The 288358-nt window shown below is 44.5% G+C and overlaps 1 protein-coding gene across 1 annotated transcript; it reads left to right on the plus strand.

Moving 5' to 3' along the window:
- Positions 1-6678: 6678 nt before the first annotated feature.
- Positions 6679-235695, plus strand: lrp1bb (low density lipoprotein receptor-related protein 1Bb). The gene is made up of 91 exons (XM_030344004.1): positions 6679-6944; positions 63973-64095; positions 82479-82616; positions 96628-96747; positions 97766-97894; positions 100195-100452; positions 100949-101111; positions 109079-109301; positions 111511-111709; positions 111863-112006; positions 113934-114170; positions 114796-114976; positions 116820-117039; positions 118005-118194; positions 119738-119860; positions 120650-120793; positions 122802-122927; positions 124208-124324; positions 128103-128183; positions 129423-129593; positions 131869-132051; positions 134467-134667; positions 137122-137367; positions 139736-139933; positions 141142-141346; positions 143512-143676; positions 143946-144190; positions 148748-148879; positions 149864-150091; positions 150761-150935; positions 151557-151651; positions 153160-153309; positions 159406-159546; positions 160267-160392; positions 161081-161212; positions 163472-163606; positions 164322-164451; positions 164969-165095; positions 165595-165746; positions 166524-166648; positions 166941-167312; positions 170942-171131; positions 173148-173352; positions 176590-176782; positions 177986-178111; positions 178555-178683; positions 179063-179182; positions 180471-180584; positions 180869-181018; positions 181428-181550; positions 185279-185398; positions 186560-186688; positions 187387-187509; positions 187776-187916; positions 188545-188732; positions 190206-190389; positions 190899-190984; positions 193627-193749; positions 197208-197389; positions 197688-197887; positions 198476-198664; positions 199835-199983; positions 200480-200573; positions 201662-201778; positions 202129-202248; positions 203198-203317; positions 205754-205870; positions 207127-207233; positions 210301-210433; positions 211194-211300; positions 211880-212012; positions 212832-212954; positions 213806-213928; positions 214188-214334; positions 214675-214809; positions 215526-215645; positions 215884-216125; positions 216701-216924; positions 217611-217717; positions 218953-219069; positions 220159-220332; positions 221250-221375; positions 221850-222014; positions 224801-224962; positions 225565-225739; positions 226610-226714; positions 230298-230374; positions 231069-231159; positions 231838-231988; positions 233197-233271; positions 234227-235695. The coding sequence occupies exons 1-91, from the start codon at positions 6698-6700 to the stop codon at positions 234365-234367; spliced, it is 13989 nt and encodes a 4662-aa protein (XP_030199864.1). The 5' UTR covers positions 6679-6697; the 3' UTR covers positions 234368-235695.
- The last annotated feature ends 52663 nt before the right edge of the window (positions 235696-288358 follow it).

The following is a 288358-nucleotide window of genomic DNA, read 5'->3' on the forward strand; positions in this document are numbered from 1 at the left end:
ATTTGATTTCTCTTACTGATCAGAGGAAGGCAATTCCCGACCTTTCACACGGCACATAACAAGAGGAACCCGAGGCAGACTGAATTATAATTTCTTCCTCTGTAGTGTCTCGTCCAAGAGGTGTTTTTATCCCTTCCTGCCTTCCGTTCCCTGGTGCTCATTTCACTTTTCCCTACGTAATGTTCTTGCTACCTTGTCCGATCGTTCCTCTTCATCTCCCCCCCCCCCCACATACCACTCCTCTTCCTCCTCCTCCTCCACGGTTTTTCCTGTATTTCCTCATTCAGAGCTTAATAAATTGTCTACGAGGTGTGGCCGTGGCTCTGTGGGAGCACAATAAATCCAAAGCAAAGCAGAAGCGGGATGGTGGGATCTGAGTATTGACATTATTATCCTTGAACAAGGACAGCGCAACAATGAACCCTTTTAGACCTAACCTTTATAGACTGAGTGAAAAAATTGTAGTTGTTTGGTAGGCAAAAGTAGGGAAGGCCAACCTCTGACTACTTCTCTTCTCTCTCTCTTGCTCTCTCTCTCTGCCTTTATCTAAGTCTTCCAGTGACTTGCGAAAGGCAATTCATATACCTGTGCTACACACAGCCGTTCACGTGAATGCCGTCGGCTGCCTTCTCCCTACTCAAACAAGTCCGATAATTACCTAATTAAGATGTTGTGGAGGACCCGTGTGTATGGGTGTGTCTGTGTATGTGTGTTTGTGTGTGTGTGTGCTGGTTTACTGCAACAGCTTGTGAAAAGAAGCACCATGAAGTGGAGGTGTTGCCATTGGTTACAGATGAGCAGGGCCCAGCTGCCAACCAATCAAAAGATAACGGGGACATGACATCACAATGAAAAGGCATCAAAAACCTTGCTACTTGGTATAAGTACTCCTTATTGACACTTTTCTTGTTGTTGGTTTTTGTGTTTTAATTTCATATATTATTTTCGTTCTTTCGATCGCTGTTGGCGTTCACATGCAAGCAGGTGCGTCACGCATCGTTAGCGAATCAGACAGATGCTATGGCTAATTGCATAACATCCAATTAAAAGCTGCCTTGTCACAGCGGAGCATAATGGGCTCGAGGAGGAGACTGGGCAGGGGGTGAGGACCCTTTCAGACAGGTTGGCTGACACACTGCCACCTCTGGCCCCTCCCACCCCACCACACACCTACCCACACCTCCAATCAGGGAGCGCAGGCTACGATTAATCATTAGCCAGCTAAACAGCGGCTGTCTCTCCACCTCTATATTATTTTGCACACTCTGATTATCACCCCAATCCCAGGACTAACACCTCCACCCCCACATCCTACCCCCACCCTGGAGTCAGAGGACCACCTCCAACCCCCACCCTGGAGTCAGACTACCACCTGCACCCCCCTCATCCAACCCCCATCCTACAGTCGAAACACAACCTGCACCCCTACCATCCAAACTCCACCCTGGAGTCGGACTACCATCTCAAACCCCCACCTTAGTCAGAGCACCACCTGCATCCCCATCATCCAACCTCCACCCTAGAGGCAGACCACCACCTGCACCCCCACCCTAGAGACCGGCTAACACTTCGACTCAGGCCACTACTGCTCCTGCCCCCTTCTCTATCTCTCTTTCGTCCTCTTTGAACCTCAAGAGATAGTGTGTGACTGAGCCATTGTGTGTGAGCATGTGTGTGAGAGCATGTGTGTGCCATCCATTGCATATTCGTAAACTTGCATGTTCATATCAGTATGAATCCAGTATAAACAACACAACTGTGTGTGTGTGGGTGTGTGTGTGCGTGCGTGTGTCAGTTCGTTTGCGTTTCTGACCGTGCGTCTGTGTTTGTCCGGGTTAATGCTGTGTGTTCTGAAATCAGATGTGTGTCCATCTCTGCAACCACAACACACAACAACAACAAAGAGCGGTGCTGAGGTGCCGCTACCGCCCCACTATTTACGCCAGGGAGCCTTGAGATTGAGTCTGTTATTGGGTGGGAGTGGACTCCTGCTGGGATGTGAGAGTGCTAGCAACGGTAGGCAGCAGCAACTCTCACCTCATTGTCTGCCAGTATCCACGGAGAAAAATAGATGTATAACAAGGAGGCACCTCAACTGTCAGATCCAGATGGAGGCACACACACACACACAGACACACACACACACATAGACGCACACACACACACTTAACACACAGACACACACGCCCACACAAAATACACACACCCATCGACACACAAACACATGTACAAATTAAATAACCACGTCATTTATAGTCAGGCTGCAATACCCTCGGTTAGGGAATCAACAATTTGAATAAGTCTTGGACAAAAGAGTGTGTTGGATACAGTGTGATAAAAAGGCATGAACTTCAAAAACGTACACACACTCACAAACATAACTCTTTCTAAGGAGCAACCAGAAGCATCTACAGACCCACAGTATCTTATTTTGTATTATATTTTGAAGGCCACAGCACTTTGACTTGTTATATATTGTAGGGTGTAACTTACGAAAAATCAATTCAAAAGTACAACCTCAAACTATATTTGCAGTGAAATGTTTTGTCTCGTCCTTAAAATGTCACACTTTAAGCATACATGACGGTAGGATAGCAAATCCGAAGGCAAAGCACCGACATGCACAGACTGCCTTGACCACGAACTGGGTTCAAATCAATTCCTGTATGCAGACCTTGCAAGTATGCCTTTGGTTTTTATTATCCAGGCACTCTGGTTCAAGTTGAGGATGAGTGTACAACACGTGATGTTCTTCGGACATTATGATTCTATTTTTGTTTATCATTGTATCATGCTCGTGAGAACATCAATGTGCTGGTATTCCAGCAGTGATGCTGAGCACATTTAGCCAGCAGCCATACATATCCCTAGATGGCAGTAGTAAGTTAGGCTTCAGAGTGAATTGCCTGCACTGGTGGAGAAGGGGATGCGTGGGTGTGTGTGTGTGTGTGTGCGCTTGTGTTCGCGTGCGTTTGAGTTTTTCCTTTTGTCTTTTCCCAAGGGAGAAGGCTTAAGTGTGTTTGCATATTTAAAAAGAAGAAAAAAACATCAACAAAGATTAATATTAGAACATACCTAAGAAAAACTACAGGAATGTGATGTTATTCATCGCTCGCAAGGATCACGATGGCTCCTTCACTCCCAAATAAATAAAAGTATTTGTGGGGCCTTATGTTTCCCCCTTTGTGGTTTAGAACGGAGATAATTACGTTAAAATTGCTCTCTCTCTATTCAAATAGCTTTTGTATAACAATTGGAAATGGCATTACAGTTGCTCTGCATTTGTGCAAATTCAGGTTCACTGCTCAGTTCCTCCGAGATGCACGTTGGAAACTGCTAGAACCAATTGCGAGTTTCACCACTCACACACCCATCTCGAAGGGCGATGGTGTTATGAAAACCACTAAGGTCCATCGTTTAAGATTAATGGAAACGGCACCCTATATAGGTTCCAGTTTCAAACAAAAGACTCTTAGTGGCACCACTGCCCTAACGGCCTGCGTTGTTTCCCAGGAAACGGGAACACATACGGGCTTCTGATGGTTTTATTTATGCATCACCGAGTGTGGCTGAAGAATCTTAAATCAATTTGATGGCAGTTTATCCCCACAGCATGTCATCTGCTGCATGCCCGTGCGGGCGCATATTAAAAAACAAACAAATGTAAACACATACCAAACAACCAGAGCTCTATCTTTCCCCTCAGGCTAAAAATGAAAGAAGGTCCATTTTAAGTTCTGGTGCTGCACCAGCCCCTCCTAAAAAAAAAATAGGAGGATCGTGTGGCGAATGGCTTTGTTTGTTCCCCCGCTTGATTAACAAGTCTCCCCGCCTCTGGGGGTCGGGGGAGTGGGCGGCAATAGGACCTCATCACTCTAGCACCATGGCGTGCCACCTCTCACTCCCACGACAAGGTGCCAGGCCGGAGTGGCGTCGTTCCGTCTGATTTGTGAACACAAGAATGCAGCAAATGTCATGCCTTGTTTGAAAAAAAAAAAACCACCATATTTGTCTGGTTGCTCCACTGATGGAATTGCTTTTGACATCCCAGGCCGGAGGAGTGTTGCGTCGGTTTGGCAGGATGTGTGGTGCTAGCAAAGGCCAAACCACTAGCTCATGTGCTTGTTTGGCTCGTCACGATGGTGAGTGTACAACAAGGGCTTGGGCAGGGTCGGTTGATGCATCTCTGCCATGTTTTGTTCAATCGCGAGCAGCCCTGAAAGCTGTGGCAGCTCGTCAGTTGAAGTCCAGCTGGTAAACGTTACAAAAACCATCGCCAAAGCTTCAACAGGTGGCTTGCGCAGATCCAAGGGCACTGGTGTCTAGACAAATCCTGCACCTATAGAGAGTGTGGCTCCTGGTGCTCTGCAGGTACATGGAGATGACTGACCTCAGCTGCACATGGACCTCGTGTTTGCGGACGCCCGCGGTTCGTCTCGGGGTGTTGTACTAGTGACAGGCGGACGGGCCTGGATGTGAGAGCTCCATCATCCTGGGTGCTGTATGTCAGGCCCTGGAACCCCGGGGAGTGACATACGGGGATCACCGCAGGCCTATTAGGCTGCCCTGGCCTCAGTCATCCCAGAAGCCCGGCTCTCAGCAGCAACGCTGGGTCTACTGTTGATTCTCCCTGACACAGCTGCTGTTCCGGAGTGAGCATCACTCGTATTGACAGATGCAAGCCCTCTTGGTGCAGGGCTGTGCTCATTATTAGCATAAGGGCTATGGACGTAAGCTGCCGTGGTGAATGTGTATTGTGGTGGACGGAGGTTGCTAATAAGGGTTAAAGTTGAAGTTGAATAGGCATATGAGGCAAGGAGATCTTTTGGAATCTTTTTTTTTGTTTCACAACAAAACAGCTCTGCTGCCGCTGGAGGAAATGAAAAGTCAGACGGGGAATTAAATAACGAGCAGTGTTTCGGAGGTCAAGGTAGAAAAGGTGGAGGACATACAATCGCTTGGCAGACCAGACCATTGTTATGGGGAAAATGCTGTCTGGGTTCAAAAGACATCCCTTGCACTGCAAACTCCAGAGAATGGGCAGTTCTCAGTTGAATGAAGCTACAGACAATGCAATCCTGAAAATTGGATACAGTATTGGCATGGTAGAAAAAATGTAAAAAATCTATTAAATTCAAACCTTCTATCTTGACTTGTTCTTTCCCTGTAGCAACTCGACCGCAAAACTAAATTTAGTTTGGACCCATAATCATTCCTAGGTATTAGAAAACGTTTCTGTCTTGAAGCTCACTCTGCTTAATCCATCCTTCTGCCTAGACATTGACGATAACACTTAGGGTGGGCATATTAATCAAATGAACAAGCTTAACCCAAATAAACTAATAACGTTGCAATTACAATCAATGTGCTAAAACGATAAAATAGACATCATCTATAGAAAAGGATACGTTTAATGCATGTTTGCTTCCCTGCTTAAGTCTGCACGGCCAACCAACAACTACAGGTAGACTACACCTAGTGACTGTTGTCTGGAACGCCACCATCCCCCCAAAAAAAACCTTCCCCATTTTCTATTAGGAGGACTTATAGGCTACCATTAAGTCAGGGCATTACCTTGCCTGCTCCATGGAGCTGCTAAGTGTTGCAGTGTGTGTGAAACACTCATGGTGGTTCTCTGTGTGCGAGGGAGTTAGCTAAGGGTTCCAAAAGGTCCGGGGAGAGCACCGAGATGGATGGTGGAGGGGCTGTGCAAGCCGTAGGCCTAACCAGGGACTTTCTGCCGTGTGTATGAGTGTGTGTGCGTGTGTGTGGGGGTTGTCTAGTGTCTCTTAAAAGGCTTTGTGCTGCCAGTTCACTTCGAGTTGGACCCTTCATTTCAACACTGTGTGGAATCCAAGGATGCTAAGAGCAGAGACCTCACAGGGTTAAATATCCCCCCCCCCCCCACACACACACATATATATATATATATATATATATATATATATATATATATATATATATATATATATATATATATATATATATATATATATATATATATATATATGCATTATATACATATATATATGCATAAAGCAAAACATATGGATCGACATTGATCCTGGAAGTCAAGCAGAAACTTTTTTTGCCTCACAAATTGTTGTGATAAGTTATTATAAATTTAACAGTTAGTTTACAGATTGTCTTAGTGGGTAGTTTACTATTATATTCGGCCTTGTTATAAGACATGACATTAGTCTATTATTTTAAATACAAAATGTAATGAAGAACAGGACGAACATGATTCTGGAAAATAAGTGGTCTCCAAACCTCTGAACGACACCACCGCTTCGTAGATCAGTCAAATCTCCTTCCCTAAACACACTGGCACGCTCACAGTAAAACGTCAGAAAAGGTTCTTAAAACTGATCGCCGTAGCCTATTCATCCCACCCTGCTCCACCTTGATGCCATTTATCATTGGAGAGGAGAGAAAAAAAGACAAGAAAGGCGCACTCCCCGCTCCCAACCCGCCTTCCATCATCTGCCCCCTCTCATCCCTCTGTCTCTCTCTTTCTCCTTCTTCCTCTCTCTCAATTGGTCTCTCTCTCTGTATCTCTCTCTCTCTCTCCCCCTCCCTTCCCCCCCCCCCCTCTCTCTCTCTCTCCCCCCCCCCCCCCCCCCCCCCCACACACACACACACACACGCGTACCTCACTCACACCGCACACCTAAAGAGCTCCACAGCGGCGTGGATGTGCGGACTGGTCGGGGTGTGTTGGTCCGCTCTGCAAACCGCTTTCCAGTTGATTTTTTTTTTACTGAATAACGGCTCTCGACGACACCGAGGAGGGGGGAGACTCGGTCGGACTGGCGGGAGAGAGAAGTGCCGTGGCTCGAGCCCGCTCTCCGCAACGATGTCCCAATTCGTTATCGCCTTTCTCACCATATCGGGATTATTTTCACACATCGAGCCCCTGGTCGCCTCGGACTCGGCGGAAGGTAAGGACGAAATGAGCGGATGCGCAGTCTGCTCAAACTTGGCACTCTGGTGGTGCACGGGCTTCAATTACTACTTCCTTACCTGCTCATATTGGTGTGATTTCCTTGAATTATAGGATGAAACTGGTCATTTAAGAATTACTCCATCAATTTCGGTACGATAATGCTTTCTGTAGAAGTAGTCCTGGTTGTAACGAGTACATAACGGAGGGCAAGCCCATATGCAATTTTTTGGGGACTTAAGCCGTTCCGGAACATCGGTGGTCTGTGCACGTTCCGTGGCAAATCTCTCTGAAACAACCCCATTGACTTGTTCAGGCCCATACATTGAATAAAAGCCACGGGAGTCGTGGTGGCACCTTGCACTTGTTAAACACTTGGCTGTGGGTAAACGGCTTTACATTTCCAGGAACTACGGAGTATGTGTGTGTGTGTGTGTGTGTGTGTGTGTGTGTGTGTGTGTGTGTGTGTGTGTGTGTGTGTGTGTGTGTGTGTGTGTGTGTGTGTGTGCGGAGCATGAACCATAGCATCAGTAAGGCTACCAACCGGTATGCAGCAGGTGAACTCCCGGCATCAGTGGAATCGAGGAGTCTGCTCTACCTGTATAAAGTCTGCCCTCAATGTATTTTAAGTCTGCTCTACATGTATGCTATGTCGGCTAGTTTGGCATGGAGGTGAAACGCAGAGCGCGTGCGGTGTGGGCTCGGTGTAAATAGCGGGAAACACAGGAGCCCATTACGCAACGTATCGACCGTTAACGAATATAAAAATGATTGCATGTCGTCAGTATACTCAGCGAGTGTGTGGCGATTGTTTGAGATTAATGAATATTGATAAAAAAACAAAACGCTTGTCCCACTGTATGCGTTAAATGGTAGCTAATTTTTTTTTTTTGTAATTTGCATTTAATAATTACAAGCTCAGCGAGTTGAATCTCGCTGAGCTTGAGCACACACACACACACACACACACACACACACACACACACACACACACACACACACACACACACACACACACACACACACACACACACACACACACACACACACACACACACTGTAATATCTGGTACCCCTTCCAGGTGCCGTTCTCGACATTATTTGTAATACTGTAAGCAGATGCAAATGCTCACAGCAGTGTCTTTCCAAAACATTGTTATGACAGCAATCCAAAGTTGTCTGCAGTAAACTGGATGTGGCCAATTGATCACAAATTAATTAGTTTCTGTGGTTTATGAAGTAGATTAAGAGTGAGGTTTATAATAAACCACTAACTGCCATCTCAGACCCTGTAGAAAGTGAGCTTGCAGTGCTGGAAGTAACTTTTGCTGGGCGTTCTCACCTCTATTAACTGCTCGTTGGGGCACACTGGGCAGTGTGTCACTCTCTTGCCCTTGTGTTGCTGCACTGCTACTCTGACTGACAGCTGACAGGGAGCTCGGTACGTTTTCAATGTAGTTCTCTGATATGCCTACTATATATATATTTTTTGTTGTAGTTTCTAATCAAAACGTCCTCGATCTTTGGTTGTGACCGCAGCTCCTGATAAGCATCGGCCAGCACATGCTGCTCAAGGTTGTCTGAAATATACACCCTGTTTATAAAGGGCCACAGCAGCGGAGGCTGCTGGAAGGTGTCACCCTTTCACTAATGTAGAGACAGCTTCCTTTAGGAGCTAATTAAGTCAGATCCTATCAATCGGTGTGTATCTGTGTGCATCTGTGTGTGTGTGCATGCGTTTGTGCATGTGTGCGTTAGGGGTGAGCACATGCGTTGGAAGGTTCAGCAGAGATTCCGATAGGAATGGGAGATAGAAATGCAAATGAAGATCAAAGAGATAAGTGAGTGACCTTGTCCTATTTGTTGACCAATACAGTAAAAGCTTTAGAGCTAATCTGCTGATTCAGTCAACATACATTTGTATCCAATAATAAACTCTTAGCATCATATCCTCGGTTATGCATTAGCACTACTCTACAGCTCTACTGAACTAATAAGTGTTCGGTCCAATTTATATTACCAAGGTAGCTGTATTACTCTGTTGTATTGCTTGAAAAAGGGGGAAATCAGTTAGCGAGTTGCGTTCGTACATGATAAATCAGAATTTAAGGAGGATTATGCAAAACAATGTCCTCAGAATCCCCTGGTCCAATCAGAAAAAAAGAAAATCATCAAAGACAACGAAGACTCGCCTGAATGGACCTCCAGGCTCTCAATCGTATTTCACACTGTGTTAAGGTTACGTAACGTGAAGAGCAGGGTCAGGAGACTTTCCAGGGAAACTGCTAGGTTGTAACTTACTGTTGACCTTCTATGGCGGGACTGAGTCTTGTTTTCATAGCTGTCTTAAATCTCCGCCTGGAGGACATTAACTTCAAATGAGCTCACGAGCACACGGACGCGGCTCAGCCCCGCACTTCTGTCCACATCCTGTCCTGCAGGGCAGCCAATGTGTCCGCCTCAGCAACACGTGATCCCCCAGAGGGCCAACCGGTGGTACCCTCCAGACCCCTGATGGCTGGATCTTTATTTTGTTTTTGGAGAAACCACAAACGGGTCCAGGTTTAGGCTTAGTTTTTCTTTAAACGTCCCCTTGAAGCCCAGAGGAAGCACAGAGTCATATCAGGAAGAACTCGCCGGGTGGCTGGGCAGCCGACATCTGAGGTCCCGCAGGGCACTGGCGGTGCCCGTATAGGAGGTGGGGTGTTTGGGTTGGAGGAGATTGTTTTCCTTGGCATCGTGAACCTCCGGATTTTCTTCTTCTTCTTCTTCTTCTTCTTCTTCTTCTTCTTCTTCTTCCTATTTTAGTAGTTTTGTGCGTGGTGAAAGCAAATTAGTTTTCAAGGCAGCCAGAATACTTTTGACTCAGAGCAGATGTTGCTAGTATTTTGGACAGCCGTGAAATCCAGAGGCCACGTTTACATAAAGCCCGACTTTCATTTTTCAATATTCACACAAAGCCTCACTACACTATCAAGCACTCACAAAATGACTAACCGTGCTCCCAGTGCACCGCTTTTGTGTTTTCTTTCTTTGGGTTGATAACTCCGATTTTCTTCTTTGGACCATCAGTAGTCCTTAACGGAACGATTTTAGGCCGAGATTTCCACTCAAGTTCATGAGTCCCACAGAAATGTTTGTGAACAACAGCTGGAATAAGGTAACCACCAGAGCCTCCGTGGTTGAAGTGCTACAATCAGCGAGCACTTACATGTATTGAAGGGGCAGAGGTGGGGGTGCAGCCTCCGGCGTGGAGTTTGATGGCGCTCCCAGGTGTGTCATTGCATTACAGGATGTTGTCGCGAGGCCTCATGCCTCTGCCTCAACAGAACACAATTATTGACCGCAGTAACCATTGGATTTTGATTGTGTCAACTTCAGTATCTCCCCGCTCCTTGTCTTAGCGGGCCACAATTGAATCAGCCATAGATTGGCTGGGATTTCGTAAGCCATTCGCCACAAATTGACTCTGAGGCATCGATTCCTGGCAGAGGGAGGAGCTAAGGTGTTCAAACCCACATGATTTGGTGGGTGTTGATTTTCCCATTTGACTTAATTATCTGGGCGTTGTGGTTGTGTAGGACATAAGCCCCTCCCCGGGAAAATGTTATAGAATTGAAGATGTGATTAATAAATCAATGAGTCTTGCTTCAGAAGCGACACAATCTCGTCGGAGTTGAATCAAAGTGCTCGGCTCAGCCTGATCCTCAGATGGCTGCTGGAGAAATAAGCATGCATACATTATTGATGATTTAAAATGCAAAATGCCATAACATGCTGCCGAATGAGCGGAGCCCATAGGAGCAAGAGTGGAAGGATTAGCCCGCTTGTAGCGCTGGGCGGTGTGCGATATTTGAATGTCATAGATGTGGAAAGGCAGAGCCGTGACTCTCATGGAAATAAGGGTTTGAAGTGGTTCCTGTTTTCACTGTCCGCCAGGTGGACTTCAGATTGTGAAGGACAAAGTCAGCCAGTTGCTGGAGTTCTTGGAGTACGAACTGTGTCCGAGGGAGGGAGAGGGAGAGGGAGAGAGAGAGAGAGAGAGAGAGAGAGAGAGAGAGAGGGGGAGAGAGAGAGAGGGAGAGAGAGAGCTTTGAAGAGGTATCCCAGCAGGGTGGGTGGTAAGGGGCTGGATGGTGTGAGTTGTGTTAGTGGGTCTGTGGCTATCGGGCTGCTCGTCAAATTGAGAGGGGTGAACGGCCAGCTGGATGGAGGCAGCACCCGTAGGATCTGCCCCCTGCATAACAGTGTATGCTCAGCACACAGGCACACATTGACACACACGCCCTACTACAGAAGCGGAGGGACGTTTGTTTCGAGTCCATCGGATGCCCTTCTGAAAATGCCAAGGCGGGCTGCTCTTTTTTTGTTTAACCCATGACCAGTGGTGCGATTGACCCCTGTCCCCTCCCAAAGTCCAAACAACTCAGTAAGCATTCCCAATAGCCGCCATGGTGCAGAGGATGCAGGGCGTGCTATGTTAGAGGGGTAGGTTGCCATAGGGATAGTGTTATCGGGAATTGGCCATATACAGAAAGAGAGAGGCAGAGACAAAGGGCTGGACAGAAACCAGAGAGAGAGGCAGAGACAATGGGCTGGAACAAAACCAGAAAGAGAGAGAGAGGGGGAGAGAGAGGGGGAGAGAGAGAGAGAGAGAGAGAGAGAGAGAGAGAGAGAGAGAGAGGGAGAGAGAGAGAGAGAGAGAGAGAGAGAGGCCACCTCAGAACATTTTGAAGAAGTTCCAATTAGGGCTGCATGATATGAGCAAAAAAGTGTCAACATACAAAAAAATAAAAAGCTGTTTATAAAACGACCAAAAAAATTATATTAGCTTTAATACCTGTATTTACATTGTAGTGTCGTTAGATTAAAAGAGCTATACACAATTAACTCATCCGGCAATAAAACGAGGATACTAGCATCTGCTTGAAGCTTTGGCAAGTAGGGTTAGTGACTGATCAAAATCACAATCCCGATAAATATTTGAAAATCAGAAAACATTTAATCGAATTTATGTTTCCATAATGAAGAATTTAACAGCTCTAAGAAAGTAATTCTGCATGCTGGAATATATAAAAAATATTGATGCAAAATGCGCAGCTTATTGCCTTGTTCTGTGCGACCTTACCTATTTGTTTCGTTTAGGCTGTGTAAACATGGATAACCAAAAATTTGATTTATAAAAAACAAAAAGATATCACTTCATTACCAAATAAAAATTGGAATTTAAATTAAAAGGCTTGAGAATATTTACTCACACAAACCCTTCTGTTCACAATTGTCGATCATGTTGATCATTTTCATTTAGTTAACTGCCCAATGGTGTGACACTTTAAATGTTGCTTCCGCAAGGAATTGTTGCACGGCATTATCTTATTTCCTTTCGTAAAGGATGGTGAAGTGTACCCTATGCTTAAGGAGATAAGCAAGGAAGCATTGAAGGACCTTTCTAGAGAACTCCAACAGCTACATTATATCTGCCACTTGGATGCTTCTGGGTTGTTTCATTCAGTTGGGAACCTTCCTAAGGAAAAAATAAGTTGAGTTCATTGAGTTTATATGTGATTTACGTGTAATTTAAGTTAAATAATGAAACGCTCTGTGTGTTTGTTGATAAGTAAATAACATTGGGTTAATATTATGACATAATGCATAATTTCTTAATGATAACAATGAATCTCTAGAAAACAGCCATATTAATATAATGAATAGTTTCATAGTTGACTATATAGTTTATGATCAATAGAGTTTATGAAACATTGTTGAACTTGCACAGCAACACAGCAACACCAGCACCAGCATGGCGCTTGTAAATATAGCCTCTATTGCGGATCAGTCTTGTGCGGTATCAGGTTTATACCTTTTATCAGTAAGCACTAGTACAATTTTCCTTTCACAAAATCCCACGAAAGTCATTAGCGGCTTCAAAAGCCAAACACTTAAGGCACATTTGAATCATTCAAATATACATAAGCCTGTAATTTACCAATTTTTTTGCATCAGCTTATTGTTCTGATAGCCTAAACTACGCATTTGATTGGCTGACCTTTGAGCTCATGCATTCTGGTCAGATTTTGGATAACCATTTAGACTAAAAGAGGGTAGGCAACCTTAATTGCTTTTCTGAGAAAGCCTTTTTCTCCGCTCTGCTGAAAATGTATCTCCCGTCTGAACAGCTCCGTCAAACAAATGTTTTAATTTGTCTCAACCGACTAGCAAGCACTGACCACCCTTGTCGCATACAAAGTGGACCCGCCGTTTGGAAAATACATTTTATTTGTTATTATATGGATGATTGGCAATCTAAGAAGAGGAACAGCGTGAAATGGCATTCCGTGATTTCCAAGTGAAAGAGGAAATTAGTGCTGGACATAACGACAAAGGGATGGGAGCTAAGACCGTTTAGAATTGGATGGTGGCAGTACCCACTGCCTATTATTTACTCTATACCAGAGAAGATCTCGACTGTGTTATGATTCCTTTTAATGCCGGGCTCACATGGGCTTCATTGAAGTTGATTTGATTTAAATGTTGAATGGGTGCAAGACTGAATTCTGTTATGTTATTTCATGCTGGGTTGAATAGTTACATGCGGAATATGACAAGAGAAATGTGCTAAAAAAGTAATTTTGAGTGTTACTTTCTCTCGAAACCTTTAATTGGGTGGAGGCTTGTTATATTCAAATATCATTGATTTGTAAGCAAAATGTACCTGGAGATGACATTCAATGATGCAGTGTAACAACACTGTCGTTTCATACATAATTAAGTAATTCATGATAAACTGCGTGGAAGTCTAACTATGGACTCGTTTTGTACAAAATGTTGTTCTGTGCATAGGCATAGCTTTAAGGAGGGATGTTACAATGACCTTGGAGGTCCCCCAAAATAATAAAAAATATACAGATAAACCCAATCCGTAACTCCTCAGCTCCGCCGGAGCCGTCTAGCTCAACCTCTAAAGAGCTCTGCATCAGCTTTTGCATTCGGCCGGGAAACGCTGCCATACTAATCAATGGAAGGTGCCCCACTGTGCTGTGCCATCTTGGCTGTGCTTCTGTGCAAAAGATGGATGCGTTCAGTATACCATATATCTGCTGGATCAAAACAAATGGATAACTGGTAATGGCCGAGGAACAGAGCTACCTGTCACAGCCGCCGCCGCCGCCGCATGGGTACAGTCTGTGGGTCAGGGGGCGAGTCTCGGAGGCTGTGCCCTCGGTGATGGTGGTGGTGGTGGTGGTGGGGGTTTGAGGGCTGCAACTGAGGGCCAAACTGTTGCCTGCTGAAGCTAGGGTGAAGAGAGAGAGAGAGAGAGAGAGAGAGAGAGAGAGAGAGAGAGAGAGAGAGAGAGAGAGAGAGAGAGAGAGAGAGTCCCAGCTGCCACCTGGCACAGACCAAGGGCGCGAGGACCTAACAGGCAATGCGGGCCCAGAAAGCCAGAACAGGGGAAGGATTCATCCAGCATCCCCACCACCTCTCTCCCCTGCATCTCTCTCCTCCCCCAACGCATCTCATTCAGTCCACAAGTCTGAGGCCAGTGGGAGATGCCACACTCTCGCCTCCCGATGAGCGAAGATAACCCGGTCTAGACCGACAGAGACATATTGAGTAGTATGAGTGATTCATTTTAATGCATAGCTCCTTTTTAGTCCATCTTTTGGGTTTTATGGGTTTGGTCACTTTATGACCAAACCCATATGCTATTAGCGCTTTGCACACATCTAAAGAAGTAAAAAAAAAAAATCGCCCTGATTTGTTTTTTAAGTTGTACTCACGAGCCATTTCCCTTAAAGACTAGGAATATATTGCGGCCATTAACCAAATGATCGATATGCAGGAGTAGTTAAAATGCAGAGGAGAGCCTTTGCTCTACATAGGAATTAGGCTGGGAATTTGTAGTAGCTCGAGGAAATAAACAAAATATTCACATACATACATGAATCAAACATAAATGTGCAGCATTATGCAAAACAGAGACAAAAATTATGCATCGGTCCCAAAAGAAAATTGCAGCAAAATACAGACATTTATAATTATTACTAGGTTCAATTAGCGCTTCAGCATATGAGAAAGCCTGCCGCCTCAGGGTGCCAGGCCACCCACTCACCCAGACTGCTACAACCTCTTCCCTTGCCACATGAGGTGGTAAGATATGTGTAATGAGTCATGTTCTGATACAAGAAGATCGGGACAGGAATAAAAATATATATGTTTAGCTCTCTGCCAACTGCTTGTCTGATGTAGTTAGCTGCTCATGTAATGTAGCTATTTGCTTAGCGTGAGTAATGTATGTTCTCAGCTGGTTTTTAAGGTAGTTATTTTAAGAACACCGCCAAAGCATGGTCCACACTCACCTTTTCCAGTTGCCATTTGAAAAGAAAAGGTAGAAAGTGTAGAAAGTGTGTGTATGTTTGTCACCTAAATTGTTTCTCTGTATTGACGGTTTTAAGAGGGACAAATGGTCGTGCCCATTCCTAGCTGTGGATGGCATATATTGTCTCTCATTGCGTCCACCAAGTTGAAGGTTTCTTTATAAAGTGCCTGCATGCTATTTCAGATCAAACCCTGGAGAATGGTCTCCATAGAAAACATTTTAATTGTATATTGAGATAATAACAAATTAATTAGTTGTTGAATGTCTGCATTAGAAACAACTAATTAACCTACATGTGTTTGCAGAACATGATACGATTGGGACCGGAAGTCTCTGGCCCACACAGGCACTATGCTCTCGCATACACAGACCGAACCGCAAATGTGGACTGATTAGGGGTGTTATGTCCATGTTGTGGCCGCATTTCCTGGCAGGGCTGGCGTCATTCTGGTCTCCATACCAGGAGGCTGAGGTCGTGGATGGGACAGAAAATGACGTTTCTTCGTTTCCTTTCCCCTGTGCAAAGCAATGATTGCCTTATCAAACCTGCAGACAGTTTCTCCGAATATTTGGGCCGTATGTTTAAATCCACCTTGCAATAAGGGTAGAAAAAGCCATTCCTATATTGTCCATAGCCAGGAAGAGTCCAGAGGAATTCTTTCTCTCCTTTGTTTTTTCCAAGCCTAAAATATCTCTGTCACCAAACATGAATTATTCATAGTACTTTCACGGCACAGCACTTTGAAACCATCACAACACCACCATCCCAGTCTTTTCAACCTTCCCTAACCCACCCAACCACTCATACCTTCTCACACACATACCCCTCCTCCCACAACTCACACAAACACCTGCAGCCAACCCCAGCACTCTCTTCTGGGTCTCTGTGTGTTTGTTTAGGACCGACACGGCCCTAAATGAACCCGGTAGAAACACTGCCTCTGTGTTACCTTGTGTTAAAATTAGATTGGCGGCGAGCTGTCACTGGAGTCGGAATCCGTGTGATTCCCTAACATGTTTCTGAGAGCCTATTGATCCACATACCCACCGAGACCACCCACCCCTCCACCCGCTGTGTGGGGTATGGAGTCCTATTAACTGTGCTGCCATCAATCACAGTTCACCCATGTTTGTTTGTTTGTTTGTTTGAGGCCTTTGATACTATTAGAGCGACAGCTCCACTCTCCTCGCAGCGTTCTCAGTGCTTTGGCATTTTTTTTCCCCCTCTTATTCTTCCTCCTCCTCTTCCTCTTCCTCTTCCTATTGTTCTGTGTCCTCTTCCTCCTCTTTCTCCTCTTCCTCCTTTTAATCTTCTGCCTCTGCCTCTGCTTCTGCCTCCGCCTGTGTCTCTCCCACCTCCTCCTACACACTCCACGGCTGCAGGTGGAACGCAGGTTTCGGAATGCGAACGATCACTCGCGTCTCGCCCGCTTTGGTAATACTTCTCGCTCGGTAGAAGGGACCCGAGATTAAGCACTTGGACCCCAAACATGTCGGCTGTCACGGGTATCTTTCCCCCCCCCCCCGTCCCTGTGACTGATAAGAGATGCGTACTCCTGAAACGGCCCCTCGCCAAGCCGGAAAAGCTGTCAAAAGCCAAACTCTGTAGTCCTGGCTGACAGACAACACAGATGAATGTCTTACCAGCGCTTAAATGCTGAACACCACTCCTACCCGTCACTTGTTTTGTCTTTTCAAGTTCTGCTATGGGAGCGTTTCTTTTTTTAAGGTAATTGATGCGACAAGATTTAGCAGTTTTACTGCAAAGATCTAAAATTCAATGTGTATCTGAATAATATCTAACTGTTGAGTTATTATGTGTGTTAGGACAGGGCAGGAAATCCAATAATGTGTGTTTTGGTTAAAAGCACACACGAATCAGGTGTATCATGTTCGAAATCTTTATTCATAAGGACATGAGATATTACCGCTTTTTCTATTGCTGTTATTAAAAAGTTATCGGCCTGTGTATGGCCTCACCGCTGGGTGTTGTTATCCATAGTTTTATCACCTCCGTGTTTGGTGATCATCAGCGGTAAATTGAATCTTGGGCTATAAAGGGTCTGATCAATAGCGGAGGATTACATGTGAATGCAGTTTATATTATGGAGTGCATTAGCACCTCACAACCTTCCTCAAACACATGACATCAAAGGTAGTGAAGGACTTGAAAACACTTGAGATCCCTTAAGTATGTTATATAAAATAAGCCATTGATGCTCGGAGTGTGTGTGTGTGTGTGTGTGTGTGTGTGTGTGTGTGTGTGTGTGTGTGTGTGTACGTTCACATATGTCCACCATTAGTCTTGTCCTATTGATTTGTGTGCGAAAAGAAGAATCTGGTGAATTAGTAATTTCTCGCCTCGCTTGGCCCCGTTGATACATTCCCACTCATGCGTGCAAGGGTGTCTTTTTAATGTAAGCCGGCTCCTGCTGGCCAGCGAAAGGGGGGAAAGTGGATTGTGTGTGTGGTGGTAGGTGTGTGTGTGCGTGTGTGTGGGGGAGTTGCTTGGCTCCGACAAGAGTGAGGTTAATGGATTGACTGTAGTGTCTGGAATAGTGGTGCCACAGCGGCTGCTTCTCCCTGGCCTCCATTGTTTTGTTTGCTGACTTGCTACACGTCTGTCCGCCTCACCGCTATCTTGCCTAAGCAGTTCTCATACCCCTTCCCCCCCCCCCCCCCCCCCTCCCCAAAACCCAACCCTCCCACTTTCCTTTCACTTGTGGTGCCGGCTTTTATGACGATTAATATCCTGTGTTCAGAAGGGGAAAAAAAATGGAAACAAGAGAGAATTTCAACAGAGTAATGGAGGTGAGGCACCTGAACCGATAGAACACTCCGGAACTGACAGGGAGCGGACTCTCTCTTAAAATGGAGGAGCTATGTTCTGTGACCTTTATTTGAAAAGACAAGAGCGATAGAAATGATTGTCGTTTTGTTGATTAATTGTTGCCAAACGATGGAACTTTCCTTTCCTCCCCCCCCCCCTCCCCTTGTGTCGGAGTGACGTTTATGTTGATGTGCAATTACACAGCATTGGGCACAACAACAGACCTGCGAGACGCCGCTCGGAAAGGCGCGTGTTGTCTCCGCAGTCACATGCGCAATTTTCTTGTTTGCGTTTTCCGAAGTGGCTGTTTGAAAATGGTCTGCGTTGATGTGCAAACAGAGGTTTGACAATTAAATTTTTTTCCACGCTTTTTTTCCCCCCTCTTCTTCTTTTCATCTAGCTGATGAATTACATATGAGGCGCCTGGTGTCGGCGAGGAAAACATGTCTGCGATAAAGATATGGGACACAGACTTGATGTCTATCATGAACCTATATGATTTCTGCCCCTCACCTCAGACCTGGTAATCTTTTCCTCCCATCTCCCGTCTGGTCCGTGAGGGGTTTGCTCTCTTGTTCTCACCTTGTTCTGTGCCGTTTCCTGCCGGGAGCTCCTGGTAATTGGAGGGTTACGCTAATTGGACACTCCATATGGCCTGTCGTTGTAAACGGTGCTTGAAGCCATGTGTGTGCGTGATCGTGATGGCCTTCTATTGCTCTAAGTGTCTGCCGGCTCTAGACTCGCAATCATCAGTTTCTCTTTTTTGTAATTTCTCTCCTCTCTTCGATTTAAACCCTTTATGTTGTTGCTAAAATTGTTGCCCAAATGGTGGTTGCCAATTTGCATTTATCGTACAAAAAATCAAACTTTATAATATGTTATATAACCCAAAGATCAATGACCATATGATTGCGTTCAATTCTGTTCAGTATATTTACTTTGATCAACATGCAATTGAAAAGGTGCCGTTTGTAGAATTAAGTAGCATCCGGTGGAACAGATCTGGCAGAAATGGATTATAATATTCATAAGGTTCTTTTAATTAGTGTATAATCCCATGAAAAAAGGAATGGTTGTGTTTTTGTTACCTTACGAGAGCCCTTTATATCTGCATTGGGAGCTACCTCTTCCACGGAGACAGCCATGTTGTCCCTCCAGGTTTCTAGCCCAGAATAGACATTCTAACAGACATTTCTAGAGAGGGCGCCTTCAAAAGTATTCATCAGAATCGCCAGCTTACTTGTATAGTCAATAGCTTTAAACAATCTTTATATCGAGGGGGGGGGGGAGGGGGGGGGATAAATCACCTTACCACTCTGGCTCTTCATTATACAAACCGTCTTTAAATGCGATATTACTTTATTCAGTGTTGAAAAAGTATATATGTGGAAGAAACAAGATTCAGCTCTATCACTTTCAGGATGGCGTCATTCAAACACTTAATTAATGTGTGGATTCCATCTACTATTTATAGCCTTTAGGCGATGGTGGATACCCACGGCTCGCTCGGCTCAGAGAGCTGAAACAAACAGATTGGACTTTAAAATGAATGAGGCAGTGGGTAAAAAATACTCATGGTCCACCTGGCAAACAAATCTGGAGCACTAACTGAATTTCAGAATGAGATTGGCTCCTTGGTCCGTACACGTTGTGTATCTGTTTGCTTCCATCCCTCCAAAAAAAAGGTTTCTTGCTCTTGACTCTGTCTCAGATATTTATTTAATTATTTATTTTACAGTCATTATGCCTCTTCTTTTTTTCCCCATCCACTTTTGGCATCCTCTTAATTCAAGGGGGGCGAGACCTGCAAACTGCTACCACGGCACTTTGCAGTTTGAATGGAGGAGGGCCTGTGCTATTTTATAAGCAGTTTAAACCTTTAAAAATACTCTAGACTCCTATATCCTTGACAACACCCTCATTAAATGGCAGTCACCAAAGACTTTACAATTTGATAAGCATATATGCTGTGACTTGCAAATTAGAGGCCGATCTGCATAGCGAAGAAGAAGAATTCAAAAAGAAATAAGAGGCATGTCGACAAGAGACCCCCGCAGAGGTATGTTTTGCGTTGTTGTGTTGCGGTTTGTGTGTGTGCTTAGAGGGGCTGTCGGTTTTTTTTCCTTCCTCCTGCTGTCTGCAGTCAATCAAAGTATTACATGGTTGGCTGACAAAGTGACGAGTGGAGGTCAACTTTGTTTACCCGCCTATTTCCGGCTTTGGAGTTATTCTGTCGAGGAGCAATATTAAAGCATTTAAAAAAGATATATCTTTCAAATAACTGTCACCATGTTTATTGATAGTAGTTGTGTGAGCAGGCTAAATCTGTCTCCGGAAGCTGCTGCCTTATAATTGTGAACCCAGAATGGTGGGTATGGTAATCGTGACGACTGACGATGATTCCAGGGACAAATCATTTATTTTAGTTTCGGTATATTAAGTTCTTCTACGCTTACCTTCTGTCATTGCCATTTCTGGCGGAAAATCTGAGCTGCTTGTGATTTGAATGCATGGCATGGAATGAGGCCACCGACATCCTGTTTGTAACATTCATATACCGCAAATCCAAGGACTTTCTTCATAGACCCTGTGCTGAACAAACAAAGCCCAACAATCATCATTGTGTCAGCTCATTCAGCGTTAGATAGTGCCTTGAAGTGGTATTGTCGAAGATCTCCGAAGGCTTTAGGAGGTAAATGTCAGTTCCTTGACAATCTTTTGCTGAATTAGACAACACGATGGTGATTGAGTCTATGGCCCACTGAACAACTTGGATTTGCAGTTTTATGAATGTTAGTTTGTGGTGATGTTTCCGCCCTACATTCACAAGCCGCACAGTTAAGGCTCAGTTATGGTTCCACGTCGACGCAACGCAATGACCACGCAGACGCTTCGACGCATTCGTGAACCTGTTTTGGTTCTGCTTTGGGTTTTAGTCAGCGGACCAATCACAGCCATTGCTGCTGCCTCGCCTCGACCAAAGGTTACCATTTTTGGGAGTCGCACGTCAAGCCCTTGCGGTGGACGAAGGAGGTCGCGCAAGGACGTAAAGGGTCCGTAAACCCCCTTGTGTTGCGTCGACGTGGAACCAAAACTAAGTGCGCACGTTTTCCATCAACCAGCAGTGCTTTGTTAACCAGAGAGTGTTTGCCGGAGTCACCGCCACAGACTCGTTCTCCAACTCACTTGTGTGTGTGCCTGCGTACTGTTTATATCCATCATAGGTGGCGCCAAAGGGAACTAAACTGAGATGACCGCTTTAACTGACATTTATCTAAAAGAAATTCTTTGAAGATCTTCTAGATAGCGACTTTAAAGAGAGGCGTACCATTATGAGATGCAATCCATCCACAGAATAGCTGTCATTCTTGACACTTAAGGCAAGACAAAATGCTAATAAGAAATAACAACGCTCGCACACTTGTTTACTTGTTAAGACAATAAGCAAATATACACCTATAACAAATCACCCCCCACCCCCCCCACTCACCCCATCCCAAGGCTATATTTGTTCTTTGGTTGCCGCACTAAACTGAAGAGTTTCAACAGCCAGGCAACAACACCAGGCAAAAAAAACCACATCACATACATTTAAACATCTGAAATAAAATGTATGTTCAGCAGAAAGTTCACACCACCTTTCTGTTTTGATTAAATCACATCGGAGGATGCATGCATGCACGCCGCTGTATAATCTCCCAGCATGAGGATGTAGTGGAAGGAGGCGAGGAGCACATAAACAACAAAGGGTGGCGAATGGATGACAGATTTTATAACTCATCACTTAAATAATCACTTTAAGACTGCCGACAGAGACTTACCTTGTGGGGCAGTAAACAGAAATAAAAGCCAGTCCAGGCATTAAGCTTAATTGCCCACTATATTTTATATTAAAAGCATAGGTCAGAACAACCTAAACCATTTTATGTATACAAGGTGTTTTGAACTTGCAAATGGAAAGCTCTACACCTCACAAACTGAGTGCATCAATTTGTGTCCTCATGTTGACATTGTGTCTTCTTGACAAGTATGTCCTCAAGTACTCTCTTCAGTCTCCTTGAGAGCAAATTAATTAGAGAAAATGCATCTGGATGGGATGTCATATCTTCAGAATCTGGACAAGACGGCGTTCCTCCTGGTGCCTCTCTCTCTCTCTCTCTCTCTCTCTCTCTCTCTCTCTCTCTCTCTCTCTCTCTCTCTCTCTCTCTCTCTCTCTTTGGCCTCGATAATCTCCAGCCACCATCGCTGACTCCAAGCTCTGAGTCTCGCTTGGTTTTAGGAAAGGAGCGTGGGAATATTGCCACAAAACAATTCCCTTCCCACGAGGAAGAGGCTGAAGCCACGACGAGGCTAAGACAGCTCCTAGCAAGGAGGTTTCTGGGCCATCCACCAAGCCTAGCAGACCCCCCCCCCCCCCCCAGCACAAATCCCATCCCGGTTCTTCCTGGTTGTTCTCGCCGTGTGCCAGTGAGCTCCCTGGCACGGCCTATGAGGTCACGGCTGAGCATCTGTCTACCCCGACAGCTTGGCCCAAACTGGCGCCCCAGCTTTTTTTCGCCAGTTACACTGTCCCTGAGGGCAGTGCGGCACACTGTGTCTCATCTCAGCCCACCCTGCCCCCCCCCCCCCCCCCCCCCATGCAAAGAAAAAATTAAATTAACAGTCGAAAACCTTGTCAGATATTTGCATACACTTTGACCGGACGAGAAGTCAAGCTAGGATTTCAGCCCAATGAGGAAAATCCTGGGGATTTTAACTAGATGGCTCAATCTGGTATCCTAGATATGGCAGTTACATTTTTGGGGGGAATGCTAATTGTGTATGTTGGGTGGAAGGCGAATTGGAGGTTGTATTATTTTTTTTCTAGGTAAAAAATGGATAAAGATATGAAATCGGGGATCGCAAATATAATAGGTTGAATCTCTTCCATCCCATTGTCAGGAGAGGAGACGTAGGAAGCAGCTTGAATATATCAAGAGAGTTCCAAAAGGACCAAAGTGATGGTCAGGCTCTGTGGCTCAGAGAGTGACACGAGGCAGGCTCCGGTTGTTGTTTTTTTCCCCCCAGAATTCATAGCTGGCGGTATGCTCCCACTGGGAAGACCAGTGAAGCAGGTCGTTCACCCATCTCAAAATTGACCAGACCCCTACATTTGGATGCAAATTCAAAGCAATGGAGAGTGCAACAATTTTTGCTCACCGATCCCTGGACAAACTATTTTCTGTATTTGATTTTTCAGATTTCTTTTAATATACACTAATTATTTATTTTCCCCCTCTACTTTTTTGATTTTGTCTTCAAACGGTGCAAATACATGTATATTTTGCAGCGTTATTGTAATGTTTAACTCTCCTAGTGCCGGTAGTGAGATAAACAAGTCTATCATTATCATTTATTTTTTCATTTTGGGGTTTTCAATTAACACTCGGGGAAGGCTGTGAATCATGCGGCTTGGTGGAAGAGGAGGAGAGCTCTCTGTGCAGGCAGGGTTAATCTGCATATATCTGGCAGGGCTCCATGCAGGTTCCCGGCCCCGTAACGAGGTTACGACAGCGTTCAGGTGTGTGCGCGTCGACTCCATCCTCCTCCAGATTTCCCCTGCTGAGGGGGCCAGCAGACATATATCTTTCCAAGTCACCGACCCCGGCACATGAAAGCGCCTGGAGCCAATTTGAAACAACCTTTGTGTGTAAAAGGTGCGTTACCCCTGCCAGCTTTACCCCCTACCTCACCCAAGAACACCGTACCACCAGCCCCCCCCCCCCCCACTCCCCCACCCAAGGGGACCCGAGGGCCACTTCTACCACTCCAAAGCCTTCATTTTAATTTTTCTTGTGAGATCCACTGGCTGGGGGCGATGCATCCCAGTGGAACACATGCTCTTCATTATAACAAAAAACCTCAGACCCACTCCCGCGTCTCTCTGACCTGACGACTTTGGAGTGCGCGAGAGCTCTTCTTTATTTCACACGCTCCTCGCCCGCCTCCTCCCAAATAAAGTCAGTTGGTTGTTTTTTCTTTTGCACACTGTTACTTACACGTGTAAAATAGGAAAAGATCCATGATTGATATTTAAACAGTTACGGCTTGGGCGACATTGTTGTTGCTTTTCAAGAGCGGGTCGGGTCAACCGTCGGCGAAAGGCGAAAGGCTCCAGTCGAGGGTTCGTGTGAACCGCAATGTGAAATCTTCGTAAAAATGCTTCGGAACTGCACTTAAACTTGTTATTGTTCATGAAGGGCTAACAAGGCTTACACCGTTGGTGCCAAGGCACGGTTGAAGATGAGTCATTCCCTTAGTCTGGTCTCTGTTTTATGTTTAAACAGTTGGAGCGGTTTAACATTTGCGGTCCTCCCCAAGTTTGAGAGGAAGAGGGGGCGTTCAACCCACACCATATGAGCCAATTTCAGCACGTCTCAAGCTCTTCTTTTCACTTTGTTATCACGTCATCCCAGATAGGTTCATGTTTTTGCCTGGGGGGCATCCTTCATCATTTTGGCAGTTGGAGAAAAAACTAAAGCCTTCTTATTCCCAAAAATACTTATCCCCATGGCAAAAAAGAACTCAACCGGCTGAGCCATGAGGCTGTCCATAAATAAAAAAATAAATACAATTAAACAAAACATACAATTATATAATATAAAAAAATTAATTCATGAACCAGAGAAAATATGGTACAGCATAAGGACAAAACAGTCTCTATGCTGTAATATTGCGTTTGTGTGTGTGTGTGTGTGTGTGTGTGTGTGTGTGTGTGTGTGTGTGTGTGTGTGTGTGTGTGTGTGTGTGTGTGTGTGTGTGTGTTTGTGTGTGTGTGTGTGATATTATGAGTGTATTTTTTAGTATCTCCCACCAAAATGACATTCTTGATAGATAGCTGTGCTCCACCAGAGTGTGCTTTGTGCTGAGCAACACACAGCATTGTATTTTCTGATTAATCGAAACTACTATACTAGAACCAGACAATCCCAAAAGCATTCCTGTCACATGTGGCCTATGTGCCTTTGGCCTTGCTCATGCATGTCTTCTACTCTTCTGAAAATGTATTTCTTTTATTTTTACCGATCCCTAGGAGGCAGTGTTGGAATCTCATTTGGCATATTGTGTATGCTGGTCTAAATATTTATCCAGCTATCTACATTGTTTAGCTTAACTGCTGTTGGTCAAAACAAATATAAAGGAGAATGAAGATCAGGTAAAAGGTAAGACATATCTTTACCTCATTGTTCCTTATTGAAAGGTAGTGTCTAACAGAAGCTCTCCAAGTACATTCTGTACTTGATTGAATGGCTAGTTTTATCTTTCACCAAGGTGCACTTCATGTTGTTCACAGGCAGCAGTCATTTGATGGGAACATTAAAATGGCACCCTTTCTCTGAGACTAAAGATGTTATGTTGGTGCTAAACAATGCACTGTGAATTATGTGAATCTTACATTTTTATTTTTTACAACTTTTAAGACTTGTGTGCTTTATTTAATTTTATGTAGGTGGCTGTGTATGTGTTAACATCTGCAACACGGAAATGTCAAGTTTGTGCATAACTGTGAGGGTGTGTGTGGGTGTCTTGCCTGCGTAGACATATTCTAGCTGTCCTTTATAAACTCTGGCTTTGTGGCTTTCTATGAGCACTGAGCAGAGTAAGGTGTGAAGTCCCCCATTAGCCCTTTTCCCTTAATCTCACCCCAAGTCAGACTGCGGGTTGAGATGCAAATTGGCAGGCACGAACTGTAAACTGGTTAAATAGACTGAGTCCAGAAATACGTCCCCGAAGGCTGCATTTTAAAGCGACACAACATTTCAGTCCGTCGAAAGCAGTAGAAAACTGCCAAGACCATGTGTTTATTGCAGCCCAAAGTGGGCTATTACTAGTATCAACAACGTTGTGTGGTATAGCTCTTCAGTGTGACTGGGCAATTTTGATACAAGCAGTGCAAAACCGCTTCTAGGACGCTTTGCACATCATTGGATTATGTTTTGAGCATGTGGGTGCTTAACATATTTTGAGGCCAGTATTGATAAATCAAAAATAATATTCATGTTGTTTGTTCAAAGAAGCATTAAGATCAAATCCTAATAAAAACACAAAACAAGACAAGAAACAAAAGGCATCTGTGCTTTTCATTTGACGAGCCGTTCGGGATGTTTCGACGTTGCTGTCATCACGAGCAAATCACAGTGAGATATGTTTGTCCTTAAAGGCTTTAACAAGCATGTTGTTTCCTTGATGGCCAGCGGGTTGATTTGGGTAAACGTCTGTGTTTGGTCTGATGTCATTAGAAATCCAGTCCGTTTTACAAGAAGACAGAGTGTCGTTGGCGGCTGATTTTGGGCTCTAGTCATGTAACCGAACCACCGCAGGATCGTGACTAATGTGCAGATTGGCACAGTGATGAAGCTTCTAGCGTTGGGCCCCGTGCCAAAATACAGATACGTTCGTAAATGATTAGATTACCTCGATGGATGATTTATTTAAACATCTGGAGGATGCTGAAACAATGACTCATATAAAATATAAAACATTTTCTGGTATGTCCCTGATTGTGTCTGGCATCAATAGTACCGAGTCTTGGATCCAGTTCAGTGGTGTGTTGGTCAAACATGCCGGCAATGACTGGAGGATTTCATGTGGCCGTTCGAAAACGGGTTGGAGGAGGAAACAATAATGACGTTGTGCAGAATATCGGTAAGAGTAAGTTCACCTTTTATCAAACTAAAAAGCTGTATTTGTTGAGGTGGGTGTTCCGGCATGCTCTGGGAGTGATTTAGTCCAGACAGGCATGGTAGACAGAGCGTTGTACAATACCAGGCACCCAGTTACACCGTGTTAATCCTGGGTGACAGGGAAGATAAAATATTCTCCTCACGCGTGTTGTGGAAAAATGGCTTGTGCTTCTTTCCTGTCAAATATTTGGCCCTGGAGTTTCACTGGGCTCCGACCGCGGTTGCCATGGGCGATGGGATTCATTGATAACAGTATTTTACAGAGGGCTCCATGCACACGCACCCCAACCCTGTTCCCAACCCGTCCAGCACACATGCAGACAGACACAGGGGCAAGTGTGCACACACTCGCACGTATGTACCCACACACGTGCATACACGATCACACAAGCACTATACAGACACGTGTTCAAAAATACACACACATGCACACACACACACACACACACACACAAATGCACCCCCCCCCTACACACACACACACACACACACACACACACGAGTACATGCGTATGCGCAAATGCCCGTACACTATGCAAATTCGTTATTTAAGATGAAGGTTTATCATCGCCAGGAAGGACGACATGATTGACCAGAGCATTTCTTGTCCTCGGTCCAAACTTGTCTATGCGGCTATCACAGGTGTTGATTTGCCTCAGGTGGTGAGCTGGGATTTAATCAGAATGACTGTCCCTAACAAAAATGATGTGTCATTAGCAGTTTTTCATGTTTTTTCTTTTATTTCAACAACTTGATTCCAGTGGAACTCTAGAACAGAAACTTAATTAATGCATACATGAGATTTCATTGAGTTTTTGAGTTTGAGACGATGCTTTCCCAACCATGTTAAACAAGTCAGAGCTGTTTCTTTCTTTTTTACATATTTTGTATATGATTTGGGTTGCGTAAAGGAACTACGTGTAGGATTGTGTATATTGTGTAGACATGTATACATATTTATATATCTCACTAGATTTCTTCTAGATTTTTACTATATTTTAATCTAAGATAATGGCAAAACACATGTTCTCTTTAAACTTTTGCATTTGCCTATTTTGAATCTACTTAAATCTCTCCCATTGTGTGATTATAGCTTACCTTTATATCTGATAATAAATTACATTAGTTTATGATTGTCTCAACCCACAGAGCTCAGATTCCAGTGCTCTGAATGCATGAGCAGGCTGCAGTTCACTTACCGACCAAAGGGGTCAGTGATGACGAGCAATTTCTGATCCTAGCACAAAGTACATTTAATATACACCCCTCTCGTTTGTAGTTGGGCACCTGTACGGCCAAAAGGTGCCCTCATTCAATATGAAAAAAATAAAACATGCCGAATATAAATGTTCTTGTTAGGCCTTCCATTTGCTGCAGGCCTGAAGTGAGTCTCTTCAGTCTGCACCATTATGAGCCCATCTCTTCATCAAATGTTCCTTTATGTGTGTGATCACGACAGACTCCGCTCTGCAGATCCATGGACTCCACATTTAATTGGAGTTTTTTTTGGGGGCGTTGATGAGATTGTCCATGAGATCTATGTCAGACCCCTGTGGTCGTCGCTGGTAAACTGGCAGCATCTGCCATTAAGCACGTTGTTACATTGGAGCAGGTTGTTGCGGAATGGCAGCTGGCTCCACGAGAGAAGACGAAGCAGGTGGCGCGTGTGGAGGAGTGGAGCCTTCACTGACATTGACCGAGGGGAAAGTGCATATTAATCAGCATGAGAGATAACACCTCAGCAAGGCTTTCTCCCCACTCGCTCGCTCCTCCCCAGGTCCAACAATAGTTCCCACCTCCTCAAAGCTGTCCGGCTCCTTTCACTTTACCCCGGCCCCGGTTTGGCCACGAGTGCCAAATAAAACACAATATCACGCTCCTCGGGCGAGAATAGAAAACACTTTCTTATTAGCTCTGCGGTATGTGTTTTGATAACCCCACTTGTGAAGCCTCACACACGTATTAGCCCTTATGGTCCATATCCTGTCATTTACACTGCGTGTGTTCGTGTGTGTGTGTGTTTGTGTGTGGGGGGGGGGGGTACTGTTTGTTGGGAGTTTGTGGGAGTAGCGCTCTACAGAAGGTGAGTGATGTAAAAAAAAGCTTTGTATAACTGCCTCATTATGAGTTAAATATAGTGAGTATTTAGTGGAACAAGAAAACCCAATTGTGGTATTTATTGACATGCATGCGTATAGATTTTTTTGCAAAGCGTAGCAGAGCCTTTGTTCACGCGCGTGAACGCGTATATCTTTACCAATTGTGAATATTTACAAATCCTGAGCGTGTGCACGTGTGCGTGCACGTGTGTGTGTCTGTTTGTCCAAAACCCTCAGCATTGCCTTTGTCCATACATACACCGACATCTGTCTGGAGAAATTGGCGTCTGCTTCTGTTTGTTTGTGTCTGTGTGTGTGTGTGTGTGTGTGTCTGTGTGCATGCGCTGCTGCACGTGCACGACCATGCAGCCTCCCTCTCCTCTGGAGCGCCGTACGGCCGCCCGGCCAGGCGTTCCGCTCTCCCCTCTCCACTGGACTGCGGAGCGTCCCGGAGAGTGCTCTGGCGCCTCTTCACAGGCCGGCCTCTTGGCGCGTGACCTTATTCCCTGACATTTTCAGCCATTAATCTGCGGAGCGCACGCAGTGATGGAGTACCTCTCCCGGGTTACACTCTGCTCTTGTCACACCGTTTTCCCGCCGTGGCGTGGGAGGTCACCACGCCTACCCTCCGGCCACGCCACCGGCGGACTGGATGCGCCCCCCCCCCCCTGGTTGATGTGGTCGACTCCTGATAGGTCGCCCGGCGTCGGGTTATTGGCATGTTAACGACAAGAGCCTCTGTCGAGCTCTGTTGTGTTTGGATTGGGTTTTGATGTATTGTTTCTTTTAGTCGCACCGCAGGATATATTACACGTCTCCAAGCGGCTCAGTAGAATAGGGATTTGATCAACTAACAATAAAAAAAGAAGAAAATCTAAGCTGAAAGTAGATACTAATACATTGCTGTTTGGTGGGTTGGCCAATCTTTTGTTAGCACCAATACCGGTAAGACTGTGTTGTCCTCTGCTGTATCGATGATGGGAGGGATTCTCCAGCCGTCACAGCTGGTTAGGCCTTGCTCTGCTAACGGTAAGGCCGTGTACTACCCTTACTTAATGACCATCTTGCTTCTTTCTGTGGTAATGCAAACATATCGGTTCACCGGCTCCCCCTCCACCCTCTACCTATGCTCTTCTTGTCTGGGCATCTGGGGGGATTCATAAGGAGTGCCGTGTGATCCATCATCCCGGGCAGAAGCCCTGGGACTCTGGGCAGCGACCGGGGAATGCAGCGGCAGCCTGGGAATAGGCCCGGGTTGGGTTCCCGTCATATGGCTCTGGGTATATATGAGGGTGTAAAAGGTAAGTCCCTGTCACCAAAACTGAAAAGCCGCGGTGGGTTTACTGCGAGGAGCTCCGTCCGGGGCCGTCGGCATTGTTTTATCTCGGACCGTAATAACGTTTTATCGATCCGTTGACGGAGTGTCCGGGGCCAGTCGTTAACGCGCAGCGCTTCTTTGCGTTAATGTTTGTTTTTCTGTTCAGCGGGTATTATGGCCTAAGGGCCGGGCTGAGCCGCCGACCGCCCGGCGCTCCCTGGCGGTATGTTTTCCTGATGAATTGCTAAATCAACGCCGTCGCCAGAACACCTCAATGCCGGACGTAAACGCCGTGCCTTTGCATGGAACATTTGTTTTGGCAGCTGCAGCTGTCGCCACAGTCTCCCGTAGCACGCAGACGACAGCAGCTCACCTGGTGACGACGAGAGGGGTGGGGACCGGGATTGCAAGGCGGCGTGGGTTTGAGGGGATTTGTAATGTGTTGACAAACACGCAGCCCTGGCGATGTACCAAGAAACACTTTTGTTCAATAATAATGGCTCTGGTTAATGGGGATGATTGTTATAATTAGTGAGAGGGGATACCAAACAATTCTGTTCTGACTTGGCCATTACTCTGCGTGTAGGCTATCGCCTTCTAGCGTCTTCCAGTAAGCAATCAACAGCAGGGGAGGAGAAGCCCATAGAGGTCTTGTCTGGCGGTACCGTTTTCTCATTTCGCCTCCTGAGATGATGCGGAGGCCCCTGTGAGCCAGAAACTGAATTAATAATGAACAAAGCCAATAGCACTGTGTCCCGTTCTCTAAGGAACCACCTTGAGGTGACTTTGCTTCAGGTATTGCAGGTATTCAGTCCACAAAAGGGTGGGGGGTTGGGGGGGAGTCCTTCACATCTACTGTTTAACTTAGTATTGTGGAATAGAAGTCATAGTTCTGTGTCATGTCAGATGTCAGATTTTAGCTTTTTCCTATCACAATCCGACAGAATGAAAAGCTTCCCCTTGTACTCAAGGAACAGGGTGATTTGAAGAATAATTAAGCGCGTGTCACACAACAGTGACCCATTTCTATCCATCCCTCCCTTTCTAGAGCAGCTCTTCAAAGGAAAACGCTTCTGTTGAATAACTCGGGTTACGTTCATTGTCCAGGTTTTCTTTTGCGCTCTTTTTTTCCACCGCTTTACGTTTCAATTTCGATGCGGAAGTGCTTTGAAATTAGATTTAGTAGAGTAGTTTTTAGTTTTTAGTTTTTTCTCCCTCCTCTGTTGAAACGCATAAAATATGCATTGGCTGCTGGATACTATTTAGAGCAGTGCTGATCAATACTCGCGCATAGTTTTATGAGAACTCTCTGAAGAGGTGCCTTGTCAATCTGTCAGAGATCATTAGCAGGCAGCGAGGTAGGGTGTTGCTCTGAGGGATAAGGAATGCAGGTGAGTCTGACATCAACACGGCATTGCACATTGCTTCATCCGTGTATACCGCTGAGAAATACAACCAGTAAACACAAACTCAACATTTCATGCTTCTTGGCTAATGTAAGGGAGGTATTTTGAATTGGAATCTGTGATGATGTTTTTGCGTCAATGTGTTATAAGTAGCATTGTGTTATTGTGGATGGTACGAGAAATTCATTCTGAATAAAGGGCAGAGGGTAGAAGTGCTTTTTTTTATAAAACAGAATGGCTCTCTTGCATTTATCCTTTGTTTCTCTGTTTGCCTATCTTTCTCATTTTGAAGCAAATGCAGAAGGAAAATGCGTAACAAAAATAACTCAAATGTTTTCCACTAGTTCTGCCACCATGAAATAAGCCTTAGGAAGAACCTAGTTTGAACGAAAAAAAATAAGTAAGAATTGGATAAATCATTCAAGCAGAATATCCCACAATACGCTCCAACCATGTGATTCATGGTCTTAAGAAATACTTCCGGATGAAGGGAGGGCCCAGCTCGATGACATTGCATTGGCATTCAACGAAACTGAGAATGAGATGATGAGCCAATTTCAAGCTGACATCTTTTAATGTGTCTCTACGGTTCATTATCTTTGTTCCCACATTAGCATAAGTACTTTATGTTTACAGTTCTTCTACCCGTACTGTGTGTGTGCTATGGTGTGGAGAGCCACAACAATACCCCCTCTCCTATGTTCTTAACTTTAATCCAATGCTTTTTGCGACGCTCCTCTCCGTTCCCTATATTTGTCCCTACATTCCATTTACACTTATATTACTTTCTCCCCTGTGGTGTTCGGAGGGAAAAAAACAATCATGATTTCATCTCCATACCGCGTGAACTCGCTGACTGAAATTAAGGTAAAAAAATAAAAGTCCCAAACAGTGGGACTGTGTTATGACAATTCAAGTGGAAGGTAAGGATGCATCTAAAGAGGTGGCAGAAGGCTCAGAATAAAAGCAATAGTGTGCGTGGACTGAAAATGCGGTTGAATATGGTGTTGCCAGCTGATTGGATGTAGACACCCTTGACTCGAGGTTCATCGCTCCTCGTCGGACCAGGGAACTTGCTTAAAGGTGACATATTATTCCACCATTTGTGAGTGTGATTAACCGTCAAAAGCCGTTTTGAAAATCTGCCTCTTATGACATCACATCACTTAGATGTGTGCTAGGTATATCAGTCTACCAGCCTACCAAGGTGGACTTTAGCAAACGTTGCTCATCTAGCCGTCATACATCTAGCTGGACACGCCCACTTGGGATTTCAGAAGAGGCAGTTTTTCAAAAACGGCTTGTAATGGGTAATCACACTCACCCCTGGTGGCATAATATGTCACCTTTAATGCAAACCGAATGCAATACATTACATGACCTTAGGAACAGTTTTAGATTGGATGAAAACGAGGTGTATCAGGGAGAACTAAGTGTGCTGCACAACCATTTAAAAACGGGCAAGCCGGCTGCCGCCGTCTATGTTTTTGTTCGCAAACCCATCATTTTATCTGTGAACAAACAGACAAATTTGATCTAGTTTGAAGTACACTGGAGCCTCTAGGCCGGTAATGCACGAGGAGAGAATCTGGTAAATTTCCCCTCAGACTTGGCCCTCTGGGAAGCACGTACGCCTCTCTGATCCATCTCTTCAGACGTGGATGGAGACGGGTTCCATCCCAGGGTCTCCATAGCAGGCGAGGGGGAATGGCGTTACCTACTGCGGCATCTCACGCTACAACAACCAAAAGCAATAACCCCAAGTCCTCCCTGGTAATGTGCTAGCCGGCTAACTGCTGGGGCTCTGGCCGTGGTGCTGAAGAGACAGCAGTGGTCCCTTCGCGGTAGCTGTCCCTGGTGCTGTCCTTAGCACGGAAGCTGTGTCCGCCCGGGGTTTTCTTCAAGGCTGTGATCGGTGCTCACGGTGGCAGACAAAGTGTATGTTTCCTTTGATTGCATTTGCAAAACAGGCCAGTCTGATTCATACCTGCATGTGGTCAGAATACCAACAATTGGTGGACCATGCTGACCATTTAACCGAGTGCCGACACAATCTAGCCGCGCATCATGGCGGACTACAAATCACATGTACATGTATCTCATCTCATCATCCATGTGCATATTCACCAGGGTTGAGCAGAGATCCATGAAATCAGTTTGATGTAACACTTCAAACGCTGGCTTATTGCAACCAACCGGCAAGTGTCTTCAAAGATCACCACAGGAGTTGCACTCTTGATCAATGTGGTGACCAAATTCCGCATAGTATGACTCAATTGATGTTGAAGGATTGATTGGGATTGTAATTATTACAATATGTTGTACAGTGTTGCACCCCCCCCTCCCCACACACACACACACACACAGGCCACCCCATGTTGCTCTTTACACTTCGACACAAGCCTTATATAGTCTTGTGCCATCCTAAAAAATTAAGAAAACAACATCTAGTAGTGTGAAGCATTTATCAATGTTTTGGCCCTGTATAAACAGACTCCAGCAAATAAGACAGGAGAGCAAGAGGCCATAGTTCAGTTTTACTGAGAATCCAGAGTTCAGTTAACTGGTCACCCATGATAGATAATGGTAGCTGCAAACTTAAGGACAAAACTGGTGCAATTACGCTGTCCTGCTACTTCCATCATCAGACATGACTGCAATGTGCCCGGAGCAAATGTCTATATTTTATTATATTGCAGCTCCTTTCAACTAAATGCCATTTACAGTTATCCAAAGGTTGGGCTTTTCACACACTGCAGGTTCCTATTGATTTGATTCTCTGGTGCCTTCCTTATAATGTATACCTCCACACTGTCTTGGCTTGCTAAGCACAAGTTGTACCACAGACAGAGGCTAAATAAAAGACCTCTACCATTTTGAAATGCCAACAGAATCATAAAAGCAATGGATAGTTGCTTGGACCGGAGTTGTTTTGCTGGATAAAGAGCAGCATCACCTTGGACAACTGGTTTCCCTGTTCAAGGCCACTTGAAAGGCAATTGTTGAATGAACATTTAAACAAGTGCTAGGTAACTTATCGATGCATACATTAGCTATTGTGGGCAGCACGCATACTTTGAGTCTTACTCCAAACTCGGACCAGAAATCTTGTCCTGACAGCAATGTTCCATTTTCTGTATAATTTATAAACCAGGTTATATATTTTATAATGAAAGTCTTTTTCCTTCATGATAAAAAACATGAACTCGACACGACACAGGAGAACATCAAAGACGCGTTAAAGAAAGCGATGACGACCGTGTGAGTCAATACCGTCCTGGGCAGAAAACCAGGGTAGGAGTGGAATAATTGGAGCGGAGAATCTATTTTTTCCACATAAGCAGATTTTGCACATGCTACCGTCTGCTTAAATTGATTATAGCAAGGCATCAACTTGTCAACTTATATTAAGCAGGCTATTTAGACTGTGCTGCCCAGATGCCTGCAAGTATAGACAGGAACCGTTGTTTCTGTGGAGATCTCCTGCCTCTTTATAAAATGATTAAGTAACATGATTAATATTGTCTTCTGCATCCTCATCCTCATCCCAACCCACCCTCATAACAGCATGCTAACCTCTCTTTCTGTTCTTATTCCTCTTCTTTCATTCCTTTTCTGGCTATGACTCAACACGTCCCGCTCATTAAAACTAAAAGGCTTCGGTCGCCTTTAGCACCGCTAAGATCTATATTTGAGGGAGAGGAGGAGTACACATACATTAGTGTTTTTCTCTTCCTTTGGTCGACTGCAGTCCATTGATTGTATATGTGAGTAAGTCGGCGTGCCGCTTGGTGACTACTGCCTTGCTGGTTGTATGGCTTGAACTAAAATAATGTGTTCATAATTCCACCTACACAGCTCTGTTGGCCTCACTTTGGCGCTGCAGAACAGAAGGGACCTCCAGAGAGGAGGAAAATGCACAGCACTTCAGCAGCTTGGATTGCAGGCCCCAGGATAGAGCACTCTGTAAAGCGTGACTCTCAGGCCTGTCCCCCCAAGGTTCGCAGACTTTTAACCTGCTCATTTAATGGTTATATTAATTTGCAGAATTACATGGAAATGTGTTGAGGAGATAAAAGTCTCGACCCCCGGCCTTGATGGGAGTTGGGTCAGGCCTATATTTAAATTAATTGGAACTGTTTCCCCAGGCAGTTGTGAACATCTCATTTGAACACATACATCATGTTTGGTCCTTTACTCGCTTTGTCTATTGGTTTAGGTGGGAGAAACCGTTTCAGTTTGGTGTATGGGTTTTACACGACTATCTTACTAGTCATTGTACAATGAACAATCTTTATGTCACGTTCCTTTCTGTCATTTTTCCAAACATTATAGAATGAATAGGTCTACCTAGACACAGGCAACATTATGTCAGCTATATTTTGTCCTCTGTTTAAGGGTACTTGTGTACTAAAAAACAAAGATAAAGAAAGAGGAAAATAAATCATTAAAATTCACCGCTAAATGTCGGAGCCTGCGAAGGAGAATATCATAAACGAGGTGAATCGCGAGTGATTGAGGGAGGTGGAGCTCATGATGGCTTATCAAGGGTTGACTTACTGCTTCCTCTGCTCTTGGGGGAATAAGCCTCCTCCACTGGGGTTTCTCCCTGGCAATGGGGGGGGGGGGATAAATAAGCTGTGTTTTCTGAGTCTAGCCCTCTGATCTCCCACTGAAATAGAGAAAGGATCTATGAATGTCCCCTGTGATACCTCTACCACTGTGTATTTGCTGCTCATTGTGCGGGTTGCAATTACCTTCAACTCCTTAATCGCTTATCTTACTAAAATTAGTCTTCATCGGTATTCCAATCATGGCGCGGACGTTGCATAATTTTCTCTCTTTTTTTAAAATGGCAAGCATTTCGGTATCTGGTGTGGAGGACCGAAATGACAATGACGCACGGGTGAGGCATTACTGAGCTGGTGGGAGGCTTTGGGCAGGGAAGAGAAAGCGCAGAGCAGAAGGAATGTGATTGGCAGAGGTAGTGACAATTAAGCTGTCGCTGGAAAGCAAAAAGACCGGATCTGGATGTGGAGCGATGTACCACTAATGTCCTGTGTCAACCTTTCCGTTTGTGTGTGTGCGCTCCGCCTCTGGGCTTGTAAAGAATAGTGTTTTTTTTGTTGGTCGGAGCCAAGGTGGCTGTAGTGGGCAATTACGCAATCGCAGCGCCGCATCCACTGCTGTCTGTCTAATTGGAGGAATGGAGGAGTCATTTTCGTAGGGATGGAGGAAATGGCTTCTACCTGCCTTATGCATGCAAAAAAATAAAAGAGACAGCGAGTGAACAGGGATATCTAGCTAGCTCTGCTAATAAGATTTCACCCCAGGCCACAATTTTAATAGTCAGGGATAGCTCTACCCATCGGGGGTTACTTCCCATTTCATAGGCAGAACGTTGCCTTTGTGCTGGCCTTGCACAATAGGGATGTGAGACTTTGCAGCTTTGTCATTAACATCGCAGTATTTAAAAAACGTGCCTCTTTTTTTTCTGTAGGCGGTTTTTCCATAGGAGTGGCATTCATCATATAGGCACACGTCATTGACTCAAACCACATGGGCTGTTTCCCTAGACTGACCCCAAAGTTTCTTTTCTTTTTTGTGGATTAAAAAGCAACAGGTGATTGGATCAGGTATAACAGACATTGTATTGTAACACCATATTTCTTGCCCGAGGATACTCGTGAAAATCTCACCCCGCAAATCGCATTCAATTTGATCCCACAAACTAAATGACATGCTAAATTATGCATAACTTTTTAATTGGCTTCTGGATTGTAGGTGGGTTGTCTTTGTGTGTGTGTGTGTGTGTGTGTGTGTGTGTGTGTGTGTGTGTGTGTGTGTGTGTGTGCGTGTTTATGTGTGTGTGTGTGTGTGTGTGTGTGTGTGTGTGTGTGTGTGTGTGTGTGTGTGTGTGTGTGTGTGTGTGTGTGTGTGCGTGCGCATGTGCAGGTGCATGCAAGTGTGTGTGTGTGTGTGTGCGCGTATGCATGTGCGTGTGTGCGCGTGACGTATGCATGTGTATGTGTAAGTGTGTGTGTGTGTGTGTGACACATGGAAGGTGAGGTGACGTGGTGTCGTGTGGAGGCAGGGCTGGACATGTTCCAGGGGCTGTGTTTCAGCACAGCAGGGGGGCTTACAGCCTTCTGTGGCGCCTGCCCCTCTCTCTCTGCCCCCTTCACCCCACTCTGCCTCTTGGTAGCAGGGAATTTACCCTCTGGCCAATATGCAGAACATTTAACCTACTTCACATTCTCACTGCGCACACCTCCCTCCTGTATAAATATTACCAATATAGTTGGCCTGCTTGAAATTGAGTTGTCAGGGAAGGACACTGCCTTGACCCCTAATCCTGTATGAACTATTTCATTTGTAGCAACTGGCAAAGGCTAATCTGACTAGATGTGTGACTATGATCTAAATGCTAAAAGGGAATTGCTGACAGTCTATCTATATATTTGCTGTGTTTGTATTGGATGAGAAGAGCAATACGGTACTAAACATGAAATAGTTAATATTCATGACAGGAAGTTAACCATCATATGAGACAATTCCTTTGTTCTGTCGGATCAGAAAAGAGATATCACACGAATGCTAGCTGAATTCAAGGATGAATGATGAGTGAAACAAAAAAGTATGGTATAGAAGTGAATAGTGTGTGAATGTGTGAATTTCCGCGTAGCAAACAATAAATAAATCTCAAGCACATGCTAAAGTGTCAGTGAGAGCAAATCTTGAGGCAATCAAAGAAACATTTTTATGATTGAGGTAATCAGTTTCCAATGTGGTTCAGGCATGTCTGAAATATTGTTTTGTCAAAGAAACCTCTTCTGTGCTTATTTAGGACTGTGACCTTTTTTTTTTTTCATCAGTTGATCAGCTGTTCGTAACAACATTTGGTTCTATTTGAATGCACTTCTCTTTTTTATAAACCTCTCCTATGCCACTCCCATTTGCATTGTTGATTTATAATTTCCTATGTTTGCATTGCTCTGCATCAATTATAATACATTTTAAATATAATTAAAATTAAAATGATAATACTTTTATTTTTGAAAAAATTAACATTATTGCTATTGCTACAATCAATCAAGGATAAATACTGCGAAGGGTTATGATAATCAAAAATGATTTACTATCAAATGAATTGTGGCCAATGTCCAACCTAGCCCTGCGTCAGCAACAAATACATATAATGCTGTTGAATTAGCCACCAAAAAAATCTTTATGCGCCAGCATATTTAGACCTTTACTAGGTGCACGTGGCAGCAGAACAACGACAGTGCCCTTATCTGTGGAAGAGAGATAGCCTCACCCAGGGAGATAGCCTTGTGTACTCTTCAGACTGCATGTGAATGTGGTTCCCTTAAAAAGAAAGAACCTAATGAGTCATCAATCAAGTCCATTTAAACCGTACCGAAAGCCATCGAATTTGCAAAGAAGGACACTGATATGGGCTGTATTAAGTTGCCGTTACCGCGCTTATTACGCTCCCTCCTCGGGCTAATGGTCCATTAGCTTTCTTTACTGCATAATGTGCCTTGGGTACAGCAGGAGCCTGGCGCACAGACTCCATATTCATGACAATGGCCAGAGGACTCCTGAGGCCGGTAAATTTACCCCGAAAATAGACAGTTACCTTTATCGCCAGGGGGCAAGATGATGGCCAAAGTGTTTGCGCACTGAACTCTGAAAAAATTCACAACAGCAGCGATAGGCCCATATTTGAAGGCCATTATCTGAACAGATGGTCGTATCTTTTCCTCTCCTACAGTATATAGATGAGGATCTGATCAAATAATGTATAATGTATGGGGGAGAGATAGGGGAGAAACTGTTGAAATATGTACTGCAACTGTTGCCACAGCAACTGAACTTTCAGTTTGATTAAATCCCTTTATGTGCATAATTCCATATCTTTCCGCTCACCTTAAGCAATTGTTTAAAAGATATTTGAGTGCAGACAGTTCAGCGCATACCACTATAGCACCAATATATATTCAATATTTTAAAAAGACGGCAACCTTTGGTTTGTAGATTTGACTACTGTTCTTTTGTTCTTGCTAAAACTTTTAATGACACAAGAAGACAGAGAAGCAATACGTCATTTTTTTTATTTTACTTTTTCCCACTAACAGTGTTGATAGGTGCAATTTCCTTTGTTCTTTCAATCTGGGATGTCGGCAACAAGTATACAAGACTTGACAGGCTTTAGCCTTGATGGAAATGTTTTGCACATTTACTCCAAACTTTTTTTTAAGTGGCTACTGTTTGTCTTCAGTGAGATCAAACGCCTTTCCAATGACATTTGAAACGCATAGCTATTAAAGCACAATTAAATTAGCCTCATACCTCAAGAGGAAGTTGTGATGTTATGCGCTGTTCTGATATTAATAATATCTAACTGAGTGAGTCACGGTGGCTGGTCTACTCATGTGGTACAGGCATTATGGTTTTGCAATAAATGTACCTTTTAGTTCCTCTTGGTCTTTCTGCTTTTAAAATCGCTTTGATGACTATAATCAAGAATCTTTAAAGGCTGCAATGAGGGCTTTTAACGGATGTAATGGGCTTATCTAAGGTTGATGAAATATGATTTATAATGAGATTCCGATTCCCTTTGAAATGCATAAGATAAAGGTCCAGGTTCCTTCATTTTTAGGAAAACTATTTACTAAACCCTTCCATACTTATGCCACTTTTCAATGATGACAGCTACGGTAATTACAAACATATGCGTTATACTCTCAAAAACATGAATGTGTAACACAGTTCTTATCTCAAAAGAGCCTCCATTTTCTTTCTGCATTCATTGAACTGCACTATTGGCCAATGGGCTGACTGTACTTGTGTGGAAACAACATTAAACGTTCCCTTCAGTGATCCGCCGGTCCTAATGAGTCTCTCTTGAAAGCCAACACACAGTCTGTCCACCTTGCCAGCCACCACATAAACTAAGGACATAGCGAAAGATGTGGTGCCAAGGTTCCACAGTGGCAGCCTCCCTGCCTGCCTGTACCCCAGGTCTCTCTCTCTCTCTCTCTCTCTCTCTCTCTCTCTCTCTCTCTCTCTATCTCTCTCTCTCTCTCTCTCTCTCTCCCGCCCTTCCTCTGTGTGTTCTTAAGCAATGCATGATGGGAGGACCATCTGACGCCTGGGCACATTTCCACAGAAAAATGACCCCAGTCAAACTGTATGTAACACAACTCAGAAAAGAGAAGAAAATGAGGGAATAAACCGAAAGGGAGAAGAAAGACAAAGTGTAAATGGCTCTTTGCTCACGTTGTCATGGCGTCTGCTGTGTCGCATGGCCTCTGGGGAGAAACTTCAATTTGATGCTGTTGGTCTGAGTGGGAGATTTTTTAATTTACTTCTATTTTTTGTACCTTACTTTGACAGGCCATTTTGTGTCTCTGTGGTAATATGAAGTGATAATGTTTTTGTCTGGCATTCTCTCAAACAGTTTAAAAGCTGACCTGCTTTGTCTTCAGGGGGATGAGTCAAGGTATGGTCTTTATTTCCCTGCAATAGTTAAACATTTTATTGTTATATACGGCCTGCTATTAAATACATTTGCAGTGTAACATAAGCCACACTTTTTTTTGGTAAAATATGTTCATACATATTACAACATTTTGCTTTGTTCATTGCAATCCAAGACATTCACACCATTATTTTGATCCAGAAAGCCATTTGCTACAACAGGCAATTATGGCAACAGAAACAGAAATATTTACAAGAGAGTACTGAAGGGAGTTTTTGGCTACTGTTATTGTTGAAACATCATAAGATTAATCTCCGATAAATTCTCATTAATGCCTTGAGTCTCAACGCCTACCGCTGCATGGGATAGCTTAATAAACCGAATGTGATGAATCTGAGCGCATGTGAGGTCCTTGTCGGTGTCTATGTGGAGCAGTGATTATGGCTATGTTTCACATAGACACAGGGGGCTTGGGGGTTGGTGTTGTGTGTTGGAGTGGGTGTGGATGGGGGAGGTTAAGATGAGATACAGACGCCCCAAAGCAGCATCTCAAGCTGAGCACGCCTGCGGCCCCACCCTCCGGCCACTGGGGCGCTCGCTTCCAGAGCACCCTGGGGTGATGTGCTCGGAGGCCCGGTGACTTTGTACTTCTTCTTCTAACGCGCTGACACACAAAGTGACTTGAGCCTGCTGCTTGCGGGGTTTTCTTTGCTAATGCTGCGGCTAATGGAGGGCTTTGTTCTCCGGAAGACCCTTGTACTCCCTCTGAACATACCTCTGACCGTGGCCAAGCCCCAAGCCAATTAGCGGCACAGCATGTCAATGAATAATTACTGTTTCGTCTTACCACACATGTGCCTGTATGGAGTATATACAGATTTGTATTGATGTTACTGCTCTCTTTGCGAGAGAGGAACAACAACCACCTCACAAGGCAAAAGACATGCCATCAAAACCAGCCAGGAGATGAACCGCCTTGTTATTCTCCGACGGTTTCAGCTTTCTCAATGTCGGGTCGTAGATTTGTATCAACTGCCAGGACACCCCCTCGCTTCTGGCCCTTTCTGCCTTTAGATTTTTATACCTGAAATGGTTTTATCTTTTAAAAAACTCCAGGGTAAACTGCAGAAGAGAGTTTGGTTGGGGGTGCAGGCAGGGTGAGGCCGCTTTTCTGAAAAGTGCTAGACTGAAAGCATGTTTACTGGCTCCGTCGGAAACATTAGGAACTAACTCTTTTTGTCATCTCCATCTCAGAGCTGTGCAGCAGGGAATGATTGCTGCTCGCCGGTTCCTATGGGCCCACTGGGCTGTACAAATGCCTTGTGATGAAGGGGCACATTTTTAATCTGTCAGATGGGACCGGGGGCAAAATTAGCATGAACCAAATTACAAACACATTATTCTGGATAGGCCTGCCTTGCATAGCCAGCTTTGTTTCATTGGTTGGCTATTTCCATATGTCAATTACTGTAAGTCCAGAACACAAACAACGACTAACCAACAGCCTATTTACAGAAATACACTCTTACACATAGACGATAGGAAATCAAAGAGAGGACAAAGACATGCTAATGCCTACACGTCAAAAGTTTAAAGCAACCTTTTGAATCTCTCTGAAAAACTTATCCATACGACGACAAGGCAACAAAATGTGATTTAAGGTGCATTTCAAGAAAAAAGATTCACAACATGAACGGACGATGACTTTCAATCTCGGTCCATCACCCCAGACAAACAAAGAGATCGAGGCTTCCTGCGGCGCGGAAACAAACACAGAGGCGATCCGCACCCGGCTACTCTCGCTTTCCGCTAGGAGAATGGGCCCGCGCCCGACCCCAACGTTTGATGGGTTTATCCTCCTCCCCGAGGTGGATGTAGTGCTAGGGAACTGCAGCTGTGTTGTTGGCACATCACTTTATCCTGCGATTGCTTGGGTGTGCGGAGCCCGCACGCCGCAGCCGCCTGCCGCGTCGCAGACGGGAGCCGTGTATCTGCCGGAGCGGTCAGGGCAGAACAGAATCAGCTTCGGCTTCGGCGGCGGCGGCGGCGGCGGCGGCGGCAGCACTGTGTTTTTTTCGGACTGTCGGGAGCAGAGAATTATACAAGCGTGTCGTAGAATATATGAAAAAGAGAGAAAGGGGGGATGGGGAGTAGGAGAGGGGGATATTGCGTTGGCCGACGATGTACTCCGCTGTGGTATACTGCTTATCTAAATGAAGTGGTATAATTAAAACAATCTGTGGCACATCAAGGATAAATCAAATCAGTGCAAACAAAAGCCGGTTCTCCGAGCACAACATAAAATTAGGAAAGCGACAGTGTTTTTTCAATTGCTTTCCTCATTAGGACCAGTGCTACCCTGGGCAACTCGTACGGTTATGTATGACCTTCAGGTGAGGCTAATCATCCTTGGCTAATTAACAATCTACCTGGATAAACAATATGGGTCCTTTTTTTTCCTCTCACTCCTAGCACCACAGTCCAAACATTAATCATGACTCGGCTGCGAGTAGTTGCAATTACTTAGATAGCAGTAATTGATGTATTAGGCAGCCTACGGGATGTCTGTCACTAGGAGGGGAATACTTAGAGACACTCATTGTGGCACGTCGATTTTGCTATCTCGACTTTGCCATTGGGACTCTGTGATTGTGTTCCTTAAAGAAAGTTTCAGTCCATCACCGTTGACATTCACTTCATATCAGAGGGGATACGGTGTCTCTTTGATAAAGGAACACTGCGTTTTTGTGGGTGAATATAAAATGAACAGATGAACCGAAATGTAGGGCAGTAAAGAATATTATGGCAAATGGCTTTCCACATGCTAAACTGCATGAATTAGTAGGGGAACTGCTAAATGAAGAGGGGACGTCTGATGTTTCTCAGGTAGATAGTTAATGTAATTATTCCAGATGGGAAGACATTAATGAAGAAAATGCCAGATGTAAAACGTGAAAAAAAATGGTTGAGGTTATTGAGATTTGCTCACTGGAAATGTTAGATATGACTAATACTAGCAAGAAGGCTGTGTTTGTGCTGCAAATGTTTCGGTCAGTTGATGTTCTTCTGATGATGAGAACAGGAGTTTCAGACAGTTTCTATTTGAAGGTGCCTGAGAGAAGTCAGGGACTATTGAATAACCTGTCATAAATTTTTATGTTGAAAAATGAGGGGACATTTTTTTATATGATCAACGTTAGGCAGGTAAATAGTGTTTTTCAAGCTATTGTACAGAACTTTTTGATTAAAGATTGGCACACCCTTTGCTATATAAAATACAAGAAGGGAAAGCATGATCACATTCCCAATACAAAACTTGTTTTTAACAGTTTGTAACACATAAAAGACGATTCATTCTTAAACATCCATTGGTGGAGAGGAAGTGGTGTCATCAGTTATTACTCATTGGCTTACATTGAGTTGTATGTTCTTTATCTTACACATATGTTCTCAACGATTATTATAATTTTTTTTAATTCCTAATCTAATAAAGTAAGAGAAGGACACTTAATGTCTCTTAATCCCCAAACACAACTGTGCCATTTTGCAAAGATAGGTTAAGATGCAAAGAAAATCTACTAATTTCATATTATTTAATTATTCACTAAACCCTTCTTATTTATTTTTTTGCAGCAACAGGCTAGGAGCACTGGCTAACAATTGTTCATGGAATACTACTCCCAAAGAGAACATCAATTGTAGCAGCGTGATCTGATGTTTTAGACCAGAGCTGTCAAATATTATCATTCACCTCAACAAAGCATGCCAAAAAATAAATAAACAAATCAAACATCTGTTCATTAGTTAGGCGATCTTGCATAGAATTCTCATCTAATTCTAATCCAAAATGGGAGACATAATATTTCCATCTCTCATATAAAGCCTGCAGCAGGCTAACACACAGCTAGTAAGCTAGCAATGATGCTTGCTTGGACACTTTTGATCAATTCACATGGCTCTTACATTTTTTTCCCACACTGATATCCCATTTTAAGTATCTGTTTAAAAATACATTTCTTATATCTATATATAATACACACAACGCAGAGTCTTTATGAACAGTTAAGAAATAAGCGGAAATCTAACAATACTAGTTTATGAGTAGAGAGTATGTAATGGCATTTCACTATTTTCTTTAGAGCGAGTCACTGTGGATAAGGTTCGCTGTGTGCACCTTGCCTAAAGCTGCAGCCGCACCAGAGACGGAGTGTAGAGACAAATGTGGAGTGTATGAATGTTCTATTTGGAGTTGTTTGTTGTCAGTGTGTAATTAGGTAGGGTCTCCATTGGGCCATTCCAGTGAAGGGACATCACTTGATTACTACCATTAATCACGTCCGTGTGGAGGGGCTGACGATGAGTACTAGAGAACCCCTTACGGGCTGTGTGCTTTCTCCTCAACGCTTCATTTCAACTCAGAATTTGACAAACCCGCCTTAACCAAAGCCATCATTCATGCCGCCTGCAACTGTCTGAAGGGGTTAGCGTTCAGCAACCTAACATCTGAGCATTTTTTAACCAATGAAAAAGAAAAAAAATTGGAGCAGTCTGCTTGTCGTCAGACATGCCTGTACATTGGCACATCATTTTTCTGAGGCTTTGGGCTCAGGCTTTTCTATAAGGTCTAGGATAAGTTTGAGTCTAGAGCATGCTGCGTATACAGTACCTCCTCTACACCTTTATATTGCTCTGCGAATGCTAATATATTTTGTCCTTAAAGCTACATTCCTTGTTTTGGACTGGAGGGCTTTGCTTTCATCTTCCCTTTCACACGCATCCCCATTTGAAGTATGTAGGAAGTATGTTCTAGGAGCTTGTGTGTTTGGAAGGAAATTTGCTGTATTTATGAGTAGTGCTAGCATTATTTTGTATTGCAAAGATTCATTCCTGTCTAATGTGGCTAAGTGCATGGGATGATGAGACCAAATGAATGGGGGACCAGAAGAGTGCAAGGGAGCCCAGTATATAAGAGCACTCTACCCTCAATTTTGTTGTCATTGCCCCTTCTCCGTACACCATGTACTCCACAGAGAAAGGACCAGACTTTAATTTTCTACCCAGTGGTACCTTTTTGTGGCCTATGTAATATTTCTTAAAGTTGTTTTTCCTGTCATAAAAAAGAGAACTTTGACTCCATGTCATCTTTAAATCAGTTTTTTTTTAATAAAACAGATATTTATGCATGGTTTTTGGTACTGGAATTTCCCAACTTGTTTTTCAGTGGTTTATAGACGAAGGTTACATTGTGGCAGGAAAAAATATATCAAAACTATAAATTTGCTGGAGGTTACTAGTTTGACAATAACATTAATGATAGCATTTCTATTCAATTGTGACAGTTTTTTCTGAACAAACACATAAAGGTTTGAGGATGTTTGAGTTTAAAAATTCCTTATGCACTGGTATGATTTATTTTAAAAGCCTTCAACTGTTTGTAGCCGAAAGTGGCATCTACCAGCCTCCCATAACGCAAAAAAAAGAAAAATGTCCACTTAGTTTGTGCTGTGAATAGCCTTGCTGTTCACAGCCCCACATTTCTTTCTGCTTCCATTAAACAGCCAGTAGTCAACTCTACAGGTTTACTTTTTTAAACTACCATAGCAGCTCATTACAGACATTAGGCCTAGAGTGTCATTTCAGACATTACACGCTCAGAGATTATTATGCTGATGCTAATCGCATTAAGATCTAGTATTTATTCAAATCAGTTTCTATGTTACATTTAGCGGGTTAGCTTGTGCGTAATAGGGGCTATGCTTGGCAAATGAAAATAAACACATTTCTTAAAATGATAGGTATTTGGCTTAGAGTAGAGCAGTCAAAGGCCTAAAGAGAACACCTAGCCTGAGCGAAGTAAGTGGGAAAGAAAAGGCACAGAAAATAACCGGGGCAAGAGGAAAATTGAACAGGTTTTCAAGGCGCCAGGTGGGAAAACATAACCAGGAGGGAATAGCAGGCGTTAGAGTCACCTTGCTTGGGGCTGGGTGGATGTGTGGGTTGGTGGTGGTGGTGGGTGGTGGTGGTGGGGCAAACCCATGCAACTTTGACAGTAACCTGGTGTTGGCATTGAGGACATGGACCCAGTGACTCATGTTGGCCCGTGGCCACCAAAGTCTCTCACCTTCAGACTTCCATTTGCCCGTTGGGGAAAAGGCCCTCTCTCTGCCTGTGGTCGTGGTCTCGGACCGGTGCACAGAGCAGGTGGCGGGAACACGCTGCCAAGGGAGGCGTCTGAGTTTTTGGGCCACAGCCCCTTTTTAATGAGTGAAAATCTTATCAGGAAAGACCTAGGACTGAATAGCAGTCGTTCACTGTGCTGATTTTTAATTACAGATAGCCCTTTGACAAATTTTGTGCTGTGTGCGTGTGTGTGCGTGTGTGTTTGGGATTCTTGGAATGTACCCCTGATCATTAACTATGGACTTATTACCAGATGGTAATCTAACCAAGGCCTGGAAACGGCATAAAGAAAATTTGCAACAACAGTGTTGTTTTTTGGCGTTTGTATTACGGCTTACCTTTGTTTTTCTAATCTTTTGGGATAAGAGAAAATAAAGGATTAGGGTGTACAGGCTATGTATGTTGTGTTTAAAAGCAACATGTTACCAAACAGCAAACTATATATATGTATATATATATACATCCATCCACGCTTTTCTAGTATTGGGTGGTTGGTGTAGGTGTGGGTATTTGTGTGGGTGTGTGAGGTGGGGGTCCAGTTATTAATTGAGTACATCAATAACAACAACAAGGGCTGTTTTTTCTCTCAGAGCATTCATCATGGGAAGTTCGTGCAGCCAGGCAGGGGAAAATAGGACAGGTTTTGGCAATAGTTTGCTGGGACTTGCTGCACTAGAAGTCTCACCAACGTGACAAAGTGCCATAACACTAGCGCCACGTTAGTGCGAATTTACTACAGAATGTTTCAGCCTGTGGTCATGTGTACAGAGCCAAATATATTCTTCGATGAGTCTCTTTCCCATCCCATTTTTTTCATGTCTTGCGAATTGCATAATTATTTTTTGCAACGTAAAACTCACACGCATTTCAGTGCTGTTATCTTATAACTCCCACTAGGAACGTTAGCATGTTTAATAAGTGATGAATGATTAATAATGTGCAGTCTTCCAAATTAATTCTATGTTTTTTTTATGTCAAACAGAACTATGAACCTAAATAAAAAGGCTAAGCTTTGGCTAAGGACAATAATCCAGAGTATCCCAGTGATCGCTTCATTTGTTTTTAGTTCATTCTGTCTTATCGTCTTGCTAGAAATGTAAGATTTTCTTCTTCCATTGCGTCAACTTGAAGAACAATCCAATCATTCCCTTTAATTTAGAATCAGGATGGAACCCAGGATGGAAAGATTTTTCATCTGCCTAGAAATGTTCATGAAAAATCTATTCTCATTATATTCTTGACAAATGTTCCCTTGCAAACAACATCTTACACTTAACTTTTATCCCACTTTAAGTAACAAAAGTAGACCTAAACCAAAAATGTTTGTACAATATTAAACTCTGATTTTGATGAAACGGGTCAGGGGTCATGTCTGCAGCAACAATAAGCTAGCTAACATCATGATTTATATTACTAAACAGACTTTAACCTTTGTTGATCTCTATTAACAGAAAAAAGGCAGAATAATGAGTTGAACCACCCGGACACTTAAATTACTGGCTATTGCTGGACGTTGACATCAAAATGATTTATTTATTTAATATCGAACCCTTTAGTAGCATTATCTCTAGCTTCTCTTCTCTTTTTCCTTTTGTCTAGCGAGACTAGGATTGTGCCGTTTGTGACAGGCCGAAACATTGTCCTATGTACCCCATTCTTTTTTGATGGGGTATGGTTTAGCCCTTTAAGCCTGAGCTTGTTTGATTAATTGCTTAGATACTTGCAATGTGGATTCTTGTGAACTGCCTTCTTTCTCAGTCTAAAAGTAAACACTGCAGAGTAGGTTTTGTCGTTAACGATTAGAACCAATTCAATGAATCATCATCTGTATTGTCCTCGTCCATTTTGCAAGATGGACGATTGCAGCTTTACGTACTAAAGTATTACAGCAACATACAGAATATCACTCTTCTACCTGTAACACAGTGATTCATTGCCCCCGACCCGACACAGCGTTGCTTTTGTGTTATCGTAGTGTTGTGGGGGTGGGTTGTTTTATGGAAAAGGGTGAGCTTTTACCAAGTGACTGCAGAGCTTTTTGTCAAAGAAGCGTAAAAGCCGAGCGTGAGCTCCAAAAGGAGGTTATGAGGGCTTACAGTCTGGAAATGTGCGGAAAATGTTCTGTTGGTTAACCACTGGAACGCTTTTGGTGAGGTAGAATAACACATGAAGTCATGTGTGCCTCGTTACACCCCACCTGTTTCCTGTGCAGACATTTGGTAAAGGTGAGCAATGTTTGGTTTACCTCCTGTGTGTGTGTGTGTGTGTGTGTGTGTGTGCGTGTGTGGGTGCTTGCGTGCGTGCGTGCGTGCGTGGGTGGGCATACAAACTAGGGCTTTTGCTGATATTACATAATTTTACTGATTAAACATTATATTAGCAGAGAAATAACCTAGACTATTGGTTCATGAGTTGTAACTAGGTTTTAAATATTCAATCTATCAAAGCTGCTGGCCTGAAATCCCCTATTAATTATGTATATGGGGAAAAATTAAAAAGTGTTGTCATTATTTTGCCTCAGGAAGTATTATACAGATGAGTGTACTGACCTATTTAATCTTGGACAATGTTGTTTTTTGAATCATTATTCGAACATAAGATTACTTTTTTGTGTACATTCCCCATCAGCAAGGTGTTTCTATTGTAGCCCTTACTTTGGAAAACTTTGACAAATATGCCCACCCCATTCTGCTCTGTGTCTGGGAGGAGGGGAACATTCACAGCCGTTATTTCAGACAACAGCTACAAGCTTTGTTGTGCTCCTGAACAACAGAGAAAACACCCTATGAAACAACATTTCATTTCACAACCCTGACAGCTAAGCACTGAACAGTTTGGGGAGAGTGAAAGTTTTATTTGTTAGCTATAAGAGCAGCCAAAAGCCGGATATTTAGAACATTTGAATCCATTTTGACTTCAATGATCGCCTTGTTTGTTGCAAGACAATGTTTTGCTACTATTCTTACGCACCTTTTTTCCTTATACTTCTGAGAAGTGGCCATAGTCTCATCAGGGGGGATTTACATTGTCGTGACTGGAGTGTTTGGCAAAAGTCACGGATTTAAAATGCCAGGTATGATTCCAAAAAGCACCATTAGCACGGGTATTCCATGGACAACCTTTTTTTCAGTCTCTTGTGATTTTTGTTTTTGCTTCATCGTGTCAGTGATTCAAAAGGAGAAAGCAGTGATTAGTAGCGTCTGTTGTTTCATCTGGCTGCCATTTTAATGAATACGCAGACACAGTACAAAGCCCTATTTATTTTAAATACCTGTCAGTCTTGAAAGCTTGAAAGCCTTCCCGTATTGATCTTGGATTGCTATCATTTGTCTCATATGGAGAGAAAACTGAGCTCGAATTATTGTTGGGAAGAGCCAAAATGGTAACATTTAACCTAAAGGAAACGCCACAGGAAGGAAAATAAGTTTTCGATTTTCCAAATACAAAAAATAGAACAATCTTTATCAGATTAAAACCACATGAAAAATATGATTCATGAGTTGAGAAATCATATCAGTAGCCTGTCTGTAAAGAATCAATGAGGAAATACATTTTATTAAATAACTAGGCCTTCAGGACCGTGGGTATTCTTGGCCTTTGGCTCATCTTCTGTGTGCTTGATGGATTGTTAATGATTGGTGAAGCAGTCTGATGCAATAGTTTCTAGTGTGGCTTGTTTCTAGCATTATCAAGTTGTGCAATTTCTTCTGCAGTTTAGCATTTTTTAATGTTTTGGAAAACATCCGGAACTGTTCTTTGTTCTTTGGTCACTGCAGTTGGATGCGTAAACGGGTCTCGGAAAGTGGCTGTATGGACACATGCATGGCATCTGTTGATACTCATCACTTTTATCTATTTTGTCTTTATTGTTCTCTTTAGTATATAGAAAGTATATCCCACCACAAAACATAGGGACTCTATTGTCCCTGTGGATAGGCATTTCTGAATACAAGTCGTTTTGTGTGTTTTGCAATTTCCTTAGTTAGCCTACCGTTTCTTGCAATATATCACATTTTTCAGCGGCAGCAAAATAATAGACCTGGGATGAAAATTATGTAAAATGAACAGGGCATGAAACGTTTTTAAACTATAGCTTGAAAATGTAATATAATTTAAAATGCACAATAAAAGTTTGTTCATGCAATATTGAGCAAGGTAATGTTGTAATTATATGCAAGAGTTTGATGGATTATCCCTTTAATTTGGTCATAGCAAATTTAGCAGACTGCTGCTTCCACAAATCTTGCACAAATGTTGCCATGACAACTTAGTTTATATCCAACATGCAAGTAAGCTGCCATGCTTTCTCCTCAGCCAATTTCAGAGGCTCATACAATGAATATAAAATTATTAATTTAGAAGATGCTATTTCCTCCTTTAGTTGGCCTTCATACAACTGAGCTGATATTGACTATTATTTATTTATTATTTTATATTGTTCAAAGTGAACTTTGTCTGCATTAATGCAAAATCTCTCTCTGGCTCTCTGTGTGTGAATATAATGATGAAGCTCTTCGTACACAGGTCATTAGGAGATTCTGTGTTGGTGTTGTTTGTATTTTAGTAAAGTCCTGAAAGGTCATGCAGTGGGTGCTGTGGCGTCCCTGTGTGTTTACCCATTCATCCCTCTGCTTCTGCTTGAATTAGGAGAAAAGGAGCTATGGGTGGATTTATGGCGCAGTGGCTGCTTTCAGCAGGAGCTATACTTTGCTGACAACCATGTTAATTAGCTGTACAAAGGTCATATACCAGGTAATGAAGTGAGACGAGGAATGGCATTGCAATTAGATAATGTTCTTGGTCATTTGAAGCAGGAAACCAAATTGCTGTTTTCACTCTTAATTTCATTGGGTTTTTGAATAAAATGATAAATTATTCAAGAATCGCTCACACAGAAACAATTCATTTTTTATACCGAGTAAGAAACAACAACTATGAAAGAAAGTTGTCGACTAGCATCAGAAATTCTTGTCGGTTAATAAGAGAGAATAATTTCTACTGAGATATGAGTAGCAGAAACCATATGAAGCCAAAATACATTGAATTACACCACGCTTTTTTATAAAAGAAGAAACAACGGTTAAAAAACGTGTCGATTCCCAAAGCATCTCATCATTTATCTAATGAGGCTGTTTCATTTAATGCGGTACACAACTCTCCACAGCGCTCTTGACCCCAACTGTGGCCAGGCGGGCTGCCGTTTCTGATCAGTTTGACTTCTCATGACTTAATTTAAATACCTTGTTTTAATTAGATAGGCCTGTAGAATATTTACCATGGCTGTATGAAGGGGCTCGCTCTGCTACTTAAAGATTTAACTCTGAAGATTTTCAAACACTGGCTCGCTGAAGATTATTTACACTGAAATGGTGCGATGCGAAACACATTAGCTACGGAGAGCCAACTGAAAGGATGCAAAGGCGCAATAAGCATTTCAGCCTTATTTAAAATAGGATTTAGGGATACAAATATGATTTAAGCTTTTGAAAGGGCTCTAATAAGCCACATCGTATGTGTACCACACCATTAAAGAATTAAATAACGCAATTTACTCAAATTTTCTTTTTTATTGACTGGTTGCGAACAAAACGTTGGAAGGAGCATCCCCAATCAAGACCTTATTAATAAATGGGATGACCTGTATAATTGTAACCAGGCTTAAATTAAATAATTCAGAAAATAAGCCCATGTTTGAAAATGACGTACAACTAGTCAACTCAACTCCAAATTTGTCTTTGCAATTCGACCAAGGAAGAACACTGAAAATGTCCATCCCTCAAACAAATGTAGCAGGTTATTTATGTGTGTATGGTACCTGTTTAAATGGTGAAATATCCTATGTTTAGTCACAATACACACCCATACTGGCATCAGATTAGCTGAAATGACCGTCAGATAAAGCTAATTACTTTGACTCTTATGCCAAATCTGTCCCATCTATCTAAGCGCCCATCTTCACCTCTTCTGCTCACATGCATGCTGACCCGATCGACTTCCTGGATTATCTGATAAAAAATAACTATAAAAAGCTTGTTCCCTGTCAAGAAAAGACAGGCTGTGTTGACATTCAATTGGTGCTAAGGCTGTTTTGTAGAAGCTTGTAGGACCTGTCAATCATCTCTTGCACCGCACTATTTTCCCCTTTTATGAGGTTAAACAAACATAATGTGGACCTGATGAGACAGGGGCCCCCAGTGTAGCCTGCTCCAACTGCCTGAACCTGAGCACACTTCATGATTGTTTAAAATGTCTGCTCCCAGGATGCATCAAGGCTGCGGGTTGGTAACTTGAAACGCTGAGATGATATTAAATGTCTGTTTAATTTATTGATTTTCACATTTTGTTAAATATTTAATGCCTATTGTTAAAGATAAAAATATTGAATCATAGGTTGAGGATACTTTTGAAACAGGATGGGTTATTATACTCTAAAGTTTTGGCATTCTGTTTGGAAAGCTCTTGGGAAGTAAATCTCTTTAATCAAAATCTAATTGCACTAATTAATTACAGTAGATTCCATACCATACCAGAAGGATGTTCTGAGTGGGTAGGTAACATTTTTAGAGAGAAAAGGAATTGCATGAGTGTGGCACTACGGCACTATGTTATTTTTCAAAAGTAGCCTTATTATGGAGACAACTGCTGTGAACTCACTTTAAAGAACGCTTCATACAGAAGGATATACTGCTATGACGACATCTAAATCAGTAATTACTTGACAAAGTATATAGATGGAAAAATAGAAAACAACGAACTAAGGAATATAAATAAACCCTTTGGCACAATTCAATTATCAGCGTTGACGGTTCACCTGTCTTCGACTACCTGACTAAATACGCTCTGAAAGCCCAGGCCAGCTTAAAATGCCATAGTACTGCAGGTAATTAAGGATGCAACAGTTCCCTGGCTGTAGGACAATAACCCCAAACACATGTATCCAGGGGGCGAAAGTAAGTGCTTTCTTCCTCTTCCAAACCTTTGAAATAATATGAAGACACTCGGTTTCAGGAGGAATTAATGGTGCCAACCCTATGCTGCTTGGGGCTTGGCGGTGGAGAGCATTCTATGTTCAGTTTTGTTTAACAACTCGTTATGTGTTGCTTATCATTTCCTTAGTGCCATTAGCTGCCAGGCCTCCAGGCAGAGACTGAGAACACACACATATTTTTTATTATCATATATGAAAATAATTGGATGCTTAACAAAACTTGTGGTCTAGTGTATATTTTCATATTGTTTTTATATATATAGATAAATGCTAAATTACTAAGGAATAAATACTAGGAAGAGGAATAAACAAGGAACAACAAACAAAGAATTGATGAAAGTCTGTGACAAGTTGAAAGTTGGCCTAGGCTGAATGCCTACTTTCGAAATTCAAGCTTCTTGTAATCGATAGATTTCTGAAAATATATTCAACTAGTTAAAGTGTAAGAGAACACCTTTCAGCTTTAATTCTAAACCTATGAGAGTTCTAGGAAGGGTGGGGTGAGTTATCCCCATGGATACGATCCAGGCCAAACTAGTTTTAATTTTTTTGCACCGAAGTTGTGTCGCAGTGTTATAACGAGCGACATCGTTGCATTATACTTGGATTATAAATTAAATACAATATGTAACCACTGGTGGAAACGGGCCCATTAAATGCATATCACTAAGAAGATGTATTCAGATGTTGACAGCATTTTTCATATGGAATGTTAATTGGAATGGCCTTCATGTATGCCTAATGAAGCAAGCCCAATTTGATTCAGTATTTTTCTCACAGGCATGTCGGTTGCTATTGACAACCCATCAAGGGCAAATAGTACAGCCATGAATTTTCTATATTTTAGCTCCTGAAATGCCTTGCGGTGTCCAGTATTGACCGAGTGAGAATACACACGAGCCATGACCCAAGCAACGGTGATTAACTTGGCATATACAAATAACATATTCAACAGTATTTTTAGAGAAATAACTTTTGGGAAGATAAAAAATCATGCAAAAAATGCAAAAAACATGTTTGAGTTCTCTGATAAGTAATAATTATCAAAATATTATCGTGGTTTACTATTAACCAAATATCATGTTGAAGTCTTGTTACTTAGTTCACTCAGAACATGATGAGTCCACAACTGCTCTTGTCATTTTTGGCACTCAAAACTGTATTGGTATCCGTTGGAGGTCAGAATGAACGGTGGCTGTACCCTTGCTTGAAAGGTGGAAACAAGTCCGGGCGGGTATCATCATAGCTATAGTCCCACCGGCGAATGTGAGTCAACATTGTGCTGGCATAAGCTTCCATAACCCCCTCCCCAACTCCCATAGCCAGGGTGTTATTCAAAGTTGATTAGAGATACGGGGCCAGCTGTGTGTGTGTGTGTGTGTGTGTGTGTGTGTGTGTGAGAGAGAGCAAGAGAGAAAGTGTGTGCATGTGTGTGTGTGAGAGAGAGAGAGATAGTGTGTGCATGTGTGTGTATGTGTGTCTGCGGGGAGAGTGATACCTGACTCTTTAACAGCTCCCACTTACCTCCCTTGATGCAGTGTAATTGGGAAGGCCAATCCCTCACCATGGAGATTTAACTGGCCAGGGGCAGGGGGGGGGGGGGGGGGGGGGGGGGGGGGGGGGGGGTTTGGAGGAGAGCGTTGAGGGGGGGTGGTGTTGGAGGAGAGTGTTGAGGCAGGGGGGCTGGGGGGGTGGTGGGGCTGAAAGGATAGAAACCTTGACTGGCACTTCACCCCCAGAGGAATGACAAAGACCCCTGTCTGCTTAAGCAACCATTCCTCCATCTGATTGGTAATCATGACGGGGGCCGGGCCATAAATTCCCCCGCCCCCCTGCCATCCCTCTTGACTGCTCCTGGCTGAGATGGAGTTCTCCAGGTGGGGAATGGGGGGTATGGTGATGATTTGACCTTGGCTGGAGCATGAAAAGCGTGTGTGTGTGTGTGTGTGTGTGTGTGTGTGTGTGTGTGTGTGTGTGCGTGTGTGTGTGCAGGGCGAGGAGGGGGGTATGTCTGTTTGGGTCATCTACTGCGTTATATTGGCTGTGTAATAAGTGGGTCTCATGCAAACAAAGTTTCTGCGTATCATCAGGAAAAAAAAGAGTTTTGCGTACCATTCCCGACCGCAATTTGGATTAAAGCCACAAAATTATATTCCTTAAAAATGATTACACATTTTTATGTATTTTTGTAATCTGTATCAGGGTCCTAGTCTGACGTTGTTTTACAGAATCTGAAATCATATGATCTTGCAGTTGAAGCCCAAATTTCTTGTTTTAAACAGATTAAAGTGTTGGATTTTTCAAACTGACACGTCAGATACAAAATGGAGCCTGTGCTAACATCGTGCCTCTGTGGCTAACACTCTGAGCAAAATGTTTTGCCCGCAGCCATTTTAGCAGAGGTTGGAACTTCTAAATTTGGAAAATAAAAGTCTTGGCATATTTCTGTCGAACTCAGCCAGTTCACGAGTTGGCTCTCTTGGTTGAGGTAGCAAATACAAGTTGTCGGCTCATGTCTCTCAGGATGACTTTAAGGTCATGAACCTGGATGTGGTAGCTCTGCATACGAGGTCGTACGTCAGAATAAACCCGACTGGGCGGTCTTCTAGAATCATAACTAAACAGAAAATGACCAATTATTTTGACTTACCGGTACCGGATGATTTTATTCAACTTGCTGTTGCAAAGACAGTGTAGGCTTGAGTAAGTAATATAGTTAGAATATATCTGTTCCCACAAACAAATTAGACCCAATAGTATTCCTCAAAGGACGCAAGTGAATTTCGGACTAGCCAAGAAGCAACAACAATATAGTCTAAATTGATTAAATGACCCTTGAGATATCAAACTGTTCTCCGAGTGCAATCTGATGCAATGCCTTCTCTTGCATTTCAAGCTAAAGGTTACCAAACATGTTGTTGGTGTGACTGCGTGAGATCCTTCTTATGAACCATTCGATCTTTACTGGCTACTATGGACCCACACCATCAGCGCTCCAAGAGGAGGGTGCACCGGAGATGTCCCCCCACCCTCCTCCCGCTTGTAATAATTTGTTGACATGCCCCCGCTGGTTGACGAGAAAATACGAGTGACCTCGCTCTGTAGCGAAGGTCAGGCATGGTCTAATGAAGGCCCTATAGCCCTTCCAGCATTGATTTCTCGGCGGAGCATCGGGGGAATGCACCAGAGTCGCCTGCGCGTTGCCATGGGCCGGGAAGGAACCCAGGGTTACAAGAAGGCGGCACTGGCCACGGCCACTTATCAATAAACACGTCGTTATTTTTGCCTTTTAAAAAGAATATATAGCCTTGTCTTGGGTTGTTGTCAACTCCTTACCCCCACACTGACACTGACAGACACGCACGCACGCACGCACGCACGCACGCACGCACGCACGCACGCACGCACGCACGCACGCACACACACACACACACACCTCCTCTCTTCTGCGCTACACAGGGGAAGGGTGTAGCAGGGCTGACATTAAGGATCTCTGTAAATGCTGGATGGGTCCAGGAACAACGTGATGTCTGCGATTCGCTTGTCAGCCGGAAGGGAGTGAGAGTGTGTGTGTTTGTGTGGGTGGGTGGGTGGGTGGGGGTAGGGATGTGATGGTACTTTCTCTCATGTCTTCTTCATATTCGGGATCAGAGACGACGTGGGTGGCATTTAGGTCTAAATACCACATGGCGTGTGTCACTTCCAGATATTCCCTCCTAATGCCGAAGCGTTACGGACGGCGCTTCCGGTGTATTGTCGGGATACCATTTTGCACCGGGTCCCGTTCCTTGGGCAGATTGGCCCGCGTTAGAAGATTATTTGAAAGAGCACAATATACCGTGGCTAAAGATCATACAACTTAGGCTGGCTCCCCGCCCCACACTCATCTATAATGCATGTGACACCGCTCTGGCCGGGGTGTTTAGTTCCTGGTGTGTGATTGTTTGCAGACACCCCGGTGCAGGCAGAGAATGTTCAGGTGGGACATTTTTATGTTTCCGCCTTAGGTGTGTGTGTTTCTTTAGTTTGAATGCATGTGTTTTGTTTTAGATTTTGATGCCCTTTGCAGCACTGGCTTATAAAGCCTTCTTGAATATAATGTTAACATTAGGTTACTCTTATTTCATGTGTACCTCTGTTTTCGGTCGTTCCTTTGCTATTCTTAATACTTGGCTTAGTTTATCTTAGTTTAGCTTAGTCTAGTGTGTGTTATGGTGTGTGCGTGTGTGCATGCATGCACCTGGATTACCCAACGCAAAGTGAATCCCGCTAGACATGCCTGCTTGTGTGTGTGTGTGTGTGTGTGTGTGTGTGTGTGTGTGTGTGTGTGTGTGTGTGTGTGTGTGTGTGTGTGTGTGTGTCTGTGTGTGTGTGTGTGTGTGTGTGTGTGTGTGTGTGTGTGTGTGGGTGTGTCCGTGTGCGTGTCTGTATGGTTATGCACGTGAGCCTGTTTATACAACAGCCCTTTTTCCTGCTGGGTTTCAAACCAATGCTTGCGTGACCTTGAGTGCTGTGAATATTACACAGGTCTCTAATAGACTATCATTGACCTGTCATGATCATGCAGAGTTTCCCTTCCAGAGAGCAGGCGATCAGGAGGAAAAAACCCTGAAAACTTCCTGAGATCCCATTTTTTTTCTTTCTTTTTTTTGAGGTTCTCTCCCTTTGTTGGCTATTTTTGATGCAAAGCCTTCCATCCTGTTTTTTTATCACTATGCTCGTGCAAAGTTACAGTTTTTCGTAATCTGTTGCGTATGTATTTAAGATTAAGTGCTATACAAATAATAAATGGACTTTACTATGCCGTTCTGCTCAGTTTCATCAACCACACATAGATTTGATAGTTTACTTTAAAGGCGTTGGTGCGGTATCCACGACACGGCCAATATTGGTACCTGTTAAGTATCTGGCACTGTGCGACTCTACATAGTATCAGAAACTGAACAAACTGACCTTTTGAACGAAAAACAAACCTTTGCTTTCAGGGATATTAGCAAAAGCCCTTCCAACCCTAGTCTACTAGTCGGGCTGTGTGTATAATCTGGCACGCCATCGGAGAGACCCGCTGGTTTAATGAGACACAGTGTTGTCGAAACTGGTGCTGGTTGGATTTCAGGAATGAGCTTTGTGATAATATGCCTTGCCAAGCTCCACAGAACACTCTCTGCTGTTATGGTAATATAACCCCCCCCCTCCCCCCCCCCCACACACACACGCACACACACACACACACACATACACACGCACACACACACACACATATACGAACGCGCACACACACACACACACACACACACACACACACACACACACACACACACACACACACACACACACACACACTCCTCCTCCGGCATACTCACTTCATGCTGGGGTGGTGCTGTTGTATTCCTCTAATAATCTGCCCCCCTCCCCTCTCGCGCTCTCTCTACGTGTGTCCAAATCACCATACCACGGTAAGGATACAGATACTTTGGTACCGACGTCAGCTCTCCACTGCAGATGCTCCACCATGGGGGGTAGAAAGGCAGAGAGTGACTGCATTCTCTTTCTATGGAGCATATTTGTCAGAGCCTACAGTTAGGCAGTCAAAGAGAAGCAGTTGGCGGATCTGAAGAGGAAGATGAATTGAAACCCGAGGTCACCTGAATGACTTATATCTGGCCCCTTTTCTTCTTCGAGGAGAGAGTGTCACCAAAGTACAGGGGGGGGAGAGGGGGGAGCACATGGATGGGTACGGCCGAGGGGCTGCCCACAGGTCCGCCGGCCATCTCTTTCATGGCCTCTGCTGCCAGCTGAGGAAATGGCCCCTCAGCCGCCACCAGCCATCTCCACCTCCCCCCACCCACTCACCTTTTTGCTTTCAATGGTAATCAATTCAGCTTCAAAGGTGAGTGTTGGAGGCACATCTGCCGTCTTGGGCCACCCAAGCACACCTGCGCGCGACCGCCAACACACCACCCGTCCTCCCTCTCCTCCTCCTCCACCTCCTCCTCCACTCTACTCCACTCCACTTCAACCACGGCCAGCCTCATGGCAAATGAAAAATGGCCAGCTGTGATCATCGATGAAGCTCTTTATTTTTCCTCTCTCTCTCTCTTTCTCTCTCTCTCTCTCTCCCTCCCTCCCTCTCTGTGTCTCTGTGTCTCTCTCTCTGAAATATATAGACTGCTGTGCCAACCATAAACATATCGAATCCGTTGGCATCGAGTCAATGGGGTATACAATTTCCTACCTGTTGCCCATGTATCTCTTTCTTTTCCGATTGTATTGTTTCTTTGTTCTCATTGTTTACCTTGGCCACTCCACATTGTTAGAATTGTTAATAATTATAGGAGATCAAGTATTAAAGCCGTATACTAGTATATAGTGTTTAAATATGGTCGATAGGGTTTACATGTGGTCGATAGGGTTTACATGTGGTCCATAGTAGTGTTAAATGTTCTTTTCCCTCTCTCTCCACCTCATCCCTCACTCTCCACCTCAAGCTGGTGTGTGGTGAGCGTTCTGGCGCCGATTGGCTGCCGTGCATCACCCAAATGGGTGCTACATACTGGTGGTGGTTAGTGAGGTCCCCCCCCAATGAATTATTATTATTATTACTATGTAAGCTGGATACTGTATCTCATTGTAAGCAGATATTTACATAAACTGTTTTCAAATACTTACTTTATGTATTATTTTTTTTGCTGGTGCTTTATAGACAGTGCTTTTAAATCAACATAACTTGACAATATGCGTTACAGTGTACGTCAGGATTACTAATGTATGCATTGTATATATATGTAATCGATATATATATATGCCTACAGTCGTAGATTTAGGGGTGAACAGTTTATACATCCCCCTCGATATTTAGAAGACATGCATTTGTCCCGTGGATGAAAACATGAAAGAAGCCGTATTTATACTTTAATATACTTTATGCTTTATTTTTGCTTTAGAATTGGGTTTGGTGTTTTTTTTTACAACCAAACACAAAAGCGCAGGCACACTCTAATAGATTTGATCAATGTTTTAATCGTTTATGTCCAAAATGTGTCTCTTCAATGTATTGAAGAGGTACAAAAAAAGGTCAGAAGTGTAAATCATTCCTGTATGTGTTGACTCGGCAGGGGTAATGTTGAATGAGAAAAAGTTGATCTACAGGAGAATAAATATTTAAAAGCCAAACAGGGTGCTGGAGAGCCTTACGGCATTATATTCCATTATATTCAGAAGTGTCACCTGGTGCCTGAGTTGTGCGTTTTCCTTGACATAAATAAAGACATTTCCACCATAAATGTATGAAATTGGTGCATAGAGGTTCGCCAGAAGGCAGGAAACGAGGAGTTTGACCCTGGTAGGTTGCTGGGGGAGGACTCCGTACCCCCCACTTAATTTTTCCATCCACAATGTTCAACCTAACCACCACCTGTGTATGCAAGATTAAAAGGCCATACTCTTACTGTGGTACATAATGTCAGAACATGTATGACATAGTACATGACCGGTTCCTCATGAATTATGAAACCCGCTCAAGGGGCCGTAATTCTTTTACTACTTAAGGATGATAACAAATGGTGCTGCAGGCATGCCCGACTCTATGCCCGACAACTCTTGCGTTCAATATAAAAAGCGTTATAGTTTTACATCAGACCCTCAATGAAATTATGAGAATTCAGAAAGATTGCATCAGTGGGAATTGAAGAGAATGGAGAATGGATGAGATGTTTGACCTTTCCAGATTGTCCCCTGGTAGTGAATCTGCTGGAGGGGGCCTGGACAGCGAGCGGCCGGGCGTTGAATTATCACTCCCACTGTTCAAACGCTGCAAACCCCCATCTCCCACTCACTGCACTCCCACCACTAATGGGCTAGAAACACACTGCAGGAATGGAGAGGGAGAGGGAGAGAGAGGTAGAGAGAGAGAGAGATGGAGAGAGAGAGAGGAAAAGAGTGAGAGGGAGAGGGGGACAGGGAGATGGAGCGAGGGAGAGAGCGAGAGAGAGGTTAAAGAGAGAGAGGGAGTTGAGAGAGAGAGGGAGAGGGAGAGAGGGAGGTAAAGAGAGAAGTTAAGACTGAGAGAGAGAGGGAAGGAGAGGTAAAGAGAGAGAGGGAGAGAGAGACGTAAAGAGAGAGAGAGAGGCAGAGAGTGAGAGTTAACAAGAGGGAGAGGGAGGGAGAGAGGTAAAGAAAGAGAGGGAGATGGAGACACTCGAGAGAGCGACAGACAAAGAGTGTTGGAGGCTGGGGGTTGGCTGTCTGCGGGCTAACTTAGAAACAAATTACCGCATCTCTTCAGGAGTGGGGCAGGCTAGCAGAAGGTCACGTCGTGATGTCAAATCTTTAGCGGGGAGCTCGTGTCACTGCGCTGAATAATGGAGCGCAGTCCCCTGTCAGGCGACGGTGAGGAGCACATCAACACTCTGACAAACGCCACCGCCGCCGACGACATCGGGATGACAGAGAGGAAAAAGAAAAGGGAGCCGGTGATGAGTTTTTAGTCGACCAGCCCTTTTACAGCACCCTGCTCCCCCCCCCACCCTCTCTCTCCCCTGCCCACCTCCCCCCCCCCCCCGCCTCCCTCCTCCCCTCATCCAAAAATAAAAATCAAAGTACATCAGTGGAGGAATAGGACGGATAAGAGCAGAGACCACTTTGTTATGGTTTGCCAAGGCACGGAGGACGTTACGTCTTTGTTAGATGAGAATGGCTGTCAGCGTCACAAAGCCTGGCCGACTTGTGTGTCTGTCCCTTTTGGCAGCCGTCTAATCTCCTGGCGGGGAAATGTATGGCAGCTCCACGTTCACAATGATGAATTAGGTATTGCAAGGTTGTGGGAAAAGAAAGATAGGCCAATGACAGAAAGATTTAGTATTAATTTCCGAGTTTATCGAACAAACAGGAGTGGCGGCGTCTCGGAGAAACGTTGTGTCTCTATTTTGTCGGGGTTCGATTTTTTTGTCGTTGCTTTCACTCTGCTTCTCCATGGGATGACGTGCGCATCACAATCACACCTCAGTGAACCGATTCCCTCTCACCCATACCATGAACCTGCACTAACGCCACAGCTATAGCCTCTCCGACTGATCCTGCCATGTTTCCACACACATGCACACAAATGACATGGGCACACACACACGAGCACACATACACAGGGGCACACACACACGGGCACACACACACACATACATTTGGCAAACATACATGGGCACACATACTTGAGAACCCACACACACATACATTGGCACACATACATGGACATACATTCATGCACACTCACACATACACATATATTGGCACAAACACATTCACACACAAACACACACACACACACACACACACACACACACACACACACACACACACACACACACACACACACACACATACATAGGCACAAACATACACATAAATGGGCACACATTCATGAATACATATTCACATACACATATATTGGAACACACACATTCACACACACACAAACATACCCACATATATGGGCACAAATACACGCACACACACACGCATGCAAAAAGAACCATGGAATTCATTCTGTCCCCATACCTCCTCATGCCCATGTCTTCTCCTCCCTCTCTCTCTCCCTCTCCATGTCTCCCCACCTCCTCCATGCAGACGCCATCCTCTGCGATGTAGGGGAGTTTCACTGTCATGACCAGCTCACCTGCGTGCCCGAGAACTGGCTCTGTGACGGCGAGCCCGACTGCTCCGACGCCTCGGACGAGACAGACACCAGTTGTAAGTCCATTCCCATGCCATTCCTCTTTGTTCCTCCCCCATGCCCACTAACCAAAACCGTTTCATTCCAAGGGGATTCTGGCAGACGTTGGTGTAGATGTTATGAGCAACACTGCTTAAAGATTTCTTATAAGCAATAAGCAACCTTGGTAGCTTATTGGTAGGACTATGTTTTCTGTTGAACTGTCGAGGTTTGAGATGAGTGGGGTGGTATATTTTTTGCAGCTAGCTTGTCCATTTTGTTCTTCCCTACCGCAAGGACAAACTGCAAATTACTGTCAGGAGGATGGGATTTTTAAAGTTAAAAATAAGAATAGATTTTTTAAGGCTAAGTACCGGCCTTCCACCCATTAACTAGTCATCATCATTAATTGCTTTAGCAACCTGATTGCCATGGAGGCTTTAAACCCCTCATTTAATAGAAAATTGGCCATAATAGCATTAATTTTATTAGTTACCCTGATGTCAATCTTCATACACTAAAGCGGAATAAGAGGTAAACCTTTCTGGTTTACCTGTATAACTGTTACGTTTAATATGTATTAAACCCTGTATTCAGCCACAGGTTAAAGCCAAATGTTGGCATAGTTATTTTGAGAAAGTGTGGCAAACTATTAGTAATGCAACGTATAAGACCCTTTGAGGCCAAGCGTTTAAACAGCAACATAACACTCGTTTCCATTTAAGGTGCTGTAGGTAGATTTAAGAGCTATTGTCTGAATATAATTTGGTATAAATGGCATATCCCTCTGTCACCATTACTCTGCGAAATGAGCTCTGGAATATCTGTTTTGAGTTGATTGCGCATGACTCTCAAAGAGCCAATTTTAGACCGCTCCTGGCAAATGTCTTCCCAATCAGGGAACCTCCTCCATAAGATGCAAAAAATAACACAAAATAAAGGCTCTTCTTATATCTTCATTTCTTGCTGTTGGAGGAGCACTGCTTTCAACACAGACACAGCGTGCGATAAACTGGAGCACAGCGCGCGGTAAACTTTTCCTCACCCTCTTACCCATTATGCATTTGATATGAAGACTTGAAAGAAGCGCTTGAGGCTCCGAGGCCGTGTGCCTGAGGGTCACCAGAGCCTCGGCAGAGGCACTCCAGTGAGTAACCCCGCCACTCGCGCCTCATTCCCTCCGATTGGTTACGTTCCCGCCCAGCCGCCACCGTGTACACTGCAGGATATTATTAAGTAACATAATACCCCGGCGAGGTCGGAACAAGCAGTCCTTTTTCGCATTTTCTCCCGGAGGAATACGTGACACGAATGTCCGTGTGAATGGAACGATGGAATGAATGGAAAGCCGGGTCCATGAGGAACAAAGGGAGTAGAACCCCGAGAAGCTCAACCATGAGAAAGAGCAAAGCGAGAGAGGTATTAAGATGGCGAAGAATAACCCCCCCCCCACACACGTCCACATGTCCACACGTCCACATGTCCTCCTCGTCCAGCAGGGAAGACGGATGCGTAGGTGCAGGCACAATACATCTATCGGAGGAAAATTTCTCCCACACTCACACACACACACACACGCACACTCTTCTTAAGCATGCGGCAGAACCTTGCACCCAGCCACGTGGCACGAGGGCAACGTGGGTTTGTTCAGCGTCAACGGGAACATGGCAGAAGGGAGCGACGGCGCTCTGCAAGGTGTTCAGCCTTCGCAGAGGACTAAAGCTCTTTCGTGTCAGCCACTTGATGACAAAATGTCACAAGAGAGCGAGACCAATTGTCGTAAATATTCATATAGGTTATTATGCGTATTTGTTGTGTTTCCCAATCAGAATCATGCCATTTAAAAGACAGATGTATTCTTATTCTTTATTCCTTCCTCCCTCCAAAATATCCTATGTATTTAGGGGATTCAATTATGATGAAATTTAACACACTTCTTAATCCAAGTGTAAAATAGTGTAGCGAATGGTCGATTTCAGAGGAGGGAGATAATGACTGTAATTTGGTTGTTAGATGTTAGTTTTATGAGACTGTTTCCCGGTTCGATAACAAAAAATAGGTATCACTCCTTTGGGGAACGTTTTTTTCCGAAACAAAACTGCTGCGCAACAACAGCACACCGTCCCGCTAACAGAAGCCACTGTTATAAGAAGACTCTTTATTTTGTGTTATTTTTTTGCATCTTATGGCATTTTTGCCATCTCCGCTCTGGACAGGCCAACCTCCTCCAGCTTCCGAGGACAAGGCTCCGAATTATGGGCGACCGCGCCTTCTGCTCAGCTGCACCCAGTCTGTGGAATGCTCTCCCTGACCATCTAAGGGCCCCACAGACTTTGGATTCTTTTAAAAAAGGCTTAAAACTCCATCTTTTTAGAAAAGCCTTTGGCTAAACTGCTATTTATTTATTTATTTATTTTTTGTTGAATTTTTCTCTTTTCTTTTAATGTGCATTGAGGCACTTTGCGATCATTGAATTGATATAAAGTGCGTTAATAATAAAATGTATTATTATTATTATTATTACCTATGTGCACCTACCGAATTGCATGTAAACATTTGCTTATAGCGCCAACTGCTATTGTGATAAGCCTGATGATCAATAGGTCTAAATCAATACATAGTGATAATTAATTGGTTCATCATAATTGGTTCTATGATTGTAGATGACGTTATGTATCTCATAAGAGAATATGAGAAACGTGTTGAGAAACGTGAATAGGCTGTTAAGTAAAATGGTAAATCGACTGCATTTATAATGTGCATTCAGACTTTTGGCAACTCAAAAAGCTATAAAATGATGGCCTCACATTCACCCATTTACACACAAGACGGTGGTCAGCCTTAACACTGAGCTAATATGAGCCAGGTATCGACCTTACAACCTTTCGATTGCAAGTCAACCCCCTTCAGCCCTTGATTTGCTCTTAACCCCGTAGTAGACCTATCTCCTACCTCCGCCATTTCCTCCAATATTCACATCGACTATCGTGACTATGACAAAGATGCAGGATTTTGACAGGTTAAACTGTTGTATTCGTAGTCTAAAGCTGTCAAAAATCAACCATTCAAACTAATGTTCTTTTTCACATAAGGGAAATCACATAATATGTTTCATATGTCATATTCATGACTTAGAATTATCTTAATGAGGTGGAAACTAATTGCGCAAACAATTGCATTCATCAAAAAAAGGACCTAAAATCTGAGGTTGTATGTTGGTCCTTAAGACGTTTTTCGGGGAAACTTGATCAAAGATGGTCACCAACAGGCAATCGATGTGAAAGGGCTCGACTATCTTTAATATGAAAGAACGGTTTGCACATTAATGAAAATGTGCGCAGTGTGGCTACTTGGTTTTCAATGATAATATTGATAGCCATGAAAAAGAACAAAAACTTAGGGACGAGCCCTGCTTTTAAAAAGAGAATGTGAACCATGAATCCCTTGACAATGCCATTCCTGTTGAATATATGTGGACAAACTACTTATTTAGAAAACTGTTTTGTCTCCCAATGTCTGGTGAACTACCTCCAATTCTAGCAACTCAGGCGTCTTTTGTCAAAGAATTCTGAAGAATCTGGGGATAACACAAGGATGGCCATATCAAGTGCCTTATATTGACATTCATAACGAGTGCGTCATTCTCGTAGTGAATGTCAGATAAACACAGTGTGGATCGCAGAGGTTTTGCTTTGCTTTCAGCCATGTTAATTGGCGAAAAAGTTATTCTGAAGCCTAAAACATACTTCCATGCTTGTGGAAAATACATTCAGTAAGGTTGCACGAACAAAATTATGTGATTGTGGAGAAAATGAACAAAAGCAGACTTCACCAAACCTATTTCGGCCCTTTCAAGATTTTGTAACTTGCTGAATTCCATGCAAATGAGATTATTGCGAACATTGTGTGCGATTGGTAATTAAAAAAATTGGAATTCAGATCCTGCATCTCCTTGGAGACCCCACTGGTCTAACCTAACGGAATGTTCTGGCATCAAACCGAAGCCAGATTGGAAAGAAGGCAAGTTTGTCCACAAAGAATTTCGACTCGCCAGCAAAGGTGGACAAATCTTTGAAGTATGCTGCCACTGCCCACTTAAGAACAACCTACAGAACGACGGGTCTGTACGTCTGTCATTGGGTTCACCCCGGACCCGGGAGTAGGTGCAGGTCATAAGGACTTCCTCTTCTTCTACAGAGAGGCAGCCTCAGCGACATCACGTTTGCACCCTCATTGCTTCAGCAAGCATTACTCACCTAGCTAGTTATTTCTCCCTGCTTCATCAGTCCTCATCATTACTCTCTAATTTGTTCGACTACATTGACCTGGGGGACGGGGATGAGGACTGTTGGGTTGTGCGTGCGTTAGTCATGGTTACACCTGAATACCGGATCGCATGCCTCCCTACGCTTGCTGATACACTTCGCCAGCAATGTGATGAGTGTCACGAACGTGGTTTGTGATACACAATATAGGATAAACAAACAATTATTAAGTGAACCTTATATTATTTTATATAATATTTTTACGGAGAAGCTCCGGAGAAGCCGGTGTGGTTTTTGCACAAAAACATCTCAAAGATTTGTCATTGGAGTGACTATTTATGAATTTACATTTTTGTTGTATTGTGCTTATCAAAAGCATCTGTTTAGATATCAACCAGAACTTAAATTGTCCAGTGAGTCATTTAACACGAGGGTTCAGCAAGGTAATTGCACAATACAGTTATTTCAATCAGAATTTTTAATTGTTTTCTAAAGGTGGGGTGATAGGCATGCAGCCAAGCTGAAGGCTTGATTTACTACTTAATAAACCTTGTTTAAACTTTTCAATTGTATGAGGTTGTTGTATTTTAACATTTGAGTATATCAGTTAAATTAGTTGAAATGAAGATAAGCATGTGAATGTGAAGTATTATGTAGACGGGCAGACAGGATTTGTGAAAGTCTTTATTTAATTTATCTTGATTAATTTTCAGATTACTAAATAACCCATCTTATTTAGTGTTGGTTCTGGAGGACATAAAAACATAATTTATATTGACACTTCAGACAATTATGTTTTTGACAAGAATAACAATCTGCCCAGCATATGTTTTTAGTAATACTTTAATCAAATAAGAGATAATGTGTTATCTGATCGCAAATCACAATCTCCCAATTGAGCTTGCTCAATTGGGAAATATTACCGCTATAAACAATAGTCTTTCAAACAATATTTAGGCGTACATTCTTTTAATATCGAATTGCTTTTTCTTCCAGGTTTGTAATCAACCTTGATATCGCTCTCGGCCTCTCTCATTGGTTCACTATCCCTCTCTCTTGTGCGGGCCTTTACTCTTTGCCCTATCTCTCTGTGAGGCATGTTCTAATATTGCACTAAATTATTGGATCTCACAAAGGTTGCTGTGGGCCAACTCGTTTAATCTCCACAAGGTATTTCATTATCATTTCCATTAATGCTGCCGCTATTTTATTTACAATGCCCGTGGAAAGGAAACCTTGCATATTCATCCTGGGAATTAGACACACCACATTATCATGGATTATGTATTGATAGAAAGGGGAATTAGATCAGCTTTGCCCTGCAAACAGAAGGGGGGATTGGAAAGGATTCAACTAGCTTATAAACAGAAAAAGCCTTAAAAACCTGTGCCAAAAGGAAACCGCTATATGGATGGATGGGCACCAAATGTGGGCATATTGGAATAAAATAACATTTCTGTCTTTTAAGAATGTATGAAACAAACAAATACAAAGGAGGGGGGGGGGCGATGATGGTGCATTCCTGCTCTGCATTGGGCGGAATTGGTGGCTCTGGCATGGGAGGCTCTCCTCCAGGCTGTTCTCTGTCAGGGAGATGTAAACACAGCATCTGAATGCGATGCCAAGGGCCCTGTTTGCCTAGGAACTATGAGGAGGTGCAGTTTGGCCCATTGGGCCTCTGGGCCTCCCAGAGCTGGACAGCCGATTGCCTCTATACATAGAGCCCAGCAAATGGCCCGCTCTCCATCCCATCGTTAAAAAAAATAAAACGGGCCTCCACCAGCCAACTTTCCGTTTTTTTGTGCCGTCGGCGCAGCTGTGTTGCATGTCACACACGCACATCGCTTCATTTATGGACCGGCGCAGTATAAATATCAAGGCTGCCTTGGGCCCTAGAAACAAGTTATATTTATTGCACACCATTATCAATAAAAGCGTTTATATTTTTTAAGTTGCCGTATTAGAAGTTTTTAGTTGCAGTCTCTGAAGACTGCATAGTATGCTTCTCTTGATTTCAACTTCCACAGCTGCTAGCCGTGACTGAGAACCGAAGCCCTACCGTGAATCCGTCATGCGAGCGTTTCATGACGCTTGGCTCATCTAAGCCGAGCTGCTGGGCACGGCTCCCCGGGTTTCTCTTGGCGGGGGACACCAAGACCCCACTGAATTCCCTGATTTAATTATCTCCCCCCGTGGAGAGAGAGAAACAATGAAAAAAGGGTCAGTGGCCACCTTGAGAAAATATAAAACGTAAACACTTCCGATAAATCAATACAGATACAGAGAACATGGCCGTGGAGCACTGCTTGTTGCGGCGGCGGCGTCTGATGGCTGTGACTTGGCCCGACCCGATCAGCATTGATGGTGAACTCGCCTTCCCCTAAGGCCCACGGCGCAGGGGTAGGGGTTTGGGGTGGGGGGGGGGGGGGGGGTCGGGGTGGAGGGAGGGAATGTTCAAAGACAATTCTCTCTGGGGGGGATCCAGCACTCCATCCCTCACGCTGAGAAGAGAGGGCACGCCTCCCAGCGTCTTACAGTGAGAGAGTCCGCTTCCTGGATCCCGAGCTCATCGCTATCCCGTTGAGACGGATATGGAAGAAAAGGGAACGTCCCCTGAGGAGTAGCAAACATGTTCCAGTGAATGATTCTTCCAGGTTTTAACCCAGAACAATCAAGCCTCGCTGGGTCTTTGTGTTGTTTTATTTGTGCGCTTTGGCTATGGCTATTGAGAGTTTATAATATATCTGTTACGTGAGCAATTATGACCAAAGGGATTTTTGGAAAAATCAAATGAGCCTTACATTCGGTTAATGGCCACGATTAAAATTTGTATTCTTCTTCTCTGAACTTTAATTTACAATGCAAATAAATCATTTGGAAGTAGCGGAAAAACATGCGCAAGCATTTCCTTGTGCCATTAGGAATATTTAGGCCTGTCTGCAGTTAAGCGTCAGTAAGTATTATGCTGTGTACTTTGGTCTGACGACCACCATCCTGCAAGCTATTTTATCTGGCAAGCCTCATATTGAAATAAATGTATCATAAATGTGTTAGTTTCCCGGGGGAATGGGCACAGATAGGATCGAGGTTTAGGGGGTAATGTAGTGTAGCACCTTGTTATTGAGCTGAAGGACAGCTTCTTCTGCGTTATGTCGACTCTTCTTCCCTCTCAGTCTCTCCCCGTTCTCAATGCCGATGCACTCTCTGTGCATCTGTGCAATAGACAAATAGAAGCCCCGACTGGGCAGTCGGTCTCTCTGGATCCTGCTTAACCTTCAAATACCTCTTAATTATACTCTGGCAGAGTGCTTCATTGAAAGCCCTCGCCTTCCCCTCACTTTCAACACGAAACCTCTGGATCCGCGCATGATCAGACGCTCGTGTTCACACGTCGAAATTACCGTTGGATGTCTAGCACGGAGTGAAGGTCGCCACGGATATTTGCCCAAGGCGCACTTATAGCAACAGATTGCCTCCTTGTTTTGATCTCCATACATCATTGGACGTGTCATTAGTGCTGGAGTCACAGCCGTGGCTAATTGTTGTCATGTTTGGTTTCCAGGTCCACGGTGTTGTGGGCGATCAGAAGGAACCATTATCGCCATCTTCGGCTGTCACGCGCACATCCTGTTAATGTTAATCTCCTGCTTCCGTGTCCAAGGGGACAAAAAGAGGGTTCCTTCTGAAGCGATAAGCTTTGAAATAAGGCTTTTAATTTACTGGCTCTGTCTCACACTACAGTTGGAGCTGTGCTCACACACACTTCCTCACACTGATGCCATCTGCTTACCAGTGGAGCTGGTAGGCGTAAACAGAGAGAGAAAATATGCTCTGTGTGTGTGTGTGTGTGTGTGTGTGTGTGTGTGTATATATAACCGTTTGCATGTTTGTATGAATAAGACGCAGATGCAGTTCGAACATATGCACGGAGATGCGAGCGAACGCGTCACGCACTTTGATGTCCCCTACAATCCTGACACTCCTGTCACACTGTATTGTGTTGCCCCTTTGTTTGATGAGGAGCGACCTGCCTCTTCGTCCTTGACATCACGTCGTTGGGCTTACACCGTCAGCCTCCCGCTCCCGCCACAGGGACTGCAGCTATTTCGGAGGTTCAGCAGATTATGTAGCGAGAGAGCATTTGATGAAGCGTCTTGAGAATATCCTCTGGCTGCCTGTTGTCACTCCCGCACACGCCCAGTTTGCCTCACGCAGGCGGGGAGGGCTTCGTTGGGAGGTGCGATGCCAGCCCCCGTTGTCTCCCCTCATGCTCCTCAGCCTGTCCTAACCTGTTGCTATGACAAATTCTTCCTCGTTGGTGTTCCGACTTTGGACTGAATCCCTTTGGACTGAACCCCTCGGGTGCCGCTGAACGAGCAAGTTTTAATAGCACTCGACATGAAGCTGTTGATGAAGCCGCAGTGTGATATTGGTCTATACTAGCCCCCCCCCCTCCATACCGCCGTACCTTGTTGTTACTTTTCCTTTCATGTGTAGTCCACCATTTTGGAGATTTGTGAACCCTCATCAGTTTCATAATTGATTTTGAAAGATGCCTCCTTGAAAACACAATATTAAATAAAAATAAAAAAATAGGTTAAAAAGCGACCTATTCGTTTTTGATGGTTCACAACAAAGAGTTTTCAGCAACAACTAAGTCCCCATAGAGTTTTGAGTAAGTAATTACATTTTTTTGACCCGAGTAATAGCAGAGGTCAAAGACCCCAGCCAAAAATCTTGTTACTTTGACTTTAATTATGAATACATTTGCGATACAATTCATTTTCAATGTCAGGTTTCATGGCAACTTAATAACAAAAAATATTGTATGGTGTTTTTAATATACTTTGGTTTATTTGGAGGTTATCCGGTGAAATAATAAAAATATGACTTTTAAATCCAACTTGAGACGTTATTCTCATTCGAGTTGTCTTCCAGCGGGAAAGGGAATAAAAGATGTAGTTACTTTTGTGATCATTGAGTGAAACCACGGGTCAAGGATCGCGTTCAAATGAGGGTGGTTGCATTTTCTTATCAATATTGCATAGCTGTGGGGCATTCCTTGCTCGTTCCCTTTGTCTGAAGGACTCGTGGTAATGATGCTTCATGTTGAATGGAGACCAATCCACTCTTCTTTTTATTAAATTACAGCAGGGAGTTGAAGGAAGTGTGCCTCTGTAGAACGTACACACTCGAAAACGTACTATACAATGGGCAGCCTCACCCCTTAGCCCTGTGCATTGTATTATCAATATTTATTTGGTTATTTGAATCCTCAGAATAATCACAACATGTGTTCAAATGGGGGCTTTAGGCAACAGGACGTTTTTTCCACTAAACTGCAATCCCTTCAAATACAATCCAGGGACCACTCGCCACTGTGTGTCTGCCCACCTGACTGCTCCGTTCAACCCAACCACATGTCCATCCCACTCACCGTGACTCGGACTCCGTCAAAAGCCAACCGGACCGGTTGATAGAAATCCACCGCTGACTCTACAGTGTGAACAGGATCCAGCAGACAATACATCCAAAGGATGGACTTAAATGTAAACAAATACAGAGAGGCCTTCAGTCAAAAGTTAAAAGTAATTATGAAGCAATGCCGCATGATTAATGCATTGCGGTGGTCGCTCTGTACTCTCTTGATTGCGAACGGCCCGACAACATAGTGAAACTCATTTCAACTCTATTTACACAAACACACATACTCAAACACACAAACAAAGACACACAAACACAGACAGAAACAGACACAGACAAACACACACACACACCAACACACACACACACACACACACACACACACACACACACACACACACACACACACACACACACACACACACACACACACACACACACACAACGACGACACACACACACACACACACACACACACACACACACACACACACACACACACACACACACAGACAAGGCAAACACACACACACACACACACACACACACACACACACACACACACACACACCAACAGACAGACACACACACGCACACAAACACACACACACATACACACACACACACACACACACACACACACACACACACACACACACACACACACACACACACACACACACGCGCACACACAAAAACACACACAAACAGTGTCTTACTCATATTAATGGGCATTTGTTGAACATAGCAGTCAAAATACATTCAGTTATTGGGCCTATTGCAAGTGCATTCTTAATCTTGAAAGTTTAAAATGAACAATCCCAAAATTTTGTTTGACTTGTTCCCAGCATCCAATAACAAGTCGAATCCCTGTGAAAGGACTTGATCTTCTGTGACTAGGCCAGAGAGAAGTGGTCGTCCAGGGCACTCATGCAAACCCCTGATTTTGGCGGCAATGTGCCTCACTAGCATTCCAATTCCCTTTGAAGTGGAGGGATTCCAGTTGAGTCACATTATAAATTAAGAGTCTAGTGGAAGTAAGGCTTTATCATTTCTCGGGATGACACACACTTTCAAAATATTTTATTTGTAAAGTAGCGACTCAAGCTATCGTATTCTGTGCCATTCACTAGGTCTCGCAGCAGCCATTTGTATTACAGGTAAAGCTTTGAGTTGCGCTACTTAACCAGTGACTACAAAGTTGATATTGTTTGTGTCCTGTTTTCAAACCCATGTAAAGCATGTTTTGAAGAGACAGATTCCCAGTTGGATCCTCAGACTTGCGTGTTAGATGATGGTCAATTTGTGCATAAAAGGTTAATAAAGGGAAGCACATTTGGAATTGGATAGGCTTTTTGCCTACGAGATATCTGAGGTGAGATCATTAAATGTTGTGTGATACACTAAAGGAGGCAGAGAGGGGGTCTCGTAGGACAGCCATCACAATTGGAGTGAGAGGCCATCCCATGGGCAACAGGGACATGTGGAGAACGTGGATGTACCGGTGCTCGCTGAGCATTCAGTGTTTAAAAAACACCTATTAAATTTGTACCCAATTGGTCTTTGACCATTTCAAACTTTTGAATATAAAGTGACCAAATGGATATTTTTTTGCTTTTTTTGTTAAGCAGCCCTTCTCAAATAAAATGTCAGATATTGTCTGCTGACAATAGCTGACATTGTCATTTTGACCATTTTGAAAACATCAAGACTAGTACGATGTTTCGTACCTTCGGTACAGTTTTATATTTTCAGGTTTGCATGGTTGAATGGAGTGGTGTTAGAAATTGGCTCGATTGAAGCCAAGCCACTTCGCTTGAGTAGAGTTGCACTCATAACAAACACATCCACAAATTGCATTTAACAATATTCATGGCAATGTTTCTTTCTCAAAGTTAACCACAATGAAATGCAATCCTAAACATTTCACGATGAAAAACACGTATTTTTTTTCCCATGTGGCCTGTTTGATTGCAGCTTATGCATTATTCATTTCAAGTTTGTCCCCAAACAATTACATTGGCTCGTATGCAGAACGGTTGGTCACAAACATTTCTCTATTGACTAATTATATGCCTGTTTTCAAAATAATATTCAATTGGCCTTTTTTCAGCTTGTTTCTGAAGTGTATTTCACACAAATTACCATGGCTTTTTTCCATTCCTATCTGTGAAATCATGTTTGGAAACTCTTGTCGACTGTCACATATGCTATAAACTCAACAAGTTTTTGTTTTCTTTAATAATGCTTAATAAATATGATGTAATGACGATATTGACACAACATAATAATCGTAATCGATTGAAAGCATGTGTAATGACGTAGTGAACTTTTGTATTGAGTTTCATTGAAAATATACATAGAAATACACAAATACATTTTATATGAGCTTCCCTGAGATTCATAATCATTCTACGCAAACCAATGCTCTATGCTTAACATTTAAAATGTCTAGGAGACAACAGGCTGGCTGAAGCCTTCCGAGTTCAAATCTAGAAAAGCCGGACTATCTGCTTTGAGCCTTTCTGCTTGGCGTTTAAGGGCTAAGAGGCTTCAAAGGCAACAAAAAACTGCCTTGTATGTGATCCTCACCGTTAAGAAATGACTCAAAGCATTATTTAAAGCATTGTAGCATTTGGACTGCCAAGACAAGCCTTTGAAGGTGATTAGGTGGATAGCGTCTGGTTGGAAAGAACCTGGTTGGACACACACAGAACAAGCAAAACCCCCACAGGCTAGTGAGTTTGTAGGGCCATACTAGGTACAGATGACCTGCTCTGACCGGCATCCTTGTTAGATATAATGCCATCAAAGAACAAAGGGAGAGGTGAAATCATCACATATGCCAACATAAATATGTGAATAGAAATACAAACATGAAAAATTGCTTTTTCCAAAAATAATATTATTATTTTAGCGAGGTATAAGCATAACAAGAACATTAAAAGGCAGAACACTGCCTTTTAATGTTTTTTTACACTGCCTTTTAATAGTTCCATTAAAACCTTTGAAGGTTTTAATGCAAGCTGTTGGGCTGAAATGTTTCAACTCATTAAAAAGGGAAGGTGCTCCTTATCTTTCGCTAAACCTAAGATTTTTGAAAGAAAATATGATTTTTGACACCAGTCATCTTCAAATGGATTGATAACTATAACGCTAATTTGCATCCAAACAGCTATCAACAATGAAAACACAATTTGAAAGGGCACATTTTAGAAATACAACATCAAAACATTTCTGTGAGGACAAAACTGTCATCACCCTTAACAAGACGAACAATTCATGCAAATGAATAAGTGTTAATGAAATGATGAATGGATATTGAAAATAGATATTTAGCTGGGTTTCTGAAAGAACACCATTACAGGCGGGTTGATAAATCCTGTAATGATATTCTCTATTGTATGACCCATGAGGCCTATGAAATGCAAGATGCGAGGCCCCGTTGCACCTGTTTTGGAGAATTCAAATAAACGGGGCCAGTTTTGGTCATGGTTGTTAGACTTCCAACTGAAAGTCAGTGGATACCAATAGCATGTGTTTGATTTCATTTTGAGTGCTTTGGCTACCAATGCTAAATGATCAAACAGAACATAATAATAATAATGGATACTCGTTGAGTCCAGGAAGAAAGCTCATCCGTTTTTCACTCAACAGGCCGTATGGTTTTGGAAATAATGAATTAATGCTACCTTTTAACTATTAACACAGAGAGTACTCTCCAAAGAAAACAATCACCGCCATCGATTTACTAGCTCCACCACCAGTGATTGTCCTGCAATCAGCACCTCTTCGATGCTGGAATTAACCGTGGCTGGCAATCTGCGTGCGCCTTCACATCATTTATTAGCACATTGATCTTAGAAATAATGAGAAAATATCAAGGAGCCATATAGAATGATGCATCGTTGAAATACAAACCAAGGTGAAGTTCCGTGATATTTTGTACCATGGAGTACAAAAGACCATGTATAAAAATTGAAAAATACATGTATGTGTAATTTTTTTTTGTTTTATTTCCAGTTAATCTTTATGCTGCCCCTGCTCCTATTTATATTCTGTCAAACCCGCACAGAGAAAAAGTGTTTGCTAGAGACTGTCCCCTCGGGGGCGCCGGTGCCGAGGGTGTGGAAGGGGTGTGGCGGGGTCTTAAATGCATCATCAACTGCAAAAACTCATCGCGTAGCCTTCCACTTCGGCACAATTTGCCTTGGTTTTACGGGGTCACATAAACACAGGCCGGCAATGCTTCTCCTGGCTGAGTGCATCGTTCCAAATGTCAGGGACCCAAAGGTTATCCCGGGGAGAAAAAAAAAAAAAGGGGTTCCTGTTTAAAGTTTTTAGTGTTTGTTGATGCTACTGCCCCGGTGGAAATTCAGATCACGTGCAGTACAGTACATAGAAGGAACAGTTGTCACCACTTTAATGCATAGCGATAGAGATGGTAACTATGTTGACCCTCAGCTACTTTGTTTATGAGATATGCCATATCATTAGCTGGTAAAAAAAAAACAAATCTGTGCTAAATTGTGTTGCATTAGAAGAGAGAGAGAGAGAGAGAGAGAGAGAGAGAGAGAGAGAGAGAGAGAGAGAGAGAGAGAGAGAGAGAGAGATGGAGAGATGGGGAGAGAGAGAGAGAGAGAGAGAGAGAGAGAGAGAGAGAGAGAGAGCCAGAGAGAGAGAGAGTGAGAGAGAGAGCGAGCCAGAGAGAAAGAGAGAGAGAGAGAGAGAGAGAGAGAGAGAGAGAGAGAGAGAGAGAGAGAGAGAGAGAGAGAGAGAGAGCCAGAGAGAGAGAGAGAGAGAGAGAGAGAGAGAGAGAGAGAGAGAGAGAGAGAGAGAGAGAGAGATTACATTTCAATGTGTAGGACATTACTACGCTATGACCTGTTTGCTTTTGAGATATTACTCTTAGTGCACAGCTCGGCAAGCCTTTGAATGCAAACAGCCTTGTAGCCAAATCTAGCAGGGAAATCACCAAAATGGCTGTCTTTAAGAAGAGTCATTGCACCATGTATGAAAGAATCTTAACATCCCCAATCTGTAAACATCTCAGTGCATCCATTAGTTGATACTGAAGCTTCATTTAAATGCACACCGAAAGCTGCATCGTTAAGGGGGCTGTGCCATTGAGCCATACTGTGTGATTTGCAGTGTGATTGGGTTCATCATCCTATTTATTTTACCCATGGTGCCACCCATTGGCGCCTTATTACCGTTGATATGTAAGCACATCTTTTATCTTATCCTGGTCTTCTATTCTTATCTGGGCAATTAGGAAAAGATTAAGTATTAACTATTGGGGAATTTGGATATCTTTTTTAAAGAACACATTCCAGACCATTGCAGTTATTCGTAGGAATGACATATTTCTGGTAAGGGAAGTTTGTATGTGTGTCAGCAGATATTTTATTAATTGAATGATCAGACCCTGCCAGGGCATTTAGATGACATTCAGATTAAGATTACGTAATAAAATCTTTCAGTACTAAATAAACCAAACATGGAAAAAAATCATTGAGAACCATCAAGCTGTAGTAATATGTATGTATTCTATAGTCAACCATGGGTTTATTTGCAAGCAAAACAAAAATCAAAAGGCTAAGTTTGGAATTCCCAGAAAGATAGCGAAATTTAGATGGGGAGAACTAAGGGCGGTCTACAGTCTATAGTCTCTGTCAACAGAGGGAGTCTCAAAACACTGGTCCGTGGGCTTTTGATCATCTCCTCTTGGAATAAAATAAAACGGGGAGAAATCCAATGGCCCACATGCCTATAGGATCCCCTTGCTACATCAAATTCTCCCAACAGTAGAGTTCAATGAGCTCCCCCCACTGATAGCTTCTCAATTATTTCCTTTCAAGAATTCATCATTTCTTCCATACCGGTGCAGAGGACCAGATTGAAGTGATAAAAAATAATGAACATAGCTGGTGGAATGCTAGCCAGAAGCCCTTCTCTGCACATTAATAAGAGGGATTATCACGTCCCCGCTGATTCTGTCTCCCACACGCCTCAAAAGTGGGTAAATATCACCACTGGCTTTTAATTAAAAAGACTGGCTTAGTCTACTCTATATATATGTATCTAAGTGTGTGTATATGTCTTTTTGTATGCACGTGTGCGTGTGTTTGTACATATATAGCATTTTATCTTGGTTAGACACTCTCCATGCTATTCTGGTGACAATACACACACCCATACACGCACGCACGCACGCACGCACGCACGCACGCACACACACACACACACACACACACACACACACACACACACACACACACACACACACACACACACACACACACACACACACACACACACACACACACACCCTGTTGTTAAGGCAGCAATAGTACAAGCTGATCATATCTTCATCAGTCAAAATTGGTTTTACCTGTTCCTTTTACACCTTTGAGCATTGTAGCGAAAGGCCCATGCATAATCATCTGTTTGTTTTGCTGTATTCCTAACAGTGGTCCAAGTCATCCTTGCTTATTGTTTGTAGAGCTTATCATTTGCAATGCTAAAGAAGCAGCACATTTCCGCAGCACAGTAGAGTGGCTTTGGAAGCTTGTGGTGGTGGTGGTGGTGGTGGGAGAAAGTGTTCCTTTAGCGTCTCGGTTGTTCCGGGACCATCTGTGCTCTGTTGCATGGCTGATCGCAATGGCTGAATATTCATCTGCCAACCGCTGCCTCGTAACATTAGAACAGGGTGCATGCGGTGAGCGAGCGAGGGCGAGCGAGAGAGGCTCACAGTGATGTCGTGTTGTCAGGGACCCACACAGCTGTGTGTTAACTAGCGTACTTTACCAAGCGGACGTGCTCACCTGGATCACGTCGGAGTCATCAACTACCTTTTTTTGTGTGTGTGTGTCTTAGCGTGCGACAGGTGAAATATATTTATATTTTTATACATATTTCTATTGAATAGTCTAATAGGTACAATTATTCATTGATCAAATATTGTGGCATAATCTTCCTTCATAACTGTCCTTGTTTGTTGTTTTAATGATTCAATTTTTTTTATACATTTCTTCAGACTGATGATTGTTAAGACCATGACTATTCACGATCAGATCTTTCTGGCTAACGTTACTTTGCTCCACTTGTTCTTAATTGATCATATGTAAAGCATGAATTAAACATGGTAACCCGTAGGGGGACGACACAATAATGGTTTCGGTGAACACACACCTCTGCCTTTTCAATGACAACGTGGTGATGTGTTTATGTATTGAGGAAAAGGGACCCATGCCTGTGAATCCATGTGAATATACGGTCAATGCTACTGGAGCGGTTGTAGCTCAACAGACACACAGCCACCCATTAAGCTCCATCACTTAGATCAATCTCAAGGGAAGGTTAGCTGGCCCGTGATGCGGTATTGGCTCATGTAGCAAAGATAGCCTCTCTCCCAGGCAAGGTCTTGTTATATTTGAATTGTCTAAATGCGTTCTAATATATTGTGTATCCTGAGGGCTTTTTTGGACAAGTAGCCAAGGGATAGATGTGGAAAAAAACGTAAAACCTTTCACACTCTGCTCCTTTAAAAAATTAGTCATTTTTGTACCAATACTCACACGCACGCACACACACACACACAGTCATAAGCAAAGACACACAAGAACACACACACATGGGCACATGCAGGCACACACTCCTTCACGCTCTCCGCCTGAACCGCTTATTTTTAAATCAGCACAAACTGACAGCTCTCTTCATAATGGCCGCCCTAATTGCGGCGTCTGTTACCTTGTTTCTAAAGTAAGAAAAGAACACGATGAATAAGTTAAAAGCCTGGTTGGAACTGACAAAGTGTGCTTCGACAAAGGCCCCCCGACTGCCCCCGACCCCCCCCCCCCCCCCCCCCCCCCCCCCCTCCACTGAGTGCCGCCAAAACGCTCGGATCGGGGCGAGATCCTGTCAAGTGAAACGATAAATCCCTCTGGCTAAGTGGCAGCGATGGCCACAAATGGTAATTGATACCGAGAGCGGTTGAGGTGAGGATATGACACGTTTACAGTTCTGCCACGCCGGTCAGATGTGTTTTATGTGCTCTCGTGACTCTGCCATGAGGATTAGGGTCACCTACGCGCTTCATGAATCCTTAAACAGCTGCGAGGCACCTACCCGAGTTGATGGCAGGGTGGGGGGGGGGGGGGGGGGGGGGGGGTTGTGGGGGGGCTGGGTCGGAGGGGGAGGGGGGTGGTATACAGGTCCGCTTGTTCCAGTGCACTGGAAAGACAAATTGAAAAAAAACAACTAACTGAAAAACATCTGCTGCTGTGGAGGCTGATTCCTAGTGTGAGTGGATTTACATATGCAGAGGCCTTTTTAAGTACATCTGTTTCAGCGGCTGAAGGGGAGCGGTGGTGGGGAGAGGGGGGGGCGGCACATTGGAAAGTTGAAGATGATAATCATTTCACTTGAGGGAGATGGTTATTAGGAATGAAATATGCATTTTTTTTTTTCAGACTTTCTCTTTCCCGTGTAGTAGTATTGTTGGCAAAAAAAAGGGACAAGCGGAACAAGGGAAAACAAAACACATGTCGAGTGGGCGGCTGACGTCCTCTTCTAAACAGTTTGTGAATACCTAATGCGTGTGCACAGGGATACCGTCTCTCACACATCTACATTAGCATACTCCCCCCCCCCCTCCGGATGTCTCTCGCCATGTATGAATAAAAGGTGGATTATTTTCTCACCCGGTGCCTGTCCTCTCCATTCTTCAGGTCAGCGGGAGGTGGTGATCAGATGCCCCCTGAACCACTTCCAGTGCATCGGGACCAGGAAATGTATCCACTTCAACAAACTGTGCAACGGGGCCCGGGATTGCGACGACGGCTACGATGAAGGAGTGCACTGTCGAGGTAAGGAACCACATGTTCGTTGCCTTGGAAACAATTGTGCCGGTGTCCTGTGAGCCGTCTCCGTGCGTCTTGAAGGTGAATTATGGAGGTGTGTAAAGATAAACTCGCCTCGACAGCCGATACCCCCTCTCAGGCTCCTCTTTGCTCTGGGTTGCTGTTCTGATTCAGAACAAATTAATCGTTTTTCTTCCCCGCCGTATTGGAAAAACCATGTGCAAAGTGGTATCATTAGGGGGAGCATACTGTAGTACCTTTTTCCTCAGCCTGCGCTGGCTGAAATGTTCCAGATCATCGCGACTCTCTTGCTCAACTTATAAAGTAGTCAATTTACTATCTAGAGACTAGGGCACCCATTCTAAAGGCTTAATTCCTTTTTACTACTCCAATTGGCTGTGCAAGTTCCATGGGAAGCCACAGGGGCACAAGGTGTTACAACCACATGCAAAAAGAGTGACATAATTTGTCAGCAGTTTTTACAGTCATCAGCGTCAAGGTGCTCTGGATGCCCGCCCCTTTGAGAAAACAAAAGACGCTTCCTTAGAGATGCAAGTTCATCTTTTGTTTTCTCATGTGAACTAATGTCCTGGATGGACCGGGACAAGACGTGGTGTCTCGCTGTGTACGGTCTGCGTGGGAGCCTTGTGGCCGCGGGCTACTCCAGGGTAGCATGGCCCTCTCGGTCACAGTTGAAAACATTCCAAGGGTGTGTTCGTTGGGCCAGGACAGGACAGAATGAATGAAAAAAGAAACCTGATCCAATGTTGCACTCTAGTACAATAATGCTTGCACTGATAAATTGACTTGGTAGGTTGCCTAGGAGAAGAGACTCTGGGATTAAATTAATATTGATCTTAAAGTGGGTGGACATTGTATTTGTGAGCAATATGAGTGTGTTTGGCCCTAGAAATGGTCATTTAAATGTATGAAATTGACCATAAATCATGGGTAACCCTGTATGTTTTTAATCATTTACTTCTCAAACTGCTGTGAAACAATGTCAAAGGGTGCCATGGTAGTTGGATGGACCCACATTGAAATCAATAATACCCAAATGATACTCCTGTACAGCATTCTGGGCTTTAAACACTGCTCTGCACCTTCTGATCTCGTTGTCATCATCTGCCCTTGGAGCAAAAATGGTGGTTGTGATGAGATGTTGTTGTTGTTGTTGTTGTTGGGTGTTGTTGTTGTAAGTTTGGCAGCATTGTTAAGTGATGGTTTTGAAGAATGAACCAGCAACCCCTTCACCACTTAGCAGCCTGCGTGTGCACTCTCTGCTCCTGCTCACGCCCACACTCCCCCATCAGAAGACAAAATATAAAATATAAAAAAATAAAATAAAAGGCCCTCCATCTTTGTCTGCCATGGCCGCTTCTTCTTCTGTGTGTGCAATTAGACCCCCACACTGTGGCCTTGGAGCCGCCGGAGCGAGTCCGCCGTGCCCCGAAGACACTGCCCTGTCATGTGGATGGATCATGACACCCTGCTGGCCCCGCTGGCTGTTAAATCCAACTTTTAGTGTTCTCATTCACGGTGACAGGAAGTTTAAATAATGCATCGCTTCTGGGGCCTTTTAATCGGCTGTCCGGTTGACTGTGTTACCGAGGGTTACTCTGTGCCGGTGTTGTCAGCGGTGTGTGTGTGTGGTACACTTGTTGATTAGGGGGTCGCTTAACACAAAACGAGTCGACACCATGAGGTGCAAACGGTCCAGAATATCCGTAAACATTGGGTTTGTTAATGGCGTTAGGCCATGTATTTATCCATGCGTGTAGGTGTTCCTGTGGGTGTTTTCTAATAAAAGCATTGACTAATTAACACAGTACACATCATCGTTTACATCGGTTCTAAATGAAGAGTTGGCATTTAACAAACGTTAGCATTTTTTTATTGTTTTTTTTACAATATTGGACGAGCAAAGATTTATTTAAAGAGAACCCTTATAGCTAATGACATGTATAGCTCTTGGGGAATCCATTGAGATGTGTAACGGTTACATTAACTATTTCTCCCATTGGCACGTTGGTGGAAAAAAGGATGCCTGAAGTTGCTTCAGCTCCTTCACATATTGCAGATACTTTCACAAACAGCAGGGATGTAGTGCCCTTCAGAAACGACACTGCTGCGTCTTATATTTGTCATTTCGATTGGGGAAACTATGTATCACTATGACATACATCATCTGATAAATGATAGCTTTCCGTTCCTCTTTGTAACGTCATGAGAGAGTGAGATTGTGAGAATATAAAAAACTTAATTTGAATTAAGTATGGACATCTGATCTGATAGTGAAAGAGTAATGAGTTCTGAATGGGCCGGCTGCCAAGACAGAGTTTGGCAAATGTGTGACAGAAATGCGTTATAGCTGTACAATGATATTCACTCGTTTGCATAATGGCCCGGGCTCTCTCACACACACATCCCGCTATCGAGGAAGTGATGCGTTTTAGTTAGCTGCTCAAGATAGTTTTTGTTCTCATGTTTTATGCAGGTGCCTAGCCTATGGACCTGCTAAATTGTATGCAATCATTCGCACACACAGGATTGTCTAATTCTGTCACTTTAATTTTGCTATCACTCCAACACTCCGCAAGACAGAGTGCATTTGAGGGAGACCCTGAGCCCTATGATCTCACACTGAGCCAATTATGGACGACACAAGAAGGAAATTAATTGGATGACACACACGAGCATTGTGTAAAGGTGATTTTGGTTTAATCATCCAATAGTGCACTCGTGCATCACACGATGTATGGGCTATCGGTGGCATACACATGCATCATACAAAAGTGCAAGGCTTTTACATTGTTGCACAAAGCATCAGTTCTATATATATAAATGTGTGTGTTTCCACGTACAGTGAAATGGGTGAAGGAAAGCGATCCATCCACTTTAATTGTATGGGATGTTATTTCAGTTACATTTGTTGGACCTTTGTATCCTCTCATTTTAATGGAACGTGTGACTTGTTACTATGGATACATTATTGAGATGAAGGATGGCAGGTTTATCATGGAGGTTTTCAAAATGGGTAGTACATCTTCCCATAACAAGTGCCACAAGAAAGTTGTAGCTTATTGTGGCCTTCTGTCTGTTTCTCTAACATGTTTCTTTGCAGAATATGCTTTATATGCTACACACCTTTCCCTTTCCCTTCGAATCCCGCCCTAAATATCAAGGCATTATAGGGCTCATTACATTGTAGTTGAAGATCGTTTTAACCTATAGTATCAAACTAAACCTGCACCAAAACGTAATTGTGTGTCATCGTATTGTTCATTTGTTACACTGGTTGAATTGCTATGCATTATATTTTGTAGTATAAATTACAACACATTTATCCCAATGGTGTAATTTTAAGACGTATCTATACTAGAAAATTGTCCATCGCAAACTGGAATAGGGACATCAAACTACTCATACTCTCTATGTATCTAATGCTAATGAACCACAATAGGCCCATCACTTTAAACCTCCTAGTCAGACGGCCTTTAAATCCAAAGCCCTCCAATGTTCAGAGTAAGTGGCACACTTCTGGGTCGCTAATTCTGCTTGCAGTTTATGTCAAACCGGCACCTTTTTCTCATTCCCTTTGGAATTACATTAAATGATGCAAACATTGGCTATTCGTGGAAAGTTGTTATTGGAGATGGCAGCAGGCTGCTGCAGATGCTGATTCACAGTCCTGCGTCCCTCACACTCTCCACTTTCCCGAGACGGGAGTACGTTTAGTGGATCTGTTTAATTATGGTGATATATCACCATGAAGCAGCCTTAATGCCGTATAGCAGGCGCGTGCAGATGCATCTCCCTAACGCAAGCCTTTTTATCTTCCGTACATTGCTAAGAGTTGTATAAACTGCATGTGGTTGGACACATAAACAAAGGTAAATGGAGGCAATTTGCAACCGCTGTCCTTACCTTTGCTGTGACCCATTGCATACATACACTATGTGTTCATTTCAATTTTGCATTTACTCTCAACCTCCCAGACTCCAGCGGCGGTAACACAGCCTCCCATTGCTCTCTGACAGCTAACATGCGCCAGACGTTTATCTCTAAGGGGTCAGACGGGTCCCAGTCCTGTTCAGTTCATCACACAGAAAATGTGTTCAGAGTATTTATAGCGTTAAAAAAAAGAAAAGAAGAAACACGTGACTTATCTTCCCCCTGATTATCATCCGTAATCTCACTCTGTTCCTGATTCAACTTTCTTTCGACAGATCCGTTCTCTATAGGACCGTTTGTTCGATGGGCTCCATTCAGCGCGGCCAAAAAAAACGCATGGAGGGCCTCCCTCTTGGGCCTGATTCTGCGATTCATCATCGAGCAAAAAAAACTATTCATATTTTAATAGATCCCCCCCCCCCCTGCTCCAGCCCATGTGGAGCTGACCTCCCGGGGTTCACACAGGGACACAAATACCCCGGGTCTGCTCGGACGCAGCGCACACGGTGGGAGGGTGGAGGAATCGAGGTCACTAAAGGGAAGTTTTATGTGGCCAGCTGGGTCTCCTTTTGCAAAACTTTACTATGGTTCCCCCCGCCACCCCCTCACTCTCTCCCTTCGCTTCCCGCCCGCCTTACCTTATGAATATACATGCTGCCGATCCCAGAAGACCTTCACATGAAGGTGTCCAGATGGGAAAATACAGCAAAGCCCTGTTCACCTTCAGGAGGCGTTTTCACTCTTAATCATGTGGCCCCCTTCATAGCCTTGGCCCCGTGTGGCCCCTGACATAGACCTGGGGGGAAGAGGGAGAAGGGTGGAGATGAACCCGAGACCACATGGTCAATGCGTTCTCCACCACAAATCAACCGTTCCTGTTTGTGTGTCCACGTAATTAGACACATATGTGAAGACATTAGCACGCACAGACTCACAGACGTGCACACAGAAGGACAACCGCACGCAGGCACGCAGGGACTCATTCACACATGCATGCATGCAGGCATACACGCATACACACACGCACGCACACACACACAGATACACAGGCAGAGATACGCAGACATGCACACAGACAAACAAGCGCACAAACACACGCAGGCACGCATGCACATACACAATTACCAGCTCACCAGAGACCAGGACTATCCTAAAAAATGGGAATTGTGCCCTTCCCGGACTTACTTTATATATATATATATATATATATATATATATACATACACACACATCTGATGTGTGATGTGAAGCAGTCTCACACACACACACCTCCCTTCTTCCCATGTTGTTCCCTAGTCTACAGTCGTGCCTCAGGAGGGCAGGACGTACTGTGTTCCCACTGGTCTGCTGAGGAATGCGTGGATGCTGCAGCTCCAACGCAGTGAACCTCATTAACTCCAGGGCCTAAACGAAGGAACCCCAATTCCTCCTCCCCTCCCTGCTAGCCATTATAGAAACAAGTTATTTTCACACACACGAAACAAGGATGAATACATTTGCCCACCACTTAAATCACGTTCCAGATTGTGCTTGGTTTTTTCACTGTGACATACCACCTGAATGAGGTTATGCACCTTCTCAACCCCGGCCATTTAAAGGTTATATAAAAATTGAGCTGTTTCTCTTCTTTCATTGTGACACCAAGTCTTGGCGAGCTCGCTAGGCTACACATTACTGTTACCCAATATCATATCCTGACAGATGAATAGACAACCCTCCACAATCACTTTTGTTCATATTCCGTCCTCTCACAGTAGTTTATTGTTAGACTCTATCATATTGTGGCATAAAGAATATTACTTCAGTTCATCTTAAATGTATCACATTACTGATTTCCCAGAATTATTTTCACCAAGAACTGATTTTGGCAACACAAGTTAAATATTCAGGCTCTGCTCATAACATAGAATGGAATTTTGCTTATGATATTCTCACACACACACACACACACACACACACACACACACACACACACACACACACACACACACACACACACACACACACACACACACACACACACACACACACTCATGCACACATACAAACATAGAGAAGTTAATTGTGCTGCCTTTTCTCAGTGTTTGTGCGAGTAGGACATTACATTTGCACAGAAAGATAATGGATCAGGCAACATCTTAACAATGATGTTGATTGTCATATTGTGGGCTGGCATTTAATTATCTCAACCAACAATTCTCTTAGGATGAAGAAACCGAGAGTATACTACCCTAGTTGGTCTTCAGAGCGATAATTACTGTTTAGAAAAACGGTTCAATGTCGTTTCTCAAACACACTTTTATTATTGTAGTTCAGAATTTTTTATTTCTCTCAAGGCCAACAGATGGTTCAAACTTTTTCAATGAAATTCAACTTGAGTATGTCATTTATTGGGGCCAGGTCTTAAAGCAATGCCAAGATAACAGGTTCAGGGAAGGTTGGCCTTCTGGTAAGAGAGGGCTTTACTTCATTCACGTGGATAACATAGTGTCCCTGAGCAATCACAAAATGTAAACTCGGTATCTGCTTCTAGGATGGCAGTTAGCCTCCATGACCCCGTAACACAAACAAACAGGCAGAAATATGTCCTTTATACTGTTGAAGAGAACAAGCACGATAAGATTAAACACAGCGTTATCGTACTTAGCTAGCTGTTGTCGAAGACAGGCGGCTCTCAATATTGAACTCCAAGGATGTTTCATTTAGATCTCCACAGCAATGATCTCCTTTCGTCTAAATTGGTTTGTTACCTTTTTAGGCCTTCCGGAGTTCATACCTAAACCGGTAGATAATAAAAATAGAAATCGAAGAGATAGACATCTGAGTTTGTTCAGAAACTCATGAAACACCTCGTTTCAGCTGGCTTGTGTTACCAATATTTTAAGAACATTCTCTGCTCTCAACATTGGCGCCACATTGTTTGTGAAGTAATTTGTAATTTTGAGTTCAGTTTATCGATAGATATTGTAGTGACTATTCTGGTTTTATGGATAATACAGAGCCAATAGGATTTATTTTGCTTTGGTCTGGATGTGATTCGCTTACCGATTTATATATCTTTTAATGAATGGGGAAGTGGGCGGAGGCCAGGGTATTACATTGCTCGTTGAGCTACAACTTTGTCATCCATAATATATTAGTGTAGACGATGCAGTTAGTGGGGTGGAATGAAGATGTAGATATGAGACATTGAGTGCATAATGGTTAATTAAGGGCTCTATTTCGCATTGACATTTACATATCTCATTAGTAGGTACCTTGGTATTTTTTATCCCAAACTAATCTCAACCTACAGCACTAAACTCACCGCTGATAACATGGTAGAGCTTAATACCTCCATGATTGCTTGACATTTGCAGGAAGGAGAACCCAATTTGTATGCAGTAATGTACAGGCCAGGTAGAACATCTTTAAATTAGTTCACCCCAAAAACGTCATTGGTAAAAATGCTTATCAATAATCCAGCCTAAGACTCAGTCTTTGTTAACCTTTCCCGTATGCAGAATGTCCCCCAGGGATAACTGTCCAAAGACCCAAATCATCCAGACAATCAAAGCCTGCTGTTAGTTCCCATTGCACTTTCATTGACGAACGGAAATTCAGTTTTTCCTCGATCTGTGTTTGGTGAGATACGTACTGATGGTGTGCAGTTGAAACAGGAGGACTCTGAACCAATTTAGAAGCCCTTAGATCTGGCTGTTTTGTCAATGATTTCCTCGCAACGCTGTACACCGGTTGAAAGGCGCTTGATGTTCGGCTATCGAGCTCATTTGGGGAAACAGGCATTTCGCTCCGAGAACATGCGATCTGTGGGAAGGAGACGACTACTTTGACATTGACGAGGGAGCGTTACGGGAGAACACAGGAAGTGTCACCAGGAAACAACAGCTCCCAGCGCGCCTTCTCCATTAATGTTATGTTTGCCCAGATCTCACTCGCGTTGACAGGAGAAGTTTTGGCACAATCATCTGCCAGGGAGAAACGTGCAAGCGCTGTTACGTCACCGGTCCTCTCCGGGGTTCTGCTTTGACAGCCCCTTGTGTAATTGAACCCCCTCCCCCACCACCCCCTCCCCTGCCAAAAAAATACTATTTTTTTTCCCCTTCCTTGTGAGTGGGAAGCTAAAGGTTTTTTACGCACCAATGATTCTGGTGTCAGGCCACTGCCTGTCAAATGCTTGTCTCCCTTGGTTTACCTCTCCTGGGCTAGGGTACGAGTCTCGCCACTCAGTGGTGGTTCATCACTTCCCAGCCATGGGAACCTCTGCTGCCCTCAGCCGACCCCCCCAATCACCACCACCACCACACATAAACACCACCACCACCCCCGTTTTTATTGAGGACAAGGAGCTATGCTACGACATTGTCTTCCCAAAAGCCGCCTTGCTTCGAAGTCCCCTGTTTGTTTGATCACGCCCTGATATAAAGAATATGCCTTTGAATCAGCCCTTAAACTCATCATCATCACCTCTCCATCTGTTTCTCTATCACAAACCCCTCCCTTGACTCCAACGTCCGACCAGGCTGCCCTTCTGCCTCATTTATCTTCCTTACCGGCCTTGTCTATGTCTCCCTCCTTTCCCTCTCTTTATTTTTCTTGTTGATTTGTTTCTCTTGTGTGCTACTTTATCCTTCACTTTGTCTTTGTCTGTGCTCTTTGTGGCTGTTGCCATGATGGTTGCGGCGCTCTGAGTCACTAAAAAACACTCATCAAGTAATCATAATATTATTGTTAATATTATTAGTGTTGTTATGAAGGCATCCGTGCTTCTTTGCTTTAAAAAATGTTTGAAGATGACACAAAAAAGATAGACGATGACACTGCCCTCGATGATTAATGAAAATCAATGTCAGACACGTAACTGCCCCCCCCCCCCCCCTCCCCCTCACCTCCTCCCCCCGGCCGCTGAACAACATTCAGTTATCCGACTTGATTAACTTTTAATTAGGACGACCCCCACCAATACAAAAACAAAGCCAAATAAACCACACCACATAAGAGTGCAGGCAAGCAAAAAACACATTCCTCTGGCCCGATGTGGACTGCCTGAGCCACTGCTAAACCAAAGTAAAGCCTGACGCCGTGACATCTGTCATGGCATCTATTGTCATATATTTCATGGAATTTCACTTTTTTAAGGCTAAACAAAAGCACTCCCAACCTGCCTCAATCTCTGTGATATGTCAGCATGTCTATTAAATCGATTACTCTCCAGGGGTTGAAAAGAAGAGTGGACATGTGATAGTCCTTTCGCGCAAATAGTAGTTACCGAAACTACGGACAGATAACGCTGCCGTGGGTGGGATATGTTTTTGCCCGTTCTGTCAGAACGAGATTAGAACTTGTTATCTCTTCACGAATGTCTCATTTTTGTCTTGATAACAAATTAATGAATGTTATCGTGAACAAACAGAGCTGGGATTCATTTGGTTTTATTGAACGGCGGGCGACTCGACATGAAAATTGCACTGTGTGAGTGTCCGCGAAATACCACATTAAAATCAAGTGTTCTTCAACCAAGGAGAACAATCACATTGCAATCGAGGATATGCAATTGTATCACTGTTGCTACGCAATTCAAATAAAAAAACTAAGGTCAAGGTATTCATTCATTTGATGAAATAATGAAAAAAATTGTTGACCAAACGATGTGGGGTATCTCTACACTTCTGATCTTGATTTCACAACCAAATGTGCTCCAAAATATTACGCGACTCACGGCAGCGCTGGGCTTCAGCACATCACAGCAAATAGGCGCTTTATGTAGGCCTAATTGTTGTTCCACCTTATCTCTCGGAACCGTGGCTAGACGTTAAGTAGTTATAATGCGCTTTGGATGCAAAGTTTATCCTCCAGATTTTAATTGTGTTGAAGGCAAACAGGCACACGGACAGGTGCGTAAGTAGCTATGTGTATACATTACTTATTGTGTCTCGTTAGAATTGGCAAAGGCGGACTCTGGCACTCAATATTTCATGCCTTCCACTTTGTTGATTTGCAGCGCTGCCAGATATTGTCGCTCATATCATAACTCTTCCTTATATGAGGAAACAATCTTGTGTCATCCAATCCTGTTGCAGAGGGAGGAGGACGGTGGGTTATTACACAGGAGTGGTTTGGAATTAAAATGTCATTGTTCAGTGAAGGCCCCCCATGTTCGTCACTATGGCGTTTCTTCCACTTTTTTAAGGGCATGTCAGATGCTTGGCAGGAGTGAACTAGTTTTCCTTTTTCAAATCCCTCAGCAAATTACGCTTTGAGGGATTAACAACATTTGCTGTCACATGCGAGCCCCCGTTATCGAGCCCTGGGATTAAAAGTGCATGTGTATGTGCATGTAACTCAATTCTTACGTACAAAAAGAAGACGGTTTGAAGAAGTGCCAAAAAGGTAGGCGCCTCTGAGACATTTGAACTGTTGCATGGCAACTTCAAAGCCACCGGCTCTGTCTCGCCAACATTTATTTAGCTTAATGCACTGTGTTCGCACAGTGCTTTATGTGCGCAGTATTACCCCATGTTCACTTTTGAAGTGCTTGAAATGTTTCACCCCGAGAGATATGAATTACATTAATGTCCCAGTTTCGTCTCCGGCATCAATCGTGTCTCCTTTGCCACCCGGAGTATACCAGAAGAATGGTACCAGCCATACAAACCAACCAGAAAAAAAGAGCTCGAGTTACTAATTTGGGAACGGGGGACTTTATCCGGCGTTTCCTTGAAAGTCCCTCAGCACCCTCTGGATTTGTTCCTCAAATGCTGGGTCAGCATCTTAATTTTCGTATGTCCATTAATTAGAAGGCCTGAGTGCAAATGGAGAGGCTGGCTAAGAGGCGGCCTGGCCGTCTGGGTCCAAAGGCCACGGGGGAAGCCATAATTAGGCCAGATGTGAGCGAACTGACTCCTTAGTCCGGGATCCACCCCCCCCCCCCCCCCCCCCCCCCCCCCCCTCTCTGCCTCGGCCAAGCCGTTTCTGGTGTTCGCGTTGACAGTGAAACACTACCGCATTTGTTATACGTTTGAGCCCGGTACCATCTGCGTTGCTTAATGCGTCGGGGCCTGTGTTTTTCTCTCGCAGGGATTTCCTATGTGTCTTTTTGTTGACTTTGAGTGATATCGGGGCTTATTTCACTCCGAGTGGACCGAACACGCGGTAATACAGCTGGAGACTCCGTACGTCGCCTTCTGGAGAACCGCCGAAAGCTATTATTTCAAGCATTTTGACCGCTCTAAACCATTAACTGGCCCCATTCTCTCAAGGTGTGATCGATAATGAATGGGCGGCAAAGTTAAAAACACATCTGCCTAACAACAGACATGCTTTGCATCCCTGTGTTCAGCTGTCTTTAAAATGCCAAAAGGGCTTTGGTGTTAAAACCTTATTGTAAGCCGCATTTAAATACTCATACATGTATATTAACGTTCTATAAACACATTTCACGTCGAAGCAGTCCATTTCAGCCCATACAGCTCAAACAGTATCCAGTATCTTTGTAGCCTATGTAAATGTGTGTGCCTTTGTGCTCGTGAACATTTGCATGAAGGAGCAGGAGCCTACCATGTTGCACCTGTATGCAGCAGATCCATTAGGATTAGTGTGAACCTCTCCTTGTTTGTGTAGCATGCTACCGGCTATCTCAGCCCCGGTTGTTACCAAACAGGGTGTGTGTGTGACATTGCTAAAGTCTCTGAGGGCCAACGCACATAGGGCGCAGAGCATGTGTGTCACACGCCTTTCGCTGAGGCATATGGGGCCAGACACGTGGTGATGCTCTCTGATCTGATGTGGATAATAATTGGGAAAGACAAATGAAAAGCTACTGAGCCGCACTAATTAGGGTTGACAGCCGTGTAGCACACTGCCGGTGAAAGAAGACATTGGTATCCGAATCTTGTCGAGAAGTCTCCATCCCTGTGTTAAGTCTCACTCAACGCATGCGTTATTTCACTGATGGCATAATTACGATATTTATTTGTATTATTGTTAATAATTAATCATATGTTTCAAAATGTTTTCTGTAACTGGATTTTTCTTCTTAAATCAAGTCTTACATAGCGAATGCAGCAATTTAGCAATTCAAGTGCTTGCTAGTGCTATCTGTGAACAAAACCATTGCGTTAAATTTAGCTCATAACTCACATTTTGAAAAGGTGTTATTTTCAATGTATGAAATGGTGGTGTTTGGGTTTTTAGTTATTTTTGCCCACACATGAATGCTTCTATGTTATATGTCTTGGCTAGTACACTACCTCTTTAACCAGTGACTTCACAACTGGCAAGGCAGTAGTGTGCTTTGAACACAGAGCTGTTCGGGAATGACACCGAAAAACTGATATATTCCCAACTATTTCCGGCTGCAGATAGTAAACTGCTGTTCTGCTTTATTTGGGTTTTCCTGAATGTGAAAAATATTAGGCCAATTTAAATCACACTTTTGTTCTAATGCACTCTGTTAAAAGACAGGTTTGTTGACTAAGATACATTTTCCTCACAATTACATTACATTGAAATTACTTGGCAAACAATCTTTTACAAATTCTGGATTGTAATTATTCCAATTTTATGTGAAATCATTGGAATAATACTTATACTAGAATACTGCAAGGTACATTATTTCTAACAACACAATAAATTATTTTAATTATCTTCATTATGTCAAGTTCTTACACTACATATAATTTATTTCATATACAGTAGATAGGACTATTTATTCTTTTTGGAATTCTTGCAAAGGCCATTATGCACCACCCTATATGAATGCAAAGAAATCTTAAAATTAGTGTAATCTTCCTGGAATGGCTGTTTGCACTAGGCGAGATATAAAAGTCAATATTTAATCCCGTCGAGAGCAAACACAGATGCAGTACACAGCAACGGTCCTGTTTTTTCCTTTATCTTCTTCTCTATTAAGTCAACATCAAACACATTTTAGGGCTTACTAAACCTCGGATTAAGATCACAATGGATCTGCACCCAATAATGGGTTTTGTTATTCCTGCTAAATAGAGGTAACTCCGGATTTGTAAGTTGCAAAGCCCACACTGATATAAAGTGTTAATACAGGCTTGAAGAGTGAACCAGTGGGCTGTGGTTACTCATAATAGATGGCCTGAGAATGACATCCCTGATAAACAAATGCAGTCCTTCATCCTCTGGGCTGGCGCTTGACAGTAATTTACGTTCGGCTGTCTTACATCTGTCTTTGTGCAATTAAAACTTTGTCTTTGTTTCGAGGCCTCTCAGCCATGTCGCTACTTCTGGGGGATGTGTTTATCATGGCTGTAATTTGCTGGTCTTTGTTCCATTTTCCCTGACAATGAATAGCTTCAGAACCGTATGTCTCAGATGACAGAGAATAAACGACATGCTGAGTGTTATCACGCCAAAAATAAGTATGTTGCTGTTATTTTAATTTATTCGAGTAGAAGCCATGTGCACGTCAATCAATTCTAGACATCAAAGCGCCTGCTGTTGGTAAAGTTGGGCCTTGTGCTCTTCGAGATATGTTTGTTGTGAAGGCTTGAGTCAACAGAAAGGCCCAGCGACTAACTTCTAACGCTCAGCCTTTAGAAATGCAGGATAATTACATCTTCTTCAGTTTCCTCAGTTCACCCTCTTTTTGGAAACGGTTCATTCCATTGCATGCTATGAGTCATGTATTACACAAACGACTTGAAGTCCTGGTTTAATAATATTCTTCATAACCGTGACGTTCTCCCCGCATCGTTTCTTCCCTCTTAAGCACCACAAAGGCAATAAGAACTCTAAAGTGTCACAAGCTAACGTTTCCATGTGGAGAGGCCTTTTCTTTTTTTGGTGTCATTGTTTTCACGTGACTTTTCCCCCCAATTTTCTCAGCTAATGATTGACATTTGATGCATGAGACTTTCAAATGCCGTATAATGACGGAGCAACGGGCAAATATACAAGGAAAACAAAGACAATGGTAGTGAAGAAAATCAAAAAGTTAATGCTATCGCCCTAACATTTCTGTTCTCTCTCTCTCTCTCTCTCTCTCTCTCTCTCTCTCTCTCTCTCTCTGTCTTCTGCGGACCCCCTGCAGAGCTCCTGTCAGCGTGCCACGAGCTCCGGTGTCGCTACGGCTGCGTCATGACGAGGAACGGCACCTTCTGCTTCTGTGCCGACGGCTTCGAGGTGGGAGATGACGGCACCAGCTGTAGAGGTAGGCCTCATCGGCAGGCCAGTAGGTGGTGCCTTTCAATGAACGCACCTGCCCCATGCTGTCCCGCACACACGCACACACACACGCACACACACACGCACACACACACGCACACACGCACGCACACACGCACACACACACGCACGCACCCACATGCACACTCTCACACAAACACTCTCTCTCTCACTCTCTATCTCTCTTACTCTCTCACACACACACACATACACACACCCACACACACACACACACACACACACACACACACACACACACACACACACACACACACACGCACACACACACACCATACTCTCTGTCTCATTCTCTCCCTCTCTCCCTCTCTCACTTGCTCACAAATACACAATACCACAATACACATATTTTTCCCTACATCTCTGGGTCTTTCTTTTGTACTTTGATTCAGTCTTTTGTTCTCCCTTTCATTATTTTGTTCTTTTGTTCTTATTTTTTTTGTATTTTTCCTCCTTCTTTAACACTTTCCTTTCGTCCGCCATGACATGAAGATCCTTGACGATCCTTCAAGGCTAGAGATTAATTTAACACCAGCTCATTAAAGTCCTGAGAAATCTCCAGAAGAGAAATTAAATATAGAATGCGGAGACAGTGGTCTGAAAGGTTAGGGAGAGCCCAGCCGAGGAAAGAGTTGTTTTTCTGTCCGCCAACTGATTGCCTGTCTCAGAAATCCCAGGATCTCATTACACAAAGATTTTTGACATGGTTCTTTGGACATGGCAGTCTGTCTGTACTAGGGCAAACAATTCACAGAAAACGAGAATATGTATTGAAACAATGAAAAGCAGTGGGAAGAAACGTCGGCATCTGATCCTGTTTCGGGGGCGGGGGGGGGATAATTTAGCTCCCAAGTAAGGCCTGTTCGTTATAAAGTAATTATATACGAGGTGCCAGAGTGGGGCCATATTAAGTATACTTTATGTATTTGGGTCATGTTTGAGCACACCTAATTCGTTACAAATGACTCTCTTTCCTTTTCCATAAGATCATGATGAATGTGCCGTGTATGGCGCATGCAGCCAAACCTGCATGAACACCTACGGGTCGTACAGATGCGGCTGCACGGAGGGATACATCCTGCAGCCTGACAGGGTCTCCTGCAGAGCCAAACAAGGTGAGACAAGGCACTCCTGCACCAGAGGAGAACAACATAATCATCTGCATAGCGTGTACCGCCTTCGCCGTATCTATTAATATCGCTTGAGGCAATCGCGACCAGACCGCAAGTTTTTCTTTTTTAGTTCCGTCTTCCCCCCTCGGTCGCGGGCTCTGCCTGCGCGCGTTGTAGGAGCTGAAGATGAATGCACACACGGGGAACCGGGGGTGGACGCTGTCCGGACCCGGGATAATGATAAAATTAATGAGCATAAGGCTTTAAGTAGTAGCAGTCTGGAGTGTTTTGTGTGGAGACAATGCCCAGTGTCACCTTGATTTATGTTAATATCCGGGGCTGTGAACGAATCCGGGGCCCTGTGAGTAGAACACCATGCATCGGAACACAGCGCGCCATATAGGCCGTAGCGTTGTGTTGCTACGGAAAAAAACTCACCTCGCGACACTTGTGTGTGTGTGTGTGTGTTTGTGTGTTTGGGTCGTCCATTGAGCTGTGTGGTGAAATATGTATTTTGTATGTATGAGCGCCGGGGGGGGAATGGGGAATGGGTTACTGTCACTGTGGCGCAAATGGGTTGAAAATAGCCGCGGGCACAGCACACCTAGCTGGGGAGGACGACGACGATGCTGCTTTTAATCAACGTGACTGGTGTCCTACCAGGAATAAACCGAATATGATTACCCATAAACTTAACTGAACCCCATGCTCACACACATTAATATTAATTTAGCAGAGAAAGATTGCAGTGCAGGGATAACTATGGGGTTAGCATTACTTGTAAAAACTCATGAATATAAATTTTACATAGTGCTCTCTGAGGCCTCTTGATGGGATGCAGCAGGGTATGAAAAACATATTAAGGTGCTCGCCGCTAGATTTGAGTTAGTACTCTGCGGCACAAATAGTCTTTTTGGGATTTTGTCTTGATTTAATCTTTCGTTTCTTTCCGCTAGGTTAAATGGTTTTAATAAAAAATATATATTAATACTTTTCTCTCTATTTGTATACCGTTATCAAATGTCTAACTTTATAGTACCTTGGTGGTAGAGCACCTCCGAAGGCACGCCAAGAATCCTTATCGATTTTATGACGAAAACATAAAGTATAAATTATGATTACGATTTATTTAAATATTTTAACTGACAATAACATGTCCCACATTGATTAACATCAAAACTAGTCTCAAATGGCTTTAAAAGGTCTCTAAAATAATAATAATCTTAAACATTTCTGAGTGTTTTACTCCTGGACACTGTACACAAGCTTGGCCAAACTCCAAGCACTGTTTCAACCGTGTGCGTGTGTGTGTGTGTGTGTGTGTGTGTGTGTGTGTGTGTGTGTATATGTGTGTGTGTGTGTGTGTGTGTGTGTGTGTGTGTGTGTGTGTGCGCGTGTGTGTGTGTGTTCGTGCGTACCTCTGAGTGTGTATGTGTGCATGTGTGTGGCTCCAAGGCGCCTGTGTGTGTGTGTGTGTGTGTGTGCTTTTTGACTTTACTTGTGTGTGTGTGTGTGTGAATGCTCTCTACCAGTTGATTCAGGAGCATGAGGGAAGTTGTTTTTGTGGGCAGACAAACTGATTTATTGCCCATATTAGGAGAGCAGCACCTATCCTGAACTTGAGCGCAGATCAGGATAAATAAAGGGGGATTTCAGGGTGCACCCCGGGTGCGTGCGCTCAATTAAGTCCTTAAAGCAGGTTATGTCAACTTTACTGAGCCCAATCCCTCCATGGCTACCCGCACATGGGAAACTGGAAGCCACACACAAATAAGTGCACACACACACACACAAACACACACCGACACTCACACACGCACATACACACTCACATGCAAGCACATACTCACATACACATACATACTACAGCCATACACACACACAAACACACAGTGACACTCACACACACACACACACCTACACACATACACCCACACAGAGCATACATACTCGAAAATGTTTACATACACACATGCACACACACTGCGGTGCACACGCACACCTCTCCGGGCTTGTCCTCCACGTGCCCTCTTCGCATGTTGCTTAATTTGCTGTGTGAGTTCCAATGAGAGGCGCAAGCTGGGGCTAATCTAATCACGCAAGACGCACTCAATAACACAATAATCACACTCATGAATAAATTTGCCGTGTTGTGCTAGAGTTATGAGATTGCCCACATTAAGAAGCCCGCTCCCCCCTTTACACCTACATACACATACAAACACACACACACACACACATGCACACGCACACACACACACACACACACACTTATCATGGCCTTCCCCCTCCGTGTGCTGTAGACGCCGGGGACAGCCCCCCCGTGCTGCTGCTGAGTGGACCGGACCGCATCGCCATCACCCAGCTCAACGGCTCGGGGCTGCAGCCGCTGCGCTCGCTGGACGCCAACGGGAGCCTGGCGCTGGACTTCCGGCACGCCGCCGGGACGGCCTGCTGGGTGCTGGCCGGCGAGACCTCCGGACAGCTGCGCTGCGCCAAGATGAGGAACCTGAGGGGCTTCACGCAGGAGCAGGAGATCAAGACCCTGCACAGCATGCATAGTACGTTGGCCTGTCCCCCTCGCTTATCTGGAGGCTGAGGGGCTGGCATGTCTACGGGTTTATTGAGGATACTATTTCTGTCATCTGTCTGTCATATCTATGGGTTTATGTAGGATACTAGCTATCTGTCCGTCATATCTATGGGTTATTGTAGGGTACTAGCTATCTGTCTGTCATATCGATGAGTTTATTTAGGATACTATGTCTGTCTGTCATCTGTCTGTCATATCTATGGGTTTATGTAGGATACTAGCTATCTGTCTGTCATATCTATGGGTCCATTTGTGATTTTATCTGTCTGTCTGAATGTCTGACAACCTGTCTGTTATATAAATATATATATATTGTGTATCAGACTTTGTGTCAGTTTGTCTACCTCTCTGTCTGCCTTATCTAATCTTGTGAGATCTTTGAGAATATCTTAAAAAACGACAGGTCCTTACACAAAATACCACATAATTGACTGTGTCCCTCGCGTTGTCTCCTCCTCCTACAGACGTGGAATACATGGCTATAGACTGGCTGACGGGCAACTACTACTTCGTAGACCGCGTCAGCGACAAGATCTTTGTGTGCACCTCTGCTGGGGAGACATGCGTCACCATCCTGCACCTGGACCTGGTGAATCCTAAAGGAGTGGCCCTGGATCCTCTCATGGGGTGAGCCCCGCTCCGTCTAACTACCGCTCCCCTGCCTCCCTGCCTTACACAACCCAGACACAGCCCTGGTGGAGCCATGGCTGACATATCCCTGGGCTGTGGTAACAATGTAAAGAAGTGCGGCTACATGACGATCCAGACTAGGTTTAAATATATATATATATATGTGTTTGTGTATGTATATATATATGTATGTATATATATCAACTAAGCAGTATAAGATATAGGGCCCTATCTTGCATCCGGCGCAATTGACTTAATCACTGGCGCATGTGTCGTTGCTAGTTTGCAACTGGCGCAGAGCGTTCTTTTCCCTCCTGCGCCACTCGTCGGTAAATTAGGGAATGATCTTGCGCCCCAAGGGGCGGCTCGGCGAAAGCAGGAGGCGTGTTCTGGCTCAAACGTTCCCTGGTGCTATTTTGACGTTTCAGAAACCACTTGCGCGACAAACCTGGAAAAACCTGGTTTAAAGTAAGTGGCGCGTTCTTCAGATGCTATTTTAAGGGCGCATGCATAATGTTGCTTGTGCACCTCGCGCATACACTTTGCTTCTCTCATCTACCTAGCCACACATTCTTGATAAATTATTTGGGAAAGAACAGCTGATACAGCGGTATTAAGTTATACTTTTAAATCAATGCATCTGCAAACACCGTACAGCAAACACATATTTGCTTGACACAGACATCGTGTACATCCCCATAACTTTTAGGATTGATGAGTATTTGATCGTGAGAGAAAATTGTTTTATAGCGAATGAGTGTTAAAAAGAATGAATGAATGCGGGCGCGCGTGTGCATGTGTAACACACACACACACACGCGTGCGGGCACGTGTGTGTGCGTCAATCTGTTTAAACACACGCAAACTAAACACATAACGCGTAATACAGTCCATGGCAATGTATATTAACGGGGGGGCACATGCATATTAGGAACACAAGTCGACAACGATAATGCATACAATGCTGATAAGAAACAATGTTTATAATGTATTGCGTATATCATTAAATATCATTAAATAGAACCACATTAAATAGGACTAAATAGGCCATAAACTGAGCCATTTGAAGTTTGAAATTCATGTGCATCTGTCTCATCGGAGATTGCAGACGCGCTGATAAAATATCAACTCGTCAGGTTCAAATGCGCTCATGGCGCCTAAAGGGGATGGGAGCTGGCACTCTCATTGGTTTATTGCACGTTACGCCCAAACCACACCTACGGGTAATTAGGCAACTTCAGACCAACCCTTTTTAGATTTGCGCCGGGCGCAAGTCATTTTTCGCGCCGGTAAACTAGCGACATCGCCATAGAACCGCCCACAAAGCTACTTACGCTTGGCGCTTCTCACTTGCGTTTCAGACCGTTAAAATAGGGCCCATAGTGTCTAAGGAATCATCCAGGCATGGGTAAGGTTTAGATTTGAAAATAGTTTAGGTATTACGTCAGATAGTAGTTAGTCTAATGTATAAGTTGGGCTTTTGTGCTTGAAATTATGCTTTTTTGAGAGTTTATGAAATGATATGACACATATACAGGGAACTGTTATATAAGCAAGGGTTGGCTATAAGATTTGAAAATGACAATGTTAAGGTGCGATTTGACAGTGCTTAATACAAGGTAGAAATAAAGAAGCGTAAGAAGGAAGAAGATAATGTTTTTTGTAATGAAAACAGTTCCAGCTTTTGTGTTAAATTAGCAGCAGTGAGTGTTAGTTAAGAAATTGTTGTGTGAGAATGTCTCAGTTTAACTTCAAAATAGGCCCCTTGGAGTTTGCCACACAATAGTGTGCTAGCGTTACCCCATCCAGTACCTTATCCCCGTCTCTGACCAAGCAGGGGCTTTCCCACCTTTCCAGGGTGAGTGTATTATGTTTTCAGCTATGGCCCCCATTGCACTCCCACCCTGGAAGGAGGGATATCTTTCTAGGCTCCTTGACAGGGGGTTCTCTCCTGATGTTAAGGAGTTTCAATCGTCCTTTAGAGGGCTTGGAGTTAAGGGGGTTCCTTATAATGCGGCCCTGTGAACCTCAGAGGCTGAAACTGCTTTCCGGGCTTTCCAAAGGAAACGGACATGACGTCTTGTTCATCAGGAGGCCTGTTCTCCCTCTTACTGCTTGCTTTGTTTTCAGGCACCTTTTTCGCTGCATGTTATAAGCTCATCCTGTAACCGAAAACAAGGGTGAAGTGGAGGGGAGGGATGGAGGGGGAGGAGGAGGAGGCGTAGGGGAGTGGGTCTGACTTTCAAATGACCTTTACCCATAGTACTCGTCTCCTTGCCGTGGAGCCTTTTAGCCGCGCTACAATGGAGGAATTTAAACGATTCCTCCCCGTGCCTTCGCAGAGAGTCCCGGGTCCCTTTGAGCAATGCCTTTCGGAGGAGCGCTGGCTGATGTCGGGGAAAGGCCCCTACGGTCTAGACTTTCATTAGACGGTGCCGATTCCTCACAGCCTTCCACAGACTCACTCAAACCCCTGCAGGACGTTTCAATGAAGGATTCTCCCGAACAAAATAAACCCACTCAGTGCCGAGAGTCCCCGACAGGTGTACACATACACGCGCCACACAGTCACACAAACACACACGACACACAGACCGACACCAACACACACACACACACACAAACACCGCATCTCACACGTACACACGCAACCACCCACATACACACCCACGCACACAAATACACACCGACACACACTGACAAGACACTTACACACAGACATACAGACACCCCCCCAACACACACACACGCACACACAAATGGAAAAACTGCAAACACTCCAAAGCGTTTTTTTTTACAGCTTTCAGCAGCACACGCTAAGGTGAACTTGTGTGATGGCGCGTCGGTTTGATGGCTTCTCAGAGCTTCCCCGAGACAGGTGGAGCCGTGATGGATGAAAGACGTCGCGTCGGCGGCACCGCGTAAGTGATTTTAGTGCCGCACATCCGCCGGAGAAGGACGGAGTAAATGCCCGCCTGATTATTCTCCTCGGCGTCAGCAGCCGCTGAAAGGCCTCTCCGTCCTCCTCGTTTTCCCAGTGTGCCGAGGCAGGGAAACTCCAATACTGAAGCAGAGCCATTATATTCATGAGGCTACAAGGAAAGGCACACTGAGCTTCGTTTTAACACATTTCCTGTGCGTTTTTTTTCTTTCCCTGCCCTCTCTCATTTTTTCCTTTTAATGAGACTCCTCTCGCCGAGAAAGAGAGAGAGAGAGAGAGAGAGAGAGAGAGAGGGAGAGGGAGAGAGAGGAAGAGAGAGAGAGAGAGAGAGAGAGAGAGAGAGAGAGAGAGAGAGAGAGAGGGAGAGGGAGAGGGAGGAAGAGAGAGAGGTGATGTATCAACACCGGAGCTCGCAGCAGTGCAAGGACTATTCACAGGGCAAACAGTAAAAGCATCGAGAACCCCACTTTTTTCCCAATTGTATTAAGGGGTTGTCATGACATACCAACCCCCCCCCCCCTTCCCGTAAGGTTATAGCAAAAGTAACCTTGAATCTCTCGCCGGACCACCCAAGGTTCAAGATTCAAATCTTCAAATATTGGTTTTATTGTTAATGCACAACAATTACAGAGCAATTACAGAGTCGCTGGCAATGAAATTCTTGGTCCTTGGTAGAGGTGGGGATTAGAGAAGACCTGGAGCATGCGGACAAACTCTCTGCCTCTTTGTGTTTCCGGTTATTATACCTCTGCGCAGATATATATATGTTGCCGCGGAATGTTAGTTTGGAACTGTGCAAAGCATACACAATTACACATACAAACACACACACACACACACACACACACACACACACACACACACACACACACACACACACACACACACACACACACACACAATGAGATGTGTGTATGTGGAGCAGGGAGATGGTTGTGGATACAGGGATTGTGGGGGGCCACAGGGGACCCTCAGTGCCCATGCTGCCGGTTAGATTGGCTTCGTAAGACACACACATTTTCCCGGGCTCCTCGCTCCCCTAATTGGTAAGACAGGGGTACAGCTGTTTCTGATGAGGGCGAGGGGGGGGGGGGGGGGCAGAGAGAGCCTCGTCAGCCCCAACCGATGGAGTGAAAAACAAAAGGAACACCACTGATTTCCATTACAAGTTATTTCCTTTCTTTCCTCGCTCTCTCACTCACCCTCTCAATGCTTTTTGTTGCCTTCGCTCGTCCTTTCGTTCTTTATTTTCGTTCCTCCTTCCTTTGTTCCTTCCTTCCTTGCTTCCTTTAGTCTTCCTTCCTTACTTTATTCCTGTTGTGGCTGCTCAGGACTGGTGAATAGCCCCTCCCTGGGTCATGTTCTTATGGTAATTGGACTTTGATCTCAGAATTGGTGGGTTTTGGACCATGCAAATGAAGTGGTTAGCCAGTCAACATGAAAGCAGTTGAGAATGATGCAGACGACGTGAAAAGGACTCAAATCAGTGCCATGGCTGTGATCTTTATATTTCCTTTTCCACTCCTGCCCGTGTTAATACCAGCTTTATTAATGTGGTAACGTTTGTACAAGGATTGTAGCTTATTGTAATGCAACCATTATTGATACAATTTTGGGTTGATTACATCGTATTGGTCACACTGTAGCAATAGGATTATATTAAGGGGTTTGTAAGCATCACACCTTTAACACCACAATGTCTCCTGATGTATTCGGAGCAGCTTGGCCTCATTGCCTGATATGTATGTTCAGTAAATGATCACCTCAGTTTGAGGAAACGTATTATAATATGTATAGTGTCCATTTTTCATTTTTCATAATTTCATGAAGCACATGATAGTTCAAACGAGTTCTGGATTTGAATGATGATCAACCCTCAAAGCTGTGAACTGCACTGGCTCACAGTATCGGACTGCAACATTTCTCTGGGGGCTATTCATCCTCACATCCTTCCAAGTAATAGGACTCATGACAGCAGTATAGATACCACCCTCTGCGTGTGTGTGTGTGTGTGTGTGTGTGTGTGTGTGTGTGTGTGTGTGTGTGTGTGTGTGTGTGTGTGTGGGCGTGTGCGTTCGTGCGAGTATTTGATCCTAGCTGTTAAGCAGTTTATTTTGTGGTATAGCTCTTCTGTATGGCCGTGTCCTTGAGTTGAAAAGAGTAAGCGTACCATCCAGGACTGGCCTAGTCAGGAGTCGCCGCTGAGGTGGTGGAGGTTAACCACCTCGTGGCAGTGACAGAATGACAATTACACGGCTTTCATCTGGTTCTTCCTCATGTTCATTCATTCAGGCTATAGGGTGAACTGCGTTGGCCGGTGAAACTCCTCTTATGCTCAGTAAACACTCCTGCGGGAACAGTGCCTCAATGGCCGGCTAAAGGCCAGGGTATATAGGCGGTTGCCTAAGGGCACCCCAACCTCTAGTGGGCGCTGGTTGCCCCCAAAGAGGTTAAACATAAATAAATAACCATTCGCCGGGCGCACTTTTACATTTCTACCCTTAGGTAACAAATCAACAAATAAAGAAAGAAAGAAAGATGTACGCTTAGCACCCCTGTTCCTCAGTTATTCATCTGCCCTGGGGTCAATTGCATTTTTACTATGCTCACTGATATCGGAGGGATGGGTTGCATCAAAACATTTCATAAGATGGGCCAGCGATTGCTGAGTGACTGACAGACTGTTCACAGTTAACAAAGTTTTCCAAGGGTCCAAGCCTTCAGGGCCGCAATGTTTAAAATGGAGAAAATAGGAGGAGGAAAGGAGTCCAATATGCTGTTTAGGTGTAGACGTTTCCATTGCAGCTAGCTAGCTACATGTTGTTGAAGCGAAATAGAGTTTCTGTGGCTAATACTCTCCAACTTAGTTAAAATCTGTTTCAAATCGGCAATAGAACCTTTCTTTATGAGAAAAACGCTGCTTTAGCCTTATCTAAATCCTAATCTCGCCTTCGGCCCCAGATTGGATGAAGCCGGCCCTGGGTGCATCCCATGTGTGCACTGTAATTTTTCACAAATGAAGGCAGCTGGGCCATGGAATAAATGAGTGTTTTTATTTACCACATATTAGTTTTGATGAAATCGCTGCACAATCAACACAAACATCCCATGTTCTAATTAAGTTGTGTAAGCGCAGAGCGGATACAGACGAGGGCTTCTTGTTTGGATATGAGGCTTATTCATAAATTTTAAGCTGGCTCAAGTGAAGAATTATTGTTTTTAATAATGTTTCTAATGTTGTGTTAGGCGGATTCTGAAAATACAGTCAGTTCATATAAAAAAGTTGCAATTATTAAAATAATGCATTCAAGAATTTAAGGCAGTCAGGTTATTTATGCTTAAACACTTCTGCATTTTTTTTTTCAATTTAAGCCTAAATGCTTTTCAAAGAGTCAATTAGTTGATTATTTCGCCTCTACTGGCGTAATTCCATAAATACTTCAGCTTAAGCCTGAATATGTTTGCAGTGTTGGAATTAGCGCGCAAAGAGCATTAACTCACAAGAGCCACCAGACAAGCATCCTCATGGCAGTGAGTGCATGTCCAGGGCCCGCTTCCCCCAACGCCTCTGCACCACGTGGGGTCCACGGCGACTGCACAGCGCTCCACACTCCCAACGCCCCTTCCTATTGGTCACCCTGCTCGACATGTCACACAGCACAACATCCCTCTCGAGCTCATTTGAAAGGGAGTAAAAAAGAAAAAAAAACAAATCCATTCAGTATTCACAATATAGTTGGCTGTTAACAACAGGTCCCCAGTCGTCTGAAGTTTTCTCTGGGCTCGTTTGCTTCGGCTTGATTAGAGTGGCGTCCGCGTGGCCGAGTGAAGCGATTCATCTCCTTCAGCACAGAAGAGGGTTTCTCCTATTCTTTCTTCTATCCTATTTCAGACTGGAACTCCGGCCCACTTTCAAGAACGCAATTATTTCCCACCCCCACCGCCGACCCCCCCCCCCCCCCCCCCCCCCGAAAGTGTTTCCCTGCATCCTACCCATTATCTCCTGACACTCAAGTATGAAGCATCCTTCATCAGGTTTTCATATTTCACTGGGTGTAATGATTTGACGTGACTTGCAGAGAGGTTTTTTATTGACAGACAAGCAACCATTCGGCTTCCCCCGCCACGATGGCAATTAGAGACACCATTTGTTTCTCGCTGTACTCTTTGTAGCCAACACTGTGTAACACCGGCTCCTTCACCCGTGGATTGTGGAAGCATAGCGGCGGTAGCGGCGGCGGCGGCCATCATTTGTATGCCCCGGCGAGATGCAACTGTTCTGGGTAAAGCCCGGTGTCCTGCTGACGAGGCCTGTTCCTCAGCGCAGTGGGTTGCTGAGCCTGGTGTTGGGTTCACGGGATCACCCCCATCTCTCTCCCCATCCTTGACTTGACTCGTACAGATTATGGAAGATACGAGGTTATGCTCACTGGCTGAAGCTCATTACCCTCCCCCCACCCCATACAGGGAGAGAAGGTGGCCCCTGCCGCAGCAGAATGTCTGCTGTGTGAGCCCCCCGCATCAATTAGGTGAAGACCTGAGGCCAAATGGAAGTTAGCTATAGATATTTCATGCGTAGGCCGTAGGCCGTCGCTGGGTTGAACCTGTCTCACGCGTGAAGCCTGAGATCATTCATATATTTGAAATTGCTATGGCTGTGGAACCTTTTTTACGTCTATTATGATAAACAGGGCTACACGTTAAGGAATACTATGTCCCGCAAATGGGATATACTGTATTTTAATTGGAATGCGGTGGTCTTCTGTGATGGATTTGTCAAGAGGTGTGGTTTGAATCCTGTATGGAAGGTCGCCGTGTATAACTTGTCTATAAACCTTAAACCCCAACCAAAAAAGCCTCTCCTTCAACGACTCCACGGCAACGATAAGAGTTGGTTGTGAGTGTCAGTGTCAGCGTCCGCCGCAGCGTCTTAAGAAGAACAACCAAACAACCAAACGGTGCGAAAACACCCCCGGGAGAGGAGCTTAACACGGCGCTTCGCCTGGCCTTTTCCCCATCCCAGGATGCTGTTCTTCACCGACTACGGGAATGTGGCCAAGCTGGAGCGCTGCAACATGGACGGCACCAACCGCACGCGGCTGGTGACGGAGCACGTGGAGCAGCCCACAGCCGTGGCGCTGGACCTGGTGAGGAAGCTGGTGTACTGGGCCGACGCCTACCTGGACTACGTGGACGTGGTGGACTACCACGGGGGGAACCGGCACACCATCATCCAGGGGAGCCAGGTGGGTCTTCCTCCCGGTTTGCTGTTGCGGTTGTTCTTGTCGGTCGGCCTCCGGGCTTACCTGGCCTTGTGCCGATGTGCCTTGAGGCAAGGCACGGGTGTGCCGGGGAAATGTTTTGGGACATTGCATGATCTTGAGATGGGTTAGGGCAATGCTAGTAAGGGATTGCGTAGTTTGACAGTTTAATTAGTGGTATTTTTTATTTCCTCATTATTGATTCATCATTCGACATAATACCGTCTTTACTCCGTTAAGACACATATTGTTGATAAATAATGCATGGGGCTGTCTGATTTTGATGAGACGTTTGCCCTTTTTGCATTTTCTTTTTGCCATGAAAATTGGTAACAACATATATTGGGAGTCATAATGTGTGTGACATTTTTCATAATCATTCCCCTCATCCCTGAGTCTGTGTGCCTTGAACTTCTGCCCGGGATTATGTGGAGCCTCAAAAAGGTTGGGAACCGCTGTTCTAGAGGAGATGTGATACACACAACGGGATACTGGGGCTTGCTAGCTTGTTCTCCCCATCTCCTTTCTTCGTGAGAAAGACAATCATAAGCCCAGACAATTCTCAAGTCTCTCTGATTTAGAATATATTAAATTGTCGCTAGGACCAGTGTTAAGGTTCTGTATTCGTCCCGGCACTTTCAAATAAGTTTAGACATTCATTTATGCACAAAAGAAACCTCTTGAGTCTTTATATGAGAGTGGGTGGGTGGGTGGGTGGGTGGGTGGGTGGGGGGGGGGGGGGGGATACAAAGAGAAGGCGGGAGCGAGCGCAGTATGTATGTGGAGGGCTTTGACGGCCGAGCGCAAGTCATTAGTCCCCCAACCGTCATCACAGTTTGGAAGCCTTTAATTATAGATTATGAGCTACTTAGAATAGTAGCCTTTGAAAGTCCTACTCGGACGGGCTGTTCACTGTCTCACAAGGATGAGGGAGAGATCTCAAGTGCCTTATTGTCTATTCAGGTGTTCACGGCATCAGGTTTATGAAACCCTTGGCCTCTGTAAAAGAACAACTGTAGCCCTATTAATCTTGCTGATAAAGGCCTGGCTGTGTCCTGAACGAGGTCAAGACTCATCCAGCGTTCTCTGCCATTGTGTTTGATGTAGGGGGTTCGGCAGTGCACCCTGGAGACAGCTTGTCTTCCGGGGCCAGCCCTGCTAAAAGCGAATATTCCGCCCTCCCGCCCTCATTGCAGTGTTTTGAGATTTATGCGCTGTGATAGTTAATCTATTTTTGAGTAGACAATTGAAAGCTCTTTGTCTCGATCCGTTTCACAGTTTATCTCAAGTGATACATCACAAACAAGAATTGAATGCAAAAGAGGAAAGGAAGGCAGCACTTGTTATGCAACACGTACATCGCAAATGTGACAGGTAGCTGGGAGAGAACAGAAAAAACAAAACAAAAAAGTGTTGCGTTGCTCCAGCAGGCCACATCTGGAGAAAGTGACGGATGAGTGGAGTTTGTACCTTGTGCTGTTTTTCTCGTGTATTTATCTCCATGTCGCTTTTTTTTCACGACTCTTGTTTTTCCCAGTGCCCCCTGCGTTAAGGTTAGGCCCCACTGGGTACCCGGTGGTCAGGGCCAAACGGAGCGTGGTGCTTCATGCATGGGTGGCTAAATGTAGCATGGCAGCCACGGCGGTGGCTACAGCTAGCATGGTGGAGAGCGAACCCCCAGTGGAGCACAGCCCGCTCTCTACCGTAGCGTCTCGTTCCGCTACGCTGATATGTGTTTTCTATTATACATTAGATCACGTGAGATGAAACCAGATGATTATCATTTTATGATGCCATACTGGTAATTAGGTTGTTACCGGGAGGAAAAAGGAATGAAAGGGAATATAAAGAATAGCAGGGTTATAGCGGTTAGGTTAATGTATAGAGTAAAATATGGAGACCAGGATGTATTTTGTCATTGGAAAAGAAAGCAACAGGAAAGTGAGCACAATGACTTTATGATGCTACAGCAACTTTTAATATTAACTGCAAGGTTTAGGAACAGCATACGAAGTTACGAATGATTGCAGAGTCTCCTCCTCTATCTTGAACCGGTAGTGTTACGTTCCGCAAGTAGTGTGCTCACACAAACGTTACGCTATGACATCATTTGCATTTCAGCAAAGAAGTGTTTTTTTCTGGTGCCATCAGCCATGAATTGATCAGAGGCCCCCTTCTCCTCATCTCGCAACAGGTCTCATACATTTATGGATTAACCGCGTTCGAGGACTACCTGTACCTGTGCTCCCGCTCCGATCCATCCGAGGGGACCGTCGCCACATCAGAGCTGTTGCAGATCCATAGGTTCAACCTCACCTCCGAGCCAAAGACGCTGGCAGGCTTGGGGAGCGCCAGAGGGATCCGTGTTTACCACGCGCTCGCTCAGCCCAAAGGTAAGGGGACGTTTCTTATTAACGGTCGGCACGCTCCAGCTGGCCGGCCCCACACGTCCCGCCGGTATGGTGTGATAGGTCCGTAACTGCGGCCCTGTCTTTCTACACCTTCCCACCAACCAACCCCCTCGGCTCCCCCGGCGGCATCTAAAGTCCGGAACCACGTGTGTGAGACGGACGCGTACGGAAAGCCCGGGGGATGTTCCCACATCTGCCTGCTGAGTGGCAGCTACAAGTCCAGGTCCTGCCGCTGTCGCACGGGCTACAGCCTCGGAGCCGACGGACAGTCTTGCAAAAGTGAGTATGCAACGTTTTATCCTGAGGATTTCCTCCGGTCGGGTTTTCCCCCGTGTAGTAAACAAACCTTTGAACCTATTAGGGCTGTGTGCGTGTCGCTCTGGCGACAAACAGCAGGGTTTTGTGTACGTGAGCCAGGAGAGAGGCGCCGAGGCAGAATAGGATTCTGTGCAGCATTAGTCACCTCATAATCATCAGATCTCCCCTCGAAAAGGTCACGTGTCATAAAAAGCAGTCAGTTTGCGTGCGGACGGTTTGGCCATCTGCATGCGTGTTTACATGCATGCACGTGTGCAGGCATCAGGCCCCGGCTGACATTGATGAAGATGAACACCAATGGACACAAGCCCATTAGAATACGACATTTCACCATCGACCTGCCGAGGGCCTGATTCATTATCGCCATAATGGGGATTTAAGTTTGTGTGCATTTGTTGCCGGTCTGATCAATTGGGTGGCATTGTGTAGTTGACAATGAAAGAAGAACATCAAATTGATGACACTATCGTGTGGCTGCCCCACCACATTTCGATCCGGGGCCTTGCGGAAGCGTAGGGGCTGTCTCTGCTGTGACACATTTGATTTATGCCCCCTCCTTCTTCCTCAGATGTTCTGACGACACTCTCTTGCACTCTGTCTTTCAATCTCTCTCTTTCAGTCTGTCTCTCTTTCTCTCTCTGTCCCTCCCCCTCCATCTATTTTCATCTCTCTCTCTCTCTCTCTCTCTCTCTCTCTCTCTCTCTCTCTCTCTCTCTCTCTGTCTCTTTCACTCGGTCTCTCTTTCTCTCTCTGTCCCTCCCCCTCCATCTATCTTCATCTCTTTCTCTCTCTCTCTCTGTCTGTCTCTCTCTCTCTCTCTCTCTGTCTCTCTCTCTCTCTCTCTCTCTCTCTCTCTCTCTCTCTCTCTCTCTCTCTCTCTCTCTCTCTCTCCTTCTCTGTCCCCCTCTCTCTTTATCTGTGTGTGTCTCTCTCTGTCTATCTCTCTCTGTTATGCTACTCCCACAGCCTAATGTAATTGGTAGCTAAATGCTTGCACTTCCTCATACAGCCAGTCACGGAGGAGGGGTGGGTGGGTGGATGGGGGGTGGGGTTTGATATCTGGGTCCCTCGCAACGCTTAATTGTCTCCTGGGTAACTTTGCCCCCCGCCCCCACACCCCTCTGCTTTACACCACTCTCCTTTATACACCCCCCCCCCCTCCCCATTGCTTCCTTGTGAGATGATAAATTGAAGTGAGGCATGTGTGGTCCTCAACCCCCCAAGCAGCTCAGTCTCCTGGGGCAGGGGGGTGAGAACGAGTAGGGGTCCTCTCGCTCTCTCTCTCTCTCTCTCTCTCTCTCTCTCTCTCTCTCTCTCTCTCTCCCTCTCTCGCTCGCTCGCTCTCTCGCTCGCTCTCTCTCTCTCTCTCTCTCTCTCTCTCTCTCTCTCTCTCTCTCTCTCTCTCACTTGCTTTATTTATCCCTGCTCTCCCTCTCTGGGCGGAGGATCTCTGGAGGGTTTGCCCAAGCTGGCGTTCCCCTGGTAGGCCCGCCAGCGAGCTGTCTCAGCTCCCCTGTTTGCCTTTCCGCCCAGACACCGCTGCACTACTTTAGATCCGGGGCCCACGTGACGCCCCAGCGTAACCATTGTCTCTTGTTTGCTCTGGTGTTTGGCGCCTTCCCTGGACAGTAGCGCCGTGTGATTGAGGGTGCACCCTATTGTGACTGCCAGTGGTTTAAGGCTCCATTAAGGTGAATGGATGGGGATAGCTCCGGCGAGCAGATAAGAACAATACGTCCAGTAAGAGGGTGTAATGCCCGGAGCAACACTGATGAATTAGGCCAATTAATTGACAATAAGTGTGGAGAGGTGAAAAAAAACAACTAAAAGGCGAACCAAACAAAGTACAAAAATAAACCGAAGCTATTCTCGGCCTCTTGCCTCGCAGAGCCCAAAAACGACCTCTTCCTGTTCTACGGGAAGGGGCGTCCAGGGGTCATCCGAGGCCTGGATCTCAACGTCAAGTCGAGCAACGAACACATGGTGCCGATCGAGGACCTGGTCAACCCGCGGGCCATCGACTACCACGCAGAGTCGGGACACGTCTACTTCGCCGACACCACCAGCTTCCTAATTGGCCGGCAGAAGATCGACGGCTCGGGGCGGGAAACGATACTCAAAGATGGTGCGTTGGATCGTCTCACTCTCTCTCTCTCTGTCTCTCTCTCCCTCTCTCTCTCTCTCTCTCTCTCTCTCTCTCTCTCTCTCTCTCTCTCTCTCTCTCTCTGTCTCTGTCTCTCTCTGTCTCTCTCTGTCACTGTCTCTGTCTCTGTCTCTGTCTCTCTCTCTCTCTCTCTCTCTCTCTCTCTCTCTCTTTCTCAGACTCACTGAAAGATCTTCCCTCTAGAAGGATATTTTGGTTTTCTTAAGTGATATAGTAGGTTATATCCAAGCACTGAAAGAACCTTTTTCTTGGGAAAGATTTAGATGCCACAATGGTTGTACTGTACAGTGGATCGACACAAACTAGATGTCTGCTATGAATCTGTCTTTAAAGGTGACGAGGAAAATGGGTCACTGTCAAATATTCAGGATTGTAAATGTTCATGGAATTACATATTTTTGGAGATCTCTGTTCTCAGCTTTCTCCTCAGATTTTCCATTTTGTTGCTCCTCTTCTCCGATAACTTCCTCCCTAAGCTTCTCTACTATTCTGTTTTCGTTGCTTGCTTCGCTTGAACATGTTTTCTCTCTCCTGTTCCCCATCTCTCTGCTTCCTTCCTCGTCTCCACACTGCTCTCCTCTTTCAGATCTGGACAACGTGGAGGGCATCTCGGTGGACTGGATCGGTAACAACCTGTACTGGACCAACGACGGCTACAGGAAAACCATCAGTGTGGCCCGACTGGAGACGGCCTCGCAGACCAGGAAAACCCTTCTGGAAGGGGACATGTCCCATCCCAGAGCCATCGTGGTCGACCCCCTAAACAGGTTGGACAAAATAATGTTCCACTTTATCCTTATACAAAGTATTGTGCTTTTGGTTCAACATACACACAAAACTTTACCCCTTTAGTGGATGCTTGTGTGTGCAAAGTCATGCATATATGCATGCATACAAACCTATATTTGGATTTGCATAATACTTTCTGTTGTTGCATATACTGTAGAAAAGGAAACATTTCAATGCGATATCTAGGTTATTTATGAAGGTCTGTTATCCGTAATGTATTCAGATCTCGATGGATATGTATCTCCCTTTATCGTGCCCTATCAGTGGTTCTACGGAGATGGATGGACTACATAATTAATGCACCCAATATGGATTTACTGCCAAGGCAAGGAGCGGCTGAGCACAATATAGTTACATGACGAACAGACCAGTTCAATCTTTTTCGTTATCCTCTGCTCAAACAAGACACACACAATAGCTGCCCTAAAATCCAGTTGTCTTTTATTACTATTATGTTTATATTTTTATATTATCCAACGTTTTTGACGGGGAGGGCAAGCCTGCATTGTAGTCGTGGCCTTGCGGGTAGAACAATATTTCCCTTTGTACCAAACGTTTAATCACTTTTGGCCGGGGATTGGATTCCTATGGAAGACGGCGTCAAACACAGGCTTTGATCTCAATCTGGACTTGCTCGAGGAGGGGGTCCTCTTTCTTCTTCAGGGGACATGGATGCTGCCCCCCGGCTGATCTCTTGACTATGTTCTCCCCCCTTGCCTCCCCTTCCCTCGCGCATCGCTAGTCACCTCCAGTCTGCAGCGGGACGATAAGGATTTCCAGCGGTCGACGTCAACATTCTGTCGCGCTTTTCTCTTTATCTCTTTTACATTCGGGTCGTTGCTTTAAGTATTCCAGAAAAAAATCAGTGGAGCGGTTAGAAAAAAGACAAACCAAAAGAAACCTCCATCCGATTTTCTGTATACTCGACTGGCTTTTGGTCAGGTCGTGTAAGCATGCGGTCAGCTTATGTGCTTTGGTGTAGTGCGACAAACGTGCGCGTGTTTGTCGGTGTTCATGTGTCTGGGCATGCCTGTGTGCGCCCGTGTTTTTATCCGCCGTGCGGGAGTGTCCGCCTATCCGTGATGAATTAACCGCGGGTTACTGAGGATAACTTGTACCGGGAGACAGAGAGATGGGAAAGGGGTGGGTAACTTCAGTCATGCATGAATATCATTCCATTCCATGGCGCGGCCCCCTGCAGAGCCTTCTATCATTGTAAGAACCAGTGGCCCCCATCCCACCTCCCCATCACAGTCCTAAGTCACAGAGACTCAAACTGTGAAAATCCCAGAGCACTGCTACCAGAGAACAGATCCTATGAAAATGGTTGAGACGATCACTTTTCAGATAATGCCGTTTTCCCTGTTGGAAATAAGCAGCCATTGGTGTGCAAAAGGCATACAGATTAAAATGTGTTTCACAAGTCACTATCCAGCGGGACAGAGACTAATTTGTGCATTGATGTTCAGTTGCTCCCCTAGAAGTGATGGGCCAGATTGATCGGCCCAAGGCCATTCTTCGGTCCTGTTTGGGCCTCTTCTGCTCTAGGGAGCAAAGTTAGGTCATTTCCGTTAAGGGTGGCCTCGACATCGATATTCCAGATCATCAATTATTTACATTCTTTCTTCTTTTTCTTGCTCTAACGCTGTCCTTTTCTTCCTAATAACGCTGGTATAATTGACTTCTGAGCATAGCAATAATGGGCATCGCTGTGCTGATAGTACGCGTCATCTGTGGATATGTTTTTGCATTTACATTTGCATTCACCGGCTCGTGTGGGTCGTCCCTCGCTGACGTGCATCCCCATGTCCGCCCCAACAGCTGGATGTACTGGACGGACTGGGAGGAGGACGAGGTCAACGACAGCATCGGGCGCATCGAGCGAGCGTGGATGGACGGGTCCAACCGGAGCATCTTCGTCACCTCCAACATGCTGTGGCCCAACGGCCTGACGCTGGACCACGGGACCAGCACCATGTACTGGTGTGACGCGTACTACGACCACATCGAGAGGATACACCTCAACGGCACCGGCAGAATGGTGACGTGCTGTTCCTCTCTTGTGGGCTTTGGGTGATTTCGTTGTGACACTGAGCAATGGAAACGTATTGATCTGCGGATGTGACCCGTACACCTTTGGAGGTGGAAATTATGCGAGGCGTGCCTGTATCTACTCTTGACTTGGTGTGCCAATGCGTTGATACGGTAGAGGAATTGCAGTCTAATAAGATTCATCTTTCTTTGTTTAATATTGATGATGCTTTCTTTCTTTTCAATAGTGTAAAACCATTATTATTATAACAAACATTATTTATGGTTGGGTAAAAGCGTGCGTCAGTGTTAAACCCATACTGGTGTTCAAAATGTAAATACATGAAATATTGAGCTTCGCTGCCCTAGGCACAGCTCACGTCTTGTACAAATTGTAAGCATATTGTGGAAATCAGCACAAAAAATCCCCCTTTTCTCCTGGATATGGCTTGATATGAGCTTCGAGCAAAGAACCCCATCTTCAGCTGCTGCAGGGAAGCCACTTAGTGGCGGCCATCACAAGACTGCTGCAGGTGTGAATCTGTGTTCCACAGATACACACCTAGCCTTTATACCCCCCATCAATCCACCGCTCCAAGTATATTAAAATGCCTGCCAGGATAGAGAACACATCCGAAGACACTGTATTAACTCACGTGTGGAATTTGGCAAACATTCGGGCATGCGAACGATCAGAGGATTGAATTCCTGTGAAGATATTAAATTATAATCTCGGCAAAATACTGTTTGAATAAAACAATAACCAGAGCGTTGTTCAAATATCTCGCTCGCTGTTTGAAGTCGGAGGTTCCTTTTCTTCCGCGGTTTGAGGTGCACTACGTGTTGCCTCATGATGTTACCATCACTCCCACACACTGCATAAACATGGGCGGATGTACTTGTGTGTGTGTGTGTGTATTTGCGTGTGTGCGTGTGCATGTGCGTGTGTGTGTGTGTGTGTGTGTATGTCTGAAGGTGGTGTACAACGGCAAGGAGCTGAACCACCCATTCGGGATCTCCCACCACCGGGACTCCATCTTCTGGACGGAGTACATGAACGCCTCGGTGTTCCAGCTGGACCTGGCCTCGGGGGACGTCACCCTGCTGCGCAGCGAGCGTCCCCCGCTCTTCGGCCTGCGGGTCTACGACGCCCCCAGCCAGCAAGGTCCGGGCGCAGACGCCTCATTCAGTCGTAGTGATGTGTTTGTTTCTTTGTTTCTTTGTTTCTCCTTTCTCTGTGCGTGCCTGTGGTTGTCTTTTCATCTACGTACATTTGTGTCGTTGTTTATTTATTCAATGATGTGTTGATTTGTTTGTTGATTTATTTATGTATTCATTTATTTATTAGTTGATTTATTTATTCATTTATTTATTGATTTATTCATTCATTTCTTTTTTTTATTTATTGATTTATTTACTACCTTCTCTCTTTTTCTTTCACTTTGCTGTGCGCTTACTTACTAACTAGACACATACACACAAACGGTCATACCCACACAAACACTCCAGCATTTACCGTTATACCTATTACTCCTAATTTTAAAACTAGATTCACCTATATCTTTATGTATGTATCATCTCGGTGTACCAACGGTCTCAAGTCCCATGGACCTAGCTGCCTTCATCGCTGATGGGCGGCTTCTGCCGCATTGGGCTGAGCACTCTCCCAGATTAAGGCAAACTAAGTCTGGGGGTGAGGAGGGCTGGTGGGGCGCGGAGGAGGAGGAGGAGGAGGAGGGGGAGGGGGCTGTCTTCACAAAGACCAATCGACAAATGATGATGGATCCCTGCTGTTAGATGAATAGATAATAGAAGTGCAGGATGTGCATGCTGGCAGCGGCCAGGCCTGCATGCCCATACTCCTCCTCCTGTGGTCTCTGCAGCAGGCAGGTATGGTGCCAAGTCCCCCCCCCCCCCAACCTCAGCCCCTCTGTCCGCCCTGCCAGCAGACTACCCCGGGGGAGGTTTGATTGTCCTCATCACTGCCCACAAAATCTAAGACGGCTGGCGGACAATTTTACACCACTCTGATGAAACGACTCCGTAAAAAAAAATCAGGAAAAGAAAAAAAGAGTAAAAAAAAAAACATCCATTATTATGTGTGTACTCGCTTCATTATCAACAATCTGCTTGGCTGCAGATTATGAGGCAGGGTAGGCGCCAGGCCAAGCATGCGATGCAGCAGAGTGGCATGCAGCTGGAACCCAGAGCCCTGGTTCAATTCAGCGCGGTGAAAAACATTCGCTGGCGAAACCCTCCAATGTTTTATGACACAGAATAGATTAATTGGCTGTCCTATCTTCTGAGTATTAGTGATTGGCTCGCACAAAACGGAACGCTTTATCTCATTGGCTCAGGCGCTTCATTTTTAGGGCGGTTTCGCATGAAATGAAATTGACAAAGGGAGCCAGTGTTTGAGCTGTCTGTGGCTGTTTTCTCCCCCTCGCTTTCATTTCTTCCTCCTTGGCTTTGTCCAGAAGAGAGGATACAAATGTCAAGCGTCCCCCTTCATTAACATGCGCAGATGTCCATTTGATTCCGCCTCATAGCGGAGCCCACTTGGCGTTGCCTTAAGATCTGAATTTTTTGCCTTTCGTCCAGCCCACACAAACACAAAAGCATAGACAAATCAACAGCACCCAAACACCGGCCAATGGCTGGGCTTTTCTAAAATATAGCTTGAAACGAATGAGACTTTGTGTCTGCAGGTGACAATGCATGCAAGGTGAATTATGGAGGCTGTGGTACCCTCTGCCTCGCCATCCCAGGAGGCAGAGTCTGCGCCTGTGCTGACAACCAGCTTCTGGAGAAGAACAATGTCACCTGTGCAGGTAGGAACGGCGGATAAATCAGATAGAAAAAGTATTTCCTTAAGCGACACTGTAAATCTGTTTATGTTGTACAGGTGTGTGTCTGTGTGTGTGTTTGTGTGTGTGTGTGTGTGTGTGTGTGTGTGTGTGTGTGTGTGTGTGTGTGTGTGTGTGTGTGTGTGTGTGTGTGTGTGTGTTTGCACCGCCTGTGTGGGTCTTTGCAAATACGTGGGTCTGTGTGTTTGTGTGCGTGCCTGTGAGTTTGTATGTGTGTCACCTCACATTCACACTGTAAACCTGTTTATGTTGTACAGGTGTGTGTCTATGTGTGTGTGTGCGTGTGCGTGTGTGTGCGTGCACCGCCTGCGTGGGTCTTTGCGCATATATGAGTCTGTGTTTGTGTGTGTGCCTGCGAGTGTGTGTGTGTGTGTGTGTGTGTGTGTGTGTGTGTGTGTGTGCGACGCCACACATTGCCTTATTACCGCATCGCGTTGCCTGTCACAGGGATCTCTGGATAGCAAACTGTGCATGCGGATTTGTTGCTTGGAAACAAAAACCCTGAGACCTTTGTGGTACACAAAGCCCCTCAAAAATTCATCTTCTCCTGTTGATTTCTCCCACCTCTCTCTCTCTCTCTCTCTCTCTCTCTCTCTCTCTCTCTCTCTCTCTCTCTCTCTCTCTCTCTCTCTCTCTCTCTCTCTCTCTCTCTCTCTCTCTCTCTCTCTCTCTCTCTCTCTCTCTCTCTCTCTCTCTCTCTCTCTCTCTCTCTCTCTCTCTCTCTCTCTCTCTCTCTCTCTCCTCCCTCCCCAGAAGTCTCCACTGGGGGTGTGGAGCCCCAACAATGTAAGAGCGATGAGTTCAAGTGCCTGAACCACCGCTGCATCCGTGCCTCCTGGAAGTGTGACGGGGACGACGACTGTCTGGACGGGAGTGACGAGGAGGCCCACCGATGCTGTGCGTACTTTTTCTAGTTATTATTTTAATGAATGAGCGTGTGGTCTGCTTGATTCGTCATAGGTCTCACACCAGGCCGGGCCATAGGCTACCCACTGCCCTGCCCTACGCGACCACACGCTGTTTGACTTCTGCTGATTAGCACATAAAGCCATGTTGTAGCGCAGCGTTGGGTGCTGCGCCGCTGTGCACCGTGCTTAATACACCAATTATAATTATACTGCAGTTATAATGCAATATACCATGCTACTCTTCTATGCCATGATACTTCATACATGCTTGTTCAAGTCCTTGCTACTTAATAGTATACCATGCTGGACTATGCTAGTCCATGCTACTTCATATTATACCATGTTAGACTGCTAGTCAATGCTCCTTCATATTATACCATGCTAGACTGTGCTAGTCCATGCTACTTCATATTATACCATGTTAGACTGCTAGTCAATGCCCCTTCATATTATACCATGCTAGACTGTGCTAGTCCATGCTACTTCATATTATACCATGTTAGACTGCTAGTCAATGCCCCTTCATATTATACCATGCTAGACTGTGCTAGTCCATGCTACTTCATATTATACCATGCTAGTCGATGCTTCTTCAAATCATACTACCTCATTATACCGTATTAGGGCTAAATCATTATATTCCAATGCTAATACTACATCATTATACAGGCTATGGCTACATCCTAATGTACCATGGTTGACTGTGCTATATCATACTACATCCTGATACAGTTAATGGCTACATCATAATATACCAATGTTAGACTGAGATACACATACAGTCTATGACTGCATCATAGTATACCCTAATAGACCATGCTAATCCAAGCTACTGCAATGCATCATGCATCATGCTATATTGGGTATTAGTCTATGCTATCTCAGAAAATAACATGCTAGTCCATGCAAGACCATGCTACTGCATTATACACCGTGCTATACTGTGCTAGTCTAAGCTACTTCATAATATACCGTGTCAGTGTGTGCAAGACCACGCCAAACTGCGCACTGTCTAATGTGCCCTGTGATGTGGTGCAGGTTGATTTTGTTTTACGGATGACTTTACCTTCTTAAATGTCACTGTAAAGGCCTTGGTCATCCCTCTTACTGCCAGCTCTAACCCTCTCCCTCTACCTGAAGTACTTCAGCTCTCCAGCAAATCAATAAGATAAACACCATGTTAGACGCTTGGATTCATTTTCAAGTGGGAAAGAATGTGCCATAATTATCCAAATTGAAATATCCATTATTTGCTCTACTTGGGCATCATATACTTTAACAATCCCACAGCTTTCTTTTTATTGTCTTAAAAAGCAGCTCTGTCAGGCAGACTCTGAGGTCTAAAATGGATTTCTGCATACAAACATTGTTTTGACGTTGCCCTGATGACAAGTGAGGTTGTGGGTGACTTCTTCACTCTCTGACTTTAGGACACTTCTTTGGCTATTGGGGTTTGGCGCGTTCTAAGCCACACGAATAATTCCTCATTTCCTCTATACTGCTTGATAAAAGCTTATTTTTCAAATGATCTTGCACCAATCCCCATACACTCTAAAGGGACTTTGGATACGTTTGTTCTGTGAGTTATTGAGTGTTAATGATTTTGATGTTTCACATTTGTCCTCAGAGGGTTGTTGCCCGAATGACATTGAACGCTTGTGCTGTTAATTACATTTACTGAAGACATTGAGATGGAGAGAATGGCGCCTGCTGTCGGAAATGAATAAATATTTTCCCAGTTAATACATTTGTTTGTACCGGAAAGAGGGAGCAATTATTTAAGATTATTATGTGTTTATTATTGTGTGTATTTGTTATCCAACCATAACATCCCTTCATATTTTGTGAAAAAATATGTGAATAAATCAATGAATAACGTCCATGGATGATTCAATGATGGTCAATGCAGCATCAATCGAAGGATGAAACTTTGGCAGAGGAAATGTACGATAAGTAAAGGCTGTAAAGTGCAATGTGTGCATCTGTTCTATCTATAGACAACCACAGCTGCCCCATTGAACAGTTCAAGTGCAACAACAACCGCTGCATCCCCAAAAGATGGCTGTGTGATGGTACAAACGACTGTGGTAACAATGAGGATGAGTCCAACGTAACATGCTCAGGTATGAACTTCATGCTACTAGTTTACCAGTATAGCGTTAGCATAGCTGTGCTAATCAGTTGTATATGCTCAGATATTTACTTTTTATTTTATTTCCTTTTTTTGCTAAAAATTAACAGATTAGAAAAAATTGTTTGAAACACCCTCTCTGCAGTTTTGACATGCAGTAGAGAAACAAAAATATGGACTGGCAAATACAAATAATATTCACATCCTAGAGCAACCGATACCATATGGATTAGAGTAACTGATAACTTCTTCCAAATTCTGCCAAACTGCCAAACAGTCAGAATCCGAATCCTCTGAAAGTTCGATGTTAGATAATATTCAGAATAATAATACCATCTGGAGGTGTGTTGAAGGCTAATATTTTTGTCTGAAGAATGTTTTAAAATTCTCAAAAAGGAAATAATGATTTTCAAACGACGTATCAAAACTTTGAAGGGTAATTCAATCTTAATGATCGCAGCTACAACATCTTCAATGGGCTATCTTTTTTAAAAGCCTGAGCCTTTGAAAACATTGGTTCAAACTTGGCCCATCATTTATGAGTTTAAGCGATCAAAGCACTAAACAAAGGCGCCCCTTCTTGTCTGGCACTCATCTCCCCCCCCCCCCTTACAACTGCGGTGCAATCATTCTCATCGTGTCAAGCGGCTTTCTGGCATCAAAGGAACCTTAGCGCCTACAAGGCCCTGCCTCGCCCACAACCGCGTGTCAGAATCAGTTAGGGGGGCTATCAGATTGACCCATCCCCACACTCAGCTCACCTGCGTTCCCACCGCCCTAATATCTACTGTGGTGCTTCAGAGCCCGCCGGAGCTCAAGAGTCCTGGAGGTTCAATCAGTGGGCATTAGCCGGCGGAAGATAAATGTTTCTCTGTCATCGGATTGACGTGCATATTACACACCCCCTAAGAAGTCCCCCGGGTGCGCCCCGCGTGTGTCTGCCCCAGCCCTCAGTCGACGGCGGGCCCGATGAGATAGAGTGACTGTGGGATCCCCCCCCCGGCCATCCCCCCGTATTACGCCTGATTGAGCCGCCACCGTGATGGGCCGCGAGGCAGCAGCCGTCGGGGTGGGGTACCCTGACATTCTCGGTTACGCGGCGATCGTTAAGAGACGCTTTGGGCGGGAGTGGGGGAGGGCGGGGGTCCGGGGAGGGAAGACACACACGTGCCACGCCCCGACACGTACCGTGTAGATTGACTTATGACAACATTCTCTCTTTCTCTCTCCCCCCCCCCCCCCCCCCTCCCCCATTGCTTTGACGTGTTCCAGCCCAGCCCTGCCAGGCAGACCAGTTCTCCTGTCAGAACGGCCGCTGCATCCCCCAGGCCTGGAGCTGCGACCGAGACGACGACTGTGGAGACAAGTCAGACGAAACGTCCTCCTGCGGTGAGTGTTGAGATGTCACAGCGACCCGCCGTTTAATTATCCCTCACAGCACGCTTTGAGCTTTGCAAAACCCGCGTCCGGTTCTAAGGCTGGGTGGGACATGGTGGTGCCGACTCGGTTTGTTTTAGTTATGCTCTGGGGTGAACTGTTGTCTGCGATTGTGCCGGAGTGAATTGAAGACGGCTATTAAAGCAGCCATCGAGGAAAAACCTTTTCAGATTCGTGCCTTGCAGTCAGGAACATCGTATGTAATGTCAAAGCAAATCCGGAGACTCTGTAACCTAGATCTTAGGTGTGGAGGTGTACCAACAGGCAGTAGCTATAATGGAGGACTGGTGGCTTTATGAGTTAGCAAATCATAAAGAAAATCACCTCACCAAAAGTTTCACAGAGCTCCCCTGGGCTTGTTGCACAAAGAAGTACATTATGCAGACCGAATCAAAGGGAACAAGGACAATGGCTTTATGGAAAAACATTCCGTACAAACAACAGATAACGCTTTGTCTTTTGGAAGCAGATATTGTCATGCTGGTCGGCTTCCTTCCATATTGTTTAAGGCACATTATTTTACACATCCAAAGGAATTACCGAGAGGATCTGTGGCCATGTTTGATAAGCCAGCAGTCGGGCTGATAAGTCATTTATCCTGGGCGAAAAATAAATAACCTTAGAAAGATGCAGCACCTGGTGCCTCACAAGTCAAATTTTGTGTTTGCTCTTCAAAGGCACAGCTCGTGATGCATAGCGGCACCTGTTATTATAACACAATACCACCCGCTGACAGCTCTTTATCAGTACACACACACACACACACACACACACACACACACACACACACACACACACACACACACACACACTCACACTCACACACAGACACAGACACAGACACAGACACACACACACACACACACACACACACACACACATTCAAGCCTGTTGGTGACATAGATTACCCTCAAAAAGTTTGACAATGATAGATTACCACAATTTATTGATGGTGGAGGGAGGTGTGTTTAAAATGACACACACACACACAAACAAACGAAGATAGGCATGAATGCAGAATTAAGGTTGATAATATTTAACGACTGTTGCACCGGAGGGCCAAAAGGACATTCAAAGTTGACACTGTTTGAGGTACTGAATGAGTTGTGTGTTCTGAAACCTTGTCTCATTACCCTCCAGCACTATCTGAATATTATCGTATTTCTATGGTGATCTAGAAATGTCTTTTCCGCCCAGTTCTACTGCCTGATGTTTTGCCAAACACAGAACAACGCAACAAATCACAACAATTCAATATACAACGCGGCACAAAACACAACGCTCCACACAGTATGGGGGGTTCCACCATGGGGCCCATACTACCTTTTGTGTGTCATTAAGCTGCTTCAGTGCTCGGTAACACACAGCCAGAGTGTAAGCAGTCATGAAAGCTCATGCACGGGTTCATTCAATCATAATCACGCTGTGCAGTGGCAGAAAAGGATTAAGAAAGCCCATACTCTCTCCCATACCGTTGTCTGGGCCTCAAGCATCAGCTCTCCGCTGTGGCTCGGCGCGCTTCACTCTGCTGGAGAACACATAGGGTTGACACGGGACACCGCGGGATAGTGGTGGCCCATTCAAACATTGCTGCTCATTTGCTCAGTTTGTTTGTCCATAGTTAAGTAGATGTCGCGACGGGTCTTCTCGTCGAGCTCCTGACGCCACGCTAGCATTATTTATGGACGGTTGCTGCATTTTTAATGAAAGGCTAAATTCCCAATACCAGATGCCTTACGCTGTTGAGACAATAGTGTGTGTCAGGGAAGTAGACCACGGATTCGGTGTGTATCTCCGTGTTGCAGCCTGAAGCTACATGGGAACCTGACACATTGATGGCCTCTCAAAATAACTCTGTAATTGCTAACGGTATATTTATCATCACCTGACTGTTATGACAGAAAATCTACAGACGACCATCTAAACTATTGTATTCCGATATTTCATACAACATTGCCGACTGACGTCGGCGTATGTCGCCGGCTGCCTGAGGTAGCGTTCCCTCAACGGCGTCTGTCGATAAAACATGGCACCCGCAGCAGACACACTATAATAATATTTAATGTCTTTTGCTATATACCTCGACTTTGTGTCAAGGACTCGCTTGTTTTAATTTCGACTTTCTTCTCAAGTCTCGTAGTATCTCATATTAACCTCACGTCACCATCAAACACCTCAGTGCCTGAAAGTTGTACAAAACTTTATTTCGTCAACATCGCAATAAAGTAACCAGGATTAATTTCATGCGACGGTCTCTAATGCACCAATTAAATGTGTTGTATATACAGACGTAAAAACATCCAGCCACATGTAAGCTATTTCGGTCGATTAAGCCAAAACTCTTTGATATTAGCTAGTGTGGTCTAACATCATTTGGTGACTGCATATCAAAAGAGCTATTTGTTTTTGGGGAGTTTTCTGAACTCAATGTGCTCAGTCCCCAAACTGCCAGCAGTCCTTTAGCTTGTGTTGCTGTCCTGGTGGTGGCTGCTGCCCGTTGCATTGATTGAAGTGTTTAGGCAATCGGGCGTTCAGTCAATTAAACTATTCAGATAAACCCAAGAGAATAGCGCTTGCAAACTCATCCTTCATCTTTACCTCTTTAATGATCGTGGTTGGTTTTGTTTGCTGCTGTTTTTTGATGTGAGCGATCTGTCTAAATGCGCGGATGTTATCATAAATTCATCCCAATTATTCCCTGAATACAAAGTCACGGCTATATATATATATATAAATATATATGGAACATATATTCAAACAAACATAGAAGCATAAGATGTTAAATGTGGATGACTTATCCCTCACCAGCTTTTCCGTAACCTGTCAGCTTGTTTTCACTCAGCCTGTCAGCTCGTTTTAACTACGTAGTTTTAAAAACGTACGTCAAGTTATGCATGTGACAAAAAAATAACAACACATGATTTTCTGCATTGTTCTTAGACAATTTGTCCTAGCTGTGGTTACTAAATCTATGATCAACTGTCATTTTGTCGAACAAAAGGATTATAATAAATTCTCTGTTATAATGATGAACATTGCCAACATGAGGACAAGAAATTAACTTTTGACAGCGACACAATAATGAATTGAAATGACCACGCAATAGACATCTAATAAGACTCGCTGATATCCTGCTGCTCTCGTTCTGAAAGCTCCCTTCAAATTAAAAGTACACTGCACAATTATAATTGTCAATTAGGATATAATTTTGGTTCGCTCCTCGTTATGGTGGTATTCATTACCCAACAGTATAAAGCGATGATGGACGTATTCCAAAGTGATTTGGATCGTTGTGTCTGCAGAGATGACTGTCTGCTATTATATGGGTCTGGTGGTTTAACACTGCGTAGCAGAGCCGCAATTCCTGTGTGACAGAACCTCCGCAAAGCCTACAAATGCCATTGTTCCCCTTGCCTAAAAATACACTGTTCTGCTGTAACAACTAAGCTCCAACACTGGCAACACGGGGGGCATAATGTTCACTGTGGCGTGAACACTTGGCATTAACAAGTCATGACTGCACACACCCTCCTCCTCACACAATGCTCTGTAGGCCACCGCACTGTGCATTATGTCCCGTTGCATCACTCAAACATTTAAATGGCATCGTTCTTTATTTATCAAAAGTTGTCATTAGCGACAACCGGGCAATTTGCAAAAAAGTTGGTTATTTTCCAAAGCTGGGTTTAAAGTGGTTCACTTCTTATTTTGGCAGTTGTTGTGTTTTCAGCCTTCCCCACGTGTGAACCGCTGACTCAGTTCAGTTGCTCCAACGGCAGATGCGTCAGCGCCAAGTGGCACTGTGATTCAGGTGAGGCCACCTTCAACATGTTTGATTTGGTGGAGTGTTGTTTTGACGAGGTCATTTCTGCTGGTTCACTTCCTATAATTGCTTAATCAAACTGCAAACAAAACACATTGACTGCATCGTGTGCCGCAATTGGCCCAGGATGCATTTGTTGTTGTTACTTTGCGATTGGTTTTGGCTGCTTAGGAGTAACCAAGCCTTTAATAATCCACACACAGATAAATATAAATTGAATAAATAAATAAGCTAGACTAAAGGCGGCCGTATACTTGAAACCCAAATTGAAGTTTGCCCCCGTTCACACTGACAAAATGGAAGGTGAGCGACCAAATTGAAGCGCGGCTTCCGATCACCTCTCTTTGTGCAGGGTTCTCACCCCGACTAGTGAACTCACCCCACATGCTCCCAAATCAACCGCTGCCAGCAATTGGTCAACGACACCGATTTAATGATTCCATCTCGTGTCATTAATCGAACAGCCCACAAATCAGGTTGTTGTACCCCGTCCAAAACACTGTGGTCAACAGCAGTTCATCAGGCGGACCAGCCGATTTCCATTTTGTTTTAAGTATCTGGGGGTCTTGTTAGCTGAGATGGAGGCGGCAACAGGTCTCTCCTCCCTGGCATTGATATACTCTACCAGCTGCCACCTGGTAAAGTCATCAACTACCCACAGAGACAGACACTCACTCTCACACACACCCAAATAACCAATTACCCAATCGACCAAGAAACAGAAAGAGGAATTAACTGGCACAGAGATGATTGGTGAAACCAAACACAAACACAGATAGGATGGGTCAAAAGCGGTAACTCATTAGTAGAATGAATTACTAAGTCAAACACTTGCTAAACCTCTGTGTTTGATCTGCACGTTTGTGTGTGTGTCCTGTGTGTGTCTGTGTGGGTGCCCTGGATGTGTATCATTCTCTCCTCTTTGTGCGTTTGTATGTCTGTGTGTGTATGTGTGTATGTATGCGTGTGCGTCTGTTTGTGTTTGCCCTTGGTGTGTGTGTGTGTGTGTGTGTGTGTGTGTCTGTGTCTGTGTCTGTGTCTGTGTGTGTGTGTGTGTGTGTGTGTGTGTGTGTGTGTGTGTGTGTGTGTGTGTGTGTGTGTGTCCCACGTGCTTCGGGGTGTGTGTCCTGTGTGTGTGTGTGTGTGTGTGTGTATGTGGGTGCCCTGTGTGTATGTGTGTCTGTGTACTCTATGTATGTTTGTGTGTGTGTGTGCGTGTGTGTGCAGAGGACGACTGCGGAGACGGGAGCGACGAGAAGGGGTGCGTCCACTCCTGCTCCAACAACCAGTTCCGCTGCTCCAGCGGCCGCTGCATCCCAGACCACTGGGCCTGCGACGGGGACAACGACTGCGGGGACTTCAGCGACGAGAACACCACCTGCGGAGGCTCGTCAGCCAGTAAGAGAGACTGTTTTACCGGCGAGGACCAGGGGGTCGGTTCGACACAAACAGCTTAGTTTTACACACCCGACTTCAAAGGGCAGGGATGTTTAGTTCTTCCCTGTCTCCGGGAGAATTCGATGTGCTAGTTTCCGTTACCCTTTTTTGCGTGCGTGTTCCTTTAGAGTGTTTTTGTCAAGGACCTCACGTAACTGGGATAAGCCTTTGAGTCGCGTACAGCCGCACGTGACCCTCACCGTCTGTAGTGGAAGCGAGACGACGCGTCGTCGTTTCCCCTGGTGTACGGTATAGAAGCCTATGGACAGCTGTTGGGGGGTTTAATCTTGCATGACCAGACATCTATTGTTTACATTCAAACTGGCAGAAGGCTCTTTGCAATCGAGCCTGTGCCGCTTCTGACAGAAGTCTGGCTGGATGTTATGTCATGGGGGCTGTTGATATTAGTTTTAGCAGTTGCCTTGTTTTTCTCTCAAAATGAGACATCAGACTTAAAATCTGTCTTGCATGAACTGAACGCAGAATTACACTGGGAATACATTCCGATGCATTTGCGACTGATTACCCGGGCCTCATTTGAATAGGCATATGGCTTCAATTGGAGTCTTTCGCTGTAGCGGTAATCTATATGTGACCTAACTGATTTCTCAATTTTGATAATATGCACATCATCATCAACATGGGGAACTCAGTACAAATCAAGTTGATTAGTAATGGATACCCACGGATGCAGATGGATTTAAAGAGTGGAATCCGAAATGTGTTCAACGTCTGCGGTTCTCCTGGTGTATTGCATAATAAACACAAACCTAGCCGCAGCAACATTACACAATGGCTGTTGTTTGCAGAGGAGCCCCGCAAGGCGACCGCGGGTACCGTGTTCATAGCATAGAGTGTGTCTGCGATCTGTCTCACACTGGTTGGCCACTGCAGGATACCTGAACTGCTGAACAATTAATTAGCCTGTGGTCAGAAGGGATCAGACTCACGCGTGACCCATCCTATCTTGACCGTGGTCCCAAAAATAGAAAAAAAAACACGCCATCGCCTACAAAACACCTCTGAAAGCACCGGCCCACAGACATCCTCACAGCTCAGTAGCTTGTCACCAGGATGTGGACACTATTCATCAAATCGTTTCCTGATGTGAACCGCAGCCTTATCTAGCCCCACCATGTCTGCCCCCCCCCCCCCCCCCCCCCCCATGGGAGAAGGAACATCTCTTCGCCCCTCAGACCGCCGGCGGGGAAACTCAAGCTCTGCCGTTCAAGTATAAAGCACTAGATGCGTAGAGCAGAGATGCGAACACATCATGTCTGGCAGTAGCAAAGTGGCTGACTGCAGTGGGTGTGGAGTCGGGTCCAATCAGGCCAGCGGTCAATCACAGCGCTGTCTTTAAAAAACAAAAAGCACGCATCACACTGCTGGGATCCTCCCGTGACATCGCGGTACACTGCAATGCTTGTTTGGGTCAATGGTGAATTCATCACTTTGTCATGGTAATGTGTAGAGGCCTCTACATGGAAGGCCTTTCACCATTACATTTCATTCCCTGAATAGATTTGTGATGATCACAATGTAGAATTTTTTGTTTCTTTATTTAGAAGAAAATGACCTGAAATGACACAGACCTTGTTTTTTGCCAAAGCAACTCACTTCACGATGAAGCCAGATATGACTAATATCTGGATATTAGGTACCTGCAACACAGTACAGAGTGAAGAAAAGACAATTTTTTTTTATCTAATGAACTCTGTAATTAAATCTAGAGGATGGGGAAAATAACATAATCAAGTAAAAATTCAGATTATATTACTTTTACTTTGTTTATTCACTTATCATTCCATCCAAGGTCAGTTATTTCACGCCAACAGTAAAATGCACAATCATGCATAAACAGAACCTTGTTCCCCCCCTTCAAGTAGCATTACATTCACAAACGTTACCTTCCTCGACTATTATTTGGTGTAGCCAGAAGCCAGAGGGTAGGGTAGTCCGGTGATCAGTGTCATCCTCCAAGCCAAACGGTTCAGTCTTCGAACCCCAAAGTCCACAATTTAGTCATCTGAGAAACCGATCAGAACCCAATTGACATCAGACCAAGCATATCTTCCCCTGCTTTTCTTGTACTCAAGTCACTTTAGATAAAAGGATTGAAGGTATTTGACTAAATTAGTGAAACGGTGACTAGTCCGATGCGGCGGTGCTGTAGCAAAGCCAGCGTCTGCGGTTTCTCTCGGTCACGTGGCGTTTCTTCCACCGTGTCTCGCTGCAGTCTTCCCGCCCGCCATCGAGTGCAGCGGCGAGGAGTTCCACTGCGTGGTGGACGGCACGTGCATTCCCGAGCGCTGGAGGTGCGACGCCGACAAGGACTGCGACGACGGCACCGACGAGAGCGGCTGCGAGGGAACCAAGAGGATGTGCGACCCCAAGGCCAAGTTCACCTGCAAAGACACCGGTAATCCGTCTCCGTCCGCGGCCCTTGGATTCAGATTCATTAACACAACTGAAACACTGTTTTTTCACACCAGCCTCTGATGGTATTGGATATTAATAGCGAGATAGCGCTTTGCTTGAGTTTTGAGGGGTAGGTTTTTTTTGATGTGGACGCAAATAGTAAAAAGTGAATTCTTTGCCAAGCCTCAAGTCAATTATGTAGTCCCAAGGTATTTAAAGAAAAATATGTTTTTTATTTCCGTTATCATGAGCTTAAGTACCAGCTTTATCGCTATTTATCAGGATTTTTTTTTGTATTTCATCCACGAAATGGATGAAATATATTCCATGCTTCCATTTTTATGCACCTGAAATAACTGAGCCAAAAGTGGGATATTTGCTCATAAATCATTTAAAGAGGAGTTGTCCACACTGCATCGAGCAGGGACCCAAATAAATATAAAAAGTTAACAGCACTTGAGTAGAAAATCTCTCTCTGGACATGTTGGCCCATTTTAATGTTGGATCACATATCAAACTTTAAAAGCATTGAGCTTTTCCTTTTATCTGTTATTTTTTCTCAAGGTCACTGCCAAAGTTGAAAAACGTTATTCAAAAACATATTTTTCTCATTTTATGGAAACACGTAGATAAGAGGATATCTCCTTTCCTTATTTGTTTTGCACATCTAGGTTACGGTGTTGCATTAATAACGGCTTTCATTGGGAAGTTGAGGGAAATCAAGGGCACATTTCCTCATGAATCATATCTATATATAAACATCTCTATAAATGTACACAAAGGTTATTCAAAGTGTTGTATCTACGGTAATGCCTAATAATTCCCCTTCATGAGTTTACCTGTAACAGGAAGTCATACTGTGTGCTAAATGAGAAAATGTGAGGTGAAAAGTAAATGTAGAGAAATTAACCACATGAATAATTGACAACATTCTTACTTACTAAGACTTTTAGTCACTTGCACTAAGCTCCATTAATATTAATTCGACATTAATATTATGTCAAATCGAAATAACTAATGCCATCTGATGTTTTCACACACCCTCTTCTGTAGTTAATTCAACCTATTCAAAGGACCGAAAGTACCACGTGCGCGCGCGCGCGCACACACACACACACACATACGCGCACGCGTGTGAACTTCTGCGCGGTATCCCTCCCATACCTTCACAAGGCGCTAAATTCTCCCGCCGCCGCCGCTCGTATGATCCGGTACCAAGCGTAAAGCTGGGGGCTGCCGCGGCTCCAGCAGCCAGCTTTGATGGAGACGAGTGGTAATTGGAGATGTGTGGCGTTGCGAGCCTCACCTGGCAGAATGCATTTACCATGATACGGGCTGGCGTACGTCCACCGCTACCCTCCTCCACCGCCCTCCTCCTCCACCCCTTCACAGGCCCGCCTCGCTCGGCACTGTACTGTAAAGGGAATTTCAGATGGGCTCTAACCCCACCGTGTGTGTCTGTCTGTCTGTGTGTGTGTGTGTGTGTGTGTGTGTGTGTGTGTGTGTGTGTGTGTGTGTGTGTGTGTGTGTCTGTCGGTCTGTGTGTGTACGTACCGGTGTCGAGTGTTGATCGAAGCTCTCCAGGAAAATAATTTGGCACATTCAACTTCATGTTTATTCAGTGAGAGAAAATAGCTCCGCATCCGACTGAAGATTATTTCAAATATGCAATTACTTCATAAAGTGTACGAGTGTACGCCTTGAGCCCATCAAAGAAGACAACCTTTTTCCCACAGAGCTATGATCGCATTTTAGTGTTGATACCAATTGTGCGTGTCTGTGTGTCTGTGCCACATGTCTCAAATGCAAAAGTTTTGCAGACGTTCAGATATGGAGAGAGCTTTGTTACAGGCTCTCAACCGGAGTGATGTGCAGACAGCTTCGGAACAGAAGTCACTCATGTACATGCTCAATGGCCTGGCAAACCAGCCTCAATCGCTGAACCTTTTAGGCCAATGTGGTGAACGAGCAGGTTTCAATAAGGAATGAATGGCTGGATGTTTTGTCGTGGATCCGTAGGCCAAACAGGGCTGTCGAGGGAGCCCGTTCTCCATTCCGTTTCTTGCTAATGAATTGTGCATCAGGGCTCTTCGTTCATCCGCAATCGACTGAACATATTACGAAAACATCAAGGGGTTTTCTTCTCCTTCAGAAGGTTTCAACCCAGCAACCAGTTGTGTTGCCAATTCTTTCTACAAGTCCTAAACACTGCACTGTTGTTCATTCAGAGCACCCACGCTAAAAGCTAAAGCGCCGTGGCAGACACCAACAACATTAGCATCGCATGTAAAAGGTTGAGGCTTTTGCGTTGTTTTTACACACTGGAACGAGGTGTTCCATGTGTTCCAAGCAAACCCTCTTTCATGCGAATCAATACGGTCACGCTTGATATCCCCCCCCCCCCTGAACATCGCAGGGAAGTGCATCACCAAGAGCTGGGTTTGCGACGGCGATATCGACTGCGAAGACCGCTCGGACGAGGAGTCCTGCGAGACGGCCGTCTGTAAGCCGCCCAAGTACCCGTGCGCCAACGACACCTCGGCTTGCCTCACGCCCGACAAGATCTGCAACGGCAAGGTGGACTGCGCCGACCGCTCCGACGAAGGGCCCATCTGCGGTAAGGAAGCGCGCCTTCGCTAGAAAGTGTGTGTGTGTGTGAGTGTGTGTGTGTGTGTGGGGGGGGGGGTGTTGTGGTGTGTGTTTTTTGTTGGTTTCAGGATTGAAGTTCACGCAGAGTGAAGATTGAGTGAATGTGTGTTTTTTGATTTAGGCAGCAGCATGGCACATCCGAAGGGAAACCAGGGCAGACAAGTACTGACATCTTTATTGAACCGTCAGGTTTTCAGGATTCATAAATTATTGATGCTGCTAGTAGAATAGTACAACAAATATGTATTTGTGGTTGCAATGTTAAGCTTGCCTACAAAGACTTCAGGATGCCCAAAAAAACATAATTTTGTTTGAGTGGAAATCCATCTGACAAGGTCAAGTTCCCATTGCCTTCAAAGGATTATGGCAATCACTGTATCCTTTGTCAAAATTAATTGCTTGAAGGGCTAACATTGTGTTTATAGTGCACTGTTAGCCCTTCAAGTGCTTTTGAAGGGCTAACATTGTGTTTATAGTGCACGACGTTAGCCCTTCAAAAACCCTTCAAGTGCTTTTGAAGGACTCGTGTATTTATAGTGCATTGGGGCATGTGGTTGCAAGTAATAAAAAAACAAAAAAATAACAAACAAACAAACACTAAATATCCCTCAACCATGTAATTCAACCATTTATTCCCGCGTCCATCACACCGTGCATCCTCATGCTGTTCCCACTCTACCGTTGGCCGCCATCGTTTACCTGTGCTCTCTCGTCGTCTTTTCCAGCCTCTCCCCCCAGGTTGATTCAGCTAGGCACCACAGCCCAATTGTGCCAACTTTAATATTCATTTTTCATGCCCCCATAATAAACACAGGCAGAGGGAGAGAGAGAGAGAGAAAGAGAGAGAATCCTGCAGAGCCTACCATAGCTCAGGGCCTCAAGACGATGCTGTATTGATCTAGAGACCAAAGCAAGGGGGGGGGGGGGGGGGACGAAACCACTATGCCTGCCCTTTTTCCTTTCTCGATTTCATTTTGTGTTTTATTTTTCGTTTCCAGCGGCACACTTGTGTGCTCGTTCTAAACCTGTTTGTCCGGGCATCCTTTAGACGGATGGGGATGCGATCTGGTGAGAGCGGCCTCATGGGGGGTCTAATCTCTTTGATTGAGCAGTGTGGACACAGAAGGTTCATTTCCACTGGAGTGTCACTGGAAATGAGTCCTCTGAAGGCCAGTCCCTGTAGGATATCCTCGGCCTGGATAGTGGAGGGAATTCAGGGGGGGGAGACAGAGAGGGACGGCCAGAGAGAGCAGAGATTCTATTTGCTCTTTGTTCAGTAAGTGGGATGGGGGGACCTTGAGGGCCGATTGATTTGCCTCACCTCCAGGGGGATTAATTCTTCCTTGACAAACAACGGGGGGAACCGATAGTGATCCAGCCTGCCCAGATAGACTTTTGTTTCGGGCCCCCCCCCCCCCCCCCCCCCCCCCCCGCTGAGCGTTGGCCCCTCAGCAAAGCGGGGGTCGTGGGAGAGACCCCGTCCACGATCGCTCCTTAACCAATGCCCCGTTTTTCATCTCAACCTGGCAGCTGCTAACCTCCAAACCAGTCGGCTTTTCTAGAAAACACAGCCCACCAAGTCAACCCGCTTGCTGTGTATTCCAGTGTTTTTATCCCTCTACGATTCCCTGTCTCTGATCTGTTTTGCGTCTTAGAGGCAGAGCACAGGATACTGTCTTCTTGAGCAGCTTTCTTGTTTGTTTGTTGAGGCCGTTACTACAATAAAAGCCAATCCCGCCATGTCTCTCCGCAGTCATGCAGCTGAGCTTTGCAGTGGGCACATTCATTATGTAATGGCTTTCCCTATAGCGTCAGATAAACAATAGCTCAAACACCGATCCCTCCTCGCCCCCCGCTGCACTAACTGGCCTGAGGCTCAGAGTCGATGCTTGTTTTGTTCTCTGGACATTTGGCTTAAAAATGATTGAATAACTTTAATAATACAATAAATATACTAAAACTTAAAAATGAATGCACATGGCATCAATAGATAATATGCTGTTCAAAATGTACAGCGCATAAAGAATTCCACATTGACACTGTCCAATTATTATCAGAAGAAGGGTGTACTGTATGTATTTCCTACTGATCCATCCCATTAACATTTAATGCTGCTGGCCCAGTGGCATTCAATTGGCCAGTGTGTCTGACAGACACTGTCCCCAAGACAATCTTTAATGGCCCCCACTCAAAGTTGTGACTATCAGCGTAAGAACATAAAACCAATTACCGTTACTTGACTGCTTAATAATTTATTTAAACAAGTACAAACACTTAACGCCAACGTTCTTAAGTACTGACCCGATTGGTCCGATGAGTTGAAAATGTTCAAATGTTCCTCATCATCACCATCATCATCACCATCCTCGTCCTCCTTTGACCCCCCTAACGCCCCTCCTGTTTCCCCTCCCGGCCCCTGCAGACAGGTGCCTTGTGGCGCGCGGCGGCTGCAGCCACCAGTGCACCGTGGCCCCGGGGAAGGGCGTGGTGTGCTCCTGTCCCCCGGGCCTCCACCTGGACGCCGGCAACAAGACCTGCGAGGCGGTGGACTACTGCAGCCGCCACCTGCGCTGCAGCCAGGTGTGTGAGCAGTACAAGACCACCGTCAAGTGCTCCTGTCGCCCCGGCTGGAGATTGGACCCGGACGGAGACACCTGTCACAGCACGGGTAGGTTGGGGGTCAGAGGTCAGCAGAGGGGGGGGGGACGGGGGACGCATGACCTGTCTGTGTGTGTGCGTGTGTTTATGTTGTGTAAGCTGTCAGTTTGTGCTTACTGCTGTGTGTGTGTGTGTGTGTGTGTTTGGGGGGGGGGGAGGTTTGTGTGGGTGTGTGCGGGTGTATGTTACGTATACCGTGTGTTTATCTTGACTTCTTTGTGTGTGTATGAGGTAACCTTGGGTTATATGTGTGCATTTGTTGCTATGAATTATGTATGTGTGCATATGAGTTTACTGTGTGTGTTTGTGTGTGTTTAGGTTATACATGCTGTGTGTATGTGTGTGAGAGAGAGTGACAGAGAGACAGAGAGTCAAAGAGACAAAGTGAGTGGGTTTGTCTCTAGAAATGTCGGTGTACAGTATGTGAGTGCATGCATTCCTTTTAATGAGGACCCCCTCGCATATTTGGCCCCTGGCTTTGTTGCCAGTTACTTTCCCTGCCTTGTTAGTGTCTTGTTCGGTGCAATATCTATAGAGGCAATATTGCCTTCTATAGATCTACCTCCATACATTTTCCAGGCTTTTCTGGTGTCCTTGAACCATGACACCATATTATGATGATTCACTGCACACATATGAACTGATAGCACCTTTAATAACATTCAGATATTCTATATGTAAAGGATGTATGTTAGCAGGACATGGTTTAGCATAGTTACATTTTATGTTTAACAGTTAATATTACAATCTGTAGAGCTTCGTTTTAGTTTTTAGTTTTCACCTCTTGACATTTTAATAAATTCTACAAAATCTATTTGGCCTTCTAAAAAATTATTGTAACTTGGAATTTTGCATATTGATATTCGAGGTGAAACATTTGAAGAGAAACCTTCAAAAATCAACTTGCAAACTCACTTTTTTCTCAAAGGGAAATCGTACAGTGGCAAAAGCAAAGAGCTGAGGATGAGTCGTGTGAATGCAATCTTGCAGGTCGCTGCTGAGGGTTTTGCTGAGGAGCCAGACAGGGAGAGAGATGGACCGGTGAATGGTAGAAGATGGGGATGCACTCGGCTGTCGTTTTCAAATGGTGTCAGCGTAAAACATGTCAAGGCGTCCGCGCGATACGCACCCTTCCTCTCTGATCTGCGCTGATGCAGACCTGGTGCTGACCCGATGGGGTCGTCACTCTAGTCGGGGCCGGCGCGGAGCTAAAGTGCGGCCGCTCTCTCGCTCGTCTCTTTTGTCTTCTCGAATCTGCCCTCCCCGAGCGCCGTTCACACACACGCAACGCGCGTTTGACTGAAATTGTTAATGTTTTATTGAATCAAACCGCCACACAAACAACATGAGCACGCTCACCGCGGGCTGCTTCTGATTGGAGTTATTAAATGAGCGTCTCGCTGAGGCGGCGTGGCGGAGAGGCACGTGCGCGCTCCTTGGCTCGGAGAGAAGATGGGCACGTGCTCGCGGTTGGCTTGTCAGGTTCAGATTTATGGAGCCCCTTTTGATTACTCGCTCCTCTGTTTCGCTCCAAGATTGATGGTGGTCGCGGCTCTAATCTTACATTAAAGAAGGAATAGGATATGCAATTTTCCATTGGAAGCGGGCACCGGCAGGATTGTACGGAGCGCCGACATAAATCAAATTTCGCACACAAACACAAACATCCTCATTTAATCTTGACAAAGGTGTTATTGGATTCCCTGTGAAGTTGCGGGCGCTCGTCTGGGTTTCGAATTTGCATTGCAGATCGCGGGTCTAGCTAAATAAATAATCACAGGGGCTGGGGCGGGGGAAAGGGGAAACATCGGGGGCGGCCAGAGATGCTCCGTGCTCCATTTGCCGTCTACTTAAGGGCTTGTCTGGTCGCCGGGTCTTGGGGCCTACGGGGCCCCACTCTCCCGGGCTAGGGGACCTCTTTAATTGCACGTGGATTCTGTTCCGAGAGCCTCATAAATAAGTCTTGAGGAGGAACAAACAGTTCTGAAGATGGTGTGTCAGGGTCTGAGTGTGTGTAGTTTTGTGCAGGAGAGCATGCCCACTTGTGTTCACGTGCACTGCGCTGCGCTGTGTGTGTGTGTGTGTGTGTATGTGTGTGTGTGTGTGTGTGTGTGTGTGTGTGTGTGTGTGTGTGTGTGTGAGCGTGTGTTTGTGTGTGTTTGTTTGTGTGTTTGTGTGTGCGGCATGTATTCATTCGCAGCCGTGGGCATGCACATTGTCTTCCTCTTGTTCTGCCAGGTACCACCGCAGATCCTGTGGCACTTTTTTAGCCCAAATCTTGTTGTGTTTTCATTTGTTTTATTTTCTGTGTCTCTTCCCCCGCCCCCATCGTCCCTCTTCCTCCTCCTCCTCCTCCTCTTCCTCCTCCTCCGGACCAGATCCCTTCGAGGCATTCATCATTTTCTCCATCCGCCACGAGATAAGAAGGATAGACCTGCACAAGCGGGACTACAGCCTGCTGGTGCCGGGCCTGAGGAACACCATCGCCCTGGACTTCCACTTTAATCACAGCCTGCTGTACTGGACCGATGTGGTGGAGGATAAGATCTACAGGGGCAGGCTCTCCGAGACCGGCGGTACGGCGCTCCCACTGGCACGCGCACACATAGGCACACACAACCATATCTACACGCACACACACGCAAGCATACACATGCACGCACGCACGCACGCACGCAAACATGCTGGCACACAAACCAAAGCAGACATGTGCACATTCGTGAACGCCGGGCACGCACACAGCCACGTTCTGAGACGGTGGCACACACGCAGGACTATGCCCCATCACAGAGCGTATAACTGCACTGTTGCAGCCACGTGCACGCCCCGCCGGCAGGAGAACGGAACCCTCCCTGGTGGAGTATCAACCCGCGACGCTCACACCTCCTCTCCTGCTGTGATAAAACAGATCTGAGGTTCTTTTTATACCACAAAGTCTTTACACGCGCTCTGCGTCGACGCGCCGGGAAACTGATACCATCTCCTCTCTCTCTGTCTCTCTCTCTCTCTCTCTGTCTCTCTCTCTCTCTCTCTCTCTCTCTCTCTCTCTCTCTTTCCCCCGCACTCCCCAATTGCACCCCGTTGAGGATTCACATCTCCCGAACGGGGACCCATCCAAAACGCCGAGGGACCAGCGTGAGAAACAGAGAGAGGGAGAGCGGGAGAGGGAGAGTGAGAGAGAGAGTAAAAAAAACAGTCCTTAGTGGTTGCAGTATCTCAAGAAAGTGATGAAGTGGAGGTGTTCCCGGCAGCGCGTCGTGGTTAAAGCCGCCCGTGTAGTCGTCGGCGTCGTTGTCTGAGGAGGCTGAGCGAGGGCCTTTCATTCTTCTCCCTCTGCGGAGGCTCAGCACGAGTGCACTCTCTCTCTCTACGCCTGCTTCCTTCTTCCTCGCCATTTGTGTGAATTGCTCAAAAGCCCCGGCGTCACCGGATAATTGTAAACAGCTGGATTATAGGCAAGTCTGGGGAGAAAAGGCGTATTTTTTATGTCTAATAAAATGCTGCGGAAAGCAATCTCCTTCCTCAGTGCCTTTCTTGATAGTCTTCCCGGGATTGTGTTTATTTGTGTTTGAACCTCTTAGAATATGCAGTTTTTACCCACTCGGGGAAATCACAGCAATGTACGGCGGTAGCGTGTCAATTCCGCGACACCACACACCAAAGTCACGCTCCGTCCTCGCGCCTCTCCAGGATATGACTGACAGGCGTCGTTGTTGTTGTCGCCGTCATTGTTGTTACTTGTCGATGTTGACGCTGACACCATTTGTCGCCATGGTAATTCCAGGGGTGTCTGGCATCGAGGTGGTGGTGCAGCACGGCCTGGCCACGCCCGAGGGCCTGGCGGTGGACTGGATCGCGGGGAAGCTGTACTGGATCGACAGCAACCTGGACCAGATCGAGGTGGCCATGCTGGACGGGGAGATGCGCGCCACGCTGATAGCCGGCGGCATGGAGCACCCGCGCGCCATCGCCCTGGACCCGGGTCAAGGGTAGGCCACCTCGCTGCCTCCCAGGTCCCCGCACTTCACTCCCGCTGCTGCCAAATATATCTATCTCGCACCCCCCCGCGCCCCGCTGCTCACAGGGAATGGGATCGTATCGATTGGAGCCGTCATGGATCAGAGATCATAGCAATGAAAACAGATAAAAAAGGGGGCGGGGTGCGACACTGGGAGTGGAGGGGGGGGGCAAAAATTACAACCGGCCTTTCGTATCCCTCCACTTCCTGCATGCCGCGTTGATGTATGAAGATGTCTGCCGGTGTTAGGCTCCATTAAAGCCACAGATAGGGGATACATCAATAACAGCCCCGTGGACACGGCTCCACCAATGACAAGTGATGTAGCTCAGCGCGGCCCATTCAATCACTCGCCTTCAGCCCCCCTCCCCACCCCCTCACCCCCCCCACCCCCCCACGCCTGATCTGGTATGTATGCGCCGTTCCTTCTATCCACATCAGGGCCGAGTCCAAATTAAGTTTTGTGCCTTTTTGTTCCCGCTGTACCCTGCGTGCCGTTCCGTTCCCTCGGCAGATATATTCCGCCAGAGAATACATGTTTGTTGATTCTGCAGGAGAGAGACACAAGCGCGAGGGAGGGACTGTTTGTCGTGGGACTGCCTGTGGATTTAAAATGGCAGGCGGCGGCGGCACCCTCAGACAGCGGGAGTGTTAGCTTTCGCCAGAAGCCGCTTCACATTAGCGATTCACAGAAAGTGTTAATGCGTACTTTGTTCTTAGGATTTTTTTTTTCCGGCGTGCCGGCTGTCAATGTTTTATAGATGTAAAGCGTCGGCTGATATATGCTCGAACAACATGGGTTGCTGGCAAAGAAACAAACAAGTTCCATTCACAACGCTAATCGCTAACCGCTAGCGCGCTTTCCCTCGTATCGACGGTGCGTCATTGCCCTGCTTAGGAGACGCTGTCTGGTTGTTAAGACCATGGATTCTCATTTAACGGAGAGTAGCAGGAAAGATGGCTTGTGATGGAACGTTACATTAAATGGAGCACGGAAAGTCTTAGCGTTTTTTCAAATCAATGAAGCGCTGTTCGATGTGTTGGCATTGCTAATGGTGTTTGAATTAGCAACCTGCGCACGCACCCAGTCCAACGCTGATCTCTAATATTTAGACGATGGCTACATACAGCAGCCCACCGACGAGGATTAATGGATGCTTTTGGTGGCTAAAGGCACAATTCCATCGCAGGGCTATAATTCTGATGTAATTACTTGAATCCACTCAAAGGAGTTTGTAATTGATCATCGGAGGCGCCCATCCAAAAGATACCGCAATCGATCCGGACAAGAATAGTTCTGTTATCGTCAGCGTGTGATGTAAACCCCGGCCTGGCCGCACTGGCTCCTGCCCCTCCTGCTGAGGGAAGTCAGAACGACTCGATGTTAATGTTGCAGCGGTGGTGGTGGTCAACGCAGTGACAGTGTCGCTTTTCAGGCTTCGGTGAGCTGTGAAGAGTCATAAAAAGCAAAGCAGATGGCCTCCCTCTCCTGGCCAGCATCACAGATGTTGAGGGATAATGCCGGCCAGCCCGACACTGTCCCTCAACTTGTTTATAGGCCCTCTTACAACCGCACTGTGTGCAATTACTCTGTGGTGCGGCGTAATTGTGTTGACACAGCAGTGAATAATGACTGACCCGCCTGCCGTCAGGTGTGGCTTCCCTGGGATTGATTGAGGTGTGCGATCAAAGGGGCTTTGCATGGATTTCCGCTGTGCGAATTTATTTTTTGGGTTCTTTGAAGAAAAGATTATGAATGAAGCGGAGGAATGTGCGTGGATGAGGATGGTCCATTATTGCAGGCCCTTGAGAAATGTATGCACTTTTTTTCGGAGTGTGCCTGTCCTTTTGAGGAGCAAGTAATAATGTCAGGCTGACCTTTCTGTCTCTCTCTCTCTTCCTCACTCTCTCTCTCTCTGTCCGTCTCCCTCTTTCTCCTTCTCTCTCTGTCTTTCTCTCTCTATCTTTCTGTGTCTCTCTCCCTCCTCCTCCGTTGCTCTCTCCCTCCTACTCTATCTCTCTCTTTCCTTATTTTTCTCTCTCTCTCTCTCTCTCTCTCTCTCTCTCTCTCTCTCTCTCTCTCTCTCTCTCTCTCTCTCTCTGTCTCCTTGCTGCGTTCTACGGGGGCTGCTCAAGGATCCTCTTCTGGACGGACTGGGACGCCACCTTCCCCCGCATCGAGGCGGCCTCAATGAGCGGCGAAGGCCGCCACATTGTGTTCAAGGACATGGAGATCGGGGCCTGGCCCAACGGACTGACCCTGGACCACCTGGAGAAGAGGATTGTCTGGACCGACGCACGGTACGCCGCGCAGAGGGTCCTCATGCAGGCGCTCGGGCGCTAGCACGAATGCGCGTTCTCCTCGAGCTGGCGCCCGGGCGCTAGCTCTCGGCTAGCTCTGGCGCTAGCTCGGGTGCTAGCTCTCGCTTACTCTGTCGCCAGTTCTCGGCTAGCTCAAGAAGAACACGCATTTGTTTCAATGCGATTTTGTTGAGGTTTTCTTTAAAGAAAAAGAGTGTTGTCACGCAATTAGACAGGGAATTTTGTGGATTTGCTTTTTTTCCGAGCAGCTCCGACGCCATATACTCGGCGCTGTACGACGGCACGGGCGTCATCGAGATCCTGCGCGGACACGAGTACCTCTCGCACCCCTTCGCCGTGTCCCTGTTTGGGGGCAGCGTGTACTGGACAGACTGGAGGACCAACACCCTGGCCCGGGCCAACAAGTGGACGGGCGCCAACGTGACGGTGATCCAGAAGACCAGCGCGCAGCCCTTCGACCTGCAGATCTTCCACCCCAGTCGTCAGCCCCAGGGTAGGAGGAGCTCCATGTGTCTCCCCAACCCCCCCACCAAATGCTTTTTAATTTTTTGGTTTGTTGTAATGGTGTGTTCGAGGTGCCTCGTACACCACCCGCGCGACTTGCTCTTGCCGTCGTTGTTTGACGAGTCGTGCGGTCAACCTCACTGAATCGGTGGACTCTCAGAATCCCGAGTGGGAACGACCCAAAGGGGGCGTGCCTCGAAGAAGTGGCGCAAGAAAGCTGAGACTTCACACTTTGAAACTCGTGCGGGTGTTGTGTACAAGGCATCTCGAACACACCATAAGTTGTGTTGTGTTGCTGTGTCAGCCAAAATACTTTTTATTTTGGGACAGACTACACTATTTTGACTCAGAGGAGTTGCCAAAAAATTGCAAACGCTGCCCATCTAGCGAAAAGAAAGGGAAATGCTTGGGACAGTAATGTATGTTTTTTTTAGTTGTATAATTGAATCCGAGCATCTGTCATCAGCAGCCAATGCTACGTTCGGTCGGTGGGAGTAGGAAGCTAATTTATCCCACTAACTGTGGACAAATTTGGCCCAGGCTACAAGGCAAACCATTGGATATCGTATGATGCAGCATTGTTTTTTGAACCTCAATCCCTTGTCGCAAGGAGCAAAAAAAGGAGAGGGGGGGGGGGGGGGGGGGGTACAATAGATTTAATTTCAGCTCCTGGCTATGTCCTTATTGGAGCTGTCAATCACACAGCTCTGCAGTGCGTTCACAATGAGCTGGTGGCTGAGTGATTGCGAAAGGTGTTCATGCAGAGAATTAGCTTGCATTACTGCTGCCTCTGAATGTCTGCTCCCCCCTACCCCCCCCCCCCCCCCCCCCGACTGTCCAAATTTGTCTAATTGGTCCAAGCTAATGTATCAAGCTATTTAAAAAATTAATTAAAGAAGAGTGGCCCACATGAATGACTGGAGTAGCGTAATGGGAGCCTGGCGGGTTATTCCACAGCATCAAAGATGATGATGCGTGTGTGTGTGAGTGTGTGTATTTGTGGGCATGTGTGTGGCGAAGAATTTAAGTACAGAAACCAGCCATTAATCAAAGCAATTAAAAAATACACGAGTGCATTGTGATTACTGAAGCTATGTAAAATATTCAGCATTCATCCTTTTTTTTGGGGGCTTGTTCAATATTTTTATCCTCAGTAATGGATCCTTTCCTTTGAGTCTGTCTCGGCAGGACAGCTACTCAGTGTTGTAGGAACTGAGCCTACATTTCATGGTACAAAAGCTACAGCTTGCTACAGATACTCTGCTTGACAGATGGCCTCCATGTATTACAGCCAATCCCCCCCCCCCCCCCATATTCGAGCAGATCAGCTTGCATGTCACCCCTGCCAAAATTAGATTAATAGCCTGGAATCTGTTTTCATTCATTGTTAAATGTCCTGGTAATCCTATTCTAAAAACAGAAAAAAGAAAGGAAAATGATGGATATTTGCAAAGCAAACGTACCAAAAGGACATGTTGGAGCTTGTGTGCAGCCGTCGCCCAGGAGTGGCTGGCTTGGGGGTCTGGGACCACCTGGTTCTGTGCTCTTGTCTGTTTTACATCCGTGCCTCCGCACCCAGTGCCAAGACTCTCAGGCCTACTGCAGATGCAAGCCACCCGGCCGTAGAGCGCCGTCATTACGTACTGTAGGTAACCATGTTTGCATCTACTCTGCAGTCCTCGGATGACGCGGGAGTGTGACCTCACCACGTCTCCCTTCCCCGTATCTGCCTCCCCTCCCTTCCCCTTCCACTGCTCTGCCGCACGAGTGTGGGCGCAATTAGTGGAAGATCCCTTTAAGGAGCCGGCAAGCACACTTTTTTAATCCTGTTGGGAAGTGGTGACCGGGAGGGTGACGGAGGCGTAGTATGAGGGTGGATACCCCCCCCCCCCCCCCCCCCGGACCACACTGCTGGTGACCTGCGGGGTCACCCGAGGGTGAAGTGTGTATGGGTGGATGAGGGCTGGAGTGGGTAACAGGTGCCAGCTGTGGAGATTCACTAAAGGCGTCAACAGCTGGAGACATGCCACCGCAGCTGGAAGCTGGGTGATTTTATTTTGTTTTTCATATTTTGTGTGTATAATGTGGTTATGAATTGAGGTGGCCGTGCCAGTTATTAGATTACACTGAGGGGATGCCAGGTCGGCAAAATAGAATGAGAAATAATTGGTTGGTTATATTCCCAGTATAGCACGTTGTAAACAAAGAATAAAAAATAAAATGGCCATTTTCATAGCAAATCTGGAAACAACTCAATCAGGGTTCAAGCATCAGCATCTGATTAACTATGTCATAACATTTGTGGGACCACTTTTAACACACATATTAGCTTTTCTATTTTCATTCCATTTCGATAGGGTAAGGATGGAGTTTTCAACACAAGTAGAATAAATAGCCATTTCAATCCACACTGTGTATTCTGGCCACTGTTGACATACAGATATTCCAATCCCATTCTGAAAGCTTCACCAACTTGCAAATTAGTTTATCTGTGGAGGAATATCTCCATAATGAAACAGGAAACTGTTACTGGCCTAACTCCAGCCATTTCAGTTTTGGGTTTTCCTGTTCTGTTATAACCTAGTAGGACTGCTGGATCCAAGATTAGTCGTTACCAAACAGCATTACAGTTGTCAAAAGCCAGGGAGTTCTGGAAGGATTCATTAGGCTGACACTATTGCATCCCTGGTCACAGCCATGTTTGCAATTTGACTTGGATTGGCCGGTGAGGAGGAATGATATAATCCAGGCCAGATTTCTTCACACACACACACACACACACACACACACACACACACACACACACACACACACACACACACACACACACACACACACACACACACACACACACACACACTTATAATGTATATTGATAACAACATTGTGAACAAGCGTGGGTGGTGCTGGCTGGCAGTGGGGAGGAGAAAATACATGGTAATTGTGTCTGCAGTAGCATTACAGCAAATATAATAGTCTTCTAAACAAATAAGAATAGTAAATACGGCCCCTCCTTGGGAAGACACACAATGAATACTAAGCACTGCTTTCTTCCCTGGCCCGAGACTGTCTGAATGTACCATTTCGTGAAAGACCATGAGTGTGTTTGTATGAGTTGCAACGTTTGTAACGCTCATGTTTTGTCGCTCTTTTCATCGCAGTGCTTGGGTGGCAGTGATGGTCATGCTACAGCCAGTGTCATAATAATGGGAACCTTAGAAAGCAGACCTTGGTTGACTTCAAGGAGTCTTTGATCTGCGAAACCCAATGTGCTGTTCAACCAGCCATCAATATTTAGATAGAGTGTTTTGTCTTTTTTTTTTCTCGTATCTGAGGACAATATAACATAGCCTTGGAAATTGAAGCTGGTCCCCAACTATTCATTCAGGCTCTGCCCAAAATTAAATAAACTTGGGCTTGCCGGACTTTAAGAACTTCGCTAGGATAGAGGCTTTGGAGCAAATTTAATCTGTGAGAGAAATATTATTTAATTCCTTGGATGATCTGTTATAAAGTAGGATTGTGTGGGAATTGGTGCTCTTCAAATATCTTGCTACCACAAGAACACTGAGCTAAAACCCAATGTCAACATCACAGAACTGGTTGTACCAATTGAAAAATGTGTTGGGAAATATTTTCTAGGGAAATTGTTGGCAGTGTAAGATTGTATATATTGAGGTTATACATTTGAGGCCTTTTGACAATAACTGTGACGAGGAAATTAGAAAAAAACAACCTGGTTTCTTCTAAGTGCTTGCCGAAGCTACCACAGGTCTCCTTTCTGTGTTGTTCTTCTTCCTGAATCTGTTTGATCTTGTCATGGAGATTAATTGGAAGCTCATTCGCAAGGTTATGCCTCGATTTAAGCTGATGGATAATCTGTTGCAATCGCCACGATAAATGGTGTTAATGCCGCTGCGGTGGAGTTGTTTCTGCCGAAATTACGGACAGGGATACTCTCAGTTATTTATATTTTTGAACAACGCCTTTGAGGAAAGCTCTGGCCTTGTCTGCTAACTGCGTGTTTTTACATTTCCTTTTAATCACTATCTTGCATGGCTACAAGTTGACGTAAGTGTTAAGGGTTTTCATTTTTTCCGAGTTCAAAACTAGGCCTGGGTTAAAATACGGTCGGGAGCGAGTGAGAGTGCTCCTTGGAGTGACGCAATTTGTGGAGGACCATAAAACAACATGTGGCCAAAGCTTTTAGTCCATATGAATGTATTGATCCTCCCTTTTCTTCTCTGGCAGCCCGCCTTTTCTTTGCTATTCGTGGGGGTTTTAAGGAGCATTCTCAGGTTTTCACTTGACTTTTTTCTTCATTTTTCCTAGTCCATCCATTTCCCTCCTGCCTCGATTCCATCCCCTCTCCCTTCTCTTTAGTTCGCCCTTTGTTCCCTCATGGGTTGCAGGAGTATATGCGTTCTCCTGCGTTGACCTCTTTCAAAGGCACACAGTTAGAGACAGGAAACCAATCAATGGAATCAAAATCATGAAAGAGACCTATAGGCGCCTGACTCACAATCTGCGTTTCTCGCCCCTCCAGCGACCAATCCGTGCGAGGCGAACGAGGGCCGTGGCCCCTGCTCGCACCTGTGCCTCATCAGCTACAACCGCACGGCATCCTGCACGTGTCCACACCTCATGAAGCTGGCGCCTGACCAGCTGTCGTGCTTCGGTGAGTTAGCAGGGATGGGCGGTGGTGGTTTGACTTCCAAAAACACGGACCTGCTGTGAATGCATCGTCACGGTGTGGAGGGCGTGTGAACCCCTTGTCCCTGGAGTTCTCCTCTCACAACGTAACGATTGGAACGGGATCCTAAAAACAAGCGTTATCCGAAAGGGAGAGGGGCGGGACTTGCGAGTATGCTTGGGAGGGAGCTGTATATGTTTTCCGTTACATGGGTTGAGCAGCAAGAGAGAGGGTGGGACTTCCGAGCATGCTTGAGAGGGAGCTTTGTGTGTTGCAGTTGCATGGGTTTAGCAGCGAGAAGGAAGGGCGGGACTATCAGTTACATGGTTTTAGCAGTGAGAGAGAGGGCGTGACTTCCGAGCATGCTTGGGAGGAAGCTATGTGTTTCAGTTACATGGGTTAAGCAGCGAGAAGGAAGGGCGGGACTATCAGTTACATGGTTTTAGCAGTTTTAGCAGAGAGGGCGGGACTTTCAATAGTTTCAACTGACTAGTGTTCACTTATTAGACGTTTTCCTGATATTAAGTAATTCAAAGAATAAAGACCCAGTTATATAATTTCAGTACCCAAACGAGCCAAAGTATTTGTACTCCCCGGCTATAGATTTATTTTAATACCTTTTTGATATTCCCCTACAAAATTATGTGACAGTCGTATCCAGCTCATGAATAACTAGAGACGTCATTAGCATTATTTAGCATATTAATAATGGCTCTGACATTTAAATGTACGCGGCAGCGGGGCAGGCTTTGATACAAATCTGAATTTGCGCTGCGTTATTAATGTCGCCATCAACCGCTAAAAGTGATCACCAACATTTTAGCCCTTTCTAACTTTTATTTGGAAAAGGAAAACAATGACCGCCGACATCGTCTCGGCCACTGTTATTTTGTTAATAGATTATCGGCGAGGACACTCCCTGCGCTAACAACTTTTTAAAAACATTTTTTTCATTTAACGGTTCCCCAGCGCTGAAGAAGTTCCTGCTGTACGTGCGGCGCTCTGAGATCCGCGGCGTGGACATGGACGACCCGTACATGAACGTGATGACGGCGCTGACGGTGCCGGACATCGACGACGTGACGGTGGTGGACTACGACGCGCAGGAGGAGCGCATCTACTGGGCCGACGTCAAGACGCAGACCATCAAGAGGGCCTTCATCAACGGCACGCAGCTGGAGACCGTCATCTCGGGAGGTACCGTGCATGCACGCGGCACGCACGCTCCCAGACAGACGCACCGAGAACGCAGCCATGCATGAAAGCACACACGCACACACACGCGTGAGACACACCGATAATGCACCGACACGAACACGCGCACACACCACATCGATAACGCACAAAGAGGCGCACACACATGGGCACACACACCAGCAACACGCACACACACCCTCAAACGCACACACACATACTCAATCTCACACACACCACTCAAACACACATGCATACAAGCACAGCAAAAACAAAATACATAATACAATAAATGTAAATATTCAAATTGATGGTTAAATATAACATGCAGCACTGAAAGGAAGGAGGGAAGAACTAATGTTTCTATTGTTATTGTGTCTGATCGCACACAGTGACTTACTGCTATATTTTCAGACCCATAATTACCCATTTGAGCAAAGCAAGCTAATTGATAGCGGTGTCATCTCGCATAAACAACCAGCATTTGTGCGTTTGTGTCTCTGTGTCTGCGTGTGTGTATCTGTGTCTGTGTGTGTATGTGTGTCTTGAGTCTGTGCACGCATGGCACAGACGCTCGGTTAATCAAGGCAACTGAATGTATCTGATGTCCCATCTTCATGCAGTGACACACCACTCCCCCCCCCCCTTCTCTCACTCCCCCCTCCCCCCCAGACATAGTGAACTGCCGCGGCCTGGCGCTGGACTGGCTGTCCAGGAACTTGTACTGGCTCAGCACGGAGAACGATGAGTCACAGATCAATGTGGCGCGTCTGGACGGCTCCCTGAAGACCTCCGTGGTCCACGGCATCGATAAGCCCCGGTGTCTGGTGGTGCACCCCGCCAAAGGGTGAGTGGATTAGAGGGGTGTGCGGCTCGCTCGGGCCCCGCCCCGGGCTGCGTGCATAGCCTTAAATGAGGGGAATTAAAGACCTGCGGATTGAAAGCTAAGGAAAGTCATGAGGTCCAGGCGAGTAAGAAATAAACTAAGACGGGTCAAGACAGGAATATTTTTTTTGTGTTTCGTGTTTCGAAGTAGTGTGATGCCTCAAAGGGCGTTGAACCAAGGTGTCGATGTTGGGGTGTTTCGCCGGTGTGGGCCGTTTAAAAACCCGTGCTCCACTTTCAAGCCAACTGTCGTTTTAATCCGTGTTGTCTTGCTGCTTTTTGACAAGCTATGTTCTGCGTGCTGACGTAAATTCAAGGGTCCGTTTCCCAAAGCTCCCTGGGGTTTTTATAGCATGTTCAGCCCCAGGCAGTATGGTTCTTTTGTGGGGCGGTGTTTGTCTTTACTTTAGGGTTTACAAAAAGCAGCAGTACATTAGCTTCGACGGCCCCTTCTTTGTGTACTTCTTGCATGCTAATTGGAGGCAACATGCCGTGACATTCATTAACTATGCATAACACCTTGAGGAAAGCTTGTGCCTGGAATGTTTGCTAACTGGGCTCTTATTTCGTTCTCCAAACACAGGAAAATCTATTGGACCGACGGCAACACCATCAACATGGCCCACATGGACGGCAGCAACAGCAAGGTTCTCCATCAGAACCAGAGGGAGCCAGTGGGTCAGTGGGCCTTTTGACGATTGATTGATTGTTCGCTTGATTGTTGTGGAAAACAACCGTGTAATTTGTCAGCGAAGTGGGTGCCGCTTCATTATTTTGCTCTTCGACATATTGAAATGAAAATTCTAAGTGTGTGAACGCTCTCCCCTTGCGAGATGGATCCATATCTGTGTGTGCGAGCAGTTTCGGTTCAAAGATGGAAAAATGTGTGCACGTCTCTCCATCTTGAGCAGTTGTTGTCTCTCACACACACACACACACACACACACACATGTACACACACAGGCACACACACAGACACACACACACGCACGCACGTGTACACACACACACACACACACACACACACACACATGTACCCGCACACACACACACACACACACACACACACACACACACACACGCACAAACACACACACCTCAAGGTCAAGTTCTCCCTTTCACTTTCACAGGCAAAGCGAGCCGCCTGTTCCGCTGCATTTCCTCCCCCTCTCCTGGGCCCGTCAGCAATCCAGATAGCAGGAGTGTAGTGGTGGTGGTGGGGGGGGGGGGGGGGGGGCGGGGGGGGGGGGGGGGGGAATATGGCTCGCCATATTTCACCGGCTTCATTTATGATTATGGGACGAACCCGGGGACAAGAGTAAATTAATGGCGCGTTGTGACTGTGAATCTGCCAAAGATAAATCCAGCACGCGGACGGGAGACGTCAAGACATGCACAATTGAAATCGCTTCCAGTCGCCAACGCCAGTCGATGCATTCCGTCAACAACAAAAAATGAGGTCCGTAGGGGGGGAATGGATTTGAGAGTAGTCATCGGCTGGATGGATGGATTATTGACGGTGCCGGCTAGGGGTCACATAGAGACGTTGGCTCTAGAGGAGTGCCTGCCGAAGGAGCTGGGACACCACCACACACCGCCCCTATATATATATGAACATAGAAATATATATGTGTATTGGCCTAATACTTAGTTTACAACATTTACCCTACATGTTCTGGACATGGATTCTGGGTTAAAACCATGGTTGGTTTATGTCATATGTGTCAGAAAAGAATCAAAGTAGACTGATAGACTGACTGATCAGTTAGAAGTTTGTTATTTTTTCTGTTTTCTCTGCAGATTTCATCTGCTAGTTAGGGACGACGAAATCTCTGAATTTACTTTGGCTCAGTAAAGTATTCTCTATTTGTTTTGAAACAACATTAACACAGACTGTTGCTTTATTCACCTAAAAGTGACTTGAGGAAGTGATCGACTTTGCTGCAGCGGTGTACAGAGAATAAAATGCGATTGATCTCAACCCTAAAATAAAAAAATAAAAAACAAGAAGACCATCCGGCTGCATTCAACCGGCCACCTACTTTCCTTTCATTCCCCCCCCGTCATCCACAAACACCACACCGACACAAACACACACGTGTCTCCCGACACGACACATGCTCACCAGCCGCCGAAAACACCCTTCCCTCTCCGTGTGTCTCTCCCCCCCCCCCCCCCCCTTCCAGGCCTGTCGTTCGACTATGCCGCCAGCAAGCTGTACTGGATCAGCTCCGCCAACGGCACCATCAACAGGTGCAACCTGGACGGCAGCGGACTGGAGGTGCTGGAGGCCGTGAAGAAGGAGCTGGCCAGGGGCACCGCTCTGGCCGTCATGGGTGAGTGCAGCTCGTCGGGCAGAGACCATCACGTCTCCCTGGTGGATTCGACGGGGAGTGCAGAAAGGGATTAGGTGTAGGCTGGGCTAAGCGGCCGTGGGTAGGGAGGCGTGCAGCCAGGCCTGGCCCTCGCTGGGCTTTGTGGGAAGCGGTCCCGGGTCACGGGGTAATTAAAACACTGTGTGGCGGTGATTGATGATTGGGAGTTGTTTTAATTTTTTCTGACCCCACCGCCGGTAATGAAAAGGGAGGTGGGTGTTCATTACGGCTCGTTTGGCGGTATCCGGGCTAAGTCCGATATGCCGGCTGATCCATCAACCGCGAGGTTCATTGAGAAAACTTCCGAAAGGAATCACCCGAGCTGACTTGTGGCGGCCCGGCGATGGGACACACACACACACACACACACGCTCACAGACACAAACACACACGCACACACACGATCACTCATACAGCCATTTAGATTTGGACATGAGTAGAGAATAAAGTGCAATGAGGGCCAAGCAGATGAGAGGGGATCCACCAGAATGTGGCTGTGACTGGCTCCAGATGGCTCCAGAGAGGACGGATCAGTGTGTCTCTTAAGACACTACTTTAGTTTTTTGCCACCACGCAGCATCTGTGTTTTTAATTACATTTTGTATCATGCGTGTTCTTTTTTCTCACTTATTTATTCATAATTTTTTGCAATCGAAAACATTAGAATTAAAAAATGACTGCACCATCCATACTGCTGCAATCTGGAGAATGGGGAGCATGTCGTTGAGTTGTGACAATACATTCAGCTTGCCAGAATTGGTAATTAGTAGGGGAGCGTACATACTGAGCAGCGGCGCTGGGTGTATCTGTGGCTGGGTGTGTGCGTTGTTTTGTGTGTGTACGTCTGCTTGTGTCTTGGAGTCTGTATGTATGCATTTCTTTGTGTGTGTGTGTGTGTGTGTGTCTGTCCCTCTTTTTTTGTGTGTATGTGCTTGTGTCTTTGTGTGTGTGTGTGTGTGTGTGCGCGTGTATGCGTGTGTGTCCTTTTGTGTGTGTCTGTGTCTTTGTGTGTGTGTGTGTGTGTGTGTGTGTGTGCGCGTGTATGCGTGTGTGTCCTTTTGTGTGTGTCTGTGTCTTTGTGTGTGTGTGTGTGTGTGTGTGTGTGCGTGTGTGTGTGTGCCTGTATGTCCTTTTGTATGTGTGTGTGTCTGTGTCTTTGTTTATACCTGGCTGTGTGTCTTCATGTGTTGATGTGGGTGTGTTTGTCAGTGTAGCGGTAAGCCCCCCACCCCCCTCCCCCTGCTGCTGTATTCGATTTTGCTTCATTAAGAAAACAAACAAACACGCAGCAGATAAACAAACAAAGTAACCGGGTCTTGTCGAGGCACGCTATTAACCGTGACAGGTCCTCCTTTACCTTTTGAGGTCGGTGTCAATCAGCCCACACTCAGAGCTTTAATTAGTCTCCCAGTCGAGCCCAACCTCGGGGACACGCCCACTGCACCCCCATTGTCTTAGAAACCTGCGTGTCTCCTACTCTATACACAACAAAACCACAAAAGCCACTGAGGTATATTGGCTTGTTATCTGATCGGGGCACGGTCAAGTAATTGAGTAGTGGAAAAGCTGGCCTGCTCCCCCCCCACACACACACACACACTCACACACACAGACACACGGAGACGCACATAGACACACAGGCATCAAAGGGACGGAGACTTCATTACAGCGTTTCACAAATGGCGTTCAGAACGCAGGACGACAGGGACTAATGGCTTACCTTCCACGCAGTAGCAGGTACAGCAAAACAAAGGAATGATGTGTTTTAAGTCACCATCCATCACTATTAATGACAGCGTCTTGTTTGTTGGCCCGAATGGCACCGCGGCATGCCTCCCATATGCCTTGCAGAGCACTGGTCTGAGAGGTTCCCTTGTGTTGTACATATGCGCATACGCATCTGTTTGTTTAGGATATTATCCACCATTAGCTTCAAAAAACGCTGTAGTCAGCTTGGCTCCCCATGGGGTCCATACGAAGCACATAAGACACGAACCACAGAACAGATCTGGAAAAACAAAATCACTGGATACAATAAACATAATGGAATTGCGACCACATTATCGCAAAACAGCATGAACACATTCAGACATGGTGCATGTATAGCTGCAGCTCTGCTTCCAAGAGTATTTGGGTAATTGCTGCCCAAAATGCACAAGAATGAAAGGCATATTCAATAAGTGAGATATTGAAAGATTTGTGTGCTTCAATATATAAGCACATAGCTGTCTTCTGTGTTTATCTGGAGAATAGGGGAAATGTGTTGATATCATTATTAAAACTGTGGCGTGACGAATTAAACTGCATGGTTTCACCACAGTAATGCTGACTTCATAATGATAAAATATTTTGATTTGAAGTTCATTCAAGCAACGGAAAGCTACACTCATGTAGAAGATGTAGTTGTAGAATGGACTATTCGTTTAATGTTAATATGGCTCTTTCTCATTAGGCACCATGTCAGATAGTTAGACTGGCAATTAAATATTCTGCTTCACTGGTATTTGCTGAACAACACAAACCACAAGCCAGATGCACTGATCCTTTCCTAAAAAAACATCAAAATGTCTGCGATAGACTCCTCTGGAGGATGGTCATCCATCATCAATAAACACGTGTGTCATATTTGTGTGGTGCTTTATGTGGTCCGAATGCTTTCAGTGTTCTTTAACTGGAGAGCATTGTTTTTCAACCACTGTGATGTTGTTGTTTTTGGTCATTCCTTCCTTGGACTTAAAACACTCAAAAACACTCAAAAATATATAAAAAATTGCCTCACAGTCCGTTTGCTGTTGCACCCTCTGTAGCCAATGTTCTGCGGCGGTCTGAGTCAAGCTGAATAATCTGTGAAAAAGAGTGTGGCTTTTTTTGGGTTGTATTTTTAAGTATCTGCCTCCTTCTACTTGTGGCGATGCAGTATAAAATGTTGATTTTTCCCATCCCTATGGGTTCGCTGCCCTTTTCCTCTCGATTCGTTTGGCTGCTACCGTGGAGGACATGATATTTTAACCCGAGTATTTGCTCTGCACACCGAATCTCCGACGCTATTCCTCTGCCCGAGTTTTGCCTCACTTCCTTGTACAGCAAGAGGTAATTGTTTTATGCTCTAATCCTAATCAAAGAGGGGTTTGATTAGGATTGCGATACACATACGCAGACAATTATTGTGTGTAGTATAAGTATTATTTGTTTTTGCAAAGAGATTAGCTCATTAGCTCGCTTGCTATCGATAGGCAGCCCATCAATGAGTTTGGTCTCCCGTCTTGGGTCTTGCACCGTAGCGCCAGGGCCAATCAGAGCTATCTAGCATTAATTAAACATCGGTTCCTTATCGCCCAAGCCTATTGGTCTTGATCGATGGGCCCTGTGTTTATAGTGCTCAGGCTCGGTCCGACGTGTCATCCGGTGCAAATAAAGAAAGATTGAGATCTAAGGGCGCAGTACTGGGGTCGGTTGGGGCCTCACAGCAGGACCCAGCAGGGGCTTAACAGGCAGAAGCAAGCAGAGCTTTCCTAAAGGTTATCCTCCGCGCGGAGCAGGGAGAGTGCACTGAGAGGGCAGAGGCACACCGCTGCCCCACGCCAGAATCCCAATTCCGCTTTTTATTTTGTATTAAACACGTGTGATCTGGGGTAGCCTTGGAAGTTCGTAACACAAACCTCATATATCACTCGTCCGAATACGGCCTCCCCTCATATGAATGCATCCCCCTATTAATAATATTAATAAAGCACACTCTCCCCCAGCCCCCACCATTTCACTGACACGCATCCCTTATATGAAAACACGACCACCAATACGAACACACCGCACTAATACAAATGAACAAACTAACACAGAGCTACAATGGCAGTCACCTAAAAGGTCATTCTCATTTTATTGTCATTAAAAGTTGAGAGCACGTCCAACATTATTTCATTTGATGATATTGATTAAAATAAACGCAAACTTTTCCTTTTCAGGGCTGCAGCGAAATTAAGTCACACGTTCCTTCGTCCATTCATCAAGAAGTCTTGACTTTCCGTTCTGGTTTCAGTTAATGTCATTGCGGTTTAATATAAGTTACTGTTTTCGTATTCTGTGTTTGTGTCTTTAAATTGGAAAGGAGCGTGTTTGTATCGGGGGGATGAATTTGTATGCGCAGGCTGTGTTTGTATAGAGGGTTTGTATTCATATTAGCGCTTGTGTTTTACACTTCCAGACAACCTTAATCATCCCGCATCGCGGCTATATTCAAACCCACACTTTCAGCAGGGCAAGACCAAAGAGTTCGCAGATCAAAATGAAAAGAACTTTGTGAACCGCACTATGCTGCGATGTGTGATTCAGGTGGCAAAAAAGTGTGTTTTGGTTTTGTATTAGCCCTAGTTTGTTTGTGTTTTCGTCAATTTGATCCTTTCTTACTTTTTGTTTGTGTTACTCAGCGATTACTCATGCTAGATGTGGGAAAGGGTTGTAATGAAGGCGCCGTTAGTGACACTAGGTCGATCCTCTCTAGGGCCCTCAGCTCTGAGGTAATTGGATTTGCCCCCGGCACGAGGTGAGCGGTTCCTTTTTAGGAGGTGCCCGAGATCCATCAGCCGAGCCTGGAATAAAACTGACCCGGCAAGTGGTGGAAATTAAATATGACGGGCCACAAGTGAGCAATCGCCGCCGTGTGAGCCGCGGCTCCCCGTGGCATCAAATTAACACGGGGCACACTGCTCATCTAGGCTAGCCTGCCCTGGGGGGTCAAATGTTGGGTAAACTCTGTGTACCGCGTCAATCTCATTCACGGGGGGCTTTGTCGGATATCCTCCAAATGAGATTTACCGTCTTTAGAATGACAGCATTGGGGCCTGGGGCCGAAAGTGAATGCACATCGTATCTATGTTGCCTTTTTCGTCAGTGAAAAACATTGATATGGAAAAATAAACATAATAACATGGTAAGTTCAACATTCTAGCGGTTGCTATTTTAGCATTCCTTGAGGGCATTAGAAGTGTTTTTATTTTTAAGCGACTTTTGGACGTATCAGAGATGCTTGCCAAATCATTATCCAGTATGCAGGTTGCCCTCACTCAGAAAAGCATCGCTTTTATGGAATTACCAAGCAAACCACTGAGTGAAGTCAAGTACACAATAATAATGCAAATAGGAAAAAAGGCCATGTGAATTCCTCCAAAATTCCATTACATTTTATATTTTTATGATCTTCCCGATATTTATCCCTTCCATCCATATTTTCTGTACAATGTTTTATATAGTCCTGGCTTTTAATCTTCAGAAATCAACTTTTACACTGTATACACTTTATTACATCTTTGAGTATTTATCATGATTTGATTTCACATGGATTTCTAAGTGCCCTCTTGAATTACAAGGCTTGTAAATTAAAAGGAACACTATAAAAACAATAATATACAAGGACAAGTTGATTGTGCGGTGTCTATAAAAAGAACACTGTCTCTTTTGAATAGCTGTACTGTTGTGGCCATTCAGACAAGGGATGTGGCTTATACATATGATGCCTGACGCCTGACACCCTGTTCATTGGTCCATACCATTAAAAGCCAACACAGCCCCTTGACTTTCAACCAAAGGGTAGCGCACCAGTGGATTAGAGAATGGAAAAGCCCCATCAGGCCTCAGTGGAGAAGCCCTGGCTAAGTCCCCAGGTCTCGACTCCAGGGATGGACGTACGAGAGAAGAGAAGGGGATAGGGTTAAGGAGCGAGGAAGGGATGGGGGGGGTTTAACAGTGCTGATGATAGTGAGGATCTGAAGCTGTGTGTGTGTGTGTGTGTGTGTGTGTGTGTGTGTGTGTGTGTGTGTGTGTGTGTGTGTGTGTGTGTGTGTGTGTGTGTGTGTGTGTGCGTGTGCACGCGCGCCTGCCTTGATGTCGTGCACCCATGCCTGAAGCTCACCCTCCATGCTCACGCTGCTGTAGCCTGTAGGCTATCCGCCACAGAGAGCTAGCTAGTTGTCTTCCAGCGTATGCCGCAAAAAGGATGGATCTTTTTTTTTTCTTTTGTGGGTTTTCCTTCAATTACGTTTTTTTCCACTCTGAATCTCGCAGGTGGGAAACTGTGGTGGGCGAACGAGGAGTCGGCCCAGCTGGGTACGGTGAACAAGAGGGACGGGCGGAACCTGCTGGTGCTGCGCAACAAGACCAGCGGGGTGGTGCACATGAAGGTGTACGACCGCGAGGGTCAGAGAGGTAAGGCCACTGCACGCCGAGGCCTTCCCGCTCGCACTCACTCAAGGCTTAGTTAAGGTTCAACGTTGAGGCAACGCAAGGGGGTTTATCTTCATGTTTATGTCTTTGAGTGTGTATTATCCCTGTCAAAAAAACTAATAAATGAACGATGAAAACAAACAAGAAAAGAAACGACAGTACAGTTACGCTTTCAATACCCAATTGATTCTCAACAACAATTTGGGCTAATTACGGTCTGTTGTTTATGTGTCGTCATTTATCAGCGTGTCATTATGTATTTGGGATGTTTATCGAACAACACATTACAGTGAAATTGCAATATATGTTCTATTAATCAATGTGATATTCTGAAAATTGACCTGTTTAAACTGATTTTATAAGTTTATAAAGTATATCGACCGACCAGTTGCAGCACGGTTTTGCCCGCAAAACAAAAATGAAAACACAAACCTTGCTTAAAGCGGAACCGTCATGCTAGGCTATTTTCTAATGTGAGAGAGGAATGCGTCATACACGTCTTTACAGAAGATTTACAGAAAGCTGCCGGAATTTTATGATCAATTTGATACATTTTTTGCTAAATAATTTCACAGAAATTATGCCTAGTGCTCCTATAAGTGTACTTGTGTGTGTAGCATTTTGTGAATCTATGTAATTGAATTGAATTGAATCCTCCCTCCTCACCCTTGTGTGTGTTTGGTGCTCTTCCTTGGTGATCAGGCAGGAACCCGTGCCAGGCCAACAACGGGGGATGTTCCCAGCTCTGTTTCCCCACCTCGGAGAACTCGCGCAGCTGTTCCTGCACCCTGGGCTACAACCTCCGCACCGACCGCATGTCCTGCGAGGGTGCGTGTTGTCTTTCCCCCTGCCCTGCCACGCGGCCTCAGGGCAGAGCGACGAGAATTGCTGTTGTAGAACAGGATGTGGTTACATTCAGGGGTCACTCTAGGGATGTTCTAGTTCGATAGAGATAAAATTAAAATTGAGTAAAATCTGGAGATGTGATTTTGAAACAAGCTGCAGTCTGTTTGTGGAACCGGTGCAGAGGTGACTAACACGTACCGGTAGTTCCCTTAAGGGCCTAGGTGGTTCACGCTGGTTGGATGCGGAAACCACCAGCTGCCACCATTCTAAGTCAATGGGAAAATGTAGATTTCATCCTTGTAATACAAAGCAACACTATTGTTTGCTGTTTGGTTGGTTAGGCTCAGTTGCTAGATCATCACCCTATTATGCATTTGGAAAGGACCCGTTGGACAGTCGGATTCAATATTAATGAGTTTTGGCACACTGTGAGGCGTTCATTCTATTCCCGCCCTCAATGTGACAAATATAGAGTGTTTCAGCTGGAGGTTTGCAAAAGAAAAAGGCTGCGAAATCTACAGCTTCAAAGCGGTCCTGTGCAAACTAATTAGTGATGCCGCGGACCTAAGCCTACGTCCATATGTTTTGCATATGTCCACGCCTCCGTGTGTCCATGTTCTGAAGGTATCTGGCTCGGAATTGCTGATTCTCATTGGTTCCTCTTGTGTAGGCGTGGACTCCTTCCTGATGTACTCCATCCACGAGGGGATCCGCGGCATCGCCTTGGACGCCAACGACAACACAGAGGCTCTCATGCCCATCACCGGCACTCTGTTTGCCGTCGGAGTGGACTTCCACGCGGGTAAGGCAGCCGAGTGCAAACGGGGAAAGGAAAATAAGCATTAAAAATAGCTTGAGTGCAGACGCCTGGGCTTTCTCTCTAGAAAAAGTGGACCTGATTCGTTCCTCAGGGTTTGATTAGTGATAGCTTGGAGCTGAACCCTGATGGTGTTAATACTGTATATGTATGGTTAGGTATAATCAGTCTTACTCTTTCATACCTTCTGAGTCCTGCTGACACAATCACCAACCTTCCTTTTAGTTAAGGTACATATTTGTATGAACCTTTGCTTGAAATTTTCCCACCCACTATGAAGGCTCAAATACCTCAAAATATTTTTTTGCCCGGCTGCATAAAACATCACACGCATACCGCCTGTAATTTCCGACCTTGCTTCCTTGCTGTGAAACCCATTTGTAATCAGATGTGTAAGGGCCACAGAGAGAGGCGAATGAAAGGGAAAAATGTATCTTTTTATTTTCATAGCGGGCTTGTAACATTTTGAATAATGGCCTCTAAGCTTCAGGAAAGCAGCGTGGCTGAGAGAGTAATAAGTTGACATATTGAAATGGAACCTCAGCCGTGGCTAACACCCAGACCCCCGGCTCTCCCTCAAGTCCCCGACCGGTCCTGAGCCAATGATATTATATCAGATAAAGGTAATAACAGCTGCATTCCAGTGTGCGCCCACCGCCCGGACCTGCCAGCTATACCCTGCTGCTGTTTGCTGTACGCTCGGCTCCCCACGCATAATTTATGTGATAAATATGATCGATTTATTTCTCCGGCAAATGCTATGAATATACTAAAGGCTGGTTGCGTCGGTGTTGATAGACCCCGCGGTGTATGGCTATTAATAAAAGGGAGTGTACGGGCACTCACACATACTTATTCATACACAGACACGCACACAAGTGCACACACATACACACGGCACATCCAAATAAAATGGGAATATCACCAAATAAAATGACTCTTTACCTCACTGTACTGTGAAGCACTCAAGGTGTCTCTCCACCACTATTTTTTGTTCAACTTTTTTTATTTATTTTTTACCTTTCCACACAAAGTCCTGAGGGCCAACAGGGGCAAGTAGGGCCCTTCATCACCCAAAGTAATCATCGTGGGCCACTCCGTTATCTCAAAAGCAACGCCACGAGTGCCTGAAATCTATGCAGGGGTAACCGAAAGGTCAGTAGCAATCTCAATGTGTGACCGTGGTGTCGGTGAAGCCGGGTAAGTAGGGGAATAACCGAGCTGAGCTCCCCCCCCCCCCCCCCGACTCAAATCAAACGTTGCCTAGCTAGCCAAACAGGTTGTGGCCCGCCACCCCCTTTGTGGCGCTGCGTAGGTGAGAACATGCAAATGCTCCACTAAGCCCGGGCAGGGTGAGAGCCGATAGCCGTCCGGCATGTCATTTGCATGGCATTATGGGGAGGGCAGAGCCACGGAGGCGTGAAGCGATGATGGCCCTTCAGCTGTTTCCTGTCGCGCACTGGATATGTGCTAACGCAGTGTGAAGACAACATCAACAGTGGAGCACAAATAAACACATTACGTGACCTCAACGTTTTATTAACTAGCCGTCAACTGACGGATGCGCAAGAGAGGCCAGGGGGGTAGAGCGAGTTCTTCGTCGCAGAGGAGGCATGAGCAGCGCAAAGCCCCCTCCGTGATCATGGGACACTTTTTGCCCCCGATTCTGTTTGCGAAAGAGCTTAACAATTGGATCTTTAACTTGTATGTGTTGTAATGAATTTATGCCGGGGATGATGACCAGCATCCATTCTGAACAGAATCAGTGCAGCACATTATGAAAGAGGGGGGGGGGGGGGGGGGGGAACAATGTATACTCGAGGGTGTGGATGTGATTTACTTATTAACACACATTGCATATACAAACAGTGCGGTGAAACCGGAAAGGGGGTTCTATGGCCATTTATAACACAGGCACTCACACACACATTTGCATAAATCTGAAAGAAAACCACATTAGGGCTCATGCCAACGATTGCCTCCTTCCTTTGAGACCGGTGTGTCAGCAGAGCGTATGAACTATGTGGATATTCCCTTCATCATAGCTCACATCATAACCAACGCTTGGCCCCATTTGGTGAAATGGACCGTTCTGCAGTAAAACACTGCAGCTCCCAGAGCACAGTGTGTTCCAGGCTTAATACTATCTGTGCGAGTGCGTGCGTGTGTGTGAGCGTGCGGGCCTTCATCGTCAACTCATTTTCCTCCCTTTTGCCCGACCAATGGGCACGCCCCGTTCCACAGGAAATGACACGGTGTACTGGACCGACATGGGTCTGAACAGGATTTCCAGAGCCAAGCGTGACCAGACCTGGAGGGAGGATATCATCACCACGGGGATCAGCCGCGTGGAAGGCATCGCCGTGGATTGGATCGCTGGTGAGTAGCGGCCGGGAGTCCATCCGAATGCAAACGGTGTGAGAAGCAGACATAGGAAGAATATGAATCTCGAGCACTGAATTACTGGCGGGTTTACAAGTTGTTGTTTTTCAACACGTTTTTAGATTTGGATTTATGTAGCGCCTACGGAACGCGCCTACACATCTGTAAGTAAGATGTTCTCCGAGAGATGGTAATGGTAATTTGCGTAAACATGCAATCCTTAATGTATGGATTTTCAAACCATGCACACGCGTAATAATAATCAGCGGCACAATTTGGTCGTTCAGCTCAGCAAAGCAGTAAAACTCCAGACTGATGGAAATTGTTATTGTGTCTTGCCAAAAGTTATGAATTGTAATATCGCAGCCTATGGCCTCATGGAGAGCAGTAAATGCTTCGCTTGAATGCACATAACTCTAATCATTGAGACAAAACACAGTTTCACGACCAAATTCAGTCGAAGCAAAGGCAAACAAAGCATATTAATTGATCTAGAAGTGTTCAATGTGGGACTGTAAATGGGAAATTGAATTCTCAATAATAAATAGCAAATATTGCCTCCTTATTACGCTCTGTCTATCATTTAAGTATTGATCTGCTTGGTTCCGTTGACAACCCATCCCTTCTCATTTCAGTTGTCACTTAATGGAGGAATGGGAAATCCCAGCAGGTTACCACGTGGCCGTTTCATTTTCATAACTCTATTTGACAGGAAACCTTTACTGGACGGACCACGGTTTCAATCTGATCGAGATCTCCCGTCTCTCCGGCGCCTACCGCTCCGTGGTCATATCCGAGGGGCTGGATCAGCCCAGGGCAATTGCTGTCCATCCTCACAAAGGGTTCGTACCTCTTCACAAAAGACTAAAAGCATCCATGTCGACACCACATGGGCTGTGCGGTTGTCAATGGTTTCAGCTGTGATCAATAGCTTCCCTGTTACCCGAGGCACAATGCTTTCAAAGGAACTTATTATAGACAGACCCGCCGGCAGCCCTTTTCCCATCAGAAGAGACTCAAGCACCTTCAGAAAACCCATATAAAGGTGTTGATGGATAGTGAATGAATGCATTCTTGGCCGTGGGTGCACGTTTTGGAGCACAGACAAAGAACTCTCACCCAATGTCATCAAGGGCGCTAATACTCTTTTAAGGAAGAGCAGAACTCGGACATATTGCATGTTGTGGGAATAGGCTATATATGGATGCCCATTAGATCGTAATCATGTGAGGGATGTGAAGAGGGATAGAAATGGGTCAGTGTGTGTACTTCTCGATCAACTCTAGAAAAGTTAGTTTTTTCTTCTGTGTGCTTTCGAGCAACGTGTCTGACGTCGTTGTGTATGGCTCCCCCCACTAGGTATCTCTTCTGGAGCGAGTGGGGGCAGAACCCCTGCATCGGGCGTTCACGCCTGGACGGCTCCGACCAGGTCACCTTGGTCAACTCGGGCATCACCTGGCCCAACGGCATCTCCATAGACTACGAGGTAACCGTCTCTCTGCTCTTCTTACGACGGTCCCCCGAGTGCATCACACAAACTGAAAGCACAGCTTTCACTAATTTAGATTAAGACTTCACGTCTGCATTATCATCTCCCATTTTTGGCAATACTTTGCTTCTTTAGGTCACCATTTTCAGTACATAATTGATTGTTTTCGCTGAAACAGAACTGGATTGGCTCCAATGACAAAAATTGCATGTGGATGATGAGTATTTGACCATTAGTCTCAAACAGTGTCGGACAGCGCGTGTTCAAATTCGTGTTGTTCGTTTACAAATGTACTCATTGTAACCAGTCCAACTGTTTAATGCTACAGTTAAAAATCAAACATAGGCCCATAGAGAAGCCAATCACCTCATTGCCTTCAGTCCTTTTCAAGCGTGCCAAATTAGCAGAGGCGCTCAGCGTGTCAGCTCATCTCGCATTGTCTCATCCGGCGCAAAAAAGGCTGCGCCAGTGACGCTTATTTGCAAACGACTTCCAGGAAAACAGATTATACTGGTGTGACGCCCGCACCGACAAGATCGAGAGGATCAACCTGGAGACGGGCGAGGGCCGGGAGATTGTACTGTCAGCGGCCAACGTGGACCTCTTCTCTGTGGCTGTGTTCGGCCCTTACATCTACTGGTCTGACAGGTAATTTATAACATCCTTAAATGCACCATGCATGCACTGGCCTTGCAAAGTCTGCAGGACTAACCTGGCGTTAACCCTTGCCTTGAAAGGGTCCCCCATGGAAATCTTAAGGGAGGGGGGGATGCTACCTTTTCATGTAAATACCACAGGCAGGCCTCAATGTCGCCGCCAAGGGCAGATCCTAGGGCTTCTGTCAAGCTCTGTGCTTGCTCCACTTTAATAGAACCTTGTTTTCGCATGAAGAGACCACGCTGATGCCCTTTAACTTGTAAGCGGATCCATTGTATGCTTTTGTAGCCGTAAGCATGTGTTTTCACCAGCCTAACCGTTAATTGCAAGACGTGTGCAATCCTGCCCATCTGCAAAAATGAATTAAATTTGCTGCGAGGCTATCTCTGAATGGCGTCGAACATAAAATTGATTGGTCAATGTCTGAATTTAAATATATTTTAGTTGCCTGTATTCTCAGGGTAAAAATTCTAAATTAAATTGATAGTAGTATAATTTGAAGTATATTTTTTATGGCATGACTCATACAATAACAACCTTAGCAGACCCAGTCCAAAGGAAAAAACGGTAAGCAGAGGGTTTTAAAGAGCACAGAGGGATTAGGCTTCTTAACTCCAAGATGCTCACAGCTAGACCGAGCAGGGGCGGGGATAGGAACCAAATTCATTTTCATTTAAGTCCAGCACTCTGATGTCCAGAGTGAGTCTGACACTTTCGTAACTCTGTTGTTGTTGGCCTTTTAAATTCACTCTGTTTGGTGTCCCTCAGAGCCCACTCCAACGGATCCATCCGGAGAGGCTTCAAGAACGACGCCACGGACGCAGTGACCATGAGGAGCGGCCTGGGCGTCAACCTGAAGGACGTCACCGTCTTCAATCGAGGCCGGGAGAAAGGTGGAGGTTTCAACTTATATTGAATCGTGTCCGACACATAGATGAACACACACACACACACACACACACACACACACCCTTGTTGCTAGTTGCAAGCACTGTGTGGCATTTTTCTCGCTTTGATCGTGCACAGAGCCATTGATTTCAACCTGTTCCAAGTTTGATGTTTCCCAAACTGTGGAAATCACAACTCGACAGCAACATACAAAGTAACAATCAACTCGGGTGTGCTTTCCATGTTCTTTGCTGGCGAAGTTTGAACTCAATGATTCATTTTCCCTCCCCAACACAGGAACCAACCCCTGTGCCCGGAGTAACGGCGGCTGCCAGCAGCTGTGCTTCCACCTGGGCAGCGGGCGGCGCACGTGCTCCTGCGCCCACGGCCACCTGGCCGCCGACGGTTTCGCCTGCGAGCGCTACGAGGGCTACCTGCTCTACTCCGAGAGGACCATCCTCAAGAGCATCCACCTGTCGGACGAGAGCGACCTGAACTCGCCCGTGCAGCCCTTCGAGAAGCCCGCCTTCTTCAAGAACGTCATTGCATTGGCGTTCGACTACAGCCAGATGACGGCGGGCAGCAACCGCATCTTCTACAGCGACATCCACTTTGGAAACATCCAGATGATCAACGACGACTGGACGGGGAGGGTGATCATAGCAGAAAGTAAGGGATATGATTTTGGGGGGTTTAGTGCGGTTTAACACCCGTGTTTGGACATGTATTTTTGCTTAAAACTTAAACGTTACAAGTGCTTAGATTGCTTTGATTAATATCAAAACCGGCCTGTATTTGTGACAGGCTTCTATTTCGGCGAGAATTTTAATTCCATTCTCCGAAAGCAGGCAGGCTAATATTTGCGTGATGTTTTGATTAGATACAGAATAAGAATAAGCCTTTTACTGCACTTCACCCGATAAGAGGTGGCTGGAAAGGCCAGCAGACAGCGGGTTTTTTGCGTTCTCTGGCCACGGCTGACCTGACCGCAGAGCCCACAAAAGATGTGTCTGTTTTTAACTCAATAAGGAAATCTTGGGGCTTCACATCACAACGGTTGTGTGTTTGTATGGCATGTTTGGAGAACAGAGAACAAATTATACCCCTTATTGACAAGGAGGGTGTTATTTTTCTTCTATAATGGATAAGGATTCCGTTTCTGAAGCGACAGGTGACAGCCCTAGTTGGGATGATGATCCTTTATGTTGATATAATGGCAACAATGTTCGGGTTCAAAAGCTCTTTAAACCTTTTAGTAAGTCTGATTGAGTCCATTCGCATTTGAAGTATTAAGTGCATAGACCTTCAATTACATGTATTTCTGTGAGTATGTTGCATGGCTGCGTTCCTACATCAATAGTTTGAAAGGCGCGTGTATTAATATGTCAAAGAAGCCAATTAAGCTGTCAGATAGAATGGTAAGAGCTAGTCGTAGCTATTGATTAACTGGATTTCTTTGGTGTAACTGTCACACATTTTAAGCCCAAAACTGCTATAAAGTGTCTGTGGCAAATTTCCCATTTTGACACTATCCAACCTCTACATCTCAACTGCTTAAAACCGTAATAGGCCAGAGAATACACTGCCTCCTGATTGGCACAGATGGCGGTGCTGGATCTTAATCTCCCTTAGTCCTAGCCTTGATGGGCATGAGTGAAGCCAGATACACAGCAGAAAGACCTTGTTCTGCTTGACTGGAACCCTCTGTCATCCTGTAAGGCTGTCCTAAATCCAAGCTCATATAACTCCCATCCCAATGAAAGATTGGGGCTTGAGTTACTCCTGGCACAAGGGTCTCACCTCACCTATTCCCCATGGTCTTACCCCGGTCTGTAGAAATGAATCAAATGCACGGTAAGACATTGTCCTGCAGTGGGATTTGTCAAAGAACTATAATTATTGGAGGAATAAACAGCCATAATAATACATCTAAGGGAATTCCTAAGCACTGATTACATCCCTCAATACTTAAGCGGATGCCTGCTTGCCAAGCGCAAACAGCAAACAGCATAGAAAAGCTTAGTCAGTGGACTTAATTTCGGAATGCAAGAGTATTTCCATTATACCTCCTGTAATGCTCCACTAAATATTCTGCTTCCTACGCCAATGGTGAAGACCCCAAGTCCCGTTCCCCATTAAGCTGATTTGTATTGCGCAGCTACATGGTAAACAGACTGAGGTTCTGAAGAACCCCACATCCTTTTCATGTATCCGCTTCCTACAAAGTTTCTGTCTGCGCCCTGTCATTGAAGAAGGGTGAAGATGTTAATCATCCATATTTCCCTAATTAAACTCTGCGTCCCCTGTTAATTACTCCCCGGTCTAGACAACGATTTGTGGCTTACTCCAAGCTGTCACACACATTTTACGGCAAACTTTTAATTAGCAATCAGCTGACTCAGGTAGAGCCTGAAGTATTGTAGTCAATGCTTTATGGCTCTTCCAGAGGACCAGATTCTGCCCAAATCCCTTTGATTGACCACATGCTCACCATGACGACCAATTAGGGACTCCATTCATGGCAGACTGGGCGTACGCCATTAGAGCCTCCTGGAGGTCTTGGGGAGAGTTAGCTTGATGAAGTAGCAGCTGAGGAGCCCCCCAAATGGCAGACAGATGTTCTGTTGAGGGGAGGACAGCTTTTCCCTTTTTTTTAGCTGTTACGTAATGTGTTATTCTGAATATATGTATGTATATATATATATATCTATATATATATATATATTTATTTTTTTTATATATATGAGTGTGTGTTTGTGTTTGTATGTATGTATGTGTGTGTATATATATATATATATATATATATATATATATATATATATATAAAGACCCGGGGCTAGCACAGCATTCAGACAGTGAAGGTCATTATTGATGGATCATTTATTGATCTGCTGCAAAAAACTATTCTCAAGTAAATAATTGACCATTAGGAAACACATGCATTGCCTCTTTCTCTCTCTCTCTCTCTCTCTCTCTCTCTCTCTCTCTCTCTCTCTCTCTCTCTCTCTCTCTCTCTCTCTCTCTCTCTCTCTCTGTCTCTCTGTCTCTCTCTTTCTCTCTGTCTCTCTCTCTCTCTGTCTCTGTCTCTGTCTCTGTCTCTATCTCTGTCTTTCTATCTCTCCCTCCCCCTCTCTCTCGTGCCCTCGCTTCACGTTTGTTTTTCAGCCTGTCAATACATCGGTTACTCAACCCTGTAAGGTTGTTACAGTTCAAAAGTAGAACATTGTATGAAGATAGCATCAAATACACATTGAGTAATATTGCCCAAACAAACAGCTGTTACTGTGGGTGTTTGTCGATTTGTTAGGACAAGGGAAAGGAAATAACAGTAGAATGCTTCCTGTTATGAGCCATGTTATATTTTGCCTCATAAGTTTGCCTAATTTTGTCATGGATATTGCATTGGCAAACACTTTACCCTTTCTTTTATCACATACAAAACACAGAATTGGTGCTACTTGATTCTGAAAAGAGATGCTACATTTCCCGACAATCAATGTTGCAAGGAAAACCAGCTCAGTCTGAATTATCCCCAGTTGTGATGTAACTACATCTCATTGCAACATACCCATGTTTATTCCTTAAAAAATCCTGCACATTCCTGAACCTAGGATCTTTTCTGCCCATGCCCTAGCTTCAGCTTAATGTGAGCTAACTGTTAATTTCCTTTTCTCTATAATATCTTTCTATCCCTGACAGCTAAGAGATGTTTCATCTTCGCCAACACTATACCTCCCCTTTCAGTACATGAAACTGTAGTATTTGACAGACCAAGGAGGAGAGCGAAAATGGGTTGGAGCTTGCGGAGGAGGAATACTTAATTTTACTTACTCAAGTACATGTTGCTTTTATGCGGCATTGTATTCCCCATCCTAAATTGTCATTAGTTAAAGCTGTAATAGTTCATTTCTGACCACTAGCGGTTAGAGCGCACTTCAAAGTAATATTGTAAACAAACTGCTGATAAACCACTCCCTCCAAAAAATAACCTAATCACGCATCCGTGCGTAACAACTTCAATTAAAAACAGACCTGTCTATCTAATTGCCCTGCAAACAAAGAGGTCACGGTTGACAGTATTAAATCGATTGGTTTTCCAATTCATAGGAGGCAAGTTTCAAAACTAGACAGCGTAAAGGAAATGACAACTATGTATGAAATAAAACAATGTAAAACGTTTTGTGATTGTCACACACAATAGCCTCAGGATGTCTCCTTTTGACCGACTAAAGATCAACAATTTCATCAGTGTGCGGTTCACTGTTCCATCCGTCGCTTTGATTGTCTGTTTGTTGTAGATGTGGGCTCTGTGGAGGGCCTGGCATACCACCGGGCCTGGGACACACTGTACTGGACCAGCTCCACCTCCTCCACCATCAGCAGGAAGACTGTGGACCCCAAACGGACAGGCGCCTTCAGTCGACAGGCGGTGGTCACTCTGTCCGAGGAAGACCACCCGCACGTCCTCGCCCTGGACGAGTGTCAAAAGTCAGTGATATTGTCTTTTTCCTCATTATCATCATTGTTTTTTCTGTCAGTCTGCTCGATGTTTTTCCTGTTCGTACTCCACTATCATTTTAATTACGACGATGCATCAATGTTGTTTAGCGTGTCAGAGAGATGGCGTGATGCTGGCTTGGCTTTATGTATGAGTTGTCACAAACAGAATTGTCATTTTAGGTTGTAGCCTTTTTTTCACAAAACCAAATGGGATTTAAATTGATACAAACATGACACCTTACTTAGATACTAAATTCAGCCTAACTGAAATGCCTATTAAAGCACACCCCGTTCCCTTAGACACCACATCTTCCGTAGCTGTGTTAACTGAGCTCTTCCATGATATTTGTTACAAGGAGATTGCACATCTTAGACATTATTGCAAAGATATGATCTATCGCAACACTTTTATTGAAGTGGGAAGACAAAAAGGATCCTCTTTTCCTCTGTTTGTTTCTCCTTAACACAGCACTGCTCTCACTGCATCGAACTACACGATGCATCATCGAGTTTCATGTATTGAGATGATATTACAACCTACACCCTGGACAGAGCCCATATCCATGTATCCCTCTCCGCTGGCCCAGCTAAATTAATTTCTTGACCTCAGACTGTATCCTTGGTTGGCAATTTGGCACCATATCCATCCTCTCCAGAAATACTGACTGATAATTAGAATTTAAAGTGAAGTGATTAATTAGCAGCCACTGGCCGGTGGTTGCTGACTGAGTTCCTTATTAACCCTGGAGAGTAGTTTTCCCCAACTTCATAATGATGTGGAGTCCGAATCAGTGGAGAAAATGGGCACCTCACCTCGATCAACTCGGCTGAAGGCCTCGATGTATCATTTAGCCATTAAACATTTTTATATTCGTCCCCTTTGCTTTTGTCTGTGATTATCTCGCACCTCTGCACCCCACACTGTACCTTTGCACAGTAACTTAAGGAGAATGACATTGTGTTACTTAGCAGATGATTTTATCCAAAGTAACTTCCACCGACCAGATTTGTCATTCCTATTCAAATACCACACAGCCTTGAGCAATTTCTTTATTCCATTCCTTATAAAGGGGTAGCGGGAGTGGGCGCTAGTTACCGCTAGTTTAGCGGAATAGGTCAGGTGTCCAAACCCACCTGTAATAGTAGAGCATGTACGCCACCCAACCCTTCTGATTTTATCTGTCAAAATTCCCCAGCGTTTGTAGCTCTCACCCCGTTTGATCATCCTCTTCCTCCAAGGTCTTCCTATTGCCACCTACTTTGGTTAACTGCCTTGGGGACCCGACCGCTCTTCTACGTTTATGAAACTGAAAGGGGCAGGCGAAGAGCGTTCCTCAGCCCACCGTGGAAGGGATCTCATAAAGGCTTGGCTCAGCAGAGCTGATGACAGGTCACGGCGAGCCGCGTCGGCGGCGGCCTTAAGTTTGGTGTCTGAACACTGCCGGCGCCGCCCCCGCCTCCACCAGCACTTTAGAGCGGCGACGAATAGATTCTCCCCCTCATCCGCCGTAACTGTTTGTTTCCCCTCGGAGGAATCTGACAAGCTCCCCCCGCAGCTCTTTTTAAAAGCTGTCATGCCCACTCCAAGATTCAATTTCATTGAACACATATTTGTTTTTGCGCTCTTTGCTGAGGTGGTCTGAAATCATTCGGGACACAAAAATGACGCTCGCTGTTCTCGGAGAAACGGCACGGTTTGATGACATGGCCATGTCACCACAATGCAAGGTGCTACAAAATGAGTTGCGTGGTATATGTAATGTGCTCTCCGCAAATCTCAGCATTTATCACGATTGTGCGAGGCCATGCGAACATTTTGCATTTTTCCTGTTCTAAAGTCTTAAACACCTTCCCTCAAATTTGCATTCAAATTTGATATGACCTCATAACAATCAACTCCCAACCACTCAAATGAGAATAAGCCTATCTATAAACTCTAACATTTAAACCGCTGACCTCTAACGGCTAACCTTTTGGTGCTTTCTTGTTTCTGAAATCCTGCAGCCTGATGTTTTGGACCAACTGGAACGAGCAGAGGCCCAGCATCATGAGGTCGACACTGGCTGGCAACAACTTGAGGGTCATCGCCAGCACTGATATCCTGACCCCCAACGGACTCACAATCGATCACAAGGCAGAGAAGTTGTATTTTTCGGACGGAAGCCTGGGCCGCATCGAGAGATGTGACTACGACGGTTCTAACAGATATGTGAGTGTGATGGACTACTTTCTACGTTTCATGTATCACTTGTTTTTAGGAAATCTGGTGCTTTTGACGGTAAAGTGCTTTTGAATGTTCTCTATCCGACCAGCTGTTTCCGACCCAACGTGCTTTACAAAAAGAGCTCCTGTTTTTAGTGTGAATAGTTCAATGTCGCTTTGATTATTATTTGTTTTAATGTTTTATGTGTTTTCTGGAGTGGCTTTGTCACAATGGGATGGTTGAGATTTTTACCTTCAATTTCTAGCTTGGTCTGGCTTTTAAAAAAAAATAAAATTGAAAAATTCAAGGTACGTCTTTGACAGCAGACTAGCGGATGTCTGACCATCCAGGCTTGAATGCGTGTGATTTGAAAGCCGTCTCTCCCAAATGATGGAAATGTTTCAAAAGACTGAGAAACAAGGACACATATTCAGCGAGAGGACGTCAAATAGATGCGCCCTTGCCCCCACCTCCTCCTCCCTTCGGCTGAGATGAACCAATTTTCTTTCTGCCACATCATTGCTCATCCCCTATTGAGCTCCACAGGGACTTTAGCCTCCGCACAACGCTTCGGCCATGAAATACTTCTCAGCACTCGCTCTGCTCAAATTCCGTCGGCGTGCCAATGGTTTTCTTAATTATAGAAGTCATTTCCCTGATAAAATAAAAATCCCAAAAAGCTCGGCGGGGCAGTGTGGGCGGGCGGCGGTGGTGGAGATGGGGGTGATGGTGTTGGCGGTGGTGGCACAGACTCATTTTATCCCTGAGAGGTCGAATACATAATGTATTTTATCGGGGGCGGGGTGGACGGAATCGGTATGTTCCCCTCTGTAAGACTGTGCTAGTATTATCCTTACATAGCATGCGCAGGGACCATCACACCCCTTCTCTCGCCTTCCCTCCCTCCCCCCCCGCTCTTCCTTTGGCTGCGGGTTTCCAAGTTGCGCTTCACGTGACCTCGGCAAGGGCCAGCGCCTTGGCCCCCCCGTCCAATTTAGCTTCCCATACATTTGCACAAGTGGGGTCGCAAAGGCGCTCCGAGAGTCGCCGCACGTGCCCTCGGCTCGGCCTGGCTCCTTTAATGAATGCTTTATCATTGACCCGCTTCACGCACACACACAGACACACACACACACACACACACTTTCGACTTCCGCGCACACACTTCCCCCCCATTCCGTAGGTGCACAGTGTAGTCCGTCACTGGGCCAATTAAAAACAGGGAAATGAAGCAGAGCTTAGTCGCCCTGGAGCAGGGGCTGCGGCGCTGAAAGAGCTGCAGGGAAGAGGTGGTGGTGGTGGTGGTGTGGGGGGGAGTCGTTTGGGATGGTGGGGTTAGGGTTGGAGACCCACCCGAACGCTGATGCTGATTGCAGGGATGGAAGCATGTCCTGGTGGGTCGGGGAGGGGGGGGGGGGATTGCCATTCTCAGCAGAGCGGGAGAGAGACGACCTTTCCAAGACATAGAGACAGGGAATATTAATTAGGAGCTGTGTCGGGTGGTGTCGTCGGATGTCTGATTTGACATGCTCAGAGACTGGAAATGGATGGCACGTATGTCAAATGAAAGCAACGTTTATTTAGTTGGGGTGTTAACGGGGCAGCGTTATAGATGACAGGTTTTGCACAACTAACGGGAAATATGCTTGTCTTTGTAAATCTGTAATCCGAGAGGCTGTGGATGTGAAAGCAAAACTTTGCCTCATCCCACTTAATTCCTTCTCAACCTAACCTTTTAACCGGTCGAAATAAAGGTCTGAAATATTCGAGATAGTTTCCAAACCATGTATGTGCCTCATATATTTTTCTTATACAACTGCAAACCATTGTGGCAGGGATCTGAACTAAATACATTACTGCCCGCTCGATAGTTAGCGCAAGAGTAATTTGTGGTGGGCCTGGGCATACGACCGTCTCCTAAATCTAATTTCCTATCAATACCCTCCGTCCTTACCCATCTGGCGTTTTATCTCTTACTCTCTTCTGTAACTTCTCTCCCTCTCTCTCTCCCTCTCTATCTCTGGCTCTGGGTCCCACTCTCTCCCTCTCTCCCCCTCCCTCCCTCCGTCTCTCCCCCACTCCCCACTGAAAGGCCGGTCGTGGCTTCCTCACGCAGGGCGCCTTTTAATCAACACCTGTCCTATTAATCCCATCATGGCGCAGTGCTAATATGATTCTGCTTACAAGCGTGTCCCACTAATGGCTGAGAGTTACAGCAGCGGATGGAGACCGCACTCCCTCCCCACCCAGCCTGTTCCTTCCTTCCTATGGTGACTGTGGGCGGGTGGGGGGTCCCTAAAGAAGCCATCTGATGGATTCCTGCCTCCCTGCCAATGACACTGTCATTTACTCCCCCAACATCTGGGTTAAGCAGTCGCGGGGGCGGGGGTTGGGTGAGCTTTTGATTAATGACCCGAGACGCCATTACGCCTAGCCGTTTATTACTGCGGGCGCTTCTCGAACAAAATCTGCCGGAACCCCGCATTCCCGCTAACCTTTAGCCACACTCGCCTCCTCATCAAGGAAGCCCCTGTTACGGGACCCACACCCCACAGGTGATCCGAGGCTCATCCCGAACCACTACCACAATACTTATTTTCGAATCAGACGCCTGTTATGACAATGCTGTTTGAAACCCAGGACCATGGTAGCAGCTTTAGATTCCAACCTAGTCTTACTAATCAAATCTATAGTCTGATGACTAATGACTATAGATTTGATACCTATAGTCTGATTCGAGATTTGATTAGAGGAGCGCAAATCTTGGTGAACGGGGCGTTTTGCTCTCTCTCGCTACATATTTGTTTCAACCAATCATGTTCCTGGAGGCAGAGATCTGCAAGCACGTTATTGGCTTACAAACCCGGGCCAGCAATTACGAACTTTACCAACACTATTGAACTGTAGAGAAAACCTCTGTAAATGTTTGAAACTAACAACTGGCCACGAGAGATACACAAAATTCCCTTCTGAAAGCCTCCTATACTTGCGCAAATTAGTTTCTCTTTGCAAGAATATCTCCATAATGACCCAGGAAACAAGGCATAATTCCAACCTCTTTACGTTTTTGGTTTCCTGCCCAGGCTCTGTGCTGTCACCCCCCAGAAGTTCTGCTATAATGTAGTAGGACTGCCGGATCCCAGTTTAATTCCAGCCTGTAACGGTTCTGCCTGACACACAAACACAGCAGAGCCAAGTGCAAGAGGGCAACCCCTCGGATTCATCTGTGCTCCACGACTCCAGGTCATCGTCAAATCAGGGCCCGGGACCTTCTTCGGGCTGGCCATACACGGAGACTTCATCTTCTGGTCGGACTGGGCCCGGCGGGCAGTGCTGCGCTCCAACAAGTTCACGGGAGGGGACACCAAGGTGCTGCGTGCGGACATACCCCACCAACCCATGGGGATCATCGCCGTGGCCAGAGACACCAACAACTGTGAGTAGTGGTCTCCGTGGTGTGGCGCTCTGAGCTTCACTCTCACCCCACTGGTGGAGAGCCATGATGGTTTGTGGCTGTGAAAGTGAATGCGCGCATGGTGTTTGGTTGTTACTTGGCTGGCGGTGTCTTTGTATTTCTTTGTATTTGTTTCATGCCAGTTTGTCCTACCTTACCTTCTAAAGTAAAGGCAAGTGTTTCTAAGAACGATAATCTAGACCATGTGGGATTAAAAACTAAAATGCTGACGTAGTAAACATGCGAAATATGATTGTCCCGCTAAGCATTTTGCTAAATATTTATTTGCGATGCAATTAATAAAACAGCATCCCCCTAACGAAGGTATATTCTCTAAAGTGTAGTATAGTTTTTTAGCTGCAACTAGGACAGAGGCATGGGCTGTAGGTAGTTCCCAGTGGTTCTTCTCCACTGCCAAGAGATCCTTTGGCTCATTTTTTATCTGGTTAGCACAAAGAATAATACACATGACTCACCTCACCTTGCTTTTTCTAAAAAGCACACTTTTAGTGGGCCTTCCAGCTAGTCGACTTTCTACATCGGGGACCTAGTATGGACGCCTTAATGTTCAACTGCCCCACCTGCATGCCCTCATCGTGTTTACTTGGACCAAGAGGGACCAAGAGGTGGTTTCCCCCCCCCCCCTTCCCCTTCTGTGTCTCATAAATTTAAAACACAAAGCACAGGGTTCCCAATCACACAGGCTTTATCAGTGCTGTGTGTCCCCTCTGCCAACACCGGCTCCTTGGTGCTGTATCTTTTATCCCTTAAACTCCACATTTTTGTGTTTATTTTAACTCTGCATACCGGTCTCCAGTTGGCATTTCCCCCCCCCCCCCCATCTCCTTCCTCTTTGTCTGTGCCGCACAATAGAGGAGCTGCTATTGTTACCATCCTCCAAAGTCAATAGGCTGCATCACACTTCATTGCCTCCCTCCACCTGGTGTGGTGAGCGAGCCAGTGAAACAGCGTTGTTTGCGGATCCACAAATAGAGCTCTCGAGGCTAAGTCCGGGTGCATCCTTGTGAAGCAGTAATTGTTTTGGCGCACTCTCGACGGGCTTAGCACCTGATTTCCAACTCTCCCCTACCTATTTATTCACCGCGGGTTGTGTCTTTTGTCCCCCGACATCACGTGGTGTCTGTGTGTATGTGTGTGTGTTTGTGTGTGCGTGTGGTCCTGCAGGCGAGTTGTCGCCATGCCGACACCAGAATGGAGGCTGCGGTGACCTCTGTCTGCTGACCCCGGACGGCCGGGTTAATTGTACATGCCGGGGCGAGCGCGTGTTACTGGACGACAACAGATGCGTGTGTAAGTCACAGGAGCCGGAACATTGAATTACACACGTCCCAAATTGTCCCCTCCCATGATGAACTGCTGAATATATTATATGTTGAACCTAATGCTGATTGAGTAGTGAGTATTTGCTCTCTATTCAGAAAGTGTATCCGGTTTCTAAAAACAAAATGGCTTCTTCTTGTCTTCATGATGACTTCATGATATCCTACAATCTGGCAAGTGAGAATTAGAAACCGCACTCTTAAGATGGTGGAAAGGAAATAGTCAGAACACCACAAGGGAATTGACCCCCCTCCTGAGTAAACTGCATCGTTGCAAATCAATTAACATCCCCATATTCACATCTACAATTCAGGAAAGGCTTAGAACTATTGGTTCCGGCTCGATAATAGCTGTTTTAATTGACCCAAGGGTCTATCCCCTGCCTTCCCCCCGTTCATGTTCACCTTTTGCAGCAGAGAATTCCTCCTGCAACATACACACAGAGTTTGAATGCGGGAACGGCCAGTGCATTAACTACCAGCAAACATGTGATGGAGTGGCCCACTGCAAAGACAAGTCGGACGAAAAGATGCAATACTGTGGTGAGTAGAAACACCTAACAACATGGTGTGCAGGCGTGCCCGACTTACAACCATCTGCATGTCAGACTGGAATCCCCCATGAACAAAGCCCCGAAGACCGATAGAACGGAAGGTTGAATGAGGTGCATTGTGGGGAAGAATGCATATATTTTGACAAGAAATACCTTTCCATTGCTAGTAGAATAAAGATGCTTGTTTAACAATATCAATAAACCATATTTTTATAGCAGCTTTTAAAACAATGTTTACAGATGTCAACAATGTTTGCTCTTACTCACAATAAGAGCAAATCACTTTATACTACTTTGAATGAAACGTTATTTTCATTGCCCAATTCCCCCCCCCCGTCCCCCGTCCCCCCGGTCCCCGTTCCCCCCAGACAACCGGAGCTGCCGGAAGGGCTTCAGACCCTGCTACAACCAGCGCTGCGTAGCCAACAGCCGCTTCTGTGACGGCACGGACGACTGCGGCGATAACTCGGACGAGGCCTTCTGTATCAGTGGGTGACCTCCTCTTCCTCCTCCTCCTTCTCCTCATCCTTCCTCCTCCTCCTGTTCTCCTCCTCCTCCTTGTCCTTGTCCTCTTCCTCCTCCTCCTCCTCTTCCTCCTTCCTGCTCCTCCTCCTCCTCCTGTCATCCTGCTTCCACCTCCTCCCAGCGTGAAAGGTTCTGTTCCAGCCAAGGTCACAGCTCCATGCCAGGCTACCCTTGCTGTGCTTAGTCCATGCTAGGCTACTTGCTGTGCTAAGCCCCTCACTGACTCGCTGATATGCAAGGCACGAGGGGAGGGGGAGGGGGGGGGAGTGGTCTGTGGGCGATCATACCGAGAGCGTGTTCGGGAACATCCGCAACGCTTCAATTTGTTCAAGGACAGAACACCTGACTAAATTGTGATGCGTTTTTCAACCCATGGAACCCAATGCTATTGAACCGTTATATAAACCGCCACGCACGTTAGCAAAACTGTTTAAATAATTCAAAACAGATGCACCCAGTGACCTTAGGAGTGGACTGGAGTCTCGAAGGCCTGCATCGATCCGTCTGCGATACACACGGCCCAATCAATCCAGTATTGCCATGTTCTCGCCAATACCAAGCCTCCTTTTCTTTAGCCATGATGTCGATGAACATAGTTGGCCGATAATGGGAAAGTTCAAAACGTTTATTGTGTACCATAGCTAATTTTTTATCTCATTAAAAGCACCAGCTGGCAGAGGTATTTCTCATCATTAATGGAAAAACATTTCAGAGGAAGCCCTTCCAGGAACAACTGGTCGGGGTTCTGCCGGCGTGCGTCCGTCTATTAATGAGGAATAAACGATGACCTCATTGTAATCACCACGGAGATGACAACGGAAAGCGTCTCAGAGGAGCGAGTTCAAACTGTGGATTTAATCACAGAGTCAAGCGACACCAACGGCTGAATCGGACCACCTCTCATAACTACGCTGCCCTCCCAAAGCCTCAACATTGTAGAATAACGGAATAAAGGATTGCCCTCATGGCTTTCAGTGATGGCCAGGTACCAAGTCCTCCAGAAATGACATGTGTACCATCCCTATTATACGCTCCTAACACAAACCATGGTAACACATCACGATCCCACACGCTTTCTTCCTCCGGTGGGCTTTACAGATTTAAACCTATGTGAAAAAAGAATCCATTTCCCACCCAGACGGCTAGGTGCTAAACATCAGAGAGGGAGCTTTACCTGCATCCGTCTCTGCATGATCTGCTCAATCCGCTCAGCAGCCGACCCCGTTTTGAAATGTTAATTCTGCCTCCCAGATGTCACGTGCAGCGCATCGGAGTGGGCCTGCCACGACGGGAGCTGCGTCTCCGGCTCAGCCTGGTGTAACCAGGTCATCGACTGTGCTGACGCCTCCGACGAAAAGAGCTGCAGTAAGTCCTTTTTGTGTGTATGTACACCGTGCTTTGCATAGCAATAAAGTCCCGTCCCGCCGCCCCTCACCACATCCCCCTCCACTGCTTAAAACAGAAGGCAGCACATGGTCTCATCCGCTGACAGATCAATTGGATCCACTGACTTAAACCCGTGTCTGCCACTCCTTCATCGAAAACCCCCCCCCCCACCACAAAGCCTGTCTTCCTCCACACTGTATGTATCGTGTCAGACAGTGATCCTCTCCTGTGTGTGTGTGTGTGCGTTTTCTTTTGATATTCAGACCACACAGACTGCTCTCACTTCTACAAGCTGGGTGTGAAAGAGAGGGGCTTCATCAGCTGCAACTCCACCTCGCTGTGCGTCCACCCGTCGTGGATCTGCGACGGCGCCAACGACTGCGGCGATTACACCGACGAGTCCAACTGTCAGGGTAGAGTGTTTTCCGCCTGCGCCTCCCACCGGCCGACCTCCATCCCCTCCCTGACCCCTGTTTGACACCCCCCCCCCCCCACCCCGGCACAGGCGAGGGGAGGAGAGGGCAGTGTGTCATCCTCGTACCGCTGAGGAAAATTGCATCAAAAAGTAATCCAATTGAATCGTTATGAAACTGATCACATTTCATAAGGCTATGAACCCATTGGATTTGTTCTATTTAATCGGCTAATGTTATTAAGAAGAACCTGAAAGCTAGAAATTAGAGAGAGACGGAGGTAGCGAGAGCAAAGGGATGTGCGGACTGGGATCATGACGATCAATCGTGTTAATTCTCTAACACGAGGCCCTGGCTTCTCCACTTCCTCCGGTGTCTCTGTCCTCCCCCGGGCGCGCCCCCCCAGCAGTGTCCCACGCGCAGCAGTGTGAGGAGGGTCACTTTGCGTGTCCCAGCGGGAACTGCATCTCCAGCGTGTGGCTCTGCGACGGCCAGAAGGACTGCGAGGACGGGGCCGACGAGTTCCAGTGCGGTGAGTCATGTCGGCGAATGCACTGAGCGGATACACACGCGCACGCACGCACACACGCACACACAAACACACACACAGACATAGAAACACACACACACACGCATGCAAGCACACATGCAAGCACACACACACACACGCAAGCACAAACACGCACAGACACACACACACATGCACGCAAGCACACACGCACGCACCGGGAAGCACCTTTTGTGCAAACGCATAGGAGTGTAGAGGTTTACTAAAGCACTGAATGGTTTCCAATGGCGATCAAGAGCAACATGAATGAACGCCATCAAAATCAGTGTAAACAACTTAGGCAAAGTTTCAGATCTCTGCCTCCGCATTCACTCTGCCTCCCCAAAACACGGTTAAGAAACCAGTGACGGGGAGGCCTCGGTGCTTAATGCCACTCTCGTTAGGCTGGGCTCGGAGACACACACACGGCACCGCCTGGTTGGAAAGGCAAATATTTCAGCAGCTTATGCGATGTTATCCCATTTGTGGTATGAAGCAGTGGTAATCTTAATGATGCAACCCTCAATTGGATTTCCAACTAAATCTATTTACCGTGACAGAAAAAGGGTCTGAAATGGTAAAGTAAAGCAACGACACAACATTGAAATGGGTGGGGATTCACCACGCGTTGAGTTTGAATTTGTTTAACTACATTTTATTTGACGTGTTTACTACAACAGCGTTTTCCTTCGGGCATTGATGCTGCCTAACCTTGCTTTGTTGTGAGTGGACGTTCTGCGTAAGCCTGATCCATTCGATACATGTCCCAGGGAAGGCAATATGAACTAAGTACTGAGCCTGAACTGAGGAGATCTTCCCGCTGAATAAGAATGGTATCACAGCCATAACAGTGTAGATCTTAACTCCACATATTCAACCTTTGTTTGGGTGTGGGTGAAATATTTGCATATAATTGATTCTTTCTGCAGTCTACCCTCTTGTAGTTTTCCTTCGTCTTTGCAATGTGTATTCTTGCATTTAATTAACTTCATCATTCCGGACACCGCGTGAGCGTGTGGGCTTAGATAGTAAATCACCTTAGGTGACCTTGGCATTAAAGATCCTAATGGCTAAATTATAAACAATTAAATGCTGTGTTATATTTAAATGAACATGATGTATACAGGTGCCTTCTCTTGTGCTTTCGTGTGGTCTTTCACCATTCCTAATGTAGTTTTTTTCTTTCTGTTTCGGTACGGCCGTCTATTGCCTATAGATTAGATAGATAAACAAAGGTGAAGGGTATTACCTGTACCACGCTGTAGACTGTAAAGTACAGTAGACAGCCCCTTATCTCCAAACCAGGACACGAGTGTCAGGACCGGAATAAAGCAATTTATCTCAGATCAAACATTGCCTCTACCGCAGTCGGGCTTTCTAGGGCAGAGTAAACCTTTTGTTGTGCATGCTGTTATTTCCAGAGATACCCTCATCGACTCACCTCCCCTTCGGTATTTCCGCGGCCCGGATCTCAGGGAAGGCTGGCGGTTTACTCTTGATTATCCACCGCCTGTCTGGGGAACAGCCCCACATCACAGTGGGATGATAAAAAAAGTAAAAACAACAGGGTACCTAATGAGCCATCAGCACTGGCTGAGCGTGGGGGGGAGTGGGGTTGGTGTATGGGGTGGGTGGGAGAGGCATGTGGATGAGCGGTGAATTCAGAGGACCACCAGAGGCTGGGCCGGGAGAGCCCTCCTTGCCCATGCTTTTGATGCTGCCTAATGAATGCGTAACTTAGCATGACAAAGTAAAAGGTCCCTCCAATTAAGGCGCATCAGTAATCGAGCCATGGGCGACGCGCGTGCAATCGAATCCTGCAATCGGTCCATTATCTGAGTCACTGCTGTGTCACCGCTTCTGCCATTAACGCGAGAGGGGAGGACAACAAAAATACGAGGGTGCTTTAGATGTTTGTTTGTGTCTGTGCTTGACACGCGCACGTGCACGTGCACATGTACGCATGCTGTCAAGTAATTATTTTTAACAATGAAAGCACTCACAAAGTGACAAAATCGGGCAACTTTGCAAGCAGGCATATCTATTAATTTCAGCATTGTTGCAATGACTCTTTATCAGCACTAAACCGCTTATAGCCAACCTGCAGTCAGACTGTAAGGTCGGGGAGGGTTGACCTTCAAAGGGCAGGCATGGACAAATTGAACGGAGCGACTTTGGAACGAGTTAATGCTTAAGAGTCCTCTTGAACCTCAATCAATGTCAGAGTGCCTGAATTGCGCAAGCGGGGCGCAAAGACAAATGACGTAATCCGGTCCCTCGCAGGGTTCATAAGGCGATTTGTCACGCGCCACAAGCAAGCGACACAACCCGGGCGTCCACAGAAACGCTGCGGCCAAACCGGGTCTATCTATTCTGAGTTGTGCATGTACTCTGTATGAATGCTGTGTGCGCCAGTCAAACAGTTGAGACACACACATACACACCCCCTTTGCCCTTTCCTGCATAAAAGGGCAAAACATGGTTCTTATTAAAGCAATCCAGTCGGCCATTACGGGTAGAAAGGCAGTTCTTGGAAATTAATTTATCGTTGTCAATGTTATTCATATCTTATCAAATTAATTTTCTTTCTTCAATTGGCTGTGAATGCAGCTAGATTAGTGCATGACACACTTCCATTCCTTTATCTGGAAGCCTCATTGGCACAAGTGTGAGAAGATAACATCTCAGAGCTTCAATAGCTTATTTCAGGACTGCTATGAATTGCGCCACAAATGCCTTTGGAACTTTGGAATAGCTTTTTTCAGTAGACAATATTCCCATTTCTCAGAGTTAATTATCATATAAAAAGCCTCAGCCATTGATAATATAACGGAAAAGGGAATGTGGTTTGGGGATCTTTGAAATTCAGAGTTTCTCATCCCATAACAAGGAATATCTGTCAGAACGAAGTGTAATATGCTTTTCCACAGAGAAAGACAAAATGGAAAGAAAATGAAATATGAAAGGTTGTCTTTGATACATTTCACTCCAACGTAGAACCACTATTTTGCTCATATATTCGAAGCAGCTGTTGGCATTTGAAATGCAAATCTGGTATGTCACGCAGGAAATCTAAATAATCAGGATGCATAGGCGCCGGTATGTCACATTTATCTCGTCATGACCTTCCATCCGCCTCTCAAAGCAGGCAACGTAAGAGGGGTGCGTCAGGAAAGAGGAACCAATGGAGGAACCAAAGCTCCTTTTGGTGACGGAAATAGCCCAAACACAAGTTAACATTTTTGATTGGGCTCTTAACACATTGAAACGCTGATCTCATGCTCATCGCCCACAAAGACCCACGCACTCCGTCCTAACCCCTGCCTTCCACACACATCTCCAGCCACCGGCCCAAAGGGGACAAGAGAATAATCATTTTCTTGGATCGATATTCATTATCATCTCTTTCCAGGGGTAAACAAAAAGTTAGATTTTGAATGACGCCCGTGCAGCACAGTAAACCGTCTGCAACCAAAACAAAAGTAATATACTGCACGGCGCGGCCCGGGCAGCAGTGTGCCATAACAACAAACAGCTGGAAAACAAACTACAAAACAAAACCGATAATCCCTGCACAGTTGTTTGCTGGAAAACCCAAAACAGAAACAGAAAAGCCTGTATCGCGTGGCGTGCTGCGCGCGTTCACAGTCGCGCAATCAACGGTTGATGTTCTCCTCGGTTTTAAACCGTTACCACCCTTTTGCTCCGCGTAGACTCGTCCTGCCTGTGGAACCAGTTCGCCTGCTCCAAGAACAAGTGCATCGCCAAGCAGTGGCTGTGCGACGGCGAGAACGACTGCGAGGACGGCCTCGACGAGAGCCTGCAGATCTGCGGTGAGTCGGTCGAAACACCACTCACCCCGGTCTCCCACTCACCTGTCAGCGGGAGTACCGGGGCTGACACCGAAGGTGTTTCCACAGCCTACCGTGTGCATCGAGAACAGAAGGTAGAGAGAAAGAAAGAATGTTAATGAGACAAGCGTGGGCATTTCTGATTTTCCCGGAACAGGCGGCAAACCTGGCAAATGGATTTTTTTTTGTATCAAGGGGGCCAGGAGGCAAAGACTTTCGCAACGGTGTGAAAGTGATGTACCTGTAATGAATGACCACCTTGTGAAACGTAGGAAAAACAAGGGGGATCCTCCAGCCACAGGAATAGAGAAGTGTTACTATGCACATTGTTAAGTAATTGGATTGTTATGAAATGTCGAGGAAATATTAATGAAATAGCCCACAGGGCTTCTTTTTTTTTCATTTGCACAATTCAAACAAAAAACCAAGGGAAATGCGTTTAAGCTCGGTCCGCTTAATTCACCGTTGTGTTTACTTTTATATCAAAGCTCGGGGGGATGATTCTTTGGTTTCAGCTTAACAACGCAAGCATGTCCCCTCGACGCCATCCCCGGAAAATCCCCTTGTGCAAAATGTAATGAAATGTAAAGAAGCCATCCAAATATAGTCACAAGTATAATAACTGTTTCGTAACACAAAAGAAAATATACTCAGACGGTACTTTTACATGTGACTTTATATCCTCCTGACTCTTCATGTCTGGCTCCCTCCATGCTTTTCTCTCCTCCTTGGTATTGTCTCTTTAAGGGCACTTTCACCATTTTGTTAGCCTCATAGCATAACTGCTTGCAAATTGTGAAATCTAACCTAACTTTTCCCTCCTAACCCTGCTGAATCACTGCGCCTCATTTGCTATATCCTAAGCCAATCAGAGTGCTTCTTACATTCCATAATCACTATCTGCCTAAGTCATCCAGTTGACCAGTTGAATTTTGACACTAAATACAAGATGAACCTTTAAATAGGACTTAGCCAATCATGCTACGAGGCTAACGATTAGCTTCAGCTCCTCAATGTTCATGATTAGCTTCACCTCCTCCATTGTCAAATCGGGACCTTAGAGTGTTTTGTCTGTGTCTCGTTTCTAGTTGCATAAATTATAAACAGAATTGGGTAAATAATGAATCCGTTGTGGCGGGTTAGGCTCCGTGACGTGCGCCCCGGGGCTCTTCAGCTGCCCGGGGTCCTTCGCCTGCGTGCCCAAGCGCTGGCTCTGCGACGGCGAGAGGGACTGCCCCGACGGGAGTGACGAGCTGTCTGCGGCCGGCTGCGGTAAGTCGCTCACCACAACGGAACTGACCCGACACACCGCCCTACACTGGGGCCAGCTAGTGCAGCGTTGTTGGGCTGTTTCCCTGCCAGATGCTACCTCTACGAGTTTGAGCCCCGTCACCAATGTGCCAACGAGCAAGCCTCTGTTCCTGCCCATGAATGACATGTGTCTGTTTTTACTTGTACTATAAGTCCCCTTAGGATGTAAGCGTCGATAAGAGTGTGACAATGACGACATCACTGTATACAGTGATGGTATTAAATAGGGATGATTGGCTGATGGGGATTATGAATAGTGCAGCTTTTGAGTCGCTGGTATGTAGTGTAATTACAACATCGACATGTAATCCGTTTTCTTTTTCCACAACCATAAAACATGCCCCGTTCCCGATTCACCCGGCGTTCCTTCTGACGTGCTGACACGCTCGGCATCCGATCTCTGAATCAGATCTGTTTCCCCGCCATCTGGATCTTTCTGTATGCTAATCACCTCAAAAGTTACAACCAATCAGGGAACTCAACTTCCCCCCCTGTGCATGAGTCAAACGGAAACATGAAAATCATGTTTATTTGCCACTTCTCCTCCTCTCTGGAAAAACGTCTACTTCCGTTTGTACAGTGTGCCTCTCGCGACGAGTCACCGATGAACACGGTAACAAACACAGAGCCTGTGTTTGTGTCTCTCTCCCGTGCGCTAGCGCCCAACAACACGTGCGACGACAGCTCGTTCCGCTGCCGCAACAAAGCCTGCATCCCCCAGAGGTTTGTCTGCGATCACGACGACGACTGTGGGGACGGGTCCGACGAGTCGGTCGAATGTGGTGAGTGGATGTCTCTCTCACTCTTTCTCACTCCCTCCCCCTTTTTTTTTTCTTTTTTTTCTCTGGGAGGGCTTTTTCACACATTTTTTTCCCCATCTCAACGGCCATGACAGGCAGCCCCTCAGAAGTCAAGTCAAGCTACCAAGCTTATCTGTCGCCGGGTTGGGTACTGTCAGTTCTGACATGGGGCCTACCCCACCTCCTCCTCCTCCTGCTCCTCTCTCTCTCCCTCTTCCCTCTGCCTCTCTGTCTCTGTCTCCTTGCAGTCTATCGCTCCTGTGGATCGGAGGAGTTTCGCTGCAGGGACGGACGCTGCCTCCTCAGCTCTCAGTGGGAGTGTGACGGCCACGCCGACTGTCCCGACCGCTCCGACGAGCTGCCGCTGAACCTCAAGTGTCTGGCCGCAGGTAAGACCGCCGCCCACCGCTGTGAGCCGCTGTTGGCTCGCTGTTCTCGCTCAGCGGGAGGGGGGGGGGGGGGGGGAGGGGGCGCTCTTCATCACTGTCATTCTGACAACCGGCCCTGGGAGAAGAAACAGCGGCAACATATGGCGGGAGCGAAAAGAGTAAAAAAGTACGGGGGCGCGAGTTTCCCTGTGAAGGATTTGGAATTTATTCCAAAATAAAAGGCAAGCGATTAGACTTGTCGAGTCCGTCTTTGTTGTTACAACGGGTGACATGGCGCGATTTTGTGCTCGCAATTCATGCCAGGAGCTCAGAGCGGTCCTCACAAAGCACCCTAGCGTGGCGTTCTTTGAGCCGTTCAATATTGATCTGTCATAAACCAGAAAAAAAAGTGATATTTTCCAACATGTGCCAAAAGTGCCCTTGACAATTTCCAGAAGGCACTAGAAAATGTTATACACTGGAGGGGGAATAAAAAACATTGTCAAAAATGGCACATCCCCTACCCTGGCGCCCGCCCACCCGAGGATACGTGTGTGTTCTTCAGGCCCCCTGCGATGATCAACACGTCCATATGTTTCCTCCTCCTCTGTGTCACTCATCGTCTCTCTCCTTCCTGTTCCCCTCACAGGGAGTCTGTGCAACGGCTCCTTCTTCATGTGCTCCAACGGCCGCTGCATCTCTCAGGCCAGCCTTTGCGACGGGCGCTCGGACTGCGGCGACGGCTCCGACGAGAGGAACTGCAACGTCAACGAGTGCCTGAACCGCCGTGTCAGCGGCTGTACGCAGGACTGCCAGGACCTGCCCGTGGGGTACAAGGTAGTGGCCCCCGGACACGCAGGCCGACTCTCAGGGTTGGCTCTGTGGTCAACATGAGCCTGACATAAGGCCCCAAGCCACACCTCATGAGCTTCTCCCATCAGATACATAATCAAACACAGCGTCAATGTGAAACACGACGGACACACGGATAACGTGTATTTGCGGGCCTATTGCGGTCCCGTCAATCCCTAACCGGTATCCAAATTGAGCTACTACACCCGTCAACCAACTTTTCCTTTTTCTTTCATTTCCCGATCCCAGTTCCCTCCAAGTATTACGTCAGAAGTTTGGAGAGCTTGTTCCTCCATCTTTAATCCATCTAAAGGGATCGTCTGTGGCGTGGCCATGAATGATTAATGAGAGATAATAAATAAAGCCCCGCTGTCTACATGATAGAGCACACACACACACACACACAAACACACGTGCACGTGCGTGTGCACACACACATACACCAGCCGTGTGTGCGAGTAGAACACACGCACGTGGCACACAGACACACAGCCATAAATTATTTTCATGTTACAAAAGTGACCTTGATGGCTGTAATGTGGTTCTGAATAGCGCGGGGGAGGATGCAAGAGCTGGCGTGTTTCGAAAACACAGATTTGACAGGCGAGTCCGCGCAGTGGGGGTGTGTGTGTGTGTGTGTGTGTGTGTGTGAATCTGGGTCAAGGTCCAGATCGCGCTGCCGCGATCTAGCGGTCATCACCGTTGTCAGAGTAGAGTGTCTGTCTGACACCCCCACACACACACACACACACACACACACACACACCCTTCTCCCCTCCGTCTTCCTCACCCCCACCCCCATGCCACCCCCAAGCTCATGGCTTAAAAAATAATGGCAGTGATGACATTATCCCAAATGACACAAACACCACACACACACACACACACACACACACACACACACACACACACACACACACACACACACACACCCCCCACACACAAACATTGTTGTTTGTGGCGGGGGGGGGGGGGTTATCCCTTCCTGGCCTGGACATACAGATCAGCACCAGTGAGACTTGAAGGCTATAACTTTGGATAAGGAAGGGATTTGAACTGGCTCCAGTCCAGCTGATAGAAGCACTTTTTTATTTTCGCTCTGGGGTTGGCTGGCTAAAGCAGAGTATATATATATATATATATATAAATAATATATGGCAAAGTATATATATATAGATACTTTGCCATATATAAAATGCTATATATATATATATGCAACAAAATAGCATAATAGATATGGCACAGTATATATATATATATATATATATATACACAGTATATATATATATATATATATACTGTGCCATATATATTATGCTATCTATACCATAAATATTATGCTATCGACAATCCTGTCATCATATTTGACGTAAAAAAAACAAACGTCCGTTTGCGTGTGGACCAAAGAACAAAGAACGCACCGTCCGACTGTGTCACCTGTGTCCAACCCCTCTTCAGTGCAAGTGCTGGCCAGGCTTTCGGCTGAAGGACGACGGGAAGACGTGCGTGGACGTGGACGAATGCTCCTCCATCCTTCCCTGCAGCCAGCGATGCATCAACACCTACGGCTCCTACAAGTGCCTGTGTGTGGACGGCTACGAAGCGTTGGAACGCAGCCCCAACGTCTGCAAGGCTCTGTCAGGTGAGCCCTCGTGGCGGGGATCGCCGTCGGCAACGTGTCCTCGTGATAGAGGTTTGAAACCCAGGCGAAAGGTTTACGGTTCGAAGCCCCCGTTGTTGGTTTCGGTGTAGCTGCTGTTCCTTCAGTGTTTTTGATGTCGTACTTTTTTGTTCTGCACCAAAAAAAAAATTCTACATTTCACCTTGCGCAAATGTTCCTATCAAAGCTATCAAATTAGATTTCCGGAGAAGAGGCATCTCTCTAATCTTCTGTCAACCTTGTTTTTTTGTCAATGGTTGTCATGGCACCATGGTGGAACAGTAAAGTACATTTTTCCGAACTAGTCCATGGCCGTCCTCCATTTGAATGTATTCTGGATCTAGCCCAACACTTCAGAGAGTGCCTCAAGGGCTCAAAGGAGAGAAAATATGAAAACCATTCATACAACTTGGTTATCGGTGGTTAACCTATGTTGGTGAAGTCCTTTGTCTGTAACATCAAGCCATGCACTCCCTTTCCCCGTCTTCCAGCCGAAGAGCCTTTCCTCATCATGGCAGACCACCACGAGATCAGGAAGCTGAGTGTGGATGGCTCCAATTACACCATATTGAAACAGGTGAGAGATGTCTGCTTCATTGGACGTGTTTTGAAAAGCGCCGTGAGGCACACCTCAAAAAAACACCTCAGCACTTTAACCAGGCAAGTAAAAGAAAGAAGAATCACAAATAACTGAAGTTTCCAAACTACTGTACCAATGTTTTTACTTTGGTGGTGTTGGGATGAATACAGTACAGTGTGAATGTATCACCTTTTGTTTTAGCAATAGAAACCCCTGTTATTCAAATGAGCCTTCCGCCAACGGATGCAACTCTATATTTTTAAGAACTAAAGGAGTGATTCATTTACACCTTTTTTGCTAACATTGTGGCTGTTGTCGTGTTGATGCCTTTTTTTTCTACAGAGGAAAAAAATGTTGAATCCACATGCCCCATGACCACGGTTGATTGTAACGACAATTGATTTTGATTGTCAAACACACGGTTAAGTGGCAGTGTGCTATCACTACAATGCGCTCCACGTCAAGGCGATCTAACGAGAGCGATAAAGTTTAGCTCTCTTACCACTTAGTGCGGTCAATTTATGCAACAACAATTAAGATGTGTTGTGCCGTGGATCACATAACCAGGGCGCTGGTCAGGGCCACTTTGAGAACACTCTAATTTTCTGCTCATTTCAGTGGGTCAATGGTGCTGAGGAGTGAGCCATTTTATGCACTCGGTTTTTATGTGTTCGTTTAAGAGTCTCGGTATAACGGCTCCTGATCTAAAAATTGATTTTCATGCTGTCATTTTATCCATGCTTTTTTATTTTTCATTTTTCAGTTTCATTTTTAGTTTAATATTCATTTTTTTGATGGGGGGTATACTTATAACAAACTTTTAGATGCTTTTACGATTGGTACTTTAGGGCTCGCCACACTTTCACACTTTGTTAATCCACCGGTGGGAAATTCCGGTTCGAGCTAGGATTTACTTTCCAAAGCTGTTATATCAGGGAGTTAAAACTAGTAAGCCTGTTTTGCACGTGAGACCTTTTACTCATTCTTAATGTCACCTCAAAACTGGCATGCGCATGGGGGTGCGTCGTTAAATAAACGAGTGCATTAGCTTCCTCGGTATCCTACTCTGGTAATATCCCAAATAGCGATTGCATAACCCCATCGTAGGTGTGTAATGTAGCATAATGTCCTCTGACGTCAAGGGGGCTTTGGCAATGACAATATGTGTCTGCCGATTCCCTGCATTATGATGTCCCAAACTCCCACCGAGCCCCCAACCCTCTCCGACCGTGGAAAAGCTATTTCCATCATTGACGGGTCGCAGTAGGGCGAACCCGGTCGGGGCTTTGAGTCTGTCTGTTAATTATCACAAATCACCATCTGGGATTTAAATCAAGCCCCTTGCCGTCCCCATTGTCTCCTCCCGGAGCCCCGTTATGCTCTCGTTTAGCTCCCCGACGCTCCTCCGTCCGGAGTGTTTCTCGCCAGCCACAATTCACTTTAATCGCCGCTCGCCTCGCTTTAATGGACGCCAGAGTGGGAGATATGCATATGTTTCCGCTAAGTGGTCCTGGCAGGATACTCCGTTGACCTCACCTCACTTTACCATGCCGTTACTTACTTTACGCTGTTCGGGAGATGGCTTTGCACCGCTCTATGTAGATCTCCTAATGAGACGATTGCGTTTAATGCCCTGCCACCCTCAGCCGATCTCAGCGCTAGCAGGCGGCGCCGAGGCGTAAATAACGTCGGCAGACGACGCAAACCGTCACAGGCTCTCGCCGCAACCGCCTTAGCCGACGCAGCAAGACTCTTGAGAGTGTCGTCGACAGGAATAGGACTCGTTTCGGGGCCGCGTTGGCACCTGCATGGTACGGCATTCTCGGTTGCATGAAGTCATCCGATATAGCCTGTCAGATTCCTCCCACCTTCTCCTCTCCCCACATCTTCACCTTTCCTTGACACGCGCCACGGGAGGTGTTTGGGAAGGGGACGGGGTAGGGAAGGGAAGCCGTGTGACGGATGTTGATTTGTGCTAGCATGACAAGGCGGCGACGGTAGCTTCCTGGTCCCGTTCGACGACGACGCTGCCACTTTGATCCACGTCCTTAGACTCCCTTTGCGCTGAAGCTAACTGGGTTGTGGTTGAATGCGGGGAAAATGAAACAAGTATTTTGATGGTAGACTTGAATGGAGGAAAGCTGGGAGTTAAGCATCCTTATTAACCTCGTCTGTTGGCGTGTTTTGTTGCCGCGGCGGTTGCCATGCAGAGAGCAGGAAAAGCTTTCAATTAAACGGACAGCTCCTCTGCTGTTTGTCTCAACAGCTGCTGCCGGCATCTGGCTACGGCACATTGTACAACAGTAGACCCTGCTCATTAGGGAAAATGAGTGTATGTCAAAAGTTTGGGCTAAAATTAAATCAAAATAGTATGATGCATGAACTCACTATCTGTCAGTCATTATCCTCCATTATTCATTGTCGTCTGCACCGTTTTGTGTGTGTGCATGCACGTGTACACACACAATCTGGCTATAGGCACAACTACAATACCGCAACGCACGCCATAGTGTTCTCATAGCAAAAAGCCTTCACTACTCTTTACCCTGAATACAACGTGTATCCATATCGAAAAACCATGCCTTTCTCAATCAACCCAACTCTCTCTCTCTCTGTCCCTCTCCGCCTGTAATCCCCAGGGTCTGAACAACATCATCCACATAGACTTCGACTACAGGAAGGAGTTCATCTACTGGGTGGACTCGACCCGGCCCAGCGGACGAAAGATCAACCGGATGCGTCTCAACGGGAGCGACCTCAAGGTACCCAGGGGGTCTGTTTGCCGCGTGGACCCCCACCTTATGGTGTCCACTGTCACTGAAGACCCCACAGCTCGTGTCCCCCCACTCTAGCCTGCACAGACGGCCCTTGTCATGTCCTCCTCAGCATCAACACGCGCTGCTCTTTTTGATGGCTGCGTATTCGTTTTTTTTCCTTTTTAATCTCGTGCCATCTAATTACGGATATGCAAGTCATTAGCGATTATGCTCTATCCAGCCCTGCGTCAATACCCCGGATCTGGCCATTAGTGTCAAGCTGAAGACTTGTGTCTTCCTCCCCTCTTCTTTTATTTATTTTATAGATGTTATAATGGCGTTTAAGTGCCTGCAGCCAACAGCCTGTCTGCTTCGTAATGAATGTAAATGAATGGCACTGATAACACGGTTGGTCTTAAGACGGAGGTAACCCGGCTTCAAGGCACTCTATGCAATCACCAAGGTCTGCCGAGGTCACCGGATCAGAGCACAGACATTGGGACTCTCAGTAGATATTAGCATTGGTGTGCGAGTCGGTGTGTTGGTGGGTGGGTTGTGGGGGGAGCAGGGGAGTGACAAAATGCTAATTTGGCTGAATGAACTCCCACATTCTCAGTTTGAGGCCGCGCCGCAGCTCTGTGTGAGCACAAACTGTTTAAGATACAAATCAGCCCTCAACCACAGTGGCTAATTAGCGTAGCCACGGAAACCCCATGCCAATCCTCTACGCCCACCCTACAATGAGTAAGAGGAGGGTTGGGCCATTAAAACAAATTAAATAGATCCATTATTATGGACTCGTTTTGCCCACATATAACAGCGTCAGCTATAGCTCACATATTACCCACCATCGTGCAAACAGATGATGTGCGAAACTGTCAGTAGCAATGATTTATATTTAAAACGAAAAACCCACTACTGTTGTGATAGTAAACACTGATGACTTTTTTTTGCTTTAAAAACTGAAATACTGCTCGTCTTTAGCGCGCATGATTGATCACTAAACAACCACCAAGGGCACTTTTCAAGACACCTGTTTCGCTTTGCTAAACATAAAACTCTTGTCTCAGCCCCAAGGTGATTCTCTATTTTTTCTTTTCGGGGGGTGGGGGGGGGGGGGGGGGGGGGGTTGTTTGAAACACCATGGGCCGCGTACTTTGGTGAATTCAGCCGTTTGTTTATGTGTTTGATGAGCTACATTTTAAAATGTTGACATTTCCCGCCGCTTAACTTTAATTTCCACATCAAGCGCTGATGTGAATCCTTTCAGAGAGATCCTAGCACCGGGGGAGTGAAAGCCTTGAATGTTGAATGCAATCTCTCCTTTTTTCCCCCCTGGGGGGGTGGGGGAGTGGGGGCGCTATGATGGAAACCCCTCGATCTGTGACATTTGGAGCCGACTCCTTGAAGCTACATTGAGATGGAATTGCTGTATAATAGGGGTTCTATTCTATTGCCAATGCTATATATTTTCTTGCAAATGATGACAGAGAGGACCTCAAAGCATATTGTGTCCCTTAATGGCAGATTGCACGGGTGACGAGAGTTTGAAACAGTTTTTTTTTAAGCCATCGGTTTTATCTGCCAGCTGGCGCAAGCACTGTTTATTCCAGGCAACTGCTTTTTTTCTCCCCATTCAAATTCAAAGGCGAGGCTATCTCGATGATGGAGCGCTGGGATGTTGATGGAATGTTCTAGAATTCATATTTTTTTCCTTTCATCATGGAACCGCTCTCAGTCAGACGTTGTTTAATAAGTTGTCCCCGACATCGCTCTTTGTTGTTTCACTCCCTCTCTCATTTTCTCCCTGCATATCAATGATTTTCCCACTGACACTAGTCCGCTCCCTTCGACTCTAAAGGATAGATTGGCTGCTTTGCAACCCATGACTTGTTTCAAATGCTCATTCCCGTTATGTGCATACTCCTGCGTTAAATAGCAGAAGTAGTAGTATATGGAGTCAGAACAGTCTCATTATTAATGAATGCACAGAGAAGGATTCACAAATGTATTTTGTGATTTATACATAAATTACTCTCTTCTCACAAATACATTTCAATGCACACACAAATGGATATCGGCATGTATAAATGTAAAATAAATCCATAAACAAAAATAAGTTTTCACAAACATATTTCTGATCCACACACAAATATGTCTTGTTTTAAATAAAGGTAATATAAATCCATAAATATATTAATTTAAAAAAGATTTGCAATTTTCATCAAAAATGTATTTGGGTGTTGTTACATTTATGTACAAACTGTTAAACTTGAATTTACAAGACGCTTTTCATTTGTGAGCTTGTTTGCATTTGTGTGTGAAACTGTCTGCATTTATGTGTGGATTTTTGAGACTCTCCTGACGTCGCTAGATTCACAAATGCATTTTTTTCAACAAGGAACTCTCTGTAGCCAATCAGATGCCTCCCTCGTTTTCAGCCAATCTAATGGCTGCAGTTCCGACCTCTGAGTCCAGCCTCCAAGCCTCCCGGTTCTCTGTCAAATGTCTACTCTATCGGAAAGAACATGGTTTTTTGAATGATCGTACATAACAATCTCTAGGTGGTGAAGAAGTGAATGCTGCGTCACGACACTTTTTCCATCTAATTTCGACTGGGTTTTGGGATTATCGGTGCCGTTAAAGTAGTAAACGGCACCGACGTAAAAACCCAGTCACAGCAGTCATGTGGTTGACTGAAAACGAGGGAGGCATCTGATTGGCTACAGAGACTTACTTGTTGAAAAAAATGCATTTGTGAATCTAGCGACGTCAGGAGAGTCTCAAAAATCCACACATAAATACAGACCAGTTCCCACACAAATGCAAGTAAGTTCACAAATGAAAAACGACTTGTAAATACAAGTTTAACAGTTTGTATATAAATGTTACAACATCCAAATACATTGTGATGAAAATTGCAAATATCTTTTTAATTAATATATTTATGGATTTATATTACATTTATTTAAAACAGGGTACATTTGTGTGTGGATTAGAAATGTGTTTGTGAAACTTATTTTTGTTTATGGATTTATTTTACATTTATACATACCGATATCCATTTATGTGTGCATTGAAATGTATTTGTGGGAAGAGAGTAATTTATATATAAATCACAAAATACATTTGTGAATCCTTCTCTGTGCATTCATTATTAATGAGACTGTTCTGACCCCATAGTAGTAGAACATCTTCAACAGCATAACCATAAGCCAGCTCTGACTTGGCCTCAACATTTGAATTTCTGCCATCTGTTTGTCAATCAGATAATCAACAACGCTGTGTGGCAGTGCAGAATATATATGTATATGTATTTGTTGACTTATACTGACCTTTACCCACACCTTGCTGTCGAGGATAAGTGATAGTGAAAACTGTGATTGTGGAATACAGGTGATGTATTATAGTTGATCATTTAGTTGAACATGAACCCGTCGATCCAATGTAATCCACGTCCTCAGGTCGTCCACAAAACGGCAGTTCCCAGTGCCTTGGCGGTGGACTGGATCGGGAAGAACCTGTACTGGTGCGACGTGGAGAGGAAGACCATGGAGGTGTCCAAGGCCAACGGCCTCTACCCCACCGTCCTGATCAGCTCCGGACTTAAGAACCCCACCGACCTGGTCCTCGACCCCCAGACCGGGTAGGCCCCCTGTCCGTTCACACCCCAAAGCACGCCGCACCAACAAGGACACACACTTGTTGCTGCACTGCAGTCCACACACACACACACACACACACACACACAACACAAGCAATATTTCCTGAAGATTGATCGTCGCTCTGACTCGCAGTGAACCTGCTGATGAATAATTCACGGCGCCATGGCGTGTGGAGGGCCTTGGCGTTCGCACACTTATCATGTCTATAATGTTAAGGGCCATGTTAATCTGGTTTTCACCGGTGGGGTTCTGACTTTGTTGGAACCTGTCCACCGCCAGGTACGTGTTCTGGGTGGACTGCTGCGAGGCGCCGCACATCGGGCGTATCGGCATGGACGGCAGCGGCCAGGTGGTCATCATCGACACGGAGATCTATAGCCCCATGGCTCTCACCATCGATTACACCACTAAGCGGCTGTACTGGGCCGATGACAATCACATCCTGTTTGCCAACATGGACGGCACCCAGAGACGCAAAGGTGAGGCGCGTCATTTTGGCAACACCGACAGACAATAATTGGCCACTTAGTTGAGTAAATCTTGGACGGTGATGAGTTGTAATTCAACGCGGGACTCAAACAGCCCGGCTGTACGCTGTACGAAGCTCGTTCAATCCGGGACATAAATTATTCCTGGAACTATTAATATCTAATCGGCATCAGATGGGATCCATCAGCGTGCTCAGATTAATGACAGAATATTGAGGGATTGACATGATTTATGAAGTAATTTAAACCTCTGTCACCATGGCTTTGCATAACATAAATTGTTCATGTTTCAGTGGGGAAATAAAGGTTATTATGAGCAGCGTTCCAAGGACTTCCCCACATGGGCGCTCATGTCGTGGGCTTCTATAATATATCAAATTACAACATGAAATTGTTTTTAATTTGATCATCAAAAGTTTCACACAGTGCCACTTCAGAAGCTGATGCATGGTGCGACTGGTTCTCATGCACAGTGCGGGTGGGGGTTGAGAGGTGGATGCTAGGTATCAAAAGTGATTTATTCCATTGGATCACTGTCTCCCTGGGATACTCACTGCCCTTTTATTTCCCTGCCTTCAGTGTCGTACGATCACATCCAAGGGGTGATGGCCCTGACCCTGTTTGAGGATTTCGTGTACTGGACGGATGGGAAATCCAAGTCACTGCGACGGGCCCACAAGACAAGCGGCGCCCAGGCCATTGAACTCCTCAACTCATGGCAAGCGATCAAATCCATCAAAGTCTACCATTCCCTGCGTCAGCCCGAAGGTAGGAGAAGGCTGAGAGACAGCACACCTGTTGTTAGTTCCCGTCCCCCTTTGGCCTTGGTTTAATTGATTGTGTGTAATGTGTGCATGTGATGTTCCTGCTGCTGGGGCAGGCTCGTGTCTGTTCAAAACTTTTATATATGACTATATTATGTTTGTTTAAAGGCATTTATTTATATGTTAATACCATTTCTACCATTACAGTTCATCCATAAACCGCAATTGCTCATCATGCAACAGACCATCCGAAATCCATGTGAAAAATATGTTTCAGTTCAACTAAGATTTGATATCAGCAGAGGTCGTAGGAGTTGCCAGACAAAACGTTCGACACACCAGTCTTTACGTTGAGGTCTCGAAGCCTGACCCAGACATGTCAGGCTGCGACGGGTACAACAGCCTGATCCGATGTCCCGACGTTCATAATCGCCCAAAACGCTGAACGCATTTCGGAGACGGCAAAATGGTGTTGGAATGTTGGAATCAGGCTGAACTTGTGGAGCCTGATCCCGGCATTAAGCGGCTTAGCTTACCTAATTGTAAGATTGTAAAAGCGCTACTCTAGAACTAGAAGCCTTCTCCTTCTAACCCCCTTAATTTTGCTTTAATAATTTAGTTTGGCCTTCAAAGAAAAGTTTGGATAATTCAAGGATGGCTATGATAAGAAAAGTCAGTTTTAAAAAGAAGCAATCTTCGGGACCGCCTGAGACTGGCAGAATATTCCCTACTTTGCAAGACGGGTAGGAATTGTAGAAACTTGCCGTGAGATATCGCTCACCCCACACACTCCTGCTTGTTACCGAAGTGGAGGAAGCAACACAAAGCACCGCAGATAATCATTGTCCTTCGTTTTCTCCCCTGTGGAGGCATTACGGCCCACCACCGCTACAGAAGGTGCGTCAACACGTCGAAGGGCTTTTCCAAATACTATGTCTGGCCACCGCAAAATCGAATTACAGCAGAGGCAGGGCTCGATGTTGTGCCAAAACACACACACACACACACACACACTCACGGCTTGTAGCGGTGTGAGGGTTGCCCTTGCACCGCACACGGGCACACATCCCTGCCCATGTGCGGTGCTCATCGCTCTGCTCATTACGTCGTGCGCACGCGGCCACACCGCCGCCCCCTGATGTGATTCTCGGCTACGTGTTCTCTCCTTCCGCAGTCCCCAAGCATCAGTGTCAGGTTGCCAATGGAGGGTGCAGCCACCTGTGTCTCCTCTCCCCCGGCGGGGAACACAAGTGTGCCTGTCCCACTAATTTCTACCTGGCGGCGGACAATAAGACCTGCCTGTCCAACTGCACCTCCAGTCAGGTTAGTTCAAGTCGAACTCGCTCGCACTGTTTCAGATCAGCATCGCCCCTTTGTTGTTGGTGCCGTTGTTACATCCCTCCCTAAAGGCAAATGAGTTGTTGTTGTGTTTTGTTTTTTGTTTTTTTGTCGGCTTCCCTATGGGGCGTACTCTTTTTGTTCCTGCTGGCTGTTAGCCTGCTCCTGTGGTATAGCTACCCTCTTTGCGGTGGCATATTGATATATGCTCTGGCTTTGAAGTGCCTTCATCTTGTTTCCATGTTCACTCTGAATTTGATGGTGTGTGTGTTGTTTGTGTGCGAACGGCCTCATGTGGCCTTTTGTGTGTGTGTGTGTGTGCGTGTGTGTGTATGTGTGTGTGTGTGTGTGTGTGTGTGTGCGTGCGCCACATGCCTGTGTGTACATGTGTTGACTAACTGTTTTCTTGTGTGTATTTTCTTGTTTCTTGTGTGTGTGTTGATGTGTGTGTTTGTGTGTGTGTGTGTGTGTGTCCCAACAGTTCCGCTGCGGGACTGACGAGTGCATCCCGTTCTGGTGGAAGTGTGACACGGTGGACGACTGCGGCGATGGCTCGGATGAACCAGCTGACTGCCGTGAGTCTGCCAGACGCTCCCCGGTGTTGTCACGACAACCATCGGTTGCTTTGACTAATGCATGATCCTGCAGAAAAAACATCAGATTTGTCGATTACTTTTTCTTGAACATTTCTTTTTACTTATTTTGCGTATTTTGTTGAGTTTCTATATTAAATGAGTTTCGAGTTCAATGGTGAGTTACTTAATGTCAGCCAGTGATAACACGCATTGGGTTAAAAAATATGATATAAGTTAACTGATGGTCACTCTGTCATTTCTAAAATATAGTTAGTGGAACAAACAAACTTAGTTAAAATATTCCCTTTCCAAATGTATTTCTTCACATTGGTTGTGGTGGATACCATAAAAACAAGAAGGAACCAAGTCCATTTCCAGTTTTTGGAGATAATTTTCTCATCTGGACACCAGATAACAGAATTGTCCTTCAGGACTCTGGTGCCCAGGTTTGAAAGTCTCCCAGGAAAAGGCTGGGGCGTTAAAGTAAATCACAAATTTCTAACTCTGTGAAAATGAATTAAGTGAGTCTCCGCTATCTTTCCTCGCCCTTACTTTACCATCAGATCCTTCTGCCAGGAGCAGGAATAATGTGATTTCAGGGAATCAGTCTACTCAAGACTGAATCCACTTCTTTCCAAGAACAGCCAAAGATTACCTGGAACGGTTCTCGTCCAGTGTTTTTAAACATGGCCGCGTCTGTGCCCAAGGAAAGTGTTGACGCACAAATTAAGTACAACTACAGCTCATAATGTCTAATTAGTAATTATCAAATTGGGATGGTAATGACTGGGATATTGCTGTTACCCATTTGGCAAGGACATTTCATATGTTTAAAAGTGATTGAAAACCAGCCTTTGTGCGTTTACTGCTGCTGCAGAAAAACACAAGACGCAAACACATCCCTTCACATGGCTCCCCTTGTACTGGTATACATATTTAATCCACACTTCCCTTTTGTAGTGAATGGTGCCAACTAAGATTGGGATCATGTGGAAACGGAATCCTGTGGTAAGAAGATACGCTATGATTGATTGAACAATTTTATACTTTTTCTTCTTCTTTCTTTTTTTTTTTCCTTCCCCATAAAGCGGAATTCAAATGTCAACCAGGGCGCTTCCAGTGCGGCACGGGTCTCTGTGCGCTCCCTCCCTTCATCTGCGATGGAGAGAACGACTGCGGAGACAACTCGGATGAAGCAAACTGTGGTAAGGACGGGGGGGGGGGCGCGGTGAGGACCTTTTAGAAACCATTGCCAGTGGGGAGCTGATGGAAGATGGAGTGAATCGTGTAATAATAGTTATTGCAACCCAAAATTAACTCGACAAGTACACACACAAATTGAGTTTCACGTCGAATCCACTAGTTCTGCACGGAAAGGAATTCAAAGAGACAATTGTGTTGTGTTTCTGTTTAATCCCTGTTAAATCGAGATTGGATAGCCGTTGATGTTCAAATCGAAATCTTAAATATATGAAAAACAAGGTTTGCCTTAATGACCAAAGCCTTAACGATTCTAATAATAAAGCTTAATAAGATACTGTTTCCCCTCCTCCAGAGACGTACATCTGCCTCTCAGGCCAGTTCAAGTGCAACAAGAAGCAGAAGTGCATTCCTCTGAACCTGCGCTGCAACGGTCAGGACGACTGCGGCGACGCGGAAGACGAGACGGACTGTCGTGAGTAGCGGTGCCGTCCCGTTGATGTTACGTCCAACTCGTAGCCAGTACTTTGCAGTATGCAGTGTTCGCAATATTTCAGCTTTTTAGATTTGCAAACGTGCCTGACAAATCAGCCTTTTCAGCCATTTTATTTTATACTTTGCCCCCTTTATCCTGACTCGAATGGCTCAAAAAGCGAGGTTGGAGTTACTTGTCTTCATTCGACACGCACACACTCTTTTTTTTATTACAAATTTCAATTCACTCCATTTCGGAGCAACGAATCGACTCTGACCGTTATGACACAATGCGGTCTGGGGCTCGGTGTTCTAGGAGCGGTGTCTGGGTATTAGATCTCTGTCAGGAGCAGGGATGTATGAGAACGGAACTACACAGGCATGATGTAATGCCAGCTATCAGAACATCGCACCTCCATCAGGTGTTTCAGACTGCCACATACGTCTTGCGTGCGATTCCAGGGGAGGAGGTGAAAGAGCTGGGGGGTGGGTGGGGATGCGGGTGGGGGGTGTTGTTAAGCTCTAATTAAGGGGAAGGCTAATTACTCAACCGAAGCCACCCTCAATAGGCCTCAAGCGTGAACGGATGAGGCATTGAATTCATTTTTGGGGGTTTTTGATCATCACACTATTGTAATGATAACATCCAAAATTACTGTATGTCAGGTCACATTATGGTGTTATAAATTTCCATCCTGCTTTCGGATAATAATACGTTGAAATATTATCTCGATCAAAAAAAATGAAAGGCAGCAGTAAGCAGCGGCCCCGGGGTATTTTACGTTTTTATGTCGTGACTTTATCTTAAATTATTATTTTAATTGAGTGATGGCATGCTGAGTTACTGTTCACGATATTGAATGGCTCCACCCTCATGGCTCCATCCTTACGGCTCCACCGTTCTCTCCACCCCCCATCTCCACCCCGCCTCCCCATGTCTCCGTCCCCAGCGGAGAGCACCTGTTCCCCGGATCAGTTCCAGTGCAAGGCGTCCATGCACTGCATCTCCAGGCTGTGGGTGTGCGATGAGGACCCCGACTGTGCCGACGGCTCCGACGAGGCTAATTGCGGTGAGTTGTGAAAAAAGCACCACTTGAACACTCTTGTTTTTGTCCCCCTTTTAGAGCTCAGTGGGGGAGAGAGGGAGAGGGAGAGAGGAGGAGAATTCTGATTAGGAAATTAACCAATTTAACACTTGGGTTCTCTTCGGTTTATTTGCCTGCCCAACTTCTCTTTCTCTTTCTTTCTTTCTTTCTTTTTTACTTTCTTTTTTCTGTCTATCTTTTTTTTCCCTCCCCCCATCGGCTCTCTCTCGCTCTCTCTTTCTCTCTCTCTCTCTCTCTCTCTCTCTCTCTCTCTCTCTCTCTCTCTCTCTCTCTCTCTCTCTCTTGCCTTGAGAGAACTAGCGTGAAGGACTTCCATCCGTAGACATTGAGAGAAGACAATATACCTTCAAATTGTTCATACAAACAGTCCCTTTAATTCTCTTTCAACCTTCCCAGATAAAAATACCCGCACAATAGTTTTTGTATTAATGGGTCGGTCCCGTCTTTTTCACTTTATTTTGACCAGGCAAAATACCATGACAACGTATTGTGGCAGACATATTTTATTTGTGTTGAATTGAACCTGGCAGGCATGCACCGTTAAAAAAAAGTATCCTTTGAGGGAAGATGGCACATTCACTCAGCCAGCAGGCAGACACAAACAAGTGAATCAACTGAATGTGAACTTCCCCTTGGATCCAGAAAATGGCACAAATGGCAAAAGGAGGAATTATTATGTATATGGTAAGTGGTGAATGTCTGGGCACAGTCCGATTCTCTCTCAATAAAACACAAACTATGGAACGATATACTGTATGCCCAAGGTACTCCTCTTGATCTACGTTTCCATTTCATCTCTTGTTCAAAGGCTTAAGTTGTTTTGCAAACACACATGCAATGTGTGTGTTTTGGCACAGTGTAGGCTAAATTTGTATATAGAAAAACTTGACAACTTTGATGAGATGACGACTTCAATTTAGATTTTCCTTTCAGCAGCTAATTAATTTCTCTGTTTTGTCTTGCGTTTCTTTTGTGTGTAAAACCTTCATGATGAAAATCCTCATAGTTTGGCTCGAATCCTTTGACATTTGAGACATTGGTTAAGCCTTGTTTTACCAGCGTTTTATGTTATATGTTATGTTTTTTTAAGAGCCACAGCGAACATATCGGCAATTATTCTCACCATCTCTACAGTACATCAAATATTCATCAGCCAAACACCTCTGTCAACACATTGCGCGACACAGGAAAATAATGCTAATGTCGCGTCATCGTGCTTTTCACATTCAATTACCAGAGCCCGTAAAAGGAACTTTGGCTTGTGGGGATAGCATGGTAATGAGGCCAGTTGAACTGTGTGCGTTTGTGTGCGTGTGTGTGTGCAGGTGTGTGAGTGAATGCGTGCACGTTTGTGTATGTGTGTGTGATGGCACTGTTTTGTGCTGTGTCACGTCTCTCCTGCGCTCCAACAGACTGAGCAGTCGGTAATGAATTGCAGTCTCCCTCCCTCCAAACCCCCCCACCCCCCACCCAAACCCAGACCCCCACCCACCCCACCCCTCTCTTACGTTCCTGTTGCTCCAGCCCAGCGACGCTCTGTCCCGCTCCATCTTTTTTCCTCCTGCTGTCACGGCAGGGAATGGAAGCCAGCGAGAGACTGTCACAGAAGTGCTTGGATCTGGGAGTCGGGAGCCTTCCCCCGCGCGCTGATAACCGCTTTAGGCCGCGACATGGGGCCTGACTCAGCCCTTCATTGAAATGTTATTGTTTCCTTTTCTCTTCTTGTTTGTTGGGAGAATGTTGAGATTTTGGAATAATTGAAGTAAGGGTTTATTGCGTTTCTTCAGGGGGGTCTTTTCCGCGGCGTCAGCTTGAATGAAGCGTTAATTAAATCGCTATGTAGTGCTATATGTATTTATGAAGCACTAGGCAAATAGTGTAAATAGTTCCACTAACTTAATTGATTTTGGAATTGTGAATTCCGGCAGATGTGCAAAGATGTTTTAATAATTCATCCTGAATTCAAGGCACTCTTTGATTAAAGCATATACAGACTGGTCGGAGTCCACACATTTATTCAGTTTTAATACGCCATCAGATCTAGGGATGGCACTTTCAAATATACTTGATGTTCAAATAACACGATAAGTTTTGTCTCCCTTCCACAACACTAAGCTTATCTCCGCTTCTCCTTCAGGTATTTCACCTTGCAGCGTTTTAGCCTGGGGAGCGCGGGGCGTGTTCGGAAACCGTGTGTCAGACTTGCCTGGGGAAACCCTGCAGGAACGTTGACTTCTCATGGAGAAAAAGAAGGCACACGCCATTAATATTCATGCGCTTTGAAGACATTTTGGTTTTCATGTATTTATGAATTTGGATTTTGTCTGTGTCTGTGTGTGTTTGTGTGTGTTTGTGTTTGCGCCGTCATGTGGTGGTTGTTTGCCCCGCGTCCCGATGAAGATGAGAAGACCTGTGGCCCCCACGAGTTCCGCTGCGAGAACAACAACTGCATCCCGGACCACTGGCGCTGTGACAGCCAGAACGACTGCGGAGACAACTCGGACGAGCAGAACTGCAGTGAGTGGCCCCTTCTGCGTCGAGCTCCGCCCTTTCCACCTGCACCACCGCCGCCGCCACCGTCTCTACCTACCCCTACGTTAGCAGGTGGACGGGGAGAGGTCAACCTCCGCCCCTTTTTTCTGTAGCACCACCCCCCCTCACACCCTTTCATGGTTCTGTAATGCACAGCTGATCTTTCGAACAAAGACGCGTGACGCATGAGCCAGCCTGCGCACCTGATTTCATACAAGAGAGGTAATGTGGTGGCCTTTGCTCTGGCTCTCTGGTAATGAGGACGTTTCGACTGAGGATGTGATAGCATCGTCTTGGTATGTGTGTCTTTGTGTGTGTGTGTGTGTGTGTGTGTGTGTGCATGGGTTTGCGTGTGTGTGTTTCTTGTTGTCACGTCACATTTTCTCCCTTTTCTGCAGAGATCAACTAGCAAGGCTTCGATAACGCTTATAATTGAATCATCCATGCATCGAACCTAAGAAGAAAAAAATGAATGTTCACATAACTCGCTTTTATCTTCCTTATTGGGTTCGCATGCTCTCTCAGGACATGTGCGCAAGCATGCCCGCGATAGGCTGCTCCGCGCAGATCTGCTGAGTGTGCATCGCCCGTTTGATTTATTAGGTGCTTATTCCCAATACCTATTAATGTCACTTAAAATGCAAATAAAGGCCAGTCAAGTGTTGGACAAAGAATTAAGCAGGTGGGGCCTCGGCCGACAGAAAGGGAAGTGGCAAATCAGATGGTGCTGCAAAGCCTGCTGGGAGCCTTCCTTTGAAGCACAGCTCATAACACACATCCTGCGTTGGCTAACAACCCATGATAACAAGGGGAGGGCCCAGGCCCGCACCATCGGATGCAGCTGTTTAAATGCGTCTTAATGCCATCCTGTGGGACCCAGGCTCCCTCTAAATGGGTGCAATGGCACTTGCCAGATTTTTGGCTTTGGGGACCGCAGGCCCCTCCAGTGCAAGACTGGCTGTGCATGTATTTGCATGCTGAGCAGCCTGGCCAGTTAACTCCAATTCCAATGCAGAAACGACTCTAATTAGCCTACAAATTGTTGGTGGATTCTGAGCCGATTCTTTGGGGTGAGGGGGGCTGTTTTTCCGGGGGGAAACTAATCTACGGCGTCGATGCAAGTGACATTTTTTCTTTATTTTTTGCAGGCAAAATTATACAGTTGACATTTTACAGTTTAAGGCGCTGCTGTGGTGCTGCATCTTCATGATTGTTGTTTTCATTGTGTTTCTCTAACTCAGAGCCAGTCACTTGTAATCACAAAGACTTTCCGTGTTCCAATGGAGACTGCATCTCCTCGCGTTTCCGATGCGACGGGGACTACGACTGTGCGGATAACTCGGATGAGGTAACAGCAAGAAATTACCACATTATTGCTAAGCACTAAAGTCTTCCAGCTATTTTTCCACTCGGATGTGTTGTTTTAATAAGCTGGCATCGTTTTAAAGAGCTATTGTGTGATACTTTGCAGCATTCGGAAAGGGAACAGCCTCACTGTACCTGGTTGGTTTGGGAATGACTCATTGTCCTGCCATTGCTAAAAAAAATAACTAATAGGTCGGCAGAAACACTGTCTGTAATTATTACAATATGCCAAAAGGGTGACAAGCACTAAATATACTCAATGTCCGGGATATGACTGATATAGGGCTTCAACCAACGTATTACTGCGTGGTTCTTTGTTGAACTAAGTTGCCCATATATCTAGTGACCATATTACAATCGCTAAGTACGCAAACAGATATCATGCCCACGCTGTCAACAGATATTTCTTCCATTTGTACTGGGCTTTGTTTGTGTAAGGTCGCACCCACACATTATAAAGGGTTCATGCTTCGTTGGCCTCTCAACAGACAATTCACCAGTAATATATTGCTATCAACAGTTTTGAGATGCACACGGTGTCTCGTAATCCATAGGATAACATAAACATCCACTTGAATTCATTCATATATGTATGCATAACATGTAGTAGCGCTGTGTAAATGTGAGCAAGATCTTAGATCTCATGAAACAGATTGAACTTGCCCTAAGCAGACTCTTCTCATAAAGTGACTTCCAGGTGAGTCTGAGAACCATCTAAACATGAAATCGATATTGGAGTTTCTGAAATCTTGGCTGAGCAGCCAAGTAACAAAAACAACAGCTGGGAAGAGTGCAGAGCAGCTATAAGAATCAGAAACCATGGTTAGCTTTTTAAAAGTAAAAGATGTGTAGCCAAGTGCCCTGGAGAATAGTGCACTGCAACAAAGATATCCATCTATCTATAAACATATACATACAGTATATATAGATATATACTGACACACACAGCACAATTGGTAAACTATGCTGTTAATGGCTTGCAAAAATAATTACAGTACAATTCTGCCAGTACAGATGATCTAACTGCTGCTGAATACAATTAAATATTCCCCTCTGTTAACTTTGCAATTACATACCTAATACATGCACACTGAATTTATGTTTTTTCTAATGTAATCATTGAACGATAATGATTTACTAATTTACTAATTAAATGATTTACTAATTATTTACAATTTACTAATTATCTCATGATATGTTTAGGTTGATAAAACGCAAGTGCAGTCATTGAATCATGCTGTGTTATTTGACATGTCATGACGTGATATTATTTTCACGGAGTATTGGCTCATGTGAAACCGGTAATGTCTTATATTATAAAAATGTAATGTAATTAACACTAAATTATTCAAATTGATTCCATTTCCACCAGTAATGTTGACAGAATATTCGGAAATAGAAAGTATTTAAAGCAACCTATTTCCAGACCTCTAATAATAACCCGCCCATGGAGTTTTACAATTGCACCCGGAACAGTTATGTTCCTCAATCACATTGAATGGAAACCATGATTAGCCAATTGCACAGCTCATTGGATTGTCAATTGACGGTTCTGCCAATTCTGTGTGCGTCACTCAAGTCTGTGGGTGGACCAATTTAAATACACTGCAGTTAAAGTCTAGTTTCCCATTCAAACCTGTTACACATATGAAATGACTAACGATTGATCATGTGTGAGGCAAAAACGTTATTGTTTGTCATGTTCAGCGGTAACTCAATATTCTGTCGAACCCATTTTTGGCTTCAAATATCAAATCGTCTTATATCTCTGTAATGAATACTACATTAATTTGGGCCACAGGTAGGGCCCAGTCTTGGGCTACCTGATAGAGCTACTTTGCTGCTTTTCTCATCGAGCTCCCTGATTATATTGCATTTTCTTGACAAAGACTCAATTTGGCTTTGAAAACCTCGGTCGTCTGTCTGGAAGGCAGCCGAGGATGAGCCTCAGAAACACTCAGGAGACTGGAGTGGAATCAACCACAAGAATATTTTTCTTTGCTCATGTCGCAGGCAATCTAATGTGTTTTAATATAACAAAGGAGGTTCCATCAAAAAAGGTAGGAGAGACAAGCAGATTAAGGACTCCTGTGGTAATATTCTGAAATAACTTTTGATGTGCTGCGTTGTTGATTTGATAGGATCATGTCAGAAAATCGATTCTTTCCTCTTTGGCATTTTACAATTAATTTGCCAATGAAGTTCAAATAACACTTTTTTTTTTTTATCAAGATAATTTGTTTTATTCCTACATGTTAATGTGTCGGGCATGACAATGTTAAAAATGTGTTGTAGTGCTGTCAACCAGCGCTCTAGAAACCAATTGAATGATTTGAAGTGAAACAAAACGTAAATATGCCTTCATCATGCAAGGCATGACAACATTATTCTTCCCATCAAATTTCCAAGGGATGAACTAATAACGAAAATCAGGCCAGTCCGTGGAAATGAATTACTGTAAGATGCATAATTCAAGGACAAAGACTCGTTATTACCGTTCATTATCGGGGCTAATTTATTGCTCTGTTAAGCATTTTCACACCAATTTTATATGAAATCCCCTTCTATGCATAACAATGCACTGCTCATTTACAATTTAATGTGCATCCCCTGCCAATCGTCGCTTTCTGGGTCAGTGATATGATAGAAAGCGGGCCTTCTTCAATGGTTTCTGATTAGAAGTGGTCACCACGGATCGTCTTCACCCAGTGCTTATAATTGTCTGGTGTCGTCATGAACAGAGAAATTGTGTTTGTTGCTGCTTTTATTCTCTTTCCATACTTGAGCTCCTTGATGGTTCTGGTACTTGAGCAACCCAAGAAGATACCTCAGAGGTGAAATACACATATAAGTGTTTTTTTTATATGCCACTTGAACATAGAATATATACTGCGCGTGGCAGCCTATTTTCAATAGTTAATTATCTCAGCGCTGTCAGTGTTGTAGTGCAACCAAGGCCCCTGGTGTCTAATGGAGTATTGCCTCATGCTTTGAGGCTTCATGGAGATGTCCCTTTCTGAAGAGTGCTTTGTGCTCCTCTTTGTTTACAGAAGGACTGCGAAGCGCGCTGTGCGGATGATCAGTTCCGCTGCCACAACAACCTGTGCATCTCACTCAAGTGGCTCTGTGACGGACAGGAGGACTGCAAGACTGGGGAGGACGAGAGGAACTGCCAGGAAACAGGTTTTTCAAAATAAAACAATCAATGTTTTCAAGAAAAGAAATATGAGACGTGAAAGACATACGGAACAACTGAACGTCAACCAAAGAGAAAATTGTTTAAAGAAATGTGAAATCTCTGTAAAAACAAAAAAAAGGAAACCCTCGATATATCAAATTTGTATACTAGTCCAGGGATTACACAAAAATTACAAGAAAAAGTAACCAGGGATCATTGGAAGCTTTTTTTTGGTGTATCAATTTGTAAAAAGATTCATGCTGCTCAACAACAGCGAATCGACTGACAATTAAAGGATCCCCTCCTGAAAAGTGCGGTGTAATAGAAGCACAATAGCAACGCACAACAGCAACGCACAGCCGCATCCGGGCGTCCCGAGCAGATGCTGGTGCTCGCACGTTTTGTGAAGCTGAGTTGGCTTTGCAAGGCTGCTTGTTTCATCTGCTCCGCAGGGCTCCCACCGCGATGATTGGCCGCGTGTGTTAGCAAAGTGCTCCGACAGCCGACTGCTAAAGTACTTTGTTCAGCAGCAGGTATTGAGTCGTGTGCTCCATCCGGCCACGGGGAACACGTCATATTTAAGAAGCCAACCAGTCCCTGCATCAGCAACACCCAACTTCTACCATCTCCAAACACTTTGTGCTCCTCATTTTGATTGCAGATGTTTGTGATGTTGCGGTGCTTTGAGCAGGTTGAGCGGGACGGGGTTTGTGGGCGATTTTTAATGATTTTTCGGTCGATCTTGATGTTATCTGTGGTTCACAGCAGTCCCCTCCTGCTCCCTCAACGAGTACGTGTGTGCCAGTGGGGGGTGTGTGTCGGCCAGCCTGCGCTGTGATGGACATGACAACTGTCTAGACGGCTCAGATGAGGTCAGTTTGCTGAGCTCTGCACGCTTTTTATTTATTTTTTCCCTCGCTGTCACTTTTCCTTTTTTTTTAACAATATTAAGCTTTCAAATGCCACAAACAACATTCAAAAGGCAATAAGTCTGCGAAAGGCGCATACAGATACTATAGAGGACTAGCTGGGGTGTAGAACTGGTATTTACAATTCTAATGTGTTTACTTTGTGACATTCTATGTTCAAATGCAATATCGCCATCATGACTGTATATGTGTGTATCATCGTTGAAGTTATTAAGGTAAAGAGGTTGTATGCAGCATCTAACACGTGTCGATACATATTTCTCCCAAATACATTTGCCATTGACAGAGCAAATCAAAGGCAGTTCATTCTTTCCACAATGCATGCATTACTATTATTATAATACCTGTGCATGAGTCAGGAAGAACATTAAGATCTCAGACAGCTCTCTGTCTGCATCTGGCTGTGGTTATTATCCCTCCATTAGTCAAGTTCCGATACATCATTTTTTAACAAACCTTGAGCCCAGGGGGCACGGTTTGCCATTTTTTGGGGCGAAACCCATCTATGCTCTCTCTCTACAGATCGGCTGTGTGAAGGAGTGCAGAGAGGACGAGTTTCTGTGTCTTAACCGCGCCCACTGCATCCCGCGGCGCTGGCACTGCGACGACGTGTTCGACTGCGTGGACCACAGTGACGAGGAGAGCTGCAGTCAGGGTAGGGCGTGCGGGCGTCGTCACGGTGACCACAGCGACAAGGAGAGCTGCAGTCAGGGTAGGCCGTGTGGCCATCGTCAAGGTGACAACAGCGACAAGGAGTGCTGCAGTCAGGGTAGGGCGTGCGGGCGTCGTCACGGTGACCACAGCGACAATGAGAGCTGCAGTCAGGGTAGGGCGTTTGGGCGTCATGGTGACCACAGCGACAAGGAGAGCTGCAGTCAGGGTAGGGCGTGTGGCCGTCGTCACGGTGACAACAGCGACAAGGAGAGCTGCAGTCAGGGTAGGGCGTGTGGCCGTCGTCACGGTGACAACAGCGACAAGGAGAGCTGCAGTCAGGGTAGGGCGTGTGGCCGTCGTCACGGTGACAACAGCGACAAGGAGAGCTAGAGTCAGGGTAGGGCGTGCGGGTTAGCGTGGGCCCGCTGCATGCTGGGACGTCTGAAGTATGGCATGACACATCGGTTCACGGGTGAAAACCTCGCGCCGTTTGTACTCTTTCTCTCTGCACACTCCTGCATCCTACGCGGAAGTCTGCCTGGCGATGGAAGCGCTATTAGTCACATAGAAAGGCGTAGCTATGGAGACCAGGCAGCGGCATGTAATGCGGTTAGAAATAGTGGGGAAATATTTAGAAGACCTTGAAAGGGTTTTCGTAACGTCGGAAGTAGACCTTTACTTTGTGTGAGTTGGGGAGGTGTGTGTGGTCTTGGCCAGGCAATAACGACTGTCCACGGAAAGCATTATTGCCCGAGTCCCTATAGGTTAATAACCTCCCGGGTTTAGATGAACCAACAGCAGCCGTCTCTGTTATTACCAGGTTCCTTCTTCTGCCGCACTGATGAATTTGTCTGCAACAACACCTTATGCAAACTGCACGCGTGGGTGTGCGACGGCAAGGACGACTGTGGAGACAACTCGGATGAGGACCAAGACATGTGTGGTGGGTCCGCCTTCAAAGGCTTCTGATCAGACACTTTGTATACAATTGTTTTTCTTCATCATAAATAGAGCTGGGTTTCGATTCAAATTTCAAGAATCGATTTTATTCCGATTTTTAAGCTTCAGAATCGATTTTTTTCCGATTTTCTCAGATTCCATCCGATTCGATCCGATTTTGATCTGATTTCCGATTCGATCCGATTTCGATTCGATCCGGGGGTTAATGTTATTAAAAATGAAAAATGTATTTGAACCGTTTCCTTCACTTCATGACTTTGTAGAGAAGCAACATATTAAAACAAGTATTATATCAATATTAAACAGCAAATCTTACAAGTATTGGTAGTTACTGATGGCTGGAAGACTGATGAAAAGGTTAAGGGTCAATCTACCTTCAAGAAAGATAATTCAGGACAATAAATGGAGGACATCATTGAGGTGACTATATCTGCAACAGTGGATTCCTACTGGGACACTAACCAGTGCATTATTATTATGCTTGAAAATAATTAAGAATTCACCCAAAAGCGGTTGCTACCAAAAGCATTTTTATTTTAAAACTGCTCACACTTAATAAACTGAGAAGTACTGAAACTGAAAAAAAAAAAATATATATATATTAATTTAAAAAAATCGATCTTTGGACGTACAAATCGATAATCGGTCATTAATATGCGAATCGATTAAAAATCGGAAAATCGATTTTTTCAACACAGCTCTAATCATAAAGAACATAATGAACCGTCATGGTGTGCAGCGTCCTCAAAGACACTAGTGGGTCCCTCCGTAATGGATTCATTTTTGGGGGGGAAAGACGGTGGATGAAATCAAGGCATGGCTTTCTCTCCCCAGCCAAACACGCGTGCCCTCCCACCAGGGCGTTCCGTTGCCGCAACGACCGCGTGTGCCTGCGCACGGACCAGGTGTGCAACAAGGTGGACGACTGCGGAGACAACTCGGACGAGGAGGAGTGTGGTGAGTAGCCGGCCCATGGTTCACGGTTCATGGTTTATGGTTCGCCATCAGGACACAGAGATACTAGAGAAATGCGACCGCTTTGATGTTCTAGCATTTATTTGTTATTCTAATCCTGTGAATGTTCTAAAGTGAAAGTGGAGATGGCTTTCCTTGGGGGGAGGTGGTTGTCAAAGAGGTGTTAAACAGTGCTATAGGGGAGTTCACCTGCGTGGCGGACGTGGCGTGGCGTGAAACCGAACGCTCTGTGTTCCTACAGCAGAGGCGGTGACCGGCAGACCGCGACCGTGCGGCAAGACGGAGTTCACCTGCGGCAACCAGCGCTGCATCCCCGCCCAGCTGCAGTGCGACCTCTTCAACGATTGCGGTGGAGAAATGAGCTTGGATGAGCAGGAATGCAAAGGCCGTACGTACCGTACTCCACCCATCTCCCCCCCCCCCCCCCCTGCTGTCATGGGCGCGGACTTCAAGGAAATTGCACGCGCAGGGGGGCGAGATGAAAAGGGTCGCTGGACCCTGAGTGAAATTGGCACTTTTTTTAGTTTGATCTGTTGTTTGGTTATTTATGGTAATTTATGTATCGCCCAACGACTTGAGTCGTGTTCTGCGCTATATGAAAGGGGCTACGGCAAAGATATGTGGCCCTCTTGGCTTCGTAGCACATCAAACATGAGTGCACAGCAGGTATCTAGCATGCCGCCAGGAGTGATGGAGTCTAATCAAAGTCCTGTTCTTTTAACACACAGTTTCCAACGGGGACGTATGTGGGAAGAAAACAAACCCCTGCGGGGAGGATGCAATCTGCAATCAAACAAATGCTAATGGCGTTTGCCATTGTAAAGCAGGCTTCAAGAGAGACCAAACAACCAGCCAGTGCCAAGGTATTGTATGCTCACATCGGTGTCTGCCTTGTTCCGCCATGCAAATAAGTTAAACCCAAACAGGGTTGTGAGCAATGATACACAGAACTGCATTAGGCTGCGCCAAGGGTAGCCTAATACAGGCGACCGTGTGGTTCAGCGGTAGCCGGAAGGTGACTTTTTTAAAATGGCAAATCACTTACCTGCTTTTGGTGGATTTTCGAATTTTCCCAACCCAGTAAAACCCAGGATGTAATTTGCTCACATTTAATTGTACCATAACCAATTTTGGCATCTGGCGTTGTGTTTTTCCGAATTTTCAACCACTTCTTAGATAGTGCCTCGCAGAGAATAGGACACAGGGGGGTTGATTCTTCCACTAACCACTAGTAACGGAAGTAACTTCAAACTATGATACCACTTTTACACTTTCATTTTAAGTGATGATAGCGGCAATTATTCAATCAAGCAATCCAGATCCTGGTGTCTGATTCACACTTAATGGGTTTGTGCGAGGAAACGGGAAAATTCCTTTTACAGTGCGCCGATGTCATTTCCTCTTTCGTAACAGGTCAAGGCCACCATTTATAAGGTTCGGAAATGAAAGATGATTGAAGAATGATTAAAGCTGCACTGAGAGCTCAACTTTGTAGGAGGCAGGAGTTATTAGACCGTGTGTCTGAGAATAACTGCCAAAGTTCTGTCTTCATCTTTGCTTTCTTTTCCTTTCTTTCCAGAAATCAATGAGTGTCTCAAGTTTGATGCATGTGCACACTATTGCACTAATACTAAAGGATCTTTTAAATGCACATGCGATCGGAACTATAAAGAGGTCAATGGCAATTGTATAGCAAAAGGTAAGAACCCGAACTTTGCATTTTTCAAACATCAATTCATTAATTGTGTTCAATTAAGCTAAGATAATCAACATTGATATTCAAAAATATTGTTTTCATAATTGAATTGTAATTTTGTTAATCATGAGGCATAGTCAAAGTTGATTGTATGTTTGTGTGCTATGTTCAAACTGTTCAATACCCTCAATGGAATTGAGCCACTCTTCATTTTCTTTGCATATAAATAAACCATCGGCAGGACCAGAGGATCGAGTGCTCTACATTGCTAATGACACTGAAATCCGAAGTTTTGTGTATCCATTTAACCAGAGCCATGGACACAAAGTACTCACTCGCATCGAGGACAATGCACGCATTATTGGAATGGATGCACTGGTTCACCACCAAAAGTTTATCTGGGCTACACAGTTTAACCCTGGTGGACTTTTTTACAAAGAAACCCTAGACAGAAGTCAAACTAAATCTAATGTCAAAAACATTGTAAGTATATCCAAAGGTGTTGATGAATGACTATTTTTTTCTAAGCAAGCGCATTAAATTTTTAGTTATTGTGTAGGCCTAGATTGCCCTGAATCTGTTTTTGGTGCCTTGATTGACTTGGAACGAGCCCAATCTAGTTACATTAAGTAGTTATGATTTAATTTAATATATTGCTTGTTGAATAAATGATGATGATTATTTTTGTTTTGTTAAGTAATGGTTGAATTATTCAATCCCTTATTGGTTTAAATGAGCCAAACCTTCAGGGTAATATATTCTTACAGATTGGCTTAAGCCAACTCTTTCATTTAGCGGCATATTGCATTAAAACGGCAATTCGTAATACTTAGATTAACCGTTACAACATAACTCATAGGTATATTACTTTATAGTCAGTGCTGGAACTATGGTATCAATTTGATAGCTTTGTTCCATCTCATCAAAGGTAAACTAACCCGTTCTAAATCTTCCTGTCTTTCGTTGAACTCAATTGAATACAACTTAGCGCATTGAATCAATGCGCAGCGAGCCTCTCACGCAGGGCCTAACGTTTTGCTACCCATTGATTCCACCAGTGCTCAGACTTTCGCCGGCCAAGGGATGTGTCTGCCGACTGGATCACGGGCAATATCTATTGGACGGATCACTCGCGAATGCACTGGTTCAGCTATTACACGGCCCACTGGACCAAGCTGCGCTACTCCATAAACGTGGGGCAGCTCAAGGGACCCAATTGCACCCGGCTGGTGACCGACATCGCTGGAGAGCCCTATGCCATCGTGGTCAACCCGGCCCGAGGGTAAGACCTGCTCCTCCGGGAAGCTAATCTCGGCCGACTGCTGGTGCTGGTAGGGTGCACATAGGGTAGGAGTGGGAGAGGACTCCCACGTCCTGTCACTTCCCTCCTACCCCAACCCCACTCATGCACTCGTGCGTGCATATGCACAGACATTTCAGGATGCAGGCGCTTAGCCATCGTTTTATTGGAAGATGGGAAGATCAAGGGAGATTATAACATGAGAAAATAAATAGTGGGACTTTCTATCGATGTATAGTTGTAAAAGACCTGAAGTGGGGATCCAAGTACGCAGACTCTTTAAGTCTGTGCTTTCAAGATCTTTAGCGATATTCCCAGTGTGCAATACGTACTTGAATATGCAGTGTCTCTTAATGGGATGGATTTGAATCTGATGATGCGTGATATTTAATGAGGTGTGTAACTTCCAGCAGAAGCTATGTGCTATCATCAGGACGTTGTAGAGGACGATGTTAACAACCATGTTTCGGATCAAATGTGGATCTTGGTTGGAATGTGTTCAAAATGTTGACAATGTTTTTTGTTGCACCTCAGGGGCCATACACACGTGTTCAGACTCTACTATTTCAAACGTATTGTTACCCCCAGTGGTTCGGCACCTGCAAAAAAGTTGGATGTGCGTGTCGTATGTCTCCTTTCTACGGTGTTGACAACCAGCCACTTTGCAGGATGATGTACTGGAGCGTGATAGGAGACCACTCCCATATAGAAGAGTCCGCCATGGACGGCTCTCTACGCCGGATACTGCTGGAGAAGAACCTGAGGAGACCGACCGGTAACGTCTTATCTATTTCCTCTTAAGACCAATGATGAAGTTAAACTCAATAAATGCATTTGAAATGTTTCAATTAACCATGCCAACCTTATCGGAGGAATTGTGTAGATCTACTTCAATGGGATCCCTCTACTTTTCTCTAATATGATAGAGTACTGCTTCATACACAGACAAAAGTGCGAGCATTGATACAATTTTTTTTCAGTCGAAACAACGAAGGGCGCAACTCCCGGACCAATGATCTCAATGGTCCACCTTTTCCACAATTTATTTGCAGAAGTCACATTTCTTCACAAAACACTTATGAGGCTTTATTCACCTATTTTTGAAAATAGGTATACATAATGCAATAACGGTTCTCTTCTGATGAGATACTAGAGCCATATAATGAGAAAATGCACGGATGCATAGCACGAGGCAATTACAATATCTCCAGTCACTAAATATACTTTACATTCGACGCATGAGTTCCTGACAGGGAACATACGGTACCCTGGACAAACATTCTGCCTTACGGGGCTCAGGAGGATAGCGTTATCATGCGATACGAGACGGTACTACGGAGGGGAAAAGAGGAGATCATCTCTAAGACGTTGCAGGGCCCTTTGGGGGCCGTCTTGAGGGAGAAGCTTAGTGCTGATCTGGGTCTGAAGAGCTCCTTTGGCCTGCTTTTAATTCAGAGGGACCCATGCTTTGTCTCTGGCTACAGTAGGCTGAATTAATCACCCGCAAGAAAAACACAAACCCATTTAGTCGCCGAAGCCAGGTGTTCATATTTACCCGGTCAGCGTGCACTCCGATGGGAAAAACGCAGCCCCAGACCCCAGAAGGTTTGGGTCTTTTGTTAAATGATGATGCAGGGCACAGCACCGAAGGCTAAATCGTCGTAAGATCTGTAAAAACCCCATCCACCTTGTGGAACGAGGTTATTTTTCACACACACACACACACACACACACACACACACACACACACACACACACACACACACACACACACACACACACACACACACACACACACACACACAAACATGATATATTAATCGTGTCACGCACGCAACGGAGTGCAAACAGTCAATGAACCCCCCCGACACATTTGCTTTGAAATTGTGTTTAAGTATTTCAGGAAAAGCCATTAAAATCTGGGAGGGGCGGGTCCAACAGGAATGAAGCAATACCTAATGATCGCCCTTACACCGATCATAAGTCAAATTAATTTCTTCCTTTCTTCAGGACTGGCTATTGATTATTTCAATCAGCGTTTGTATTGGGCCGACCCCGAGCTCTCGCAGATCGGCAGTATTAGATTGGATGGCTCTGACCCTCTGGTGACAATCAGCGAGAGACACGGTAATGTCGCAGCCGTAGCCGCAAAAGAGCCATGCATCTCTCTTTCTCTCTCGCATTCCCTCTGCTATCCATCTCTCCCTTCATCTATCCTCTGCCTTTGTCTGTCTCACACTCTCTCTCTCTCTCTCTCTCTCTCTCTCTCTCTCTCTCTCTCTCTCTCTCTCTCTCTGTCTCTGTCTCTCTCTGTCTCCCTCTCGCACATTCCCTCTCCTATCCATCTCTCCTCTGCCTATGTCTGTCTCTCTCTCTCTCTCTCTCTCTCTCTCTCTCTCTGTCTGTCTGTCTGTCTGTCTGTCTGTCTGTCTGTCTGTCTGTCTGTCTGTCTGTCTGTCTGTCTGTCTGTCTGTCTGTCTGTCTGTGTCTCTCTCTCTCTCTCTCTCTCTCTCTCTCTCTCTGTCTCCCTCTCTCACATTCCCTCTCCTATCCATCTCTCCTCTCGCCTTGTCTGTCCATATCTCTCTTTCTCTATCACATTCCCTCTCCTATTATCTCTCCCTCAATCTCTCCTCTCCCTATGTCTGTCCTTTTGTCTCTCTAGCCTGCTCTCTCTCTCTCTTTCTCTCTCTCTCTCATTCCCTCTCCTATCCATCTCCCTCTCCATCTCTCCTCTCCTTATGTATGTCCTTCTGTCTGTCTCGCTCTCTCACCTCCTCTCCTATCCATCTCTACTCTCCCTATGTATGTACTTATGTCTCTCTCTCGATCTCTCTCTCTCGCTCTCTCTAGCTCATTATTTCACTCTCTCTCGCCCTCTTTAGCTCGCTCACCCTCTCTCTCTCACGATCTCACTCTAACCACTCGCCTATGGATGTGTGCCATTAATAGCCTTTTTTACTAGATCAATATTACTTACATACTTTGTGTCGACCCATCTGTCAATGCACTAGTCTGTCATCAGCCATCACAGTTTTATATATTTATTAGTTTAAATACAGACACTACACTATACAACACAGCACAGGATACTCTCTGCTTCCCCTACAGCGCACTCCCCTGTCCCCCCCCCCCCCCCCCCCCCCCCCCCTCAAACCTTCTCGTGTTTCGTCGTTCACGTTCTGCTACTCGCCGTTTGTCCGCTTGACTCGACAGGTGTCTCCCAGCCCTACCGGATCAATATATTTGAGGACTACATCTACGGCACAGGGCTGAAACACGACACCTTCAGGATCCACAAGTTCGGCCACCTGCCGGTGGAATTCCTCCACCTGGGTGTGGAGAAGCCCACCAACGTGTTGGTCTCCCACCGCTACAAGCAGCAAGACGGTACGCCGCCAGGTCCCTCCCCCTGCACTGAAAGGCAGCAGGCGTTAAGGAACGCCCACAAGATGTATTCAGCCGCTGCCCTCCCCCCTAGCGAGCATTGTGTATACTGTCAATAGAGAAATGGCACGGGTTAATCCAATTCAAGGTGAAAATGAAATCCTCTAGGCAGCCGGACAATCTGTTATCTGCTCTTCACGTGCGCTGCATAAAGTCATCATCGGGAGCCCCCCTCAACCCCCCCACCCCCCACCAACCGCCCAGCCCTGAGATGGGGGGCGATCGATTCGCCCCTTCCCGTCCACCGCTTTCAAATGCTGCACATCTGTCCCGGTTATTTGTTACATCAGGGGTCTTAATGGTGCCAGAGGATAAGAAAAGATCACTCTTGGATTTTCTTTTTTCTTCTTATCCAAAGGGCAGCTGGGCCATTCTCCAGTGCCTCATTAGATGAGGCGTTAGAATTTGCAGGCTGTGGACAAGTTGTGCAAGAGAGATTGAGAGGGATTTTGATGTGTTAAGAAATACTCCCTAACAACCGTTTCAGTCGTTTTTTTTTTTTAAAGCATTTTGATTTGTGATGTGTGCAATGAAGCGGAGCATATGGGATGTATGGGTCGTTCATGCCAAGCATGCTTAATGAGTCTGCCTGGAACGTGCGGACTAAATCATGCCATACCTTAGCATTGGAAATGCTTCCAAAAAGAATCGACTTTGGCAAGCACCATCTGAAATGTTCACACAGATTATTGGCACAAAAAGAAAACATCTTGCCCCTCAGAAGAAAAAGACAACATTATCTCCGTGTGAATACTTTTATTGAAGTTTGCTCGGGAACGTAGAGGTTTTATTCATCTGTACTTTTGATTTGTGTTTTCTTTTTTTATGTACACTTTTTTATTCTTTCTTCTTCTTTACAGCGACCAATCCATGTCTGCGAATGAGTTGTGATTTCATGTGTCTGCTGAACCCGTCGGGAGCCAAGTGTACCTGCCCAGAGGGGAAAGTGCTGGTTAATGGCACCTGTAGTAATGTCAATATGTCAGGTAGGCCTGCTCCTGTCCTGATGCAATGCAGAGTGGGTTGCGGCACACACACAATCATGATGTTGCGTGCGCATGCGTGTTATTGTTTTGGCTTTTTGACCCATATGGAAAAAAGCTGTATAAGAAATAGATATATCAATACTGGGAATATAATAGAAATATAATCTACATACGTGACATGTTTCTGGGAATCTTTTGATCTCAAGCATTCTATGTGTCGTATAATATTATTTTTCCAGTTGTATGATTGATATTTTTCTTCAGACAGAAAATGGAACATGTTTAATGTTGAATGGTTTATATTCTACTGTTCTGTGTTTATCGTCTACGGTATTGTACTAACGGAAAAGGCTGAACTTCAAAACAATAGAGAAAAAGCAATGACGAATTTGCGATGTAAAAACTCTGATATTATAACAATTGCTGGTTACAACAGTTAATCATGATGTTGGCCCTTTTGTTTGTTTGTTGTAGGGGAGCTGTGCCGGCCTCCTTGCGAGAACGGAGGACGTTGCCTGGCCAATGAGAAGGGAGACTGGAGGTGCTACTGCTGGCCTGAGTTCTCAGGGGAACGCTGCGAGGTTAACCATTGCACAGACTACTGCCTAAACGGAGGCACCTGCATGGGCTCCCCACTGGGTGAGGCGACCGCACTAATGTCATGTTAAGTGGTTTGCGGGGAGGGAGAGTAGGCAAACACACACAGAGGATGTTTGAGGTTGTCTCTCCCATGCTACTAGAAGATTTAACTCTGGTCGTTTGGAACAGGGATGGGGGCAAGCCATAAGTGAAGGGGCTTTATGATCCAAAACGTTGAGTTTATGGGGGATTTGGTTGGTGTTTAATTCCTACTTTGGATGGCACTGAGCGGTGTCGTGTTAGTGTGCAGCAGTATTGTGGGACGAGGCTAATGATCTTCTACTTTGCGATCTGAGCAGCCTGAGGCAGCAACAGATTACAGCTGCTTCAGCGTTGGAACCACAAAAGAAACTGCTGTCAGCAAATTCCCATGATTTGAAAAATAATTACTAATAAAACGACACGTTGCAACATAATGTCAAAATCCACCGTCCATCTGTCTTACGCAAATGGTCTTTGGTTATTTTACTCTGTAATAGTTATGGTGGGACACCAGTTGGACAACGAAAAAAATAAAACGGGATATAGAATTGCCCTTAAGTTTTACGTCGCAAAAATGTTGCTCGATATCTAAATTACGTTCTACTGGGGTGCTGTATTTTCTGCCACCTAAGTGGTTAAGATAGTAATTATCCCAAACATCTCTGAGTTTGTTTACAATGATAAACTGTGTGGCTTCACCACTGCAATTATCCTAGGACTGCTGTAGCTTTTTGAACACTAATTGAAATCCTGAGGTGTCCACATAGATTGTTATACTTGCTCAGTGTTTGGGTTGAACCAAGCCAATGAAAACTGGCTGTGAGTATTTTTTTGTTTTTGTTGGGCGAGGAAGGCAAACTTACATTGGCTTTGAAATGCAATTTGGAAAGTGTAGATGAAATGTTTATCTCTTGAAAAGTAGTCTCCACTCACACCAAGTGTCCTAAATTTGATTTCTTTTTTTCTTTTTCGCACAGCAAAAACAAATATCTCTCCTCACATTCCTACCAGGATCTATGTCGGACCAAAACAGCACCGAATGCTATTTTAGCACAATATAACACAGTCATCTTATAACACAATAAGGCTCTTCAGATAGTTATCAGTATATCAGTCTTGGCCAACAAAACACTGTTAGCCTCGTCACTGGCTTACTCTGTGACCGTGGCATCATATGCACCCTGTAGATAAAAATAAATCAAAATTCATACATTGATATTGAGGAGTATTATTGCCAAATGTCACCCACCATTACGGGATGAAGTGTGTGTGTCTATTTATGTGTGCAGCATAACCGGGCGAGATTAGGGAATATTTGTTTTGCGCTGCTGGGCTCCGGAGCAGTTCATTCATGCTCTGCAATTGACTGGTTTTTCATAAAGGGAGAGGCTGCGCTGTATTGAGCACACGTCTCCTGGGCACCAGCATATTGGTGTAAATAACCAGCAGAGGAGGATGTGGGCTGATTTAAGGCAAGCTTCAGCCAAGGGAATGGCTTTGGTATCTGAACAAACGGCCAGCACCTTGCAGTCAAGTACGTGCTGGACATTTGTTTATTTGACCTGTACCTCAAAGGGATTCTTGAAGCGTGTGAAAACTGTGTGCGAGACTTTTGAGTGGTGCAACAATGATGTTGGCAATCGAGATACACACACATTTGATTGACAATCTAAAAAAAAAAGTTTTTTTAACCGCTTTATTCCCTTTGGTTGTTATAAAACGACCATTGCCACTGTAAGTATTAGAAATGAAAACCTTGTCCAAGTCAGTAACCCTGTTATCCATTGCCATCTGAAATATAAAAGCGAGCAAGGTCCCTCTCACTGAGTCCTGACCTAACATGTTTTTATGAACCATCGGAGCACTCTGGGAATTGTTCCCTCCTGTGGCCTACCAACAAAAAAAATCTGAAATTGTAATCTTCCTTGAGGGGACTATTCGAATGAAAAAATAAAAAAATAAAATGCATGCTTTGTTTGTGTCCGTCTCATTTAAAAGGCATCATCAACCTTTCCTATGATCGCTCGCGGTACTCCGAGGGGCCACAGGGGGCTTGTTTAATCGCGCTTGTAACTCAAGGTTAAAGCCCTGTTCAGAAAGCAGGACCTGCTTTAGATCATGGTTTCCAGTGGTCCAATGTTTGCTGCTTATCTGGCTCTCAGCAATCCTCTGGAGTGCTTTTAAGGCACAAGGATTTACTCGTCCAGGAGCTAAAAGGCCCCGTTCTGTTCCCACTGTTCCAGTTCACACAGATCCTTCCTGAGTGTTGTGTCCTAAGGGTAAGAGATGTGTCCGTATGAACCATCCTTTCATCTGAAGCGCGTTAGATTTTGTTCTGTTCCTTTTCCCAGGGCTCTTAGCATTAATAATGTTAACACGCCAAGTACTTTTATAGTACTTGGCATGTTAACATAAGTTTAACCTATAGCTTCTTAAACATCCTTGAGGTAATGGCAAACCTAAGCAAACACATTAACAGATGATTAACGATCAACCTCTGTGCTACCCCGTCACTGAATATATCGTCAACCTTTGATGAACATAACACTGGTTTGACCAAAAAACCAAATTGGTCGAAATGTCTGGATTTGGGGACATGTTCGGCAGATCACCCGAAGTGATCCCTTCTCAGGGAACCATGGCGATGTTCCTTAACGAGACGTTTCCATGGTTTCCTCCAAAGAAGCAGGAAGGTTCAACCCCCCCCCCCCCCCCCCCCTAGTAAACATCATGGCTGCTGGGAGCTTATGAATTGACTAACTAAGGGCCCTAATCTCTCTGTTCTCTCCCTGTTCTCTCTCCAGGCAAGCCGACCTGCCGCTGCCCCACCGGTTTCTCGGGGCCGTTCTGCGAGAGAAAGGTGTGCGACAATTACTGTTTGAATGGGGGCACCTGCGACGTGAGCCAAGGTAACCAGCCAGTGTGCCGGTGCATGGCGGAATACACCGGAGACAGATGCCTTTACCGTGAGTGGCCAGAATCCATTACTTCTACCAAGACGGATACTTTTTGGCTGCGTCTAATACGAAAATGAACGGCTGCGAGGAAGAATTCTGTAGTTGGTTTTGGTCCTGCTACTTGTTTAAGAAGCTAAGAGAAAAACCAATCCAATTTCTTTCCACAAACACTGTACTTACCTCTAATTTTAGATCAAAGAGAGCAAACCATTCATCGGTCAAGGACCATGTTGGTCTCTGTGACGGAATGGATGGAATACTTTTCCTTTTTTTTGTTCAAATGTGTTTTTCCATGCCAGGCTATGGGAGAACGAATTCATCACTCGTGGTGACGTTGGTAGTGCTCCGCCACCGCGGGCCCAAGGGGAGATATGTTTTCATCTGTGGCCGAGATGTCATTTGATTCGGATAATTAAGTCCCATTAAAGCCCTGTAAAATTCCTATCACAACACAGCCCCAACTCCGCTCCCAGTGCCTCATTATACGGAGCAGTCTGTTGCATCTCCCCCCCCCTGTTCGGAGCGGGCTTGTGCGTGTATTTATATATCTGTGCGTTTGTGTGTGTGTGTGTGTGTGTGTGTGTGTGTGTTTGCGTGCACTCTCTCAACAGACATCTGCCACCATTACTGCGTGAACTCCAAGGCGTGCACGCTGTCCAGCAGTGGCTACGTGGAGTGCGTCTGTCCGGCCAGGTTCGAGGGCAACAAGTGTGAGGTGGACAAGTGTCTGCGATGCCACGGGGCGCCGTGTCTCATCACCGAAGACACCGGGGACGTGGTGTGCAAGTAAGTTCGCCTGTTGCTATACCGTCGCTGCGCAACACCGTTCACACCGCGGCCGCAGGATTGGTGAAGTTGTGAAGCACATAATACACATTTTTATTACGCGGCTTCAATCACGGCGTTCGTCTGTTATTTCGGAATAGCAGATCGCTGTTAAGAACAACAGACTGTTGCCTCGGATGCTATTTCCAACAGTTGATTTTCAGGAATCTAATTTGATTGTTTTTATTTGCGGATGACATCAAATTATTTTTTAATCGATGCAACCATTTTTTGTTGCCATGTATTTATCTTGTAAGCAGCTGTGCAATACGCAGGATAATGTATAGCGAGCTGATCATTACCAGGAAATAAACCCAGACAGGGTGGTTTTCGACAGGAATTGCTGTAGATTAGTACTTACTTTAATGATGAGGATGTTAGAATGTGAGCTTGATTACTTTTTAATGTTCGGTACATGTAATGTTAATTAACGAGGAACTTGTATTTTTCCAATCTTTGGCATAAAAATGACAACCATTGGGATGTTTGTTTTCTTGCTTTTTCCCTGAAAGATCCGCTGATTCAAACATTAACACACAATAATGAGGCCAAATTATTTTCTCTTAATTGTAAATAACTGCCACACAGTTCCCTCCAAGCGCGTTTGGATCCAACAGGCTACATAATCTCAAGCAATTATTTTAGTATGGTCTTTTGACACAAGCTTAAAGTGCTTCTCAAAATATCCCAAACTTGCTTTTTGCTAATTAAGGCGTTAACCAGACACGTTGTACCGATGTTGACCTCAAAAAAACGTGTTGACTTGGTGCGTATGAGTACAATTAGGCTGCGCGGTGTCACTAGCGTCCGCTATGTCTGTGTTCCTTGCAGTTGCACCAACGGCCGGATAGCAGCGAGCTGTCAGCTGTGTGACGGCTACTGCTACAACGGCGGCACCTGTCACCTGGACCCCGACACCAACCTACCCTTCTGCCAGTAAGTCACCGCTTAATAGGCTCCGGGGAAGTCTGTGTGTGTGTGTGTGTGTGTGTTTGTGTTTTTGTGTTTGGTGTGAAGAAGAAGGGGGGGGGGGGGGGGGGGGGGGGGGGGGGGGGAGGAGGCAGATAGAATCCCGTCCGTACCGGTTCAGACTCCGGGCTCGACAGCACCCTGGCAGACAGGGCTGCCAGGGAGCGGGGCCTTGGATGTCTTCATGGTGCCAACCCGGACCCCCCCGCTGAGAGGAGAGGTACAGGGCTTTGAGATGTCGTCCTTCTCGGGAAGGATCCCTAAGTCGGAGGAACGTTTGACACTGGCGGTCGCGAGCCGCAGCGGGGGGCTAAGTAAGAGCTCACACAGCTACGGCGCCGGGGACGCTCAGCGTTTCATCTCGCGCTGCCGGGGGTTTAAGGCACCTTGATGTTAAGAAACATGCCACAAAGTTCCCATGTTTAACGCTACACCTTTGCACCGGAGAGGGCCTCATCTATGGTTCTTCTCTGCCACATTGTGAGGAAAAGAGAACACACAACCCTTCACCGCATGGTGCAGGCTATTAGCAAACTGGATTTGAATCCCATCAAAGCTTATCGTACTGGGAAACTGTAACAATGTCGCCGTCACGAACCGCTCGGCGCTAATGTCAGTCGGACGCGCAGGCTGTAGGCGGCGACGGGTCTTAGAAGTGTTCGAAGAGAGCTGAGGGCGACGCGCATCGCGCCAGCGGCCTGTCGGTGGCGTCAAGGCCGCTGGCAGCTAACTTGGCGAGGACAAAAGGCTTGACTGGCAGATACCGAAGGTTAATGTGCGACGTCGGTCGGTCGGACGCGGATTGACAATATTTCAACGATAATCGAGTGACGTGAAGGCTGTTAGCGAGCCCCCCTACTGACAAACATTTTAATAAGAAAGAAACCTCAATTTCAGAAAGGCAGCCCTGTTGTAATTTTTTGTGTGTTTTTTATACGACCCGTCATCCAATATGGTTAAGGCGGGATGTGTGGTCATCATTCAACAGTCTAAAGAATGGAATCAATTTCTATGCAAATGTTCCCCATCTCCTTTTTCATGAGCTTAACGGACCCCCGTAATGTGGTTTATTCATTGACTCCAAGGACCCGAGATTAGGTGAAATGATTGATATATCTGTCAAGAAATCATAAATGTTTGACCTTATGCTGGTAAATGGGTATTTCATCAAGGCAAAAAGAGGAATCCTCCCAGGATTGGGGTATTCCAATTGTAATGATAATTTCTCAGATAATGCATCAAAGGTCAAATATCTTCAAAACTCATGATTGTCATCATGAAGTAGATTTTTTCATTCTTTTCCATCCAGCACTCCAGCACATATGTAATTATTTTTTGTACATAAATATATATAGCCTTTATATGTTTATATTTTCGCATGTGCTCTTTCTGATTGGCTCAAATTGCCAAGCTATAGTAATTATAAGTGACTTATTTCTCATTTCAGCAGATACCGACGTCTGAACCCATTTTGATATGCCTATTTTAAGACATTGGCCATTAGCCTTCCTTTCTTGGAATCGACAAAGGAAGGAATAATCTCAACGTCTTGGTGTGCACCAGTACAAAGCCTTACCTAAGACTAAGCTTGTTTAAGCTGACTACAGGGCTTATCAGACATTATTCCAAAAGGATGCAGAACAGCGTGTTCCCTATCTTCATAGCGTTTGCCACAGCTTACTTCCTCAGCCTCCACACAGTAGTTGACTCCTGCCTGGGCTTGAATAAAATGTAACCATACTTTTAAATCTTTTTCCTCTCTCCATCTGCACAATCGACTCCAGGGTACTTTAGTTTGTAAATCGAATACAAAAACACATTAACATTGCTTATTGTCCAATCATTATCGCGTTCTTCATTTAAACTCCCGATTTATTAAAGGTAATCCTGAACCAAGACTAATAACCCCCTGTTTTTCCTCCAGCAGATCCATCTCGGGCTTTGCAGATCCACGAGACAGATGGGAATTGATTGGGGATGCTATGTATTCCTAACAGTTGCTTTTTTGTAGGCGTGCATTTTTCATAAGGCAAAGACAAATCCATGTGTTGGGGCGTTGCAACCTAATTGCGCGCCTCAAGGCGTGAGGCGCGCCGTGCGTCGGCCGACGTTATCAGCGGCCCGGTCGTGCTGCCGTGAAGAACCGTTAGCGTGACCGCATTCTGTGTTCTGCATCTGTGTTACGATTCCCGCTGCCTTCCTGATCACACCACACCGCCCGTGTTTCTGCAGCTGCACATCAGGGTTCAAGAACCAGCGTTGCGATGAGCTGGCCAACCCGTGCGATTACTTCTGTCAGAATGAGGGGATATGCACAATAACGGCCCCTAACAAACCACGCTGCAAGTAGGTCCTCCCTCTCTCTCACCGCGCCCACCCGCATCCCTCCAGAGCCGCGCCGCCCAACCCACCACCCGCCTCCTCTCGCCGTCCCCCTCCACCTCTCCCACTCCACCCAGTCCAGTGTAAAGTGCAGTCCCTTCTGTGGCACGTCCGCACTAGCCGCTCCTCCCACTCACTCACTCACCCACCCACCACGGCCATTCAGTCCCACAGGGTGTGTGTGTGTGCGTGCTTGTGTGTGTGTGTTTGTGTAAACTACCATGACTTGCAGGCACTGAGACACACTCACGGCAGGCCAACGGAACCCTTTTCCTTCAATCGATGGGGGGGGGGGGGGGGGTGGGGGGGACATGGGTGTTTGTTAATTTCCTGGGAAGGACTGACTGTCGGGATGGTTTTATGCCATCCCCGAAGGAGGAACTGAACACCTACCTCCAGCCCGCTGTGTTCTTCTGTTTAGCTTTGCTCCCCTCTCCAACTCTACAACGCTCCCTCACACACACACACACACACACTCCCCCCCCCCCCTCCCCCCCCCCCCCCCCCCCTACTGCTCATCAAAATTCATGCCGGGCTCTCACTGTGACATTTCCTGCCCTGCGAGGGTGAGATTCATTTGACGCACGTGCGGGGGGGGGGGGGGGGGCGCCTTCTTATTTATGATAACTTGATGTCCTGACACTCGCAGTGCATGTCATTTGGCGTAATTTCATTCTATCATCGCCGAGCGTGCGTCGCGTCGGATCACTCATGCTTCGCGGGGCCATCTGCGTCAATCATGCCAAATTGGATATCACCTCCCCGTTAACGATGGCCATGCATTTCCTCCCATCGGATCCCATCCACGGTGTAAATGAGGCGGCGGCGGCATATTGCCCTCGTCGCCATCTTCCTCTGCCTCCTTGTGTCCTTTTGTCTCCCTTCACGGATCAATATTCAAACCCTTGAGTTTGAATGCCCGCATCTCAGAGGCCACATCGACGTATAGCTTGTTTGCATTGTATCCAGCAGCTCGTTAGAATGCATAATGATAAACCCCCTATCCCCAGCGAGATTTAGTGTGCACTTCTCACAAGGCCCGCTCACTAAGTAGAATAATTAGCCTGGTTCCTCAGCAGTGGTTTTCTGAGTTTGAAGCGAGGGGCGGGCAGCGCGTGGCGAGCTAACCAGCCTTTATTTCCACCTTCTTCTCCAAACCCTCCCGCAGGTGCTCGGTCAACTGGGCAGGAACCCAGTGCGAGCGACCCGCCCCCAAGAGCAGCAGATCAGACAACACCACTGGAGGTGGGTACCCCCCGGCCCCCACAGCCTGCCCCCACGGTGGCCCGTGAAATAGCGTCGCATATGCAGCCTATTATCTACCTATTATCAATTAGCACCTTGTTCGATCATTAGGTGGTGGATCTGCCAGCCGTGTTTTTAAACAACACATTGATCTCCCTGCTGCCGTTGCTACTGCTGAGTGTCAGACGGAGAACATTATTGACCAGCCATAATGGATTTCAGCAGATCCAGAGCTTTTATTAGAGCGAGCACGCGCGCGCGTGTGTGTGTGTGTGTCTGTGTGTGTGTGTGTGTCTGTGTGTGCGCTGTTGCTATGTATAATCCTTATACATAAACAAAGTATCCTACAGCGATTTTGCATCTGTTAATTATGATGTTCAAGAATGACTTTGTGAAAATACATAACAGTATTCTGTGTGTATGTGTGTGTGTGTGTGTGTGTGTGTGTGTGTGTGTGTGTGTGTGTGTGTGTGTGTGTGTGTGTGTGTTTGTGTATGCATGTATATGTATGCCTGTGGGCTTGTGTGAATTCATTTTAATAAAAGAAAAGATGGTCTGCATTACACAGCTGGTGTTTCATAGAATAGCATCTGACCTCTTTCTGATCCTCTCCCATCTCTTGTCTCTCTCTCTCTCTCTCTCTCTTACTCTCACTCTCACTCTCACTCTCACTTTGACTCTCGCTCTCTCTCAGGGAGCATAGCCATCATTGTACCACTGGTGCTGCTGGTCATCCTGATCGTGACAGTGGTGGCCGGAGTTTTCATCTGCAAACGCAGGCAGAGGTAAAAAAAACAACAACACACAAACACACATCTATAATATATTTGCTGCTGTCTGCTAGCAAGTGGTGTCTGTGCAGACAGACAGAAGCTGCTTTGTAAAGTGTCTCTGTATTGAATGAAGGATGAAGTTGTCAGGTAGAACAGAAACAATGGCTACGGTTTGGCTGGTGGCCTATGGGGGCCTGGGGCTGACTGACACTGTAGTCTGATGGTGTACAGCAGGCTTAAAGGGCGGATCAAGGTATTGTGAGGCGTGTCTTGGTTGTTTTGTATTAAACCTGAAATCCTGGCTGGAACATTTCTTTTAAACCTCCTCTAATCCAGCACTATAATTGAAGCCTCATTATACATCGAGTTCAGTGGAATTCACTTTTCTTTCCCTGACCCCACTGCTGTAGAGTCCAGTCTGACGACGGCATTGTGGACCCAAAGCCCCACACAAACAGAATGTGTGAAAGTGTAATTCATTTGCGTGGTGTCAGTCTGTAACCTCAAGCGACCGACGCGGCCTCTCCTTCACGCACGCATGCACGCGCGCGCGCACACACACACACACATACATACAAACACGCCACATGGTTCTGAGAGATCCAGGGCCCTCTAGCCTCACGGTTTCTCACCAAAGAGGGTCCTGCCTGGTCTTAACTTGATCCCCCCCCCCCACCCCCCTCCCTGCAGGGGGAAGCGTGTGCAGCGCCAGCCCATGACCAACGGCGGCATCAACGTGGAGATCGGCAACCCCTCCTACAACATGTACGAGGTGGACCACGACAACCACGCAGACGCCGGCAGCCTGCTCAGACCCAACTTCACACTGGACCCGCACAAGGTCCGTGGGCTCCACCACCTTAGTGGTGTTGACTGATGAAACCCATGAGGGAGCAGAACCGTCCCCTTAAAGGTGACATACTACACCACCAAGTGTGATGGTGGTTAGCCGTTACAAGCCGTTTTGAAAATCGGCCCCTTCTGACATCATAGGGTGGGCGTGTCCTCCTAGATGTATGATGGATAGATGAGCAACGTTTTCTACGGCGCGCCGTGTAGGCTGGTGGACTGATCTATCCAGCCCACATCTAAGCGGACACGCCCACTTGTGATGTCAGAAGAGGCCGATTTTCAAAAACGGCTTGTAACGGCTAATCCCACTCACACCTGGTGGTATAATATGTCACCTTTAATAAGCCACGGGAGACCACAACGTCCATATGTTCACCGTTTTGGATGCTGAGCAACTGTAAAATGTGTCTTTTGTGCACATCCAGGGCCTTTTTGGGCTCTGGTGCGGATCTCGAACCCGTTAAAAAAAGGAGCATTCTATATAGTGACCGATATGTTTTGAACTACAAGTTCTCACAGCTCTTGTGTGTTTAGATTATTGTAGTCTCTGTACCACTCGCAAATGTAATAGTCCAGGTCCATGATAAGCTACCGGGCCAGACTGTGTGTGTGTGTGTGTGTGTGTGTGTGTGTGTGTGTGTGTGTGTGTGTGTGTGTGTGTGTGTGTGTGTGTGTGTGTGTGTGTGTGTGTTTCTGTGTGAAAGGCATTACTCCTATGCAGGTACTCTGTGCCAAGGGAGCCTTTATCTGGTCGCTGATGTATTCTGTACATGGGGTTCAGGGGCTTGCTAACACTCAGCATATCAAACAAATCATAGCACCTTCACTGATGTTGTTATCTCGCCGCCTAGCGTTCCCCAGCCCTAATACTATTGCTTTTTGCCCGGCCAACTTTGACATGTGCTATTGTCGCTCCAATCTCTCCCCTATCTTTTTTTTTCCCACTACTGTTCTGCTGACTTGAATACTAACAAGTCCCCTGTTTTTCCCCCAAAAATGTTGTCTTCTTAAAGACGGATGGTTTCTTTCTGGTCTTTACCTTGAGTAGCTTGACTTATAACAGATCATATTTTTTGTGTACATGTTAAGAGAAAAAAAAGAATCCCACCCGTTTTCAGTCATCCATCCCAAGTTTGTCTCATGAGGTTAGTGTACTGGGCCCTGGTCCTCAGCGATGCTACTCTGGTTCTGTTGCAGGGCTGGTGTGTAAAATCCAGTGACCCTCGTGCCTTGGGCATCCACACTGTGCCCAAGGAGGTTATTCCTGGACAGGTGAATGGCTAACTACTATTGACGTTATTTGTGTTTCCACAGGGAGTCATGTTTGAATATTGAAGGAGGGGGGATAGGTTGTCATGTCTTAGTGAGACCGATATGGAATAGTGAGCTTGTTACATGCAAGCCTCCAGGATTTCCCGATCGCGTCAAATCACGCCATATCAAATTAACCCTGAGAAATTGCATGAGTTTCCATATTTGTTTAATCACCGCATGTCTGCATAAAGTGACCATCGTCGCACTTTCCCTCGATATTCATCACTCTTCCCCTTACAAAAAGTCACGTCAATAAACAAAACGTCTTTACGGTTATGAACAAGCAGGCATGTCTGCAAAACTTCTACCGTTAAACCTATTCAGCCCGAAGCCCTTTTTGGGCTAATCCTCGACTTAAATGACATGCCAAAGTAAATCATGAATAGCTCTAAATCTGTTCATGAGGTGTCCATGGGGTAGATATCATGTTTCGCAATAAAAATCTGGGTTCTATGAACTTTATATGTAACTATCACCTTTTCAGGGTAAACTAACCTAAACACAAAACAAGTAACAAGTAAATCATCATATATATTTGAAATCATCAATATTCTAATGTTCTCCCTCTTTACCTACTTTATTGCAAAACATTCACCATTTCACCACAGCATTATTGGCCGCAACAATCACAAGAAAAAGGCTCAAAATCCTGGAGGGACTGTATTTTGCGGACAGGTTTCTAAGGAGGGGATACCGGCGGACAGTGCTTTCACTTTCACTAATATGCATGCGTCTTGCTCCCTCTGCACTGCTTCAATTGCCCTGTCTGACTCTTTCTGACTTATTTGTTTCCCAGTTTCACCACTACACGACTATAAGGCAACTTGGCAAAGTAGACAACGATTCATTGCAGGACATTTTATGCGACCTAAGAGATGCTTAAGATAACCTCTTCCCCTTTGTGTCTCTACAGCCCATGAATTACTCCAACCCAGTATATGCAAAGATATACCTGGACGGACAGAACTGTAGGAAGCCAGTCATCAACATCGACGAGAGGAGAGAGCTACTCCCAAAGAAACTAGAGGGGACGATTCGTGAAACCGCCGCATAGCCTGACTTTAACCTTTCTACTCCTTTTTTACCGCTGTGTACAAAATGTATAAAATGAAGAGAGGAAACAAAACAAGAATTTTCTATTTCCTATCGGGCTCTTTCTGTTTCTTTTAAGCATTTAGCAGCTCTTATTTTTTAGCATCCAGCATAGTCTTATTTGTGGGCTAAAAGGTTTCAAACTTCAATTTTGTTTGATTCAGTTATTTTTCGGTTTTTGGTTAATTTTTCTCATTTGCTTTTTAATGTGTGTCGAAATATATGTCACCGCACATACCGCGACTATACAGTATTGCGGTGACGTAAAACGCTGCTGACTAGCTCAACATTTATTAACACCAGAACTCACATGTGCGCACAGTTGAAAACTTTAAAGAAACAGTGCTTATATTTGTACCAATATCCGTATGTCTCTCGTTGGCGTGGAGTGAGCCCATTCAGACCGAGGGTAACGAACCAAGGTGGATGACCATTTTTGTAAAGAGTAGTCCCATGGATAGTTTATTTACTATAGAGTATTTTAAAGGGGAAGGGGTCTAAAAAACCTGTTTCAATATGGGTCTTTCTGTGTGTGATGTTATGTAAGTGAGAAATCACTTGAAAAAACGACCACTACTAAAAATTAGCCAATTGCAATCAGTGCCAGCAGTGATGTCACAACCGTGGTCTTTTTTAACTGGATGATATGCATCCTGGAATCCCCCTCACAGAGACTCTCTATAATTGGAAGAGCCACTGACTTGTTGGTATGTAGAATGAGCCCTGGAAGATATAAGTATTTCCAAAAATTTGCAAAATTCAAGCCGTGGCAATGATATAAAAATTGATATCTGTAGTAATGAAGCGGTCACTCTTGCTTTTTCAACCTAAAGTTTGGACCATTCGACTTAACGGCTTAATCCTTTTGTGTTTCATTGTGTCCCCCCCCCCCCCCCCATGTCCACTTTGCAACTTCAACGTCTTAAAAACAGGTTGAGGCCCACCTTGAATGTTCTGAGACAGAGTCCTGTATCGTGTACTGTAAACGGACAAAAGGGGCAATATTGCATAGCATATTTTTCATGTCTTGTGTATCGATGGACGGCTTATGGACGCTGACGGAGGAGGATTTACAGGCAAAAATAATTATTTAGAGAGCTATATACACAACGCACATCTGTTACATTCAGAAGAAAAGGAAGATCATAGATATAAGAAATTTTATAATTTTGTATTTGATTTGTATGTCGTTTGGCTGCTTGTATTTTGAAGAAATGTATTAAATGTAAGTAATTTTTTATATAAAAAAATGTAAATCAATATCGAATAAAGGGGGCTTATTTCCACCTTGGAGGTATTTTTTCTCTGAATAATTTCCAGCCGCACGCGTCAGTGGGCCAGACGCCTTGGCTGGGACTGTGTCTCACAGCTCATCGTGGTGTGTACGGTGGTGAAAGCTCCTGTGTGAATGTCATTTAGTATTTTGCCATGGTTCATCCATTTGAAATGACCTACAGAGAGCCCTAATAGCAGACCAGGGATGCCGACCGGCAAGGTTGATGTATGTTCCGGTGGGAACGTGGCCAATGGGCTTGTGTGTCAATCACCACAGCCAGGCGTCTTGTTGGTTTTGTAAAGGGGGAAGGCGGCGGTGAATGGCCGCTTTGTCCCCTTTTAACACATACACTGCGTCCATACTGTGGCTTCCTCACCATGGCAACCGGAAGAGTCAATGGCACTTGCTCATTGCCCTTACTCTCAATCGTATTAACAGTATTATTATCTTTCTCCGTTTCTCTCTGTTCCCTCTCGCTCTCTCTCTCTGTTCTCCTTTGTGCTCTCCGATTTGTGACTGCTGCTACCCAATCAGAGGCAAATTTTAATCATAGATTTTTTGGGCGTCATTCTTTACATTCTCAAATAATGACCTCAACATTGTCTCTGCCGTCCTGTTCGAAGATACTGCACACTGACATTTTGACAATCGAGACTTAAGATGTCTGAATTTGAAATGATTTTATTTATTACTAATTAAAAAAAAAATTGGCTTTTGCATCGGCCGTTTCCTTGCACATATATTATAACTTTATTCAAGACACAGGAAGGTCCACAAAGACAGCACAGTACATTATGTAAAAAGATAAAAATCGTTTTAACCCTCCTTGCCTTGATCCGCTACTATATGATTACATCTGGCTGTCAGCAGTCACAGCCTCTCCAAACCACTGTGGGGTTTCTGGGCACTCGACCGAAACGCGTGATTAGTAGATTGTTTACTGTAAAAAAAGAAAAACTGTTTCCATCAATTATGATAAAAACACTTGATTCCAACTACAGCGAAGCATAAACAAAATAACAACCTAAAAACTGGCTACACTCATTGCTAGCAATTAATTTGTCGTTTTCTGCACAGGGTGAATGATTGCTGATTGCAGTAAACATTCAATTTAATTGCACACAAGCTGAATAACCTTTTGTGATAATTAATTATCGTGAGTCACTGCATAGAAATTCTATATCATAGTCTCGGAAAACATTGACCATGTTTATTTCCATTGGTTGCATGTAGAAGCCAATTTTGTGTTGGGAACAAATATGGCATCTATAACAAGGAAGGGCTGGCCAGACACACACGGATCAATACGACTATCTTTAACTTTCACTCTTATAATTATATTCAAAAGCCGAAAGCACAAAGCTTGCTTTCATTTACCCATCTTGTGTTATGGATCTGGCAAGCATTAACTATGTTTCTTTAGCACCATTTTAATGCGCAAGTTTCCATCCTGGATGAACCATAGCAACATTCAGCAATAAGTTTAGGCACTGAAATCCGCAGGGCACTCACAGTACAATATTACACAACATTTTTAGGGCCAATATAATATGTCTATATTGCCTATAGCAATTCTGTGAATTACGCGATATGAAAAATGTTTATGGTGTGATTTATCTTTTGTGTTGTCTAACGTGTAAATTGGGCTAGGACAGAATTATAATGTAGCGATTAACCATCTGCAAATACAATATTGGGCCCTCTGTAGGAAGGCACAGTTCATTTGCTAAAATTACTGATTTATGTTTGCAGATTTTCAGGTCAATCTGCCAATACAAGTATTGTGGAAGCAAAGAATCACAATGTATATATTTTCCCTCCATCACTACTATAATTGAACAACTTACTATAAGAACGTAGCAGCGCATAACTTAGTTAGTGCTCATTATGTTTGCCCAATCAGCCCCAATCATCATATAACATCACATGTGGAAGCTAGGTTTTGTCCTGTGATTGATAGTCTATGCCCAATCCAACTTTTGAAGTTCTTACTTGACTTTATGAAGAATCGAATGCGAGTCAAATGCTATTTACTTTCATTCAACAGTACTGCATTGTAAAATGTTGGGCAATATATTCATACGATTTCCACAATATCCTCAAGGGCCAATGGTACGGATTGTCGGACCCCAGGGTAGGGTATACTCATGCAATGCAAGTGAAAATAACCATTTTGTCACAAGCGGTCGGGAGCAGGTTGGAGCTGCGGTGTTTGTGTCTGGGCCACCGTACGGGAACGTTGCCATCTGAAGAGGAAGTCCCCGCTCAGCTGCAACTCATGGCCATCAGAAAAACCCGCCGCAGAAGCTAGCTGGCGCCTCTCGCCTGGTTCCTATCTGAAGAGCAGAAAAACACATTCGAAAAACAAGTCTGGAACTCGCCCGAATCGCTTTCACTCCCTTCTCCTCCCCTCTCCTCATCGATTTGTTGTCCCTTTCCACTTAGCAAGCATCACCATGCTTCTGCATAAACATCTGAAAAACCCTGAGGACTCACCTCCCTGACAGAATCAATGAGAACCTTAGTTCGTATTCACATTATAAACAATAGGCCCTGCACGCACGCGCGGACACGTAGCTAGGTAGGGAAGGGGATCCTTAAAGAAAGGACAACATAAAGAGAGGTAGAGAGAGCTGTCTGCATGGAAACGACCACAGCCAGAGCAAGAACTATTCCTGACCCCACATCAGGTGACTTTTAATTTGCTAGGCTTTTGCTTTGTTTGAAAAGGTGCACACAGGTCCTGAAATTAATTATAGCGAAAGAAAAACAAGTTTAACATTTAAAATGCACAGCCAATTTATCCAGATTCATGTTTTGAATGATGTTAAGTCTTTCCCATTATGTTTGGCGGAGAATAAAGAGGGGAGAAGGAGGAGAAAAAAGATCACGGGCAATCATTTTCCTATTGTACCGCAAAGTGATAAAAGCTGCTTCACATTTTGAAAGTTGAATAAACTCCAGTCCAACAAAGAAATGACAAGTACCACGGACAGTAACGCCGTGTTAATTAACACTCACCCAGCGAAAAATACATAAGAGTTATCTTGGCGGCATTGAACAATTTCATTTATATAATGTAATTATGTTGGCTTTGTGGCCTCAAATTATCAGTCCTGAAATGGCATGGCATAGAAGTTGAATGTCATTAACTTGGCATCATGTCCTTTTTAAATAATGCTATCAAACATGATAGAAGATTGTGGTTGAGCCACTCATGACGCAAGTGCATTCGTATACGCATGTGTGGGGCACCTGGCATCGATGTGCTGACCTTTTGAGAAAAAAATAAAAAACAGGAAAAATGTAAGGCTTTTGAAATCCAGGGGTAGCACATTATATCACTGACATGCTTCGTGAATCTGTTTTATCGCTGGCATCGTCACAGCAGGCCCGGGTCTAGGCTGTGTCCTAGGAAAGAAGCAGTAAAATGTGCCTCCATGCTTTACTACCCAGCTCCCATTCATCTGTCTCCTAAAGGCTGGGGGCTAAAAGGGAGGGGGGCAGGGGGGCTATCTATGGAGTGATGACGACGCAGCGACTTGTTTACATGGTGGTCAGACACCGCCTTGTCCTCCCCAAACCCTGAATAATGACCGGGATTAAGGTGCAGACCAGGACTGGATTTTGTAATGCCAAGGTATGAAATGAGACAGCGATGCGATGCATCTCTTGGTTGGAAATAAATGCAAAGGATTCTCTTAGCCTTCCTCAGTTCAAAGTCGTTCTAAGTTCTAACACTGTATGGATCGTATCTCATTTTAAGGGATATGGTATATAAATAATTTCACATTTACATTTAGGGCATTTAGCAGGTGCTTTTAGCCAAAGCGACTTACAATAAGTAAGTCAAGGTTAAGGAAGGTCCTTTGTATAATCATACATACATTATATATGTTTACATATACATATATATATATATATATATATATATATATATATATATATATATATATATATATATACACATACATATTGGTATTGTTGTACAAAGGGACTTTCCTATTATTTGATTGCTCACTCACTTCTCTCACCTACACACTGACTCACTGGCTTGCTTTCGTTCTGATCCCCTCTCTCTCTCTCTCTCTCTCTCTCTCTCTCTCTCTCTCTCTCTCTCTCTCTCTCTCTCTATCTCCACCCCCCCTCATCTCCTCGCCTCAAAGGCTCTCACCGAGGCGATGAAAAAGCACGGAGGCGGGAGTCCAGTTAGAATGCCCGGAACATTCCATTTCCGCCGCAGAACCCACAGTCACAAGCCCGGAGGTTGTTGTAAAAATGAAAGAGCTTTTCTTTTCTTTTTTTTAAGGCTGTCCTGATTTTTTAGGTTTGATAGGGCTGGATATGCATGACCGGTCTGATGCCACACACCGCGCACGGCTGGGTACCCCGGGCAGCTGGAATGGACACATCTGACCTATTAGTCACAGTCCTGGCCAACTCCACGCACCAGTCCACTACACTACACACACCCACAAGGAGTGCCGTGCACGCCTGCGTGTGTCTGTGTGTGCACCGCCGCCCACCGTGTGCCAAGCTACAGCAGGTCTGAGAGAGCCATCGTCACATTTTTCCATGCACAATCACACACACCGAAGAACAACACTCCCTATGCCAACAGTAGTTTGGGAGGGGCTCGCCGTTGCCGTCGTACGGGCTGTGCCTGTCTTCTCGACCAAATTGCTGTTTCGCTGCACGGCGCCCCCCGCTTTAGGGCAGCGGGCTCTTGCCTTGTGGTCCTTTGACGGTAATGGCGGCCGCCGCAATGATGGACAATGGAAGCGGCGGGCACGTCCTCAGCCTCTGTCTGGCGCCAGCAGCAATCACACTGTTGGTTTAAATCACCTCGCCGGATGCCATGCTGACCCGGCCAGCGTGGGGGCGGCAGGGGGCGGGCGGGGGGGCGGGGAACGGGGGCGGACGGGGTGCAAAGACCTGCTGTGCCGGCAGATGTTGAGGAACTGATAAGTGAGGTGTTTTGTTTTTTTCACTCCTCTCTTTTCCTTCCCTTTTTTTTTTTTTTCTTCCTTTCTTCACTTTTCCTTCACCATAGAGGGGAGGGAGGGGAGGGTGAAGCCCCTGACCCCGTCCAGCTGCGAGGGGATCGGGGGAGTGATGGTCAGAGGAAGATCAGAGCTTCCATACCGCGGCGCAGCTCGTGGGGGAGAGTGGCGATTACCACCGATCCGTACCTCCCAGAACCCCGTGTTCATTGCATCGGCCATATCTGCTGCACGCATTCCTTATTGTCGGCCAGGCTGCCTGTGAGGGCAGAGCTGAATGGCTAAATCTCTGCTTCCTGCCGCATTTGATCTTTCCTTAGGTCTGTCGCCGTGTGTTGGAGATATCATGGAAAGACAGGAGAGATCCAACGACCATCTCTGGCTCTTTGAGGTTTCATCCATCTGTGTTCTGTGTCCAACACTGGGGCATCTGTCTTAGCTTACGTAGACCGTGTTCCACTCCTCATCAAGCAGAAGAAAAACACAAGGAAGACAGACATGGAAGGGTATTAGTCCAAATGCTATCCTCCACATGAATCATCCCAGGATTATTATTTCCTGACGAAGAATGGGATCCCTGCTCTTTTGTTTGACAGGGAATGAATCCTTGTCTGGGCTTTCATTAAGGCCTTCCCTTAAAGCTATATTCAACTCAACCTTCGTATGAACCTTGCCGTCTTCTTAGCACTCAACAATACGCCCCTTTCAAGAACTTGCATGAATAAAAATGACAGCATGCATAGCAACTTATTTAATTCTTTATTAGAATACACCGAATGTTTGTTTGATACACAAGCCCACACACACACAGACGTGTAAATAAGCGCCCATAGGCGCATACCAATACATGGAGTGTATTGGTATGTGTTGTATCTCAAGGAAAAATTGCCCCCTGTTGAAAATCCCAGAGGCAATCAATTAGCGCAAAAAGCTAACTGAGCAGCTGTACCACGATCCCAGAGCAGTGAACATTATGAAGCCATTGTTTTAATGACGATGAACACATTCCTGATGTGTTTTACAATGGCAGAGAGAGAATGCTGTGTATAGCTTCACATCAGTTGAACCAGTCTTAAAATAATCATGTTATATTCAATCTACCGAGGTGCCAAGTAGGTAAGCTTATTGTAAACGGTGCCTGGTCAGCCCGAATCAGCTTATAAAATAAATAGAAAAATGTATTGCAGCAAATCAGTAAATACAGCTAAATGTTTGCAATAAATCCGATACTTGATTCATTAGTCTGACGATAATCAACAAAACCAAACAACCTAAAATTTAAGTTTTTGTCTGAGCCCTGGGAAATATAAAGCTATTGTCCATTACTTTAATACTTGCATTGGAATACATTTATATAAGTGTTCTTACGTTTATAAACCAATGGTTTCTTTGTCCTTCATTTACTTATTTATTTCCATATCTCTCTTTCTTTACTTTGCAATGGCTATTATTCCCCAAAGACAAATGCATACTTACTTTCCTATAATCCCCCTGTTGCCCTTCATTCCTTCATTTTTGCTTTCTCACTTGAGTCATGCAATTTCCTTTAATACACCCCTGGAAAGAGGGCCTCACTTTTTCTTTGAGCCAAGGCACAGATGAGTGTGTCCGACTGCCACCTATAGCCTCGGTAGCTTAACAAAAGGATTGTAGGTAGTTTGCGCAAGGCAACACGAAAATAAAGGGAAAGTCCAATTGTAAACAACTCCATGTGGAATGGAGCAGAATGGCTGTGGAGTATGGGAGAAACGTGACCTCTGCACGGTGCCGCGAATGACTCTCAAGAGCTCCCTCCAATTAGAGACGCATCGCTGATCAAAGCACAGGGAGATTTTTTTGTGGAACGCTGGGCTGCTCCACACACCTCTCCCCAGGAAGCGTGATCCTTCTCACTGATCCGCTGGGCTTATTCTCAACCTGGGTCACGTTTGTTTGTGAGAATTGTCTTGGCCCCTTTGGGGGTAGATCCTGACCTACGCCAAGCCAGATAGATTGTCTTCACCAGAGGTCTAGTTGGCATGAAAGTCATACGAATATCATTCATTGTGTTTTGTGGATGGTAATGCCAAGAATGTGGAACCCCACCATGAACGGTATACGTCTTCTTGAAAGGGTGGAGGCAATGAAGGCAGTGAGCAGCATGTGGACATGCTACGAAACGTTTGTGGGAACGCATGTGCTCCTCGTTTCGCTGAGTGACACGAGCTCATCTTCACACCACCGGCGCCATATGGGTCATCAGCCGCTTATTCTCCAATCTGTGCGGCCCAGGAGCGAGGAGACAGTTGAAGCACGACAAACCATCTTTCAAAGTTCTGTCTACTTCCGGCATTTTTTCCCCTCCACCAAACGCAAATCAGTTGATTGGATAATAATTTATTATCCAATTGATATTTAAGTTATATTTAAAATGTAGCAACGCATTGATATTTTTTATAACTATGGAATTTCTTTGAATATATTATATAAGAACTGTGGCATGTAATATTAATGGTTCACACTTCATCGATTTCTCTCTGGTTGTTGTTTTGCAACAATCATATATTTTTTTAAGCTATACCTATTTTGATTTTATGCTTCAATATTTCTCAGCCTCAGTTGTTAGTGCTGCCCAACGAAATGTAAATGTGGATGGATATTGGTAGTAATGTGAGAGCCATACATACCTTATGCCCACTCTTGTTCCTTGGTTTCAAAGTGTTCAAAGCGCGTGAAGCATGGGAACTTTCGACTTTGAAACTAAGGTACGAGAGAGTTACAAGTACCTATGAGATGTATACTCTCGAAGACCTCGGTTTCAAAGTGGTCATAGCGTGTAGAATGGAAATATCGTTCTATATTAGGATCAGTATATGCTGTTTTTTTGAAGGAAAAAAAATCTCAAATACCTAAACATATTGGAGGTGATATTTGAGCTGTGTATTACACATTGTATGATCTACTCACTAATGTACTTAAATGTCCTTATCTGGTCATGCCTTAAGGGATAGAAGGCCAGGTCTCAAATCTGTCTTACTTTGAGATACAAAGTGGGTGGAGGGTGGATGTAAAAGTCCTAGTAAAGGCTTGTTTTCACCTGCTATTCTTTAGTTACACTATATACTATAATTGGCGGTAAAGGCAAGCCCTTGCTCTGCACAAATTATTCCTTACACAGAACAATACAATGCATCTAGAGGCAATGTGGCAGTTTTGATATCTAACCCACCAAAGGTTGTTTTGTGCCTAGATGTCTTTTTTTTCGAGGGTATTTTCTTCGTTGATATAACAGTATGATAATATTTAATTGTTCGCTACATGGTTTGGAACATCAGCTAGTTTTTCGATTCATTTCCTTTTTTGTCAGTGGTTTGATGATGAAAGCCAATCGAATCAATGATTCTACACACGCATCAACAACCAGTTGTTAGTGAAGTGCTTTTTTCTCAAATGTACTGAAATTAATGTATTCTTGACTCTGCACGATAAAAAAGTATTTTACCATCTGTTCCCCAACTATATATTAATTAAAAGTTGGGTGAGCTCATTTTCTCTGTTTTGATTGGAACGCAAATCCTTTTCCTGTGGATAATGTTGGAGGGCAAAGGAATGTTCTTCAAAAAGACATATCTACATCTTAAGAGAGATATCTGAATGCACACCAGCTCTAGGAATCATTAAGAAAAAACTAAGGGAACTGAACTGAAAATGGATGATGCAATGGACTGAAACTACCTCCCAGTCGTGTTACTACGAGAACGGTGAGGAAGTGAGAATGACAAACGTCAGTGGGGACTTGACACATTCTGAGATCATCACCAACAGAACATTAACCCTTCTGGTTGCTTTTGTTTTCCCCCCCTGCTGGTTAAGGAAAGGAATTTCATGGGAAAATATAGATGACAAGGATGAATGGGTGTCATTACTATCCTTCCTAATCGGGAGGCAGATCTTCGGTGATGCAGACTTAATTTCCATGATAAAGTGATCAAAAGTAATGAGGAACAATGAATTTGCATGGTTCTAATCAATGCAGAACTCTAACATATATGGATGTATTTTTTTCTTATATTGTAGATGTTAGGCTATTTATCGGCTATGTTTGTTACTTAAAATGCAACCTAATAATAACAGTGGCAATCACAAGAAGTTTAAAGAAAACAGATTAACTTCAGTGTAGCATTGAATTATTTTGAAGTATTTTGTTTTTTGTATGGTTATGATTTTTATGTTACATATCTTTTTTTTTGCTTTTTTGTTTCCTTGTGTGTCATAAATTAAGCCACGACTCCGAGAATCTGGTCTGGAGATGATCCGGAGCTGCCCTTTCACTCAAGCACCACACAGCTGGAGATAAACCGCATCAGACGTGTTCACATATCAGGGATACTCCGGATACAAATCTGCATCATTCTGATCCAGATTAAAAAAATATCAACAACTATGCCTGTGTGTGCTAGAAAAGAAATCCCAAACAAAAATAAGTAATTTAGAGCCAAAAGGTCCTAGATTTAGTCTTTGCAAAGCACTTTTTGAATGGTCTACTTTGCTCAACAAAGGGACCTGGCAAAGGAAGTGTGTGTTTGTGAGAGCTCCTTCTAGGAAGCGATGGAGAACGGACACAGGGTTAAGATTCTCAGACACTTAAAAATTCTGGTCTTTTTTAACCTCACAGCATTTGGATTGCGGTCCATTTTTGTAAAGTTCCACCCTTGGAAGAAGAGTTTTTGCATCTGGGTTGTGGAAGGTGGTCTATACTTAGGAATCAATATTACAGAAGGCAGTTATACTCAGAGAGATTCCAAGTTTATTAAGACACATACAGCATATATACAGTTAGTTGAAGGGAAAATCACGTCCCTGGCTCAGAATGTAAGCCTAACTAATAAAAATGTATGCTGGTTAGCTAACGATCTAACAGGAATCAAGCCTAACATTGCAGGAGAATCACCATTCATAAAATCATAATTTCCATATCATTGAGGCTCTGCTGCTTGGTGAGGCTGTGCACCTGTGCCACATTGGATAATCAATGTACACTCAAGCAGATCTCTTCGATGGCAGCATGTAACACTTTTGCGCATATTATACCTTAAACTCTAGAATAATCCGGCTAACTCACCCTGCAGCAGGCAGGCACTGTTCAACAGGCCCACCCAAAACTTTTCTTGAAAAAAAAAAAAAACTTCTGAAATGCTTTATTTTTGCAATGCAGCAAACTTTGTCGATGCTTGAACCGAATTGCGTTAAACGTCTGTTATCTTCGTGGATGACCTTGAATATGCGGTAGGCTATTGTATTAGTTATTATCTCGTAGTAGCCTAGGCTACAATTGAATGCATCTTCTTTGTATATTAAGCCAAACTCAGTCTGTTGCTAATGATATCGAAATATTGTTGAAAACTTAAAACAATTCCAGAAAATTCTGAAATAGTCTGCCTCATGTTACACGAGCATAACTAAACTATGTGGGAAATATTCGATTCCTGACCACTTTAACACTCTATAGGCCTTAGGTCTACAGAGTGACTCGCTAAACCACAGCCAGGTATGGTGCGTAATGGAGATTCCAAAGCGCTCTTCTTTGGTCAGAACCAAGAGACGTTTTTACACTCCCGGACCCTACACACACTGGCGGTTTATTTTTGGTGTAAATGCGATTAGACGCTCCGCGCCTCCAGAGGGGCTGCGGGAGGCTTGGGTAGAGGTGTTGCAGCGTTGTCTCTACAACAGAGACAATAACGCAGCGATATCAACATGAGCAATCTAACTGGAGAGACGGTGGAATCCGCGAGCTGCCGACCATCATGGGAGAGTAGGTGACGCAGTTGCATTTAACAAAGACTTTGAAAGATGGTGCGATCTACGAGAAAGACGCAGAGGAATGTTCCTTTGTGCCAAGCCGCGAGCGAACTGGCTTGGCGGTACTGTAAAAAGGCCTTAGGAGCGATCGCGGATAGGTCCGTCCTATGCACCGAAACTTTTTACAATGCAACAAAATATTTCAAGAGCATCAAGCTATTCAAATCTCTATCATGCACATCATGATGATACTGTTATATCATAATATAACAGTATATTAATAGTCAGTCATTTGTATTAGGTTAAATAAGGATTTGATAACGTTTTTAATTTAAGGACCACCCCCAATTGGTGTGGCCCATCCACAACTGGAATCCTGGCACCGTGCCTGCCCTGCACCGTGCCTGCCCTGCACCGTGCCTGCCCTGCACCGTGCCTGCACCCTGCACCCTGCCTGCCCTGCACCCTGGTCATAGGAGGAGCTCAGTGTAGCAAGTGGCCTGTGGCAGCCACTCTGTGTATCTCTGTATCCGTATATAATATAATTACGGCCCTGCTTCCTCTATTTCTAGTCCTTAATAATACAAATCTTGAGAGGCTCGAAGCCATGGTTCAGACCCAGGTGAGATCAGTAAGTGTTTGAAAGCACTGGCGAGTCTGCCACATCAAAAATGCTACACTCTGCTTTTCATAGCCATGCACACAAAAGGACGTTTGTGGTGTGTGGGCAACAGATACAATTATTTCATCATATAAATAACCCCTAAAAAGTGAGCTGTGAAAATCATTAGCTTTTTACAAGAATGATAACAATCAGTTGTCCTTTTATGTCTGGCGTAAATATTCTTTCTGTCTTGGACTGGGGTCTAAAAAGAATGTAATGATATCCTGATGGCGCAATAGAAGGCAAGACAATACAGCTCCTTCAACAATATTCCATTATTCCATCAGAGGGCCATAATCGCCACCGTGTTGTCATGACAACAGTGGTGGTAGACAAAACATAAAGAAGCACCACGATGAAAAAATAAATGAATAAATAAAGGCAAACAAAGTGGCCGATGAAATTGGTCAGAGTGAAGAATTGGCTGGGCGGGTTTCGTTCTCAAATAAATTAACACATTAAGGTTTCCGGATATATCTTGAGTGTTTATGCTGACAGCCCTTATATAAATAATATATATATATATATATATATATACATATATATATATATATATATATATATATATATATACATATATATATATATATATTTATATTAATATTCCAGACTTAAACATGCTTAAAGGGGCTGCAGGTGCGATTTGAGAGTTGTAAAGACAGAGCAGAAGAGAGCCAGACTTTTAAACTATACGCCTTCCCTGCTCCTCCATCCCTACCTTCTCCTCGTCACCCTCTTAAAGTAATGGCCTAAGTCATATTTTCAAGTTGTTCAGAAAACAGAAAAAACTGAACCATATATAGAGTATATGATATTTATGAATCATTTCAAACACAAAGGTTATGACAATAGATTACTATTGATATACAAATAATGAGGTCAGTCAATTGTGTAACATAAGAGGATAAGATGACTTAGGCCAATTTATGAACATGCCTTTGTGATTTACTAAATTTTGAACCTGACTTGGGCCGAATTAATTCTGGAATAAGTGAGGCAAAACAGTGCATTTCTTTTTTTTCCCACTACTGTAACAGACCATGGGGAAGGGTAGGCCTATGCCACAAACATTTGAATATGCTAGTGGAGCACACATAGACTCAGAGGAGACAGAGGGAAGTTTGGCTGTGAATGGCACTTTAATTCAAAGTGGCCGCCATCTTGAAACGCTCATAAAATTGCCTAAGTCACTCTTGTCTAGTGACTTAGGCAAAATAAATTGGCCTAATTCACACTCTTGACATAGGCCATTACACTAAACGGGTAGGATCACATGATCTGTTCAACTGAGGATGTTGGGGATTTTACCAGAGGTGGCTAGCATCACAAAGAGCTGATTTAGGCAAGAAAATCATTTTGGCAAAAAGGTGACTTAGGCCATTACTTTAAGAGGGTGACGATTGTAGCCATGTGCCTGTGATTGGCCGGTAAAATGGATTCCCCAAACCAATCAGGGAACAGCTGCCCTGATTTGTCTGAAATTTCCAGGGAGTGGTCCAAAATCAAAATCTCAACTCATACAGAGGCTCATACACAGTCAGCCAGAAGAGATATTCTCACAGAGCAGATCATTTACTAACATCTGACAGATGGCTTTGTCATTTCTAACTAATTACATTCCAACAAAAGCTCTTAAATTGAACCCACAACACCTTAATAGAGACATTTCCATTGCTTGGTTCTCAGCCATCTATATCGTTGGATATCAACTGCGACAACAACCCCATATCTGGGATGGAGTGCTCCGATTCCCTCTCCTCCTCCCTTCTCCTGCTGATATGTTACGGGACATTGTGAATGTGGATGAGAACCGGGATTCATTTTTCTTAAAGTGATTAAACGCTTTTCCTGCTCAATACTATCAGCGGGGAGCTGGAGGATTAAGGGGATACCCCGCTGTGTATGCCTGGCAGATGATCTGCAATCAAAACAGGGATATCTAATATCACCCGGGATGGGAACGCAAAAGGCTGATAATAGAAGTTCATCTCTTGAAGCTGATCTTGAACTTGAATGGTTTTGAAGAGGAAGATTTCAGGCGTAAAACACGGCAATCAGAGGTGGAAGGTGTACTACTCTCCATGGATTAGCAATATCAAGTCTCTCTCCCCCTCTTTGTATATATCTTCAGCCTCATTCGCTCTCTCACTCCCTCTCCACATAGATATTCACAGTCTCTCTCTCTCTGTTTATATCTTTCCAGTCTCTCTCTCTCTCTCTCTCTCTCTCTGTAAATATCTTCAATCTCTCTCTCTCTCTCTCCCTCTCTGTATATATCTTCAGTCTCACCTGCGGTCTCTATTATTTTTCTCTTGCAGTCTGTTTCCCAGGCTCCCTCTCTATATATATCTTTCTTTCATAGTCTCTCACTCTATCTCTCCCATGGCCTCTCTTTCTGGTTTCCTGGTATTTTCTCCTGCTTGGCTGACAGACTCTGGGTAAATTGGGGATAAAACACACTTACTGAACTTAACTGGCCATGATACAAGTTGAGCAGAAAACTGTGCAGGGTCACTTGCACAAGAAAGCATCTATTAGTCAAAGAATTACAGTAGTAAACAAATACTACAAGCCCACCATGTTCATATTCCTACTATTCCTTCTACTAACTGAATTTCCGACATAATGAGTCTCTGGGGACCTCCGAACTGCATATTTTATTAGTTTGTGTCAATTTTGTCATTAGGGCCGTAGAGGTACTTTTGGTTTTCTTGCATGATTTAGCAGATAATTCAGTTTCATCATGGCATTTTTCAGGACAGTTAAGGATAGAACAGAATATTTAGATATCTATATATTTGTTTGCCATTGTTTTTCAGATTATTTTGAGGATATAAAGTGTTGTTATTTGTTTAGCATTATTCACAGTGTCAAATATTATCATACCATAATTTAATAATTGCATGGGAGCTTGTCTATTCTGGTCATCTTAAATGTTGCTCAGTTGTAAAACAGTCTTAGACTTGGGTGATGCTCATTGCTTGATTAATTACTACAAACCCAAAATTATATAACAACAATGCAATCCTTTTCAGAATAATTCTAACAGTATTGAATGTAAAATAACCAGCATAAAGATAAAGAACTGAACTCTCTCTGAATGCAATTATCCAGCTCTACCTTGGAGTTATGAGTCATCTGCAAAAATATGTCAAATATGTTTTGATACCGTCTTAAAGAAAGGAAGAAGATGTCCATCATCCTCGACTAGGAGGCTGGGAGAGCACACAGTATTTTTATGGATTCGCTTTAAAAACCCTGTTTTAATTATTGATGGCCAACTAATGAAAACCCCCTAGAAAACGATGGGAGGATTACGCCTGCCATAAAACTGCCCGACGTCAGTTCATGACAACATTACCAAGGTCTACTTACTCTGCTTTAAAAAAAAATGGCGGAGCAGAAGGCAGTCACATTCACCTCCATTAAAGCAGTAAAAATAAGATCCTTAACAGGGACCTAATTGTCAAGGACATTAAGTAGCAGGAATGAGGACAAGCCACTGAAAAGACATGCTTGAATGGTGATCATTTGTAATGAGCAGACTGCCACAATAAAAGTGCCCGGCGCCCGAGTGAATCAACTGGATCATAATGATATGTGCCAATGAATCTGAAAAATTAAATACCTGATGAAAATCAATCTTATCCCATGATTCTTTTTGGATTGCTTAACTGCCTAATTCATTAAAAGTCTAACGTTGGGCAGATTGGAAAAGAAAAATGAGCGCAATTTAAAAATGGTTTCCTTTTTCCAAGCGATGAGAACAGAGAACAGTTGAAATGATAGGGCTTATGTATGTTCATTTGAATGGCTTGAAGTTTCTTATTATCATTCATACTGTGAAAGAGGGCCAAGCTGTTACTCAGAACGTAATGCTAGAATTAGAAAGATTGCAAAGGCTGAAATGTGAAGTGATTATGAATTTAGAGAAGGCTATAGTACATGTTATTGTAACCGAAAAGTGAGAGCAACGTGATTGTTTCATAGTTTGTAGCTGTAGGGCAACATTCATGAAATGTGTTTTGAACACCATACAGGATCCAACATCCAATGCAAATGGTAATAATATGCACTATATGGCTATAATATGTGAAAAAGACTTAGAGGGACATGGTTTTCAGCAAACATGCACACGCCTGAGCTCAGGCGATTACATATTATATATAGAACGATTCAACTTTATAAAGATGCATTGACCAAATGATTTGTAAAACTCTTGGAATTTAGAAATACATTTTTTGCCGGAATTTATATATATATTTTTGGTTGTGAAGTTTGAAAAGGTTAAGATTAGGTATACAATAAAGGGTGGTTAATTAGAGGTCGATTGATTTTAGATTTTTTGCGAAAGTTAGGATTATAGTTATCGGTTAGTTAAATATAAGGGTTTTGTGTGAGCGATTATATTCATTAATTTATGAATTTTTACATAGTTGCAAGAATTTGTCATTATATATTTTCCATTTCCACGACATGCGTACTACCAGGTTCAGAGAGATATTAAAAATCATACTAATTTCTCTGTCTGGGTCCATTTCCAGAGGTTTCAATCAAAATTAATTAGCATCTTGGTCAGACTAAACTTAAATTCATCATGTGCACACGAAATAGAATAGATAGAATAGATAGATGCTTGGTGGTTGGTAAAGGACACATTGGATTGAGTCTCATTCTCTAGTGAGCAATAAATAGAAGACTACACAACTTTGTGCATCGCTTTGTAGCCTGCAATACGAGGGAGGCATAATTTGTTTGTGTATAAAATACAATGCATAATTTATGTACCAGAATATGCATACAAAATTAAAAACATATACCAAAATAATACATATCATTATATTTAAAAATAAGCTATGTCACTAAGTTTTTACACTACATTATTCCTAAAGCCTTTCCTGCGGATTCCTGCCAAAAGACATTAGGTGGTTTGGTGCGAATGGAAATTCCAAAGTGGGAACGGAGTAGAGTCTGTAGCACTCCACACCTTCCATCCACCCAACAATTTTGAAAATGTAGCTCAATGGCCTATAAGTGGAATGGAAGGAGTACTTTGTATTGTGGGCTTGCTGGGAGAAAGGAGGGTTCTGGACATATTTAACAAGGCTCTGGTATACACAGTATGATACACCTTCAATGTTATGATTTGACTGGGGTCATGTGTTATTGTACCCAACGAGTATCAATGAAGTAGCTACTAGACAAATGAAGCCTGCCAGATGGAAGCAATCAAGAAAACACTATTACAGGGTTTCAGGAAGTACTGCTGCAAACTATTTTACCTTTTAAAACCAGGTCTTGTTAAGGCCTTGGATTTGTAGAACTCTGAATCTGAATAGACCATTCCCACGTTCACTCAGGACCTTGTACGGATATAATCTTTTCATATGCCTTTCTTTTTATTCATCTTTGTTAACATTTTTACCTTGTTTTAGAAGCTCAGAGTGAGTTCATTTCATACTCAACATGAGAACTTCAGACACAAAAAGAGGGACAACAATTTGAGAATGTATGCATATTTTGATGCATACATTGCATCAAAATATGCAATGTATGCCAACACCAACGGAAGCAAAAGTTAAACTTTGTTTAAATGTCTAATAACAGGGTAAAAATTTCCTTTATCACAGAATAATCAGAAGAAATTAACATAAATCCACCACATGAGTAATACATATAGAAGTGGCACAAAAAAGAACCACATTTTATTCCAGGGATTTCTTCTGGGACTTTCTATACATACATACTTATGAATGCACTGCAAAATAACATTTAGATTGCCTTCAACTAATACAGTATGTTCTGATCCTGTATACTTAATCTTTCCTACCCAAACCATCAAGGTCCCTGCCTGATAGGCTGTGGTCCCAGTAAGCACAATGCCAGATTAATTATTGATAATATTCAATGAATAAACATTGAAATTATATTTTCCAATTGTGTGTGTCAATATTGCAATGCTGCATAATTTAGTTGTATGTTTTGCTATGAACACATTGCAATCCTTTTTGCCACTCATATGTAAAAGGCAAGTAATCCATGCATTAAGTACACAGAGTGGATCCTTGATTGTTATAAAAGCATCACTGGCATTGCTTTCTCACGTCTTTTCCAATACCAATGTTGACAACGTGTCTGATTCTGATTCAGTCTCTCAATGACTCCTCATTTTGGTGAGTGTTCTGGATGTTGTATTTAAAGGAGAGTGAATTGTCAAACACTGTAAGAAATGGTCCTATAGCTATACTATACCGTGGCTTCAGCTAAACAAGGTTTGCCGGCTTTTGTCTTGAACTATGGATGGAGATATATGTAAGAGTTTATAAATAATTCACAGTCTGCTGTGAGAGAATGCATCTTTGACGTTCATAAATTGCTAACACAGTTCTTCAAGTGCCTCAGTTCTTCATTGTGGTTTTTAAAAAGAAAGGTATTCCTTCCCTTGCATTCTATCATCATCATATTCATGGAAATAGTTTAAATTAATATGTGATTTCCTGGCCTATGGAGGTTTTGTGTTCACTCATACTATATGTATAATGGAGGGGGATGAGGGACTTGAACCACGCATACCCATGCATCCATACTGCATTCATATTTGAATCATCATTGCTTTTCTTTTGTTTAGAATATAAATAGTTAGCCAATGAGATCAATTTGGTCTTGACCGTGGAGTGCTGCTACATGCAGGGAATAACAATGTACCCGGAAGCATTGAAAGGCCTTAATTAAAAACACATGATTTTTAAAGCAGAGGTGATTACCGAAATTATCATCAGTGGTTAAAATTCAGTTCCTGCCAAATAGCTTTGACATTCAGGTTTGATTACTGCAATACTATACTTATAAATGAAAGGGTATGTGCATGAAAAAACCCTCTCTCAAAGGGCAAAGATTAGAAATATTTTCTAACAACGCGATACATTTGTTCAGGCAAACATTAGTATTTCAACTCATGATTTTAAAGTGGAATAATGAGAAGCAGCCCAATCACAGGCTGTATGATCTCAGCATTGGGCTGAATATTTCCCGTTGCCCCAAACATCAAAAGTGATTTGAACTGCATGGCCAATGGCCTGAAACTGAAGCTTTAATTACAACTTTCGTTTTGAGAACCAAGGTGTATGCATTTTCTTCTCTTGCAATGAATGTCCCAAGGCAATGGTTTCAAGTATCATCTTTACCTATTTAAGGGGTTAAAAAGCGATAGCAGTGAGGCTAGGGTTGTGCTAATCAACACGGAAGGCTAACCGGCTTAAATAGGATCTTTATAGCCCAGTAAATGATGTGTGGAATATTCAGACTAAATTCATAAAGTAATTTCATGTAGTTGTGTTACTTGTGATTGCGAACACAGTTTTTGCATTTGCTGCAAGAGTTTGAGATTGACCATGTTAATGACAAAATTTGCACCCAAATGTTTGTTAAATATTCTGAACAAACCTGCCTGGCTATTTCTAGTAATGGACAATTATTTACAATATTTATTTCATTGAAGATCCTACTAATAATTTATATTGAAATATAGTTGTTTTTTTTTACAAATAACAGTGATTGCTTCTTTAATTTCTTTCACATGAGTGTACTTACCTACCCCTGCAGATAATTATATGCTGACAGAAATAAACATAGCCATTATACAAGAAGGATGACTAAAAAGATACATAATTGCTTAGATCTTAAGGGTTTTCATAACAAGCTAGCTAAAAGTGCGGTTCAGGATACCGACTGAAAAAACGCATCCAATACAAAAATCGTAATATTGACGTTGTATATCTAAGTTGCTTGTGTATATTATGTTGACCAAGACATTGTGGAGATTTTTTTATATGATTCCATACAACCAGATATGCATTATGAGTTGTATATTATTACATTAATTTCATGGTTGGCTCGTGTACACTCATAACATGTGCTAGAATCTAAGTTATGCCTGAATAATAATTTGAGTCAGTCTTTCTGTTTGACCCTTAATATATGCTTGGTTAATTGAGGTTTCCAATGTAAAATACAGTTGGATACAGTAAATACGGTATTTGATGAACAAGTCATTCCGTATAAGTTGACAAGTTTCAAACATAATAAATGCCAATTTAGTCTTTGCAACAGGCTACAAAATAATAAATCCAACTGTGAATATTTTACACGAACAGCTTGTGCAGCATAACACCGTAAAAAATGTATTTTCTTTAGAGAGGCCTACTGATTAAATAAGAGTTAATGATTACATTTCTTTGAGGATGCCAACCATGCTCATTTACTAAATATGCACACTGCAACATAATTCAATCAGTTTAGGGAGCATATGTACAGGCAGGATCATCTGCTACCATCTCCCAACATGAAGCAAATCACTGATGTGACATAAAAATTAATAAGGGATATGTAGAGGATGAAAGATTTCATTTCTTTTGATGGAAATAATCAGGCGATATTTGTATGGTTCTATATCTACCAGTAATGGCAGCAATAATAACCTCTATCAGCAAGACAATAATGCATATCTATAGGGCACAAGTTACATAAACACACACATACACACATTTTGATCAGTCTTCTAGCAGTTGGCCCCCTTAGCTGTTAAGACCAGCAGATCAGAGGACTGGGTACAGCGATTGAGAAATATGGGAGGAAGCGAGAGGTGAAGAGCGACAAGAGAGTGAGAGAAAGAAATGTTGAGCGGGAGAGAAAGAGAGAGAGATAGAAAGACAACGACGAAAAGAGAGAGAGCCGAGAGTAGACTCCCTAGCAGCCGATTTCCTAGACCTTCCCTGTATCACTAATGAACTTTTGCTGCCTAACAATACCGCCATGCTTTGCTTTCTCCACGCATCACTAGCTGTATGAAGGATAAAGCAGCAGGTCCCTGGAAGAGCTCCCTGCACACACAGGTCGGCGTGCGAGGGCGGGAGAACCGTGGATGTTGGAAGGAAAAGAGACCATGTAATGAGGATGATGGAACATTCCGGATACAATGGAGGAGTAACGAACAAGGCCTTTCTCGCAAGCCTTTGTGTGTGTGTAACGAACAAGGCCTTTCTCGCAAGCCTTTGTGTGTGTGTGTGTGTGTGTGTGTGTGTGTGTGTGTGTGTCGTTTCTTCCTTTTGGTTTTAAAGTGCCATGGAAGGGCTCACTTGGGAGGTTCATCCATCATGGACGGCAGGTAGGAAAAGCACACCAGGGCCCACTCTCAACGTGCTGCTCGGCTTCCGTTTACCTTTTGATCTACATCATGGCGTTTAAGGATCGATACCGTTGAGGACGTACTGACGGGGAACTGATTCAGGGACAGTAGGGACTAATCCGCTGATCACAACCATCGCTCTTCATCTAATTTGGGTCACAAAGATGTGGCGCAATTTGCTATGCATCATGAGATATAGTGAGGAAAAGAGTGTTCATCAATTGTACACTTCTTTTACGGAGCAATTATCAGTATGAAAAGTGCGGTGTCTGGGATTTAGCGGCATCTAGCGGTGAGGTTGCACATTGCAACCAACTGAGGATAGGGAGAAGGCTCCAGCCAATCAGAGCTCTCAATCAGAAGGGAATGAGTACAGGTGTGTGAAGAGGATAATTCGAAGTGGAAGATCTATAGCCATATAGGCTGCGGTCGAATAGCCTTTTTTGCAGAGGAAGGTTCCTAACTGAGTGAAATGATGAAGTATCTTAGTTGCAGCCTATGTCAATACCATTGACATGGTACATTAAAGGGGCAGACCAGTCACTCCAAGTCATACAGTAACTGAGATTGTGAATCAGCCAGCGATTCTTTCAGCCAGCGAAAAAAGTGGAACGTTTGTTTTATCTTATTGGAAAGAAAAAGTACTTTGGTTTGAATTTAGTCTATAACATGTATCTTTGGCAATAACTAATTGAATGTATGCATGTTCCTCATTGTAGCTGAGGTCTTAACGAGCTTAAGAAGGCTATTTCATGTTCAAGAAAACGTTGATAGGACCAAGTCTATCGGGACGCCCATACCATTTGTTTGACTACTTTAACATTTATTGTATGAAGGCTCTGCCAGGACCCCCATCCATTAGCAGGACACGCTCGTCAGCAGAATCACATTAGCCCTGCGTTCCTTGATGGGATTAATAGGACAGGTGTTGATTAAAAGAAGCACCTTGTGGGGAAGCCAAGACCGGCCTTTCTGTGGGCACAGGGGGAGGGATACACAGGGCCAGATGGATAGGGACAGAAGATCTTAAAGGTACATTAGACGGAACAAATGTGTTTCTTATGTAAGTGTCATCCCCTGAAACACCTAGATCCATATGCAATGGGCTAATCAGGCATTTATTTTTCTGATGGATATTTTAGACGGCATTTTGGACTGAATTTTATTCCGGTGTGATATTAATGGATCTCTATTTTGGAGAATTTCAATGAACAGGCCAGGATTGAGAAACAATGGTCAACTTCACATCCCATTGTTCTGAGATTGAATAAGGAGACTTTATGTGAACAAAGGACTAATTCATGAGTTAAACAAGTATTTTAAGCCCCTTTTCAAACATGCTCTGCAACCCTGAACATATCTAGAAAAAAATAAGATTTACAGCAAGTATTGTTGACGTCATGCGACCGGAAAATACAAACATTCGAAGGGTGCTTTCTCTTTCGTTGATATTGTAGATATGTCCAAATACATGTTATATTGATAACAACACAAAAACATATTTATGAATGATTCAGTAGGCTCCGCCGTCAGCCGTGCGGTGAACAAAACTGTGCAGTTTTCCGCTGCTTGCTTTTAACGCCATGTTCTGCCTCTTGCACACTCCACTCAGGGAGTTATACTCGCCTGAACCAAACTGAGGATTACCAGTCTGACATGAACATCTCTTGTTATATGCTACATCTGTGAAGACCCAACTCCGGACAATGTCCCGATTCACTGAACGTGGTCCGGAGTTCAATTGACAAAACAGCTAAAGATAAGCTTGTATTGCCACATGGTCAATTTTACATTGAGTTTCACAAGTCACTTCATAATAAATAGCTGAACCTTGGCAGCATGTTGACTCCAGTGTGATTAAATCCAGAGTCCTGAGTTTTTTTTGTAGCTTTCAGTTATGTCGTTAAGTGTAAGCTAACGCTATGTTGAATTATGTACTTTGGAAAAAGAAAATTATGCAGGATGATTTGCAGTTATCATTTTCTAACATATCAATTACCCAACAGCTCATTTAATACCTGGGCATTCTGATAATGCTTGGTTGTAGGGCTGTGCAATTAATATAATTTTGACTTATATAATCGAGTTAAAACTAACAGCTGGATACATATTTGTACATTATTTTCCGATTTGAACATTTTCTTTCTGAACAATGGGAAATGGAGATAAATGCTGATGTTTCAAACTCAAAATTAATTGTTTGAATAATCGTGATTTTAATGTAGACCCAAAAAAATCGTGATTATGATTTTAAGAGATTTATTTTCTCCACCACCTGCATCAACAAAACAAAGACAGGCTATAAATTCAAATTCTTCAACTCTCACTGCACTGAAACCTCTTGAAACGTTAGACGTAGGGTCAGTCACGTCACCCATTGCCTTACACACAACGGTTATGAAGCCGTAATTCTGAGATTTCTGCAAACAGCCGCGCAAAGGGTCCATATTTGGGACATATAGGGCTGGAATCTAAATGACCGCCACTCATCGATCTATGGTTAAACTCAAATATTCAAACCTAAATAACCTTCTCTTGAACAAAAACAGGACCTCTCAGAAATACACGATAGTAAATCAGAGGCCATTCAGAACTTCACCTCTGCTATCGCTGCCTGCAGCTCTATCAAGAACTGGTCATCAAAGAACTTCGCACTCTATGCTGAACTTCCTAGGGTCCTCAGAAATACACCCATCAAGTGTGAAGACGATTGGATAAGTGGTTGTTGGAAGGACCGACATACAAACAGAGACTCCTAAATTATAGTTTGATGGAGATGAATTAGCCACTGAGATCCTAGTACTACAAATCAGACTTAAGAAAGCTTTAGTCTGGGTGACTGGGCCATTTAGTTTTCCTTCGCTTAAATCTTTTTTGACCAATCATGTAGTTTAAGGCGTGGATCTAGAGTAGTACGTCACATGGTATCTGTCTCTACATGCTGACCTGACTGGTTCTGACCGGCAGAACCATAACAGAAGCCAGAAGCCAATGACATCATCTTCCCATTGTCACCATCCCTCCTTGGTCAACATGAAAAACAAACTCGACCAGCACTGGTAAACAAAACGTTCCTTTAGCCGGTGGGAAGACAAAGCTCAAATGTCCTGTATGGACACCAACATCCTTAGACAAGTGTCTGTAGAAGTTTAAAATAACACCTGAGTATTAGACTGGCCACTGTTTCAATAAAGTTTATTTGGAACAATATCTCTATTACAAAGCAGGAATCACTGCGTGCGTGACTGCATCCTTTGCGCTTTGTGGTTTCCGGCCCAGGTGCTGTGCAGCCTCACCCCAGAAGTTTGGCTAGCGAAACATTTGGATCCGAGGTCCTGGTCTTGGAACTTTGTGGAAAGAGGACCAGGCTTTCTGGCCGGGGTAGAATCTAGTACAATCTCGGGTGATCCAGTTTGTTTGGTGCTTCAATGGGTGCAGCACTCTATGTTTGAGTGTCAATTTGATTTATATCTTGCAACCTGCGGTACTCAGAGAATGGTGAATCATACTAAACAGGCTAAAGCAGAACGGAGAATTCAAAAGAGAACATACTTTAGCTTTGTTGTCAGAGAAGGCAGTATTTCCATTAAGCAGGTTTTCTTCGTCTCTGATGACACATGGTCATTTTATTGTTAAGCACAGTACAATTGTTAAATGCTGTGCCTTTAATGTTGTATTAAATTGTTTACATCACATTGTAATTTAATTAAAAGTAACATTTTCTGTATTAATCTTAAAAATTTTAGGTTTATACATTTCAGATACTAATGTTGACTAAGGCAATTAAATATGTGTTAAGTGTTCCAATCAGTGGTTTAGAAGGCCAAATGTCAAGTAATCAGAAGGCACCATTCAGTATTGGGTTTCTTTGACAAATCATGATTTACTGCCACTGACACTTGAACAAGTTATTTCAAAATAACCTTTTAATTTGTACCATGGCATTGGGGTTTTAATGTGAAAGAATGATTATATTGAGCCGCTGGTGAAGCCAGGAGTCTATATTTTGAGATGGCAACAGCTATGCAATTATTTCCAAAAACGTAAAATGGATTAACATAAAAATGTATCTGATTAAAGAACAAAATCAATCACCAATTATATAAAATGTCGATTGCTTCGAGAATTAAAATCCAAATCGAGCACTGATGTTAGCCTCTCGCTTTTCTAAACCATTAAACCATCTTAACCAAAATAGTGGAACTTTAATTTGTATGAACTAACTTCAGCATGTGCACCAAGAGGGAGGGTACAGTTATATAGGCCTACTGGCAAAAATAGATAGGTCAACTAAAATGTATACTTTTACTCATGCCCCCTACTGAATGAATAAGTGCCGGGGTCCACTTACCCAGGGTGTCAATTAATCATATCTGGTTAATTAATCAATTGAAGAGTTTTTCAAGACCATTTGAAAATCTTCCAAATGGTAGCCTTGGGACTGACTCTCATGGGCAAGAGATGAACTCAGTCGGAGTCTGTTTAATGTTGAACCTGAGGTCAGCACATCTTCAGTCCAACAAGTCTTATCAGACATATCTCTAAATGGGTCTCGACAAGCCCTCCCCATGAGCATGCATTATGAAAGAAGATGACTGGCTCTGGTTAATCGGGGATGACCTCACTTACTCATCAAATTTTACTCACTAAACTATCAAAATTTGACATGCGCAATATGTTTCTGTGTGTTTTTGATTTTATTTCCTTTAAGACTTAGCGCAACGCTACACACTGCTATGCATCTGAATCAATACGTGTTTAACCAACGCGTTTCACATTGACGTTATGCCGTGCTAAAATTGAAGGCTGCAGTTTATAGTTATACAGCATTGTGTCAATTCAAAAACAAAGAAAAACGTCAGCGTGTGTGCCAGTGCATATGCTTACATCATTATCAGGACTGATCAGTAAACAATGAGGTATACATAAAGATTATCTTAAGATGAGTCCTCCCCACAATCCTCAACAAAGCAAAAGCCATGTTTACTCCTTTGGCCATTTAGTCTACAACGTGTAAATCAGTACACGTATGACTACAATTAATCGAAACATTTGTTGAAAATGTTCATAATTTTTCTTTTACTCAACAACCCTCTTAAAATGGGCAAATATCGGCTGTCTTGCGTTAACGGCTGAACCACATCCAAACAAAACTCCATGTCCGGTCCCTGTATATCACATGCTGAAACACGGTAAAAGTGACACCTGACAACCGCAATTTCTTCTCTGCACCAACATCTGAAGGTTTATTGTCCGGGAGTCTGGCCTGATTTATGCTACAGAATCGTATGCCTAATGCTCTCGTCTGAGCAGAGAATGTGAGAATGCGGTGTGCTATTTATGTTCCCTGGGGGTCGCGGGATACATAAAACATGTTTATTATTCATATCTTATCATGCTGCTGTTAGTATTTGATCACACTCTGAGACACATTCTGCATTGGATTGAGCTTTTACTCTTCAGGGAATCTTAACTTGCATATTTCTATTGAAGTAAGATACTGTAATGTGACCTTGCATGTCTGGTAACATCATTATTTATGTTAAAATGGAAATTGCGTTTGAATATACGATTCACAAAGACATCTATTTTCTAATTATTCAATGCAGGTGTAAAGCTGAGAGATTACTTTCAGCAATATTAATTTGTTATACAATTATACGAAGGGAGTATTATCCTGAATTGGTTACCATAATGGAGAAACAACTGATGCTCCTATTGTCTAATGTTGTCTAACTATTAGACATTTTTTCCAATTTATTATAAATGTTATGACACAAAACCAATACTTGCTCATTGTGAAAAGCGAACTAGAGCAGAGCAGGTGCCAAATTTAGTCTTTATTGTGGTAAATAACTTAAAAGATAACTTTACAGACAACAACATAATGAATACAAAAAAGTCAGACGCAAATGAAAACACCCTGTATTAATTCTACCAATCACCAAATTACAATAGTTTCACAAAATACAGTGAAATAAGATTATTAAGATTAAATGCATTCTAAAATACGTGTTCCAAAGAGCTATGTGGATTGTCTGGTGTCATGGGGGATCTCGATTCAAAATTGAAACATTGTTTTTCAAAAAATGGTTCAGAGAAACAGCTTTTTGCCGATTTGGTATTGTACCAATAAATGTGGGTTACCGAGCCTGTAATTTCCCAAAGGAAATTTGGAATGATTTTATGATTATTATCATGAAATAGAAGTAGTAGTAATAGTCGTGCGTCATTATTATGTAGCTATCTGAATGGTGGGTGAATAGCCTTTTTAATCAATTCAAAAATAGTTGAATTTACATCACCGTTGCCAGTTAGTGACTAATACATCTTCTGAAGGTAAAGAGCAAGAGTAAAGAAATGACTTGAAATGTCATATTTATTTAAAAAGACAAATAGTCCTCTACAATCAAGGACAACCAAGCTAAAGCCTTTTCCACAAGGAGGGTGACCTTTTTGACATTTTTTGTGAAATTTCACTAAAATATGCAAGGTTTTTAAAGTGGTTTACAATATTCTAACTTTATTCAAGGTTTGCCAACTTGTCAGCGTTAAAAATTATATTTATTTATTTCAACAATTTCCATATATGATTTGGAAATTTGAGGTTAGTTTAACATCAAGACAATCCTACTGGCATCCTTTTCAAGATTTGAAGTCAGATGAATGAATCGGACTTCTCATACTTCAACGCAAAGTCAATTCATGATTGTATTGTAGCCAGCTTAAGCAAATATAGTCCACACAGCATCAATAACTAACCTAACAGAATCGTCTAGTGTTTTTTTTTTTTTGGCTCCGAACTCTAAAGGTTTTAGGTTCAAACGCCCATGTCCACTATGTGCACATTGTTGAGCAAGAAGGACAATGACCCGTCCATTTCTCTCCCCCTGCCTACCGTGTATCTAAAAGCTGTGTTGAAGCCACTACAGTAAAAATTGATGTGAAATCCAGAATTGAGGTTTGAGCTGTACATTCAAAAGTGTTGCCACCTCCCGTCTCCTGAGCTGTGTTGTTGTTGTTGTTGTTGTTATTGTTGTTTATATGCATATAAACCCCTCTAACGGTTCTCTTCACACGCGACAGCCTCCAGCTGGAGACGGCTCGCCCACGCTCCGCCAACCCGCTCCACGTCAACACAGCCCTGCCTGCTCGCTCACCTGTTGCTGATCATGTGATGGAGGATGTGCAGAGGCTGGGCACATCTGTAAGTCAGGGCTCCTGTTTACTCAATCACACAGCAGCAAACACATGGCTGCTGAGCTAAAAAAAATAAATAAAAATGGTTTGGTTTTTAATCCTGCATAAGGGTTTAACATTCATTCATGCAGCACATGGCTCATTGTGTTTTTTCTACCTTTGTGTCGTGCTGTGTGCATTTTACGATTTAACATTCAGGCAGGCATGCAGCACGATAATGATGCCTGTGGACTCGAGTGGAAATGGTTTGCAGAACAGGATGTTGACTACTTATTGTACAAATGACTACTGGACAGTTACCATTACAAAGTATGAACCTATGGCTGCAGTAAAAGCAGTTAAACAATTATCTTTCTATGATACTTAAAGGGGACCTATTATGCTTTTTCGACTTTATGAGCTATAAACGTTGTTATAATGATTGATAGTCATTTTTAACCATACTAAAGTGTCAAATAATGACGTACATGCATTTCGACGTATTCCATGCTGACAGTCTGGGGTGGCTGTGCAGAGCGCTAAACACTCGGGACAACGTTTGCGATTCACTTGTTCACATTTCCGGGAAATTATCTACGTAGAGGCACTCCTTCCGCGCCCCCATATGCCTGGTCAAAATGGCCCGCGCGCGCGCTTCAAGGAAGGTAACCAATCACAACGGAGTTGGGTTGGCAGGAGGGGGGCGAGGGGGCGGAGAAGGACGAAACCGAGCGTTGACAGAGAATGCTGAAAGCGCCCAGATGAGAGGAAGAGTTTCCCGAAAATCTACATTGTTTTTTGTGTATGGTTAAACATGACTATCAATCATTATAACAACGTTTATAGGTCATAAAAGTCGAAATGCATAAAAGGTCCCCTTTAACAATTATTCATTATTAACTGTCTTTCCACTATAAACATGTAGGTAGGCCAAACAAAGTCAGAATGATTGACACTTCTCATCTCTTCAGGTCTGAAGCTGAAGCCATTACAGAGGCAAACACAGGGGGCAAGGAGACAAGATGGTTCCAAAGCACATATCTGAAAAACAATGGTACCCTGCAGATTTCCCATAATGTCTGCTTTGTGCCTCGCATCTCCCTGATGTATTCTGAATTGTATACAACCATATGTCCTATGTCAACCAACCTATGTCATGTGAACTATCGCTTCTCTGTGTCCAAATGCTTTATAGCACTCTGTTCATTGGCTGTCAGGGGAGTTTTTTATGATAACACCAGGCTCATAGGATCTCCAAATCATCTTTACAATTTCCTAACAAGATCATGAGACCCACACTTGAAAGGAACTGGGAGGGGAAAATGTAGTGCATTTAGTCACTTTTAACCCCTTGCATGATCCCCGCTTGGTTTGAACAAGTACAATGGTGTGTGTGTGTGTGTGTGTGTGTGTGTGTGTGTGTGTGTGTGTGTGTGTGTGTGTGTGTGTGTGTGTGTGTGTGTGTGTGTGTGTGTGTGTGCGTGCGTGCGTGCGTGTGTGTGCGTGTGCGCTCACGCGGACAATATTCGTCAATGAATCTTCCAGTGAGGTTAATCCACTGAATCCACTCCTTGGAGAGAGTGTGATGTGGTTTTCTCCATGCTATCCTTCTTTTCTCATTATGAACCAGGTTCCATACACTTTGACGAGCCCTGGGAACGCAGGGTGATTGTCTCTGTCAGCTGGAGGCCTTGCCGGCCCTATGGGGGACTAATCACATGAAAGGCTAAAATATGATATGATAAGGGCACCATCCTGAGAGGCAACGGAGCCGGCTCATTAAATAATCACAGCGGATACCGCCATCAGCGGCTCTGAGATTAGTCATCACTCAGGTACGCGTGTGATGGATGTTGGAACGTCGGGGATCTGGTGGTGTGGGGAAAAATTAGTAAAGTCAAACAATGGCGGCAACAAGAGCAAAGATGGCGCACAAAGGCACCGCACTCCTGGGTACACGCTTACAGTACATTGTTAAAGCATTTATTGGGGTCCCGAAAAGAACACACGAGAATTCAAAATGTTTTAGTGATGCCTCTGCTTTGTTTGAAAGAAGAAAAGTGTCCCAAGTGCGTCCGTTTTGCTGTCTTTGTGCCATGGGTTAAAACAAATATAATTAACAAATCCATTCAGGTTAACGTCATATCGGCTAATGAAACATGAAAGGATCATTATTGTAGGAAAAAGCTCTAATTGAAAATGGTTTCAAACTGGATTTCAAAGTGATACATAGCTTAAAATGACACAAATTATTATACACAATATACATTGAATTCATAACATAATAAATGTTCATAAATGGGTATTATTTTTGTGCTAATACATGGGTTTTTCAAATCAAAGATAATATACTGGTTCAGGTTAGCCGTTGCTGGCTTTCAAAGTAAGTACTCCTATTATCACTAAACTACTGTAAGAGCAAATAAAAAAAGGCCAACAAATGGCAGGTGTTGGGCAGAGGTGTTTACCCCAACGAAGCCCAGTAAAGTGCTAAAGTTTCAGACAAATTAGATGATTAAGTAGCCCAGACAAATTGCTAGTGAGTATTTGCAGGTTTCAAACAACAAAATATCTTCATTCATTATTCATCCTACACAACATGTATTCATACCTCCCAACCTATGATCTAAATTATTCATGGACACAAAGTGCATGACTTTATATGGGTCCTTAAACTGGCAGGTGGTATCAGATGAAAGCTCCATTGTTGCTAGTACTGTGGTTCTAATGATGCTAATTTAACTGAATTGCAGTGGTAACTGCCTCAAAACTTACAATAGAAATTGGTAAATTAAGTGCACCAGTGGCTGGCGATGTCGATAGCCCACTAATAATAGTCTTGTTCGCAAAAGCGAGGCTTATCACACACTAACTCAACAAGTCAGGGATACAAATAACAAATATAACACAATGTAGACATGATGATGAAATTACATAAATGATATGAACATGTGAGCCTTCTCTCTTGTTTATTAATTGATCCATCTATATATATATTTATTTATCCACTTATATAGCCAGTATACATCCACATACGTACACACACACACACACACACACACACACACTGGCAATGTGAAGGAAGACTAAAAAGTCCTTTTCAATGTATCCAAGAGCTTGAGAGATGAGGCTGCATATAGACTCTGAACGTCCCTCTGGGGCGCGTGACGCCTGCTCTATCACAGAGCCCACAGGGCTTCGTGGAGAGAGCGCTCCCCTCCAAGCTTAGATGGAGCGTGGAGGCACTCTCACAAACCACTGGGGTTAGCCCTGATGCTCCCTTTGTTCCCCTCTGCAATGGCCTCCATGGACCTGAATGTGACCATAAAGCAAGAAATTATTCCCGCTCGTTATCAGCCAGAGATTCTGACGGCAGACTCGAGTTTGGCAAGGCCAAAGCATGAAAGAACAAAGGTTTAACTTTCAAACTGTGCGATCAGAAAATAATGGTCCCGTTAGAACAGGCTGATCCGAGCTCTCTTTAGCGGGTCATCCCAGGTTAAAGGTCAAAGGGTTACCCGAGTCTAGCTGACAAGGGGGCCCTGAGGCCGATGAAGCACGCCACAAAAGAGTGGCGTAACTAAGCCTCGCACATCCACAGCCGCAAACAGCTCCCACCTATATGGGCAATTAAGGTCTCCAATTAGTCCCGGGGGATTGTCGGTTGAGGTCAGACAAAAGGGAAAGAGTTCTCGCCGGAGGAAATAGGAACTAATAGTCCTACTCAGACAGGAAGAGGGCGTCAGGAACCAAGATTGGTCTTTTGAGCAGTGAACCCATGGTTTAGGATAATTATGTTTTTTATTCTTGGCATGTATTCAGAAACAGTATGTACATTACAATTCAGGCTGACATTACCTAGACGTGAAATAAAGTACATTAGATAAAAAAGTGACTAGTGACTAGTCATTTCAGGTTGAAATGTGACTAAGTAGCCTAATCCATTTTTGTACAGAATTGTTTCATACCATAAGTCCCCTAAATCCATGGTCAAAGGTTGGACACCAGTGACCAAACGATACAAACCATACCTTCAGTGGTTCATCGTCAGCATCATTGCTCCAGGGCTAATAGAGCTTGTGGTGTGTGTACAGATAACATTTCCTCAAGCATACACACGTCTTAATCCCCTCATCAATGCTTCCTGCACCAGGTTGTTAGGGGGAGAACTCAGGTCAAAGACTTGTTAGATCTCAATCTCGGTCAATTTACACCGGATGGCGGCTAAGCGTGATACAATCAACAACCTCCGGGCACTGGGGCACGGATGGCTGATTAATTAACTTGGCTTCAGTCTGGTAAAGCAGCCAAGAGTTTATGCGTCGCCATTGTTTTGTCTCTTTAATAAACAGATCAGTGCTTTGAGAGCAAAATATTACCAGACACAATTTTTTTATAGCACCACCTGATAAACAAGAAAATCATAATGGCTGTGCGGCATGCGGGAGTATAACAGTACGCCATTGCCCATCGCAAAAAATAGCCAGGCTTTTGAAGCACTTACATGGGCTTTCATCTGTCGATATGAAGACAAAAGATCCATGTTAGCCAGTGTGGCAAGTCACCATAGATCCACATTAAGAGGCCGACTGACAGAGCAGATGTAAATTCTCCCTGTCAGACCCACGGAGACCCTCTGAGCCTCATTGGGATTCCTGCCGGTCTCTCTCAGTTACCAGAGCACATTTATTTAATTTCCGTACATTCAATCCTAGGAAGGGAGATATGGCTCATAATTATTAATACTGATAGGAGTCAACTTGTGTCTTGTAACAGTGAACCTGTTTTTTGTACATTTATATTTGAATAAATATCCAATTATTTGTTCAAATGCAGGTTTTACATTTTCACAAACATAAAAAAATTATATTATTTTTGTCCTATGTCAATACGCATTAGTTGCAGTAACACGATGCCAAATCTAAAATTGGCTTGTGAACTGTGGTATCTGCATTTGTGGCTCAACGGACACGCGTGAATTCATTGACATAGCTTTGAGACAATCTAATTTTCAAACAGAATAGGGCGACTTAACTCGATGCCTGCCAGTGCCGTGCCAAGGAACAATCCCTCTGATAGGAAGTGTGCCTGTGGCCTAACAAAAGCATTTATTTTGCTTGATGAACCATGTGTTACCTTGCAAAACCTTGTTTATAAAGCTGCAAGCCTAAAACGATGAATTAAACAAGCCACGTTCCTATGGTTTATTTACCCAGGTGAAATCACAGAGCAAGTATTGTTGATCGGTTAGGACATAGGAAAAATAAACATATTTGGTTTTGGTACACAAAATCTAAATCTTGGATTCATAAATATGTATTCAGTTGAACTATTCATTGCGAATTCATTCAAATGTCAATGTACATGTCTCAAGTAAACTTTTGAAACACACAAGTTGACTCCTATTAGTCATAATAATTGTGAAACAAAGCTCTTGCCATACAATCTCTTTAATTTGCATGTCTCCGGGTCGGCAAACACACACACACACACACACACACACACACACACACACACACACACACACACACACACACACACACACACACACACACACACACACACACAAACACCACACACACACAACATGCACCGTCTCTGCTTCTGCAACTAATCCCTTTGCTGGAGGGGAGAAAGCCACCATGGAGAGCTCGAACCTAGAAATCTGCGTACAATAGCAATTAGGCTTCCTATTACGTTACTGACAATTGAACTGCTTTCATCAGTAAACCACAGGCTATGGCACCGCGACATACGTTCCTCACGGAAATGCGCCAGCCACAGGGACCAGCTATAGCCCGTGGTATGAAAAAAAAGCATCAAGCCCGTAGCATCTTGAAAGTGTCATCCATTAGCAGTGGTGAATGCCCCGTCTCCGGCACACTCACTTCAAGACAAGAAAACAACCCCTGGGTGACAAAGATGTCAGACCTGGTGATTAGCTATGTAACTTTGCTTTGTTGGTGAGCCAAGGCCATTATAAAAGCGTTTGAGCAATGTCAGCTCTTTTCCGCAGGTGCCCCTATTTCTCTCTCTCTCTCTCTCTCTCTCTCTCTCTCTCTCTCTCTCTCTCTCTCTCTCTCTTTATCCCCCCTCTCTGAAAGTCTCATTAAATTTATGCAAATTACATTCTCATCCACTGAAACATGCAAATGTGGTGCTCATCCTTTGAGTTAGAGAGGATGGGAGTTGGCAGTAGGCTTTGTAGAAAGTATAAATGTCCCTCACTCTGGACATACCAAAATAATATAAGGTTTGTAAATACCCCATCAATTTCTCAACCTGTCTCTTTAAAACAATAACATCAACAACATTCTGTGTATTACCGTTCACCAATCCAAAAACAATGCTGGAGAGTGTTAGGCCGAAAGCCGAGGTGTGGCTGTGGCTCTGCATCTTTCAACCATGCTTAGCAATATCTTCCAAGCAAATGCTTGCCTTTTATTTCCGTATTTGAAGTGATGCTTTCATTTGCTCCACTATCTACAAATCTGTGTTTTTTTGATAGTTACAGGGCAGCCCCAAAAATAGATTCAAATCGAGAGATAACATGAGAACAAATGCTCTATGAATTTATTAAACGCTGTTTGATTGTGAGGCAGTACATTGCATTTCACACAACACATATATAATTTGTTTATCCTTCTTGGGGCATGTGTGCGTATTGACATGTCAAGGGTTTCAGGGATATGGTTTACTCTGACTTTACAATGCTGTTCCATAGATGATGTAATCACTAATAGGTAATTATGTCACTTAACTGATAACTGATCATTGATAATTAGACGTAGCTCCTTGAATGCTCTCAGATGATCTCAGTGAAGAATCATAAACTTTCCAGTTGCTGCCAAGATTTAGCAACTTTCTTCATATCAACATCAGAACACCAAGTCTCATGCCCTGCAACAATCAACAACCTGGATTGATGAAGAGAGGGTTGCCAGAAGGATTGTACCTAAATTTAAACCTAGAAATACTCCCTGATGCTGCTGCTTCAGCTGTCAATCTCTCACATTACATACAACTACTTTCACACCCTGTGGTCTTCCCTAAAAAAAATCTTGTGATATTTATTTATATATATATATGTATCTAGATATAGATACGTCTGTGTCTCGCTATATATAGATGAATGTATTTTGTTTGCAGTGTGCTAGCCTCAAAATAATGGAATTAAGGCCTCGACTAAGCTGTGAAGGTAATACAATAAACAAACATTGCATAATGTCCTACATTATGGGATTAATTTCAGCAAATCTCCTGTCTTCTACATTCCCTAACCAGTCTGACAGAGACGGGCTGACAGACATATCTAAGAAAAGGCCAGGAGGGAGAGACTATGTATATATATAACAACATGATACACTTATAGAAACAGGTTGCACCCTGCATTATCTTCTGATTGGTACAGGACGTGATATCATTGGAGGTTGTGTGGCTAACGTGGGGGCGTGGCTAGAAGCAATCATAAAATCCGGTATTATTAGAATCTCTTTACCCTGATTTGGCTCCCAGAAGAGCCCCGCAGCTCCCATTACTACTAAATCGAGCTGTTAGACTTCACCAGCCTACCCGTTTTGCTGAAGGCTGGCCCATTAGAGGTTTCCTACATGTTCCTTGTTGGCCATCAGAGAAAATAACATCTTAGAAATGCTGCGTTAACATGACCAAAGTCTTGCGTGTTAACACGTAGACTTTGGTTAGGGTTAGGGTTAACCAAATACATGTTAACATGAACCCTACGTTAACCCTAACCCTATCGCTGGATGTGGCCATTAAGAGACCATGTTGTACCTATCAGTACATTTTCAATACATTATGAAGTTTGCATTATGTACTGTTATGGGTGACTACACACGTGCTACATACTCGATACAGGCACCTTTGTATACCATAAAGGAAATGATGGGTATGAAAGGTAAGCCAAACTCTAGGATTAAACACACAGAGTTCAATCTTGCTGATGGATCCTTTCTAAGACGTTATTTGCTCTAATGGCCTTCCATACTTCCATCCTGCCGCATCATAATGCTGTCTCTGGTTAAGTGTGTTGCTGTGGCTACCAGCTAACTCACCGGCCCGCACTTTTAAACCCCCCTTGGCAATACTATTTTTCTATTTTCGAACTATTGAATTTTTTTTCGAGTATTATTATTTATTATTATATTGAATATAACTTTAAATGTTTGCCTGTAATAGAGTGGACGAATGTGACATGATAAGAATTTGGTAATTGTTTAATAATTAATCAGTGCAATACAGTTTAAATAAACAATAGTCAGATATGGTTATTTATGGAGCATTAAATAAAACACTTGAGGAAAAATCCATAGACACCTAAAAATAACATGAATATTTGGATTCACAAAAACATCTTTCTTGATTAAACCTTTTTAAAAAACAGATTATAAAACAATGCACTTAATGCTGGATAAATGAGTCAATTCATAATGGCTTATTTAACACAAAAAAATAATCCCTTTTGCTGGTTGTTTTTCAAATTAATTTGCTTATTGCCTTACCTTTACACAACTCATTTTGCATGGTCCTATAGACATAGACAAGCCTTTTATTCAAAGCTCCCGCACCAACTGAACCACTGTTAATGCAAAGGGAGCAAATCGACAGATACTGGCTCATTGAATCATTGGCTGTAGGTTGACGCAGATAAGAACGACATAGCCTTACGTTTGTGGCATCTAGTGGGTGCCAAGCCGCTATCTCAGTGGTGCAGCAGTTATCAGCTCTGGAGGCCTTCATTCATGTTCCGCTGAGGCTGTTCTCAAAAGAAGCCTAATGTAGTGATGTCGTTTTAGAAGTGTTACAATGTCACGCGAATCGCAATGCCAATTATAACCTCTGACGTAGCAGATTACAACCTCGGATGCATCTCTTCGGAGCAGAGGAGAGCATCGTTATCGTTTCTGTAAATTCTGGGGTCGATTCCGGCCAAGGGCAGGCTCCATGGAAACTTTAGATAATTATGTCCTTTTGGATACATATTATTAATTATTAAATCTGACCACAACATAGACATTGTCTTTGTGGCACATCAGAGTTATAGTCACTCTCCAAGGAAAAATGCCGTGACCATTTTGGACATGTACAAATGTCACAGAATTTGTGATGTCAGTTATAACCTTATAGCCATCATAGCCGCCATCTTGGTGTCACAACGGTTATCAGCTCTGGAGAGCTGCGTTCAAGTCCAGCAGAGGCTGCTTTCCAAGGCCAGCTGACATAACCATTTCACTTTGGAGGTTATGTGAATTTGTAATGTCAATTAAAAACTCGAACATAGACATTATCACGGTGGCGCCGTTTAGTGAGCGGTCGGTCATGCGTTCCGGAGACCCTGATTAAGGTCCCGCTGAGGCGGCTCACAATGCAATACTTCGTACATGTACATTTTGAAAAGCCATGGCATGTGAATAGTAATTGTGATTATATCCGCTGACCTTGTCATTGACGTTTGTCTTGGTGGAACAACGGCGAGAGCTGCTGGGTGTCAGTCTTGGGGAGTTGCAGGTTCGGCTATGCCGAGACAGTTCTCCATGGAAATGTAAGGATTCTTCTTGGAAATGTAACTATGTCATGCTAATTATGTCAATTATAACCTCAGACCTGAACATAGCCGCCGTCTCGTGGCACAACAGCCTTAGCTCTGAGGACCTGGGTTCAAGTCCTCGAAGCAAACTTAACGTAATGATTTCATAGAGGAGATCTTACGATGACACGTGGTTTGTAATGTCAATTATAACCTGTGACCAAATCACACCTTTCATCTTGGTGGTGAAGCGAAAAGCTTTTGCTGTCTGGTTCAAATCAAACCGGGGATGCTTCTGACTTCATCGTCCCTTTATACTCATCCATCCATCTTTTTCACTGTCTTTTATATTTTCTTATTGTCTCAATTTCCTTTCTCTCTTTTTTCTAAATTTTAACGTTCTCTTCATGTTTTTTTGCTCTTCTTTTTCATTGTGTACATCTTTTTGCTGTCTTTGAAATTTCTCCTCCTTTCTCCTCCTCCATTGATTTTCTCATTCTCTCCATCTTCTTCTGTCTCTTCTTTATCAATGTTCTTATCCTCTCATCCTTCCTTTAACTAGCTCTTTTCTATTGATTTTCTCACTCTCAATCTTTGCCTACCTATGCCCTGGTTCTAGGAGAAAATGTATAAAAAAAAGTAAAAAGTATGGGTAGAACAAGTGCCTTTTCGATAAAGAAAGAGACGAATAGAATGGAGGAAAAAACATCGAGGAAAAAAATGGAAAATGAGAAATTTGTTTAAAAAGAGTGAACAAAATGGATATCAATAAAACAGAGAAAATTAGAAAAATGTAGACCTAGAAATAATAAAAGAGGCATAAAAAAAGCAAAGAATAAGAAAACCTATCGGAAAGATAAGGCATATCGGAAAGATAAGGCAAAAACGATGGGGACGAGAAAATCGAGAAAAAGATGGCCTCAAAATATAGAGAAACAGAGATTATAATACTTTTTTTTGTATGTTCTCCTGAGGCAGTGGCAAATCCTAAGGCCTTCAGGGTATTCAAAGAATACATTTCTCTTTTCTTTGCTCCAGGGTATTCTGTGGGTCTCCTTGTAGACCCTGCAAGTCAGCATCGGTCAGCATAGCTGATCTGTTATCTCGGCTCCAGCAGTCCTACTAAGTTGTAGCAGAAAGTATGGGAGGAGGCGGCACAGAGCCTATAGGCCCAAACCAAAAACTGCAAGCCACAAGCTTGTTCCCTGTGTCGTTACAGAGATATCCTACTTAAGGAAACTCATTCGTGTGAGTGAATGAAGCAGAGAGAAAGTGAAATGCCCTATTTGAGCTTGCCAGCCATCAGACAATATATATGAATCTAATGTGAGGCTAAATGCTCTGGAACTGAGCTTTACGGCCATTGGTTTATTTTTATTTTATTTTTTTTGCCAAAAACGTATTCTCTTGGAACAATTAAAAAGAAAGAAAAGTATAAAAACAATTTTCTATAAGTATAAAGGAAGTTCGGACTGAACGACTAAACACAATGTGTGAGAGTAATTACTTGTGTGAGATGTGTTTGTAGTGTTCTCAGTGACCCCATGGACTCACATTGAATTACTTTCCTTCTGATGCTTCGGATTCTACTACATTCTCCCCTGTATCTGTATGTGTTACATTGACCAGTGAGCTTACTAAAAAAATCTTTATAGAATATACATTTTACTTGCAATCACCAAGTCAAGACTTTCATTTGATTATATTTTATGCATGCCAAGTCAAAAAGGTTACAAACTGCTTGTATTGAACTGACAAAATCCCCTAATATATCCTTCCAGGTTCATTCTTTTCCTGCAGTCCCTCACTATTTTCCCGCCCATACAGTGTGTGTGTGTGTGTGTGTGTGTGTGTGTGCATGTGTGTGTGAGTCATCCACAATTCCACCCATGCCCCTGGTGTTGGCCACACATAATGTCTTTACAACCAGACTGTTGACGCCTCTAGTGCAACTGCACTGTGGCATCAGTTGAACAGCCCCAGAGACTAGCTGTGAATCGCCACTCTCCCCCCCCCCTCCCCACTGCAATCTTGCTGGGTTTCTAGCAGGGAACCCGAGTCCCCAAGCTCTGGTTCTGGCTGGATTAGATATCAAAGCCCCCCCCTTCCCCCTCAGGTTTAAACTAATGAGATTAGCCCTTTTTACTGGCTTCTTTAGCAGTGTTTCGTTGGCTCACATCTATCTATGGAGAGCAGTCATGAGCAGATGATGGAGGAATGAGGTGGCACAATTGGCTGCGGTAAGAGTGGCTCCGAGCTGTATTTAGTTCAGTGAGGCTGATGAACAGGCAAACATTTAATCAGATCATTAGGTCGTTAAGGGCTGAACTATGTAAATGCTTGACAGTTGACGTTTGTTTACGATGCATTCATGATTCATCATATAATTTATGAATCATATTTAGTTATTCAACCCTCCCTTTCCGACAACTACAGTGGATAGCGACCTGTACTGGCCTGTATTGTGTATTGTGCAAGTAGGTAGGCCTACTCCGAAATTATATCATTGTCCTCGAAAGCATAGAGTAGCCCAGTGTAAAGTGATCGGTTTCCTTGGTGAGGAATGAATTGTATTCAGTTATTTAGTCTGTAAATGATCTATTGGGAATAGCTTACAAGTCAAGGTTATTTTACATGAACGCGATTGTCTGGAGCAAAATGTTCCGACATTAATAAAATGATTAACAATCATGGAGCTGAATGGGACCCTTCACATGAACTGCAATTTTATTTTGGCAAAAGGCTTCATCGATTTATTGTGAGTGATTCAGTCTTGCCAATCCCAATCTTGTGTCTTTGGCATGGTCACCATAGATACTATACATGTTATAGGACATGGCGGAAAATAATTGAATCCTCTGTCTTAAATTGGATATATGAGGCGCACCCGAGAGAGGGTTAAGCTGGTTGGACACTTGGGGCCCTATCTTGCATCCGGCGCAATTGACTCTCATTGGCGCATGTGTCGTTGCTAGTTTGCAACAGGTGCAGAGCGTTCTTTTCCACCCGGGCGGTTCGGCGAAAGGAGGACGCGTGTTCTGGCACAAACGTTTCCTTGTAGCCACACATTCTTGGTCAATTATTTGGGAAAGAACAGCTGATACACCGGTAATAAGTTGTACTTTTAAATCAATGCATCTGCAAACACCGTACAGCAAACACATATTTTTTTGACGCAGACATCGTGCACATGCCCATAACTTTTAGGATTGATGAGTATTTGATTGTGAGCAAACATTGTTTTACCGCGAGTGAGTGTTAAAAAGAATGAATGGATGCGGGCGCGCATGGGTGTAGGCCTATGTGGAACTGTGGGTTCACACCAAAAGCTGTAAGCGTTTTGAGTGATAAAGGCCCATTCACTTTCTATTTGACATGAGCGATAAATCGATAGGAGCGATAAAACGCTTGAGCGATAGCTTTAAAGCTGTAAAGCTGTAAATGACAGTTGAAAACAGCTCAACTCTATGCACTTGAGCTAGTAGCGTTTCGGCTGTAAATGACCGCGAGCCAATCGGAATGTAGATGTCTCTCGCCGGCGTGGTTCCCAGTAAACATACGCGAGAACTTTAGTTCCTATTTCCTAACACATTTGTTCCTTCATCATGGTGCGTGAGAGAATAATTGAGGCTAATTTGCAGGGCATCGTATTTGTCCGCGATTGCATAGCCAACGTGGTCTTGTTATAGCCCGATCTTTAACTAAAAAACACATAGAAAGTGTAAGCATCCAGCATATGATTTCAATAATGAAGGAGTCCGCATTACGCAAAAGGGATGGTCGCACAGTGGAATGCTGACCAGCGGACGAGTGGTGGGTGGCGATGTGCGTGCATTTCAGAAGCAGGTTGATACCGCACAAAATAATATTTCTAATTTGTCAGTTTGCCGTGTGTCTGCCTGACACACACACACACACACACACACACACACACACACACACACACACACACACACACACACACACACACACACACACACACACACACACACACACACACACACACACACACACACACACACACTAGCGATCAACTAAACTGTAATCTAGCCTATAAGCAATCGCTCCATTAGTTATTCAGTGTTGCATGTATTTATGCTTATTATTCTTTTCCTATTGACCAAACTTATGACTATCTTGTGTTTTTGTGGCTCGGCATCAGTAGCCTATATTAACTGGGGGATACATGCATATTAGGAACACACGTCGATAATGATAATGCATACAATACTGATAAGAAACGATGTTTATAATGTATTGCGTATATCATTAAATAGAACCGCAGTTAGAATTAGGCCATAGTATTTGGCCATAAACTGAGCCATTTGAAGTTTGAAATTCATGCGCATCTGTCTCATCGGAGACTGCAGACGCGCTGTCAAAATATCAACTTGTTAGATTCAAATGCGCTCATGGCGCCTAAAGGGGATGGGAGCTGGCACTCTCATTGTTTTATTGCACGTTACGCCCAAACCACACCTATGGGTAATTAGGCTACTTCAGGCCAACCCTTTTTAGATTTGCGCCGGGCGCAAGAGTCATTTTTGCGCCGGTAAACTAGCGAAATCGCCATAGAACTGCCCACAAAGCTACTTGCGCTTGGCGCTTCTCACTTGCGTTTCAGACCGTTAAAATAGGGCCCTTCTAGTTAAACATCAATGTAGCATATTAAATATACAACATCGCTCATTTTAACGTTCTTTCACAATGACGGTACTAAAAAAGGATCACAAATGGTTCGTAGCCATGGGGATAACACGCCTTCCTCCTTCTAAGAACCCTTATCTCAAGACTTTTATTTTTGATTTAATTAAAAACACGTTCCCTCTAGAGACGTTTGTCCATTCTGGGCTACCATAGATAAATTACGATGCAATATAGTGGCCCCCATGGAAGAGGATCCGCTTCCCATGTAGATGATCTAAAGGGGCTCATCTAAAGTCACGAAGCACATGCTTCTTATTTTCTTGGGATTATACACTGATTAGAAGATACTTTTGAATGAATATGATATTCCATTTCTGCCATGTCCGTTCCGCAAGTTGCCGCTTCATTTGTCAGTTAATACTGGTGAAGTCTTCCCTTGTTTGTAGGGACGTATACACTGAATTATACAACTACCGACCAAAAAAGGCTTGATTGTCCGTGCAACTCTGCGGGGCTACATGCAGCACCTACACCTTCTCCGAGATGAGTGCATGCTTAATTCAATTCAGACTTGTTACCTTGATCTGGTGGTGCTTGCGCGAGCTGAGCACAAAACTCCCATCACAACTGAACCCTGCTGAATGATCTCTTATGCTAAGGTCAACAATATACAACAACCTGGGGTCAGGTGAATATGTGTGTGTCGGATTGCGTGTCTGACATCTTGTTATTTTACAGGAATATTGACCTGCTGTCCTTCTAGAAAACCTCTCCATTATTGAGATCATGAATGCCTCTGACAAGTTTCTTCTCCTTGGACAGCATAGCCAGAGCATGCAGGTGTCATGGTGTTCCTCAGGAAGGTCTACTTTAAATAGCCTCTTTAAAGATACTCTTTAATGTAGAGAAAGAGGGGTTTCATACTGGTAATTTCGGGAGGTAGAGGTTAAACAGCATATCCACGATCTTGTGAAACCATGCCAGGTAGAAGCACAATGGTCCTCTCATATGGTGCCAGATGCATATGCCAGAGCAAATAAAACATGAGCATGCAGATTTGTCTGGTTCCAAGGCTACTGTTCTGGTGCTGTTGCTTTGGTCAAGAGGTCTGAGATAACCACGCGGAAAGAGATGGGAAATAAATGTTGCATTAGGAAATAAACTAAATAGACTTTATGTTTATTATGCTGTTCATTTGCTTTGGGCCTTGTAACAAAAAGGGGGGAATTCAGGAGTGTGCCCAACAACATTAACAAAGGGTAATAAAAACCGTGGTGGGATGTGGCAGGGAAAGGTCTTCTGAGGTTGTGTCACGGTTTTCACAGAAAATGGGAAGAGAAACCTTGTAGAATGTAGATTTGCTAGCTAATGCAGCTTTAACAAATAATGCAAAAATATACAATTAACATGCTAAAAATTTGGGAAACGAGTGAGCGCCTCTCTTGCAGCACTGTTTTGCATCAAAACTATTGAGTGCTCGTACCCAGAAATCCATAATTAAAAGAGACAGCTGAAGATATCAGATCCCATATTTTGGACGTGCAGAAAATTACCTAGCCTGTTAATCAATAAGGAGCCATCAACAAATGCCAAATATGGCATTTAATTTCTTCTAAGAAGGGTTGGACGTGATGTTTTGATCCAGCTAGATTACGTGTAATAGGCTGGCTTGTCTGAATTACATCCCACTGAAGTTTTACAACATGTCAACTCAGCAGAGGATCCATCATTCCTTTGTTTTGACGTATTCCGTGCTTCTACTGATCACACTGTATCGTGGCCTTTTGCCTTCGCAATTTATCAACAACCTGGTACTCTGAATATAAATACTTATGAGAAGTGTTCTCCAAAGGGTAAGCAGTTTTCAAAAACGGTAAAAAAGAAATATATGCTGCAAAAATCTAAATTGTTTTTTAGTTCTTTAGGCTCTAAAACTAATAGTTACAATTAAGAAATCGATTATACCCATCTTATTTGGAAATTAATCACACTGAAAATAATAAATGCATTGCACCCTGTATTTAGATGTGCAACTTTTCCACTGGTATCTGGTATGTTTTCAGCTATCATTCTCACTGTTATATGGGTGCCAGTAGACCAGTGATAAGTTTACCTTTTTGTTCTCTGTGACCTCCTCAATCACACTACAAGATTATCTGACTTGAATGCATCTCATGCGAGAAAATCATACAGAGCATTATATGCCTAGCTGTAACCCCTGACACAACAGATGTTAATGTCATTCTCTTGGCTGGTTCCATGAAAACCTCGGAATAACTTAGCGTGATTCACAAGGTCATCTAGAATATACCTGTCTGTGAGTCATTCCCTTGGGGCTTTGATCCGAGGAAATCCTTGAATTTCTTATGCCCTTGGCTCTCTTGCCATGATGGCTGTCCTCATCCCGAGGGGAGGACATGGTGTGATTTTATTTATTCTTCATTTGCCTGTTCCCATTTACAACCCGAAGCAATCACGCACACATACCATGTTCCTCTTTTAATGCATTCACAAAGTAAACAAACTCTTTCATTTATATGCATTTTCTTTAAAAGTAAATCAAACAAAAAAATACTTGAATGTTTAAAGAGGAAATACTGGATGACATGTGAGCCAAACAATGGCACATATATATTTGAAAACCAAAATAGAATAGGCTTGCTCAAAAACATTGCCTTGATCACTATATCTTAACATGCATGCGATTATTTAGTGCACACTTTTTACGCAATTTCGCTTGACATATCTAGTGCTCCCTTTGTTATTAAAAAGGTACATACAGCACACCAGTTGACCTAACTGCTAAACCAGCTGCGAGGGCTGTAAAGTAATACATGCTCAGTCCAACATCAGCAATTTTCAGCAAGGCAATGAGCCATCCTTCTTTGCATATGCTGACATTTATGACATGGCCCAAGGGGAGGCTGAATAGAAAATAGAGTCTTCTCCCTACTACCCTGTGCTGAACCACGAATCAGACCCTTTATTTTTCCACCAGTTTTATTATTTTGAGAGAAAATGTATACAGCTTTGTGTGGAAATTGTGGACTGGATCAATGGTGGTTCCCTGAGGATAACCACGTCTTTGGATCACCCTGAAAACCACTAAACCACCTCCACCCCACCACACTCAAGACCTGGGAATGTGAAAATGCCAAGGCCTTTCTCTGGTACGGAGGATTCTTGCAGCCATTACTGATGAGTGTTGTCCCCTGATTGAGCAGTGATCTTCGAAAATCACTTCAACCCGATTACATGGAATGTCTTCTGGGATGTGAGATTCAAGTCTATGCCCTCCTCATGACCCTGCTCACACACGACCTAATTTCTCATCCAGTGTCGTCCTGATCAAATGGGGAGGTTGATGGCTTTCCGTCGCAGGTCCGATATCAATAAGGTTCCATTAAAGTGATTCTCATCAGCAACACCTCCCCTCATCCTCATTTTGTGTCGCCCCCCCCTAAGATTTTTAGCATGCTCTGTCTGTTAATGACAATTTAACGGCCATGGTAACCCGGGCCCCATTACGTTCATTGCCTGGATCTGATAGAGAGGGTTGACATTTCGATTTTGAGTGTGCCGTTATCGCACCGCTGACCAGAGGAGTGCCATAGACACAGTTCAGAGGTCAACACCACCCAAAGCTTTGCCGTAGCTAGAATCTCATGCTAAAATAAGAGAGAAAAGATATCCATCGTCTTCCGTTCGACTGTGTTATTGGAGAAATCTACACTTCTACTTGTCATGTTCTCCACTCGATGAGGTCATTAAGTTCTCTTTTTTTCCATCTTTTTAAATTTGTTAATCATCTTGTGGTCTGATTGGTCTCACAAATTAGAGTCAAAGTTAATATTGCAATATAGTCTGATCGCAAACAAGGAGGAATCTGGGTGAATGGGGCATTTCACTTTCTTTCGCTTCACATTTTTGTGCCGTCTTCATCCAGCAGTTCAGTCACAACATCGAAGGACTGCTGAATCAAAGATCCGAAACAGACAGTAGGAAAATCATGCATTAATTGGTCCATGACTACCCATCACTATGTAGTCAGGTGGCGTTGTGAGGTGCTTTGCGGTTGATCCGGGTCAATAGCTTTATCCAGTAGCCAGTGAGGAATAGTCATGGACGGATAACTATTTGACGTGGGATTCTACATACAAAAGCTTTTGATTTATTGCGTCCTCATCTCTTTGTGAAGATAGTAAGCTGCAAGAATTCAATGAGGCTTCCGCTATCTCTCGTAATTACAACAGATTAGAACTTAATTCCTGGATGGGGAGCAGTCATGAGAAGAGATTAGATAAGATATGTCAAGTCAAGTGATGAGAACATTGGCAATTTACATCTGGCATTTCAAATTCACAACGAGAAAAGTGCTGTGGAACGTGAAGGTTGGCCGCACGGTTCTAATAAAGATAGAAGTCACATTTATTCATAACAGACATCAGCGTTCGTATGGAGGGCGGTACGAAGCCCTCCGCATGAGACAAGAGCAAATTGGTGTGTGAGAGATAAGAGTAGATAATAGCTGAAACTCCGATGAATTGTGGCATGAAATCAAGAAACATTGAAAAGTAACCTTAATTAAATATGCAGTGTACACTAAATTTCAAACGTTGAGAGCTGAAGTGTAACTGATCCTGATGTTTCATTATTTGAACACCGTTTGTTAATGATAAAATTGTGCATCTTGAATTTTATAGCACCCTCCTCACATTACAACAAACACATATTAAAACACAACAACTAGTTGTTCATGCTTTATCAGAAAATACATTTATATATACACCAATTAGGTGTTCCATATGAATACAACAGTTCAGTGAAATGAGAGTGAATTATGCAGAGAAACAGATACAAGCTGGGAAACTGGGGCAAACTTTACTAATTTCTACCCTATAGAACACAAGAGGGACGGTCACAAGTCATGTTTAAACAGCAAACACTTCTGATAAAAACGTGTGAACTTCTGCTTTCCCTGAAGTTGGCAGGCAACATGTATCTTAGATATTAGATAGAAATTAGAAATGAAACAGTGCTTGGGCCTAGAATATACAAAAGCCATTGCCTTTAGCAGAATGAGGACGGGCCAAAAGAACACAAACCTCTTTGTGAACAGACAAACACTAGAAGGGACAAAAGACAAAGTGGACTTGTGCAAGGGCTGTCGGTTATTAAGTTGGACTTCAGGGATGCTGAAGACCTCTGTCTCTCCAACAACCCGAGGCAGCGTCTGAGCCAATGAGATAAAAGCCTCTGTGTTTTGCGACAGAGCCAATCGGCAATACTCTGTCGAGGCCTGTGCCGATTAATCTCCATGGTGACATGAGCTTTGGAGGAATGGTCCTGTTAACTCTGAGCTGCCTGCTGAGCCCGGACTCCAAACACCCGCTGCTATTCCCTTCATCGTGTGGCACACACAAACTACCAGGCAACCTCAACCCCCCCCCCCCCCCCCCCTTCCTGCCCCCCCCCAGCCCAAAGCATAAGGTACTTTGTAAGGGTTTACGTCTATGTTTGAGTTGCTTGCTACCTGTTCTTTCAAGAGTGTTGGGAGAAGAAGAAAAAAAAGCAGATCTCCACGGGAGTCCCTTGAACAATCTTTTGAAGAATTTGCTGTCAGAATAATTTATGCAAGTGCAGAATGCAGACATTTAAAACCAGCTCCGAAGCTCTTCGGCTTGCCATGCTATAGTAAGACTGGCAGGCTCGGTGAGCCTATCCTCCGAGACCCCCTGTAGCTGGAAGTTAGAGAGGCACTGACACATGTTCACTGTTTGGAACTATGGTGGAGTTGAACTAGTGGATCTCCCTGCTCCTCTGTTCAAACTGAGGTAAAATGTGTGTTAATGCTTTGATACTCAAAGAAAACTAAAAGTCTTTTTAGAGGAGGAATGAACCACAAGACAAAGTAATGGGGCGATTTTTGATATTGATGCAGTTTAGCGTTGCTACCCGTCCACTTCAGTTTCTGTAATGAGAAGTGTGAAGGGGACTGCTTTGATACATTGCTTGCCTGGGAAAAGTGCTTTTATTGGGTGCTGCCATGCAAGTTTATATGCTTGTCTGGTACAAATTCTCGCTGCCACAAGCAAATCATTGCATGGTAAAAGTTGTAATTATTTACCTTTACAAGTTTGGACATGTTTGCTGAAATCTTCACGGGTGAGTTTTGCAGTTTTGAAATCGATTGACCGTTCTTCTTCGTTTGTAGACGTCTCCATCTTCCATCTATTCTCCCAATCAGGGATGGACTGGCCCAAAAATTTGGCCCGGGACTTTGGGATGGAGAGGCCTTTTATGAGACCGCAGGAATAGCGCGCGTAGAATTTTGCCCCGGTGTAAAATAATAAAAATTAGTCCTTATCCGTGGATATGTGCATTGCAACTGCATGTCAATGTTGGGATGTGCATGTGTTTAGAATATTGTGAAGATCACTGGGAAATATTTTATAAGCAATCTTGTCCATGTACAAAATATTAGAAATTGCATGTGCCTAGAAAGGTAAATCAAGGCTGAAAATGATCTAAATAGTGCAAGATAGAATTATTTTAGTGGAAAAAACTTGTCATTGACACATACACAGGGTTTGGGAGATGGGGGCGGGCCGGGGTTTGTTGTCCGTTGCTGTGGTTACCGGTGTTGAAGTGTTCCAATGGTTTATTAGCGGTGGTATCTAATAAATCGCTCTCTAATCAATACTTCATTCACCGCCTCTTCCGTAGGCATTACAATATTATGAATAGTTCTCTGACGTCTCTGGTACTTCCAGAATTAGTTTAAGTCATTATTATATTGCCAAACCTGCTCGCTAGTGCACCTGTCATAGCTATGTTGCTGTGTCCTGTTCCCGCCTCACCATTGGTCTCGCTGACAGGGGCGTCGCCGTCAACCTTGGCTTTTCCATGGAAATGGTCGGTTAATTTAGCACATTTGGCTGCGTCTTGCTCTAACATTTTTTTCCTTTTCAACCTCAACTTCTGAGTGCCACCCAATTCTTTTTCCTCTCCACCACCTTTTTGACATTTTCGTATTTCGGTGTAACTTCAGTGAGATCAACGAGAAGTAAGTGACCCGGCCGTGTGTCAGGCTGAGCCAATCAGAAATGACAGACCGCGGAGCAGTCCAAGTTGGGAGGGGCCGTTCGGCCGCTCGCTTTGGCCGCTCGCTTTGGCCGCTCGCTTTGGCCGCTCGCTTTGCCCCCATACACTGTGGGGGTGCTCCCCCCTCTAAATTGACAGTAATACATCGGCCCCGTTTCACCGTCAGGCAAGAGCTCTGTTTCGCGCTGTAAGCAAATATCCGGCCGCAGGCCGTCCCAAATCACGGCTTACTTAACTTTTTCATTTTTTTTTTACATCTTTTACAACAAAAAATATAATATAAATATGTAATAAAAAAAAATAAAATAATAATAATAATAATAAAAAAAATCGAAAAGAATCACGGCCGGCCGGCTCGGCCTGAAATCGACCGGCCGTTCGGGAAATCTCCCGAAACTCCCGATGGCCAGTCCGCCCCTGCTCCCAATGCTCTCTCCTGTTGGAGTGCTCTGAAGAGGCTTCCTGAAAGCAGTTCAACCAGCTCCTGGCCTAATGTGCAATATTGGCCCGAAGAGCCACAAATTAGGCTGATGCCAAGGGTTTTTTCACTGCACTCGAGGCTTAGGGATCTGGAAGACTAAATAGGCAGCACTTATGGGTGGAAGAAATAGGATAAACAACCACAAAAAATGTAAGCAATAATGACTTCGAATTTGAAAGCCTTCTAAAGATGCTGTTAGCACAGGCTGTTAGCACAGGCTGTTGCACAGTGCGGTATTCAAGGTGTCCCCTGTCAACGTCACGGGGGCGGGGCCGAAACACTATGTCATTGGGACATGGGGTTCAATACCAGGAGACACCAGGCGACTCTTAAGAGGGTGAATTATATTCAAACAGACTTTACATGCATTTATACTATACATATTTTACTAGAGACGTGCAAAATAAATATGTAAACTGCATGCATACATGATTACATTTATATTTTTTTAGACCATTTAAAATAAATGATTTTTGAACATCTTTCCAAGGTGTTCCAATATAAGACTACATCTCTTCATTTTTATTCTTTAAGATGATAAAGTAATCCTCCAATATACAAATTTTGTAACTAGGGACGTCATTTTTTGTCTAAATCAGTCTTAAGGATTATGGATAGTTAATATAGAAAAATGTCTAAAATGTCAAAACGGCTTGACTTTTACAGAGTGAATAGTAAAGCAGATAATCTTACAAAAAGGCAAAACCTTGTAAGATCTTATATACTGAGAATACATTGGGTCCATCATATATGTTATGTTTGCCCTTTGAAACACCTGATTTTAAAAGGTTAAAGAAATTAGATTAACAGTTGAGAATTTAACATCTGGTAGTATTGGCATATAATGAGAGTTGATAAGAAAGGGGAGTACGTCATTGGCTCCTTCAGACACGAAAACGGCCCGCAAATATGGGTACATATCAAATTAAGATTTTCTTTCTTCAATTGCATTTCAATGGCTCTTCAAGTACTGAGATAAAACGTAAGACTTTATTGCATATTTAATGCCACTTTGATCGTACTTTTTTCCATCATGGCATTGAAAACATTGAATCGAAAATATTCAATCCAAAAAGGGTTGTATAAGACTGCATATTTTTATTATGAGTTCATACTATAACAAGAATGCAATCTAGTGAGTAACATAGACTGTATAAAATGAAAGTTCATTGAAGGTGATTTTTTTTTTTATTTGACTGAAAACACAGTAATCTGTGAGTTGCCCAATTCCATACCAATTTATTTCTTTAAGTTCCACACAATTGAGAACCCCAGACTGATGCCTCTGTTGCTAAGCACTGAAGACAGATCAATTCAAAAGAACAGAGAAAATTATGTTCTTTTTTTCATAGATCACCATCAAGTAGAGTTTTGTATACATTTGTTTGCATTTGTTTGTGTATTCACTCAAGTGGACTTGAGTCAAATTTTTATGGCTGAGCCTCAACATAATAATCCACTCCCATCTTCAAGAAACTCAAGTCTTTATTCAAAAACACATTTGGAGGCTAGCCTAAAAGCATCCATATCTTATATGAAATACAAATATATGCTCATTCATTCATCACCCGGCCGTTCCACAACCTATTTAAGACCTATACACCATTCAGGACCTCATATTTGTTATTAATGACTGGCTAACACCATGAATAAGTTCCAATGGCTAACCCTCATAAAGAACCACTATATTCTCTTGCGGTGGAAGGGAAAGAAAAAACAAACTCACTCCTTCTTTACAGACCTTAGGTCCCAAGATAAAACACCCGGGCGTGCGGCCGAGGGGGGACGCGCGTATTGCCTTTCAAGTCGTGTCCCGGTAAACGACCGCGTGAACCGGCGTTGGCCGCGACGGCGGCGAGATAAGCGGAAATGGCAATGTTGTGACGGCGCTGACACCGTCTCATAACCCTGCATAACAGATCCGTCTGGTCTATTTGTCCGCCTTGCTCTGAGTGCATGAACCTATCCCTCTGTTCGCCGCATCGCTCCCCGCTCCCGGCGTGATACATGAAACAGAATGTGACAGTGGGGGTAATGGAGCGGGCTTGTTTGTCTTCATGTGTATTCAGTCTGTGCGCACACGCAAACATGCACACACTCCCACACACACTCCCCCCCTCGCTCACACACACACAGGCACACGCACGCACTCATCTCCCCGAGCAACGTTGGACAAGGCCCAATTGAAAGGTGGGGTCAAGATGATTGACGGTAATCTCTTGTCTTATCGTGTTGATTTAGATTCGATGTGACGCGTGAGGAGGATGCCAAGTGTGTGTACGTGTGAGTGTGTGTGTGTGTGTGTGTGTGTGTGTGTGTGTGTGTGTGTGTGTGTGTGTGTGTGTGTGTGTGTGTGTGTGTGTGTGTGCATGAAGGGTGGGGGGGTCTGAAAAGGAGAAAGGTAAGGGGTGAGGGAGAACATAGAGCTGTGCTTCTCCCCCTGGGAATTTCATCCTGAGTGTATGAGCTTGGGAGGGGGAGGGGTACCTGTTTTTGCTCTGGATAAAGTATGCGCTGTGGTGGAAGATATGTATTTGTATTCACTCAAGGAGGATTTGTACACCAGGTAATACAAATCAGGTAACATGGCGATGCCCCGGAATGTTTTATGGACAGCAGCTCTCTGCGTTGGCGATAAACCACGGGCACGGGAACATTTCCTCTACACGGTGAAAAACAACACTTCGCGACACGTCGGACATTCATGTCCCCGCAAGATTTGTCCCCAAAATAAACTCACATTTCGCACGGCGTCTGAAACGCAGCAGATAAAATATGGAAAGCGACAGTATTAATCAGAACCGGGGACATTTGCATATTACAAATTATTTTAGAAGGGGATTACTTGAAGCAGCACATACAGCTGGAGCTTTTTTTATTCATGAGTCATTTATTGCTTCCTATCATATATGCAGTATCACAGAAACCTCTCGGCGATAAAAGGGACCATTAATATTTAAACCCAGCGCAGCGTACTGCATATAGAAAGATCTTCTACAGTGGGGGATACGGCAATAATTGAACAACACTCAGCCATAGCATCCCAGTCGGAGAGGAATCAACCATTGCAATATCTCCTCTCCAGCG

The sequence above is a fragment of the Gadus morhua genome, chromosome 20, assembly GCF_902167405.1.
Source record: "Gadus morhua chromosome 20, gadMor3.0, whole genome shotgun sequence".
Taxonomy (NCBI): Eukaryota; Metazoa; Chordata; class Actinopteri; order Gadiformes; family Gadidae; genus Gadus; species Gadus morhua.

Bases quoted from the DNA above. Each gene is read 5' to 3' on its own strand.
- lrp1bb (XM_030344004.1), top strand. From the start codon at position 6,698: ATGTGCGGACTGGTCGGGGTGTGTTGGTCCGCTCTGCAAACCGCTTTC. The intron at 117,040-118,004 runs GTGACGTGCTGT...GTATGTCTGAAG, and splicing joins TCAACGGCACCGGCAGAATG to GTGGTGTACAACGGCAAGGA. The intron at 151,652-153,159 runs GTCAGTGGGCCT...CCCCCCTTCCAG, and splicing joins GAACCAGAGGGAGCCAGTGG to GCCTGTCGTTCGACTATGCC.